Genomic DNA, 237,892 nt, shown 5'->3' with positions numbered 1-237,892 from the left:
AACAAATCACAAAAAAAAAAAAAAAAAAGGAAAATATTGACAATATTAAAATCATATTTATTTATTTTTGAAATATTCAATCTCAAAGTATATCCAGTGAGATAGAAACCAAGTGGCCATGGATATAAACAAAATGTGTATGTTATACATTGTAAGGGTTGGATTGTGTATATTGACAATACAATTAGCCATGCATGTCACTGGATTCTATATTTAGCTCTGTTAACAGTGTAATTATCAGCCTACAGGTGAAAGTTGGCGGAGCTAATTGTATAAATATGTAATAAATCATACAGTACTGTATGATGTAGCTTAATTATTACAGGGCTGCTGTAACAGCAGCAAGGCCCATTTTGTATCAAACCATTTTGCTTCTCAAGGTCATGGAAAGTCATCGCTCTTTATGGCTTAGTTGTTTGCTATTAAGGTTTTGACGCCTTCAGAATGACTAAGATGGTGTCCACAGATGAAAGGGCCACTGATGGACGCTTTTATAGTGTAATGATACTGAAATGCCACAACTGGATATAGCAGCATGACGACCCATCTGGTCACATATTTTCAACAACAGGCAAACCAAACATCAACTTAGTGCTGATCAACGCTGAGGTGAACGTAACTACAGTAAAAACCTGTTATACCGCCAAACTTGCTTCGAATTTATTCAGAACAGATCTACTACCACCCTAATGCACCCGTTTGACCGCCAAACTCACATACCGCCATCCGCCATCATATTTCCAGAACAAATGATAAAAATAACATTATTTTGACGTTGTTAATATCACCAAATTGAGTCCAGAAGGATGTGTGTTTATATGTTATTGTTACGTGACTGACTGCCGTCTGACAGGTAATAAGCTGTATACACCGTGAGCGCGTGTACACACATGAAATCAATGAACCATGGCTAGTGCTTTGTGGTATTTCTTTAAGTAAGTTTTGTAAGTTATATGAATAAAACTCGCTTTTATGATACCACTACACGCTTTAAAATATCATGGGACTCTGATACTCCAGAGACAATAGTAAGGTGTCGGGTACACAGGGGTATCGTACCACGTCCAGAGACAATAGTAAGGTGTCGGGTATACACAGGGGTATCGTACCACGTCCAGAGACAATAGTAAGGTGTCAGGTACACAGGGGTATCGTACCACGTCCAGAGACAATAGTAAGGTGTCGGGTATACACAGGGGTATCGTACCACGTCCAGAGACAATAGTAAGGTGTTGGGTACACAGGGGTATCGTACCACGTCCAGAGACAATAGTAAGGTGTTGGGTACACAGGGGTATCGTACCACGTCCAGAGAAAACAGGAAGGTGTCGGGTATACACAGGGGTATCGTACCACGTCCAGAGACAATAGTAAGGTGTCGGGTATACACAGGGGTATCGTACCACGTCCAGAGAAAACAGGAAGGTGTCGGGTATACAGGGGTATCGTACCACGTCCAGAGACAATAGTAAGGTGTTGGGTATACACAGGGGTATCGTACCACGTCCAGAGACAATAGTAAGGTGTCGGGTACACAGGGGTATCGTACCACGTCCAGAGACAATAGTAAGGTGTTGGGTATACACAGGGGTATCGTACCACGTCCAGAGAAAACAGGAAGGTGTCGGGTACACAGGGGTATCGTACCACGTCCAGAGACAATAGTAAGGTGTTGGGTATACAGGGGTATCGTACCACGTCCAGAGACAATAGTAAGGTGTCGGGTACACAGGGGTATCGTACCACGTCCAGAGAAAACAGGAAGGTGTTGGGTATACAGGGGTATCGTACCACGTCCAGAGACAATAGTAAGGTGTTGGGTATACACAGGGGTATCGTACCACGTCCAGAGACAATAGTAAGGTGTCGGGTATACACAGGGGTATCGTACCACGTCCAGAGAAAACAGGAAGGTGTCGGGTATACACAGGGGTATCGTACCACGTCCAGAGACAATAGTAAGGTGTCAGGTACACAGGGGTATCATACCACGTCCAGAGACAATAGTAAGGTGTCAGGTACACAGGGGTATCGTACCACGTCCAGAGAAAACAGTAAGGTGTTGGGTATACACAGGGGTATCGTACCACGTCCAGAGAAAACAGGAAGGTGTCAGGTACACAGGGGTATCATACCACGTCCAGAGACAATAGTAAGGTGTCGGGTATACAGGGGTATCGTACCACGTCCAGAGACAATAGTAAGGTGTCGGGTATACACAGGGGTATCGTACCACGTCCAGAGACAACAGGAAGGTGTCGGGTATACACAGAGGTATCGTACCACGTCCAGAGACAATAGTAAGGTGTCAGGTACACAGGGGTATCGTACCACGTCCAGAGAAAACAGGAAGGTGTCGGGTACACAGGGGTATCGTACCACGTCCAGAGACAATAGTAAGGTGTCGGGTATACACAGGGGTATCGTACCACGTCCAGAGACAATAGTAAGGTGTCGGGTACACAGGGGTATCGTACCACGTCCAGAGACAATAGTAAGGTGTTGGGTATACACAGGGGTATCGTACCACGTCCAGAGAAAACAGGAAGGTGTCGGGTACACAGGGGTATCGTACCACGTCCAGAGACAATAGTAAGGTGTCAGGTATACAGGGGTATCGTACCACGTCCAGAGACAATAGTAAGGTGTCAGGTATACACAGGGGTATCGTACCACGTCCAGAGAAAACAGGAAGGTGTCGGGTACACAGGGGTATCGTACCACGTCCAGAGACAATAGTAAGGTGTTGGGTATACACAGGGGTATCGTACCACGTCCAGAGAAAACAGGAAGGTGTTGGGTATACACAGGGGTATCGTACCACGTCCAGAGACAATAGTAAGGTGTCAGGTATACAGGGGTATCGTACCATGTCCAGAGAAAACAGGAAGGTGTCGGGTATACACAGGGGTATCATACCACGTCCAGAGACAATAGTAAGGTGTCAGGTACACAGGGGTATCGTACCACGTCCAGAGAAAACAGGAAGGTGTCGGGTATACACAGGGGTATCGTACCACATCCAGAGAAAACAGGAAGGTGTTGGGTACACAGGGGTATCGTACCACGTCCAGAGACAATAGTAAGGTGTCGGGTATACACAGGGGTATCGTACCACGTCCAGAGAAAACAGGAAGGTGTCGGGTATACAGGGGTATCGTACCACGTCCAGAGAAAACAGGAAGGTGTCGGGTACACAGGGGTATCGTACCACGTCCAGAGACAATAGTAAGGTGTCGGGTATACACAGGGGTATCGTACCACGTCCAGAGACAATAGTAAGGTGTCGGGTATACACAGGGGTATCGTACCACGTCCAGAGACAATAGTAAGGTGTCGGGTACACAGGGGTATCGTACCATGTCCAGAGAAAACAGGAAGGTGTTGGGTATACACAGGGGTATCGTACCACGTCCAGAGACAATAGTAAGGTGTTGGGTATACACAGGGGTATCGTACCACGTCCAGAGACAATAGTAAGGTGTCGGGTATACACAGGGGTATCGTACCACGTCCAGAGAAAACAGGAAGGTGTTGGGTACACAGGGGTATCGTACCACGTCCAGAGACAATAGTAAGGTGTCAGGTATACAGGGGTATCGTACCACGTCCAGAGACAATAGTAAGGTGTTGGGTACACAGGGGTATCGTACCACGTCCAGAGACAACAGGAAGGTGTCGGGTACACAGGGGTATCGTACCACGTCCAGAGAAAACAGGAAGGTGTCAGGTACACAGGGGTATCGTACCACGTCCAGAGACAATAGTAAGGTGTCGGGTACACAGGGGTATCGTACCACGTCCAGAGACAATAGTAAGGTGTCAGGTATACAGGGGTATCGTACCACGTCCAGAGAAAACAGGAAGGTGTTGGGTATACACAGGGGTATCGTACCACGTCCAGAGACAATAGTAAGGTGTCAGGTATACAGGGGTATCGTACCACGTCCAGAGAAAACAGGAAGGTGTCAGGTATACAGGGGTATCGTACCACGTCCAGAGACAATAGTAAGGTGTCAGGTATACAGGGGTATCGTACCACGTCCAGAGAAAACAGGAAGGTGTTGGGTATACACAGGGGTATCGTATCACGTCCAGAGAAAACAGGAAGGTGTCGGGTATACACAGGGGTATCGTACCACGTCCAGAGACAATAGTAAGGTGTCAGGTATACAGGGGTATCGTACCACGTCCAGAGAAAACAGGAAGGTGTTGGGTACACAGGGGTATCGTATCACGTCCAGAGAAAACAGGAAGGTTTTGGGTACACAGGGGTATCGTACCACGTCCAGAGACAATAGTAAGGTGTCGGGTATACACAGGGGTATCGTACCACGTCCAGAGACAATAGTAAGGTGTCGGGTATACACAGGGGTATCGTACCACGTCCAGAGAAAACAGGAAGGTGTTGGGTACACAGGGGTATCGTACCACGTCCAGAGACAATAGTAAGGTGTCGGGTACACAGGGGTATCGTACCACGTCCAGAGAAAACAGGAAGGTGTTGGGTATACAGGGGTATCGTACCACGTCCAGAGACAATAGTAAGGTGTCAGGTACACAGGGGTATCGTACCACGTCCAGAGACAATAGTAAGGTGTCAGGTATACAGGGGTATCGTACCACGTCCAGAGACAATAGTAAGGTGTTGGGTATACACAGGGGTATCGTACCACGTCCAGAGACAATAGTAAGGTGTCGGGTACACAGGGGTATCGTACCACGTCCAGAGACAATAGTAAGGTGTCGGGTACACAGGGGTATCGTACCACGTCCAGAGAAAACAGGAAGGTGTCGGGTATACACAGGGGTATCGTACCACGTCCAGAGACAATAGTAAGGTGTCGGGTACACAGGGGTATCGTACCACGTCCAGAGAAAACAGGAAGGTGTTGGGTATACACAGGGGTATCGTACCACGTCCAGAGACAATAGTAAGGTGTCGGGTATACACAGGGGTATCGTACCACGTCCAGAGACAATAGTAAGGTGTCGGGTACACAGGGGTATCGTACCACGTCTAGAGACAATAGTAAGGTGTCGGGTATACACAGGGGTATCGTGTACGTACCACGTCCAGAGACAATAGTAAGGTGTCGGGTACACAGGGGTATCGTACCACGTCCAGAGAAAACAGGAAGGTGTCAGGTACACAGGGGTATCGTACCACGTCCAGAGAAAACAGGAAGGTGTTGGGTATACAGGGGTATCGTACCACGTCCAGAGAAAACAGGAAGGTGTTGGGTATACACAGGGGTATCGTACCACGTCCAGAGACAATAGTAAGGTGTCGGGTATACACAGGGGTATCGTACCACGTCCAGAGACAATAGTAAGGTGTCGGGTATACAGGGGTATCGTACCACGTCCAGAGACAATAGTAAGGTGTCAGGTATACAGGGGTATCGTACCACGTCCAGAGAAAACAGGAAGGTGTCGGGTATACACAGGGGTATCGTACCACGTCCAGAGAAAACAGGAAGGTGTCGGGTATACACAGGGGTATCGTACCACGTCCAGAGACAATAGTAAGGTGTCGGGTATACACAGGGGTATCGTACCACGTCCAGAGAAAACAGGAAGGTGTTGGGTACACAGGGGTATCGTACCACGTCCAGAGAAAACAGGAAGGTGTCGGGTACACAGGGGTATCGTACCACGTCCAGAGACAATAGTAAGGTGTCGGGTACACAGGGGTATCGTACCACGTCCAGAGAAAACAGGAAGGTGTCAGGTATACAGGGGTATCGTACCACGTCCAGAGACAATAGTAAGGTGTCGGGTATACAGGGGTATCGTACCACGTCCAGAGAAAACAGGAAGGTGTCGGGTATACAGGGGTATCGTACCACGTCCAGAGAAAACAGGAAGGTGTCGGGTATACACAGGGGTATCGTACCACGTCCAGAGACAATAGTAAGGTGTCGGGTACACAGGGGTATCGTACCACGTCCAGAGACAATAGGAAGGTGTCGGGTATACACAGGGGTATCGTACCACGTCCAGAGAAAACAGGAAGGTGTCGGGTATACAGGGGTATCGTACCACGTCCAGAGACAATAGTAAGGTGTCGGGTACACAGGGGTATCGTACCACGTCCAGAGAAAACAGGAAGGTGTCGGGTATACACAGGGGTATCATACCACGTCCAGAGACAATAGTAAGGTGTCGGGTATACAGGGGTATCGTACCACGTCCAGAGAAAACAGGAAGGTGTCGGGTATACAGGGGTATCGTACCACGTCCAGAGAAAACAGGAAGGTGTCGGGTATACAGGGGTATCGTACCACGTCCAGAGACAATAGTAAGGTGTCGGGTACACAGGGGTATCGTACCACGTCCAGAGAAAACAGGAAGGTGTCGGGTATACAGGGGTATCGTACCACGTCCAGAGACAATAGTAAGGTGTCGGGTACACAGGGGTATCATACCACGTCCAGAGAAAACAGGAAGGTGTCGGGTATACACAGGGGTATCGTACCACGTCCAGAGACAATAGTAAGGTGTCGGGTATACAGGGGTATCGTACCACGTCCAGAGAAAACAGGAAGGTGTTGGGTACACAGGGGTATCGTACCACGTCCAGAGAAAACAGGAAGGTGTCAGGTATACAGAGGTATCGTACCACGTCCAGAGAAAACAGGAAGGTGTCGGGTACACAGGGGTATCGTACCACGTCCAGAGACAATAGTAAGGTGTCGGGTATACACAGGGGTATCGTACCACGTCCAGAGACAATAGTAAGGTGTTGGGTACACAGGGGTATCGTACCACGTCCAGAGAAAACAGGAAGGTGTTTGGTATACACAGGGGTATCGTACCACGTCCAGAGACAATAGTAAGGTGTCGGGTATACAGGGGTATCGTACCACGTCCAGAGAAAACAGGAAGGTGTCAGGTACACAGGGGTATCGTACCACGTCCAGAGACAATAGTAAGGTGTCGGGTATACACAGGGGTATCGTACCACGTCCAGAGAAAACAGGAAGGTGTTGGGTACACAGGGGTATCGTACCACGTCCAGAGACAATAGTAAGGTGTTGGGTACACAGGGGTATCGTACCACGTCCAGAGACAATAGTAAGGTGTCGGGTACACAGGGGTATCGTACCACGTCCAGAGACAATAGTAAGGTGTCAGGTACACAGGGGTATCGTACCACATCCAGAGAAAACAGGAAGGTGTCGGGTACACAGGGGTATCGTACCACGTCCAGAGACAATAGTAAGGTGTCAGGTACACAGGGGTATCGTACCACATCCAGAGACAATAGTAAGGTGTCAGGTATACACAGGGGTATCATACCACGTCCAGAGAAAACAGGAAGGTGTTGGGTACACAGGGGTATCGTACCACGTCCAGAGACAATAGTAAGGTGTCGGGTATACACAGGGGTATCGTACCACGTCCAGAGACAATAGTAAGGTGTCGGGTACACAGGGGTATCGTACCACGTCCAGAGAAAACAGGAAGGTGTTGGGTATACAGGGGTATCGTACCACGTCCAGAGACAATAGTAAGGTGTCAGGTACACAGGGGTATCGTACCACGTCCAGAGACAATAGTAAGGTGTCGGGTATACAGGGGTATCGTACCACGTCCAGAGAAAACAGGAAGGTGTTTGGTATACACAGGGGTATCGTACCACGTCCAGAGAAAACAGGAAGGTGTTGGGTACACAGGGGTATCGTACCACGTCCAGAGAAAACAGGAAGGTGTCGGGTATACACAGGGGTATCGTACCACGTCCAGAGAAAACAGGAAGGTGTTTGGTATACACAGGGGTATCGTACCACGTCCAGAGAAAACAGGAAGGTGTTTGGTATACACAGGGGTATCGTACCACGTCCAGAGACAATAGTAAGGTGTCGGGTATACACAGGGGTATCGTACCACGTCCAGAGACAATAGTAAGGTGTCGGGTATACGGGGGTATCGTACCACGTCCAGAGACAATAGTAAGGTGTCGGGTATACACAGGGGTATCGTACCACGTCCAGAGACAATAGTAAGGTGTTGGGTATACAGGGGTATCGTACCACGTCCAGAGACAATAGTAAGGTGTCGGGTACACAGGGGTATCGTACCACGTCCAGAGACAATAGTAAGGTGTTGGGTACACAGGGGTATCGTACCACGTCCAGAGAAAACAGGAAGGTGTTGGGTATACAGGGGTATCGTACCACGTCCAGAGACAATAGTAAGGTGTCGGGTATACACAGGGGTATCGTACCACGTCCAGAGACAATAGTAAGGTGTCGGGTATACACAGGGGTATCGTACCACGTCCAGAGAAAACAGGAAGGTGTTGGGTACACAGGGGTATCGTACCACGTCCAGAGAAAACAGGAAGGTGTCGGGTACACAGGGGTATCGTACCACGTCCAGAGACAATAGTAAGGTGTCGGGTACACAGGGGTATCGTACCACGTCCAGAGAAAACAGGAAGGTGTCAGGTATACAGGGGTATCGTACCACGTCCAGAGACAATAGTAAGGTGTCGGGTATACAGGGGTATCGTACCACGTCCAGAGAAAACAGGAAGGTGTCGGGTATACAGGGGTATCGTACCACGTCCAGAGAAAACAGGAAGGTGTCGGGTATACACAGGGGTATCGTACCACGTCCAGAGACAATAGTAAGGTGTCGGGTACACAGGGGTATCGTACCACGTCCAGAGACAATAGTAAGGTGTCGGGTATACACAGGGGTATCGTACCACGTCCAGAGAAAACAGGAAGGTGTCGGGTATACAGGGGTATCGTACCACGTCCAGAGACAATAGTAAGGTGTCGGGTACACAGGGGTATCGTACCACGTCCAGAGAAAACAGGAAGGTGTCGGGTATACACAGGGGTATCATACCACGTCCAGAGACAATAGTAAGGTGTCGGGTATACAGGGGTATCGTACCACGTCCAGAGAAAACAGGAAGGTGTCGGGTATACAGGGGTATCGTACCACGTCCAGAGAAAACAGGAAGGTGTCGGGTATACAGGGGTATCGTACCACGTCCAGAGACAATAGTAAGGTGTCGGGTACACAGGGGTATCGTACCACGTCCAGAGAAAACAGGAAGGTGTCGGGTATACAGGGGTATCGTACCACGTCCAGAGACAATAGTAAGGTGTCGGGTACACAGGGGTATCATACCACGTCCAGAGAAAACAGGAAGGTGTCGGGTATACACAGGGGTATCGTACCACGTCCAGAGACAATAGTAAGGTGTCGGGTATACAGGGGTATCGTACCACGTCCAGAGAAAACAGGAAGGTGTTGGGTACACAGGGGTATCGTACCACGTCCAGAGAAAACAGGAAGGTGTCAGGTATACAGAGGTATCGTACCACGTCCAGAGAAAACAGGAAGGTGTCGGGTACACAGGGGTATCGTACCACGTCCAGAGACAATAGTAAGGTGTCGGGTATACACAGGGGTATCGTACCACGTCCAGAGACAATAGTAAGGTGTTGGGTACACAGGGGTATCGTACCACGTCCAGAGAAAACAGGAAGGTGTTTGGTATACACAGGGGTATCGTACCACGTCCAGAGACAATAGTAAGGTGTCGGGTATACAGGGGTATCGTACCACGTCCAGAGAAAACAGGAAGGTGTCAGGTACACAGGGGTATCGTACCACGTCCAGAGACAATAGTAAGGTGTCGGGTATACACAGGGGTATCGTACCACGTCCAGAGAAAACAGGAAGGTGTTGGGTACACAGGGGTATCGTACCACGTCCAGAGACAATAGTAAGGTGTTGGGTACACAGGGGTATCGTACCACGTCCAGAGACAATAGTAAGGTGTCGGGTACACAGGGGTATCGTACCACGTCCAGAGACAATAGTAAGGTGTCAGGTACACAGGGGTATCGTACCACATCCAGAGAAAACAGGAAGGTGTCGGGTACACAGGGGTATCGTACCACGTCCAGAGACAATAGTAAGGTGTCAGGTACACAGGGGTATCGTACCACATCCAGAGACAATAGTAAGGTGTCAGGTATACACAGGGGTATCATACCACGTCCAGAGAAAACAGGAAGGTGTTGGGTACACAGGGGTATCGTACCACGTCCAGAGACAATAGTAAGGTGTCGGGTATACACAGGGGTATCGTACCACGTCCAGAGACAATAGTAAGGTGTCGGGTACACAGGGGTATCGTACCACGTCCAGAGAAAACAGGAAGGTGTTGGGTATACAGGGGTATCGTACCACGTCCAGAGACAATAGTAAGGTGTCAGGTACACAGGGGTATCGTACCACGTCCAGAGACAATAGTAAGGTGTCGGGTATACAGGGGTATCGTACCACGTCCAGAGAAAACAGGAAGGTGTTTGGTATACACAGGGGTATCGTACCACGTCCAGAGAAAACAGGAAGGTGTTGGGTACACAGGGGTATCGTACCACGTCCAGAGAAAACAGGAAGGTGTCGGGTATACAGGGGTATCGTACCACGTCCAGAGAAAACAGGAAGGTGTTTGGTATACACAGGGGTATCGTACCACGTCCAGAGAAAACAGGAAGGTGTTTGGTATACACAGGGGTATCGTACCACGTCCAGAGACAATAGTAAGGTGTCGGGTATACACAGGGGTATCGTACCACGTCCAGAGACAATAGTAAGGTGTCGGGTATACGGGGGTATCGTACCACGTCCAGAGACAATAGTAAGGTGTCGGGTATACACAGGGGTATCGTACCACGTCCAGAGACAATAGTAAGGTGTTGGGTATACAGGGGTATCGTACCACGTCCAGAGACAATAGTAAGGTGTCGGGTACACAGGGGTATCGTACCACGTCCAGAGACAATAGTAAGGTGTTGGGTACACAGGGGTATCGTACCACGTCCAGAGAAAACAGGAAGGTGTTGGGTATACAGGGGTATCGTACCACGTCCAGAGACAATAGTAAGGTGTCGGGTATACACAGGGGTATCGTACCACGTCCAGAGACAATAGTAAGGTGTCGGGTATACAGGGGTATCGTACCACGTCCAGAGACAATAGTAAGGTGTCGGGTACACAGGGGTATCGTACCACGTCCAGAGACAATAGTAAGGTGTCGGGTACACAGGGGTATCGTACCACGTCCAGAGAAAACAGGAAGGTGTCGGGTATACACAGGGGTATCGTACCACGTCCAGAGACAATAGTAAGGTGTCGGGTACACAGGGGTATCGTACCACGTCCAGAGAAAACAGGAAGGTGTTGGGTATACACAGGGGTATCGTACCACGTCCAGAGACAATAGTAAGGTGTCGGGTATACACAGGGGTATCGTACCACGTCCAGAGACAATAGTAAGGTGTCGGGTACACAGGGGTATCGTACCACGTCTAGAGACAATAGTAAGGTGTCGGGTATACACAGGGGTATCGTGTACGTACCACGTCCAGAGACAATAGTAAGGTGTCGGGTACACAGGGGTATCGTACCACGTCCAGAGAAAACAGGAAGGTGTCAGGTACACAGGGGTATCGTACCACGTCCAGAGACAATAGTAAGGTGTCGGGTACACAGGGGTATCGTACCACGTCCAGAGAAAACAGGAAGGTGTCGGGTATACACAGGGGTATCGTACCACGTCCAGAGACAATAGTAAGGTGTCGGGTATACACAGGGGTATCGTACCACGTCCAGAGACAATAGTAAGGTGTCAGGTATACAGGGGTATCGTACCACGTCCAGAGAAAACAGGAAGGTGTTGGGTATACAGGGGTATCGTACCACGTCCAGAGAAAACAGGAAGGTGTCGGGTATACAGGGGTATCGTACCACGTCCAGAGACAATAGTAAGGTGTCAGGTACACAGGGGTATCGTACCACGTCCAGAGACAATAGTAAGGTGTCAGGTATACACAGGGGTATCGTACCACGTCCAGAGAAAACAGGAAGGTGTCGGGTATACACAGGGGTATCGTACCACGTCCAGAGACAATAGTAAGGTGTTGGGTATACAGGGGTATCGTACCACGTCCAGAGAAAACAGGAAGGTGTCGGGTACACAGGGGTATCGTACCACGTCCAGAGACAATAGTAAGGTGTTGGGTATACAGGGGTATCGTACCACGTCCAGAGAAAACAGGAAGGTGTCGGGTACACAGGGGTATCGTACCACGTCCAGAGACAATAGTAAGGTGTCGGGTATACACAGGGGTATCGTACCACGTCCAGAGAAAACAGGAAGGTGTTGGGTATACACAGGGGTATCGTACCATGTCCAGAGACAATAGTAAGGTGTCGGGTATACAGGGGTATCGTACCACGTCCAGAGACAATAGTAAGGTGTCGGGTATACACAGGGGTATCGTACCACGTCCAGAGACAATAGTAAGGTGTTGGGTACACACAGGGGTATCGTACCACGTCCAGAGACAATAGTAAGGTGTCGGGTACACAGGGGTATCGTACCACGTCCAGAGACAATAGTAAGGTGTCGGGTATACACAGGGGTATCGTACCACGTCCAGAGACAATAGTAAGGTGTCGGGTATACACAGGGGTATCGTACCACGTCCAGAGAAAACAGGAAGGTGTTGGGTACACAGGGGTATCGTACCACGTCCAGAGACAATAGTAAGGTGTCGGGTATACACAGGGGTATCGTACCACGTCCAGAGACAATAGTAAGGTGTCGGGTATACAGGGGTATCGTACCACGTCCAGAGAAAACAGGAAGGTGTCGGGTATACAGGGGTATCGTACCACGTCCAGAGACAATAGTAAGGTGTTGGGTACACAGGGGTATCGTACCACGTCCAGAGACAATAGTAAGGTGTCGGGTACACAGGGGTATCGTACCACGTCCAGAGACAATAGTAAGGTGTCGGGTATACACAGGGGTATCGTACCACGTCCAGAGACAATAGTAAGGTGTCGGGTATACACAGGGGTATCGTACCACGTCCAGAGAAAACAGGAAGGTGTTGGGTACACAGGGGTATCGTACCACGTCCAGAGACAATAGTAAGGTGTCGGGTATACAGGGGTATCGTACCACGTCCAGAGACAATAGTAAGGTGTTGGGTACACAGGGGTATCGTACCACGTCCAGAGACAATAGTAAGGTGTCGGGTACACAGGGGTATCGTACCACGTCCAGAGACAATAGTAAGGTGTTGGGTATACAGGGGTATCGTACCACGTCCAGAGACAATAGTAAGGTGTTGGGTATACAGGGGTATCGTACCACGTCCAGAGACAATAGTAAGGTGTTGGGTATACAGGGGTATCGTACCACGTCCAGAGACAATAGTAAGGTGTTGGGTATACACAGGGGTATCGTACCACGTCCAGAGACAATAGTAAGGTGTTGGGTATACAGGGGTATCGTACCACGTCCAGAGACAATAGTAAGGTGTTGGGTATACACAGGGGTATCGTACCACGTCCAGAGAAAACAGGAAGGTGTCGGGTACACAGGGGTATCGTACCACGTGATGACGCAACGTCAACAATACTGGAAACCCCACACAAAGATATAACAAGAGATCCCAGAGGGATCTTGGCGCCCACCATTGAATGATCTTTATAGGTTCCATATCAGATTGATCTTTTCTCAATTTTGCCCTTCCTCTTACTAATCTGTGCAAATTTAGAAACATCCCTCAAGTACTTTTCAAACAAGGGGAACCTATATATGAAATTTGAGAAAGATCCCTTTAGTATACGTACTTTCTAAGAAATAGCGATAACAAACTTCAATTGTCAAAATCCAAGATGGCTGCCCGTCGCCCATGCTGTTTTCCGACTGGTCCCAAAATGCAATATGCATAACTACAGACCATGGGAAACCTACATATGAAATTTGAGGAAGATACTTCACTAAATTCTGAGAAATAGCGATAACAAACTTCAATTGTCAAAATCCAAGAAGGCTGCCTGTCGGCCATGTTGTTTTCCGATTGGTCTCAAAATGCAATATGCATAACTAGGCACCAAGGGGAACCTACATATGAAATTTGAGAAAGATCCCTTCAGTGCTTTCTGAGAAATAGCGATAACAAACTTCAAATGTCAAAATCCATCTGATGTTGGTGGGCTAAAAATCCAAGATGGCTGCTTGTCGGCCATGTTGCTTCCGATTGGTCTCAAAATGCAATATGCATAACTAGGCACCAAGGGGAACATATCTATGAAATTTGAGAAAGATCCCTTCAGTTCTTTCTTAGAAACAGCGATAACAAACTTCAATTATCAAAATCCAAGATGGCTGCCTGTCGGCCATGTTGTTTTCCAATTGGTCTCAAAATGCAATATGCATAACTAGGCACCAAGGGAAACCTACAAATAAAATTTGAGAAAGATCCCTTCAGTACTTTCTAAGAAATAGCGATAACAAACTTCAATTGTCAATATCCAAGATGGCTGCCTGTCGGCCATGTTGTTTTCCGATTGGTCTCAAAAAGCAATATATATGCATAACAAGGCACCAAGGGGAACCTACATATGAAATTTCAGAAAGATCCCTTTATTACTTTCTGAGAAATAGCGATAACAAACTTCAATTGTCAAAATCCAAGATGGCTGCCTGTCGGCCATGTTGTTTTCCAATTGGTCTCAAAATGCAATATGCATAACTAGGCACCAAGGGGAATCTTCATATGAAATTTGAGAAAGATCCCTTCAGCACTTTCTGAGGATTAGCGATAACAAGAATTGTTTACGGATGGAGGGACGGACGGACGGACCACGGACGCAGGGCGATTTGAATAGCCCACCATCTGATGATAGTACTAGTGGGCTAAAAACATTACTCGCGCGAGTTCATGATGAACTGCTGTCAGATTTCTAGAACATGAACATACATTTTTTGGCGCCCGGGTGAACATGCAAACACCCAGTATGCACAAAACGTTCGGAGAACATCCGGTAAACATCATATTCAGGTCACAACATGTACATCTGGGACTTTCCTACAACGTTGTGAAAACGTTTTATGTGAAATGTCTGTGCGACGTTCGCTTTTGACATTGTAACAACGTTGTAATAAGGTTTTAATGGAAACTTTGTGTATTTGTTGTTATTTTCAAATTGCTTGCAAGTTTTCACAAATACCAAAGACTTACCGATCGAAAAGCGTCAAATTTCATGATAAATTGAATGATCTGTAACAGGAGAGGAGAAAATGTAGCAGCCAGACGGGGGTTCGAACCCTCTGAACTCTAGACGGACACTCTACCACTGAGCTACCTGGTCGCCGATGATCGACCCAGTCCAGTCCCGCTACACCTCCCTCCTTTTTTCAAGTCTTCACCCTCGAAGACACAGGAGACCCCTACACCACCACCGTGGCATTCCAGTTGGGCGCCAATTATGTAACAGGAGAGGAGAAAATGTAGCAGCCAGACGGGGGTTCGAACCCGGGACCCTCCAAACTCTAGACCGACACTCTACCACTGAGCTACCTAGTCGCTGATGAACGACCCAGTCCAGTCCCGCTACAGATCTAATTGGCTCGAAATTATATCTATCAATAATGAAATCTATATTTATGTTAGTTTAAAAGCAACCTTCGTCACCTGTAATGTGCTTTAATAATAAAATATTAATCATTGATCATTTCCTGATCCAATTTTGCTGTTACACCTCCTTTTTTCACCAATAAATATGATAAAACTCAAACTTACGAGGTTACGATAACAAATCGGTGTTAGCTCCCTTTGTACTGCAATAGATATATCCGCCAGGGGGCAATACAAACATTCACATTCATTTCAAAAATATTTTTTTTTGCAACACGTGGGCCCAACACACATATTCCCATTGGTCTCTTGACTTGCTGTGCTGGATAATGTATTTGCTTTCAAAATAACATGACGTCGGCTTACTTCCCAAATACAGATCAGTAATTCAAGGTAAGTTCTATATGATTTGTATTTTCTATATTTCACTGCGTTTGCTTTTGACTTGTGTTTATTTACAAACAGATCAGGCATGTTATAATTTATCTGTAAGATGTACGTTTCTAATATCACCGGGCATAAGTTTAGTTTTACGCATATTTGTTAAATGAACACCTTATGATATATTGCCGAAAATGTTTACAGTATATCAATAATCATTGTTTTGCTTTTTTTCTATTTACAGATAAAATGGTGATAACTGGATGCACCAAAGTAGTTGTAGACATCAGATAGGAGTGATGGAAAAAGTGCAAGCACCTGGACACATGGAAATAATGATATCAAAATATTGTTAAAAAACATTAGTTTTTGTTGTACATATATTGGGAACAATAGTAGAAAATAAAATACGTAATACAAATTGTGACAACATCTATACAATGTGAATAAAATCCAGTAACGTTGTGGGAATATTGTATGGAAACGTTCCCCAAACTTTCATTTGCTACATTACAACAACCTTAATGCAATGTTGCATCCTGACGTAATTGCAATGTTCTTAAGATGAATAAATTGTTTTTGATTTTCAAACTCTACAGGTGTTATGGAAACACTAGTTATAGTGTTTGGACTGCAAACTCGGGTTTGAGCGACAAACTTGATATACTGCCAAACTTGTTAAAACCTGATCATGATCAAATACGTAGCGATCATACGCAAACAAATATCAACAGCTCAGTATATGTACGTTGTTACTAAGTGATACAATATTACTTAATATTACAATAATACCATCCTTGTAACAAACATCAACAGCTCAGTGTAGTTATCAAGTGATACACTATATCGGCCTACTGATTATTATAATAATATACCATCCATGTATTTCGTTCATATGAAAACGATTGCAATCTCGATAAAAACATGAATGTTTCCATTGGTATACAGTCAAACAATATTGACCACAGAAAATCATCATCGATTATAATAACTAATCACTGATTAAAATTTGATAAATCGGAACAACATTAACCTGTAACCAGGGTAGTATGATATGTATATTGTATGTTTTTTCTTAAAGGATATTAAATAATGTATGTTTTTAATTTCTGCTTAGCTATAGAGTCCTTAATATGTAAAAAATAGGTATTATTTAATTGTTTCCATGTATCTAGATACATTTAATATAACATCAATATAAATATTGTTCCATGCAAATACATATATGTGTTATTATTTCATACCAAGACATGTACACTTTGGAACATCTGGGAGCTGTACATGTGTTCTTGGAGACTTGATTTGACCTAAGAGAGCTCTCATCCTTATAATTTCCTTTGACAAGATAAACATAGAGGTAACTAACATGTAAATACATTTTCAAAATGTCCAAAATTTCATAATCTTATAAAATCTAGAATGACATACAAGTATTATTTGTAAACTAAATACTCATTATTACTGGAGCCTAGCTGTTGAAACACAAGACTAGATTATATAGTACAGGCCAAGATGAAATATACAGAGGACAAAATCTTATTCAATCAAGAACGACTGAATTTCGGGTTGAAAATATCTGCTGAGATTTATGAAGTCTGTTGAAAATGTGAACCATCAGACTGATGCATGGAAAAGTCATGAATCAAATTGAATTTTGTTGCATATCTTACTATCTGACCCAAGGTCTTGGGTTAGCGGTTGCCCTGATAACCTCTACTTTGACCACTGGAGTTTAAAACATGAGCTCATACAGATGATGATTGTAAGTGTTTATAAAGTCTCAGGTCAATACGAACATATGTTAGCAGAGCGAGCTACGTAGGACATCATTTGGTCATATACACATATGTGACAATTAAGCCTATGCCTATATCTCCTCAACACCTTGTGAAGGGGTCGATAATAGAATCCGAAATATTTGTGAAATTTCAGGGAAAAGTCTAACATTAAATTGTCATTTTATCACATCTAGACATATAATGATGATATTACACCAAATGAATAGAATCACTCTTAATGTACTATGGACTTCATTTTCAAGACTTCAAAATCTTTATAATGTATTTTAATGCGAAAAAATTACATCCAAAACATGGTAAAATTTGAAAAAATTACAATATATATTCCTATGTTATTAGAGCCATAACGCATTACTCATGGCTAATCATAATTGGTGAGCTAAAAATCATCAAAGAAATAAGATAAATTTATAATGGCATATATATAGATCGACAATGTCAAACTCCTCTGAAACAGTGAGTAATCAGTGTAATGTAAACAATGTGGGTAGCATTTCCCCACGCCCAAACAGCCCAACACAGTTATAACAGGTATGTCTACATGAATCGGATTATTATAAGTGAATATGAATATAAATATATATAAAAGAAATTTACGATACTTTTCCGCTACAAGGTCGGATATTCTGTGCCCGATATTTGGTATGCATCAATGTCACATGACTTTACCTGTTTACAGATGCGGAGTTTGACAGATGGTTTCTATTCTCGAAACCATGATAATTTGTGCCACAAAAAATACAAATAAAAGCCTGTGGATGTAAACAACGATGTGTTAAAACCTGTGTTAATTTAAAAGGCAGAAATGTTCATTTTCATTCACATATTACCTTAAATTATTTTGAGAGGATCATTCTTCAGTCGGCAGATAACGCCATTTTTCTTGTGTCAAAGGTCATTTATTATAAGCGCGATCCGATTGGTGGAAATATTCTCTCGGATGTTACCTGGCTTGGTTCTAACAAACTGAGGAAAAATCAAGAGAGGTCCTGTCCAACTGACATTTTGGCGGTATCTCTATTTTTATTCACATTTTGACTGACATGGCGGAGGAGCAGATGTGTTCGCCGCCTTCTCTAACCCTAACCACGTTGCCGCTCTCTCTATTGCGCTCTCTGCTGTTTTTTTGACCAGCTTTCAGCAGGAAAGAGAGATGCAAACTTACAAAAAGCTGGTTCGTCAGTTAAACGCTACCTACAAGTTGTCTTGTTATGTGCTTGATACTCAGCCGTTGAGTCGACGCCTCGGTTGGGTGTTGGGTATTTTGTTGACATGAACGACTTATGGCCATGCACAGATAAAATATGAGATGTATTTACTGTCGGTTGTCTGAGTTATGACTTCAGACATCTACGTCTCCATATAGTCACTTTACATATATAGTGGTAAATCAGAAGGACTTTCCATAAAATTATAAATTGCAAACTTTTCCTGAGCTCGGACCGAGGGTTGAGAATGTGTGCCTGAGCAATAGCCTATTGACCACTTATACATTATATAAATGTAATGGCTACATGGTATCACAGAGACATGTTGTCTAACGTAAACATCGCCTGAAATAACTTCCATATATAGGTATTTAAGGCTAGTCTATGTATATTACTGGACAAGCTGATTATATTGAAATTCTTGCTATATTTTATTTTCAGGGTTATTTTTTTTCAGAGTAAAAATATTAAATATATATGCCGGAAGAAGGATACAGGATACAATTTTCACTTTATTTTCTGAGTCTCTTTATTTGTGTGGCAAACTTGGAACCTTTATTTTTTAAGGGTGGATGAATGAACTGCTTTGTCCCGTTATCATCATATGGTGGGCTATACAGACTATATATGTAATTTGAAGTGTCCGTGATCCATCTCTTCGGCCATCTGTTGGTCCGAACAGTCCTGGTTACCGCTATTTCTTGAAAAGTACTGTAGAGTTATTCCTCAAACTTCATTTGTATAGACTCCTCTTAATTGGCCGCAATATATGCCATTTGGATATTTACACTGGAAATTTAATCAGAAAAACAAGGTCAGTGAGACATGGCACCAATAAAAATCATTGAATGATGGGCATCAAGATGCCTCATATCTCGTGTTATAAACGTTTTGTCGGTCACTGGCACTACATGTCCTTCACCATCTAATGACATTTGCACTAGCGGATCCGGGGGGGGGGGGGGGGGGGTCCTGGGGGTCGGACAAGAAATTTAGCTCATCGAAAATTTAAAAAAAAAAATTGTAAATTTGTAATCATTTCATTTTCCGAAATGTTGGCCCCCAGACCCCTCGCCAAAAAAATTTGGCTCGCGCCTATGGCGCTCGCATTACCACTAAATTACTGGACCTCGCCCTTTTCAAATTAACTTTTGATTTTAAATATTTGTCTAATTAAGCACTGGCAATAAAAAGCTTTTTCTGTTTGTTTTTAGTCCATTATCAGATGGTAGCCAAGTTTGAATCACCCTTTATCTAAATTTACATGTTCGCATTTCAAAAGGTAATGATATTCATCGCCAATGTCATGAAAACAAAGATTACAACTTCTATTTTCTTGTGGAATCCCTTTCCATTTTCCTGTTTCTATTGGATGTTCTAAACTTAACTGGTTTGTCTTTCTTTTGGTTTTAACTTTACTAGGTATTTTCAAGTTCAAATTTGTTTTGAAATTAGAATAGGTACATCCTTTTGAGGTACCTGTATCGTTAAACCATTTCTGAATAAACTGATCTTGCAATCTTTGTTTAAATGTAAGTTTCAAATAATTTCCATTAATGTGTCCTGCAGTCACTCCCAATAGCCATCTAAGGGGAGCTAACCCTTATTGGCCTGATGTCATTGATAGTGTCAATCCTGGTCATGATGAGGATTAGTTTATAGGAATTTGAATTTAACTCTGGGTTGGAGATCTACAAATTCTATTGTAATAAGTAAATATATTTAGTTCTGGTGAATGTCAGTAAAACATTTAGTGTGGGCTCATGATTAGCTCCCATTAAGGTTAAGTGGGTACATTTTGTTTCCATATATAGTGTCAAAGAATTTTGAGAAAAATATAATATCCATACTTATTTCCTAAAGTACCAATTAAAGTCTGAAGAATGCTGTAAATCAATATATAAAAAAAAAAACGAATATTCAATTCAGAAACCTTACATACCTATAAACCTTAAATTAATACTAAGAAACAAAAAAGGAGCTCAAGAAATATATAAGATATTAAGTAGAAATGAACTCGGACCTACTGCTGAACGAAAATGGAACCAAGTATTCAATATAAATGAAGAAACATGGAAAAAAATATATGTATCTCCCTTCAATACCACTACAAACTCAAAACTACAATGGCTACAATACAGAATAAATAACAGAATACTAATTACAAATTCATTTTTATTCAAAATTGGAAAATCAAATAATAACCTCTGCTGTTTCTGCAAAAACCACCCTGAAACAATAACACATTCTATAGGACTGCGATAATCTTATCTAATCTGATAGAAAACCTTAGAATAAATACACCAACGTATTATACAAAAAAAACCCAGTTTAAGATTTGATAAACAGGAATTCTTATTTGGTAAACAAATATTTAATACATGAAATTTAACTTGGATAACTTGATATTACTGATTATAAAGCAAAACTTGATATTACTGATTATAAAGCAATACATTTACAAAAATAAATGTTTAGGATTAGAACTAAATCTGAATAGTCTGAAAAACCATATTAAATTTGAACTAAAAGCACATAAAATCCTTAATTTGAAAAGTGAAGACAAAAATAAAGAACAGATAAACACACAAATATTACGATGGTTAGAATTCTAACAATCTCCTGGTAAAACAACACTGTAATACGATAAATTCTGTTTCCCTAATTTACTAATGGATTTTTTTCATTCGTCTTTTGTATGAACTCCTCATGTATACAAAAATAAAATATTGTTGAGTTGGTGTTCGGGGAAGACCCCGCCCAGGACAGGCCAAAAGGGGTCAATTTGGTTAAATTGATATAAACAACTTCTCTGAAACTAAGCTATGGATATCATTCACATTTGTATGGTAGCATGGTCATGGGGTGGATATTCAAAATTGTACAAATTTTAGGGTTGACCCCACCAGGGAGCTGAGGGGTGGGGCCAAAAGGGGTCAATTTGGCTAAATTGATATGAACAACTTCTCTGAAACAGCTCATATTTGACTGATAGCATCCTTATGGGTAAGGAATCAAAATTTTATAAAGGAAGGAACTGACCCCCTGGGGTGCAGAGGGCGGGTCAAAAGGGGTCAATTGGTTTAAACAACTTGTTTTCTGAAACTAGGCAATGGCAATGTCTGTGCTTTCTTTTGATGGTTTTTCTGTGCATAAATGTAAAACTTTTCTCTTTTGTAAGTATTATTTCTGTTTGTTTTTTCTTGTTTATTTGATGATGTATTGCTTGTCTTTAGTGTTTATTTTATGTATTGTATGGCTTGTGTAAATAATTTTGAAAATGAATAAAAATAAATAAAAAAAAAAAAAAGGCCAAGTGAGCTTATGTGGTGTCAGCATCCATCTGTCCAAATCATGTCTGTCATCCATCAATCTGTCCATCCATCCTAAAGTTACTATGTATGACTGATAGGTTACTTTGATGATGCCTAACAAAATTTGCGAAAACTTACCTTGACCCATATTCAAGGAGGTGACGGGTGACATTTGTTGAAACATTCGATCAAATTCTCATGTGAACTGAAAGGCAGAAAATCTTTATAAGAAGTGAATTCTAGGTTAGTGATGTAGGCCCATTGGGCCTCTTGTTTTCTTTAGAATACATGAGGATGGTAATTAAAGCAATCGTGTCTCATCAATTTGTTCAATAGATCATTAAATCTTTACAAGACCAGATACAGAGGTCAAGGTATTTAAATGTCCAATATTAATTTAATTATAAGAACTGCTGTCGCAACTAAATTTATATATACATGTATATTTTTTTAATTAGATAATTTGAAGTCAATACCGATGCACCTCAACAGCGATTTATTCTTCTGTTATGATGGGTAGCCGTGTGTAGGATCTGGAAATGATGATGTTATGGTATTTACCATGTAGTTAGATCCTACAGCTAGCGAGAGACGGGTGATTAGATGAAGGATTCGTGGTGAGTAGAAATGAAAATCGGTTTGCTCCTCCTTTTTTTGGTAAGTCATGAGCTAAAGGAATAGCTACATGCCATGGTGTGGCCTCTGTAATTTGTCGTCTTCCTGGTATCAACTTTATAAACTCCAAACACATACAGAATCACGATATTTGATTGGTGTATGTTCCTGGAGTGGAGGCTGATATGTTAGCAAAGGAAATGAACTTAAAAAGTTTTTAACAGAATTGACCATAGTAGCTTTGTATACATACAATTAAATCAAGACAATTGGTTTTATGAGAAAAATCTCCAAACTAGCTACCTGGTTTCAGTCTTGTTCGACCATTATAGAATTTTAAAAAGACAAATTTCTCTGCTAAATTGAAGTATACCAAAAGCAAGTTTTAACATAAAAGTTATTATTAGTGTATTCTACTGTGTTCTGTTCAATTTAAATTTAAAAGTAAAGCTTTTTATTTCAAATCTTAAATGTTGTCAAGGTGCACCAAATAAGGTTCATTTTTCTACCCCATAATGTGTAATATAGGAGTTCGTCACTGATTTTGTTTGTTGGATACCAGTGTTCGAAAGTGAAGGTGGTCCGATGGCCAGAGGCTATAGAAAACCCGGTCGGTCTATGTAAAATTTCAAGGGCCATGCCATGGCTATGAAAAGTTGAGTCCTGACTTACATTACAATCCATGTAAACAACATTCCAATATTTTCTGACAAATGTTCATATGGAATCAGAGCTTACAATAAAGGTTTTTTTTACCCATAGCAGTGTGTTATTATTGGATGATGAAGCGTTTGCATGACAGTTATGCTGCTTTCAACAATATGTTTACAAAATGGGTCTATGGTAAAATGACTTGGGCTATGGGATTTCAATTTTCTGTAGACAAATTGTCTAAGGAATTTTCATATATTCCTTTGAGACTTGATAAACTTACAAGGGTCTGTAAATCTAAAGGACAATAAAATTTCACTTGTGTCCATGCATGCATATGCTTGCTTTTTAAATCAATAATATATGTGCAGATTGTACAAGCTTTATCTCCCTATCATATATCATTTGAGACCCTTGAAGTGACATACATTTTCTGACACAATGACCAGGGACTTCTCCAAGAGTTGTATTTAACCTATTTAGCATTCAGGGGTGTGGTCTGTACTTTGAAGTGAATGGTAAAGGTCCGCTTTCTAGCCAGACTGTATATTAGTGTAAAAGTGGAGAGTATAGGTCACCTTACAAGGTCAGACTGTATATTAGTGTAAAAGTGGAGAGTATAGGTCAGCTTTCTAGATCAGACTGTATATAGGTCACCTTACTAGCTCAGACTGTATAGGTCACCTTACTAGGTCAGACTGTATATTAGTGTAAAAGTGGAGAGTATAGGTCACCTTACTAAGTCAGACTGTATATTAGTGTAAAAATGGAGAGTATAGGTCACCTTACTAGGTCAGACTGTATATTAGTGTAAAAATGGAGAGTGTAGGTCACCTTACTAGCTCAGACTGTATATTAGTGTAAAAGTGGAGAGTATAGGTCACCTTACAAGGTCAGACTGTATATAGATCACCTTACTAGATCAGACTGTATATTAGTGTAAAAGTGAAGAGTATAGGTCACCTTACTAGGTCAGACTGTATATTAGTGTAAAAATGGAGAGTATAGGTCACCTTACTAGCTCAGACTGTATATTAGTGTAAAAGTGGAGAGTATAGGTCACCTTACTAGGTCAGACTGTATATTAGTGTAAAAGTGGAGAGTATAGGTCACCTTACTAGGTCAGACTGTATATTAGAGTAAAAGTAGAGTTTATAGGTCACCTCACTAGGTCAGACTGTATATTAGTGTAAAAAGAAGAGAGTATAGGTCACCTAACTAGGACAGACTGTATATAAGTGTAAAAGTGGAGAGTATAGATCACCTTACTAGGTCAGACTGTATATTAGTGTTAAAGTGGAGAGTATAGGTCACCTTACAAGGTCAGACTGTATATTAGTGTAAAAGTGGAGAGTATAGATCACCTTACTAGGTCAGACTGTATATTAGTGTTAAAGTGGAAAGTATAGGTCACCTTACTAGGTCAGACTGTATATTAGTGTAAAAGTGGAGAGTATAGGTCAGCTTTCTAGGTCAGACTGTATATTAGTGTAAAAGTGGAGAGTATAGGTCACCTTACTAGGTCAGACTGTATATAAGTGTAAGAGTGAAGAGTATAGGTCAGCTTTCTAGATCAGACTGTATATAGGTCACCTTACTAGGTCAAACTGTATATTAGTGTAAAAGTGGAGAGTATAGGTCACCTTACAAGGTCAGACTGTATATTAGTGTAAAAATGGAGAGTATAGGTCACCTTACAAGGTCAGACTGTATATTAGTGTAAAAGTGGAGAGTATAGATCACCTTACTAGGTCAGACTGTATATTAGTGTAATAGTGAGAGAATATAGGTCAGCTTTCTAGATCAGACTGTATATAAGTCACCTTGCTTGGTCAGACTGTATAGTAGTGTAATAGTGAGAGTATAGATCACCTTACTAGATCATACTGTACATTAGTGTAAAAGTGGAGAGTATAGGTCACCTTACAAGGTCAGGCTGTATATTAGTGTTAAAGTGGAGAGTATAGGTCACCTTACTAGGTCAGACTGTATATTAGTGTTAAAGTGGAGAGTATAGGTCACCTTACTAGGTCAGACTGTATATTAGTGTAAAAGTAGAGAGTATAGGTCACCTTACTAGGTCAGACTGTATATTAGTGTAAAAGTGGAGAGTATAGGTCACCTTACTAGGTCAGACTGTATATTAGTGTAAAAGTAGAGAGTATAGGTCACCTTACTAGGTCAGACTGTATATTGGTGTAAAAGTAGAGAGTATAGGTCACCTTACTAGGTCAGACTGTACATTAGTGTAAAAGTAGAGAGTATAGGTCACCTTACTAGGTCAGACTGTATATTAGTGTAAAAGTGGAGAGTATAGGTCACCTGACTAGGTCAGACTGTATATTAGTGTTAAAGTGGAGAGTATAGGTCACCTTACTAGGTCAGACTGTATATTAGTATAAAAGTGGAGAGTATAGGTCACCTGACTAGGTCAGATTGTATATTAGTATAAAAGTGGAGAGTATAGGTCACCTTACTAGGTCAGACTATATATTAGTGTAAAAGTGGAGAGTATAGGTCACCTTACTAGCTCAGACTGTATATTAGTGTAAAAGTGGAGAGTATAGGTCACCTTACAAGGTCAGACTGTATATTAGTGTAAAAGTGGAGAGTATAGGTCACCTTACAAGGTCAGACTGTATATTAGTGTAAAAGTGGAGAGTATATGTCACCTTACTAGGTCAGACTGTATATTAGTGTAAAAGTGGAGAGTATAGGTCACCTTACAAGGTCAGACTGTATATTAGTGTAAAAGTGGAGAGTATAGGTCACCTTACAAGGTCAGACTGTATATTAGTGTAAAAGTGGAGAGTATAGGTCACCTTACAAGGTCAGACTGTATATTAGTGTAAAAGTGGAGAGTATAGGTCACCTTACAAGGTCAGACTGTATATTAGTGTAAAAGTGGAGAGTATATGTCACCTTACTAGGTCAGACTGTATATTAGTGTAAAAGTGGAGAGTATAGGTCACCTTACAAGGTCAGACTGTACATTAGTGTAAAAGAGGAGAGTATAGGTCACCTTACAAGGTCAGACTGTATATAGATCACCTTACTAGGTCAGACTGTATATTAGTGTAAAAGAGGAGAGTATAGGTCACCTTACTAGGTCAGACTGTATATTAGTGTAAAAGTGGAGAGTATAGGTCAGCTTTCTAGATCAGACTGTATATTAGTGTAATAGTGAGAGAATGTAGGTCAGCTTTCTAGATCAGACTGTATATAGGTCACCTTGCTTGGTCAGACTGTATAGTAGTGTAATAGTGAGAGTATAGGTCACCTTACTAGGTCAGACTGTATATTAGTATAAAAGTGGAGAGTATAGGTCACCTTACTAGGTCAGGCTGTATATTAGTGTAAAAATGGAGAGTATAGGTCACCTTACTAGGTCAGACTGTATATAAGTGTAAGAGTGAAGAGTATAGGTCAGCTTTCTAGATCAGACTGTATATAGGTCACCTTACTAGGTCAGACTGTATATTAGTGTAAAAGTGGAGAGTATAGGTCACCTTACAAGGTCAGACTGTATATTAGTGTAAAAATGGAGAGTATAGGTCACCTTACAAGGTCAGACTGTATATTAGTGTAAAAGTGGAGAGTATAGATCACCTTACTAGGTCAGACTGTATATTAGTGTAATAGTGAGAGATATAGGTACGCTTTCTAGATCAGACTGTATATAGTCACCTTGCTTGGTCAGACTGTATAGTAGTGTAATGTGGAGAGTATAGATCACACCTTACTAGATCATACTGTACATTAGTGTAAAGTGGAGAGTATAGGTCACCTTACAAGGTCAGACTGTATATTAGTGTTAAAGTGGAGAGTATAGTCACCTTACTAGGTCAGACTGTATATTAGTGTTAAAGTGGAGAGTATAGGTCACCTACTATGTCAGACTGTATATATGTGTAAAAGTGGAGAGTATAGGTCACCTTACAAGGTCAGACTGTATATTAGGTGGGAAAAGTGGAGGAGTATAGGTCAGCCTTTTCTAGATTCAGGAACTGTATATAGGTCACCTTACTAGGTCAAACTGTATATTAGTGTAAAAGTAGAGAGTATAGGTCACCTTACTAGGTCAGACTGTATATTAGTGTAAAAGTAGAGAGTATAGGTCACCTTACAAGGTCAGACTGTATATTAGTGTAAAAAGTAGAGAGTATAGGTCACCTTACTAGGTCAGACTGTATATTAGTGTAAAAGTGGAGAGTATAGGTCACCTTACAAGGTCAGACTGTATATTAGTGTAAAAGTGGAGAGTATAGGTCACCTTACAAGGTCAGACTGTATATTAGTGTAAAAGTGGAGAGTATATGTCACCTTACTAGGTCAGACTGTATATTAGTGTAAAAGTGGAGAGTATAGGTCACCTTACAAGGTCAGACTGTACATTAGTGTAAAAGAGGAGAGTATAGGTCACCTTACAAGGTCAGACTGTATATAGATCACCTTACTAGGTCAGACTGTATATTAGTGTAAAAGAGGAGAGTATAGGTCACCTTACTAGGTCAGACTGTATATTAGTGTAAAAGTGGAGAGTATAGGTCAGCTTTCTAGATCAGACTGTATATTAGTGTAATAGTGAGAGAATGTAGGTCAGCTTTCTAGATCAGACTGTATATAGGTCACCTTGCTTGGTCAGACTGTATAGTAGTGTAATAGTGAGAGTATAGATCACCTTACTAGATCATACTGTACATTAGTGTAAAAGTGGAGAGTATAGGTCACCTTACAAGGTCAGACTGTATATTAGTGTAAAAGTGGAGAGTATAGGTCACCTTACTAGGTCAGAATGTATACTAGTGTAAAAGTGGAGAGTATAGGTCACCTTACTAGGTCAGACTGTATATTATTGTTAAAGTGGAGAGTATAGGTCACCTTACTATGTCAGACTGTATATTAGTGTAAAAGTGGAGAGTATAGGTCACCTTACTAGGTCAGACTGTATATTAGTGTAAAAGTGGAGAGTATAGGTCACCTTACTAGGTCAGACTGTATATTAGTGTAAAAGTAGAGAGTATAGGTCACCTGACTAGGTCAGACTGTATATTAGTGTAAAAGTGGAGAGTATAGGTCACCTTACTAGGTCAGACTGTATATTATTGTTAAAGTGGAGAGTATAGGTCACCTTACTAGGTCAGACTGTATATTAGTGTTAAAGTGGAGAGTATAGGTCACCTTACTAGGTCAGACTGTGTATTAGTGTTAAAGTGGAGAGTATAGGTCACCTGACTAGGTCAGACTGTATATTAGTGTAAAAGTGGAGAGTATAGGTCACCTTACTAGGTCAGACTGTACATTAGTGTAAAAGTAGAGAGTATAGGTCACCTTACTAGGTCAGACTGTACATTAGTGTAAAAGTGGAGTTTATAGGTCACCTTACAAGGTCAGACTGTATATTAGTGTAAAAGTAGAGTTTATAGGTCACCTTACTAGGTCATACTGTACATTAGTGTAAAAGTGGAGAGTATAGGTCACGTTACTAGGTCAGACTGTATATTAGTGTAAAAGTGGAGAGTATAGGTCACCTTACTAGGTCAGACTGTACATTAGTGTAAAAGTAGAGAGTATAGGTCACCTTACTAGGTCAGACTGTATATAAGTGTTAAAGTGGAGAGTAAAGGACACCTTACAAGGTCAGACTGTATATTAGTGTAAAAGTGGAGAGTATAGGTCACCTTACTAGGTCAGACTGTATATAGGTCACCTTACCAGCTAATACTGTATATAGGTCACCTTACTAGGTCAGACTGTATATTAGTGTAAAAGTGGAGAGTATAGGTCACCTAACTAGGTCAGACTGTATATTAGTGTAAAAGTGGAGAGTATAGGTCACCTTACAAGGTCAGACTGTATATAGGTCACCTTACTTGGTCAGACTGTATAGTAGTGTAATAGTGAGAGTAAAGATCACCTTACTAGCTAATACTGTATATAGGTCACCTTACTAGCTAATACTGTATATAGGTCATTTTGTTAGCTCAGACTGTATATAGGTCACCTTACTAGCTAATACTGTATATAGGTCACCTTACTAGCTAATACTGTATATAGGTCACCTTACCAGCTAATACTGTATATAGGTCACCTTACTAGCTAATACTGTATATAGGTCATCTTGTTAGCCCAGACTGTATATAGGTCACCTTACCAGCTAATACTGTATATACGTCATCTTGTTAGCCCAGACTGTATATAGGTCACTTTACTAGCTAATACTGTATATAGGTCACCTTACTAGCTAATACTGTATATAGGTCATCTTGTTAGCTCATACTGTATATAGGTCACCTTACTAGCTCATACTGTATATAGGTCACCTTACTAGCTAATACTGTATATAGGTCATCTTACTAGCTAATACTGTATATAGGTCATCTTGTTAGCTAATACTGTATATAGGTCACCTTACTAGCTAATACTGTATATAGGTCACCTTACTAGCTAATACTGTATATAGGTCACCTTACTAGCTAATACTGTATATAGGTCACCTTACTAGCTAATACTGTATATAGGTCACCTTACTAGCTCATACTGTATATAGGTCACCTTACTAGCTAATACTGTATATAGGTCACCTTACTAGCTCAGACTGTATATAGGTCACCTTACTAGCTCAGACTGTATATTAGTGTAAAAATGGAGAGTATAGGTCACCTTACTAGCTCATACTGTATATAGGTCATCTTGTTAGCTCAGACTGTATATAGGTTACCTTACTAGCTAATACTGTATATATAAGGTCACCTTACTAGCTAATACTGTATATAGGTCACCTTACTAGCTAATACTGTATATAGGTCATCTTGTTAGCTCAGACTGTATATAGGTCACCTTACTAGCTAATACTGTATATAGGTCACCTTACTAGCTCAGACTGTATATTCGTGTAAAAGTGGAGAGTAGAGGTCACCTTACTAAGCTCAGACTGTATATAAGTGTAAAAATGGAGAGTATAGGTCACCTTACTAGATCAGACTGTATATTATTGTTAAAGTGGAGAGTATAGGTCACCTGACTGGCTCATACTGTATATTATTGTTAAAGTGGAGAGTATAGGTCACCTTACTAAGCTCATACTGTATATTAGTGTAAAAGTGGAGGATATAGGTCACATAACTAGCTCATACTGTATATTATTGTTAAAGTGGAGAGTATAGGTCACCTGACTGGCTCATACTATATTATTGTTAAAGTGGAGAGTATAGGTCACCTGACTGGCTCATACTATATTATTGTTAAAGTGGAGAGTATAGGTAAAGTTTTTAGTTCTGGCCTTGTGGTAGGATATTTGCCTTGAGAGCGAGAGGTCACAGGTTCGAGCTCCAGCGTGCACGGACTAGGATGTATGGAAATACAGTGGTTCTCACTGACAGGTGACGAATATGTTAACATTTCTTTGGCTCAGTTGTTAGAACTGTGGATATAATCACACTGGAGATCGGCATTCATTCCCTGTTATCACGAGAAATGTATTTTTCCTGTTGTTCCACTTTTGCACCCATAGTTCTAATACTAGTGATGGTACTCCAGTCCACTCACACCTTAATACATGGAGTTCAATACATAGCAGATTCGTAGAAACAAATAAAATTCATCATGATCTGTGTAACATTGGCGTCATAAAGGGATTCAGAAAATATTGTCAATGTCTCAGTTGTGCATGGAAGACTTAAGAACAAGTTATTTTCTGGTTGGGAGTTAACTCTGACAAGATATTCTAGCTGCTTCGTACTTTCTCTTTCAAGCTCAATTATTAGAGCATCAAACAAGTCAGCCAGATGTCATGGTTGGAATGTTACATATGGATACATTGAAATAAACACAGGTTCATTCAGGGATTTCTTTCATTAGTTTAGGATGAGGCTTTTTGTTTTATTTTCAGGGGAAAATGGTGTATTGGAAAGAAATTTTCAGGAGTAAGGTGCAAATTTTGAGAATTTTCCCTAAATTTTGAATAATTTTCATTGGAAATTGGGGGTCCATTTAATGTCGACCCCAAAAAGCTCCCAGAAAAGCCCTGTTATCATAATCACTGACATGTTGACAGAAGTCCCTAGTCCCATGTGTTTATTAGATAAATTACTGTACTGTGTACCTGACCTGGTTTGTCATATTGTTTCAGACTTATACCTACAGGGTGTTAGAGATTCAAACATTCTGGGGTATGTGACTTTAAGATCATGTTCATAGTTACCTGCTGTGATGTTGAAGAATTTGACCATTTTATAGGCCAAGCAAAATGAATGTTGTGTTTCTACTTTTGACTCGTAGTATACCAAGATGTAGTTCACCAACTCACTTGATGTCAGAAATTGTCAATATTGACCATATAATTATTCTGCTTAAATCCTCAAAAATATTGGAATCACCTGGTATTCAAAGTATTACGTGATTCCAGTATTTTTCAGGATTAAAATACCCCACTTTGAAAAATTCACTGAAAGGAAATTTCTGGCATTGACATCTCTAGAGGGTGGCAACCCTGCATTTTGTTAATTTATGTTAGAATTAATGTTCAAATTCAGGTCCAATGCTAAAATTATCAAAAGTTGTTATCAGAGACAGTATAGGATCTAAATACGTTTAATTTTAAAGATTTTTAACACCTAAATTTATGCACTGAAGTTGAAACACTTAAGTTTGTAAAATATATTTTTCAAAACATGTTTCCAACAGTTATGTAGTGAAATCATGTGTGAGATTTGATCCAAAAAGATAAAATTACTAGAAAGGTAAGTTTGAAGAAACCAAGATAAATTTGTTTCTGGCCTTTTTAGGTACATAAAAGTCGTATGGCTTGTCGACATTTGTGCGCATGGAGGTTAAGAGTTATCTGACGGTATCGTGTACTACCCAAATCTGTCCCATTCAATACTGATATATGATCATGATTTAACAGTTTGATTGCCATCTTCAACAACATCATTTTATGTGGAAGAGATGATAAAATTCGGATGTACACAAATAAGGAACAGATACTCCTAGTTTCTAAGTTTTATGTAGCAGAAATTGACCCTGGATGACGATTGATTAATCAAGAGGAATTTAGTTTGATGTGTCAGTTTCATAGAATACCCAGCTTATAACTGTGAAACAATGGAAGGTAATCAAAACGATCTCTTTCTGTCAAAACTTTTACAGCTTTAAGTCCTATCTCTGTCTTTTCTCTCCCTTCTTTGTCCTGTCTGTTTGTCTATCTCTTGATGTTTCTTCTTACTACTTTGTCCTGTCTGTCTGTTTGTCTATCCCTTGATGTTTCTTCTTACTACTTTGTCCTGTCTGTCTGTTTGTCTATTTCTTGATGTATCTTCTTACTACTTTGTCCTGTCTGTCTGTTTGTCTATCTCTTGATGTTTCTTCTTACTACTTTGTCCTGTCTGTCTGTTTGTCTATCTCTTGATGTTTCTTCTTACTACTTTGTCCTCTCTGTCTGTCTGTCTATCCCTTGATGTTTCTTCTTACTACTTTGTCCTGTCTGTCTGTTTGTCTATCTCTTGATGTTTCTTCTTACTACTTTGTCCTCTCTGTCTGTCTGTCTATCCCTTGATGTTTCTTCTTACTACTTTGTCCTCTCTGTCTGTCTGTCTATCCCTTGATGTTTCTTCTTACTACTTTGTCCTGTCTGTCTGTTTGTCTATCTCTTGATGTATCTTCTTACTACTTTGTCCTGTCTGTCTGTTTGTCTATCTCTTGATGTTTCTTCTTACTACTTTGTCCTGTCTGTCTGTTTGTCTATCCCTTGATGTTTCTTCTTACTACTTTGTCCTGTCTGTCTGTTTGTCTATTTCTTGATGTATCTTCTTACTACTTTGTCCTGTCTGTCTGTTTGTCTATCTCTTGATGTTTCTTCTTACTACTTTGTCCTGTCTGTCTGTTTGTCTATCTCTTGATGTTTCTTCTTACTACTTTGTCCTCTCTGTCTGTCTGTCTATTTCTTGATGTATCTTCTTACTACTTTGTCCTGTCTGTCTGTTTGTCTATCCCTTGATGTTTCTTCTTACTACTTTGTCCTCTCTTTCTGTTTGTCTATCTCTTGATGTTTCTTCTTTCCTACTTTGTCCTGTCTTTCTGTTTGTCTATCTCTTGATGTTTCTTCTTACTACTTTGTCCTCTCTTTCTGTTTGTCTATCTCTTGATGTTTCTTCTTTCCTACTTTGTCCTGTCTGTCTGTTTGTCTATCCCTTGATGTTTCTTCTTACTACTTTGTCCTGTCTGTCTGTTTGTCTATTTCTTGATGTATCTTCTTACTACTTTGTCCTCTCTCTGTTTGTCTATCTCTTGATGTTTCTTCTTACTACTTTGTCCTCTCTTTCTGTTTGTCTATCTCTTGATGTTTCTTCTCCCTTCTTTGTCCTCTCTTTCTGTTTGTCTATCTCTTGATGTTTCTACTCCCTACTTTGTCCTCTCTTTCTGTTTGTCTATCTCTTGATGTTTCTTCTTCCTTTGTCCTCTCTTTCTGTTTGTCTATTTCTTGATGTATCTTCTTACTACTTTGTCCTCTCATTCTGTTTGTCTATTTCTTGATGTATCTTCTTACTACTTTGTCCTCTCTTTCTGTTTGTCTATCTCTTGATGTTTCTTCTTCCTTTGTCCTCTCTTTCTGTTTGTCTATTTCTTGATGTATCTTCTTACTACTTTGTCCTCTCATTCTGTTTGTCTATTTCTTGATGTATCTTCTTACTACTTTGTCCTCTCTGTCTGTTTGTCTATCTCTTGATGTTTCTTCTTACTACTTTGTCCTCTCTGTCTGTTTGTCTATCCCTTAATGTTTCTTCTTTCCTACTTTGTCCTCTCTGTCTGTTTGTCTATCTCTTGATGTTTCTTCTTACTACTTTGTCCTCTCTTTCTGATTGTCTATCTCTTGATGTTTCTTCTTACTACTTTGTCCTCTCATTCTGTTTGTCTATTTCTTGATGTATCTTCTTACTACTTTGTCCTCTCTGTTTGTTTGTCTATCTCTTGCTGTTTCTTCTTACTACTTTGTCCTCTCTGTCTGTTTGTCTATCTCTTGATGTTTCTTACTACTTTGTCCTCTCTGTCTGTTTGTCTAACTCTTGATGTTTCTTCTTACTACTTTGTCCTGTCTTTCTGTTTGTCTATCTCTTGATGTTTCTTCTTACTACTTTGTCCTGTCTGTCTGTTTGTCTATCTCTTGATGTTTCTTCTTACTACTTTGTCCTGTCTGTCTGTTTGTCTAACTCTTGATGTTTCTTCTTTCCTACTTTGTCCTCTCTTTCTGTTTGTCTATCCCTTGATGTTTCTTCTTTCCTACTTTGTCCTCTGTCTGTTTGTCTATCTCTTGATGTTTCTTCTTTCCTACTTTGTCCTCTCTTTCTGTTTGTCTATCTCTTGATGTTTCTTCTCCCTTCTTTGTCCTCTCTGTCTGTTTGTCTATCTCTTGATGTTTCTTCTTACTACTTTGTCCTCTCTTTCTGTTTGTCTATCTCTTGATGTATCTTCTTACTACTTTGTCCTCTCTGTCTGTTTGTCTATCCCTTGATGTTTCTTCTTTCCTACTTTGTCCTCTCTGTCTGTTTGTCTATCTCTTGATGTTTCTTCTTACTACTTTGTCCTGTCTTTCTGTTTGTCTATCTCTTGATGTTTCTTCTTCCTTCTTTGTCCTCTCTTTCTGTTTGTCTATCCCTTGATGTTTCTTCTTTCCTTCTTTGTCCTCTCTTTCTGTTTGTCTATCTCTTGATGTATCTTCTTACTACTTTGTCCTCTCTGTCTGTTTGTCTATCTCTTGATGTTTCTTCTTACTACTTTGTCCTGTCTGTCTGTTTGTCAATCTCTTGATGTATCTTCTTACTACTTTGTCCTCTCTGTCTGTTTGTCTATCCCTTGATGTATCTTCTCCCTTCTTTGTCCTTTCTCTCTGTTTGTCCATCTCTCTTTGACACATCTTCTCCCTTCTTTGTCCTTTCTTTTTGTTTGTGTATCTGTCCTAATGCTATAGCTTCCTTTCCTTTGGTGGCCTGTCCAAATTTTACAGGAGTATTATGGTATGACTAGGAAGATTAATTGTCTGTCCTCTGTTAACTTTATTCTAGAGATCTCGGTTTTCAGCTGATCCCTTTGAAACTTGTGTACTAGGCATATTATAAACATGATACTATGCAGATGTGTTTGCTTGACTAGCATTTTTTATTCAACAAGGTTTGAAAAAGTTATTGTCTTCTGGTTAAGCTCAGTACCTAAATCTTATCTGGAGATCTCTATAAGTATCGGATATTCTGGTGGCATAGTGGTAAAACACTTTAACCTAGGGGCCCAGAGTTTGATTCCCTGATTGGGTGTGGAAATGTATAAGGGTCACCTTCCCAACCCCGTGGGTATTCTGTAGGTATTCCGGTTCCCTGAGTCTCGTAGCAAAAAAAGACCCTGTGCATAATAACAGAAGTTGATATACATAATGTAGCTCATTTTGAAATTGTTGTAAAACAAATAAAGTTGACATTACATTTCTATGAGCTTTTGAACGGTTTCTAGAATTTGGTTGCTAATGATCTATAGTTTTGCTACCTTGATGAGCAGCATTTTGATTTAATGATTTTTAGCTCACCTGGTCCGAAGGACCAAGGTGAGCTTATGCCATACCGTAGCGTCCGTCGTCCGTCCGTTCGTCGTCTGTCGTCCGTCCATCCGTCAACAATTGACTTCTTCTTCATAACCAATGATCAGAATTTGACCAAATTTGGTCAGAAGCATCCCTATGGGGTGGGGACTCAAAATTGTACAAATGGTGGGGCTGACCCCCCAGGGGTCTGAGGGGCGGGGGCCAAAAGGTGTCAATTTGGCTCTATTAATATTAACGACTTCTTCTCTGAAACCGAGTAATGGATATTGCTCATATTTGCCTGGTAGCATCACTATGGGGTGGGGATTCAAAATTGTACAAATGTTGGGGCTAACCCCCTGGGAGCCTGAGGGGCGGAGCCAAGAGGGGTCAATTTGGCTATATTGATATTAACAACTTCTTCTCTGAAACTGAGCAATGGATATCGCTCATATTTGCCTGGTAGCATCACTATTAGGTGGGGATTCAAAATTGTACAAATGATGGGGCTGACCCCCCAGGGGCCTGAGGGGCGGGGCCAAATGTGGTCAATTTGGCTATATTGATATAAACAACTTCTTCTCTGAAACCGAGCAATGGATATTGCTCATATTAGCCTGGTAGCATCACTATGGGGTGGGGATTCAAAATTGTACAAATGGTGAGGCTTACCCCACGGGGGCCTGAGGGGCAGGGGCCAAGAGGGGTCAATTAGGGGTCAATTTGGCTAAATTGATATGAACAACTTCTCCTCTGAAACCAAACAATAGATATTGCTCATATTTGACTGTGAGCATCCCTTTGGGGTCGGGATTCAAAATTGTACAAATAGTGAGGCCGACCTTTCTTGGGGTTGAGAGGCGGGGCTAAAAGAGGTCATTTTGGCAGAATTGATTTAAACAACTTTTTCTCTGAAACTAAGCAAGGGATATCTCTAATATTTGACTGGTAGCATTCCCTTGGGTTAAGGATTCAAAATTGAACAAATGACGGGGCCAACCACCTGGGGGATGCCCAGGGCAGGCGAAAAGGGGTCAATTTGGTTAAATTGATATAAACAACATCTTCTCTGAAACTAAGCTATGGATATCATTCACATTTGTATAGTAGCATGGTCATGGGGTGGGTATTCAAAATTGTACAAATTTTAGGGTTAACCCCACCAGGGAGCTGAGGGGTGGGGCCAAAAGGGGTCAATTTGGCTAAATTGATATGAACAACTTCTCTGAAACAGCTCATATTTGACTGATAGCATCCTTATGGGTAAGGATTCAAAATTTTATAAAGGAAGGAACTGACCCCCCCGGGGTGCAGAGGGCGGGTCAAAAGGGGTCAATTGGTTTAAACAACTTGTTTTCTGAAACTAGGCAATGGATATCACTCACATTTGTGTGGTAGCATCCTATGGGGTTGCGCCAAAAGTCAATTTTATTTCATTGATTAATGCATTTTTTGGCATAAAAACCTCACGTACCCATATAAAATGCCTATAATATATTGACATAGCAATACCAGTGACAAATATAATTAATCATCATTCTTGTTTCATATCTCATGAAATCCAGGTGAGAGGTACGGGCCCTCTGGGCCTCTTGTTAAGAGTTTTGATACCATCTTATTTTTCATTTCAAACTTGGTGTACTTAATGAACAATTATCACGGCATTTTGATTCAACTTTTAAAGTAAAAGAGTAATTGCCCTATGATTTTTCTAGTAATTTCAGAATGGAATATACATTAACAATTCATCCTTATGAAAATTGAACTCAGCTGATCTATCAACTTTCTTTACCAGCTTGTGGGATTATGATGTCTTTGGCCGTCATTCATTACAGACTTTTTCCTTCAAGCAAATTTCTTTTAAGTTCCTGAGTCATAATATTTCAAATTGTCTATAGGTAATTGTCTGTATAGGTAATTGTCTGTAAAGGTAATTGTCTGTATAGGTAATTGTCTGTATAGCTATTTGTCTGTATAGGTAATTGTCTGTATAGGTAATTGTCTGTAAAGGTAATTGTCTGTATAGGTAATTGTCTGTACAGGTAATTGTCTGTGTAACCTTGGTAAATACTAGCCGCATGTACTGCTCAGCTAGAGAGATCTTCTCTTTAGCTTGATCGGTTGAGCATAAGACTCGTAAGCCAGAGGTCCTGGGTTCGATCCCTAGCGGAGGCAGTGATTTAAATTAAATTAATCATGTGCTCTGTTACATCTGTATAGGTAATTGTCTGTACAGGTAATTGTCTGTACAGGTAATTGTCTGTACAGGTAATTGTCCGTACAGGTAATTGTCTGTATAGGTAATTGTCTGTACAGGTAATTGTCTGTACAGGTAATTGTCCGTACAGGTAATTGTCTGTATAGGTAATTGTCTGTACAGGTAATTGTCTGTATAGGTAATTGTCTGTATAGGTAATTGTCTGTATAGGTAATTGTTGGTAGAGGTAATTGTTGGTAGAGGTAATTGTCTGTATAGGTAATTGTCTGTACAGGTAATTGTCTGTACAGGTAATTGTCTGTATAGGTAATTGTCTGTACAGGTAATTGTCTGTATAGGTAATTGTCTGTATAGGTAATTGTCTGTATAGTTAATTGTCGGTATAGGTAATTGTTGGTAGAGATAATTGTCTGTATATAGGTAATTGCTGTTATTATGCAACTATCAAATTTGTTCAAAATTCAAATAAAGTCGCCCTGTTTGTACCGACCAATGACAGCAAATTAATTCAACAGAACCTGTGGTGGCCAATTGTTGTGATACGTACACCTCCGGGTATTTAATTTTTGTTGCGTATAGTACTGTGTAACTAGCCTTACGGAACTCAGGACCTCTGAACTCTTTACCGGACACTCCTACCAAATTTTGAGTGATCTTACAGACACCCACATTCAGCTTGGTCGATGTAGTTCCACTGTGTATGTACAAGGGCGCGGAAACCTCCTTACTATCAAAATAAGTAACAATGGCCTAATTTTCTTGTTAAATAAATTTATTTGTTGGAAAACTTTAAAAAAAAATCTTTCCATTGATGTGCAGTACATAGCTGAATTCAGTAGAAATTTATTTGAAATAACCTACAATGTAAACGTAGCTCTGTAACAGAAAGTGGTGATACTCAAGGTAAAATTGAAGGGTGATAGGGTGTAAACGGTGTGTGTTTAATTGCTCGCATTTCTAGTTAAATTTTAATATTTTTGCAAAGTTTAACTCGTTTATAGAAACAAAATTTATTTGTGTGACGCTTATATTATTTACTGGATAGTTAATTTACTGAAGCTTTAATTGCTCAATTTCTGTCCTTATAGATACATATAGCTATCATGATGTATTATGATGTAACTGTATATAAATATATATAGGTGACAGAATGAAAGTAATGTACCTGGTATATCAAAAAATAGTAATTGACAATTCAAGACAATGACAGTGAAACCGGTTGTGCAAAATGTAACGCCTTATATATCATGAACTCTTGAGTATGATGGTATAGGTGAAACCTAGGGGTCAGCGCGAGGTTAAATTGTGTATTTAGATTTCTTGCATTCTCACTTTGAATTTACATATCCTAATGAAACTGTACAAATATTGTATATATACAGGTAAAAAACCTCATGACTAAGTATATAATGCCTCGAGGTATAATTGCTGATGTCAAAGGTGTGTGTATATGTCAAGTTGTGATTGAATTAATTGACATTATGTCAATTAATTCAATCACAACTTGACATATACACACACCTGTACTGTCTGAACTACATGTAGTCTTTCTGTGTACATCAACACTCCTGTATAACTATATATATATACAGTAATTAAAGACATTGAGTGTTTGTATAGGTATATCTCTGCCATCACTTTTGGGGAAATTTTATACACCTGAATGATGTCGACGACCTGAAAATCACACAACTTGATCCATTTGTAGGCCATTGTATGTTTACTAGAATTTGTTACCCATGGTCTGTTTTCAAAGGTATAGAGTTTTTACTGCTACATGTTAGTTGCACTGACTGCATGTATAGAAATTTGCTGGTGTACGGTTGTACTCGGGATATAGATATGTAGTGTATGAATATGTGAATTGCTACTCGGATACCCGAGTGTTAAGTATTATACAAAGGTGTTTGTGGATGTGATCTAGAAGTTCATCACTAATATGAAGAAAGCAAAGAGTGAGTATATCCAATCATTGATAGCTTGTAAAGTTCTTAAGTTATTCTGTAGTTACAGACCGTGACTACCTATTGCTAGGTAAAAATCCCACTGACTATAGGCAGCTAGCTGTTCTAGATCTGTCAGCACATACTTTTTCAATCCATTGTCTAATATTGTTAGCTCAAGAGGACCCAAGGTCATGAGCTTATGCCTTACGGTGGCATCTGTCATCTGTCCGTCAACAATTGACTTCTTCATAACCGCTGATCGGAATTGAACAAAATCTGACAGGTAGCATCATTATGGGGCAGGGATTCAAAATTGAAGAAATGGTGGGGCTGACTCCCTGGGGGGCCTGAGGGGCGGAGCCAAAAGGGGATCAATTTGACTTAATTGATATAGACGGCCTCTTCTCTGAAACTAAGCAATGGATATCGTCCATATTTGACTGGTAGCATCCTTATGGGGCAGGGATTCAAAATTGTAGAAATGGTGGGACTGACCCCCCCCGAAGGGCCTGAGGGGCGGGCCAAATTGGGTCAATTTTGTTTAATTGCTATAAGCAATTAGTTGTCTGGAAGTAAGCGATGAATATCAATCATATTTGACTGGTAGCATCCCTTGGGGCTGGGGATTTAAAAACTATAAATGGTCGATCCCCAGGGGGCTGAGGGGTGGGTCTAAAAGGGTTCAATCTGGCTAAAGGTATATAAATGACTTCTCTGAATCTAAGTTATGTGCATCGCTCATATTTGATTGTGTAGCGATGTCCTTATGGGATAGGTATTCAAAATTGTACAAATGGTGGGGCTGACCCCCTTGGGGCCTAATGGGCAGACCCGAAATGGGTCAATAATGGCAATATTGATAATAATGACTTCTCTGGAACTAAGCAATGTTGATATTTTCAGTGGTAGCATCCCCAGGAGGCTGGGATTCAAATTTATACATATGGGGCTGACATCCGCCCACCCCAGCCCCCACCCCCTGGGGTCTCCGGGGTCTTTCCCCATCCCTGAAGACTTAGTTCCTTTGTTAGCTCACCTGGTCCGAAGGACCAAGGTGAGCTTATGCCATACTGTTGCGTCCGTCCGTCCGTCTGTCCCTCCGTCAACAATTGACTTCTTCTTCATAACCACTGATCAGAACTTGATGAAATTTTGTCAGAAGTATCCCTATGAGGTGTGGACTCAAAATTGTACAAATGGTGGGGCTGACCCCCCAGGGGTCTGAGGGGCGGGCCCAAAAGGGGTAAATTTGGCTATATTAATATAAACGACTACTTCTCTGAAACCAAGCAAAGGATATCACTCCTATTTTCCTGGTAGCATCACTATGGGGTGAGGATTCAAAATTGTACAAATGGTGGGGCTGACCCCCTGGGGGCCTGAGGGCGGGGCCAAAATGGGTCAATTGGGCTATATTGATATAAAGGACTTATTCTCTGAAACTGAGCAATGTATATTGCTCATATTTGCCTGGTAGCATCACTATGGGGTGGGGATTCAAAATTGTACAAATGGTGAGGCTGACCCCACGGGGACCTTAGGGGCGGGGCCAAGAGGGGTCAATTTGGCTAAATTGATATGAACAATTTCTCCTCTGAAACCAAGCAATAGATATTGCTCATATTTGACTGTGAGTACCCTTTGGGGCCGGGATTCAAAATTGTACAAATGGTGGGGCTGACCTACCTGGGGCCTGAGGGGCGGGCCAAAAGTGGTCAATTTGGCTAAATTGATATAAACGACTTCTTCTCTGGAACCAAGCAATGGATATCTCTCATATTTGACTGGTAGCATCACCTTGGGGTAGGAATTTGAAGTTGTACAAATGACTGGGCTGACCCCCCTAGGGGCTGAGGGGTGGGGCCAAAAAGGGTCAGTTTGGCAGAATTGATATAAACGATTTCTGCTCTGAAACTTAGTAATGGTTTGACTGGTAGCATCCTTTTGGGGTAGGGATTCAAAATTGTACAAATGGTGGGGCTGACCCCCCAGGGGCCTGAGGGGCGGGGCCAAAAGTGGTCAATTTGTTTAAACAACTTTTCTCTGGAACTTAGCAATGGATATCACTCACATTTGTATGGTAGCATGTTTATGGGGTGGGGATTCAAAATTATACAGATGTTGGGGTTTACCCGGGCCGCCAGGGGGGTGAGGGGTGGGGCCAAAAGGGGTCAATTTGGCTAAATTGATATAAACAACTTATTCACTGAAACTTAGTAATGGTTTGACTGGTAGCATCCTTTTGGGGTAGGGATTCAAAATTGTACAAATGGTGGGGCTGACCCCCCAGGGGCCTGAGGGGCGGGGCCAAAAGTGGTCAATTTGTTTAAACAACTTGGGGGGGGGGGGGGGGGGGGGGGGCAGAGGGCAGGGTCAAAAGGGGTCAATTGGTTTAAACAGCTTCTTTTCTGAAACTAAGCAATGGATATCACTCACATTTGTGTGGTAGCATCCCTATGGGGTTACGCCAAAAGTCAATTTCATTTCATGGATTAATGCACTTTTTGGCATTTTTAGGTCACCTGAGACAAAGTCTCAAGTGACCTATTCTAATCCCCTTTTGTCCGTCATCGTGCGTCGTCCGTCGTGCGTCCGTAAACAATTTACATTTTCGACTTCTTCTCCAAAACCCCTAAACCAAATTCAATGAAATTTGGCAGGAAGCTTCTATGGCTAAAGGTCAACCAAAATTGTGAATTATATGGTCCCCAACCCCAAGGGGACTGAGGGGCGGAATCAAACACTCTTCATATATGGAAGGGTCTTAAGGTGCTTTACCAAAATTGTGAATTTCCTGACCCTGGGGTCTCAGGCTTGCCCCTGTGGAGGGGGTAAACTTTACTATAGTTTATATAGGGAAATGACATTTTTGACTATTATTTGTTTGATTTCTATTGGAATTCATTCATATTTGGTTAACATTATCAGCTTGTGAAGGCAGTTTGATGGTATGCACATGTTGGCCCTGACTGACCCCCAGGGGCTGATGGGCAGGGCTAAAAAGGGTCAAATAGACTGAAATTTCAAAGATCTTCTTCTCAAGACCCAATTAAGACAGAATCAAATACTCTTCATAGGTGGAAGGGTCTTATAGTGCTTTACTAATGTAATGAACTTCATGACCCTGGGGTCACAAGTTTGCCCCTGGGGAGGGGGTAGATTTTACTATAGTTTATATAGGGAAATCACATTTTTTACTATTATTTGTTTGATTTCTATCGGAATTCATTCTAACTTTGTTAACATTATCAGCATTGGATGACAGCTTAATGGTATACACCCCATGGGCCTCTTGTTAGGATTAAAATAAAACCAATGTACATGTACCCATATAAAATGCTTATGAAATATATTGACATAGCAATACCAGCGACAAATATACTTAAGCATCATTCTTGTTTCATATCTCATGAAACCAGGTGAGCGATACTGGCCCTCTGGGCCTCTTGTGTTAATTTCCTATTACGGCTCCCCCTCCTTCTGTTTGATTGACTGCTGATGAGATACGATAATTGTTTTCCTTTGGTGTGTATTGGTTTGGCTGATTAACTCGGTCAGTAGCCCAACAATAGATATTAATTACTGCCAGTCTGTGTTTACATGATATATCTAGCCTTTTCATGACAGGAATCGGGGTGGATTGAGTAATAGAGGTATAGTCGGCCATCCTGGGGATGGTTCTAATCAGCAAGTGTTTGGGAAGTGTTGGAATTAGGATAGATCGGGGAGTGGAGGTATTAGTCAGCCATCGTTGTGACAGTTCTAGTCTTAATCAGCGAGTGTTTTGGTAGAGTGAGAATTAGGGTAGATTGGGGAGTGGAGGTATTAGTCAGCCATCCTAGCGACAGTTCTAGTCTTAATCAGCGAGTGTTTGGGTAGAGTGAGAATTAGGGTAGATTGGGGAGTGGAGGTATTAGTCAGCCATCCTAGTGACAGTTCTAGTCTTAATCAGCGAGTGTTTGGGTAGAGTGAGAATTAGGGTAGATTGGGGAGTGGAGGTATTAGTCAGCCATCGTTGTGACAGTTCTAGTCTTAATCAGCGAGTGTTTGGGTAGAGTTAGAATTAGGGTAGATTGGGGAGTGGAGGTATTAGTTAACCATCCTAGTGACAGTTCTAGTCTTAATCAGCGAGTGTTTGGGTAGAGTGAGAATTAGGGTAGATTGGGGAGTGGAGGTATTAGTCAGCCATCGTAGAGACAGTTCTAGTCTTAATCAGTGAGTGTTTGGGTAGAGTTAGAATTAGGGTAGATTGGGGAGTGGAGGTATTAGTCAGCCATCCTAGCGACAGTTCTAGTCTTAATCAGCGAGTGTTTGGGTAGAGTTAGAATTAGGGTAGATTGGGGAGTGGAGGTATTAGTCAGCCATCGTTGTGACAGTTCTAGTCTTAATCAGTGAGTGTTTGGGTAGATTGGGGAGTGGAGGTATTAGTCAGCCATCCTAGCGACAGTTCTAGTCTTAATCAGTGAGTGTTTGGGTAGAGTGAGAATTAGGGTAGATTGGGGAGTGGAGGTATTAGTCAGCCATCCTAGCGACAGTTCTAGTCTTAATCAGCGAGTGTTTGGGTAGAGTTAGAATTAGGGTAGATCGGGGAGTGGAGGTATAAGTCAGCCATCGTTGTGACAGTTCTAGTCTTAATCAGCGAGTGTTTGGGTAGAGTTAGAATTAGGGTAGATTGGGGAGTGGAGGTATTAGTCAGCCATCCTAGCGACAGTTCTAGTCTTAATCAGCGAGTGTTTGGGTAGAGTGAGAATTAGGGTAGATTGGGGAGTGGAGGTATTAGTCAGCCATCGTTGTGACAGTTCTAGTCTTAATCAGTGAGTGTTTGGGTAGAGTGAGAATTAGGGTAGATTGGGGAGTGGAGGTATTAGTCAGCCATCGTTGTGACAGTTCTAGTCTTAATTAGTGAGTGTTTGGGTAGAGTGAGAATTAGGGTAGATTGGGGAGTGGAGGTATTAGTCAGCCATCCTAGCGACAGTTCTAGTCTTAATCAGCGAGTGTTTGGGTAGAGTGAGAATTAGGGTAGATTGGAGAGTGGAGGTATTAGTCAGCCATCGTTGTGACAGTTCTAGTCTTAATCAGTGAGTGTTTGGGTAGAGTGAGAATTAGGGTAGATTGGGGAGTGGAGGTATTAGTTAACCATCCTAGTGACAGTTCTAGTCTTAATCAGTGAGTGTTTGGGTAGAGTGAGAATTAGGGTAGATTGGGGAGTGGAGGTATTAGTCAGCCATCGTTGTGACAGTTCTAGTCTTAATCAGCGAGTGTTTGGGTAGAGTTAGAATTAGGGTAGATTGGGGAGTGGAGGTATTAGTTAACCATCCTAGTGACAGTTCTAGTCTTAATCAGCGAGTGTTTGGGTAGAGTGAGAATTAGGGTAGATTGGGGAGTGGAGGTATTAGTCAGCCATCGTAGAGACAGTTCTAGTCTTAATCAGCGAGTGTTTGGGTAGAGTTAGAATTAGGGTAGATTGGGGAGTGGAGGTATTAGTTAACCATCCTAGTGACAGTTCTAGTCTTAATCAGCGAGTGTTTGGGTAGAGTGAGAATTAGGGTAGATTGGGGAGTGGAGGTATTAGTCAGCCATCGTAGAGACAGTTCTAGTCTTAATCAGTGAGTGTTTGGGTAGAGTTAGAATTAGGGTAGATTGGGGAGTGGAGGTATTATAGTCAGCCATCCTAGCGACAGTTCTAGTCTTAATCAGCGAGTGTTTGGGTAGAGTGAGAATTAGGGTAGATTGGGGAGTGGAGGTATTAGTCAGCCATCCTAGTGACAGTTCTAGTCTTAATCAGTGAGTGTTTGGGTAGATTGGGGAGTGGAGGTATTAGTCAGCCATCCTAGCGACAGTTCTAGTCTTAATCAGTGAGTGTTTGGGTAGAGTGAGAATTAGGGTAGATTGGGGAGTGGAGGTATTAGTCAGCCATCCTAGTGACAGTTCTAGTCTTAATCAGCGAGTGTTTGGGTAGAGTTAGAATTAGGGTAGATCGGGGAGTGGAGGTATTAGTCAGCCATCCTAGTGACAGTTCTAGTCTTAATCAGCTATTGTTCGGGCTGAGTCGGAATTAGGGTAGATTTGGGAGTGGAGGTATTAGTCAGCCATCGTTGTGACAGTTCTAGTCTTAATCAGCGAGTGTTTGGGTAGAGTTAGAATTAGGGTAGATTGGGGAGTGGAGGTATTAGTCAGCCATCCTAGCGACAGTTCTAGTCTTAATCAGCGAGTGTTTGGGTAGAGTGAGAATTAGGGTAGATTGGAGAGTGGAGGTATTAGTCAGCCATCGTTGTGACAGTTCTAGTCTTAATCAGTGAGTGTTTGGGTAGAGTGAGAATTAGGGTAGATTGGGGAGTGGAGGTATTAGTCAGCCATCGTTGTGACAGTTCTAGTCTTAATTAGTGAGTGTTTGGGTAGAGTGAGAATTAGGGTAGATTGGGGAGTGGAGGTATTAGTCAGCCATCCTAGCGACAGTTCTAGTCTTAATCAGCGAGTGTTTGGGTAGAGTGAGAATTAGGGTAGATTGGAGAGTGGAGGTATTAGTCAGCCATCGTTGTGACAGTTCTAGTCTTAATCAGCGAGTGTTTGGGTAGAGTGAGAATTAGGGTAGATTGGGGAGTGGAGGTATTAGTCAGCCATCCTAGCGACAGTTCTAGTCTTAATCAGCGAGTGTTTGGGTAGAGTGAGAATTAGGGTAGATTGGGGAGTGGAGGTATTAGTCAGCCATCGTTGTGACAGTTCTAGTCTTAATCAGCGAGTGTTTGGGTAGAGTGGGAATTAGGGTAGATTGGGGAGTGGAGGTATTAGTCAGCCATCCTAGAGACAGTTCTAGTCTTAATCAGTGAGTGTTTGGGTAGAGTTAGAATTAGGGTAGATTGGGGAGTGGAGGTATTAGTCAGCCATCGTAGAGACAGTTCTAGTCTTAATCAGTGAGTGTTTGGGTAGAGTTAGAATTAGGGTAGATTGGGGAGTGGAGGTATTAGTCAGCCATCCTAGTGACAGTTCTAGTCTTAATCAGCAAGTGTTTGGGTAGAGTGGGAATTAGGGTAGATTGGGGAGTGGAGGTATTAGTCAGCCATCCTAGTGACAGTTCTAGTCTTAATCAGTGAGTGTTTGGGTAGAGTTAGAATTAGGGTAGATTGGGGAGTGGAGGTATTAGTCAGCCATCCTAGTGACAGTTCTAGTCTTAATCAGCAAGTGTTTGGGTAGAGTGGGAATTAGGGTAGATTGGGGAGTGGAGGTATAGTCGGCCATCCTGGGGATGGTTCTGATCGGCGAGTGTTTGGGTAGAGTGGGAATTAGGGTAGATTGGGGAGTGGAGGTATTAGTCAGCCATCCTGGTAACAAGAAGGTGATTAATATTAGGCCTTAAAAATGATATAAATTCTGTAATAAATTAAACTCTCATTTATTCAGCAAACAAACAGAAGAATATAATGGCATTGTCACCTCATTGACCCAAATAGACATTGATTTTGCAAAAAAAGAAATTTAAAATGTGAAATAGTCAAAGCACTTTTCTACCATATATTAGATTCAAGCACAGCTTGTACACAAAACATTTCATGTAGGTCAAATATATAAATTTTACGATAAAGCACATTCTGAATTGTTGAGTCACATGTTCATATATTCTGTACATGTACTTTTCTATAGAGAAGCTCTTGACAGACTATGTATGTATATTAATGTAGACAAGTTATATTGTCTATTCATTTCATTGTGTTGTTAAACTGGATGCTGGTTACACCTTACTCTGTGAAAAAAAGATTTAAATTGAGGCTGTTATTCAGTATTTATATATACACCTGTAAAAATGTACATGCTATGTGCATGTATTTTGTAAAATAGGACAAGCATTGTTGAGTTTTGCTAACATTTGCAATACTATACTACACACTTTTTGATAATGAAAATTGACCTTGACATACTTTGAATATAATCTTCAGACAATTTCTTTTCAATAACCAAAACGCCTACGGAGATATAACGGAAACATAGTTTGAATGAATTATAGGTAAGGCTCTCATAGTGGAATGAAGAATAAAATATTACTTATATCGTCCAGATCAACTTTGAAGTTGCATTAGTAGCAGGTGAGCAATACAGGTCCCATTTGGCCACTTGTTTACCTTATAGATTTTTTTCATCATCACTGTCTAATATTACACCAGTTTAATTCCTAAGGTCAAGGTCAATGTTGCAGTCACTAGACAAACCTGAGAACATAAAGGATTTGTACAGGTCAAACTTTCCAGAAGCTATCGTGATACACTGTGGTTAGGTTGATGTGGGACTATGTATTAGATACTTTCAGTGGTCATTGCTCAAGGTAATAAAAAGTCAAAGGTCACACTTGACCACTTTTAAAATAAAAGGTTTGTGTACAAAATATCTCATGAATTCCTCAACCAATTCATACCAAATTTGATGTCCCCTGTGTTGTGTTATTTGTGTGTATATAACCAGTCATTTGATATCGGTATAAAATACTCCGGTTATATGCTCAGGTTTGGAGACACATTGTAAGGCCCATTCTGATGTAGGTCAGGTGGGATAGGATTTCTTATTATATGGAAACATGTACTGTACTCACCAGGTTTAACCTTGACTGACTACCTGTCTCTAGAATATTAAAACTATAAATAAAATTTATGATTTTGGCCTCTAGGATATCCGATTCCTAAGTTTCAAACTAGGTGAGATAATCTAGTATATTAGGTATTATTGCACTATAAACTATTCATTAAACATATAATAGCAAAATTAAATCTACTACACAAATGACCAATTATTACATAATGTATTTGATTTTCCTTAACTATACGCATTAGGTATATTTTGAACTATTGCACGGCTAAAATGACTATTGCACGGTCACCTGCACACAATAGATATTGCACTCGGATTTCAGCCTCGTGCAATAGAACATCGGTCGATTACCAGTACCTCATGTCAAATATTCTGGACTATTACACAGACACCCATGATATATTTGTATATTATACAGTAACTATGTAGAGAACAAATTTAAAAAATTTAAATTTGTAATATGAACGAGTAATGAAAATATCCTGCATGTGCTGGAGCTCAAACTAGCCGACAATTCCTACCACAAGGCTAAAGGGATATTCCTGCTCAAGGTTGAGCTAGAAAGGTGACCTTCATACAGGAAGCTGAGAAAACAGACCGGCCTGTGCTGTCATGTTTGTGTCCTTGGGAAAGACACTTTACCTGAATTTCTCTGGATGGCATACAATAGGCATCCCTGGTGTTATTAAGTGAAATAGTCACCTAATACTACAGGGAGACCCCCACCTCAAATGACCCTTGCAGTTCATGGGGCAATAAACCCAGAAAACGTTATTACCATGCAAACTAGATATCCCTGAAATGGGCATAGGTTTCTACTGGATATTGATGTGAGGGCATATGTTTCTACTGGATATTGATGTGAGGGCATATGTTTCTACTGGATATTGATGGGAGGGCATATGTTTCTACTGGATATTGATGTGAGGGCATAGGTTTCTACTGGATATTGATGTGAGGGCATAGGTTTCTACTGGATATTGATGTGAGGGCATAGGTTTCTACTGGATATTGATGGGAGGGCATAGGTTTCTACTGGATATTGATGGGAGGGCATAGGTTTCTACTGGATATTGATGTAAGGGCATAGGTTTCTACTGGATATTGATGTGAGGGCATAGGTTTCTACTGGATATTGATGTGAGGGCATATGTTTCTACTGGATATTGATGTGAGGGCATAGGTTTCTACTGGATATTGATGTGAGGGCATAGGTTTCTAGTGGATATTGATGTGAGGGCATAGGTTTCTACTGGATATTGATGGGAGGGCATAGGTTTCTACTGGATGTTGATGTGAGGGCATAGGTTTCTACTGGATGTTGATGTGAGGGCATATGTTTCTACTGGATATTGATGTGAGGGCATAGGTTTCTACTGGATGCTGATGTGAGGGCATAGGTTTCTATTGGATATTGATGTGAGGGCATAGGTTTCTACTGGATATTGATGTGAGGGCATAGGTTTCTACTGGATGCTGATGTGAGGGCATAGGTTTCTACTGGATATTGATGTGAGAGCATAGGTTTCTACTGGATATTGATGTGAGGGCATAGGTTTCTACTGGATATTGGTGTGAGGGCATAGGTTTCTACTGGATATTGATGTGAGGGCATAGGTTTCTACTGGATCTTGATGTGAGGGCATAGGTTTCTACTGGATATTGATGGGAGGGCATAGGTTTCTACTGGATATTGATGTGAGGGCATATGTTTCTCCTGAATATTGATGTGAGGGCATAGGTTTCTACTGGATATTGATGTGAGGGCATAGGTTTCTACTGGATGTTGATGTGAGGGCATAGGTTTCTACTGGATATTGATGTGAGGGCATAGGTTTCTACTGGATATTGATGGGAGGGCATAGATTCTCCTGGATATTGATGGGTTAAGATACTTACAATTAGATAAGGTATTATGTATGTATATATATTGTATGATCCATATTTATAGTAATGACCTTTGACCTTTGTTAACAGATGTGAAGATAAAGACTGGCAGGGCTGGCCCCCCTGCCATGAAACCTGGCTACCAATATATCAACCCCGGCCAGGAGGATCAGATGGTAAGTTATACCTGGCTACCAATATATCAATCCCGGCCAGGAGGATCAGATGGTAAGTTATACCTGGCTACCAATATATCAATCCCGGCCAGGAGGATCAGATGGTAAGTTATACCTGGCTACCAATATATCAACCCTGGCCAGGAGGATCAGATGGTAAGTTATACCTGGATACCAATATATCAACCCCGGCCAGGAGGATCAGATGGTAAGTTATACCTGGCTACCAATATATCAATCCCGGCCAGGAGGATCAGATGGTAAGTTATACCTGGCTACCAATATATCAACCCCGGCCAGGAGGATCAGATGGTAAGTTATACCTGGCTACCAATATATCAATCCCGGCCAGGAGGATCAGATGGTAAGTTATACCTGGCTACCAATATATCAACCCCTGGCCAGGAGGATCAGATGGTAAGTTATACCTGGCTACCAATATATCAATCCCGGCCAGGAGGATCAGATGGTAAGTTATACCTGGCTACCAATATATCAACCCCGGCCAGGAGGATCAGATGGTAAGTTATACCTGGCTACCAATATATCAATCCCGGCCAGGAGGATCAGATGGTAAGTTATACCTGGCTACCAATATATCAATCCCCGGCCAGGAGGATCAGATGGTAAGTTATACCTGGCTACCAATATATCAATCCCGGCCAGGAGGATCAGATGGTAAGTTATACCTGGCTACCAATATATCAATCCCGGCCAGGAGGATCAGATGGTAAGTTATACCTGGCTACCAATATATCAATCCCGGCCAGGAGGATCAGATGGTAAGTTATACCTGGCTACCAATATATCAACCCCGGCCAGGAGGATCAGATGGTAAGTTATACCTGGCTACCAATATATCAACCCCGGCCAGGAGGATCAGATGGTAAGTTATACCTGGCTACCAATATATCAACCCCGGCCAGGAGGATCAGATGGTAAGTTATACCTGGCTACCAATATATCAACCCCGGCCAGGAGGATCAGATGGTAAGTTATACCTGGTCTACCAATATATCAATCCCGGCCAGGAGGATCAGATGGTAAGTTATACCTGGCTACCAATATATCAATCCCGGCCAGGAGGATCAGATGGTAAGTTATACCTGGCTACCAATATATCAACCCCGGCCAGGAGGATCAGATGGTAAGTTATACCTGGTCTACCAATATATCAATCCCGGCCAGGAGGATCAGATGGTAAGTTATACCTGGCTACCAATATATCAACCCCGGCCAGGAGGATCAGATGGTAAGTTAAACCTGGCTACCAATATATCAATCCTGGCCAGGAGGATCAGATGGTAAGTTATACCTGGCTACCAATATATCAACCCCGGCCAGGAGGATCAGATGGTAAGTTATAACTGGCTACCAATATATCAACCCCGGCCAGGAGGATCAGATGGTAAGTTATACCTGGCTACCAATATATCAACCCCGGCCAGGAGGATCAGATGGTAAGTTATAACTGGCTACCAATATATCAACCCCGGCCAGGAGGATCAGATGGTAAGTTATACCTGGCTACCAATATATCAACCCCGGCCAGGAGGATCAGATGGTAAGTTATACCTGGCTACCAATATATCAACCCCGGCCAGGAGGATCAGATGGTAAGTTATAACTGGCTACCAATATATCAACCCCGGCCAGGAGGATCAGATGGTAAGTTATACCTGGCTACCAATATATCAATCCCGGCCAGGAGGATCAGATGGTAAGTTATACCTGGCTACCAATATATCAACCCCGGCCAGGAGGATCAGATGGTAAGTTATAACTGGCTACCAATATATCAACCCCGGCCAGGAGGATCAGATGGTAAGTTATACCTGGCTACCAATATATCAACCCCGGCCAGGAGGATCAGATGGTAAGTTATACCTGACTACCAATATATCAACCCCGGCCAGGAGGATCAGATGGTAATTTATACCTGGTCTACCAATATATCAACCCCGGCCAGGAGGATCAGATGGTAAGTTATACCTGGCTACCAATATATCAATCCCGGCCAGGAGGATCAGATGGTAAGTTATACCTGGCTACCAATATATCAACCCCGGCCAGGAGGATCAGATGGTAAGTTATACCTGGCTACCAATATATCAACCCCGGCCAGGAGGATCAGATGGTAAGTTATACCTGGTCTACCAATATATCAACCCCGGCCAGGAGGATCAGATGGTAAGTTATACCTGGCTACCAATATATCAACCCCGGCCAGGAGGATCAGATGGTAAGTTATACCTGGCTACCAATATATCAACCCCGGCCAGGAGGATCAGATGGTAATTTATACCTGGTCTACCAATATATCAACCCCGGCCAGGAGGATCAGATGGTAAGTTATACCTGGCTACCAATATATCAACCCCGGCCAGGAGGATCAGATGATAAGTCATACCTGGCTACCAATATATCAACCCCGGCCAGGAGGATCAGATGGTAAGTTATACCTGACTACCAATATATCAACCCCAGCCAGGAGGATCAGATGGTAAGTTATACCTGGCTACCAATATATCAACCCCGGCCAGGAGGATCAGATGGTAAGTTATACCTGGCTACCAATATATCAACCCCGGCCAGGAGGATCAGATGGTAAGTTATACCTGGCTACCAATATATCAACCCCGGCCAGGAGGATCAGATGGTAAGTTATACCTGGCTACCAATATATCAACCCCGGCCAGGAGGATCAGATGGTAAGTTATACCTGGCTACCAATATATCAACCCCGGCCAGGAGGATCAGATGGTAAGTTATACCTGGTCTACCAATATATCAACCCCGGCCAGGAGGATCAGATGGTAAGTTATACCTGGCTACCAATATATCAACCCCGGCCAGGAGGATCAGATGGTAAGTTATACCTGGTCTACCAATATATCAACCCCGGCCAGGAGGATCAGATGGTAAGTTATACCTGGCTACCAATATATCAACCCCGGCCAGGAGGATCAGATGGTAAGTTATACCTGGTCTACCAATATATCAACCCCGGCCAGGAGGATCAGATGGTAAGTTATACCTGGCTACCAATATATCAACCCCGGCCAGGAGGATCAGATGGTAAGTTATACCTGGCTACCAATATATCAACCCCGGCCAGGAGGATCAGATGGTAAGTTATACCTGGCTACCAATATATCAACCCCGGCCAGGAGGATCAGATGGTAAGTTATACCTGGCTACCAATATATCAACCCCGGCCAGGAGGATCAGATGGTAAGTTATACCTGGCTACCAATATATCAATCCCGGCCAGGAGGATCAGATGGTAAGTACCAATATATCAATCCCGGCCGTGAGGATCAGATGGTAAGTTATACCTGGCTACCAATATATCAACCCCGGCCAGGAGGATCAGATGGTAAGTTAAACCTGGCTACCAATATATCAACCCCGGCCAGGAGGATCAGATGGTAAGTTAAACCTGGCTACCAATATATCAACCCCGGCCAGGAGGATCAGATGGTAAGTTATACCTGGCTACCAATATATCAACCCCAGCCAGGAGGATCAGATGGTAAGTTATACCTGGCTACCAATATATCAATCCCGGCCAGGAGGATCAGATGGTAAGTTATACCTGGCTACCAATATATCAACCCCGGCCAGGAGGATCAGATGGTAAGTTATACCTGGCTACCAATACCATCCCCGGCCAGGAGGATCAGATGGTAAGTTATACCTGGCTACCAATATATCAACCCCGGCCAGGAGGATCAGATGGTAAGTTATACCTGGCTACCAATATATCAACCCCGGCCAGGAGGATCAGATGGTAAGTTATACCTGGCTACCAATATATCAACCCCGGCCAGGAGGATCAGATGGTAAGTTATACCTGGCTACCAATATATCAACCCCGGCCAGGAGGATCAGATGGTAAGTTATACCTGGCTACCAATATATCAACCCGGCCAGGAGGATCAGATGGTAAGTTATACCTGGCTACCAATATATCAACCCCGGCCAGGAGGATCAGATGGTAAGTTATACCTGGCTACCAATATATCAACCCCGGCCAGGAGGATCAGATGGTAAGTTATACCTGGCTACCAATATATCAATCCCCGGCCAGGAGGATCAGATGGTAAGTTATACCTGGTCTACCAATATATCAACCCCGGCCAGGAGGATCGGATGGTAAGTTATACCTGGCTACCAATATATCAACCCCGGCCAGGAGAATCAGATGGTAAGTTATACCTGGCTACCAATATATCAACCCTGGCCAGGAGGATCAGATGGTAAGTTATACCTGGCTACCAATATATCAACCCCGGCCAGGAGGATCAGATGGTAAGTTATACCTGGCTACCAATATATCAACCCCGGCCAGGAGGATCAGATGGTAAGTTATACCTGGCTACCAATATATCAATCCCGGCCAGGAGGATCAGATGGTAAGTTATACCTGGCTACCAATATATCAACCCCGGCCAGGAGGATCAGATGGTAAGTCAAACCTGGCTACCAATATATCAACCCCGGCCAGGATGATCAGATGGTAAGTTATACCTGGCTACCAATATATCAATCCCGGCCAGGAGGATCAGATGGTAAGTTATACCTGGTCTACCAATATATCAACCCCGGCCAGGAGGATCAGATGGTAAGTTATACCTGGCTACCAATATATCAACCCCGGCCAGGAGGATCAGATGGTAAGTTATACCTGGTCTACCAATATATCAACCCCGGCCAGGAGGATCGGATGGTAAGTTATACCTGGCTACCAATATATCAATCCCGGCCAGGAGGATCAGATGGTAAGTTATACCTGGCTACCAATATATCAACCCCGGCCAGGAGGATCAGATGGTAAGTTATACCTGGCTACCAATATATCAATCCCGGCCAGGAGGATCAGATGGTAAGTTAAACCTGGCTACCAATATATCAACCCCGGCCAGGAGGATCAGATGGTAAGTTATACCTGTAGTAGATATGCCTGGTCAAACATTATTAATGAACAAAAGACAAAGAGGATATATAAGGTTCAATACAATTGATTCATTTCTGTTATTGGGCTGAGGGGCGATAACAGCTGTGGCACTTGACTTCAGTTGGACCCAGTAAATTTGTATTGACATCATAATTAGCTTGGCAGGTGAAGCTGTTAGCCATGAAACTGAAGGAATCAAGCTTGATAACAATTCTTGGGGGACTTACAAATTATATAATGCAGTAAGATGCCCTTATATAGATAAATGTTTTGTCTGTCTTTCCATCCTTCCATATTAATCTTATTGGCACTTTGTCTCCTAAATTACTGGTCACTGGAACTTCATACGTTGGGCACAAGTTTAGCTAGGTAAGATGGTACGAGTTTAGCTAGGTAAGATGGTGGGTCATATACCTAAAGTAAGTCTCTGACCTATATTTTGACCTTTGAACTACAATGTACATCAAAGAAAAAGTTTGTCCAGCTCTATCTCATACACCACTTGTCGCTGGAACTTCATACCCGGGGCATGGGTACACCTAGGTAAAGCAGTGTATGTAATGTAAAGAAATAACACTTTGATGATTTTATAATTTTGATGATTTATAATTTTGATCGTCGTCCCTTGAACAGCTCCTGGAACCTCTTCCCTTTAAGGAAATAGAAATAGTACAATAGTTTTGAGTTTTATACTGCTATATCAAAACAAATAGCTGTCTCAAGGCGTCTCACAAATTATGATCTGTGGTTACTGGGCATTTAACAACCAGCCGATGTCTTTTCTCAACTCCTAGGGGAGCATACAACCAGCCAATGTCTTTTCTCAACTCCTGGGGGAGCATACAACCAGCCGATGTCTTTTCTCCACTCCCGGGGGAGCATACAACCAGCTGATGTCTTTTCTCCACTCCCGGGGAAGCATACAACCAGCCAATGTCTTTTCTCCGCTCCCGGGGAGCATACAACCAGCCGATGTCTTTTCTCCACTCCCGGGGGAGCATACAACCAGCCGATGTCTTTTCTCCACTCCCGGGGGAGCATACAACCAGCCAATGTCTTTTCTCAACTCCCGGGGGAGCATACAACTAGCCAATGTCTTATCTCAACTCCCGGGGGAGCATACAACCAGCCGATGTCTTTTCTCAACTCCTGGGGGAGCATACAACCAGCCGATGTCTTTTCTCATCTCCCGGGGGAGCATACAACCAGCCGATGTCTTTTCTCAACTCCCGGGGGAGCATACAACCAGCCGATGTCTTTTCTCCACTCCCGGGGGAGTATACAACCAGCCAATGTCTTTTCTCAACTCCCGGGGGAGCATACAACCAGCCAATGTCTTATCTCAACTCGTGGGGGAGCATACAACCAGCCAATGTCTTTTTTCCACTCCCGGGGGAGCATACAACCAGCCGATGTCTTTTCTCCACTCCCGGGGGAGCATACAACCAGCCAATGTCTTTCTCAACTCCCGGAGGAGCATACAACCAGCCAATGTCTTTCTCAACTCCTGGGGGAGCATACAACTAGCCAATGTCTTTTTTCCACTCCCGGGGGGGCATACAACCAGCCAGTGTCTTTTCTCCACTCCCGGGGGAGCATACAACCAGCCAGTGTCTTTCTCAACTCCTGGGGGAGCATACAACTAGCCAATGTCTTTTTTCCACTCCCAGTGGAGCATACAACCAGCCGATGTCTTTTCTCCACTCCCGGGGGAGCATACAACCAGCCGATGTCTTTTCTCCACTCCCGGGGGAGCATACAACCAGCCAGTGTCTTTTTTCCACTTCCGGGGGAGCATACAACCAAAGCTGCTATTTCAATGCTAACAGCTTACACACAACATTTCTTGTACTGCTCTACCATGTAAAAATGTACTAATGTACTGCTGAGTCAACTGGAACACAACCGAGTTAAGTATCTTGTTCAAGATTAAAACATAGAGCGCCCATGCAGAATTCATATTAGCAACCCTTTGGTCACACAGCCCTACATCTTACCACTAGACCTCCTTGCCTCAGGCAATAAAATCTCTGCAGTATTTAATGCTACTCTTTTACAAAATATCCATTTAAGTTAGTACATATATGTTATCAAGTCAACTGAGACCATGTCTCAAGTGAAGTGATCTTATTCTAATCGCCTTTTGTCCATCATTGTGCGTTGGCTTCCATAAACATTTTACATTGACTTCTCCTCCAAAACACCTGAACAAATTTCAATGAAATTTTGCAGAAACTTTCCATGGCCGAAAGTTAACCACAATAATGAACTCTATGGCTCCCAACCACCAGGGGCCTAATGCTTGGTTCAATAGTGGTTTAAATTGACTGAAATTTCAAAAATCATCTTCTAAAGGTCCAGATATGGTAGAATCAAATACCAGGTACTCTAAATAAATGGAAGGGTTTTGAGGTGCATTATTAAAATAGATTTAATTTCATGACCCACTGTTCACGGTTTTCTGCCTTGAAAGGGAGTAATTATGTAAATGTATGAGAATATCTCCCAACAAGTCATCCTTCTGGGTGCTATAGTCAGGGGCAAGGTCACTGTTACATGGGTATTTATATTATAGAAAAAATCTCATAAACCAGATATATCGACGAGTATACAAGGTGGCAAGGAGGTTTTTATACTGCTTGCAAGGTATTGTTATAATTCATACAGACAAAGATGAATACAAATTTTATTTCAATGCATATATTTAGATATTTTGTAGAATATTATTACTAATAAAAAATCTGAATCAGACATTTCATTAATTTGATCCAGGCTTATAGACGTCCTCAGCATTAGTTCAAACATCAAAGTTCAAACACTACTACCTGTTGATTGAGTTTCCACATGTATCTTCAGGCCCCAGGTCACTGACCTTTAATGTAGCTATCTCATCTGTCTAACCAGGTATTTCCTGACCTTTAAATATGTTATTAAACACACACAGCCCCTCGACCTGTTAAATTTTACTCAGTGTTTTGATACCGTAGATATATATTCAGTGAGTTATTGACAGACTCGAGCAGTTTAATATCAGTATTGACCTTGATCCATGTATATAGCTGTACATTATCACTTAGGTACAACTGTTTGCTTGCCTATGTTTTGAAATTTCCAAGAGTGTTACAGCCAGGATAATTGTGGGTAATTTAAAAGTTACAAGAGTAACTTGTTTTTTAAGAAATGGATTAGATTTTTCCAACTTACCCCTCCAAAATGTTCGAATTTTAAGTCTTAGAAAAGTAAATTGATTGATCTCATTTAGACAAACCAATACATGTACATGTACACCTGTATGCTACACGGGGACATTAAACTGTGTAAAACACATGTGTACCATAGGACTGTGGCAGTTGTGGGAACATTTGCATCATTAGAGGGTGGTCTTGATTGCTCTTTATCAGATCTAGAGGTTAAGGAACAGCTAGAGTCATTTGAGGGTGGCCACAGTAGCTTTTTATTTGGGGACTGAGGTTAATATACAGTACGCAACAGCCAGCATCCTAGGAGGGCATTCCTAAGTAATCTTTATTTGATCATACGCAGAACTTATTTAATGTACAACAGCCAGTGTCCTAGGATGGAATTCCTGAGGAATCTTTATTTGATCAGAACTTATTTAATGTACAACAGCCAGAATCCTAGGAGGGAATTCCTGAGGAATCTTTATTTGATCAGAACTTATTTAATGTACACACAACAGCCAGCGTCCTAGGAGGGCATTCCTGAGGAATCTTTATTTGATCAGAACTTAATTAATGTACACACAACAGCCAGCATCCTAGGAGGGCATTCCTAAGGAATCTTTATTTGATCAGAACTTATTTAATGTACACACAACAGCCAGCGTCCTAGGAGGGCATTCCTGAGGAATCTTAAAAATTTATTTGATCAGAACTTAATTAATGTACACATAACAGCCAGCATCCTAGGAGGGCATTCCTGAGGAATCTTTATTTGATTGGATCTTGATTAATGTACACATTCTTACATTCTACAATATACAGGTTTATTTCTCCACTCCTACATTCTTACATTCTACAATATACCTGAGGTTTATTTCTCCACTCCTGCATTCTTACATTCTACAATATACAGGAGGTTTATTTCTCCACTCCTGTATTCTTGTATTGTTGGTTGTTGTTGTTGTTGTTGATGTTGGTTGTTGTCGGTTCCAGCTTTTATTCTGGTAAAAAAAGTATATGCAGTACAAATTCAGGTCACACTTACGTGGTAATAGAAGAAAACACCATACTGCATTCACCAAACCTCCTGTGAAGCCAAAACAACCTTTTCAAGGTGACACTTTACTTCACAGAACAATGAGACGTATTGTATTTAGTGTTTTGGTCACAAAGGATGACATTCATTCAATTTTTTAAAGATCTTAGAGATATACTCTAGCTATCTTATTGCTGCAAGTGACGTATACTAAGGAGTATTCAAATTACAACCTGCAGAATAAAATACATCAAACATAGGAGTGTTTAAATTACAACCTGCAGAATAAAATACATCAAACTTTTGAACAGGGTTTTGATATCCTATGTGATAAAAGAATTTTATATTGAGGCAATATCGTGTACCAAAAGTAGATAATTTTGACCCACAATGTGACCTTTTGTAGGGTGTTTTTGTTTACTGCTTCCTATTATGTATAATATCTCATCTCAAAAAAACTGTTTTGAAAACAAATTTTCTAACTTTTTCATTATTGGAAGATAATTAAACACAATGTATCGGTAAAGGTTTGTTTTTTAATTTTTAGATAAAATTATCATCCAAATTATGAATTTCAGAATATCAGATACATTAGTAAGTCTGTAATAGGTTTCAAACACATCATCCCCCTATGTCTTGCTCACCTTGATGGATTCTTGTTATTTTTATTAATTTTAAAGAAAAGATCAATTGTTTTACTCACCTACTTATTTTGAAATGTTTATACACAGGAAATCCATGGCTACCAAAGAAGTGTCGTGTGGACTATTATCGTGTGGATATTTATCTTCCTCACTGTCGGACTGCTGCGACTCTTTTTCTACTGGTTCCCCCATCTGATGGTGCGGTCCACACACTCCAAGTGTTCTCTGGCAGAGGCCACTGTTGTAGTTCTCAAGGTGAGTTCAAGGTCATGACTCAACATCCATGTTCTTCACAGGTCAATGTCATACTGAAGGTCATGATTCCATGTCATCGTTTTAAGGTCAGCACATTTTATACAGAAGTATAGGCGTAAGTCAAGGTCATTATAAGGTTATGACCCATGTCATTGTTCAAGGTCTACCTATTTCATACAGAAGTACAAACATAGGTCAAGGTCATGCCTCAATGTCAGTGTGCAAGGTCAGCAAATTTTATACAGTTCAGTTTTAGATCATGGTCATGCTATAGGAGTAAGGTTGGATGTAGTCATATGTAGTTCACCAGTTTGCCCAGCCGTCATTTTACTCGACTAGATAACGGAGGTCACTTAAACAAACCACTGCCGTTTACTCGACTAGATAACGGAGGTCACTTAAACAAACCACTGCCGTTTACCAGACTAGATAACGGAGGTCACTTAAACAAACCACTGCCGTTTACTCGACTAGATAACGGAGGTCACTTAAACAAACCACTGCCGTTTACTCGACTAGATAACGGAGGTCACTTAATAAAACAAACCACTGCCGTTTACTCGACTAGATAACGGAGGTCACTTAATAAAACAAACCACTGCCGTTTACTCGACTAGATAACGGAGGTCACTTAATAAAACAAACCACTGCCGTTTACTCGACTAGATAACGGAGGTCACTTAAACAAACCACTGCCGTTTACTCGAGTAGATAACGGAGGTCACTTAATAAACAAACCACTGCCGTTTACTCGACTAGATAACGGAGGTCACTTAAAACAAACCACTGCCGTTTACTCGACTAGATAACGGAGGTCACTTAATAAAACAAACCACTGCTGTTTACTCGACTAGATAACGGAGGTCACTTAATAAAACAAACCACTGTAGTTTACCAGACTAGATAACGGAGGTCACTTAATAAAACAAACCACTGTAGTTTACCAGACTAGATAACGGAGGTCACTTAAACAAACCACTGCCGTTTACTCGACTAGATAACGGAGGTCACTTAAACAAACCACTGCCGTTTACTCGACTAGATAACGGAGGTCACTTAAACAAACCACTGCCGTTTACTCGACTAGATAACGGAGGTCACTTAATAAAACAAACCACTGCCGTTTACTCGACTAGATAACGGAGGTCACTTAATAAAACGAACCACTGCCGTTTACCAGACTAGACAACGGAGGTCACTTAATAAAACAAACCACTGCCGTTTACTCGACTAGATAACGGAGGTCACTTAATAAAACAAACCACTGCCGTTTACTCGACTAGATAACGGAGGTCACTTAATAAAACAAACCACTGCCGTTTACTTGACTAGATAACGGAGGTCACTTAATAAAACAAACCACTGCCGTTTACTCGACTAGATAACGGAGGTCACTTAAACAAACCACTGCCGTTTACTCGACTAGATAACGGAGGTCACTTAATAAAACAAACCACTGCCGTTTACCAGACTAGATAACGGAGGTCACTTAAACAAACCACTGCCGTTTACTCGACTAGATAACGGAGGTCACTTAAACAAACCACTGCCGTTTACTCGACTAGATAACGGAGGTCACTTAAACAAACCACTGCCGTTTACTCGACTAGATAACGGAGGTCACTTAAACAAACCACTGCCGTTTACCAGACTAGATAACGGAGGTCACTTAATAAAACAAACCACTGCCGTTTACTCGACTAGATAACGGAGGTCACTTAATAAAACAAACCACTGCCGTTTACTCGACTAGATAACGGAGGTCACTTAATAAACAAACCACTGCCGTTTACTCGACTAGATAACGGAGGTCACTTAAAACAAACCACTGCCGTTTACTCGACTAGATAACGGAGGTCACTTAATAAAACAAACCACTGCCGTTTACTCGACTAGATAACGGAGGTCACTTAAACAAACCACTGCCGTTTACTCGACTAGATAACGGAGGTCACTTAAACAAACCACTGCCGTTTACTCGACTAGATAACGGAGGTCACTTAATAAAACAAACCACTGCCGTTTACTCGACTAGATAACGGAGGTCACTTAATAAAACAAACCACTGCCGTTTACCAGACTAGATAACGGAGGTCACTTAAACAAACCACTGCCGTTTACTCGACTAGATAACGGAGGTCACTTAATAAAACAAACCACTGCCGTTTACTCGACTAGATAACGGAGGTGACTTAAACAAACCACTGCCGTTTACTCGACTAGATAACGGAGGTCACTTAAACAAACCACTGCCGTTTACTCGACTAGATAACGGAGGTCACTTAAACAAACCACTGCCGTTTACCAGACTAGATAACAGAGGTCACTTAATAAAACAAACCACTGCCGTTTACTCGACTAGATAACGGAGGTCACTTAATAAAACAAACCACTGCCGTTTACTCGACTAGATAACGGAGGTCACTTAAACAAACCACTGCCGTTTACTCGACTAGATAACGGAGGTCACTTAAACAAACCACTGCCGTTTACTCGACTAGATAACGGAGGTCACTTAAACAAACCACTGCCGTTTACCAGACTAGATAACGGAGGTCACTTAATAAAACAAACCACTGCCGTTTACTCGACTAGATAACGGAGGTCACTTAATAAAACAAACCACTGCCGTTTACTCGACTAGATAACGGAGGTCACTTAATAAAACAAACCACTGCCGTTTACTCGACTAGATAACGGAGGTCACTTAAACAAACCACTGCCGTTTACCAACCCTTGTTGTACCATCATCATTCTTTAGTTATTTATTATAATATTTTATACAAGTTAATTATGTCTTAATTATCAGGAGCCTACCCTTACCTGACATTTTCAGAAAATAGATTTATATATACAGTTATCTATGGGTACAGTAAGAACCATCAGGGCTTTCAACCCACCACTATGTCACTCTGAAAATTATTTTCATAGTTTTTTTCCCTCCATGGTACGAGAGTTTAATGACCTTGATTTTGATACATTAAATGCACCAACCATTACAAAATTTCGAAACTTGATATCGGCGGGTAATGATATTAGAAATACTACTTCCTCAATCTTTAAATATAAAGGAAATAGAAATGAAAACATACTTTTGTTGTCAATTGAGAAATGTAGCAAGCCAATTAAATTATGATCTTTATAAAGACCACCTGATAGAATCGCCTGTTTGTAGTTGTGGATTTGGACTTGAAACTTCATATAATTTTTTCTTTTTATGCCCTAACTATATTGTGCATAGAGATACTCTAATAAATTCTTTACATAAGCAGGAATATTTTCATATTGATATACTCCTAAATGGCTCTGACAGTTACAGTGATGATATAAACACTCATATCTTTGATAATGTAATTAGATATATTAAAAACACAAATAGACTATTACATTAGTCATTAAGTCAAAAGTTGGGGTCTGATTCAAGTCTTTAGTACTGGAAGTCTATCATATGTCTATTATTTGGTCCTAAGGGTAAAGGTCAGCCTAAACCAGTGTAACTTAGGAATTAGTGGTTCATTAGTACATGTATATTTTTTATCAAATTAAGATCTTAGTAAAAATTTATTTGTCATTTATCCTTGTATAGTTGATGAGATATTATGAACATCTTAAAAAGTTTTGTTCATGTCTGTGCAGTTTTGCGCAAGAATCTGTGTAGGTGACCCTGTTTTGGATGAGTAATACTAAACCATTTAATACTCTGAGTTTATAATTACCGTAATTATTCTAAGCTGGAAAGAAAAAGTTAAAAACACATATATGTGCATAGTGTCTGCCTGGGTTGGGGGGCAGGTGTGTATTCAGCCATGAGTGGATGACTACTGGGTGTAAGCACCTCATGGACATTTTTGTCGGAAACTCTTGGTTTGCATGACTAGGCACCTGCCTCCCATCCAGGCAGATAACATTGCAATATCAAACAAATCTATAAATTCTAATCATAATAGTAATGGAAAACCCACTGTTTATATACATAGAGTATTTGAATTTCTTTCCCTTGTACATATACATGTATAACATGTGCGAGTGTGTGTGTGTGTGTGTGTGTAATACTATATATTACTCTACATTGTATGCTATTAATACCGGATGTTTTTAGGTCATCTGACCCGAAGGGTCAGGATGACCTATAGTCATCATGTTTCGTCCGTCGTCGTGCGCCGTCCGCCGTCCGCCGTGCTTAAACTTTTCACATTTCAAACTTCTTCTCAAGTTCCACCAGTGGGATTGAGCTGAAACTTGCCTGAAATGATGCTTGGATGGTCCTGACCAAGTGTTGTTATTTTTCGGGTCAGTCTGAAATCCAAGATGGCCGCCATGGCCGCCATTTTGAAAACACATTTGAAACTTCTTCTCAAGTTCCACTGGTGAGATTGAGCTGAAACTTGCCTGAAATGATCCTGGGATGGTCCTGAGAAAGTCTTGTTATTTTTCAGGTCGGTCAGAAATCCAAGATGGCCGCCATGGCAACCATCTTGAAAAATACATTTTAAACTTCTTCTCCAGTTCCACTGGTGCGATTGAGCTGGAAATTGGTGAGGATGTTAAGGAAGGAGAGCCAATAAAGTGTTGTTATTTTTCGGCTTCGTAAAAACTTCGACATTGCAGCCACGGCAGCCATTTTGTAACATGATTGCCCAATCATGGTTCTTCTGAACAACACCTATTTCAAACTTCTTCTCAAATTCCATCAGTGGGATTCAGCTCTAACTTACCAGAAATGATCCTGGGATGGTCCTGACCAAGTGTTGTTATTTTTCAAGTCGGTCAGAAATCCAAGATGGCCGCCATGGCAACCATCTTGAAAAACACATTTTAAACTTCTTCTCCAGTTCCACTGGTGCGATTGAGCTGGAAATTGGTGAGGATGTTAAGGAAGGAGAGCCAATAAAGTGTTGTTATTTTTCGGCTTCGTAAAAACTTCGACATTGCAGCCACGGCAGCCATTTTGTAAAATGATTGCGCAATCATGGTTCTTCTGAACAACACCTATTTCAAACTTCTTCTCAAATTCCACCAGTGGGATTGAGCTCTTACTTACCAGAAATGATCCTGAGATAGTCCTGACCAAGTGTTGTTATTTTTCAAATCGGTCAGAAATCCAAGATGGCCGTCATGGCAACCATCTTGAAAAACACATTTTAAACTTCTTCTCCAGTTCCACTGGTGCGATTGAGCTGGAAATTGGTGAGGATGTTAAGGAAGGAGAGCCAATAAAGTGTTGTTATTTTTCGGCTTCGTAAAAACTTCGACATTGCAGCCACGGCAGCCATTTTGTAACATGATTGCCCAATCATGGTTCTTCTGAACAACACCTATTTCAAACTTCTTCTCAAATTCCATCAGTGGGATTCAGCTCTAACTTACCAGAAATGATCCTGGGATGGTCCTGACCAAGTGTTGTTATTTTTCAAGTCGGTCAGAAATCCAAGATGGCCGCCATGGCAACCATCTTGAAAAACACATTTTAAACTTCTTCTCCAGTTCCACTGGTGCGATTGAGCTGGAAATTGGTGAGGATGTTAAGGAAGGAGAGCCAATAAAGTGTTGTTATTTTTCGGCTTCGTAAAAACTTCGACATTGCAGCCACGGCAGCCATTTTGTAAAATGATTGCGCAATCATGGTTCTTCTGAACAACACCTATTTCAAACTTCTTCTCAAATTCCACCAGTGGGATTGAGCTCTTACTTACCAGAAATGATCCTGAGATAGTCCTGACCAAGTGTTGTTATTTTTCAAATCGGTCAGAAATCCAAGATGGCCGTCATGGCAACCATCTTGAAAAACACATTTTAAACTTCTTCTCCAGTTCCACTGGTGCCATTGAGCTGGAAATTGGTGAGGATGTTAAGGTAGGAGAGCCAATAAAGTGTTGTTATTTTTCGGCTTCGTAAAAACTTCGACATTGCAGCCACGGCAGCCATTTTGTAACATGATTGCGCAATCATGGTTCTTCTGAACAACACCTATTTCAAACTTCTTCTCAAATTCCACCAGTGGGATTGAGCTCTTACTTACCAGAAATGATCCTGAGATAGTCCTGACCAAGTGTTGTTATTTTTCAAGTCGGTCAGAAATCCAAGATGGCCATCATGGCAACCATCTTGAAAAACACATTTTAAACTTCTTCTCCAGTTCCACTGGTGCGATTGAGCTGGAAATTGGTGAGGATGTTAAGGAAGGAGAGCCAATAAAGTGTTGTTATTTTTCGGCTTCGTAAAAACTTCGACATTGCAGCCACGGCAGCCATTTTGTAAAATGATTGCGCAATCATGGTTCTTCTGAACAACACCTATTTCAAACTTCTTCTCAAATTCCACCAGTGGGATTGAGCTCTTACTTACCAGAAATGATCCTGAGATAGTCCTGACCAAGTGTTGTTATTTTTCAAATCGGTCAGAAATCCTAGATGGCCGTCATGGCAACCATCTTGAAAAACACATTTTAAACTTCTTCTCCAGTTCCATTGGTGCGATTGAGCTGGAAATTGGTGAGGATGTTAAGGAAGGAGAGCCAATAAAGTGTTGTTATTTTTCGGCTTCGTAAAAACTTCGACATTGCAGCCACGGCAGCCATTTTGTAACATGATTGCGCAATCATGGTTCTTCTGAACAACACCTATTTCAAACTTCTTCTCAAATTCCACCAGTGGGATTGAGCTCTTACTTACCAGAAATGATCCTGAGATAGTCCTGACCAAGTGTTGTTATTTTTCAAGTCGGTCAGAAATCCAAGATGGCCGTCATGGCAACCATCTTGAAAAACACATTTTAAACTTCTTCTCCAGTTCCACTGGTGCGATTGAGCTGGAAATTGGTGAGGATGTTAAGGAAGGAGAGCCAATAAAGTGTTGTTATTTTTCGGCTTCGTAAAAACTTCGACATTGCAGCCACGGCAGCCATTTTGTAAAATGATTGCGCAATCATGGTTCTTCTGAACAACACCTATTTCAAACTTCTTCTCAAATTCCACCAGTGGGATTGAGCTCTTACTTACCAGAAATGATCCTGAGATAGTCCTGACCAAGTGTTGTTATTATTCAAATCGGTCAGAAATCCAAGATGGCCGTCATGGCAACCATCTTGAAAAACACATTTTAAACTTCTTCTCCAGTTCCACTGGTGCCATTGAGCTGGAAATTGGTGAGGATGTTAAGGAAAGAGAGGCAACAAAGTGTTGTTATTTTTCGGCCTTGTAAAAACTTTGACATGGCAGCCATGGTGGCCATTTTGTAAAATGATTGCGTAATCATGGTTTTCCTGAACAACACCTATTTCAAACTTCTTCTCAAATTCCACCAGTGGGATTCAGCTTTAATTACCAGAAATGATCCCGAGATGTTCCTGGCCAAGTTTTGTTATTTATCGGGTCAGTCAGAAATCCAAGATGGCCGCCATGGCAGCCATCTTGAAAAACACATTTTAAACTTCTCCAGTTCCACTGGTGCGATTGAGCTGGAAATTGGTGAGGATGTTAAGGAAGGGGAGCCAACAAAGTGTTGTTATTTTTCGGCCTCGTAAAAACTTTGAAATGGCAGCCACGGCGGCCATTTTGTAACATGATTGCGCAATCATGTTTTTCCTGAACAACACGTATTTCAAACTTCTTCTCAAATTCCACCCGTGGGATTTGGCTCTAACTTACCAGAAATGATCCTGAGATGGTCATGGCCAAGTGTTATTATTTTTAAGGTAGGTCAGAAATCCAAGATGGCCGCCATGGCCAACAGTGCCACTAAACCTGCAGAGAATGCATACTACAATATTATAAGGGTCTTTAATTTAGAGTCAGATGACCGTTAAGGCCCCTGGGCCTCTTGTTATTTTGTTAATATTATTATAATACGGAGAGAACTTAAAATAGGCTTAAGCCTGATGTTCAATCCAATTGTTTTTTTTTAAAAACAATAAAATTTGTTGAAATGAAAAATGGGTACAGTATCATAATGAGGAAAAATTATATGAAACTGGTAAAGGAAGGTAACTACTACGGACATTTTGGCTTTTCAGGACCAGTATCTCCAATGGTACGTGTCTCGTATCCGAGAGTTGGCTGTTGATGGTCAACTTGAAAATAAAGCCAGGTAAGTAGAGGTCATCTGATGTTTCCTCTAACAATACATATAGTCCCCCCCACCTGAAACGGGGCAATAATTTTGCATTTGCGTTGTGTCCGTCCATACTTTGTCCTTCCGACCTGAGACCCGCACATTATCTTGTCTTGGCTCTATCTCCTACACCTCTTAACACTGGTACGCCATACTAGGGACATGGGTTTAACTATAAATGAGGTGGTATGTCATGTACCAAAAGTCGGTCACTTTAACTTGTGACCTTTGATCTTCATCAAAGACAGCCTTCAAAACAACTGCGATGGAGGCCAAAAAAAAAGATTTTTTTTCCATGTATGTGATCCTTAGATACCGTACTCGGTTTCCATACAGTATACATGTAGATGATCCTGATATGTCTGTATGCACATTTAAGGTGTAATATTTTCTTTTAAATACAATAAACTGGATTTGGGTATCAAGTATTTCTTATTCAGGAAGCAGTATCAAGATAATACATTTAAATTGGTAATTTACCTAATTTAAATAAGTGACATTATCAGTTCAAATTAGCAAAGTTGATTTTACATTCTAGAATGGACGATATCATTGATCAAATTAGTCAGATTGCCTCTTAGACTTTTGCGTTAGGGGACTGTAATTTTCTGAATTGTCTTGTTTGTACTTAATATTAATTCAGATTTTATATTCCTGAAACAGACCAAAACTAGAGAGAGGCACTTCTACTGTCAGTTTTACAAAATTTGATGAAAATGAAGAGTCTGTGGAGGCTGGAAATATGGTGAGTGAGGGAGTACATCAACTGTTTATGCAATTTTAGCTCACCTGCCCAAAGATGTGGTGTCCAATGTCTGTCTGGCATCCATCTGGTGACTTTTACATTTAAACAAGTTCTTCTCAATAACCAAGAGGCACAGAGACCCGATATCGGGCCTGTAGCATGTAAGGGGGAAATGGCTGCCTAGTTGGGTCAGATGATTGACCTTGACCTACATTCAAGGTCACAGGATCAAATATGTTAAAACATTAAACAACTTCTCAATAACCAAGAGGCCCAGAGACCTGATATTGGACCTGTAGCATGTAAGGGGGAATGGCTGCCTACTTTGGTCAGATGATTGACCTTGACCTACATTCAAGGTCACAGGATCAAATATGTTAAAAACTTTAAACAACTTGTTCTCAATAACTTAGAGGCCCAGAGACCTAATATTGGGCTTATAGCATGCTTTGGGGAATAGCTACCTAGTTTGTTCAAATGAATGACCTTGAACAGCATTCAAGGTCATGAGGATCAAATGTGCTAAAATCTTTTAAATAATGTCATCCAAATATTCAATATGAATGACCTTGAGCTACTTTCACTGTCATAGTGGCCAAATTTTTTTCAATATTCAAACAACTTCTTCAATAACTGAGAGGCCAAGAGGCCTTATGCTGGTCATGTTACAATCTTAATTTCAAGTCTCAGTCTCAAGTTGATCAACAATACTCTCTATTAAATTGGACCATCAAAAGAACGTCCATGTTGGGCTCACTGTCTTTATACATACAATCCCAACACTTATAGCTTAATTTCTTGTGAAGTACTGGAAGGATGTGTCTCGAACTTAATATGTTGGTTCCCCTTGTTCCCTAGTTATCTTTTGGAATGATTTTCAGAAACTGAAAAATTTATTGATTATACTATAAATGTTAATCCAATTATGGACAAGATTTTTTTAATTTAAATTATAGGAGAAAATTGCTAAGGAGACATGACTTACATTTTCATGAAAATACCCGAAAACACAGAATTCAATGAAAGAATGGCAAATATATATATAGCTTACATAATCTAAAACAGCATTAACCTATGTTTTTTATTTTCAGGAACAGCAAATCAGATTAGTCCGATTTTTCGTCACAAAGAAAGTGAAATTTTTGTGGAATGCTGATGGACAGCTCTTTGAAAAAGCCAGGTAATATAGGCCTATATTCTATATATCTTTAAGTACATTAGAGTGAAATGTTTTCAATTCACATGCGATTAACACAAAGCATTGGTAGTAAGTATTAGATTTTTTTTATTTTTATATTCCTTGGAAAATCGAAATTATCAACCAGTTCAGATTAGGCAAATTCATGAAATTTAATACATTGGGTATGATTTTATTATGGAAATATGGAAATAAGAGTTATTGCCCTTTGCTTAATTCATCTTGCAGTGCTCTTACAACAATATGTCTCCACAGAATTTTATGAAACTTGTAACATGAGTTTATTATGCCAATATTTTGGACAAATTCGCTATCTGGCTCTCCCTTACTTACAGAGTTATTGCCTTTACTTTAATTCACTCAAATAGAACTTTATTTCCAGCGGATCTTTATCACTTGTGATATTTTGTAATCCTTGCTTTCAAATACCAATCATATGAAAAATCTACAAAATTAAAGCAGATTTTTTTATGAGGACAAATAACTTTTCAATATTGGATACCTTACAAGAATCATACATTTACATATTATTCTGTATAAATCTTGACGCTTACTAGCCTATTATTGTATACGTGAGTGTTTTATTATTTTGTATAAATCTTGACGCTTACTAGCCTATTATTGTATACGTAAGTGTTTTTATTATTCTGTATAAATCTTGACGCTAACTAGCCTATTATTGTATACGTGGGTGTTTTATTATTTTGTATAAATCTTGATGCTTACTAGCCTATTATTGTATATGTGGGTGTTTTATTATTCTGTATAAATCTTGACGCTTACTAGCCTATTATTGTATACGTGAGTGTTTTATTATTTTGTATAAATCTTGACGCTTACTAGCCTATTATTGTATACGTGAGTGTTTTATTATTTTGTATAAATCTTGACGCTTACTAGCCTATTATTGTATACGTGAGTGTTTTATTATTCTGTTACAGTGGATTAGTTGATTCCACCAGTTGTTCGTTCTTCCATCGACAGAAAGGCTTCAGCGTGGACACACAGATAAAGAAGTAAGTGTGACTAGCTCAACTGAAGTGGAATATGATAACATATAATAGGTACAGTGTTGGTCGTCCGAAGTGGAAGTAAACATATAATAGTGTTGGTCGTCCATCCAGTATCAACTTTATATCAGTTCTTCTCAGTTAGCAGGAGGCCCAGTGTCATGATTTTTTACCAGTATCATGCTGGAATAAAGAGATAAACAGTTAGTTAAAATGAATGATATTGACTCACTTTCACAGGTGTCAAATGTGTTCAAATTTCTTAAGCTACTTCTAAATAACTCAGCCTGTTTTGATGAAAAGCTACAAAATTCCTTAAAAAGGTTATTATTTTGGATCCGCATCAAATATTATGTTTATAATTCACATAATCATGTCTTGTAATAAAGTTAGTGCTTCATAAATGCTGATTACATGCGAGATATACGGACCAATTTGACCTCTTCTGTTTCAATATAGAAATACGACCCCAGTTGGATTTGATAATTACCCCGATTGTTGATAGGTACTGTGCAATTTGTTTACTGTTCTGGTATACAATACTGGGCCCTGAAAGTCACTGACCTATGTTTAAATCCTTTCCTGTTTCAAATATGGTCTTTGTATATATATTATACTTTTTGTTTACTTTTTGTTTGGTGCCCAGCTAGCTAAGGTGCATATTAAAGAGCGTTGTGAGTTTTAGCACTATCATTCAAGTATTGGTGATAGGTGAAAGGAAGATTGAGTACAATTTCCCATAGAGTTGGTTATTTTGATGTAACTTTAACTGCATTGTTATACACAGTTGAGGAAGTTGGGATTTATTAAGTCCCCTACTGTAAAATCGGGGGGACTATAGGTTTCTTCCGTCCGTCTGTCTGTCAGTCCGTCCACTCAGTTTTTAAGCACTTTTCCCAGCTATGGTTCAAGGTATGTTGGTGAAAGTTGGTATGTAACTTCAGTATGAGTAGCTACAGATCAAGTTTGAGTTTCAGGGTTTTGGGTCAAGGTCGTTGTTACTTTTTAAGTGGGGGCCAGTAGGGGACACGTATTACTGGGGCCAGTAGGGGACACATATTGCTTTAGCAATTCTCTCAGAATGACTGTTTTTTAGGGGGAACAAATAAGTCACTAAAGATAGCCCATGTCTACTATTTTAAGTTAAATATTAAGTTAACCAGTGTTTATATTTTTATTCCAGGAGGGTAATCTATGGTGTCAACTCCATAAATGTACACGTGACACCTGTGATCGAGCTCCTCGTTAAACAGGTATGTAAATGTTTGGAGTCTTGCTATTTCTGTGATATATCATCCATAAAATAAAAATAGTGATGATAAAAACAAATATGACAAAGTCACATTTTATCTGACTGTATAGAAATGTCACCTTTAATGTGTTATCACTGTAACTTAGCAGAACAGCTAGAGGCTCATGTGAGCTATTTCTTTGGAGTAAGATGGGGGCAAAATTTCAATGTCTCATAGATGCAAATGACATTTTCAGACCTAATAGCTATTAACTAGCAAACTAATCAGAATTATCATCTTGCTATAGGTAGAACAATATCATTTGACCAAACTAACTTTCGACCTTGGACAAAAAGTATATCAATCATTAATGGTCACTTTGACCTGTAACTTTTGGTGATCTATATATTTACCTTTGGCATAAATGTACATTGTATAAGATATGCAAATTAAAAGTACACCAGATTAGTAAAAATAGATGACCAATTTGACTTTTGACCTTTGGTAACCTATATATTGAAGTGAACTTTCGAAGGCTTTCGTGACATGTAGCTGTGCAGTGTTAAGGGGATGAATGTCAAGAAGATATTAACAGACATTAAGAGCAGACAGGATAGAAAGTATTAAATGACAATAGCATTGTATTGTTAGATTGAAATAGATCATAGAATAGTTAACAGAAAAATCTACATGTTCTGGGTCTAGTTTTAGGTGTATAGAGCAATAATTTCCAGACCAGTTGAACGTTTGAGCCATAGGCCTCTTCTTTCTCTATGAAAGTAGCTCATAAATTGGATATAGTGTTGTATGGATATTACTTCCATAATTTTATCTGCTCTTTCTTCATGTACCAAAATGTAATTTATGAATATTTTCATGCGTGTGAGAAAACTGACCAATCTGTGCTGTTGTGGTCGAGTCTTTGGGCTAGACACTTTACCCCAATTATTCTTGATGACATGTGATGAGCCTTCTGTATGTTGTTCAGTGAGGTAGTCACTAACTACTACAAGGAGACCCTGCCTCAAAATGACCCAGGTTGTTCATTGGGGTGATAAACCAGCAAACCAAATTTTATTGTTTTTTATTAGATTATCTCCCCTTTCTACATCTTCCAAGTGTTTTCCTGTTCCCTGTGGTATGCTGATGAATATTATTACTACGCTTCATGTATTGTCCTCATGTCCATAATCTCCATCACCGTCTTCATATACCAGACACGAAAGGTAGGCATTCAAGGTCAAACCAGTAATTTTAAAAGGTCAAATGTCACATAATGGGGTGTACACATCGAACCGTTTCTGGATTTAATGTCAAACATCAACAATACCTTAATTTAAACTTTATTGTATAAAATGATTAATGTGTACACTTGTTGCATTATTTTGAATTTCACTATATTGAAATTGGTCATTTAACATTTCATTCAATGCCAAAAATCAATAAACACTTTAGTTTAAGATTTTATTGCATCTAATTTTAGATAATGAATAAACTTAAAAAAATAAATAGAAATTTTTGCATCCTTTTTGCGTACCTACATTGTTCCCAGAATTAATACATGTACCAACAGTTATTAACATTTTGATAGAGCACAATATATTTAATACATTACAAAATTTAAACATATTGTCGTAATCAATGTGGCCTTTATCTGTATCCATGGTGACCCAACATTCATCTTCCTTCGTATCAGATGCAGAGGACTCTCCGTAACACAATTGCTTCATCAACCATAGTGACTGTGTGTCGAGACACTGGAGGTATTTATGTGAAAGAGAAAAATGTTGAACTGTTCAAAGTTTTATTGTGAATCTGACTTTAATTTACACTGACTAGTACCTATCATAAAAGGAAATTAAATGGAATCCATATCATATTAAACAGGAATTTTGTAATAGAAGATTTTGTTAGGGATAATATTCCATTGGGGTTTTCCTTTCATTTATTTATAGAATCTTCCCCTACCTTGAGGGGCGTGATAAAGAAATCTCCAATTAGAGGGAACCATATGTTTACCTATAGATGATATTCTAAGTTGTCTAACCCAATGCTCTGGTGAGGTTTAGGCAATAGGAATATCGCCCTGACGGTTGGAGATTTCTGTCACATTCACCAGGTAGGGAATGATTGTTTTTCTCATATATATATATATATATATAAACTATGTAATAGTAGTCACGAAGGTCCAGGTGTTCAAATATAAAAAAAAAAAAAATTCAAACAAACAAACATGAAATGCCATGCATTGTTGATGTGACATCATTGTATTGTTGCCATGATTTCACACCCAATGGGTGACAGAGAAATTACATCCTAGAGGTCAACAGAGAAATCACACTCTAGGGGTTGACAGAGAAATCACATCCTAGGGGTGACAGAGAAATCACATCCTTGGGGTGACAGAGAAATCACACCCTAGGGGTGACAGAGAAATCACACCCTAGGGGTGACAGAGAAATCACATCATAGGGGTGACAGAGGAATCACACTCTAGGGGTGGCAGAGGATTACACCCTAGGGGATGACAGAGAAATCACACCCTAGGGTTGACAGAGATATAACACCCTAGGGGTGACAGAGGAGTCACACTGTAGTGGTTGACAAAGAAATTATACCCTAGGGGTTGACAGAGAAATTACAACCTAGGGGTTGACACAGAATTTATACCCTAGGGGTTGACAGAGAAATTACAACCTAGGGGTTGACACAGAATTTATACCCTAGGGGTTGACAGAGAAATTACAACCTAGGGGTTGACACAGAATTTATACCCTAGGGGTTGACAGAGAAATTACACTGTAGGGGTTGACTTAGAAATTATACCCTAGGGGGTGACAGAGAAATTACACCTTAGGGGGTGACCGAGAAATTACAACCTAGGGGTTGACAGTGAAATCACATCCTAGGGGTGACAGAGAAATCACATCCTGGGGTTGACAGAGATATAACAGCCTAGGGGTTGACAGAGAAATCACATCCTAGGGGTGACAGAGAAATCACATCCTGGGGGTGACAGAGAAATTACAACCTAGTGGTGACAGAGAAATTACAACCTAGGGGTTGACCGAGAAATCACATCCTAGGGGGTGACAGAGAAATCACATCCTAGGTTTGACAGAGATATAACAGCCTAGGGGGTGACAGAGAAATTACAACCTAGGGGGTGACAGAGAAATTACAACCTAGGGGGTGACAGAGAAATTACAACCTAGGGGGTGACAGAGAATTACACCTAAGGAGTTGACAGAGAAATTATACCCTAGGGGTTGACACTGAAATTATACCCTAGGGGTTGACAGAGAAATTATACCCTAGGGGGTGACAGAGAAATTACACTCTAGGGGGTGACAGAGATTTCACACCCTAGGGGTTGACAGAGAAATTACACCTTAGGGGTTGACAGAGAAATTACAACTTAGGGGGTGACAGAGAAATTACAACCTAGGGGTTGACAGAGAAATTATACCCTAGGGGTTGACACAGAAGTTATACCCTAGGGGATGACAGAGAAATCGCACCATAGTGGTTGACAGAGAAATCACACTTTAGGTTGTGATAGAGAAATTACAACCTAGGTTGTGACAGAGAAATTACAACCTAGGGGATGACAGAGAAATTACACCCTAGGGGGACACAGAGAAATTTTGAATAGGTAAAATGTGAAAATTGTAATTGCAATGTAACTAATGAAGATGTTCAGATGTTATTCATTTTGAATTAAGTTAATGAGATCTCCTCAGTGTTTATATATCAGTAATTATTTGATGTACATTGTAGTGTATGAAGACATCTCCTCGGAAGACTTGGTGCCTGGGGATGTTATAGAGATCCCTCGACACGGATGTATCATGCAATGTGATGCTGTTCTAACCTGCGGTAACTGTATCGTCAATGAGAGCATGCTTACAGGTATATTGAATGACAACCTGTAATTATACACCAACTTAGTAAAGAAAGAGAATGTATCAACCACTTTGTCTCTTTGTATGTCTGGTCATCTTTAGTTTGTCTCTGTCTATCTGTTCATCCTTAGTTTGTCTCTGTCTGTCTGTTCATCCTTAATTTGTCTCTGTCTGTCTGGTCATCCTTACTTTGTCTCTGTGTCTGTCTGGTCATCCTTAGTTTGTCTCTGTGTCTGTTCATCCTTAGTTTGTCTCTGTCTGTCTGGTCATCCTTACTTTGTCTCTGTGTCTGTTCATCCTTAGTTTGTCTCTGTCTGTCTGTTCATCCTTAGTTTGTCTCTGTGTCTGTTCATCCTTAGTTTGTCTCTGTATCTGTCTGTTTGTCCTTAGTTTGTCTCTGTGTCTGTCTGGTCATCCTTAGTTTGTCTGTCTGTCTGTTCATCCTTAGTTTCTCTCTTTGTCTGGTCATCCTTAGTTTGTCTCTGTATCTGTCTGTTCATCCTTATTTTGTCTCTGTGTCTGTTCATCCTTAGTTTGTCTCTGTCTGTCTGGTCATCCTTACTTTTTCTCTGACTGTCTGTTCATCCTTAGTTTGTCTCTGTGTCTGTTCATCCTTAGTTTGTCTCTGTATCTGTCTGTTTGTCCTTAGTTTGTCTCTGTATCTGTCTTTCATCCTTAGTTTATCTCTGACTGTCTGTTCGTCCTTAGTTTGTCTCTGTCTGTCTGGTCATCCTTACTTTTTCTCTGACTGTCTGTTCATTCTTAGTTTGTCTCTGTGTCTGTTTGTCCTTAGTTTGTCTCTGTATCTGTCTGTTTGTCCTTAGTTTGTCTCTGTATCTGTCTGTTTGTCTTTAGTATGTCTCTGTCTGTCTGTTCATCCTTAGTTTGTCTCTGTATCTGTCTGTGTCTGTCTGTTCATCCTTAGTTTGTCTGTGTCTGTCTGTTCATCCTTAGTTTGTCTCTGTGTCTGTCTGTTCATCCTTTATTTGTCTGTCTGTTCATCCTTAGTTTGTCTCTGTATCTGTCTGTTTGTCCTTAGTTTGTCTCTGTGTCTGTCTGCTCATCCTTAGTTTGTCTCTGTGTCTGTCTGTTTGTCCTTAGTTTTTTTCATAGTCACATCCAGATCAATTTTGGTGATTGGTCAAGGTCAAAGGGTCAGAAGTTATAAATTATCACAGAGTAATGTGACAAGATATATAAACGGTACCGGTATATATATACATTATTATAGTTATTTACTGATGAGAGGGATAGAGGTATAGATGCTATAAGATGGTGTATTCTTTTCCAGAAATTTAGAATTTTTTGTTTTGCCTGCAAATGGCAGGTGACAGGTATCGCTATGTCAGCGTCGGCGTTGTCCGCACATAGGTATCCCTGCAATATTTCAAGTTCCCTTGGGCCGATCAAACTTCATGCATATCTTCCTTATCACAAGTGCTTGCTTGGGATCGCTTTTCAGGTCCAAAGGTCAAAGGTCAAGGTCACTGTTACTAAAAATAGAAAATTTGTTTCTGTTCCTTAAGTCAAGTTCCCTTTGGCCAATCAAGCTCAAACATCATGCAGATCTTTCTTACCAAAAGTGCTTGCTTGGGATTGCTTTTCAGGTCCAAAGGTCAAAGGTCAAGGTCACTGTTACTAAAAATAGAAAATTTGTTTCTGTTCCTTAAGTCAAGTTCCCTTTGGCCGATCAAGCTCAAACATCATACAGATCTTCCTTACCAAAAGTGCTTGCTTGGGATTGCTTTTCAGTCCGAATGTCAAAGGTCAAAGTCACTCTTTCTAAAAATATGAAATTTGTTTCCGTGCTGTAAGTCAAGTCCCTTGGGCCAATCAAGCTAAAACTTCATGCAGTTTTTTCTTACCACATGTGCCTGCATGGGATTGTTTTTTTACTGGTCCAATGTTCAAAGGTCAAGGTTACAATTACTATAAATAGAAAATCTGTTTCCATGCAATAACTCATGTGATCACCCAACTTTGCACAGGAAACATTCACTTTCGTGGAATTCTTGTTTCATTTAATTCAAGCAAACTTACATTTCAGTTTACAACAGTTTAAGACAGTGTTAAGACCTCACGGCACTGTATATTGAATAGAAAGTACTTGAAGTTTGTGGAAATTGTATAATTTTGAGAGTAGATTATGTATTTTTTCTTATAAAGAGATACTGCCTCTGAAAGCATTACATGATACTATTTTTAAATGCAGTGTACTCTATTGTGTTAGATAAATTATTGAATGATTACTTTTCCAACAAGAAATCGCCTTAAAGATGATATCTTCTTAGATTGTTATCACATTGTAATAATTTAACATGTATGATTTAATGAAAATTTGATATTTATTTGAAAGTCTTGGTTGTTCAGGCTCTTGTTATACAATTATAGGTGAAAGTGTTCCTGTGACTAAGACTCCGCTTCCAAATCCAAGTGAGGCAAGAACAGAAGACAAGCTATTCAATATAAAGGAACATGCACTTCATGTTTTGTTTTGTGGGACAAAGGTCATACAGACACGTTACTATGGCGACCAGCGAGTGAGGGCAGTTGTTGTTAGAACTGGTAAATATTAATTATTGGAGACAAGCAAATTCTAATACATATGTAGCAGGACTGGACTGGGTTGATCATCGGTGACCAGGTAGCTCAATTGGTAGAGCATCCGGCTAGTGTTCGGAGGTCCCGGGTTCGAACCCTGGTCTGGCCGCTACATTTTCTCCTCTCCTGTTACACATATATTACAAACTACCAGGCTTCAGCTTACTCAATTTTTCTTAACTTGTAATTTTGCATAGGGAAGCCTTACAGAACTTAAGAAAAATTCTAAGATTTTTTCTTAAATCAAAAATGCTTTTTACAAATAAAAAAAAAAAAGAAATTTAAGTTAAGGTTTCCTAACTTTGGTTTAGAAATATTGATGAAACTAGGGTCTGATAGCTTTAGACACTTTATTATTTAGCAGTTGTAGCTTATTTACACTTTATTATTTAGCAGTTGTAGCTTCTTACATCAGTGAAATCAGATCTATATAAATGTACAGGAAAAAAATATGTCTTATACGATAAGATTTTATGATGCATTCCACAAGTTTACCAGAACTTGTAACCCTAAAAGAAGAAAACCCCTTTTTACACTTATATATAGATCTATTCACAGAATGATGTTAAAACTTAAAATATTTCTCTGTAGGATTCACAACATCTAAAGGAGAACTGGTGAGGTCCATCCTACATCCCAAGCCTGTCGACTTCAAGTTTAACCGAGACACTTACATATTCATAGGGATTCTAGCCATCATAGCAGGAGTTGGCTTTGTCTATACCATAGTACTGATGGTAGGTATACAGGGGTCGACGCTATTTTTAGTGGCATAGTAGTAACACACTTAAATTCACTGGCCTGGGTTTTATTCCATGGTCAGACATGAAATGGTATGGGTTCACCTGCCCAACCTTGTAGATTTTCTCCGGGTGCTTCATTTCTGGTTTATATCTTTGAAGCAGTTGAGATCCCCACCCAAATAACCATGAACATGAACCTTATTTTGATGTTTGATCAAATCCAACCAGGTGAGTGATACAGGCCCTCTGACCCTCTTGTTATTTCAATAAAAGTGCTACTCATCCTGAAGAACTGATCTGATTTTCATGTTTTAGGTGATTGACGGAGATGAACCGGGTGAAATTGTCCTGCGGTCCCTCGATCTCATCACTATAGCTGTACCCCCTGCCCTTCCTGCTGCTCTCACTGTCGGCATCGTCTTTGCTCAGAACCGTCTCAAGAAAAACAACATCTACTGTATTCTACCTAACTGTATCAATGTTAGCGGGACCATCAACACATTCTGCTTTGACAAGGTATACACAGCAATTATCATACCCCCACATTGTAAATGGTGAAAGTATTGAATATGAATACTGAATTCAGTATTTCAAAAATAATTTCCCCAACATGTGCCATTGCTTAACTGAATGTTTACACAACAAAATAACAAACGATGTAAAATAAATTTACAGTATTTATTAAAAAGTTTGCAGATAAGGGGTGCATATCACCTTAGCAGTTACCTCCCTTGGACCGGGTGGGGTATAGCCGTGGGCTATTTGAACCCCGTAATGCTGAAGAGCATGGTGCTGAAAAGCTATGGCCAACAACCCGTTGAGAACATGACTTGGAGGTATGGCTGACCTGAAGCTCATGGGTACCATAGCCTGGTCGCTCAAATGTCCAGGAGTCAACAAGAGTTGGGAGTTACATCACTTAGGCTTGGGGTTCGACTTTCTGTCTTACCCTGGGCCAGATAGAGTTGATGTATGCAGTCCAGCTAACCCTTGGTTCTGGGGTTGGATTGACCGATTTGTGGTGTATAGCAGTAGTCTGGCATCATTAATAGTCCATGTTATTATGTTATTACATGGTGTCAGTTTACTGCCATAGGCCCAAAGGTTGAAACTGATAAAGTCACAAGCAACCAATTAAATAAAGGTGGCGGTGGGGAGGTGGATGGTATGACTGTTTGTTCGAGCAGTTAGAACAACAATGGCAATTTGGATAGAATTTCTGAGGAGAAATTGACTTTAGCCATGTGACCGAGCGTGGTCTTCTGATTGGATCTCTTGACATCCTTACCTTGTTAGTAAGGGGCTGTTTAATTAGAATATGTAAATTAGGTGCAGGAGTGAAACCTCCCTTCATAGATAACCGTAGGGTCAGGGAGGTCATAGATGGAGCCAGACTGGTCAAGACTGGGTGATAAGGGTAATTAGATTCCCCCAAGATAACATCTGCATGCAAGTCTTATCTGTGCCCATTACATTCAGACTGGGAAGTTGCTTTGATAAGATTTGTTTATCTGAGAGACAGAGAACATAAAGACTAGCAGGTGCTTTGAGTATATATTTGCACATGTGTGCAGTTGACAAGCGGACATGAGATGTCCTTTGATACAGTTAATTTAGCCTTGGCATGACCTGTACTGGTCAGCAAGGAGGAGCATAAATCTCCAAAAGCTTCAAGTGAATTAAGCCATGCAGTATGTTAAATTGACTGTTTGGATGACAGGCAGGCCCCATATCTGCTGTGTAAACCTGCCTAATATTTAATATTAGACTTTAATTTACACAACAAAATAACAAACGATGTAAAATAAATTTACAGTATTTATTAAAAAGTTTGCAGATAAGGGGTGCATATCACCTTAGCAGTTACCTCCCTTGGACCGGGTGGGGTATAGCCGTGGGCTATTTGAACCCCGTAATGCTGAAGAGCATGGTGCTGAAAAGCTATGGCCAACAACCGTTGAGAACATGACTTGGAGGTATGGCTGACCTGAAGCTCATGGGTACCATAGCCTGGTCGCTCAAATGTCCAGGAGTCAACAAGAGTTGGGAGTTACATCACTTAGGCTTGGGGTTCGACTTGCTGTCTTACCCTGGGCCAGATAGAGTTGATGTATGCAGTCCAGCTAACCCTTGGTTCTGGGGTTGGATTGACCGATTTGTGGTGTATAGCAGTAGTCTGGCATCATTAATAGTCCATGTTATTATGTTATTACATGGTGTCAGTTTACTGCCATAGGCCCAAAGGAGTATGAGAGACATGGTTTATAAGCATGTGATGATACGAGGACCCCAAAGAGGGAATGTAGGGTATGAGACACCTTTATCCCCAGCGCCACCGGGAGAATATGACATAATTGAGAAGATATACAGCAAGTCATAGACAAATTCTGGCAGAATGCCTCAGTATCGAATACAGTTATTGTCCTCAGAGGTACTTAGGTGTAAAAGAAAACAGGGTACTAATGTCAATGACTAGTAAACATTTAGTTCGGTTCTGTATCCCAATTCGGAATGTCCAGATGTAATCCTTACAAGAATGCTGGCCTGCATGGCTACAGAATGTGTTGTGTTACCTTCGTTTCTGTTAGTTGTTGAGTATGAGGGCCGTAATAGTACCGTTTAGATATACTCGCCCTAAACGAATACACACATATATCCCATCTGAATGGCGACAGATAAGCACATTTACACACATATAAATCCAATGGAATATGCACATAAATCCTGTGTGAATGATGACAGATTAGCACATCAATATACATGTTAATCCAGTGGAATAATTAGTACTCATTATAGATATACTCGCCCTATAAAGAGTACACACTTAGACACTCCTGAACACAGAAGGCAGCCACTAGGCTACTAAGTATCAGGTGAAATCTTGCACATTTCTGCTTGAGCTTTCCGGAGAATATGATGAGGGGTACGGATGTATCGACAGTAGCTATCCGATTGCCAGCGTCCAAGCACTTTGATGAGGTGATCGGGGACATCTGACTGGGCGGCAGTAGTTGCGGCTCCTATTCTGAAGGAATGTCCTGTGTATAGTGAATGATTTAGACCTAGTTGGATCAAGGTCTGTCTTAGTTTGTCAATGAAAACATGTCGAGTCAAGGCAGCAGAATGAATGGAAAATAGGGGGTCCGAAGGACGACAACCATTCATGAATCTTTCTGTTAGCATTCTGATGACAGCGGCTACAGCACATACATGGTGATGGGTGCGGAACAGGTGAATGGTGACTCCTTGACGAAAGGGGTCGGTTTTGGACGCCTTGAGGCACAATGTCATGCTGTTACTGTCCGGTGCTACTTGAATGTCGCTGATACACAAGTGAATTGAAGAATCAAATGTGTTAGTGGTGCATGTGAATTCTCCGCACCGTAAGAATGCGAAGAAGGCCACACAGCAGGCAGCCTCCATAGTAGTGTCTGTGGCAGGATCGAAAACACCCTGTCGAAATGCTGAGCATAACTTAGACAATATGTTGAAAGTTATGGGGAGTCTAGGTTTTACCGGAGTTCCCTGTAGTTTCTTTAATCCCCGTAATATGGTCTGGAGTCGGTAAAGTGGTAACCCATGAGTATTCACAAGCGGGTTGCTGAGCCCCTGCATAGTACAATGGAACTTAATTCCGTATAGATACAGCTTAATTGTAGAATATTTCAATCTGAGGTTATGATAACAATGAGTCACGAAGAGTATTAATAATTCTTCTGTAACGTTGGTAAACACACTTGCTTGGTTGTTTATACCTTTCATGAGGATGAAGTTCTTGAAACAGGAAACACCTGATGTGTAGGTAGTTCTAGTCGAATGAGCCACTGCAGCATTCCATAGGTCACGCACTGCTGGTTCTAGTATAGAGGCACATTGTCGTAATCCGGAATGGGATTTTGGCTCTTCTCTGCTGCTGGTGCCAAGTCGTGGAACCGGTCCATCTGGAAACGAGATAAGGCATCAGCAATATTATTCTGTTTTCCAGGAATATGCACGGCTGTGAGAACGAAGTTGTGGATAAAAGTACACCAAGTTAAACGTCGCATAAATGGCATGATATAAGCGCATTTAGAACGTCCTTTCCTGACGATATCAACAGTTGCTTGATTGTCACAGTGTAGTCTAATTCTGAGACCTGACCACTTGTGTCCCCATATCATACAGGCCAGTACGATAGGATATAACTCCATGAAAGCAATTGACATTTCCGAATTGTTCAAGGATATTTGATGTGGCCAGTGACCGTGGAACCACTGACCGTCATAAAAAGCACCAAATCCAATTCCTCCGGCTGCATCTGTGTAGAGATTTATATCATGAGCTAATGTTGTCGTCTCCTGGAGGAAGACTGAATTTCCGTTCCATTGATCTGTGAAAGTATACCACATAAATAAGTCCTGCTGACAGGCCCCAGTAAGTTGTACATGATGATGCAACTGTTTGACTGAGGCGGCAAGATTTAAGAGATAAGATATAAACGAGCGTCCTTGAATTATCACCCGACTAGCAAAGTTCATATGTCCCAAAAGGCTTAATAGTTCGCGCTTTGTGACCTTTTTGCGTTTACAGAAAGATTTGATTGTTTGAGTTATTCTCTGCACTTTATTTGCCGGCAGGCGTGCTTCCATGTTACTAGTGTCCAGAGTGATTCCTAGAAACTCTAAACTCTCAGATGGACCCAATGTTTTGTGAGGAGACACTGGAATATTGAGTGCTGTAAAAACCTTGGACAAAATTGCCATTGTTCGTTCAGCTACCACATTTGGTCTGTCGATTGTAAGAAAGTCATCCAGGTAGTGAATTATGTATTCTATCTGATAGTTAGTTGATAAAATCCAACAGAGAGCGGTTGATAAAAGGTCAAAGATCTTAGGACTGGAACGACACCCAAAAGTGAGTTTGGTATAAAAATAGTACTGTTGTTTCCAGCATATACCGTAGAATGGCCAGAGTTTTGGAGAAACAGGTATAAGTTTAAAGGCATCTGTTATGTCAAGTTTACACAGCTTGGAGTGTCTTCCTGTATGCTGGATTTGATTTACGGCATCATCAACACTAATGTACGACAATGAGTATTCCTCTTTAGCAATTAATTCGTTGATGCTGTTACCTTCGGAGTCATGGGGGGGCAGAAAGGTCCACGATTAGACGTTTCTTGTCAGAGTACTTCCCTGTCGCTATTCCAATTGGGTTAATCCTGTATATATCAAAAGGGGGTTCTGTATAAGGGCCAATTAAGAATTTCTTGTTAACTTCGCTAGTTATAAGCTCATCGACGATGTCTGGTTCAGAAGTGGCACTTTTTAAGTTCTTGCAGATTAGAGATGTCTCTGGTAATGCAGACATTCCAGTGTCAAAGCCGTCTGATAATCCAGAAATCAAAGACTGCACAAAGTTCTTATCAGGGTGGTTTTTTAGTTCTCTCTCCAGTGCTGCTATATTGATAGGAGTTGACGCCTTGAAATCCTGGAGGTTAGCCTTTTGTCATTGTTTATCTGATTCGTTGGTTTTATGTGTTTTAGCAGATTTAATTGAAGATTTCTTAATGTGAAGGTAGGGGCAATTGTCACGGTTACAGCCATCTTGGTCATTGTAATTGTTGCAGACCTCTTTACCATGGTGAATGACACTGGTCCTTCCTTTACTGTCCGTGTTGCTGTCCCCATTCCTATTGTTTCCTTTATGGTTTTTTGCTGATGATCCTAGTCCATTCAAAATGAGAGAACAGAAGTCTTCTGTATGATTCATGTTGTTGCACAGTTTGCAGCTGTTACTCCGAAATCCGGAACATATCGTGGTGTAAAGTTGATTGTCCCGAATCGCCCAGTTGACCTTAATGCCACGCTGGTGTAATAGTGCTGCTGCCCTAGTGGCGAAAGCTTTATGGTATTCATAGAATACAGAACCAGGGTATGTTGTGGCTAGTTCTACTATGTCTCGCTCGTAGATGTCTAGCTCCTGTCTGCGATTAGGGTAATATTCGCACATGATGCTCCTGTATATCGAGAAGGCCTTGACAAACTCTCCGAGGGTGAGCGATTTACATAGACGTGGGTCTGTTTGGAGCGGGACAGTACGCCCCCCAACTTCAGTGAATCGATTGTAGCGTGTGCAATCATAGTCATAAGATGGCAGTAATAGTAGAGCTAAGTTGACGTCCTTACCTTCTATTATCTGCTGGCGTATGGCTTGAGGTACGACTTCTATTGATGGCAGAGATTCTGATGAAATTCCTGTCTGTTGAAGAAGGACATCAGGCTGAGGCACATAATTGTTTGGTATGCCTCCTGCTACGGCTGGGGGCTCTAAGGTCGGTGAGGTTGTTGAGGTTGTTGAGGTCGCAGTCAGGACATGACCTGGTACAGCTGGGGCCTGTCCGACTGCTACTGTATTTTGGCACAGTATTAATTGCTCCAGCCTGGTAACATGTGCTTGTAGAGCCTTCATTGCCTCATTTGATGGGAGATTCCTGCTGTGGTAGCCAGGCTGTGTAAGGTCATTCTCAGTAGGTGGCGTAACATCACTGTTACCATCACTAACACTGGTATTATTTTCTTTGTACAGTTTGACCAGCATTGTTTTGGTAAAACCACATGGTGGTCTGATGTTCTGCTCCAGCAGTCGTGTCCTTAGTTCACCTATAGTCCAGTTTTCTGGCATATTAGGGTCCCAGTTGCTGTCATTACCGCCTGTTGTACTGACAGCAGAATTAAGAGTGTCATTACTGTCTTCAGGCGCCCTTCGTTTGCGCCCACGAGGTTGACCTTTTCCACGTCCTGACATATCTTTAACTGATGAGTGTTTTAGAAGAATGTCTTGCTGAGGATGTAACTGTTAAGTTGTGACAATTTCGGTGAATGGATGAAGTTGTAGCAGTCTCTGATGAGAGGCCAACAAAACACAGAGAGTTTTGGAATATGACTGTTTGTTCGAGCAGTTAGAACAACAATGGCAATTTGGATAGAATTTCTGAGGAGAAATTAACTTTAGCCATGTGACCGAGCGTGGTCTTCTGATTGGATCTCTTGACATCCTTACCTTGTTAGTAAGGGGCTGTTTAATTAGAATATGTAAATTAGGTGCAGGAGTGAAACCTCCCTTCATAGATAACCGTAGGGTCAGGGAGGTCATAGATAGAGCCAGACTGGTCAAGACTGGGTGATAAGGGTAATTAGATTCCCCCAAGATAACATCTGCATGCAAGTCTTATCTGTGCCCATTACATTCAGACTGGGAAGTTGCTTTGATAAGGTTTGTTTATCTGAGAGACAGAGAACATAAAGACTAGCAGGTGCTTTGAGTATATATTTGCACATGTGTGCAGTTGACAAGCGGACATGAGATGTCCTTTGATACAGTTAATTTAGCCTTGGCATGACCTGTACTGGTCAGCAAGGAGGAGCATAAATCTCCAAAAGCTTCAAGTGAATTAAGCCATGCAGTATGTTAAATTGACTGTTTGGATGACAGGCAGGCCCCATATCTGCTGTGTAAACCTGCCTAATATTTAATATTAGACTTTAAAATATGAATATTTGATGTGTGTGAGCTAATTGTGGATATTTGACTCATGTGAGTTAATTGTGGATATTTGACTTGTGCGATTAATTATGGATATTTGATTCGTGTGAGTTAATTGGATATTTGACTCGTGTGACTTAATTATGGATATTTGACTCATGCGAGTTATAAGTATGGATATTTGACTCATGTGAGTTAAGTATAAATATTTGACTCGTGTGAGTTAAGTATGGATAAATAAGAATGGATATACAGTGTATTTGACTCGCCTAGTAACATATTTGATTCAGTAAGTATTTATTTGAAGCCTCACAAGATTAAATATAAGAGATATAGGTGACTTATACCTCCTAGTTAGAAGGTTTTTAGCTCACCTGGATTGAAGGTCTGGTGAGCTTATGTCATGGCGCAGCGTCCGTCGTCCGTCCATCCATTTTGCTTCAAATCTCTACTATAGTCAAAAAGTTCTTATTGGATTTTGACCAAATTTGGCCAGAAACATCCTTGGCAGAAGGGGAACAGATTTTGCATAAATGGTGACCCTGACCCCCGAGGGGCCAAAGAGGCGGGGCCCAATAGGGGAAATAGAGGTAATTCCTTTAAATCGCTACTAGTCATAAAGTGATGAATGGATTTGAACCCAATTTGGTCAGAGACATCCTTGGGGGAAGGGGAACAGATTTTGCATAAATGGTGACTCTGACTCCCGAGGGGCCAAAAGGGCGGGGCCCAATAAGGGAAATAGAGGTAATTCCTTTAAATTGCTGCTAGTCATATAGTGATGAATGCATGTTCTAAAAACAATTCTTGAGGTCTTTCAGACCTTAGAGAGTCTGGACTTCATTAATCTTTAAAGCAGTTCGGATTCCCACGCTATAACCATATATAGCATTGTTAGAGATTAACAAATAAAACAAATTGAATATGAACATTATTTTGACATTTGGTCTAATCCCACCAGGTGAGCGATACAGGCCCCATGGGCCTCTTGTTGTTTATAATAAAGAACATTTTCTGTTTTATTCATTGTTGATGACAGCATGATATAGTTTATCAATATTTTCAGACTGGAACTCTAACCGAGGATGGACTGAACATGCAGAGTCTACATCTGGTGAAAGATGGCAGGTTAAATATCATATTTACATTTTCAAATTTAAAATGAAATCAATTTTGTACACATGAATATATCTCTTCTAATGAATTTGCATGACATCATTTTCATACGTGTACCAGGTAATTACACCATATGAACAAAGTGAGGAAAGCGACTATGAGGGAGTGTTCTGTTTCTTGGTAAACACTCAAATTTTGGAATTCCACGATACTCATTTCTACCTGGATTTACGGTATAATCTGAAGTATTCGTGTGTATGTTCTTTCGTGGTGTGGATCTTTCAGAATCATTTTGTAGGTACAAAACTTCATTGTTAGCCCATGTAACAATAATATAACAATTACCTAATAGAAATATTAGTTATACTCCTGCAACGAAGATATCATTCCTAAATTTAGGTTGCCTTGTTAACTGGTCACTATTAACAGGTTTTTATTGTCCGAACAACTCCTCCTAAACTTGTGGACCGATTTTCACAAAACTTTACAGGAATGTTAGGGAACATGTGTGGATGAACATGCAGCTGTTTTAATTCCACTATTTTGGTTGCTGTGGTAACTCAAAATAACTATTAACAGGGTTATATTGTCTGAAGAAGAAAAACAGACTTGAGAAAATTCATCAAATTGATCGGGGAATTGTGATCGCTATGTTGTATGATACGTACTAAGTAAACACAAAAGATAAAAAATTAAGTGTTGATTAAATAGAGGTTACACAACGAGTGGTTGTTGGATATGGAATTTATTTCACACGAGTAAGTTATTTTTTAAAAGTTACAAAAGACACGAGCTTTAGCGAGTGTTTTTTGCAACTTTTAAAAAATAACTTACGAGTGTGAAATAAATTCCATATCCAACAATTTCGAGTCGTGTGACCTGTTTCTACCACAATAATATCGGTTTGAATCAAAGGGAAACGTGGCCAAGTATAACTTCGCGTATGCAAATAAAGCGTACCGGTGACGTCCGGGACCCGGTGATGTGACGTCATTAGATTATTGATGACGTCAATAACAATTGCAGCTTGGGTCAAAGTTCACCGTGTTAGCCAATCGAAATTGTACAGAGTTTATACCACGTGTGGTATAAACAGATTGTTAATCAACAGCTGTAATGATTAACTGATGGTCTGAGAGTTGAATAACACAGGGTATTGTGGTAGAAAGAATGTAAAATGTCTTCTAGGGAAAGTCTGTTATATATACAAATGTATTGATTTGGCATGTGTGGATCATCCTGGATACTCCAGGGGCTACTTTCACTTTCACTTTGGCTAAATTGAAGGAACATGACTAGCTTTTTGATTTTTTGTCAGGAAAACAAACCTGACCAATCGCAAAGCTGAGGTATTTCTTTTGATGAGTACAAAGAAACAACAGCTAAGTCCAAAGCCATTCAAACATTACAAAAGGATCAGACTTTTTGTTTTATCAGAAAGATTCCTGTGACTAACGTTTTGATTTTGAAAGTCCATGGGTCGCAAGTGAATGTAACCACTGGAGTATCAAGGATGGTGTGTGGTATGGTGTCTTTTTGAAGAAACGAGTAATTAAGACTTCAAACATGTTATAACTTGTTCTGAGGATTTTATAAATTTTCTCTTTTGAACAGCTTTACTGATGAAGTGCAGGATAAGTCCATAGCGATGCTAGACCCAGCAATTCCAGTGATGGCTGCCATGGCGAGCTGTCACTCTCTCACTATCATAGACGACGAATTATGTGGTGATCCACTGGACCTGATCATGTTTGAGGCCACTGGATGGGTGAGTCAGCTCCCACAACTCTATTTATAGCTAAGGAGGCATGTGCTTACTATGATATGTTCCTTCATTTCAAAAGAGTTCTTCCCGAATTAAAATATCTTCAGCATCTTTCAAATGTTTGATTTTAGAGAAGTTTATTTTGTACAAGTACTGTAAAATCAGTAAATTTTTTTGGTTCGATTTTTTGCTGTTTCAAGAACGAAATAGCAAACAAAACAGAACGAAATAGTGAACAATACTTTCTTTGAAGAAGAAAAAATTAAAAAGAAAGTATGGTTCATTTTTCAATTTCTGTGAAAAATACATTATTTTTACTTCAAACTTTTGGTAAAATTGAAAAAAGTACTTGAATTGGGGATGATTGCTGAGAAAGGACTGGAATTAGGGCAATTGCTGGAAAAGTGCTGGAATTGGGGTGCACACGAGTGCTGAAACTGGGGTTGGGTGCTGGGGAAGTGCTGGAATTGAGGGCAATTGCTGGAAAAGTACTGGAATGCGGGGTCTGTGGTAGGAAAGTGCTGGAATTGGGGGTGGGTGCTGGAAAAGTACTTGAATTGGGGATGATTGCTGAGAAAGGACTGGAATTAGGGCAATTGCTGGAAAAGTGCTGTAATCGGGGTGTCTGTGGTAGGAAAGTGCTGGAATGGGGGGTGGGTGCTGAGAAAGCACTGGCATTGAGGGTTGTGGAAAGTGCTGGAATTGGGGGTGGGTGCTGGAAAAGTGCTGGAATTGAGGGTTGTGGTGAGTGCTGGGAAAGTGTTGGAATTGGAAGTCACTGATGGAAAAGTGCTGGAATTGGGGGTCAGTGCCTGGGCTGGAATAGGGGGTCAGTGCTGGAACTGGAGGTTAGTGCTTGGAAATTGCTGGAATGGTGATCAGCACTGGAAAAGTGCTGGAATTAATACTCATCTGCTGAAATTTGTTCAGATACCTTTAAATGAAATATTCATCAGTAGAAAATTGTAAAATGGAATGATAATCTGTCATTTATTCGATAAAAGCTAAACAAATATATTTTGACAATTGATCCCAACACAAGTCAACAGTTGGTAAAGATAACGAGTAACAAATTGTTGATGGTAAAGGGTTTTTTTTTGTTATCTTAATCATGTAAAAGATAAAGATAAGAAATGATCCCATTTCTAACTAGAAAATTTTGAAAAAAGTACTGAAAGTTAAAGTGTTATTAAGAAATGCTTGAATTTTGATATGAAATAATGAATTAGATTTAAATTAATTGTAATTAAATATTGAGACATAAAAGTTTGAATAGCTTTATTTTGGCAAGTTAAACACACTTAGACTTCACTGAATTATAAGAGGATAAATTCCCATAGTAACATTAACCTGACCATTATATTATTTTGTAGGATCTTGAGGAACCTGGACAGGAACACAGCCGTTTTGACATGATGGTCCCTACTGTAGTGAAACCACGGCAAATGACAGGCCAGCCATGGAGCACAAAACAGGTATGTGTCATCACAAACTGTGTTCATGTCATCACATATTGTGTACATGTCATCATGACAAATCAAAGGCCAGCCATGGAGCAAGAAACAGGTATGTGTCATCACAAATTGTGTACATGTCATCACAAATTGTATACATGTCATCACAAATTGTATACTAAGTGAATACATCTCTTTCAGAAATATATGTGGCCTGTAGATATTGACTTGATGTTCATGCCATAGAAAGGTCATAATTATATATCTGAGTAGGTATGTGAACTCTTGACATGCAAATGTTTACCTAGCCTTATCTACCGGAGACAATTTTCTTCATGTGAACACTTGATTAAAGGATCAATTTTTTTTCTTTACAGAGATATGTTACAGTAATAATGTAGGAATAATAATATACAATTCTAAAATCAGTCCTGTCCAGTCTAATGTGGACCCTGGTACTTAAAATACAATGATAATTATATGGGTTGGAAACACATGGCAGATCCTTGTGATTGAACCTGTTACTGATGATTTGTAGGTTTCTTCCACTGAATAAATAATTTTGATAACTATCCTATGTTTAAGGAGACGATTATCATTTTTCTGTTTTCTTGTATAGACAACTGATATGGAGGTGGGCATCATTAGGCAATTTACTTTCACATCCAGTCTGCAGAGAATGTCTGTCATCACTCGACGTATTGCCTCCTCCAATTTCGACCTCTACTGTAAAGGAGCACCAGAGAAGATTGCATCCCTCTCCAACCCCGAAACAGGTATATTGACCATTTCGCAAGAACTTTTTTTACTTTCCACCATTTCATAGTTGGGAGCATCTGTGGTTGTCATAACATCATAATTTCGTTGCTGCTCATTAACATTTTAACAGAAAGAGATATTAGAACTGTAATTTGGTGTGTAGTTGTATATATAACAATGATTATGCCGTAAGTTATGATTAGGTTAGGGCCAATTAACTTCATGAATTTCAATTAAGATTTTCACATAAACAGCTTGACGAAGGTTAGAAAGCCTTTAAATCATACTCTATTGGGAATTATAAAAAAGTCACAGAAATAAATATACTTAAAATGTAGAATCTCTTCTGAAAAATCTCTTAAACAAAACAAGTAACACTGAAAAGTCCCTTAAACAAAACAAGTAACACTGAAAAGTTCCTTAAACAAAACAAGTAACACTGAAAAGTTCCTTAAACAAAACAAGTAACACTGAAAAGTCCCTTAAACAAAACAAGTAACACTGAAAAGTCCCTTAAACAAAACAAGTAACACTGAAAAGTTCCTTAAACAAAACAAGTAACACTGAAAAGTCCCTTAAACAAAACAAGTAACACTGAAAAGTTCCAAGTTTCTCCTTGGTTTCTGTTAGGCATGTTCATGTTGATCTGAAATTTAAATTCATTTACATGATATAAGTCTGAAGTTTAGAGACTTAATCATTTACATGATATAAGCCTGAAGTTTAGAGACGTTTAGAGACTTAATCATTTACATGATATAAGCCTGAAGTTTAGAGACTTAATCATTTACATGATATAAGCCTGAAGTTTAGAGACTTAATCCATTACACATCTTTTTGATAGTTTTAGCCTGCTGTCTCAGACTTAGAAGCTGTAATGTATTTTGATATATTTTCAGTTCCATCTGACTTTCATGATGTGCTAATGGGGTATACTCAACATGGGTATAGAGTACTGGCGTTGGCATGGCGACAACTTCCCGAAAAACTCAACTATACCAAAGTACATAGAATACAAAGGTACACCTGTGTTGTGTGGCCATCAAATTAGACCCTGAAATCTTTTTATAATTTTAGCAGTATAACACGGTTTACTTCATACTGATCAATTACAGGATCCAGCATATGTACCCTATTCAATATAATAAGCATGCCCCACTTTTTTATGGGAAACATAAAAAGGATCCTTACCTCACTGAGGTGCCAATATAATCTTCAGTCTTTTAACCAAATTCTCTGGGTTGTTTTAGCTCTACATAAAGAACAATAAAAAAAAAAAAAATAAATAAATAAAAGATCCACTGAGATTTCCCTTGGAAACTTTACATGGTTTCAATAAATATACCCTTTTGTGATTTATTTTAAGCACACAGTGCACTTATTAGGAAATTATTGAAATCAAAATTTACATAAATATTCTCCCCCTTTTTTCCAATCGATGTTTACCAGGGTTACATATGGATAAACAAAATGAAATGTTTGAATGCAGGGAGCAGGTAGAAAAGAATTTGACGTTCCTAGGTCTGTTGGTGATGGAGAATCGGCTCAAACCCGAAACAACGCCAGTTATACAGGACCTGAAGGAAGCTAACATCCGCACTGTCATGGTCACAGGTTTGTGTCTGAATTAAGACAGGAGATATTAAAATAGTAAGAACTTGGTTCCCATCGATATGAAAAGTCTTTGAGGGCTGTGTCAGTAAAATATATGTCCAATGGGAGGACTCCAGAAATAAACCAATTCTGTGTGTGGAGTGTGGTGGAGAAAATGCAGCTTATTATATAGTACTGTTTGAATTAAATCATTTTTAGCTCACCTGGACCGAAGGTCCGGTGAGCTTATGCCATGGTGCAGCGTCCGTCGTCCGTCGTCTGTCGTCCGGTGTCCGGTGTCCGTCGTCCGTCGTCCGTCCGTCAACATTTGCTTCAAATCGCTACTAGTCATCAAGTTCTTATTGGATTTTGACCAAATTTGGTCAGAAACATTCTTGGCAGAAGGGGATCAGATTTTGCATAAATGGTGACTCTGACCCCCAAGGGGCCTGAGGGGCGGGGCCCAATAGGGGAAATTGAGGCAATTCCTTTAAATCGCTACTAGTCATAAAGTTATGAATGGATTTGAACCCAATTTGGTCAGAAACATCCTTTGGGGAAGGGGAACAGATTTTGCATAAATGGTGACTCTGACCCCCAAGGGGCCAAAGGGGCGGGGCCTAATGGGGAAATAGAGGTAATTCCTTCAAATCGCTACTAGTCATAAAGTTATGAATGGATTTGAACCCAATTTGGTCAGAAACATCCTTTGGGGAAGGGGATCAGATTTTGCATAAATGGTGACTCTGACCCCCAAGGGGCCTGAGGGGCAGGGCCCAATAGGGGAAATTAAGGCAATTCCTTTAAATCGCTACTTGTCATAAAGTTATGAATGGATTTGAACCCAATTTGGTCAGAAACATCCTTTGGGAAAGGGGAACAGATTTTGCATAAATGGTGACTCTGACCCCCAAGGGGCCTGAGGGGCAGGGCCCAATAGGGGAAATTAAGGCAATTCCTTTAAATCGCTACTAGTCATAAAGTTATGAATGGATTTGAACCCAATTTGGTCAAAAACATCCTTTGGGGAAGGGGAACAGATTTTGCATAAATGGTGACTCTGACCCCCAAGGGGCCTGAGGGGCAGGGCCCAATAGGGGAAATTAAGGCAATTCCTTTAAATCGCTACTAGTCATAAAGTTATGAATGGATTTGAACCCAATTTGGTCAGAAACATCCTTTGGGGAAGGGGAACAGATTTTGCATAAATGGTGACTCTGACCCCCAAGGGGCCAAAGGGGCGGGGCCTAATGGGGAAATAGAGGTAATTCCTTCAAATCGCTACTAGTCATAAAGTTATGAATGGATTTGAACCCAATTTGGTCAGAAACATCCTTTGGGGAAGGGGAACAGATTTTGCATAAATGGTTACTCTGACCCCCAAGGGGCCAAAAGGGCGGGGCCCATTAGGGGAAATAGAGGTAATTCCTTCAAATCGCTACTAGTCCTAAAGTTATGAATGGATTTGAACCCAATTTGGTCAGAAACATCCTTCAGGGAAGGGGAACAGATTTTGCATAAATGGTGACTCTGACCCCTAAGGGGCCAAAGGGGCGGGGCCTAATGGGGAAATAGAGGTAATTCCTTCAAATCGCTACTAGTCATAAAGTTATGAATGGATTTGAACCCAATTTGGTCAGAAACATTCTTGGGGGAAGGGGAACAGATTTTGCATAAATGGTGACTCTGACCCCCAAGGGGCCTGAGGAGCGGGGCCCAATAGGGGAAATTGAGGCAATTCCTTTAAATCGCTACTAGTCATTAAGTTATGAATGGATTTGAACCCAATTTAGTCAGAAGCATTCTTGGGGGAAGGGGAACAGATTTTGCATAAATGGTGACTTTGACCCCCAAGGGGCCAAAGGGGCGGGGCCCCATATGGGAAATAGAGGTAATTCCTTTAAATCACTACTAGTCATAAAGTTATAAATGCATGTTGTAAACTCAGAGAGTCTGGACTTCATTATTTCTTTAAAGCAGTTGGGATCCCCACGCTATAACCATAAATAGCATTGTTTGAGGTTAACAAACAAAAGGAATTGAACATGAACATTATTTTGACATTTGGTCAAATCCAACCAGGTGAGCGATACAGGCCCCATGGGCCTCTTGTTATGTCCCTTATTGAAAAAGCTGTAAGCCTTCAGTTGGGTAGATTTTATTGGAGAATTCCTGAGTTCCAACTTTTGCAAAGAAAAGCATTGAAATTATGTGCCATGCTTTGAAAGTCGTCGACTGTGTCTTTGGTGGTAGAATAAAGAATGTTTTAATAGATTTTGTTGCTTGTAGAGAGCACAAAGCAGATTTATCAACACTGGTTGATTGTAGCACTGTCTAATGGTTGAACCAAATGTTTATTTCTGTCATTATAGGAGACAACATGTTGACTGCCCTCTCTGTCGCCCGGGAGTGCAAGATGGTTGACCAACATGAGAAAGTAATCTTAGTGCAGGCGTACCCGCCACAGGGTAAAGCTGATCCCAGCATAGAATTCATCAACACAGATAGCACTAGTGATAAGGTCAAGCAATTCGACAAGTCTGCTACTGGGGTAAGGTCATAGAGGTCATAGAGGTCATCAAGTATGTCCTCAATATGAAATTAATTATTTGGAGGAAGATAATTAAGTTTTATGTGTAGAAGGTTCTGTTACAGTAGAATTGTACATAAGACACAAGATATATTGTATTTTTAGCACCTTTCAACACAAATTCAATGCACAGCTTAAGAGCAGAGACAAAATTGAATCAAGTTTTTCCTGATTCTTGATTTTCAGGCTGAAACTAAGATAAGCATGCCAGGATTACAGTACTATCATTTTGCGATGGAAGGAACATCCTGGGCGATCATCAGGCAGTATTTCCCCGAAATCTTCCCTAAGGTTTGTGAATGACACTCGTAATACCTTTCAACCCAAAGTCAAGTTTTATTATCACTGACATTATTACCATTTTCTTCTTAATTATACATTATGTATTGCAGAGAATCAACACCATGTCTAAATTCAAATTTGTCATTTCAGTGGTCTATATAATAAACATGCTTACCACGTTATTTCTTTTTAGCAAAACATACATATAGTATTGGTATTGGATATAAAAATTGGACTCTACACTGATATCACAGTCTAGTGTGTTTACAAAGCTTTAGAGGAGTAACTTACTGTAAATGAACATATTTTAGTGATAGTCTTATTTTCCCTACTATCATGCTGGAAGAATTTCTTTAAATTTTGATTGTGCTAATAGTACTTTATGTACAATGTTTTATTGGTAAGCATTGTTGGTGCACTAATTTATCAATGCACTAATCCGTTTTAATTAGTTTTTACGCTAAAACTTAAGTACGCTAAAATAAGTACATTTACATTAATATATAATGTGTTTGTTTTTTATACACCCCGTAACGAAGTTAGGTACCCTATACTGGAATCGGCCTGTCTGTTTGTCCGTCCGTCTGTTGTCCCATAATCTTATCCAGACACCTCCTACTAAAGTACTGTTCCGATTTCAACAAAACTTGGCATGTATAATCAGTACAATATGTAGATGTGCATCCCGACTTTTTCTTTTACGATAATGCATTTTTCAAAATGGCCGCCGACTTTGATTGGTTGAGGCTTGTTCGGACAACTCCTACTAAAGTACTGTTCCGATTTCAACAAAACTTGGCATGTATATTCAGTACAAAATAACCTTGTGCATCCCGACTTTTTTTTGCGATAAACCATTTTGGTTTTGGATGGATTGGTGTCTTAATATTGTCATTCATAAAATATAATAACTGACTGGATTAAATATGATTACTCTCACCAATAGGCTACTCAACTATAGGCGCCCATGGGGGGTATACGTTATCCCTTGGGATACAACTCTAGTTATCTTTGACAGAAGAAAAGGAAGCTGTGTATTGTTACAGTGAATACAGCATGTTAATTGGTTAGATTAAATACAGCATGTTAATTGGTTAGATTAAATACAGTATGTTAATTGGTTACAGTGAATACCACATGTTAATTGGTTACAGTGAATACCGCATGTTAATTGGTTACATTGAATACAGCATGTTAATTGGTTACATTGAATACAGCATGTTAATTGGTTACAGTGAATACAGTATGTTAATTGGTTACAGTGAATACAGGATGTTATTTGGTTACAGTGAATACAGCATGTTAATTGGTTACAGTGAATACAGTATGTTAATTGGTTACAGTGAATACAGCATGTTAATTGGTTACAGTGAATACAGTATGTTAATTGGCTACAGTGAATACAGTATGTTAATTGGCTACAGTGAATACAGTATGTTAATTGGCTACAGTGAATACAGTATGTTAATTGGTTAGATTAAATACAGTATGTTAATTGGTTACAGTGAATACAGCATGTTAATTGGTTACAGTGAATACGGGATGTTAATTGGTTACAGTGAATACAGGATGTTAATTGGTTAGATTAAATACAGTATGTTAATTGGTTACAGAGAATACAGGATGTTAATTGGTTACATTGAATACAGTATGTTAATTGGTTACAGTGAATACAACATGTTTATCGGTTACAATGAATACAACATGTTAATTGGTTACAGTGAATACAGGATGTTAATTGGTTACAGTGAATACAGTATGTTAATTGGTTACAGTGAATACAGTATGTTAATTGGTTACAGTGAATACAGTATGTTAATTGGTTACAGTGAATACAGCATGTTAATTGGTTACAGTGAATAAAGTATGTTAATTGGCTACAGTAAATACAGCATGGTAATTGGTTACAGTGAATACAACATGTTAATTGGTTACAATGAATACAGCATGTTAATTGGTTACAGTGAATACAGGATGTTAATTGGTTACAGTGAATACAGTATGTTAATTGGTTACAGTGAATACAGTATGTTGATTGGTTACAGTGAATACAGTATGTTAATTGGTTACAGTGAATACAAGATGTTAATTGGTTACAGTGAATACAGTATGTTAATTGGTTACAGTGAATACAGTATGTTAATTGGTTACAGTGAATACAGTATGTTAATTGGTTACAGTGAATACAGCATGTAACATTGTAATTGGTTACATTGAATACAGTATGTTAATTGGTTACAGTGAATACAGTATGTTAATTGGTTACAGTGAATACAACATGTTTATCGGTTACAATGAATACAGTATGTTAATTGGTTACAGTGAATACAGTATGTTAATTGGTTACAGTGAATACAACATGTTTATTGGTTACAGTGAATACAGGATGTTAATTGGTTCCAGTGAATACAGTATGTTAATTGGTTACAGTGAATACAGTAGGTTAATTGGTTACAGTGAATAAAGCATGTTAATTGGTTACAGTGAATACAGGATGTTAATTGGTTACAGTAAATACAGTATGTTAATTGGTTACAGTGAATACAGCATGTTAATTGGTTACATTGAATACAACATGTTAATTGGTTAGATTAAATACAGTATGTTAATTGGTTACAGTGAATACAGTATGTTAATTGGTTACAGTGAATACAGGATGTTAATTGGTTACAGTGAATACAGCATGTTAATTGGTTACAGTGAACACAGGATGTTAATTGGTTACAGTGAATACAGCATGTTAATTGGTTACAGTGAATACAGGATGTTAATTGGTTACAGTGAATACAGCATGTTAATTGTAAGGTTTGATTTTGTCAACAGTTGGTGGTGCGCGGCACTGTGTTTGCCAGAATGTCACCTGATCAGAAAGCACAACTGGTGGAGGCGCTCCAGGAACTAGGGTAATTTCTAATGGATATTACGTATTATTATACCTCCTGCTTATAACAGTGATTAGCCAAAATGCATCACATGGCCAGGAAATAAGATATCTTATTTCTGTGAGCCCTCGGGGAATATTACTTCAGGTAGACAACCCTTCCTATCACCCTACCAAGAGGTCCATCAATGTATAACATTAGATCTACTGTCCCAAACCTGTTGTTTTGTTGATATTCCAGACCTGTAATGGCAGTTTGAGCTAGAACGTATTTTCATGACGGTATCTTATTTTCTTGCCAAAGTGACTCTGCTAAGAATTGGTTGCTAGGTATAGCTGAAATGGTGTAGGTCCTAGGTTTGAATCCTGGTCTGGTACATATAGCTGTATTTTCCCTCTGCTTTATAAAAGCAAGAGAATATGATTTATGTTACAGCAAAACAAATTAAATCAATAAGGTATGCTGACAAATACTAAAGAGGTCCTCCCTAACTACATTCAGAAATGCTATGCTGACAAATACTAAAGAGGTCCTCCCTAACTACATTCAGAAATGCTATGCTGACAAATACTAGAGAGGTCCCCCCTAACTACATTCAGAAATGCTATGCTGACAAATACTAAAGAGGTCCTCCCTAACTACATTCAGAAATGTTATGCTGAAATCTTAAATCTTCAGTCTTCAAAAAATTATTTGATTACATGTTCTATGCTTGACCTGGACCTGTTATGGTTTTCATATCCCCTATAATTCATTAGTCCCCTACCAGTAAAACAAGGGGACAATGGGTTTCCGCTCCGTCTGTTCGTTCATTCGAAGTGTGTCAGCACTCTAACTATTCCTATTCCTTGAGGGGTTTATCAAACTTCACACAATGATAAAGGACCACAATATCTCGGAGAAGTTTTAGTTTCAGAGCTTTGGGTCAAGGTCACTGTTACTATTTTTAGAGGGCCAGTAGGGGACATGGGTCAAGGTCACTGTTACTATTTTTAGAGGGCCAGTAGGGAACATATATTGCTTTAGCAATATCTAGTATTCTTGTTCATGATGTTTGCTGTGTTTTCAATAACGTAACAGAGCATGCTCAAGTTTTCACATATTAGAGTTGTGAACTTTAAACATTTGTAAACTGTTCTTAATAATTTATTACTATTCTTAATAATTTGTAAGCATCAAGAAATCTTTATAAATTACTTCTTATTGACTTGGTACATTTTAAACACTAACCTAAATTTTTGCCTTTAACCTCTAGATCTGAAGTCTTTCTGTTGCTAGGTACTATGTGGGGATGTGATATCCTCTGTTTACCTCTGTTGCTAGGTACTATGTGGGGATGTGATATCCTCTGTTTACCTCTGTTGCTAGGTACTATGTGGGGATGTGATATCCTGTTAACCTCTGTTGCTAGGTACTATGTGGGGATGTGATATCCTATGTTTACCTCTGTTACTAGGTACTATGTGGGGATGTGATATCCTATGTTAACCTCTGTTGCTAGGTACTATGTGGGGATGTGATATCCTATGTTACCTCTGTTACTAGGTACTATGTGGGGATGTGATATCCTATGTTAACCTCTGTTGCTAGGTACTATGTGGGGATGTGATATCCTATGTTTACCTCTATTGCTAGGTACTATGTGGGGATGTGATATCCTATTTTTACCTCTGTTGCTAGGTACTATGTGGGGATGTGATATCCTATTTTTACCTCTGTTGCTAGGTACTATGTGGGGATGTGATATCCTATTTTTACCTCTGTTGCTAGGTACTATGTGGGGATGTGATATCCTATTTTTACCTCTGTTACTAGGTACTATGTGGGGATGTGTGGTGACGGAGCCAATGACTGTGGAGCCCTGAAGACAGCCCATGCTGGTATATCTCTGTCAGAGGCGGAGGCATCTGTCGCTTCTCCCTTCACATCGAAAAATCCAAACATCGTTTGTGTTCCTACTCTTATAAGGTAACTTTGAAATTGTATGTTATGTGGTGTTAATGCAGTGTGACAGTGTGGTGTTAATACAGTGTGACAGTGTGGTGTTAATACAGTGTGACAGTGTGGTGTTAATACAGTGTGGTGTTAATACAGTGTGACAGTGTGGTGTTAATACAGTGTGACAGTGTGGTGTTAATACAGTGTGACAGTGTGGTGTTAATACAGTGTGACAGTGTGGTGTTAATACAGTGTGACAGTGTGGTGTTAATACAGTGTGACAGTGTGGTGTTAATACAGTGTGACAGTGTGGTGTTAATACAGTGTGACAGTGTTGTGTTAATACAGTGTGACAGTGTTGTGTTAATACAGTGTGACAGTGTTGTGTTAATACAGTGTGACAGTGTTGTGTTAATACAGTGTGACAATGTGGTGTTAATACAGTGTGGTGTTAATACAATGTGGTGTTAATACAGTGTGACAGTGTGGTGTTAATACAGTGTGACAGTGTGGTGTTAATACAGTGTGGTGTTAATACAGTGTGACAGTGTGGTGTTAATACAGTGTGACATTGTGGTGTTAATACAGTGTGGTGTTAATACAGTGTGACAGTGTGGGGTTAATACAGTGTGGTGTTAATACAGTGTGACAGTGTGGTGTTAATATAGTGTGACAGTGTGGTGTTAATACAGTGTGACAGTGTGGTGTTAATACAGTGTGACAGTGTGGTGTTAATGCAGTGTGACAGTGTGGTGTTGATACCGTGTGACAGTGTGGTGTTAATATAGTGTGACAGTGTGGTGTTAATACAGTGTGGTGTTAATAGAGTGTGACAGTGTGGTGTTAATACAGCGTGACAGTGTGGTGTTAATACAGTGTGGTGTTAATACAGTGTGACAGTGTGGTGTTAATACAGTGTGACAGTGTGGTGTTAATACAGTGTGACAGTGTGGTGTTTATACAGTGTGACAGTGTGGTGTTAATACAGTGTGGTGTTAATACAGTGTGACAATGTGGTGTTAATACAGTGTGGTGTTAATACAGTGTGACAATGTGGTGTTGATACAGTGTGACAGTGTTGTGTTTATACAGTGTGACAGTGTAGTGTTAATACAGTGTGACAGTGTGGTGTTAATACAGTGTGACAGTGTGGTGTTAATACAGTGTGACAGTGTGGTGTTAATACAGTGTGACAATGTGGTGTTGATACAGTGTGGTGTTAATACAGTGTGACAGTGTGGTGTTTATACAGTGTGGTGTTAATACAGTGTGACAGTGTGGTGTTAATACAGTGTGACAGTGTGGTGTTAATACAGTGTGACAGTGTGGTGTTAATACAGTGTGGTGTTAATACAGTGTGACAGTGTGGTGTTAATACAGTGTGACAATGTGGTGTTAATACAGTGTGACAGTGTTGTGTTAATACAGTGTGACAGTGTTGTGTTAATACAGTGTGACAGTGTTGTGTTAATACAGTGTGACAATGTGGTGTTAATACAGTGTGGTGTTAATACAATGTGGTGTTAATACAGTGTGACAGTGTGGTGTTAATACAGTGTGACAGTGTGGTGTTAATACAGTGTGACAGTGTGGTGTTAATACAGTGTGACATTGTGGTGTTAATACAGTGTGGTGTTAATACAGTGTGACAGTGTGGGGTTAATACAGTGTGGTGTTAATACAGTGTGACAGTGTGGTGTTAATACAGTTTGGTGTTAATACAGTGTGACAGTGTGGTGTTAATACAGTGTGACAGTGTGGTGTTAATACAGTGTGACAGTGTGGTGTTGATACAGTGTGACAGTGTGGTGTTTATACAGTGTGACAGTGTGGTGTTTATACAGTGTGACAGTGTGGTGTTAATACAGTGTGACAGTGTGGTGTTAATACAGTGTGACAGTGTGGTGTTAATACAGTGTGACAGTGTGGTGTTAATACAGTGTGACAGTGTGGTGTTAATACAGTGTGACAGTGTGGGGTTAATACAGTGTGACAGTGTGGTGTTAATACAGTGTGACAGTGTGGTGTTAATACAGTGTGACAATGTGGGGTTAATACAGTGTGACAGTGTGGTGTTAATACAGTGTGGTGTTAATACAGTGTGACAGTGTGGTGTTAATACAGTGTGGTGTTAATACAGTGTGACAGTGTGGTGTTAATACAGTGTGACAGTGTTGTGTTAATACAGTGTGACAGTGTGGTGTTAATACAGTGTGACGGTGTGGTGTTTATACAGTGTGACAGTGTGGTGTTAATACAGTGTGACAGTGTGGTGTTAATACAGTGTGACAGTGTGGTGTTAATACAGTGTGACAGTGTTGTGTTAATACAGTGTGACAGTGTGGTGTTAATACAGTGTGATGGTGTGGTGTTAATACAGTGTGACAGTGTTGTGTTAATACAGTGTGACAGTGTGGTGTTAATACAGTGTGACGGTGTGGTGTTTATACAGTGTGACAGTGTGGTGTTAATACAGTGTGACAGTGTGGTGTTTATACAGTGTGACAGTGTGGTGTTAATACAGTGTGACGGTGTGGTGTTTATACAGTGCGATAATGTGGTGTTGATTTCTTTACAGACAAGGAAGAGGAGCCCTAGTTACCTCGTTTGGAATTTTTAAATTCATGGCAGCCTACAGTCTCACACAATTTGTATCTGTCTGCATGCTGTACTGGGTGAGTTCAAGGTCACACTATAAGTAGTCTTTGGCAAGGTCGAGGTTACATACAATTGGTGTCTTAAACAGTTTTTTTTGTCAAGGTCATATTAGTAGTGCCTTTCTGCACTGAATAAAGATCAAGGTCAAGGCCAGAGCCTTAGTATCTGTTGTTGGTGTCTGCAGTCATAGAACAGAATATTAAGACTTTGGAGCCAAATTTCTTGTTGTTTGTTATAATGATCCTTTCAAACCCTGAAATCACTTTGTTGTAACTAAATAATCCCTATCTAGATTTCTCTTTTCTCCTTTCTTTTTTGATCATTGATTATTATCATAATGTAATCACCAACTTTCTGTTTCCATGCAGTTACTTTCGTAATCACCCAACTTTCTGTGTAGGTGACACATTCTCTTCCATGGAATTTTAAACATATGTATTTTTTTTTTTTTTTTTTAAATTTTATTTTATTATATTTTTTTTTTGCAGATTGGCAATAACTTGACAGACTTCGAGTTTCTCTACATTGACTTATTTCTGCTAACAACACTCAGTATCACATGTGAGTTGGAATTACGTTTCCATAGTAACTAGAGTATGATATAAGTAACTAGGGTATGAGATCAGTAACTAGGGTATGAGATCAGTAACTAGGGTATGCAATCAGTAACTAGGGTATGAGATTAGTAACTAGGGTATGAGATTAGTAACTAGAGTATGAGATAGGTAACTAGGGTATGAGATCAGTAACTAGAGTATGATATCAGTAACTAGAGTATGAGATCAGTAACTAGGGTATGAGATCAGTAACTAGGGTATGAGATCAGTAACTAGGGTATGAGATAGGTAACTAGGTTATGAGATCAGTTACTAGGGTCTGAGATCAGTAACTAGGGTATGATATCAGTAACTAGGGTATGATATAAGTAACTAGGGTATGAGATCAGTAACTAGGGTATGAGATCAGTAACTAGGGTATGAGATCAGTAACTAGGGTATGATATCAGTAACTAGGGTCTGATATCAGTAACTGGGGTATGAGATAGGTAACTAGGATATGATATAAGTAACTAGGGTATGAGATCAGTAACTAGGGTATGAGATCAGTAACTAGGGTATGAGATAGGTAACTGGGGTATGAGATAGGTAACTAGGGTATGAGATAGGTAACTAGGGTATGATATAAGTAACTAGGGTATGAGATAGGTAACTAGGGTCTGAGATCAGTAACTAGAGTATGAGATCAGTAAATAGTGTATGAGATCAGTGACTAGGGTATGAGATCAGTAACTAGGGTATGAGATCAGTAACTAGGGTATGAGATCAGTAACTAGAGTATGATATCAGTAACTAGGGTATGAGATCAGTAACTAGGGTATGAGATCAGTAACTAGGGTATGATATCAGTAACTAGGGTATGAGATCAGTAACTAGGGTATGAGATCAGTAACTAGGGTATGAGATCAGTAACTAGGGTATGATATCAGTAACTAGGGTATGAGATCAGTAACTAGGGTATGAGATCAGTAACTAGGGTATGAGATAGGTAACTAGGGTATGAGATCAGTAACTAGGGTATGAGATAGGTAACTAGGGTATGAGATCAGTAACTAGGGTATGAGATCAGTAACTAGGGTATGATATCAGTAACTAGGGTATGATATCAGTAACTAGGGTATGAGATCAGTAACTAGGTTATGATATCAGTAACTAGGTTATGAGATAGGTAACTAGGGTCTGAGATCAGTAACTAGAGTATGAGATCAGTAAATATTGTATGAGATCAGTGACTAGGGTATGAGATCAGTAACTAGGGTATGAGATCAGTAACTAGAGTATGAGATCAGTAACTAGAGTATGAGATCAGTAACTAGAGTATGAGATCAGTAACTAGGGTATGAGATCAGTAACTAGGGTATGAGATCAGTAACTAGATAACTTTGATCCATCTGTAAAGGATAAGAAATGGCCAGACCTGGAGTTTTTAGTTTTTTCTGAATGTTCCCTGGAAATCCCTAGAGTGGAATTGTCTCTTCCTGTGCCCCTGTCTTTGTGAATTTGTGAAATTAGATGCAGAAAATGACATTTCAACTAGAAATTATTAAAGAAAACAATTCTGAGCTTTTTTGACAAAACTATCCGTTAAGCAGGATTTACCACATGTCTCTATATCGCCAAGTCACCTTAATACAGATATAATATATAACTTATGCTACCTTGCCATCAGCATTATCATTGTTTTTGTAAACAAAACACATTTCAAATCTCTTCCAACTTCTGTTATGGGGATTACAGCCACACTTGCCAGGGTTTATCTCATCCTGAGATGATGCTGACTAAATGTTGTTAATTTTCTGGTCCAGCTGAAATCCAAAATGGCCACTATGGTTGCAGTCTTTGAAAATGTATTTTAAGATTTTTTCTCCAGTTCTAACAGTGTAATATAGTCAAACCTGGACGGAAACTCAAAGTGCTATTATCTGAATGTTGGAATGTTTGACAAGACTGCCATTTTAAGAGAAAATTACACAGTAATCTTTTCTGTAAGAGAAAAAAAAGGCTCAACCAGTGCCGAGAAATAACAACATTTCACATTTCAAACAAGTTTCTACTAAATTGTATCGTAAACTCTGTGGAAGAAGGTTAAGATAAGGTAACAGGGAGACCATAGCCGCCTTTTTGGATTCCAGACATACTCAAGAAATAACACTTAGCATTGTGTCAGGATTATGGTATTTTATATTCCATTGTGTCAGGATTATGGTATTTTATATTCCATTGTGTCAGGATTATGGTATTTTATATTCCATTGTGTCAGGATTATGGTATTTTATATTCCTGACAAGTTTCATAAAAAACCCACTATACATATTAAAGAGGTTCATCATATCAAAAGTTAACACACATGGAGGTGTTCCAAACATCGATAGGTCGTCCTGGTCCCTCCAGTCAGAAAAACTTTCAGGTCAAATAATGTTCAAGTCAAAACAAGAAAGATGCACTTAAACTTTCATGAACGAGTTCAGCCAAAATTTCATGTGCATACTTAAAAATAGAATTGTAATGACAAGATAACAGTGAATTGTGCATATATAGGTTTATCAGCATGTATAGATTGAGGTTTTACTGTATAACAAACATATCTTTATAGAGAAAATTACAAAAAGTTATGATAATTAACTTGAATTATTTGTTCCTGCAGTTGGTCGTACGGATGCTTACCACAAGCTTTCCCCGAAGCCTCCACTCATCAACCTGTTCGGGATCGCTCCAGTCCTCTCTCTCGTCCTTCATACCATCCTTATTACCTGTTTCCAGGTCCTCTGCTTTTTAATAGTAATGCAACAATCATGGTAGGTGATAGTATGATGTGTGTTTAAGGGAATAGGTATTTACATGCAGGCAGATGTCACACAAGTAGTTAGAGCTGGGGTGCATATATATAAAAAGACTGAAGTCCATCAATTTTGCTATGTGGCCTTAAATTATAAAATTTTGCTATGTGGCCTTGAATTTTTAAAATTTTGCTTTGTGGCCTTATATTTATAAAATTTTGCTAATTCAAGGGCTTGAATTTATAAAATTTTGGTAAGTGGCCTTAGATTATAAAATTTTACGGCCTTCAATTTATAAAATTTTGCTTTGTGGCCTTAGATTATAAAATTTTGCAATGTGGCCTTGAATTTTTAAAATTTTGCTTCGTGGCCTTATATTTATAAAATTTTGCTAATTCAAGGGCTTGAATTTATAAAACTTTGGTAAGTGGCCTTAGATTATAAAATTTTACGGCCTTCAATTTATAAAATTTTGCTTTGTGGCCTTATATTTATAAAATTTTGCAATGTGGCCTTGAATTTTTAAAATTTTGCTTTGTGGCCTTATATTTATAAAATTTTGCTAATTCAAGGGCTTGAATTTATAAAACTTTGGTAAGTGGCCTTAGATTATAAAATTTTACGGCCTTCAATTTATAAAATTTTGCTTTGTGGCCTTAGATTATAAAATTTTGCAATGTGGCCTTGAATTTTTAAAATTTTGCTTTGTGGCCTTATATTTATAAAATTTTGCTAATTCAAGGGCTTGAATTTATAAAACTTTGGTAAGTGGCCTTAGATTATAAAATTTTACGGCCTTCAATTTATAAAATTTTGCTTTGTAGCCTTATATTTATAAAATTTTGCAATGTGGCCTTGAATTTTTAAAATTTTGCTTTGTGGCCTTATATTTATAAAATTTTGCTAATTCAAGGGCTTGAATTTATAAAACTTTGGTAAGTGGCCTTAGATTATAAAATTTTACGGCCTTCAATTTATAAAATTTTGCTTTGTGGCCTTAGATTATAAAATTTTGCTATGTGGCCTTGAATTTATTAAATTTTGCTCTGTGGCCTTGAATTTGAACAATTTTGCTAATTCATGGTTTAGAATTTATAAAATTTTGCTAATTCATGGTTTAGAATTGATAAAATTTTGCTTATTTGTGCACTTGAATGATAAACCTTTGCTATGTGGCTTTGAATTTAAAAGATTTTGCTCTGTGGCCTTAAATTTATAAAATTTTGCTTTGTGGTCTTAGATTATAAAATTTTGCTATGTGGCCTTGAATTTATTAAATTTTGCTCTGTGGCCTTGAATTTGAACAATTTTGCTAATTCATGGTTTAGAATTTATAAAATTTTGCTAATTCATGGTTTAGAATTGATAAAATTTTGCTAATTTGTGCACTTGAATGATAAACCTTTGCTATGTGGCTTTGAATTTAAAAGATTTTGCTCTGTGGCCTTAAATTTATAAAATTTTGCTATGTGGCCTTGAATTTATAATTTTCTGCTTTGAAAAACAAAAGTTTTATTGTAATACAGTAAAACTTCATTTAGACAAACTAGGTTTTATACAAATTTCAAAATTTTAAATTTTACTTAATTATTTATTTTAAGATTCCTAACTTTTTTGGGTGTAACTAATTTTCTCAGTGGAAGTTTGTAATAACACACAGACATGAATTTGGGGAAATGTTGTCAAGTTTAAAATCTAAATGGGTCCTTAAATTCAAAGGTAGAAGTCCAAATGGTAATTGTATTTTGTGTCTCAAACTAGTAAAAATGAAGTTCAAGAAAATCCGAATCTGTGATGAATCAGCCATTGGGAAAATCATTAAAGTAAAACATCTTCGGTATGAAAAGTTTCTTCAAAAATTGAAAAAGGCCTTTTAAATGGACTGGATTTGGGTTTGAATTAATTATTATTGAAAACATCAATCTGAATAGAGTACAGATCTTTACAGTACATTGAGTATAGTATATTAAGTTGATGAAACAAGAAATAGATTTACTTTAGTTCTTATTAATATCGAGAACTGTAATATAAATTAGATGGACTCCTATCGTCTGTTATTTAGCAGGTCTATTTCATATCTTATTCTCTCTGTTTAGGTTTGTAGAATACGTTGAAAATGAAGACTATGATTACACCAGCTATGAGAATATGGCCGTGTATATAATCTCCAGTTACCAATACATCATGCTTGGTGTCATCTTCTCAAAGGGGGCGCCTTACAGAAAAACAATATTTACCAACTGTAAGTATACAGGAGGGGGGCACCTTACTGTAAAACTATGTTTACCTACTGTAAGTATACAGGAGGGGGGCACCTTACTGTAAAACTATGTTTACCTACTGTAAGTATACAGGAGGGGGCACCTTACTGTAAAACTATGTTTACCTACTGTAAGTATACAGGAGGGGGGCACCTTACTGTAAAACTATGTTTACCTACTGTAAGTATACAGGAGGGGGGCACCTTACTGTAAAACTATGTTTACCTACTGTAAGTATACAGGAGGGGGCACCTTACTGTAAAACTATGTTTACCTACTGTAAGTATACAGGAGGGGGCACCTTACTGTAAACTATATTTACCTACTGTAAGTATACAGGAGGGGGCACCTTACTGTAAAACTATGTTTACCTACTGTAAGTATACAGGAGGGGGCACCTTACTGTAAAACTATGTTTACCTACTGTAAGTATACAGGAGGGGGCACCTTACTGTAAAACTATATTTACCTACTGTAAGTATACAGGAGGGGGCACCTTACTGTAAAACTATGTTTACCTACTGTAAGTATACAGGAGGGGGCACCTTACTGTAAACTATGTTTACCTACTGTAAGTATACAGGAGGGGGGCACCTTACTGTAAACTATGTTTACCTACTGTAAGTATACAGGAGGGGGCACCTTACTGTAAAACTATGTTTACCTACTGTAAGTATACAGGAGGGGGGCACCTTACTGTAAAACTATGTTTACCTACTGTAAGTATACAGGAGGGGGCACCTTACTGTAAAACTATGTTTACCTACTGTAAGTATACAGGAGGGGGGCACCTTACTGTAAAACTATGTTTACCTACTGTAAGTATACAGGAGGGGGCACCTTACTGTAAACTATGTTTACCTACTGTAAGTATACAGGAGGGGGCACCTTACTGTAAAACTATGTTTACCTACTGTAAGTATACAGGAGGGGGCACCTTACTGTAAAACTATGTTTACCTACTGTAAGTATACAGGAGGGGGCACCTTACTGTAAAACTATGTTTACCTACTGTAAGTATACAGGAGGGGGCACCTTACTGTAAAACTATATTTACCTACTGTAAGTATACAGGAGGGGGCACCTTACTGTAAAACTATATTTACCTACTGTAAGTATACAGGAGGGGGCACCTTACTGTAAAACTATATTTACCTACTGTAAGTATACAGGAGGGGGCACCTTACTGTAAAACTATATTTACCTACTGTAAGTATACAGGAGGGGGCACCTTACTGTAAAACTATGTTTACCTACTGTAAGTATACAGGAGGGGGCACCTTACTGTAAACTATATTTACCTACTGTAAGTATACAGGAGGGGGCACCTTACTGTAAAACTATGTTTACCTACTGTAAGTATACAGGAGGGGGCACCTTACTGTAAAACTATGTTTACCTACTGTAAGTATACAGGAGGGGGCACCTTACTGTAAAACTATGTTTACCTACTGTAAGTATACAGGAGGGGGCACCTTACTGTAAAACTATGTTACCTACTGTAAGTATACAGGAGGGGGCACCTTACTGTAAAACTATATTTACCTACTGTAAGTATACAGGAGGGGGCACCTTACTGTAAAACTATATTTACCTACTGTAAGTATACAGGAGGGGGCACCTTACTGTAAAACTATGTATACTAACTACCAACTAAATGTCTTGATTATTTTGTTTATTTTCAGATTGGTTCATGTTCAACTTAGCCCTATGTATAGGAATCACTCTATGGGTTAATATCTATCCCACTGACGGACTGGCAGAATTCCTGGAGGTCAGTGTCACTACTAGAGACTGATAGTATTGGTGCTGTATAAATTAATACATATATATACACTTCGATAAACAAACAAATGTTAAGATATTTTTCTTTTTATAGTTGATGCTTTTGTAAGTTTTTTTGTACAAATTAGTGTGGTAGCCACCAGCTACTATAAGATGACACTACCTCAAAATAACACTGGTTTTCATGGGACCATAATCTAAACACCAAATTCCTATAATTTTAAGTCTGATACATGTACTCTAAAAAATAAGAAATCATTATCATGAGAAAGACTGATTACATATGACAACACACCAAAGTTCTTTGTACTTTTGTAAAAACTTTTAAAAATACAAAATAGCTATTCATGTCATTTCCACTATTTATTATTTTGATTGAAATTTTGATTTTTTTACTTCAGTTAAAATCCGCACCAAATATACCCTACAGACTGATCTACATCGGGATTGCAGCAGCAAATTTTATATTGGCAATTCTGTTGGAGGTAGGTCAAGACACTGGGGCTATTTTATTGGGAAATGACACATTTGTTAGAATACTTTGGTGTATTAAGGTTTCCATTTAAAGGTTACAAAATAGAATTGATGAAATATACATTGTACAGAATCCCAGTCAATCGCTGTTGAAGTTGGTACTGAGCTCCTTCAAAATTAAAAAAAAACAACCTTTTCAAGTATTTTCTATTTTGCTTTGAATACTTATTGTATTTGATTTTTGATGCCCCCGCTATGAAATGGCTGGAGGGGGGCATACAGTGTTACCCGTCCCGTCCAAATGTAATGTATGTAGCTAGCTAATCTCAGGATCTGATGCGATCCTCACCAAACTGTTTTGGGGTGTCAGGTGGCAGCTGGGGTATTTATGTCTTACAGACATTTTCTAGTTGTTGAAATATTTTTGCATTTGTGGCTGACAAAATCATTGTAATTATGTAGCATTTCAAGAATAACTAACAATTTTCTACATGTATACAACCTTTAATATCTTTTTGTAAGACTTAATGCAATTTTGGGAATGCGCAATAAACAAAAAACACATTGTGCATATGCAAACAGACTGTGCAAATTACACAGTGTGTAATATAGGGAGATCCAGCAACTGTCCGCTGTAAATTATTTGTCATTTTCGGAAATTTCATATCTAATGATATTTACAGATGTTTCTGTCTATTAAATAACTTTCCAGGTGACATAATGTGTATGGTTACATTTACAGATGTTTGTAATAGACAGTTACTTTGTGACCTGGAAGCTTCAGGAATCGGCTGAAAAGTGCTGTAGAGGCTCCACCTACAAATATCACATCCTCGAGGACGAGATCAAGGACACTCCTAATTGGCCTCCACTCAGCCAATCAACAAGTCTGGCACAGGTGTTCGGCCGCATGGACAGTGCCATCAACACAACAAAGGAAAGTGACCAGGTCAGCTTATCGGGTAGTCTGCTGAACGACGGGGAGAACTCCGAGGTGGACATCACCGTCGGTGAGGATGGTAAACAAGCAGTCATCAATGAGGGATTTGTAGCTGAGGAAGACTCGGTAACAGCTCTATGAAGGACTAACTTAAGAATTCCACTTACTTTAGAAATTTATTTTTGTGCATTTTATATAGTTAAAGTCTCCTAATCTACACATATCACCATTTTTAGATTATAAGACTTTCAAACTACACAACTACAGATAAGATTTTAGGAGTCTCTACTACATATATCACCGTTTTAGATTATAAATTCTCCCAAACTACATATATATCACCATTTTAGATTATAAATTCTCCCAAACTACATATATCACCATTTTAGATTATAATACTTTCAAACTACACATCAACAGATAAGATTTTAGGAGTCTCTACTACATATATCACCATTTTAGATTATAAATTCTCCCAAACTACATATATCACCATTTTAGATTTTAAATTCTCCCAAACTACGTATATCACCATTTTAGATTTTAAATTCTCCCAAACTACGTATATCACCATTTTAGATTTTAAATTCTCCCAAACTACGTATATCACCATTTTAGATTATAAATTCTCCCAAACTACATATATCACCATTTTAGATTTTAAATTCTCCCAAACTACGTATATCACCATTTTAGATTTTAAATTCTCCCAAACTACATATATCACCATTTTAGATTATAAATTCTCCCAAACTACTTATATCACCATTTTAGATTATAAATTCTCCCAAACTACGTATATCACCATTTTAGATTATAAATTCTCCCAAACTACGTATATCACCATTTTAGATTATAAATTCTCCCAAACTACGTATATCACCATTTTAGATTATAAATTCTCCCAAACTACATATATCACCATTTTAGATTATGAATTCTCCCAAACTACATATATCACCATTTTAGATTATAAATTCTCCCAAACAGATGAAACTACATATATCATAATGACATTTCCACGACTAGTACAATATGTACACTGTCACCTACATCAGACAAACAATCAGGACAGCTTGTGTACACAAAGATTTAAAACATTTTAGGAGATGTCTTCGAAATTTTAAGATCAAGTTGATATCAGCTATGATGCAGTGTACAAAACTGTGCTGTTGTAATGTAATTGGACCGAAATGACTAAATTCTGCTTCTCTTTGCCCAATATCTGGTCATATATGTGTGCGGGTCTCTGTGCCCCCTCATCTCATTTTAGTAATGGCCCACTGAGGTCTATTCAGATGGCTTCTTTTATCTGCTGCTCCAAAAGATTGCTCTCCCTGTCCACTACTTTGAATTTTTCCCACATTGTTTTTTCTGTGTAGCGGAAGTGTAACAGCCGATTTATTGATCTGGGTCACCAACTTCTTTGTTTCTGATCAGGTAAACTTCTTGCCTGTCTGGAATTCTGCATCTTTCAGGTGTTCATCAAAACGTATTCGTGTCTCTCCCAACATATGAAGATTCACAGTTTTGCATCTGATTTTGTAGATGCATTCTGCGTCATTTTTATTGTGTGTTTTATCCTTTGGATGTACTAGGATGCTTTAGAGTGTCTTGTGTGGCTTCCTGGCTGTAGTTATGTCATGTCCCCGGTATATCATGGTTGGGGTATATCCTCTGGAGGGTTTGGGATGTACCTTTGGTATAAGGGATCACATTTTGATCTTTAGTTTTTTTTTGTTGTCCTTAGCTGGTCTTTTTTGTTTTCCCTTTATTTTGAGGCTGTTTTTGTACCCGTTTTAGGGCCCATTCTGGATATTCACGTTTTCATTACCCTAGCTAATCGGCTCTGTTCTTGTAGTCTGTCCTGCTGTTATTTGACCGTAGTCTCACATCTATTGGGCAATGTGTGCACTACGCCTAGTTTCTGATGTAAAGGATGATGAGAATTGAAGTTCAGGTATTGTCTGTGTGGGTCCTATATACCAATACTTTTATGGTACTGCCTTCTTTCTTTATTATATATGAAGTATATAATGCTGCTCATTATGTTTCAATGTTATTTCAATTGTTTAGAAATATGTATCATTATATATATATGTATCATTAGAGCCTGATATACAACAATCTTGTTATTGTTATATTTACTCGTTTCCTCTACATATTCTTCAGAGTTTAAACTAGGAATTCTGCAATCATTTTTTCCCGTTGAAAATAGTTTTAATGTATAGTAATTACGTAATGTCATTTGAATTGAAATACAAGTTTTTTTATATATATATAAATTAAAGGTGCTTCATTTCCAGTAAAGAAATAACCTTGACCCATATTCAAGGTTACAGGGGTCAAATTTGTTAAAGAACTTGATTTCTTCCTAGAATCCAAATATTTGGCTGGTGTTCTTTGAACTGGAGCCTCAAATTCAGTAAATTTGGAAATCTCCAGTGCATTTTAGATTAAACTGCAAATATTTGAAAGTGATTTTCACTAATCTGATATGTTTTATCCGTAAAACTGGGTCTCAAGTTTTCAGGTTTTGACCCATGACAGGTATATAAAGGTGCTGAATATGTTTCAATATTTTTTTTTCAATTGTGTAGAAATATCTATATACAATGTATATATATAATCATTAGATCCTGATAAACAATTATTATGTTATTGTCATCATTGATGATTTACTGTTTTACTCTCTGCCTATACCTATACTTATTTGGAGTTAATAATATACTGGACATTCTGGAATCATTGATTCTGTTGAAGATTAGTTTTCACATATAGTAATTTACGTAATTTGAATTACATTTAACTTTTAAAAACTGCCACTGTTGGTATGGTTTGTAATTCAAAATGCTGAGTAAGGGAGGTAATCCCTATGTATACTCTGTAAGGGCAGAGAGTACAGTGTAGTTTCCAAAGGACGAGATGTGAACAATTACAAACAACACCAGGGAAACCAAGAACTATTGTACAACTACAGAGTCAATATTTAGTGATCTGTAGACATTCCATCCTGAACCAGAAATTATTTAAAACAAGTATTAATTTATAAAAGAGTATTTGTTTTCATGAAATGGTACATATTTGTATGTCATTTCCTAAGGAAGAAAAGAGTGTTTCTCTTTCAATATTATCCAATTTCGATACCCATGAGAACCAAGTTATATAGATTATCAGTAATCCGAAATTAATTGTCGCTTGATGCTTCAATCTTCCCATCAGAGACCTAATACATACATGTATATCTATAGATAGATTGTTTAAATAAAGTTGAATAGTCTTAGGAAAGAAGTTTAGAACATGAAAATAACAAATCTCTATATATCCCAATAATAGGTTATTATATAGTTCTCTGTTCCTCGCCATGTTTAAGGTTTGGAACCCGTGGATGTAGGTGTCTGAGATAGGGACAGAACATTCTCAGTCCCCATAGGCCGTCAATCTTAGTGAAACAAAAGGGAAGTAACTCTGGTAGATAAAAAACACATTATTATTATATCTTTTTTTGTACTATAATAATATTGTATGTATTCACCATATCTTACTGTTGTTTCTCAGAATATATATTTTATTTTCCTGGGATTGTGGAATTAATGGCTTTTAAAATTTGTTTTTAAATCTACCGGTATATAATTTTATGTTTTTATATTACCTTAAGTCTATATACATTCAACCCTGCCTTAAATGCCACTGCATAATATAGACAGGTTTGATGTATTTACCAGAATTTTATTATAACTAAATGGTCATTATAGACAGGTTTGATGTATAGCAGAATTTAATTATAACTAAATGGTCATTATAGACAGGTTTGATGTATAGCAGAATTTAATTATGACTAAATGGTCGTTATAAACAGGTTTGATGTATGCTACCAGAGTTTTATTATAACTAAATGGTCATTATAGACAGGTGTGATGTATGCTACCAGAGTTTTATTATAACTAAATGGTCACTATAGACAGGTTTGATGTATACTACCAGTTTTATTATAACTAAATGGTCACTATATACAGGTTTGGTTGTATACTACTAGAGTTTATAATGACTGAATGCTTTGAAATAATTATGGAAAATTTTGTTCCCTGTTGGGATGTTTTTGTTTTTGATTTGCAGATATTTATGTTAATTTTGTTTCTCTCTATATAAAAATCTACCTTATATTACTAAGGAGCATAGTAAAGGATGAAACCTGCTAGAAAATTGTGTCAAACTTTATTTTTTATATATACATTATATATATATATACTATACGGTACACCTATTACTATATTTCTCTAGCTACATAATTCGTTACTAAGCAACATGATCATAAAATATGAACATATCTTTTATATTTTTTTACAGAAATTATTTTTTAAATGAAATAAACATTTTAATGATAACTGTCTCATTATTTATTTCTGTTTATTATCATACGTTGAAATATACTTCAAAATATGACTGCAAATCTAAAGTTTGTTGGCTTATTTAAGCAATGAACAGTTGTTTTAATGTTGTTATAGTCGATATGGCAGCAAGATGTATGGTTGGCAAATGTAGCATGGAAACCCTAACGGGCTCCAATGCCATTTGCCCACCATACATCTTGCTGCCATATCGACTATAACAACATTAAAACCACTGTTCAATACTTATATTTACATTGTCTTACCATTTTTGTCAACTTTGAAAAAAACTAAACCAACACACAAAAAATCCCGCCTTTTTAATGTCACATGACCCACTGGGTGTTATAGCCTGAGGCACTGGGTGTTATAGGCGTTTGGTGGCAACTGCCTCTTAGCATTGTGTCAATGGGGAAATGCGGAGTAAATGTAAATATTTTAGAATGTGCAGAATCAAAACAAGGCAGCAATCATAACACTTAGAATATTCTACAGCTGAATATCAACTGACTTTAAGTTTGTCCGGACAACTCCTCCTAAACCGAAGGGCCGATTTCAATGAAACTTCACACAAATATAGAGGACCATGTGTAGATGTGCATGCCACTTTCTTTTTTTTCAAAATTATGGTTGCTATAGCAACTGGTCACTATAAACAGGTTTTCTGATAAGAACCATAACTTTAAGTTTGTCCGGACAACTCCTCCTAAACCGAAGGGCCGATTTCAATGAAACTTCACACAAATATAGAGGACCAGTGTAGATGTGCATGCCACTTTTTTTTTCTTCAAAATTATGGTTGCTATGGCAACTGGTCACTATAAACAGGTTTTCTGATAAAAACCATAACTTTAAGTTTGTCCGGACAACTCCTCCTAAATGAAATGGCCAATTTCAATGAAACTTCAAACAAATATAGAGGACCATGTGTAGATGTGCATGCCACTTTCTTTTTTTTCAAAATTATGGTTGCTGTGGCAACTGGTCACTATAAACAGGTTTTCTGATAAGAACCATAACTTTAAGTTTGTCTGGACAACTCCTAAACCGAAGGGCCGATTTCAATGAAACTTCACACAAATATAGAGGACCATATGTAGATGTGCATGCCACTTTATTTTTTTTCAAAATTATGGTTGCTATGGCAACTGGTCACTATATTACTGGGTTATCTTAGTAAGCCTCTAATTAACAGTTCCAATTCACCATTGACTCCTGCAGATTGCGGGGGTATTAGTCAGCCATCCTGGCGACAGTTCTAGTTTACCTTGAATATTACATGGGAAATAGGATGGTTTGATGGTAAGGGTTAACAATTTGTCTTTCACCTGGGGGGCCACGATTCGATTCCCCCATCGGGCATGAAGACTTTTTGGTTTCATCCGATTTCCTCCAACACTCGCACGCTATTTAGGACCAATTTCAAGCGTGATTAATGTAAGTTATAACTTGTTTAACAAATTGTTGTATGTTAGAAATCGCTACGTAGTTAATATCGGTACTATAATAATGAGTTGACGAGAAGCGTTTTATTAAAATAATCACTGAAAAAAAACCAATGTAAGGTATATCCAGTAGTTTGAATTCATTACTTTAACTTGGGTGATTTCCTTGATAATTGGACAAAAATTTTTTATCTTTTCATTTCAAAAATATGTTTCGTTTATACAATTATAGATAGAACACTGAAGTCACGTGATTACTCGACTATCTCCGATCAAAACTTTTACTGCATGCTTATCGGTGAGAATTTGAAGCTTACAATCTTTAATGTTTCGCAAAAAGTGGAATAATTTTGTCAATGGTCTAATTTCAAGTATTTGAACGCTTGCCCGAAAGCAAATGCCCTATGGAAAAAAGGGCGATATTTAACCATTAGTTCCATTTAATTCAGCTGACATAACAATTTGTTTCAAAAGGGTCCCCCAAAAACCACATAACTATTGCCCAATATTACTATCTTTCCTGTGTTTTTTTTTTAGAATACCAAACATCAAGCTTTTAAGCACGAACTTCTCGACAGTGTGACTATGTGACAACATAAATGGAAGCTCCTTCACGTTCCACACATTCGAGTTAGAAACCACGAACTTTTACGATCCAATTTCGGACGTTTGGTTTGGTTTATTTTGTTTAACGTCCCATTAACAGCCAGGGTCATTTAAGGACGTGCATGGTTTTAGAGGCGGAGGAAAGCCTGGTTTGGTTTATTTTGTTTAACGTCCCATTAACAGCCAGGGTCATTTAAGGACGTGCATGGTTTTAGAGGCGGAGGAAAGCCGGAGTACCCAAAGAAAAACCACCGGTCTACGGTCAGTACCAGACAATTGTCTCGCGTCGGTTTCGAACTGGCAACCCAGAGGTGGAGGGCTAGAGATAAAGTGTCGGGACACCTTAACAACTCGGCCACTGCGACCCCCAAATTTCGGAGAATATAGCACAATGTTCAGACACAACTACAAACTTCAACCCTCTCTGGACAGGCAGCCCAGAAAACGAACCAGCGAGCAGAGTCGATATCATCAACTTTATCAACAAATCCGAAAACTCACGGGTGTTTGAATCACCAGCAAAACAAACCCACAGAGTTCTGTCACTAAATTCCAGGAATATTAAGGATAAAAAAACGGAATTTACAGCTGCAGTAGAATACACCAAGCCATATGTAATATGTTGAAACGGAGTCTTGACTTACAGGAATAAAACATGGACTAGATCCTTAACCAAACACAACTAAATCGAGTGCAGTATTTCCAGAGGATTTCACAGTCTGTAGAAATGAGAGGACTACAACAGGGGGAGTTTTCATACTAGTACATAACAGCGTGGAGATCGTGGAAATCACAGGAATTTATAACTGAATGTGAAATAGTGTGGGCTAAATGGTAAACTGAAAAAGAACGAAGATCTACTAATTAGATCCTTCTATATGCCATATAGAAAATAAACACGACATAAAGGATCTTGAGAAATCCCTAAATTAGATATCCAATTCTAAAATCAACGATGTATTGCTGTCAGGACTTCAGCTGCCCAAATATCAAACCCAAGTACACGAGGAGCCAACTAAGGAAAACAACCTCCTGGGCTTTATCTTCACTACCAATCCAACTTTTATCAAATCGTCATCAATTATCCCGGGACCATGCAATGATCGTCACTGACTCGGACACAAAACCGCATGATCAGCATCAAAAGCCATGCAAGAGTTTCTGTATGGGAAAGTGGACTAGATCAACTTAAAAGACTTTGGAAGATATATCACAGAAAATCCATGATCTATTTTCAAAACTTGTTTAGACAACATCAATAAGCTTATAACATAAAAAGCCATTTGTGGGGAAAATAACAATACATGAATCAACCACACCACCAAAACGGTTATATACTAAAGCAAGGAAAACTAACAAGTGGGACCATTACAGATACGTTCAGAAAGAATACAAACGACAACTAAGAAAAGCAGAATAGAATTAACCAAATTATCCTAGAAGGCCTGGAGAGCAATAACAACAAGTCATCTAGAAATTATATAAAGAAACAAGACAACATAGGAGTCTCGCCAACAAACACTAAGAAGCATTACCAACTGACAATAAAGGCAAAGCAGACATTCTATTGAACAAGTTCAAATCAGTGCTCATTAAAAACGACCAATCCCAAAATATGCCACCAGCAACCAAAACCGCAAAATCCCAAATCGGAAATATAACAATCAAAACAGAGGGTCTAACAAAGCTTCTACGTAAAGTGAATCCATCCAAAGCGGCAGGACCAAATAACATCCCGAAAAGAGTGATGAAAGAATGCACCGAACAAATTTCACCAGGTCTATCACCGATATTTCAACCATCTTTAAACACCGGCTTATTACCATTTGACTGGCTGAGTGCAAACATATATTCCGTCTTTTAAAAAGGGGACCGCCATGCAACAGAAAACTGCTGACCGGTATCATTAACATCAGTACCGCGCAAGCTGCTAAAGCACATCATATGTAAACACATATTAGACCACCTAGAGCAGAACAATATATATATTAACATTATTAAATCATGGATTCACAGCTAGCAGTCATAATGGACGATCTCTTGAAATCTTTCAATGGAAACAACCAATTCGACCTAGTCATCCTCGACTTCTCAAAGGTATTCGACACTGTTCCCCACCAAAATCTCCTACATCAAGCCGAACCAATACGGCATCAATGGAAATCTAGTGGCTCTCGACTTCCTGACACAGAGTTGAAGGAGAATTCTTACGAGAGGTCTCAATAGATTCTGGAGTTCCCAAGGAACAGTAGTAGGATCATTTTTATTCCTCTGTATCATCAGTGATATTCCAGACTGTTAAATCCAAAGTGCGACTCTTTGAAGATGACTGGCTCCTTTACTGAGAAATAAACCAATATAACGGCCACCAACAGCTACAAGAGGACCGACATAATCTAGAACATTGGACAGACAATTGGGAATGAAACTCAACGAGAAAAAATGTTACATTGTGAACATTAAAAAAAGACATGCAAGTTCTACACTTTAAATGGTCACATTTTCAAAAAAGTGAAAAATAACCCATATCTTGGACTGACAATCTGATGACCTTAATTGAAACACCTACATCTTAATTATTACAGAAAAGTGTTAAGGGTTAGGCTTTCCTAAACGAAACTTGAAATACTACCCATTGTCCTGCAAGACAACAGCATACATATCCCAAGTACGATCCATTCTTGAGTACGGCGCCATAATTTGGGACCCATACACCAAAAAATAAATAGACAAAATTGAAAGAATGTAGAGACTGACAGCCAGATTTATTACCAACGACTATAAGAGCGGGAAGGAGGGACGTGTCATACGGATGCTGGACGATCTGAAGCTACTATCACTTCAAACCAGGCGGGCACAACAGTCACCTTCATGAATAAAGTGGTAGAGAGAATACTGCCATCTATACCTCCTGATGAACACCTAAAAAACAACGACCAAACAGAACCATCAAAGCTAAGTATTTCGATAATTACATCACATCGAATATTGTTGAAAAAAAGTGTCATAAAAATTCAAAGCCTTTCGCAGTGTCTGCACTCAACTGTGGACAATATAGGAATTCCTTCTTCATGCGTATAGCCGTTGATCGTTGACTGGAACCACTTGGAGAATAAGGTAGAATGTGCCCCGACATTGGAGGCTTTCAAACGAGCTTTCGTGCAATAATCTCTATCTCTCTACCGTTGTGTTAAGACCGGAAACGGGTACTACAACGCATCATATATAGATATAGATGTATAATCTTCGGCAGTATCAGAAACATACTAATATACTATATAAGTATACTGTTTATATTGGAGTAGGGTGCCATTCAAGCAGATGCTGTCCTTCATAAACACAACCAATTCGTAATTATATCGGCAGGGATCTGCGGAATTAGCCCCTTACGTTTCAGAGAATATTTGAACGAATAGCACAAAAATCTTGTCCACATCGATGCTCCATATTTCTTCAGAAGGCAGGCTAAAAACGTAGTGGCGGCGTAAAATGGATATTATAACTGAAGTGTATCCTAGAACCATGTTTCTACCACAATTAGCGGGTGTTATTCAACCTTTTCTTGATTGGCTGTCACGGTGAGCGTTTTTAATCACGAGATTCACCCTTTGCATAGCTGGCACTTGAAGGCCACTTCACGCGGTCGCAGAAACGAAGACACACAGAAAATTGATGGTTATTTTCAAAAGTGGAAAAAATATCATTCCACGATATTGTGCAAAAACAAAAACAAAAAACCCACAAAAACAAAATAATATTGTAATACTTTGCAGAGTTTGGAACAACAAACCTTTTTATCGTATGATCTTTTTTATCCATTCATACTCTATCTGGACAAGGTTTTATCATGAGCCTTGACATATAGAAAATAGTTCTATGTAGAGGTAACTTATGAGAGTCCATCTTTATGGAAATAAAGAACAGGCAATTAACGTGAAAAAGGTTATATAGACCTATATAGGTATATTGATTGTTATTTAGTTCTCTGTAAAAAAATTGACATGTAAACAAGGAAAAAAGGGGAGATACCCAGTTTACAAATCGATAAACCCTTCACCTTAATTACACTTAGAAAAAAACAACAGAAAGAAAGTAATGTCGAATAATTTCGAAGTAAGACATCAATTAAATTTGAACATGTAAATACCTGGGTGGTGATACGATAGGGCAAGTGATAAACATATACCCCAATTGATTTCTGTACCCTGGCTGTACCTCTCTGGCACGACTGGATACCGCAAATGTTACTGGAAACATGTGCGATGTGATTGCCTAAAAGCTGGCTGATCAAACTATCTTTTAAAGAAAACAAAAAAAAAAAAAAAAAAAACAACCCAAAAAGCCCAATAACAACATCTACAAAACAAAACAAAAACCCACAACAACAACAATAACAAATATGTAGAAGGATTACGAAACAATAACGAAACCAAACCTTTATATGCATTAATGGCATCGTTAAAGCTGGTGTTTTTGTAACTTTTGAAAAATAACTAACCCGAGTGAAACAAATACTATATACAACGACCTCTTAGTGTGTTAGCTCTATATCTGCAACAATAAGCAAGTGTTATTCAACTCTCAATGCATCAATTAATCACTACAACTATTTATAAACATACAGTTTATAGCACACGTTATTGTAAATGCGTTTTGATTGGCTGACAAGCTGAACGTTGACTTTTTTTAAATCACGTGATTCATGGAGCTTTGATTGGCCGACTCTTGAACACCGTTTTGTAACTTTTGAAAAATAATTTACTCGATGGAAAGAAATACCATATCAAACAACCACTCATTGCGTAACCTCTTTAACTTAGAGAAACGGAGACACGGTCACGCAGAAATGACATATCATTAACCGATATACGTTACTGTGCAGATTTCGAACAACAATGCTCATTCATATTGAACTTGACAAGGCTTTATCATTAGCGAAGACATATAGAAAATAAATCTATGTAGAAATAACTTAAGTAATGTCATAATTTGAAACTAAATGAACTAAAACAGATTATAAAAACCAGAGACCCGTATTGGTATATTGATTGTTATTTAGTTCTCTGTAAAAATGTGACCTGACAAAAAATAATAGTTATGTCAAAAAATAGAGATGCCCGCCGTTTACCATTCAATAAAAATTCTTGATCTTAATTACTCTTGGAAAAACAGCAGAAAGAAAAGAATGCCAAAACATCTTGAAGTTAGACGTCAATGAGATTTGCACACGTCAATGTCTGAATTTGATAGGATAGGTTAAGTGATAGATGTGTCCATGCATAAAGATATACACCAATTGATTTCTGTACCCTGACTGTACCTCTCTTGTACGATTGACATTGGACACCTCAAATGTTACTAGGAAATTGTGCATTATGATTACCTAAAAGCTGTGTTAAATCACTCGATGTATGCAATGTTTTACATATCAAAAATCACTTAACATTTTATATGCACATGTATAGTAAAGCTTCGATAATTTTTTGGCACGAATTCCCAACCAACATTCTATATTACTAGTATATATATATATAGATATGGACCATGGGTTTGTGATTCGTCCACGTGGTCCAGTGATACAGCCAGGTGTCTGTCCAGCTAACCGGTCCTTCTATTGTAAATATTAAAGTTATTTTATATTAACGTTTAACGTATAATCATAAGTTGACCATTTCAAACGAGTATTGCCAGAATTACTGTTTTCTATCCAGCAACAAGCGCTGGTGGCAAAGATAACATATTTTGTGTGACCGCGTTGATGAACTTTCTCTTTATCAGCAACACGTTATCTTCATCATAGGTTTGTCAGTATACACGGAACGCATATCATTATCAGTTTCGGGATAACACTTCGATATGTACCCAGTAAGATTAGAGATTAAAATTCGAAATCAAATTAACACAGGCAACAGTGTCAACCAGGCTCTATCTCGTCAGTTCCATCAGTAAACATTTTTTTTTTTTTTTTTATATAATATCAGTATTTTTACATAATATTTACATAATATACATCGTACTCGGCTTGCCTGGAATGTTTATACTAACTGAAGTGCATTTAACATGTTATACTTCAAAATTTAGATTAAAACATAAAAATCTTAAGGCACAACATCACCATTATTGTAATTGGATATGTGACATCCTTGTGTATGTCAGTCCATGATACATCCGCGTTTATATCGCATAAAAATGGTCTAAATTACACTTGATGATAACGTCAATACGTGTCGTTAGACGATAAACTATCGTATTATCAATCACATGACATAAGATACTCGATACTGCGGCCCCTGGATGTTGTTAAACAGAGTTGACAGAACGCCACGATTCTTTATGGAATCTCGGGAATTTCGACAAATATCAATTTCGGTTGTGTATTATAGCAGATCCTACAAAACACGATATCTCATGCCAATCAGCTGATAGTTTCGACAGTGAAATTGACATACATGCATGTCACTGTATTCCCTTCAGCTTGATACACATTCCGCTGTTAAAATTTAGATACGACTATGAGAGGTAAGTTGTATACATATGTACACTTATATGTATTTACTAACTATAAATCCTTGCGTAGATTATACAAACCCGTCCATATAATTATCACTAGAACTATCAATAACAGAGTATTGGATGATTAATAATAAATAAAATAAAAAAATAATCTCTCTTCTAGAAAACTGTAGTAGACCCTATTTGTTACCAATCCTTTCCGTCCACCCAATTTTATGTTAAATATCGAGGATGGGTGGCTTAACGCTGATTATTCTAGAAAAAGAAAGAGATAATTTAAAGAGAAACTAAATAAACATGGAACTAGGCTACGAGATGATTTATAATATCTGTTTCAGCGGGGCAGAAGGGCAGCTTATACACATGCTGTGTGATAAGCGTGAACAATCTAATTTTCCATTTCTATGTAGTATCATCCTTATTTCCCCACCGAAAGTGTTCACATGACTTAGTTGATACGATATTCTAGGACCTGTTCCCGTTATCTCGATTTCCCTGACGAGTGTCGACTACTGACAGAGAAATCAACGACACAAGTCTTCGAGAGATGCGAATTGATGACGACCATGGATGGGGACGTTCAATGGTCGACATCGTGGTCTCCGTTGGGAACCAATCTATTCCCATGTGATATAACGTCAGATGTGTTTGATGATTGTTGACATACCTAATGGTTACATTGTCACCACCATAGTTTCCATTTTGAGAATGCGATATAACTTCTTTTTTTGACATTTTCTTCATCTCGTCGATTTTGAGTTTGAATTACAGTTTGGTGTTGATGTAGGTATTGGCTATTGTTAATGTCCCGGGTATTAAATTAGATGAATTATTGTTAGGTAAAAAGGAGAAAGTCAAGAGGTCTGGTCCTCCACCAATAAAACCTGGGCATGAGTACATCAATCCGGGCCAAGACGATCAGATGGTGAGTACTTATATATTGATGTGCACGTGATTAATGTAAAACGTCTCATGTATTTAAATATTTAAGCATTGATGTCATTTGTTTTCAGTTTCAGCGAGGTATGAAAAAAATTATGTTTGCAAACTGTATGAATCCGCGTAGCAGATTCTTACAGAAGTTTGCAAACAAAATTTTGTAACACTTGGAGCTGTATTCCTGCACTGACCGAATCACTGTAAATTGTAGTATACAGTCTCATGAATACAATTTGGTTTACTAACGACATATAGACAAATGCAACACAGAATGTAAATACATAAGCATGTGATTGACTTAACTTCATGTATACAACAATGATTGCCTCCAACATACAAAAAATATAATAAATATGTTGCTTGCTATGTATAAACATTATTGTATACGAATCAATCACTGTTTTGATATAGAAGTGTTATCATTTAAGCAATGAACAGTGGTTTTAATGTTGTTATAGTCGATATGGCAGCAATGGTGGGCAAATGGCATAGGAACCCGTTAGTGTTTCCATGCTACATTTGCCCACCATACATCTTGGTGCCATATCGATTATAGCAACATTAAAACCGCTGTTCAATACTTGTATTTACATTGTCTTACCATTTTCGTCAACTTTGAAAAAAACTAAACCATCACAAAAAAATCCCGCCTTTTTTAATATCACATGACCCACTGGGTGTTATAGCCTGAGGCACTGGGTGTTATAGGCGTATGGTGGCAACTGCCCCTTAGCATTGTGTCAATGGGGAAATGCGGAGCAAATGTAAATATTCAATTATATACTCGGGCTTGAAATATGTAAAAACAATTGCGTATATACGGCCAAATTCGCTTGTAATGATAATAAACATTTTTTTTCGCCTGCAAAATATAGAAACTGTATCAACATTTTTGTATTCTCAGTGATGTTCGTCTGTAAAGGACATAAACTGTAGAAACAGTTTTGTATTCTCAGTGATGTTCGTCTGTAAAGGACATAAACTGTAGAAACAGTTTTGTATTCTCAGTGATGTTCGTCTGTAAAGCATATATACTGTTTAATCATTTTTCACAAACAACATGAATCGAAATTGTCCATTGCCACATTAGTCTCCTATAGCGTATATAACAACATATATATAGAACTGCATTACATAGACATGACAAGGATCGGTAATTACCTTAATATATATTCATACTCATGTAGTATGTTCTTCCAAGGGCAAACTCGATTTGTTTGTACCTGTCTTGCCGGTCACCGCGTTGACAAAGCAGGATGACGTTGAGGTTGTAATTTTCGTTACAATCTTTGCCGGTATACATGACCTTAATGCTATAAAAAATAAAAGTTGAAGATACATTTTCGAGAAAATTACTATTACGAATTATCATTTTCTTTCTAATATTATTCTTAGATTTTTCATATTTTCTCCTCGAATATAGCGAAAAATATACCTTATTGAAATAGAAATTTAATCGTAGTACATCGCATATTTGGAGATTTCTTTACATTTTACATCCGCTTAATCACTGTAAGTCACTTAGATTTCGCGAACTCTTTATTCCGCGAATTTTACCCTTCAGACTTATTCGTGAATACATAATTTCGCGAACGCTTATCTTGAAAATATTTTAAATTCGCGGATGATGAGATTTTAGTAGAGTCATAGACACCGCAAGGCTCATATATCGGTAACTGGTAGCTTTAATTAGACTTCATTAAAATGTATGATATTCGTACAAATAACCGCGAAAGATTTAAAATTCGAGATTGATTCCCTTCGGGTATAAATGCAAAAATATATCCCATTTGAAGTATAGGTGATTTACAGTGTTTTAAAGCGTTGTTGTAATTTTATTTACACAATATTCAAATTTAAAATCAGTAGATACATGTATCGTATTCAGTTTGTTTCGTGTGGTTGGGTTTCACGCCTTCCATGTAAGTTTACATGACACAGGTATCCAAGGGTAAATGACCAATGAAAGGGGCATATAAGTGTGAATAAGGTAAAGTGGTAAACAGTAGGGAGATAGAATGAAAGAAAAACATAGTGATAACTGGGCGTGCGAGATTTTCACAAAAATGTTATCACTGACTACCCAGGAAGCACGCACAAGGTCATTTGTGATCTAGACTCAAGAAAGAGAAACACACACTGGTATATCGTTATAATGATGAATACAAAACACGTCACAAGATAAGAAAGGGCGAAAAGAAACTCTCTGAAGCAGCCATTACGGCAGCAAAAATTTAAAATAAATCCGGGTCTTTTCTTCCTAAACTCTTTAAATCATTGCATTTTTTATATACTTTACAAACACATCAATGCATCTGTATTTTCCACTGAAGGAAATCATCGGATACTACCCAAACACCCTGAAGACAGTGATAGTATGGGTCCTTGTCGCAGTTACGGCAGGCGTTCTACGACTTTTCTTCTACTGGTTTCCGCATTTGATGATAAAGTGTTCCCACACGCGGTGTGACCTACAGCATGCTAATGTTGTTATTCTGAAGGTAAGGGGCACACACAGTCAAATTTACCAACACAGTACTTCCGTTGGTAATTTTACATACATCTTTTACCAGTCTCTGATTCGTTTATGTTGCTTTATATACTTATACTGTTGAGATGTTTATGTTGGGGTTAACAAATCGATACAATGTCAAAGAAAAGTATCAAAACTATCAAGAAGTAGGACGTTTTGGTATTGTTTGTATGGTCGGTGTTTCTTAGTATGTAATTTGCACCTATCTCTTTCTTTATTCGTTATTTTGTACCTAGATGGTTAGCTCAATTTAAATTTATTCTTTAGATTACGAAGATGTTGATAAAAGTGATCGGATATAATACATTATATTACCCTTTGTAGGGATATCTACAATTTTACCGTAATGGGAATTTCTTAGCTGTCATCCTGGACAGGGATATCTACAATTGTACCGATGTGACATTTCCTTATCTCATCCAAGGATTGAAACAAGCTACACGTGCTCTTTGCATGTTACCAACAATTGCAATTTTGTTACATCAATAATTCCATGAAGTCATAGCGATAAAACAATGACGTCACGTTAACAATTTAATCACGTCACGTCAACATTTCCTTGCATTGATTTAACTTCCATATAAGATACATAAGAGGGTAAACAGGATAAGAGAACCCCCATGAAAGAAAGACATGGGAATCTCAACCCTTTGGGTAAGGCAAGCCTCGAGTACGGCAACTTAATCATCTCCCCCTCGGGTTGAGGTTCTCCTATCTCACCCAAAAGGGGGTGAACTATTCTATCATTCCCTTTCATGTTCAGAACAAACAATGAACAAAACAATGAAACCAGATTTCCGCGAGCAGCAATTAATGCACACGCTTAGTTTGAACTGGAAATATTTGTTCTTTAAGATATAATGAATTTTAATTGATACACTGAAAGTGAAAATAATAGGGGAATAGAGAGGTATACGTGTACTGATGATGGTGCTGATGAAACAAAGGTAATCCATGTATTGTACTGTAGGTGTGTTATTGTTTGTTTCAGGATATTTATAAACAATGGTTTGTCTCTCAGGTCAAGGTTGTTGAAGACGAGCCACAACATAACTCATGGTATGCAGACTGACTATATCAACTATTATAATCAAAATTTACATAAAGAATAATTATTTCCTTTGGCCTTTTTCATTTGTCTTTTATTGATAGGAATTTCTCGTGTTAATACCCAGTACAGTTACTATACATTACATAGATAATCTTATATAAGTTTTTATTATCTATCAAACAGGATTTATTATTTTTTAAATTTAAGATTCATTTTGATCACGTCAACTAAAAAAAATCAAACGGAGGCAACCATTTTGTTGTACATTTTTCAATACATTGTGTAACGTTGTGTCATTGTTGATTTCTGACTGCTAAATATGATAAGCACAAATTCAATAGATAGCAGACCGATCTTGTCATGAGATGCTATATTTAATCTTTCGGTCAATAGAGCCACACATCCAAAATATTTGTCTTACTGTTCATAAAGGAGAAAGAAGGAGAAAGAACCTTCTGTAGCTGGTCTTGGTTACAAGAAATCAACATCTGTTAGCGAGAGTATGACGCCCCTAACGTCGGTAGGGTGTAACTCGGTAAGTACTCGTTATCAGTTAATGTTTAAATAACGGTTTGAGGGGGTATAACAGGTTTCTTGTACTCGAGACCGAAATAAATATCGTCATGCATATATCTACTTATCTCTAAATATCGAAATAAACTATTGTTAAAATGCAATGTTACGATTTACAAATCAGTAGTTTTGACTTTCTGTATAATCTAAATCTCGAGATCGGCGAAGACAAGGAGGGAAAGGCTTTTAGGGGTTCTAACTTCTAATTTAATGGCATTTATCATTTTCGTGACAGCTGATTCTGACATAGTTGTTCCTCATTATAAACACTTATTATGGTGTTCATTGTCGTCTTTGTTGTGTTGTTTCTTTCTATCATTCATCTTTTATTTGTCTATAATGTCTTTTTCAGTTAACTGTTAACTTTTCGAGATTTTTCATAACCAAAAAAGAAAAATACATCTGGAATGATGAGACGAACGTTTTCCAGAAAATGAAGTAAGCCTCACATCTTGTTAGTTATCTAAATGGTTGTGTCGTATGTCATGTCTTTAAAGCACTTACGAACGGAATGTATTGACCTTCTCCTACTTATGACATCACACATACTGGATAGATATACATACTCTATACCAGGAATTGTCACTTTACTTTTTTGTGGTTTGGAGTTTTCATATTACTTCGTGGGTACAACCTTTCGGTAGGCCTTGTAACAATAATATAACATTGATACATACAACAATTCGTTGTATTTATATTTGTGGTTCCATAGCAACCACAGCAACGACGAAAGTTTATACAAAACAAACTAATCACGTGATACAGTATTCGTAGCATTGTTTATTATAAAAAAACCTTTTGTTTCCATTAACAATATACATCTTTATCTATATAAAAACATTACCTTGGTGTCTAAATAATGTAAGTACTTGTTTTAAATGATTTGAATATGTTTATTGCGAATTCATATGAATCACAAAATGCATGTGATGAGTCCGTTCTACAACGTAACATAACGTTTGCCATCCGTTAATATGTTTACATGTACGTCTGTGTTACTTTTAGAGGACTGGAGGATAACACTAGCTGTGCCTTGTTTTATAAATTTGAGGGTTTGTCTAGAGACCAACAACAAGAAAGGTAAAGTTTCGAGCATTAACTGTTTGTAACTATCTCGAGGGTATATGGATTCAATAAACTGTTATAAGTCAGCTGTTAGCCAGAGTTATGCCTGTACGATAAGAAAGGTTATTACCTCCTATGGTTTTGCTGAACGATTACCATGATAATATAACAAATGAGCATCATATGCACATTCCCGTCCAAAACACCGAATTTCATAAAGAAAAAACTGCAAATGCATAGTTATCTCCTATATATGACTCGTTCTGAAAAAAATACCAAATCCGGCACATTTATCATGTCTTTCTGATGAACAAATGAGAATGTTTTGACATCGTAATTTGAATTAAGGACTTTATAATGCTCAAAATAATTTTATTTTGACAGTCATTATTGACTATACCCCTAAAAATGCTATATCCGTGGGGTTGAAAAATTCATATTTGATCTCATTTAAATGGGTTATTGCAGCTAACTTTTGATATTATTTTTTCAATATGCATTCATTTGATGAATAAATAAATTTTCGTTAAAAACTATTTTAAAAGCTTTTACAAGAAGTTGCTGCATGGACACGTATTAATCTTTGTCCTTGCATCTCTTGTTTTCTCATTTGAACCATTAACACACCAACATAAACTACAAAAGACTCTTAAATACATTTTTAATTGTAGACGTAATCAATTCGGAGTTAATTCCATTCCTGTCCATGTTTCACCTGTGATTGAGATCCTTTTAAAACAGGTAATGACATTACATTGATCTATTTATTTACTGATTTTCAAGTGATTTAGAGAAATTTTGTTCATAACATTTTTTCCACACCTTTACAACAGCATAAAACATGTATCGATTATGTACGAATTTTCCGGATCAGTTTTTGTTTTGTTTTGTTTTGTATTTTTGTTTTGTTTAGTTAACGAAATGTTTATGGGAAAAGATTTTCGTATATTACAACCATTATTGCATTTCCTGCATTTTAAACTAGACTTCAGATATAATATTCAAGATAAGTTGTGATATACGAGCGTCTATGTTAAACCAACCAGAAGAAAAATGTATCTCGGTAAATAAAACAATGTTTTTTTCTGTAGGTTATGTCACCGTTCTACATCTTCCAAATGTTTTCTTGCGGCCTGTGGCTGTCGGACCAATACTATTACTATACAGCCAGCCTTCTAGTCATCAATTTCTTCTCCATTGCCAGCTTCATTTATCAGACAAGAAAGGTAATTCTCGTCAAACCATACATCTACATTATCAGGAAGGTTATTAAGGACGATGCTTTGTCTATATTGCGTATATAAGGGGTATCTATTAAGCCGAATGGAAGGCGAATTCTATTTCCTTATCATGAACCTCCACTTTCTGAATAGTATCATGCCTACATGTACTTCAACCATACACACATACTTCACACGACGACAGAAAAAGCTATATAATACACCTTCCCATTATAATGTTATAGTTAATGTATACATTATCATAGTATCGATTTCCTTAGTATCAAAATTATTTAAGATAAGGTCGGATTATTTTGAAAAGTTAAGATTATTATCAAACTATGCTTAATATATAATACTGATCACTGTCTTGTACCGGAACTCTTTATTGTAAGAGTACCAAAGTGTTTGGTAACGTTGGTTTTAGTAGAAATTAACCTAGTTTCTTTGCTAAATTATACGCATTTGCTTTAAAGTCATCCGCGTAGCATTGTATAATGTCTAATGATGCATTTTAAATATTTACATCGAATATTCCTTAAACAGATGCAGAGAGCCTTACGTGATACGATCGCCATGTCTACTGTGGTATCCGTATGTCGGGGTGGTCAAGGTAAATAGTCACCCTGTCCACAGGCGTCTGCGTCTAGTTAGTAATGATAGAAAAACTAGGCCCTAACCCTACAATATCAACAAGGTGTAACATTTGAAGATCTACGATGCATCGACTGTGGAACGGAAGTAGATCTGATTGGTCGACAGAGCTATACACAATACTAACTATAATTGTCGACCAATCAGGTGTAATTCCGTTCCACAGCCGATGTATCGTAGATATTCAAGTATTACAACTTGTTGATGTAGTAGGAGTAGGGGGCTGATCTTTTTTTTTCTATTAATACTAACCAGAAGCAGACGATTGTGCCCTGTCTGAATCCTAGTTTTAGTTTTGTTTATTGGATTTATATAACTGATGTCATTCTTCCAATCATCACTTCTTTATCATTTACGACAGCGTATGAGGAAATATCCTCAGAGGATCTCGTCCCCGGTGACGTCATAGAGATTCCAAGACGAGGCTTCATGATGCAATGTGACGCAGTCCTCATATCGGGGAATTGTATCGTCAACGAAAGTATGCTGACAGGTGGGTGTCTGTATATACCGGCGGCACTTTAAAGTATGCTGACAGGTGGGTGTCCGTATATACCGGCGGCACTTTAAAGTATGCTGACAGGTGGGTGTCTGTATATACCGGCGGCACTTTAAAGTATGCTGACAGGTGGGTGTCTGTATATACCGGCGGCACTTTAAAGTATGCTGACAGGTGGGTGTCTGTATATACCGGCGGCACTTTAAAATGTAAGTCAAGATTAGTTGACAGTTTTGTTTTCATTTGAAAAAGAATATCGCCAATTTCATTCATTGACAATAGTGATCGGTATTTCGGGATGGGTTGTTAATGTTGCCAATTGTCAATTCTTGGAATATCTCTGATCAATGATATACAATATGTTCTTGGATAGATCTTGATATGGTTCGATTATGACACAGACAGACGGTACGATGTCTAAAAGGTTCTTATTGGGTATATGACAATCGGGGATTATATACACCCGATTGGTCTCCTTAATGCCAAATACGATCCTTCAGTACATCGTACTGTTTACCTGTAATGACCTATTTAGAGACATTTTTACTATATGAACAGGATTTAATAAGGAAGTTTGTGGTGGATTCTTCATTCTGTTACTGATCATACCTAATTAAGCTATATCATGTTTTTTTTATAAGAGTTGCTTCCCATTAATTATAAAACTTATTAATTATTATATTATGTAATGTAAAACGCACTAGAGTAATTTTGCAAATTAGATACAGCGCTTGCTCGTACATAGAGTTACACAACGATCAGTTGTAATATGTGTAAGTGAAATGCCACAAATCAACATGAAAAACTGACAATTTCAGAAATGGGTGCAGGTTAAATAATAGTCCCGGTCAAAGGTCACCGTGTCAACCAATTAAAACGCATTTATAGTTCATTCCACGTGTGGTATAAAATGTTTGCTGTTCAACAATTATAATGATTATTTCATACCCTGGGAGTTGAATAACACCCACTTATTGTTGTAGAAATTGTATGACTGGACATTTACATGTTTTGTCTGACGTTTTCAGCCTGCTGTCTAATCCAATTGATATGTTTATAGCAACAAAATCCTTTAAAATGACAGATACATGTTTCTAGTGACGTAAAAATGTTTTATGTCATTTTGAAGGTGAGAGTGTGCCAATGACGAAAACTCCTCTACCCCGAAATAACGACGAGGATATATTTAACATGTATATCAATGTTGAAGGTGAGAGTGTACCTATGACGAAAACTCCTCTACCCCGAAATAACGACGAGGATATATTTAACATCAAGGAGCACGCACGTCATGTCCTGTTCTGTGGTACCAAGGTCATACAGACTCAGCAGCAAGGTCACGACAAGGTCAAAGCCATTGTTGTCCGCACAGGTTTGTTATGGAATAGCTATCATACATGTCCATGTTGATGGAAATATAGCACGAATTCAACCGTATGGGTTTCGTTGCCACAGCCTTCATGGAGAGGCTTCTGATTACTAGTAGTCAAACTTTAGATATTGATCGATTTCGATTATAATTGGTATAAAGGGTCGTGTTTTGGAGACTTCTGTAATGGTTTCCCATGAAGGGTAATATTCATCTTCAGGATGACCGTTCTGGTTGATTCTGTAATATTCAATTGCATAGACATAGTATAAGGGAGAAGGATAACAAGTTTTATCCATACGAATTTTATAATATAAATCTTAAAAACGGTGTGGCATTAAAGACTTACAGTATAACAGTATCAATGGTAATGTTAATTTGTGTACCTTTACCTGTAGGCTTCAGTACAACCAAAGGTGGCCTCGTCAGGTCTATACTCTACCCTAAGCCTGTTGACTTCAAGTTCCAGAGAGATAGCTATATCTTTATCGGCTTACTGGCAGTTATAGGTATAACGGGGTTTACCTATACCATGATTCTTATGGTAAGTTATAGGTATAACGGGGTTTACCTACACCATGATTCTTATGGTAAGTTATAGGTATAACGTGGTTTACCTATACCATGATTCTTATGGTAAGTTATAGGTATAACGGGGTTTACCTATACCATGATTCTTATGGTAAGTTATAGGTATAACGGGGTTTACCTATACCATGCTGATGGTGTACAGTGTAGCTTTCATCATATATACTATACACGTGCAAATTTTGTTAAATCCTTTTAAAATGCTACCTCTAGATCTGTCCTAGTCCTCAATACCACGTCTAATTATTTTAAATGATGGCATGTTCAAATTATATTGATAGAATCTGTCACCTCTTTTGGGGTGAGAGAGGGGGATCTCCTCCGAGGGTGGATATCTCCCATCGCATCCTAAAAAGGGATGAATGATTGCATTTGACCTTTCGTTAATGGAAGATTAGTATATTAGGTTTTCGCAAACATGGCAATGGCATCCATTATTCCGTATGAAATGTGAATTAGGTTCTTATTTCCATATTAACGGAATGATGATTTGCACACCAACAATGCTAAATGCAATAAAGATACGACGACATATATTAAGCTTATTTATCTTTCCATTTTGGTCGGTTTGTTCAATAAAACCGAGGGGATACTGATCAAAGAACTCGTTAGTTTATTTAAATAATGTTGAAAGCATACGTAAGTCTGTTTATTTCCAGTTGAGAATAGATTGGTTTTAAAGATATTTAAGTTGATCTATTATCTTTGAGAATAGATACAGCGTGGTTCAACGGTGAAAGAAGTAATTATCAGATCCTTGGATGTTGTGACAACTGCAGTGCCGGCTGCCCTGCCCTTGGCTCTGACGATTGGTGTGGTGTTCGCCCAGAGTCGTCTTAAACACCGTAATATCTACTGCATCAGTCCTAATTGTATCAACGTCAGCGGCACCATCAATGTGTTTTGTTTCGATAAGGTATTCAGATATATAATATATTCATAGAATAAATTGACGGTTTAAAAATATTCATGCAAACAATTATGAATTCAACAACATGATTTGTTGCAGAGAAAAGTACAATACACGTTTGGGCGCCATCAAAATTTAACGCATGATCAAATGAAAACAGAGTAGTGAGATAATGAATTAGAGCTACCCACAATGCTTGCTTTATAAAAAAACCATGTAAAGAAACTTCAATAGAGACGACATTTGAGACGTGTTGGTAATGCTTTAATTTCAAATTGTAATAAAAAATCATTCATTACAGGATTTATTTTATCTTTTGAAACTACATATGTAAAATCATATTCATATAGAGCAAAAATAAATATAAAAAATAAAATAAAAATTAAAGCGTAGAAAAAGTAATCTCGATATCATTTTAATGCATTTGATATGTTGATATTTCGCAGACAGGAACCCTTACAGAAGATGGTCTCAAGCTTCAGGGAGTGGTCCCGGTATCAGCGAATAGGTATTGTTAATAGAGAATAAATACATCATACGTTTGAAAGTATGCTGGGAGAATAAATACTGTATTTGGAGTTTTCAATCATAAAATAAACCATAGTCTTTTGGTGGGAAACGTAAACCAAATCATTATCATTATTTTTTTTTTTTTTTATAGATTTCTATCTGAAACCGAGTCAGTAAATGATTTGATGGGAAGCTTCTTGTTCAACGCCATGGCTTCGTGCCATTCCTTAACAGTGATCGAAGGGGAGACAACTGGGGATCCGCTAGATCTGATTATGTTTGAAGCCACAGACAGTGTGAGTTGGATATCAACTTTACTTCTTCAGGGTGCAGTTCAACTAATCTGATTTGGCAGATATGTCTTCAATATCAATAAATTTTGAGATTGATTTCTGTATAATATTTTGAAATAGTTGGATAAATGGATTTGTTGGTTGATTAAAGAAATCCTTGGATCCAAATTTAAATATTTTTTTTATTTTACTATAGCGCCTTACTGAATCAGATGGATCTTATAGTCAGTTTGCCTTACCTGTATCGGCCGTAGTCAATCTACCAACATCACAGAAAGGAGATGTACGTATTAATCATATCGACCGTATCAGGTACTGGTTTACTGCAACACTATTATTCTTGTTTTTGGGTAACAGCACACCTGACAGATGTTACCTGTATTGTATTGTTTATTCACTTTAAGCCTTGCGGCCCATCGGTATTACAGCATAAACATAATAATGTCATATGCATGTACAATAAGGATATCAAAAACATATACAAAATGTTAAGTATGATATGAAAAATAACCTACATGGTTAGTCATTTAACTGTATACGGTTATACGGTTATATCGGAAATTATATTCTAATATAATATAAATGACTGGTACATTATCAATTGTTTAACTTCTAACAAGTGCAGCACACCTTGGTTTCTTATCCAGACTGACATGTTGGGGATTGTGCGACAGTTTACATTCACTTCAAACCTACAGCGGATGTCTGTTATTGTCAGTGACGTAAAGAAAGGAAACTTAACACTGTATTGTAAAGGAGCTCCGGAGATGATAGCGTCGTTATCAAAACCAGAATCAGGTAATACATATCTCTAGGGTCATATTCTAGTATGGAGGATGACATTATTTTAAACACTTAAAAATAGGGGAAAGTTATTAAAAGAATAATGCTTTATGTGTATAATGCTTTGTTTTAGATGGTTTCTATGAGGCGACTAATGTGGGAGCGTCAGTGATACTCTTTTGTGATATATCTTTAGAGGGTCCTGGAAAACAAATATTGTACAAAATGAAGTAGAATATTTTATGATTGTGATGATTGTCTATCATGGATTTGAAAGAAAATTCAGAAATAATTAATAATTTGTTCAAGGAAACCTCATTACATCCAGAAAAAAACAATGTTAAACTTTCACAACATAAACATCTAATGTTTTCCTTTCTTGATAGTTCCTCCTGATTTCCACGACGTTTTGGAAAGCTACACTAAACATGGTTTCCGTGTGCTAGCTTTAGGAGGAAAAGACTTGGGGAATCAAATAAGGGCGGATCAGGTGCAAAAAGTGGCACGGTAAATAATACCTAGTATAGAAAAATGATTTCCTCTTGCGAAAAACATCTGTCTATATATTATAGAGGATGTCAAGAGGTTAATGCCATCGTCATTACTCATAAGAAACGTTTTTAATTGATATATCTGTTGAAAGATTATGACGAAAATGCCAAGCTTCCACAATTAATACTGTAAATTGATAACTCAGAATTGAGTACACACATTTGTATATGAATTTTGTCTATATATAAAGTGATGCTGAATATTGAATTTGCAATCAATGGCTGCTTCATTATTCCTAGACTAATAAATGAAATTCCAAGAGGAAAGTAAGGAAAACCGGATGGACCAAATGGAATATCAAAATATCCAAAATATTTCATGTTTTTTAAAGACTTCTTCCTGGTGTTAGATTAAAAAAAAAGAAAAGAAATTAGACCGTGTATAAGGAAGTAATGACCTAACTGCATGTTTCTCTTAATTTTGCTTTGTTTGTGTCTTCCTCTGATTGAGCTCAGTTTAAACATGACTTGATAGGGGTCTACTAAAACCAATGTTTGCTTTGGTCGATGTTTGTTCCAGGGGAGATATGGAGAAAGACTTGAATTTCCTTGGTCTTTTAGTAATGGAAAACCGCCTTAAGGGGGAGACAACTCCCGTTATTCACCAGCTTAGAGATGCTGACATAAAGACAGTCATGGTTACAGGTAACCCGCTAATGAAGTTGAAACAATATATCTATACATATACAGACGTTGGTTGAGGGCAATCCATGGTTTTACGGACCTGACCTTGACATTATTCCCCGAGGCCCATGGCAGGTCGGTAAAACCACATCTTCGCTAGCCAAGGCTTCTGATTACTTTACACTTCACGAACCCTTGGCAGATATAGTCGTCAGTTCTGGTCCTTTAGCGGAGATTCGAAATAACCACCCTTTACTCATGAAAGTTTCGACCAATCAAAACCAGCGTTACCAATATACTTCATCAGTAATGTTATCAAACAGACATTGAGGTTTGTGTCATTTTGATGAGATATATGATCAATAACTTCTGTCAATTGATCGAACACTCCGAATGTTTTCCCAAATATTGTGCGTCTCTGTATTAAGGTAAAATGCCATGGCATAGTCGTCAAGGTAGCTTTGTACTGGGCGCCGCAATTTTTGTTTACTGGGAAACCAAGTCTGAATGTAAAACGTGATATCATTGGATGCCCTGGGATTCCAGGGCGCGACGGTTTAAATATGACTATATATCTGCCAAGGGTTCGTGGAGTGAGAAGCCTTGGCTAGCGAAGATGGTAAAACCATGGATTGCCTAAAACTAAAGTCTGTATTTCCTTATTATATGATTTATGTTAATTCAAAAACAAAACAAAAACTAAGAAAGTTCCTTTAAAATACCCCATCACATCACCGGGAGGTCAAGATAACATTTCACCAGGTCCTTGGAATGTTATATTGACCTCTGCTAAAAATCCATCTCAGCACAGATATAATTTCAATTTTTAGCAGGAGTCAGTATAAGATTCCACGGACCTGACTAAACATTATAGTGACTCCTGGATGATGCATTGACATTTTTCCAAGGAAATTCTTGATGTCATGTGATCTCATTAGGACCAATGAGTGATAGTGTTACATACCAGTTATATAATAAATATATATATATCGTGAAAATAACACAATAGGCAACTGTTGCTTAGTTTATGTATGTGCACTATACTCGTATTATGAACCGCAATGCCTGTCGTATACTTCTAACTTGTCACGTTTGTGATTCAAATTCATACGTACACTGATGCTAAAATATGATATATATATTGTAAATACCTATTTAGAGTCCAATCTAACTTATCTTCCCATCAGATTCCCACTTATACGAAACATGCTTGCTGACTTACTACAATATTTCATTAATAACCAGCTTTCGCTTTAACATAATTTCTCGACTATAAATTACTGCTTTATTCACATTCCAAATATTTGTTAACGTCATCTAACAGAGATACGACAGATATAGTTACGTGTATCTTAAAATACTATGATAATCTGTATCTGTACCAGGTGACAATATCCTGACAGCCCTGTCAGTTGCTGAGGAATGTGGAATGGTTGATGTAACTGATGACGTCATTCTTGTGCAGGGTCATGAACCCGGAAATGATTCAAATAAAGCACACCTGGATTATACATATGTCAATAGTGAAAGGGTAAAAACATACATCCTTTTGCTCTAATTTATTACAATTCTAGGTTATGGATAATATCATATACAATATCTCAAAATGATACGTCATGCTTTTGGTACTTTGTACACACTTGCCGCACGCAAAAAGTTTCGGCAGAAAGTTATAACTGACTTAAAATAATTGCATCGCTTTTGATTTGTACTTGTTTGAATTTTTATTTTGATGTTTTCATACAGCGAAGTTTTAAGAAAAAACCCAATATACACGTAATACGAACTATCAATATAACGAATTGATTCAGTTGGTCCCCCTGGATTCGTTATAACCGTGTTTTACTGTATAGTGAATGTAAATCTATTTATGGAGGCAAGCATGCGCCAATAAAATCACATTACGGGTAAACAACGGAAAGGGAGATTGTCTGCTTCAGTCAGGAAACAACTTGGATTCTGACAATGGCACGTATAGCTTCGGCCATCTTCGCTAGCCAAGGCTTCTGATTACGTTACACTCCACGTAATCAGGAGCCTTGGCTAGCGAAGATAACTTTCGGTTTGCAAGAAGCAAAATCTCAACGTCCCTGTTGTAAATAATTTCTAATTTTTGAACGATGAAACTGTTACACAATTACGAAAAAGAAATGGGTTTCGAGATCCGGATCATTGTTATGTTTAATACTTTATTAAAAGAAAACGTGTTTAAATGTTCATTTTATGTGTTTAGATTACTGCTTTTTAAGTTATGATATATATGATAAATATTATATTTTTTAGTACAATTATAATAATTTGGTTCTAATCTATTATGGACCGTTGATGAAAGCAATACCTGACTATTTCCGGCGAAAGTGTTTTTATTTACTTTTGTTTTGTATGACTAGGTTGACACAAAACCTATTTCTAAAGAGAGGAAGCTAAAGTTTGCTCTCGATGGAAAGACATGGGCCGTTATACGCCAGCACTTCCCCGATGTCCTTCCCAAAATTGTTCTGAAGGGAGTTGTGTTTGCCAGGATGTCTCCGGAACAGAAAGCACAGCTGATCGAATCTCTGCAGGATCTTGGGTAAAACTAAGATTGAAAGGGGCCTAAACAGGCATTGTTATTGTTAACAAAACTTGTGCCAATGGAATGTTAAGTAAAGCAAAATACACCAATGGTTTTTGACAAATCATGACGTTTTTAACTTCGTGATATCCTATGTTTACCTCTGTTGCTAGGTACTATGTGGGGATGTGATATCCTATGTTACCTCTGTTACTAGGTACTATGTGGGGATGTGATGTCCTATGTTACCTCTGTTACTAGGTACTATGTGGGGATGTGATATCCTATGTTTACCTCTGTTGCTAGGTACTATGTGGGGATGTGATATCCTATGTTACCTCTGTTACTAGGTACTATGTTGGGATGTGATGTCCTATGTTACCTCTGTTACTAGGTACTATGTGGGGATGTGATATCCTATGTTTACCTCTGTTACTAGGTACTATGTGGGGATGTGATATCCTATGTTTACCTCTGTTGCTAGGTACTATGTGGGGATGTGATATCCTATGTTACCTCTGTTACTAGGTACTATGTGGGGATGTGATGTCCTATGTTTACCTCTGTTACTAGGTACTATGTGGGGATGTGATATCCTATGTTTACCTCTGTTACTAGATACTATGTGGGGATGTGATGTCCGATGTTTACCTCTGTTACTAGGTACTATGTGGGGATGTGATATCCTATATCTACCTCTGTTACTAGGTACTATGTGGGGATGTGATATCCTATGTTACCTCTGTTACTAGGTACTATGTGGGGATGTGATATCCTATGTTTACCTCTGTTACTAGGTACTATGTGGGGATGTGATATCCTATGTTACCTCTGTTACTAGGTACTATGTGGGGATGTGATATCCTATGTTTACCTCTGTTACTAGGTACTATGTGGGGATGTGATATCCTATGTTTACCTCTGTTGCTAGGTACTATGTGGGGATGTGATATCCTATGTTACCTCTGTTACTAGGTACTATGTGGGGATGTGATGTCCTATGTTTACCTCTGTTACTAGGTACTATGTGGGGATGTGATATCCTATGTTTACCTCTGTTACTAGATACTATGTGGGGATGTGATGTCCGATGTTTACCTCTGTTACTAGGTACTATGTGGGGATGTGATATCCTATATCTACCTCTGTTACTAGGTACTATGTGGGGATGTGATATCCTATGTTACCTCTGTTACTAGGTACTATGTGGGGATGTGATATCCTATGTTTACCTCTGTTACTAGGTACTATGTGGGGATGTGATATCCTATGTTACCTCTGTTACTAGGTACTATGTGGGGATGTGATATCCTATGTTTACCTCTGTTGCTAGGTACTATGTGGGGATGTGATATCCTATGTTACCTCTGTTACTAGGTACTATGTGGGGATGTGATATCCTATGTTACCTCTGTTACTAGGTACTATGTGGGGATGTGATATCCTATGTTTACCTCTGTTACTAGGTACTATGTGGGGATGTGATATCCTATGTTACCTCTGTTGCTAGGTACTATGTGGGGATGTGATATCCTATTTTTACCTCTGTTGCTAGGTACTATGTGGGGATATGATATCCTATGTTACCTCTGTTACTAGGTACTATGTGGGGATGTGATATCCTGTTTACCTCTGTTACTAGGTACTATGTGGGGATATGATATCCTATGTTACCTCTGTTACTAGGTACTATGTGGGGATGTGATATCCTATGTTTACCTCTGTTACTAGGTACTATGTGGGGATGTGATATCCTATGTTTACCTCTGTTACTAGGTACTATGTGGGGATGTGATATCCTATGTTTACCTCTGTTACTAGGTACTATGTGGGGATGTGATATCCTATGTTTACCTCTGTTACTAGGTACTATGTGGGGATGTGATATCCTGTTTACCTCTGTTGCTAGGTACTATGTGGGGATGTGATATCCTATGTTACCTCTGTTGCTAGGTACTATATGGGGATGTGATATCCTATGTTTACCTCTGTTGCTAGGTACTATGTGGGGATGTGATATCCTATGTTACCTCTGTTACTAGGTACTATGTGGGGATGTGATATCCTATGTTACCTCTGTTACTAGGTACTATGTTGGGGATGTGATATCCTATGTTTACCTCTGTTGCTAGGTACTATGTGGGGATGTGATGTCCTATGTTACCTCTGTTACTAGGTACTATGTGGGGATGTGATATCCTATGTTTACCTCTGTTACTAGGTACTATGTGGGGATGTGATATCCTATGTTACCTCTGTTACTAGGTACTATGTGGGGATGTGATATCCTATGTTTACCTCTGTTGCTAGGTACTATGTGGGGATGTGATATCCTATGTTTACCTCTGTTACTAGGTACTATGTGGGGATGTGATATCCTATGTTTACCTCTGTTACTAGGTACTATGTGGGGATGTGATATCCTATGTTTACCTCTGTTACTAGGTACTATGTGGGGATGTGATATCCTATGTTTACCTCTGTTACTAGGTACTATGTGGGGATGTGATATCCTATGTTTACCTCTGTTACTAGGTACTATGTGGGGATGTGATATCCTATGTTTACCTCTGTTACTAGGTACTATGTGGGGATGTGATATCCTATGTTTACCTCTGTTGCTAGGTACTATGTGGGGATGTGATGTCCGATGTTTACCTCTGTTGCTAGGTACTATGTGGGATGTGATATCCTATGTTACCTCTGTTACTAGGTACTATGTGGGGATGTGATATCCTATGTTTACCTCTGTTGCTAGGTACTATGTGGGGATGTGATATCCTATGTTACCTCTGTTACTAGGTACTATGTGGGGATGTGATATCCTATGTTACCTCTGTTACTAAGTACTATGTGGGGATGTGATATCCTATGTTACCTCTGTTACTAGGTACTATGTGGGGATGTGATATCCTATGTTTACCTCTGTTACTAGGTACTATGTGGGGATGTGATATCCTATGTTTACTTCTGTTACTAGGTACTATGTGGGGGTGTGATATCCTATGTTACCTCTGTTGCTAGGTACTATGTGGGGATGTGATATCCTATGCTTACCTCTGTTGCTAGGTACTATGTGGGGATGTGATATCCTATGTTTACCTCTGTTACTAGGTACTATGTGGGATGTGATGTCCTGTGTTTACCTCTGTTACTAGGTACTATGTGGGGATGTGATATCCTATGTTACCTCTGTTACTAGGTACTATGTGGGGATGTGATATCCTATGTTTACCTCTGTTGCTAGGTACTATGTGGGGATGTGATATCCTATGTTACCTCTGTTACTAGGTACTATGTGGGGATGTGTGGTGACGGAGCCAATGACTGTGGAGCCCTGAAGACAGCCCATGCTGGTATATCTCTGTCAGAGGCGGAGGCGTCTGTCGCTTCTCCCTTCACATCCAAAACACCCAACATTGAATGTGTGCCTACCCTTATTAGGTAAGACTGTTTACATCAGCTCGAGACGAACGAATTCACTCTAGCATTCAACTTTTGGCTCAAAAACTTTACTTTCGTCGAAAGCAATGTAATTTTTAAAATGTACTAGATCAATGAAATCATGCATTCCTGAAGGGTACAAGTCTTGCGTAATCGTCATGCAAATAAAGATATAATGAACATAAGAAACGACTTGAACCTACGGAACGACCTGGTTAACGATGCCGTGGTGCATTGGCGGGATCGCCGGCTGTTCCATTAAATTTGCATCTATTCGTTTATAGCTGTCAAATATTCAAAATTAAAAAAATGGCTCTGTTATTGATGTCTTTATTCCAAATCGTCCTAATTTAGATACATATATGTATATGAATTTCTTTTTTTTCCAATCCCTATATGAATATAATATAGCGTATTGTATTTCTTTGTCTCATAACCTCTTATAATGCTTTTATAGTCATCTATGATTACTCGATATGGTTATTGATGATCCAGAAATCCTTAAAATGCCATATATTAGCAGTATCATGTTTTTAAGAAATTTCGTCATATCCTCGTTGTATGTGTGTAATTATCGGCATCACCGACAAAAAGCCAATATATTTATTACATTACATAGGTAAGAAGGGATTTTTCTTGTTGACATAATCATTTCAAATTAGATAGAATGTTATGTGATCATACTTTACCGTTCCAGGGAGGGGAGGGCAGCCTTGGTGACGTCATTTGGTATATTCAAGTTTATGGCATGCTACAGTCTCACTGAATTTACCTCCATGTGTATCCTGTACTGGGTAAACACTGTTTATTTACCTCCATGTGTATCCTGTACTGGGTAAACACTGTTTATTTACCTCCATGTGTATCCTGTACTGGGTAAACACTGTTTATTTACCTCCATGTGTATCCTGTACTGGGTAAACACTGTTTATTTACCTCCATGTGTATCCTGTACTGGGTAAACACTGTTTATTTGTCTCCATGTGTATCCTGTACTGGGTAAACACTGTTTATTTACAATGTACCTCCATGTGTATCCTGTACTGGGTAAACACTGTTTATTTACCTCCATGTGTATCCTGTACTGGGTAAACACTGTTTATTTACCTCCATGTGTATCCTGTACTGGGTAAACACTGTTTATTTGTCTCCATGTGTATCCTGTACTGGGTAAACACTGTTTATTTACAATGTACCTCCATGTGTATCCTGTACTGGGTAAACACTGTTTATTTACCTCCATGTGTATCCTGTACTGGGTAAACACTGTTTATTTACCTCCATGTGTATCCTGTACTGGGTAAACACTGTTTATTTACCTCCATGTGTATCCTGTACTGGGTAAACACTGTTTATTTACCTCCATGTGTATCCTGTACTGGGTAGACACTGTTTATTTACCTCCATGTGTATCCTGTACTGGGTAAACACTGTTTATTTACCTCCATGTGTATCCTGTACTGGGTAAACACTGTTTATTTGTCTCCATGTGTATCCTGTACTGGGTAAACACTGTTTATTTACCTCCATGTGTATCCTGTACTGGGTAAACACTGTTTATTTACCTCCATGTGTATCCTGTACTGGGTAAACACTGTTTATTTACCTCCATGTGTATCCTGTACTGGGTAAACACTGTTTATTTGTCTCCATGTGTATCCTGTACTGGGTAAACACTGTTTATTTGTCTCCATGTGTATCCTGTACTGGGTAAACACTGTTTATTTACCTCCATGTGTATCCTGTACTGGGTAAACACTGTTTATTTACCTCCATGTGTATCCTGTACTGGGTAAACACTGTTTATTTGTCTCCATGTGTATCCTGTACTGGGTAAACACTGTTTATTTACAATGTACCTCCATGTGTATCCTGTACTGGGTAAACACTGTTTATTTGTCTCCATGTGTATCCTGTACTGGGTAAACACTGTTTATTTACCTCCATGTGTATCCTGTACTGGGTAAACACTGTTTATTTACCTCCATGTGTATCCTGTACTGGGTAAACACTGTTTATTTGTCTCCATGTGTATCCTGTACTGGGTAAACACTGTTTATTTACCTCCATGTGTATCCTGTACTGGGTAAACACTGTTTATTTGTCTCCATGTGTATCCTGTACTGGGTAAACACTGTTTATTTACCTCCATGTGTATCCTGTACTGGGTAAACACTGTTTATTTACCTCCATGTGTGTCCTGTACTGGGTAAACACTGTTTATTTACCTCCATGTGTGTCCTGTACTGGGTAAACACTGTTTATTTACCTCCATGTGTATCCTGTACTGGGTAAACACTGTTTATTTACCTCCATGTGTGTCCTGTACTGGGTAAACACTGTTTATTTACCTCCATGTGTATCCTGTACTGAGTAAACACTGTTTATTTGTCTCCATGTGTATCCTGTACTGGGTAAACACTGTTTATTTGTCTCCATGTGTATCCTGTACTGGGTAAACACTGTTTATTTACCTCCATGTGTATCCTATACTGGGTAAACACTGTTTATTTACCTCCATGTGTATCATGTACTGGGTAAACACTGTTTATTTGTCTCCATGTGTATCCTGTACTGGGTAAACACTGTTTATTTGTCTCCATGTGTATCCTGTACTGGGTAAACACTGTTTATTTACCTCCATGTGTATCCTGTACTGGGTAGACACTGTTTATTTACCTCCATGTGTATCCTGTACTGGGTAAACACTGTTTATTTGTCTCCATGTGTATCCTGTACTGGGTAAACACTGTTTATTTACCTCCATGTGTATCCTGTACTGGGTAAACACTGTTTATTTACCTCCATGTGTATCCTGTACTGGGTAAACACTGTTTATTTACCTCCATGTGTATCCTGTACTGGGTAAACACTGTTTATTTACCTCCATGTGTATCCTGTACTGGGTAAACACTGTTTATTTGTCTCCATGTGTATCCTGTACTGGGTAAACACTGTTTATTTACCTCCATGTGTATCCTGTACTGGGTAAACACTGTTTATTTGTCTCCATGTGTATCCCGTACTGGGTAAACACTGTTTATTTACCTCCATGTGTATCATGTACTGAGTAAACACTGTTTATTTACAATGTACCTCCATGTGTATTCTGTACTGGGTAAACACTGTTTATTTACCTCCATGTGTATCCTGTACTGGGTAAACACTGTTTATTTACAATGTACCTCCATGTGTATCCTGTACTGAGTAAACACTGTTTATTTGTCTCCATGTGTATCCTGTACTGGGTAAACACTGTTTATTTACAATGTACCTCCATGTGTATCCTGTACTGGGTAAACACTGTTTATTTACCTCCATGTGTATCCTGTACTGGGTAAACACTGTTTATTTACCTCCATGTGTATCCTGTACTGGGTAAACACTGTTTATTTACCTCCATGTGTATCCTGTACTTGGTAAACACTGTTTATTTACCTCCATGTGTATCCTGTACTGGGTAAACACTGTTTATTTACCTCCATGTGTATCCTGTACTGGGTAAACACTGTTTATTTGTCTCCATGTGTATCCTGTACTGGGTAAACACTGTTTATTTACAATGTACCTCCATGTGTATCCTGTACTGGGTAAACACTGTTTATTTACCTCCATGTGTATCCTGTACTGGGTAAACACTGTTTATTTACCTCCATGTGTATCCTGTACTGGGTAAACACTGTTTATTTACCTCCATGTGTATCCTGTACTTGGTAAACACTGTTTATTTACCTCCATGTGTATCCTGTACTGGGTAAACACTGTTTATTTACCTCCATGTGTATCCTGTACTGGGTAAACACTGTTTATTTACCTCCATGTGTATCATGTACTGGGTAAACACTGTTTATTTACAATGTACCTCCATGTGTATCCTGTACTGGGTAGACACTGTTTATTTACCTCCATGTGTATCCTGTACTGGGTAGACACTGTTTATTTTCCTCCATGTGTATCCTGTACTGGGTAAACACTGTTTATTTACCTCCATGTGTATCCTGTACTGGGTAAACACTGTTATGATATAATATTCTTGTTAAATCACGGTTATATGGTTATTTATAAATGTAAACGACTTTAGCGTTAAGCTACTATCGTACAGGGCGTTTTTTGTACTTATTATTTACGGTAACTTTGTTAATACATTTCCTGGAAGTGAATGTTAACAGCATTATCATTAACTAATTTCAATTCAGAGTCGAATGCAATTATTGGTTAAAATAAAGAAAAAAATATGTTTTCTTCTTATCCCCGTTTGTTTCATTGATAACAAAAATGAAGTCATGCTTATTTTCATTTTCTTAAACTTATAATTAAATGTGCATATTTTTCTCACTTATACCAAATAATAATGCATAACAACGTTTCTGTTTGCTTCAGGTGTCCCAAAACATGTCAGATTTTGAGTTCCTTTACGTGGATATGTTTTTATTAACAACTTTGGCTGTTACTTGTAAGTACATATATACAATACTGTAGTTTAATATGAAAAAAATATGTGAACTCATCTGAAAAAAAAAAATCCACTGTTTGCCAAATAAGCGTTGTTGTCGGTAAATATGTTGTTTTCAAATGTCTTTTGAAGTTCAACCCATGAACATCCGGGTATTACTAGAGCATGTTAATGGATAATTCTACAACACAAATAGTTAAGTAGCTAACACAAAAAGAATAATTCTTTAAATTATGGTAGCAATATGTTCATAGCGCGAAATACACTTATTTTAACCTTGGTCATTCTGAACGCCAGAAATCGGTCTCTATATTGACCTAATACCACATATCAAATAAATTTGTAATAATGTTTTATGTGACGTTGTTTTGAATCTTTTTCGTTGCTTCCCAAAGTTTTTCAATGTGGTTTTCAAAGTTATCAGATTTTGTTCTTGATTCACGTTTGATAATGAATCGATCTTTAGAAAAAAAGCTTCAAACAAATCAGATTTTATTAACCATATAAATTACTGCATACCACGTTTATGTCGTAATTTTATTTTTGTAGTTGGAAGGACATCAGGATATGATTATCTCGTGAAGAAGCCACCCATTATAAACCTGTTCAGCATTGGCCCTGTGCTCTCATTACTTACATTAGTGGGTGTCCAGATATGTTTTCAAGTCTTCTGCTTCCTCCATGTTGTACGACAGGACTGGTATGTATTCCTTCATTTTAACTATGCTATACAGGCAATCCTCGTTATCTCGAAGCCAATAGCCACATGAAAAAACTTCGAGATATCCAGAGTATTCCTGGTACCAAGTATATTTTACACACACATATATATATATATATATATATATATATTACCGTCGGAACTGAATGTTTATTTCGAGTTAAATAGGGTCTTCAAATTATGAGATTTGGAGATACCGAAATTTGGTTGGATTTTATGTACCATATATCATGAAATTTCTAACTTTTTCTGCCATTGACGAAGTCTTGGAGATTTCATAATCGGAAAAGAAAAGAAAAATGCGTTGTTCGTCGATGAATTATTTTGTGAATATACAACTAACATATGCAAATGCTCACATTCACGTGATTAAAAGTAAGCAATGTTTCATTTTATTTTAGTAAAAAAATTTTTTTTGTGAATATTGTACAAAATATCATTTTGGAATGAAACCACAAAAAGAAAAATCTTATTTAGATACAAGTTTCATATACAAAACTGATCTAGATACTAAAATAAATGTATCATACAGAAAATTGTCAATTAATCTATTGGTAAGAGTGACATATACTAAAATCAAATTATAACACACAACATGATGGCAGTTATCTATACAGATTGCAGCATTACATGTAGTACGCCAATATGTTTCACGTGTCAGTAATATGTCAGAAAGCTATATATCATTTCCAATGCGGACAAGGTTATCTGTGACGTCAGAATATCTTATAAAATTTGTAATTTATTATTGAAAACAGCCGGTGGCCGGTAACATTTATACACCGCCAATTGTTCAGAGAATACTGTACAGGTTTGACCCCGGTAACATTTATACACCGCCAATTGTTCAAAGAATACTCTACAGGTTTGACCCCGGAAACATTTATTGTTATTTTAACATCAACTCGGGAAAGGTCGGTGGGAAAGAACATACCAAATAAACGATAAATCGTCAACAAAAGATAGGGAAACCCCCTTATATAACTAACACAGATAACACGTGATAACGAAGAAGATCTTGTAGAACACACTGACGGCGTGTGGGGTTATTTGCTATTTGGCGGACATTTATTGTTTTAAGAAGATATCTAATTTAGACACGTTAATATATAAATATGTCGCGCTGACTGTAGGTCACATCTGTCCAATTAAACACAATTGTACATTGGTATATTCATCAAATGGAGCTCCTTTATGACTGTTAATGCACTGCGTTATAAGTCTTACGTAACATGTATATTCTGAAGGTGCCACAACGAGTACAGTCTGTGAATATATCATAACTCCTTAATTAGATACGTTCCTGTTAACTATGACACTGCACATTTAATTCTAATTTCCTGTCCATCAATCCAGTTTGTTTCCATATATAGATATATATATAACTTGTTACCTAGACTGTAAACTGAGTAATTAAATCACATAACTTAATGTCGTTATACATTAGTTACTAAATATACTGTATACTGGTTCAGTAATTAGTTTTAGCGTGCCTTGTCGTAAACAAACTATTTAGTAGTAACTCATTGGTGTCTTAGTGTTGTTGACAAACCCGACACGTCATTAGATACATCTTGGTGATATATAATACTGCTAAAGTTAGGACAGTAATTCTGGTGTCGGTTGTTTTGTCATTTACGATTTTAGTAAGACGTTGGGCCAGATATCTTGGTTCTGAGATAAAATGTTGAGATATCATTTTGATTCTTTGCTGATAAATGTGTCTGATCCTTACAAACCCAGACATATAAAGAAAACAGGTGGCTGGGACATCAAATTAGTTTTTTACTGAAATTTCCTAAAGTAATCTGTCATTGTCAAGGACAATTACAAACCGAAAACCCCTCAGAGTATTTCCGTTAATATATCTTAGAATGGGTCGTTACGGTTCATAATATGTAGGGTCTCAAATCTGTCGAAACTCTGCCGGATTTATATGGTAATATAAACAGACCCCCGAAAAAAGCATGGTGGTCTCTATCTTAAACAAGTTATTTGTAGCTTTTCTTAAATCACTTAAATCTACACAACTTATTTCAATGGAACATTTCATATGAAACAATATAACGAGAGAATCCAGGGAGGTTTATGTACCACTTCACAGTAAGAATAATTACATGTGCTTACCTGATACGCTTTAGTAGTCCTTATGCAAACGCAACTAGAGCACCGTCCCACCGGGAATGCAATTTGTTCTGTCAGCAAGTAATAGACATTAGTTTTCTGTTGTAAACCAAATGAAATAACACACTAACGCTGTCAGTTATTGTACCGGTGGTAAGTTATTAAACAAAATTAAACAAATAACAATGATACACACAGAACAAACAATGATTCTGAACCTAACCTGATGTACACAGGACAAACAATGATTCTGAACCTAACCTGATGTACACAGGACAAACAATGATTCTGAAGATAATAGTACAGGTGTGTCATTGTTACCTTACCTGATGTACACAGGACAAACAATCATTCTGAAGATAATAGTAAAGGTGTATTATTGTTACCTTACCTGATGTACACAGGACAAACAATGATTCTGAACCTTACCTGATGTACACAGGACAAACACTGATTCTGAACCTAACCTGATGTACACAGGACAAACAATGATTCTGAACCTAACCTGATGTACACAGAACAAACACTGATTCTGAACCTAACCTGATGTACACAGGACAAACAATGATTCTGAACCTAACCTGATGTACACAGGACAAACAATGATTCTGAAGATAATAGTAAAGGTGTGTTGTTGTTACATAACCTGATGTACACAGGACAAACAATGATTCTGAACCTTACCTGGTGTACACAGGACAAACAATGATTCTGAACCTTACCTGGTGTACACAGGACAAACAATGATTCTGAACCTAACCTGATGTACACAGGACAAACAATGATTCTGAAGATAATAGTAAAGGTGTGTTGTTGTTACGTAACCTGATGTACACAGAACAAACAATGATTCTGAACCTAACCTGATGTACACAGGACAAACAATGATTCTGAACCTAACCTGATGTACACAGGACAAACAATGATTCTGAACCTAACCTGATGTACACAGGACAAACAATGATTCTGAAGATAATAGTAAAGGTGTGTTGTTGTTACGTAACCTGATGTACACAGAACAAACAATGATTCTGAACCTAACCTGATGTACACAGGACAAACAATGATTCTGAACCTAACCTGATGTACACAGGACAAACAATGATTCTGAACCTAACCTGATGTACACAGGTCAAACAATGATTCTGAAGATAATAGTAAAGGTGTATTATTGTTACCTAACCTGATGTATACAGGACAAACAATGATTATGAAGATAATAGTACAGGTGTGTCATTGTTACCTTACCTGATGTACACAGGACAAACAATGATTCTGAACCTAACCTGATGTACACAGGACAAACAATGATTCTGAAGATAATAGTAAAGGTGTGTTATTGTTACATTACCTGATGTACACAGGACAATCAATGATTCTGAACCTAACCTGATGTACACAGGACAAACACTGATTCTGAACCTAACCTGATGTACACAGGACAAACACTGATTCTGAACCTAACCTGATGTACACAGGACAAACACTGATTCTGAACCTAACCTGATGTACACAGGACAAACAATGATTCTGAACCTAACCTGATGTACACAGGACAAACAATGATTCTGAACCTAACTTGATACACACAGAACAAACAATGATTCTGAACCTAACCTGATGTACACAGGACAAACAATGATTCTGATGATAATAGTAAAGGTGTGTTGTTGTTACATTACCTGATGTACACAGGACAAACAATGATTCTGAACCTAACCTGATGTACACAGGACAAACAATGATTCTGAACCTAAGCTGATGTACACAGAACAAACAATGATTCTGAACCTAACCTGATGTACACAGAACAAACAATGATTCTGAACCTTACCTGATGTACACAGAACAAACAATGATTCTGAACCTTACCTGATGTACACAGAACAAACAATGATTCTGAACCTTACCTGATGTACACAGAACAAACAATGATTCTGAACCTAACCTGATGTACACAGGACAAACAATGATTCTGAACCTAACCTGATGTACACAGGACAAACAATGATTCTGAACCTAACTTGATACACACAGAACAAACAATGATTCTGAAGATAATAGTAAAGGTGTGTTGTTGTTACCTAACCTGATGTACACAGAACAAACAATGATTCTGAACCTAACCTGATGTACACAGGACAAACAATGATTCTGAACCTAACCTGATGTACACAGGACAAACAATGATTCTGAACCTAACTTGATACACACAGAACAAACAATGATTCTGAAGATAATAGTAAAGGTGTGTTGTTGTTGTTACCTTACCTGATGTACACAGAACAAACAATGATTCTGAACCTTACCTGATGTACACAGGACAAACAATGATTCTGAACCTAACCTGATGTACACAGGACAAACAATGATTCTGAAGATAATAGTAAAGGTGTGTTGTTGTTACATTACCTGATGTACACAGAACAAACAATGATTCTGAACCTTACCTGATGTACACAGGACAAACAATGATTCTGAACCTAACTTGATACACACAGAACAAACAATGATTCTGAACCTAACCTGATGTACACAGGACAAACAATGATTCTGAAGATAATAGTAAAGGTGTGTTGTTGTTACATTACCTGATGTACACAGGTAATTATTAATGATTCGCCGTATGGAATTAATTGATTGGAAAGTTGTTACCAAGGTTTAATCTAACAAAGAAATAGACATATCATTTCACATTTTGATTAATTTGGTATGCAAATACATTGATAACATTGAATTCAATTTTACATAAGCATTAATGTTAGATTATATGTATTATATACCATTCTTTAAATTTGTCCATTCTATATAATGATGATAACGGAAAACATATCCATCATTAGCAAACGTGAAAACAGAAGAATCTGTATCTGGAGTTCGTGGACCACAATCGAACAAGAAAAGTGTGCGTCTAACCTAACAACAGTTAAAACAAATGATTACTTGTCCTCGTCAGTATATATTACACAATTCAAAGAAATTATTGCGATACGAAGATACATGTAGCATGATTGTGGGAATTTTAATTGGAAGGAAAACTTGTAGAGCATTGTACAACCAGAATTAGAAGCATTGGGTAGTTTGCTAGACAATATCTGTAAAAGTGCATGACTTTTTCGTTTTTCATTTAATTAAAATGTCACTGTATTTCAACATATCCTGTTGGTGTTCCTGTGATCAAATATAAAATCTTAATTTAAAATTTCTGACACAAAAAAGGCAGCTGATAAACAATCAGGTAAGGAAATATACTCTGAATCCGTGGCAATTGGGCTTTAATTGTGTAAACATCAATTTTATCTAGAAAAAAATCTGATGCACCGGAAGACAATCTGTATTGAAAGTCCCATCTTCAAAACTTCAAAACGCCATGGGGGTGAAACGGAGGTTTAACCAGCCTTATAGCGTCACGAGAGTAATACGGAGGTTTAACCAGTCTTATAGTACCACGAGAGTAATACGGAGGTTTAACCAGTCTTATAGCACCACGAGAGTAATACGGAGGTTTAACCAGTCTTATAGTACCACGAGAGTAATACGGAGGTTTAACCAGTCTTATAGTGCCACGAGAGTAATACGGATGTTTAACCACTCTTATAGCGTCACGAGAGTAATACGGAGGTTTAACCAGTCTTATAGCGCCACGAGAGTAATACGGAGGTTTAACCAGTCTTATAGCCCCACGAGAGTAATACGGAGGTTTAACCAGTCTTATATCGCCACGAGAGTAATACGGAGGTTTAACCAGTCTTATAGTACCACGAGAGTAATACGGAGGTTTAACCAGTCTTATAGCGCCACGAGAGTAATACGGAGGTTTAACCAGTCTTATAGTACCACGAGAGTAATACGGAGGTTTAACCAGTCTTATAGTACCACGAGAGTAATACGGAGGTTTAACCAGTCTTATAGCGCCACGAGAGTAATACGGAGTTTTAACCAGTCTTATAGCGCCACGAGAGTAATACGGAGGTTTAACCAGTCTTATAGTACCACGAGAGTAATACGGAGGTTTAACCAGTCTTATAGCGCCACGAGAGTAATACGGAGGTTTAACCAGTCTTATAGCGCCACGAGAGTAATACGGAGGTTTAACCAGTCTTACAGCGCCACGAGAGTAATACGGAGGTTTAACCACTCTTATAGCGCCACGAGAGTAATACGGAGGTTTAACCAGTCTTATAGTACCACGAGAGTAATACGGAGGTTTAACCACTCTTATAGTACCACCAGAGTAATACGGAGGTTTAACCAGTCTTATAGCGCCACGAGAGTAATACGGAGGTTTAACCAGTCTTATTGTACCACGAGAGTAATACGGAGGTTTAACCAGTCTTATAGTACCACGAGAGTAATACGGAGGTTTAACCAGTCTTATAGTACCACGAGAGTAATACGGTGGTTCAACCAGCCTTATAGCGCCACGAGAGTAATACGGAGGTTTAACCAGTCTTATAGCGCCACGAGAGTAATACGGAGGTTTAACCAGTCTTATAGCGCCACGAGAGTAATACGGAGGTTTAACCAGTCTTATAGCGCCACGAGAGTAATACGGAGGTTTAACCAGTCTTATTGTACCACGAGAGTAATACGGAGGTTTAACCACTCTTATAGCGTCACGAGAGTAATACGGAGGTTTAACCAGTCTTATAGTACCACGAGAGTAATACGGAGGTTTAACCAGTCTTATAGTACCACGAGAGTAATACGGAGGTTTAACCAGTCTTATAGTGCCACGAGAGTAATACGGAGGTTTAACCAGTCTTATAGCGCCACGAGAGTAATACGGAGGTTTAACCAGTCTTATAGCGCCACGAGAGTAATACGGAGGTTTAACCAGTCTTATAGCGCCACGAGAGTAATACGGAGGTTTAACCAGTCTTATAGCGCCACGAGAGTAATACGGAGGTTTAACCAGTCTTATAGCGCCACGAGAGTAATACGGAGGTTTAACCAGTCTTATAGCGCCACGAGAGTAATACGGAGGTTTAACCAGTCTTATAGTACCACGAGAGTAATACGGAGGTTTAACCACTCTTATAGCGACACGAGAGTAATACGGAGGTTTAACCAGTCTTATAGCGCCACGAGTGTAATACGGAGGTTTAAACAGTCTTACAGCGCCACGAGAGTAATACGGAGGTTTAACCACTCTTATAGCGACACGAGAGTAATACGGAGGTTTAACCAGTCTTATAGCGTCACGAGAGTAATACGGAGGTTTAACCACTCTTATAGAGCACGAGAGTAATACGGAGGTTTAACCAGTCTTATAGCGCCACGAGAGTAATACGGAGGTTTAACCAGTCTTATAGAGCCACGAGAGTAATACGGAGGTTTAACCAGTCTTATAGCGTCACGAGAGTAATACGGAGGTTTAACCACTCTTATAGAGCACGAGAGTAATACGGAGGTTTAACCAGTCTTATAGCGCCACGAGAGTAATACGGAGGTTTAACCAGTCTTATAGAGCCACGAGAGTAATACGGAGGTTTAACCAGTCTTATAGTGCCACGAGAGTAACACGGAGGTTTAACCAGTCTTATAGCGCCACGAGAGTAATACGGAGGTTTAACCAGTCTTATAGCGCCACGAGAGTAATACGGAGGTTTAACCACTCTTATAGCGTCACGAGAGTAATACGGAGGTTTAACCAGTCTTATAGTGCCACGAGAGTAATACGGAGGTTTAACCAGTCTTATAGTAACACGAGAGTAATACGGAGGTTTAACCACTCTTATAGCGTCACGAGAGTAATACGGAGGTTTATCCAGTCTTACAGCGCCACGAGAGTAATACGGAGGTTTAACCAGTCTTATAGCGCCACGAGAGTAATACGGAGGTTTAACCAGTGTTATAGCGCCACGAGAGTAATACGGAGGTTTAACCACTCTTATAGCGCCACGAGAGTAATACGGAGGTTTAACCAGTCTTACAGCGCCACGAGAGTAATACGGAGGTTTAACCAGTCTTACAGCGCCACGTGAGTAATACAGAGGTTAAACCAGTCTTATAGCGCCACGAGAGTAATACGGAGGTTTAACCAGTCTTATAGCGCCACGAGAGTAATACGGAGGTTTAACCAGTCTTACAGCGCCACGTGAGTAATACGGAGGTTTAACCAGTCTTATAGTACCACGAGAGTAATACGGAGGTTTGACCAGTCTTACAGCGCCACGAGAGTAATACGGAGGTTTAACCAGTCTTATAGCGCCACGAGAGTAATACGGAGGTTTAACCAGTCTTACAGCGCCACGAGAGTAATACGGAGGTTTAACCAGTCTTACAGCGCCACGAGAGTAATACGGAGGTTTAACCAGTCTTATAGCGTCACGAGAGGAATACGGAGGTTTAACCACTCTTATAGCGCCACGAGAGTAATACGGAGGTTTAACCAGTCTTATAGAGCCACGAGAGTAATACGGAGTTTTAACCAGTCTTATAGCGCCACGAGAGTAATACGGAGTTTTAACCAGTCTTATAGCGCCACGAGAGTAATACGGAGGTTTAACCAGTCTTATAGCGTCACGAGAGGAATACGGATGTTTAACCAGTCTTATAGCGCCACGAGAGTAATACGGAGGTTTAACCAGTCTTATAGAGCCACGAGAGTAATACGGAGGTTTAACCAGTCTTATAGCGCCACGAGAGTAATACGGAGGTTTAACTAGTCTTATAGTGCCACGAGAGTAACACGGAGGTTTAACCAGTCTTATAGCGCCACGAGAGTAATACGGAGGTTTAACCACTCTTATAGCGCCACGAGAGTAATACGGAGGTTTATCCAGTCTTATAGTACCACGAGAGTAACACGGAGGTTTGACCAGTCTTATAGCGTTACGAGAGTAATACGGAGGTTTAACCAGTCTTATAGTACCACGAGAGTAATACGGAGGTTTGACCAGTCTTATAGCGCCACGAGAGTAATACGGAGGTTTGACCAGTCTTATAGCGCCACGAGAGTAATACGGAGGTTTAACCAGTCTTATAGCGCCACGAGAGTAACACGCTTTAACCAGAGTTAGTGATATTTACTAATCGACCTAAAATTATAACAAGCTTAATTTTCAAATTTGTTTCTGTGTACAAAAAACACAAATACGGAAGTTTCCCTATTATAGTTAATACATATTTGATTCTGATAACAAAAAAAAAAAAAAAGTATTAATTAACAAAAAACCGTGTTTTTGACACACATACTTCATCTCTTGACATGCGACTTTCTTTGATTCAATTAACCTTGATTTATAACGTCATAAAACATTTACAAGTTCATATGATTAGCGAGTTAATAGCGGGTTTCCTTCTCTGTGTACCGATAGCTACAATAACATACTTAGAATATCATTTGTTCGCCACAGAAACACTTAAAATTAATCTTCAGTTGACAGTTCGCAGTAGTTAGGAGGTGATAGTCTTCATTTTTATGCACCTATGCCCGTTAATGTTATTCCCTAGGTCAGCAGAGTAATTAAATAATACGTATGTAAGATAGGTGTTCATTGTCACTGTCTCTTTGTCGTGAATGGCAGGTTGGCAAGTGTTGTGTTACATTAGAATGATTTACACATCATCACAGGCTGTAACAAACGAATTAAATATTGTATGTCGTCATCTGTCAAAACAATTAATGTCTTTGTGACGTCAGATGTTTTCTGATAAACGAAAACTGACTGCTCGCATCGAGAAATGTAATGTCCTATGGTATAAACTTTCTCGTGGAAATTTCGTCTGTTAAAAATTGGTTTGTTTACTCCGCCCGAGTGAATTTGTGAAAAAAGTAGCTCAAAAGATAAAGAAATGAAAAAGAAGATAATGATATATATAATAAATAAATGAATTAAAACGACCAACAACCAAGGTGTTACAGAAATTATCGGGGAAGTTAATAGGACTGTTCAAATCAATACTGTCAGATACATGGCTGGACTGATAACCTAAACAATAACAGATGTTTATTATCTACATATTCTGATACGAATTGGGATTAGGGTTACTTCAGGTTACGTATGGTTTCGTCGTATGGTATTTCAATGTAAACTTTGCCAGACCTGGCTTGTCTGTATATATATTAGAGGGATACAGATAGTTCTCCACCCTCATTACAGATAAACGATATGTTTTACCTGTAAGTATATGTCTTCATCCTCATTACAGATAAACGATAGGTTTTACCTGTAGGTATATGTCTCCACTCTCATTACAGATAAACGATATGTTTTACCTGTAGGTACGTGTCTCCACTCTCATAACAGATAAACGATATGTTTCACCTGTAGGTATGTGTCTCCACCCTCATTACAGATAAACGATATGTTTTACCTGTAGGTATGTGTCTCCACACTGATTACAGATAAACGATATGTTTTACCTGTAGGTATGTGTCTCCAATCTCATTACAGATAAACGATATGTTTACCTGTAGGTATGTGTCTCCACTGTCATCACAGATAAACGATATGTTTTACCTGTAGGTATGTGTCTCCACTCTTATTACAGATAAACGATATGTTTTACCTGTAGGTATGTGTCTCCACTCTCATTACAGATAAACGATATGTTTTACCTGTATGAAAAACGATATGTTTACCTGTAGGTATGTGTATCCATCCTCATCACAGATAAACGTTATGTTTTACCTGTAGGTACGTGTCTTCACCCTCATTACAGATAAACGATATGTTTTACCTAAAGGTATATGTCTCAACTGTCATTACAGATAAACGATATGTTTTACCTGTAGGTATGTGTCTCCACCCTCATTACAGATAAACGATATGTTTTACCTGTAGGTATGTGTCTCCACTGTCATCACAGATAAACGATATGTTTTACCTGTAGGTATATGTCTCCACCATCATTACAGATACATTATATGTTTTACCTGTAGGTACGTGTCTCCACTGTCATCACAGATAAACGATATGTTTTACCTGTAGGTACGTGTCTCCACCCTCATTACAGATAAACGATATGTTTTACCTGTAAGTACGTGTCTCCACCCTCATTACAGATAAACGATATGTTTTACCTGTAAGTACGTGTCTCCACCCTCATTACAGATAAACGATATGTTTTACCTGTAAGTACGTGTCTCCACTCTCATTACAGATAAACGTTATGTTTTACCTGTAGGTATATGTCTCCACTCTCATTACAGATAAACGATATGTTTTACCTGTAGGTATGTGTCTCCACTGTCATCACAGATAAACGATATGTTTTACCTGTAGGTATATGTCTCCACCCTCATTACAGATACATTATATGTTTTACCTGTAGGTATGTGTCTCCACTGTCATCACAGATAAACGATATGTTTTACCTGTAGGTACGTGTCTCCACCCTCATTACAGATAAACGATATGTTTTACCTGTAGGTATGTGTCTCCACCCTCATTACAGATAAACGATATGTTTTACCTGTAGGTATATGTCTCCACCCTCATTACAGATAAACGATATGTTTTACCTGTAGGTATGTGTCTCCACTGTCATTACAGATAAACGTTATGTTTACCTGTATGATAAACGATATGTTTTACCTGTAGGTATGTGTCTCCACTCTCATTACAGATAAACGATATGTTTTACCTGTAGGTATGTGTCTCCACCCTCATCACAGATAAACGATATGTTTTACCTGTAGGTACGTGTCTCCACTCTCATTACAGATAAACGATATGTTTTACCTGTAGGTACGTGTCTCCACTCTCATTACAGATAAACGATATGTTTTACCTGTAGGTATGTGTCTCCACCCTCATTACAGATAAACGATATGTTTTACCTATAGGTATGTGTCTCCACTCTCGTTACAGATAAACGATATGTTTTACCTGTAGGTATGTGTCTCCACTGTCATTACAGATAAACGATATGTTTTACCTGTAGGTATGTGTCTCCACCCTCATTACAGATAAACGATATGTTTTACCTGTAGGTATGTGTCTCCACCCTCATTACAGATAAACGATATGTTTTACCTGTAGGTATGTGTCTCCACTCTCATTACAGATAAACGATATGTTTTACCTGTAGGTATGTGTCTCCACTGTCATTACAGATAAACGATATGTTTTACCTGTAGGTATGTGTCTCCACTGTCATTACAGATAAACGATATGTTTTACCTGTAGGTATGTGTCTCCACTGTCATTACAGATAAACGATATGTTTTACCTGTAGGTATGTGTCTCCACCCTCATTACAGATAAACGATATGTTTTACCTGTAGGTATGTGTCTCCACCCTCATTACAGATAAACGATATGTTTTACCTGTAGGTATGTGTCTCCACTCTCATTACAGATAAACGATATGTTTTACCTGTAGGTACGTGTCTCCACCCTCATTACAGATAAACGATATGTTTTACCTGTAGGTATGTGTCTCCACTCTCATTACAGATAAACGATATGTTTTACCTGTAGGTATGTGTCTCCACTCTCATTACAGATAAACGATATGTTTTACCTGTAGGTACGTGTCTCCACTCTCATTACAGATAAACGATATGTTTTACCTGTAGGTATGTGTCTCCACCCTCATTACAGATAAACGATATGTTTTACCTGTAGGTATGTGTCTCCACCCTCATTACAGATAAACGATATGTTTTACCTGTAGGTATGTGTCTCCACTCTCATTGCAGATAAACGATATGTTTTACCTGTATGATAAACGATATGTTTTACCTGTAGGTATGTGTCTCCACTCTCATTACAGATAAACGATATGTTTTACCTGTAGGTATGTGTCTCCACCCTCATTACAGATAAACGATATGTTTTACCTGTAGGTATGTGTCTCCACTGTCATTACAGATAAACGATATGTTTTACCTGTAGGTACGTGTCTCCACTCTCATTACAGATAAATTATATGTTTTACCTGTAGGTATGTGTATCCATCCTCATTACAGATAAACGATATGTTTTACCTGTAGGTACGTGTCTCCACTCTCATTACAGATAAACGATATGTTTTACCTGTAGGTATGTGTCTCCACCCTCATCACAGATAAACGATATGTTTTACCTGTAGGTACGTGTCTCCACTGTCATCACAGATAAACGATATGTTTTACCTGTAGGTATGTGTCTCCACTCTCATTACAGATAAACGATATGTTTTACCTGTAAGTACGTGTCTCCACCCTCATAACAGATAAACGATATGTTTTACCCGTAGGTATGTGTCTCCACTCTCATTGCAGATAAACGATATGTTTTACCTGTATGATACACGATATGTTTTACCTGTATGATACACGATATGTTTTACCTGTATGATACACGATATGTTTTACCTGTAGGTATGTGTCTCCAATCTCATTACAGATAAACGATATGTTTTGCCTGTATGATAAACGATATGTTTTACCTGTATTATAAACGATATGTTTTACCTGTATGATAAACGTTGTGTTTTACCTGTATGATAAACGTTGTGTTTTACCTGTATGATAACGTTATATTTTACCTGTATGATAAACGTTATGTTTTACCTCTATGATAAACGTTATGTTTTACCTGTAGGTATCTGTCTCCACTGTCATTACAGATAAACGATATGTTTTACCTGTATGATAAACGTTATGTTTTACCTGTAGGTATGTGCCGCTGGTGAGTAGATGGGAATATGACTACATCAGTTACCAGAACAACGCCGTGTATTTGATGTCGTGTTACCAATACATCGTCCTCGCCATAGCTTTGTCAAGGGGAGAACCGTATAGAAGATCTATCTTTACAAATCGTAAGTTGATCAACTCCACAACACTTATATTGTACTTTTATTAATCCTTTGGCAAATCAGATACTGATCTCGTCGTTCAAAGGTCATGGTCACTGTTACCGAAAATAGAATTCAGCCGCCGCCGCCGCCGCTCATGGTCATAAACTACCTGGTCATAAACATTTCTGTTTGTATATTTTTAGTTGCTAAAGTTGAATATGATACAACATATAATAAATATAAATAAATTGCATATATTACAACTTTCTAATTTTAATTTATCCGGCTTTTACCAGGGGTATAAATACATTAACCAAAACAATTTTGGGTCAGTGCAAATTGTTTATCTATTTAACCATTTGTTATAGATATTCCGGTTATAACTAAAAGTGTCAAGATATAGTTGTACATGAATTACCATTTTGAATTATTTAAGGGTTAACTGTAATATTTTTTTTACGTTATTGAGCAATAACAAAAAAAACTTGGGTGTACTCTGAATAAACCGCGAAGCGGTTTATGAAAAGAGTACACCCCAATTTTTTGTGTTATTGCTCAATAACGTAAAAAGAATATTACAGTTAACCCTTATAATTTAATTAACAACGATAAGAAATATTTTCATTAAGTTTACCATGTTTATTTTGCTCCAGATATTTAAAAACGCATTGATAAATACAAAATCCCGTGAACAACGATTACTCCGCTGACGTCACAGTTTATTTCTTTTATGTTATGAGATGATAACATAATTTTTTGAACCAATGAAAATGCTTGTTACAAGCAAAATTAAATTATGCTGTTATAACAATACTTACGGCCTGGAGAAAGGAGATCTACTGTTGTATACTCTGAGGCTCCCTTTGGGTAGGAGGGGCGGGGCCCAGTAGGGGAAATAGTCTAATTGTCTAATAGGGCAAATGATGTATTAACGGAGGATGTGACACTCTTCGGGCGAGAGGAAAGGGGTCGTATAGGGGAGTAAAGCAAACAATACTTAATATTCCTTTTCTTTGTTAAGAATGACGGGATTTAGTCCACTTTGAGAGACAACTCAAAAATAGGGGGGGGGGGGGGGGGGGGGGGGGGGGGGGGGGGGCGTAATATAGCTTAAATAAGAGTACAATTTGTATTTTGCAATAATTTCTGAAATATGCAGGCGCGCTGGGCCTCTTGTTATAACCATGTTATTACATTAATTATCGTTATAAAAACCCTGATTTGTTTTGTATTGTTTAATAACCTACCACATGGTAGCTCAACTAAATACCAAAAATGCGGCATTGTTAAAGAGACATTATAAAGAAGAATGTAAGACAGAAATAAGAGAAAATATTAAATCCCACATTTAGTCGTATCTGACATTCATGTATTGAGGACAGCAGGTATAATTCTAACACCCTACCTACAAGGTATCATGTCTGCATTGTAATGATCATTATTAACAATCATATAGTATTTATATACTGTAATTATCCTTCAGACTTGTTCTTGTTAAACATCCTGATGTGTACGTCGGTGACAATATGGCTGACGATGTATCCAGGAGAAGGAGCAATCAAGTTTTTTGAGGTCTGTTTACTTGTTATATTGTCGAGGATATGTGAGCACTCAGTTGTTTTGTGAACAAGACGTTTTTTCGCTTTGTTTATTGTTTATGTTGCTTTGAATTAAATGTGACATTCCCCAAAACACAACAGAAATAAAGTAGGTTTTATAGATGTATTAATTCATTTTTGGTGTAAATGGAAAACAAATTATTTTTTTTAGCGATAATCACTTTTTATTGTACAGTTTGATTCATTTTCTGAATCTTATCGGAAACATATTCTAAACCCTAAATAGCTGATAGCTGAGAATGGTTTCTTCACATGATTACATGTATACTATCAAAATGATATTTTGGGATTCGCAGCTGAAGCCGTTTCCATCAGTTCCCTACAGATTAATGTATGTAGGTCTGGCGTTGATGGATTTCTTCATTTGTCTTATGCTGGAGGTAATCATCATGTTTGCAAGCTATTTCATAACAAACAAAACAACAATGGAATAGAATAGTGTCTGATGCATATAGAGCTAATTTCTGACCATTTCAAGATTTCTTGACCAGCAGGGGATTATTATATACCGTCTGTATCTCTTATTGTATGACACGTCAGCTGTGAAAACAATTGCCTTTTGATTAATGATGAAAGCAAAAAAAGAAATTATGTTCTGAATATTTTGCATCTATCACCGGGATATTTGAGACATAATTGTGTACGTGATTATATAATAATTACATGTTTATGTATATTATATATCGTTCAAGTCTTGATTAAAATACTGTTCTGATTTCAGGACTATGTTCTCAGTCAGACGCTAATCAGCTACAAACTTCAGGAGAAGATTGAAGATTGTCTGATTGGCTCTCGCCACACCTACGATTTACTTGAGGAGGAAATGATGCATGATGATTGGCCTTTAATTAATCATGAACAACCAATTATATCAGCTAAAAATAAGCCACATACCAAAGCTTTAGACTTAAGTATGTCAATCCAGAACGAGACAAACGGATGTGATAGGAGACAAAATGTGGATGGTTATATTAAGAATTTCAATGACAAATTTTGATATGTATGGGTATTTACAAATTTTGATATGTATGGTTATTTACAAATGTTTTATATTGTATTTACACAGAAATAGCAAATACTGTTACTTACATGCTAAGTAAATTGTAGTTGCATATGAATCAAAACGAATTTCCAGGTTTGTACAACCATTCCTTGTTTATATATATCTATATATATCTATATATAAACACTGCGGCCAAGGCTAAAACGTAAGGGAACACAACAACTAGGTGTATCTGGTATGAGGCTCGGTAAAACAGACGGCTATGTTCAATTATATTAAAGTATCGTTAAACTGGCTATAAAACAATTTTATATAATGTTACAAATCACGAATTAAATATCCCTTCAGATTTCTCTTGCTTCTGTTGTTATTGATACGTTCATCTTGTTCCTGAAATAACAATTTAATTTTGCAAAATATAAAACGCATTATCATCAATATAGCTAACCAAACCGTGGGGATCGTAAGTAAAGTCCCAACATTTTACCTTCCCGCAAAGTTTCAAAAATTACAGCTATAAGAATTTCCTAAGTGAACTATTTTAACATGAAAAAAACAACCACACATCATCCCAACGGATATGGGTCATTAGAATCACAAGGTCACACTGTGGAGGTCACGAGTTTACCTTTACCGACATGAGAAAACATATTTTGGCACACGTTCTAACATATCCGTTCACCAGTATCCTATCAACAATGACGTCGTCCAAATATAGATGAAAGTTCTGACATTTACGCTTAGAAGTGTTTTATATAGAGACTGCCATCTTCGACACCAGTCCAGAAGGACTAGAGTCTACTGACCCTCCTGAAGTCATAACATCAGACAGCTGTCATTCGCTGACAATCAAAGGCTATTAAGTGCTAGGGAAGTGCGGTCTCAGGGTCATCAGAACTATAAAGTCATACCTGATTGTGTATTCGACATTCACATTATTTTCCCATGTAATGTAAATCCCATACCTTCCCTACCCAGGCAAAGATTTGGGAAACTTCAGTTTTGAAATAGTGGTATAATTGCTTGACCAAATAATAGTAAAAAATGAATGTCCATTATTTGATCATACTATTGTAAAATTGGAACCTTACGCGAGGGGGAAGTTTATGCTAATTACGCGGAGTCGTTTGATTGCGAAAAATTTCCCCGCGCGTGTTATTTTGATATCAATTTGCGTACTCTCAAACTATAAAGGAAGGTGGATCGATCGCGAACATTACCCCCACGCGTATAATTTACATATCGAAATTAACCCCCTGCGAAAATAGCCACATCTTCCTTTGTTACTGATGAATACCATTTCAAGTCGGTATTCAACTGTTTACGATATGTATAATTGTATGTTAATAGTGTAAATAAACTACTTGTATACAAAGATGAATACGATATACTGATATGTAATAATGCGTTTTGTTGAATGCTTGTTTTATTATAAATCGTAAAGCAGTTTTTTAACATCAACTTGCATTTGCCGATTCAATGCTTCTCTATCATAAACATTCTGCCATATTTTATCAAATGCTTATTCTGTTCTACTAGTGTATCAACCATATTCTCTCATACATCAAAATATATTTTGATTCGTTTAAATTCTGTATTTTGAAACCCTGCAGATTCAGCTCTTCAATTGTTATTATCGCCTCATAACTTTCATTAAAACAATCTATCGCATTCTATTAAAGGTTTTGTTGCTGACATTGGTCATAAAGCTAGCTTTACGAACGGTATAAAGGTTAATGCGCCAGTGTTATAATATGAAGGTGTTCTATAAGTTATTGTAGTCTAAATCACTATAGTATATCATGTATTGTGGTTACATCTGTATGTATAATTATACCTACTACATTCAGTGTCAGTATAGTATTATTACATTATTCATTGTATGCATGTAGGGCGTCCTTAAATCAAAGATGCTATCTTGCAAACATCAAATATTCTCAAAATTAGTCACACCTATGCATTTCCATATTTCACCTGACGTTTTTACGCCTATTGTAGATTACATACAGGTGACACACTACTACATTACTACACGTACCAGTACAAACACTGGACCATCGTCTATACACACCTACCACATACATATATTTACGTACACTTGTCCTTCTTCCGAATGAATTACGACTGCGCTGCCATCAACTCACCACTGTACGTCTGCAGTATGACATCTAACGTTAGGAGACATATGACGAGGACGACACACCCAAAAAGTATGAAATATTCTCCTCAACAAGAAAAAGTGCAATAAAATAATAATGCACCAACTCCGTTTTTGTACACAATCAGTGTTAAAATACAGTATAACTGCACATGCTCATAGCTTAGTAGGTGAATACATGTGCGCTTTCATATTTTATCTAACGAAGCCGTAATATAGGCAGGTTCAGTAGTTCTAACGTATAAAAAAACTACCAATACCTACTTTATATACAGTGATCACAATAACAAATAGAAACAAAACGAATTAAACCGCTTCATACAGCTGTTTCGTCCTTCTACACTTCGTCAGTGATGTTAGGGATATCAAACAACTGTTTCGTCCTTCTACACTTCGTCAGTGATGTTAGGGATATCAAACAACTGTTTCGTCCTTCTACACTTCGTCAGTGATGTTAGGGATATCAAACAACTGTTTCGTCCTTCTACACTTCGTCAGTGATGTTAGGGATATCAAACAACTGTTTCGTCCTTCTACACTTCGTCAGTGATGTTAGGGATATCGTACAGCTGTTTCGTCCTTCTACACTTCGTCAGTGATGTTAGGGATATCAAACAACTGTTTCGTCCTTCTACACTTCGTCAGTGATGTTAGGGATATCATACAGCTGTTTCGTCCTTCTATGACTCGTCAGTGATGTTAGGGACATCAAACAACTGTTTCGTCCTTCTACACTTCGTCAGTGATGTTAGGGATATCAAACAACTGTTTCGTCCTTCTACACTTCGTCAATGATGTTAGGGATATCATACAGCTGTTTCGTCCTTCTATGACTCGTCGGTGTTGTTAGGGACATCATGCAGCTGTTTCGTCCTTCTCCGACACGCCGGTGATGAAAGGGACATCATACAGCTGTTTCGTTCTTCTCTGATTCGTCAGTGATGCTTGGGGCCTAAATGCGATCAATTTGGATGGAAAAATGCAAAAGACCCGTAGTTGCAATACATTTCATAATTTTTAATACTTGATTTAAAAGTTACGGTAAGTGCATATGTATAATATAACGATGATATCAAGAACCGTGTCACTATTAAAATGAATAAAACCGCGACCTGTAGATTACAATTAACCTCTGGGAAAAAACAAAAATCCACCAGAACCACAAATTAGGATCGCTTTACCTTTTGTATGAAAAATCTTATGATTAATAGCATACAAGGGAATTATGTAATTATCTGTGCGAAGTTTAATTAAACGTGACAATGTATTGTTTTCTTTTTTTACCCTGTAGGTATGAGACACTACACTTCATTATCTGTCTTTGTCCTTATTTACCATTAAACCAGTCTAGTTAATGTCTCCCACTGAAACGAATACATTACAAATTCAGTATAAACCGTAAATATTATAGGGTGGTAGAGAGTACAGATAAGTGAATACATTTTATGATCCCCTTAATTAATACAGTACAGGCTGAATATATTAACAGCTCTTTTGACTTTCTAGCACTCTACCATGAATAAGAGGTAAAAAGTATGGAAATCAAGAAATAAAAGAATTAAAGAATGCCATATATTTGTACTTATTTTGTAATGTTATTTAAAATTACCACTAAAAGGGGTGATGCCTAGGGGCTAGAGACATTTTCTTCTTAAAACTTACCTCTCATAGGGGTGAGGTTGGGGATTACAGGCATTTTCATATTAAAACTTACCACTCAGAGGGGTGATGCTAGGGGCTACAAGCATTTTCATATTAAAACTTACCACTCAGGTGATGCTACGTGCTACAGAGTTTTTATATTAAACTATCCACTCAGAGGGGTGATGCTACGGGCTACAAGCATTTTCATATTAAAACTTACCACTCAGGTGATGCTACGTGCTACAGAGTTTTTATATTAAACTATCCACTCAGAGGGGTGATGCTACGGGCTACAAGCATTTTCATACTAAACTTACCACTCTAGGGTGATGCTAGGGGCTAGATACCTTTTCATATTAAAACTTACCTCTCAGAGGGGTGATGCTAGGGGCTAGATACTTTTTCATATTAAAACTGTCCACTCAGAGGGGTGATGCTACTGGCTACACAGTTTTTATACTAAACTATCTACTCAGGGGGTGATGATAGGGGCTACAGAGTTTTTAAATCAAAACTTTACTACTCAGGGGTTACAAACATTATAATTTTAAAATATCATTTTCTAAGACCATAACACTAAATATTCTAACAGACAGGTAAGCTTGATTTCATAAAAACAACTATTCGGCTTCACGCCATGCGTATGGGGTTTCCCCTATGTAGACACAAGAATCATTACCAATGATGGATAGGAGTTCAATGAATATGATTGTTTTGTTGTATCTGTGACAGGAACATGTAGGTAATCAGATATACTAGACGGTTATGTCACTTGGGTGTATGTAACTTGTGGAAGTCGCCCGCGGCGCTACGTTCCGTCACACGTCAACTATGGTAAAGGACATTGCCTCTAGGGCACAGACGTTTTCACTGGACATGTAAGGAACAATATAAAACGGTTATGTCACTGCATCTTTTACATATAAGACACTACACTGTATACTGATGTTAATTTTAAAGAATATTCCACGTTAGTACATGCATACATTTGGATGGTTTTAAATAGATCACCAAATGTACATATCATTAATAATGTGACCAGCTTAAGTAAACCTTAAGGGTAATGCAGTTATAGTTGTAATATCGTGCTACTTAATGATTGAACTTTGTGTTACTGATTAAATTATTTTGATTTTCGAGGGTTATTGAATTTTATGCTAGATATTTGATTTTTTTTTTAAATCTGTTTATGGTAGAAATGAAACTATATCATTTTCAAGAATGATTATTTTTTTGTGTTACAGAGTACATTATTTTAATTTCCTACAATTAATGAACTTTGTGTTATAGATAATATATTTTTCAATATCCGATAGTTATTGAATTTTATGCTAGAAATTTAATTCATTCAATTTCCCATAGTAATTGAACTTTGTTGTGCATATCAATATCGTTTCTGGTAATTTCATGAACTATATAGGTTTATGTTTGTGCTTCTGAATGAATCCTCAGAATCGAGTTGTGTATTACATGACTTACTCATAGATTTAAAAAAAGTTTTACAGAATATTATACAATAAGACATTGCACTTGAATTGCTTAAGGGCGTTTAATAAAAATCATAAAAAGAGCTTTGACGTTGTACTGTTTGAAGATTAATGATAAAAGTTTGATAGATTACAGCAAAAGCATTGTAAAACATTTTATGAAGTGGCAATATTGTTCAAAATACATTATATACAAACTATCTATTTATCATAATGCACGTGTGTTACACGTGAGAGGTATCTACACCAATCTGTATGCTAACATTATCCTCACCTGGGTCATTATACACCTTACAGGAGGTGTAAGTATACCTACCTAACGTTACCGGAGTTACCTGACACTGTATTGAACCTGTCTGTCCTGCAGGGAAACACCAGATATATTGTGTATTGTATCTGTCTCATACGGAACCTTCACAAGTCGTTTATGTTCCTCTGTATAGACAGTTTGGTCTGAACCTGTGAATCACCTTGCTGTACAGCGTTTCCTGTGGACAAGCCATCTCTAAGTTACAGTATATACCGAGGATACTTATATATACCTATGAAACGTACGTATGTTTTGAATTCGATTGTTGTTAACATGTCATGTTGTGACGTTGTGTTATGGGTTATATCCTCATTCCGTGATGAAACATTTCCCGGATGCTATTAATATTAAAATAATTCGCATATAGAGGAGGTTACAATAAATTAATTTCTAATTGGTTAATTCTTGATTCATAATTCTCGTTATGAGAAATAAATGTCTTATTCATTTAAGAGAAGAGAATGAGTGATTGGCGGAAGATATCAAGGTTAAGTGAGGTTCAGATATATCATGATTTACCGAGCGCATTAATTTGTAATAACAATAACAATGTATGATAACAATATAATTTCTGTGGTATTTGTTCTGCCATCCGTCCACAGAAAGGTATGAGGAAGCATCATTATAGGTTATTCCGACAAATAAAACCAATTATTCAGACATAAAATACGCCATATCTACAGAGGTAATTAAAAACAGGAAACATCCAATTAATTGTACCGGATGTGATTATATATATAAGATACCGAGTCAGCAGTATAAACATATAAAGAAGTTGTATAGATATGAAAGTAACTGCAATAAGTGAAGGTGCTCAGCGCTACGAAGGGTTTGCAATAAGACAAATGAATCAATAGTAAAATGAAAAAAGCTAAAATTTATGTTGATCAATTCAATAAAATTAAAGTAACAAACGCTAGAATAATTTATATCGAAATTGCCTAAGATATACATGCGTTTATTCAGTAATGTTAAATTACGGGTTTATTTTCCTGTCGTCCTTCGGGATTTCCACACGTTTGCCCCCAGCATCACTACTGAATTCCAAAGGACCAAACTGCTGTGTGGAGTGGTACTATGTTATCAAATTCTGCTAACAAATGAGTGTCTTTTGTACGTCAACCCTTCAGCTAACACATCCCTGGGAAATAAATAACAAATTAGAATAATATTATATGTTATGACGTAGGTACAATATACAAATTATGGACATTGCATTATGTAAATCAACTATGTATAATTGAATTAACGGAGAGACAATGTGCCATTTTGATAAACATCTGCGGTGAGCCACATTCTGTCAACGATTACCAACAATATACACTTTCACGTCAAGGCAGCTACCATCGACATCGCCTTCTTTATGTTTATGGGAAGTTCATGATAACAGCAGCATGCATTCGATACTACGTAGTAAGGCTTTTGTTATCTCATGTGGAATTTATTTCGAGGAGTATACTGTAGGAAATATCAGTGTTATCCGGATATGTGTTTGTGTTAAGGACGAAACGGATTCGTTCGGATTATGTGTAACATTAAACCATCTTGAGGAAAACTTATACGAGTCATCATCGGTATTTCTATTATTCGATTGACATTCAGCAAATTAACATTTTCACTACCTGAAGAAAATTTGCCTGTTATATTGAACCGTTTTGTATTACTTCTTTTTGATGTTAATATATTTCTTTGTAATACTCAAATGAAAACTTGTTATAACGTCAATATTGCTTGTTTAGCATAAATTCGGAGTTCCCACGTGAACAATGCTCGATCCATCATTTTGATTGTACAGTGAGCACTTGTGTTGTCGGTCATATATGTCCAGGCGACAGTTATATACATACAATAGACACTTAATGACCTGTTTATAACTAACGAAGACTATAGCGACACATATCACATGTCTATACAGTGATCAAATATAATAAATTTAATCATAATCAAAATATTTCTCGCAACTGTTTATATATTTCTTTTATATAAAACATTTTTTAAAGCAAGACATGTCTGTATTAATGAAACTTTAAGCTATGCAAGTGAAATAAATGACGATTGTACAATTCTACAATTGTCATTATTGATAATGGAACTTTAAGCTACGAGGCAACTATCAATTTCAGAAAGTGAACAAAATATAAACTACAATTATATAACGATCTCCTTAAACGAAATGGTATAGCAATGTAATCCCGTAAAGGATAATACATGTTCAGTCTGTAATCCTTCAATAGTATTACTCTATGTCATAATGGATTATTATTTCACAGTCGGATCTCTCTGAACGTTTTTATGTTTAATATTCTTCCTTATTCTAGCTGTTGTTATATGATTTTATAATAGATACAACTACACCTAATTATCTCTTTTGTCTTCGAAAAATGTTTTTGATTATGAAATATTTATATCTTATTGCCATTCCGCACTAGGTAAAGATCATTCTCATAACAAATATTAAACCGGAATTTGTACTTACTTTCTTTGATCACGATGGACGTATTTACATTTCTGTAAAATGTCTCGTTTAGGTAATGAGAGCAAAGCGTCCATATGGTCGGCGAGAAGCTCGGCATCTCTCAGGTGCCGCTTCAGTATCGGAGAGGATGATTTCAATACCATGAAAAAGGTAAGACATATATGATATCTTGTGTTTGTCAGACATGGCCATTGATGGATCCATAGTTTGACAGCCAATCTTCGTCATTCCTTGTTCCCTATGTGTAATACCTAATGTCACTTACAGTGAATGAAGGCATTATTTTAATAGGGACTGACTTCAAAATGAAATGCTTCCGGAGAAGAGGATTGCCATACACCAGGTCCTGTGTATTTAGTGTTCATTGCATTATCAAACCCGAATGAAATTTCAATTACGTTTTATAATATTTAAAAACTCAAATTCACATTTCGTTTTATGTGGGAAGGTAAGTGGCTGCAAATTAAAAAACCAATATAGAAGTATTTATTATTGATTGATATATTGGTTATTTAATAACGTAAAATAGAGCAATCAGACGCCTTCTGAGTGATATTTGTTATTTAATAACGTAAAATAGAGCAATCAGACGCCTTCTGAGTAATATTTGTTATTTAATAACGTAAAATAGAGCATTCGGACGCCTTCTGAGTAATATTTGTTATTTAATAACGTAAAATAGAGCACTCGGACGCCTTCTGGGTAATATTTGTTATTTAATAACGTAAAATAGAGCAATCAGACGCCGTCTGAGTAATATTTGTTATTTAATAACGTAAAATAGAGCAATCAGACGCCTTCTGAGTAACATTTGCAGTCTTTGCTTTATATTTTGGTAAAGAAATAATTCGACATGTATCTAGGAGGGATGTATATATCAAACCAACATTTACGGAAAGAAAAAAGAAAGTGCTGCCATAAAAAACTTATGTATCTGTCTGATAATAGCAACAAAGATTACCAACATAATAACGTAACAACGAACAATTAAAACCGACTTAACGAGGGCTTTATATATATATCTAAAAGATACACAATATCTTTATCTTTTTGAACTATATTTATATATATGCATAGAGACTCGTGGAAAGGTACAATGAGAATAAGACCAGGTGCTCCAAAACGTTAAGCGTCTTCTACTTCATAGAAGACACCAGCTATTCAGATACATGACAAATTTACAATTTACAAAGATAGTTAGAGCAGTAACAATGTAGCTACTATGCATATCAACAAGCACGCCTGAGTTCATTTCACAACTTAAACAAAAATTGAAGAAGAGTGATGTAAAAATTGCTTACGCTATTTGTCAAAACTTTACTTTTTAAAAGCAAGATGTTATAAACATGTCAAATATCCGTGTTGTTTTAGATAAGAAGCAGCTGATGAATTTCCCTCCCCGAGAAAATATTATTTGATGGACATTGTTTTGTCTGTTCCTTCTTCCCCCTGTTGTTATTGCATATTAAGCCCATAAACAATTAGGTGTACTCACCGTGGTTTGTAATACCACGTCACTGACACACCTGAGGTCGGAGTGTGCCGTTATGTGTTTTTGTTATCCTATATGTTTCAGTCGTAATTGACGTGAGGTCATATAAGAGAAAATTTGATCAGTTTAGAATTGCATGGTAATGATCTGTCTCAGATTATTATCTTATAAATCGCTCCCATCAAAGACAACTGGCATTTCCCTCGTTTTTGAAGAACCCGTAATTTCTCTCAGAAATTAGGCGAATTAAAATTTGTAAGTTTAAAATCCAGCATATTTTGTTCAGAATTACAAGACCAATTGACATCATTCTCATATCTAACATCATTTCTCAAGGCATCCCTAGTTTTAAGTAATTGATGTTTTTATTTTCTGTATAGGAGGGGACCTTGGAGCAGTCTATGATGGAGGCGCTGGTTAATGACAGAGTTGATGCAGTCAAGGTCCTCATAGAGAACGGGTTTAAAATGCAAACCTTCCTCACTATAGCACGTCTTGAGGAACTTTACAACACTGTAAGTGTCATAGGACTGGGAGAATTTTACAATTTTGTATCACAGGAAACTTGATAAACCGGAACACCATTGTTCCGGATTCAAGATTTATCGTATACATTTCAATCCGATCTAATTTATCATAAGTATAATATGTATTTATTTACTCTCACATCTGTTTGCATGATGAATTGAGGACTTGAGTTAATCCCGACCGTATTTTAGGTTTAATATTATTAAATGTAATAATATTATTGTGTACCAGTTACGTTACCTTAATTGCCAATTCATCATTTCGAAAACTAAAACCACACATGTGATGATTGATATTACTAGCGGCTTCAGATTTAATGTATGTTTGACCATAGGATACCGCAGGCGATCTAATTACATCCAGCGTAACAGGTATCGTATGACACGTGTTTACCACAGGTATCGTATGACACGTGTTTACCACAGGTATCGTATGACACGTGTTTACCACAGGTATCGTATGACACGTGTTTACCACAGGTATCTTATGACACGTGTTTACCACAGGTATCGTATGACACGTGTTTACCACAGGTATCTTATGACACGTGTTTACCACAGGTATCTTATGACACGTGTTTACCACAGGTATCTTCTGACACGTGTTTACCGTAATAATTAATTAGATTGAAATCGTTAGTTGTAAGATGCAATTAGGATATCTTAATTTGGAAGAGGCAAGAATATACATATAATATGTAACTAAGCATAAGACATACCAAGTTTAGTCCTGGTACATGCTTGTTTAGAGAATGCGATCAAATTTTTGTATTATGTTTGCGTGTTTTACAGAAACTTGGACCGACTAATACTCTCCGCCACCTAGTACAGGATACAAAGAAAAAGGTAATTAAAAACAATTAATTAATAAATACAATAAACATTGAAATAATAATAATAAAAAACCCAGTAGATATGTGTACGTGCGAAAGACAATCGATATGGAGATTGATAACTGGTTATATTTAATCCATTAGGAAATTCGGCAAAGAGGATTATTTTTTACGCTTCAAGGCAAAAATAGACAAATAAAAAAAAAATAAATAAAAAAATAAAAATAGAATCGCATTAGAAGTAGAGAGTAATAAGAAAGTATAACCCGTTTGATTGATGATGTCCATATTACGGTCATTTACAAACTTTTTCTCATTTTGAAATTTTCCGTGAAAAACATTCTTTTGGTTTCAAACTTATCGTTAAACTGCATAAAGTTTGAATCACAGATTAATACGTTTTTAACGGTACCCTTGTAGCGAAACTATTCACCCGTAACAATTCACCTTAACTCTATCAGTCGGTTGCTATCTCACTGGATACACACAGAAAACCCATACAATAATACATTTAACACAACCTCGAAAGCAAGTAATGATCCTTCGTCGCTACAGCGACCCTTATTTGTTGTGTAGATACTTGATAATACCTATATTACCGTCCTCTGTATCTCTATAGCGACCCTTATTTGTTGTGTAGATAATTGATAATACCTATATTACCGTCCTCTGTGTCTCTATAGCGAGCCTTATTTGTTGTGTAGATAATTGATAATACCTATATTACCGTCCTCTGTGTCTCTATAGCGACCCTTATTTGTTGTGTAGCTAATTGATAATACCTATATTACCGTCCTCTGTGTCTCTATAGCGACCCTTATTTGTTGTGTAGATAATTGATAATACCTATATTACCGTCCCCTGTGTCTCTATAGCGAGCCTTATTTGTTGTGTAGATAATTGATAATACCTATATTACCGTCCTCTGTGTCTCTATAGCGACCCTTATTTGTTGTGTAGATAATTGATAATACCTATATTGCCGTCCTCTGTGTCTCTATAGCGACCCTTATTTGTTGTGTAGATAATTGATAATACCTATATTACCGTCCTCTGTGTCTCTATAGCGACCCTTATTTGTTGTGTAGATAATTGATAATACCTATATTACCGTCCTCTGTGTCTCTATAGCGAGCCTTATTTGTTGTGTAGATAATTGATAATAACTTTATTACCGTCCTCTGTGTCTCTATAGCGACCCTTATTTGTTGTGTAGCTAATTGATAATACCTATATTACCGTCCTCTGTGTCTCTATAGCGACCCTTATTTGTTGTGTAGATAATTGATAATACCTATATTACCGTCCTCTGTGGCGGTTAGAGATGTATCCTGTACCTGTCTACTCGAGTCATCAAAAGACATTAAACACTGACAAACATTAATTCAAACAAGCTTTTGTGACGTAGGCCGTCTGGGAATTTTGTGTTTTGTTTGTCTTTTTAAATCGTCTTACCAGTCTTCAAAATGAGTTCAGCTAGACCGCTATGGCGATCCCGTCATATAAAGATGTCAATTCTTGTGTTTAAATTTCCTTATGTTTTGTCGTGGTGTGCATTTCATAAAATTTTATATTATAATTTTAAATTCAATAGCAAAATGTAATTGCACCAAGGAAAACAATTATTGTCATGAGTAACATGTCCAATTTAGTATGTTAATGTTACCTGATGTACAGAAATTATTAAATTCTTACTTCTTGGTTATGCCTGTCCCTATATTACGTTACTAAATGATGTGTATATCATTATCATTATTTGACCCTATGCTCAATTTGTTTAAAGTGGCCTCTGTTTGAAATTTAGACGAAATATATACCTTACAAATTATCATACTTGTTTTTATTATTGTTTTAAGACATATGAATAAATTTTGATTTCAGAATATTTCCTCCAGCTATCGATACACTATGCTCGACATCGGCGCCGTGGTGGAACAGCTAATGGAGGGCGCTTATCGGTCTGCTTACTGTCGTAAGCGATTTAAACAGAAGTACCACGCCATCAAACGCAATGTAAGATACATTTGATCAAAATATATGTAGTAACAACACACGTTAGTTTTGACGATTCTCGCTCAGATTTCCAAACTTAGGATTTCTGTTATAGATGTGCACGGCTGACATTGATTATAATTTTGAACACGTTGGATGATAAAACAACAAAGTATACCGATATTAAAACTCCAAATCGATAAAACGAGACCATGATATAAATTTGAATTAAGACCCTTGGAAAAATCACACTGATGAAATGACCAAGTGTTTGGAGGACAACCGTCTTTTGGTTTCATCATATGCCATACAATTTTTTCACTTGCACTAAATGAATTTCGATGTTCTTTCGTATCAAGTATGAAGCGACTAGTAGATCTACATAATATTAATTTGTATTTGTTGAAAAAATTGAAGAAATAACTTTATTCCTGTCATCAAGTCTAAATTCCTAAAGCGAAAGGTTAATCCCTATTGTATCATATGATTTTACAAGCCTTTTATACCTCTGCTATAATTGCACACTAACAACTATATCTGCTGAATCACAGCGAGTGTTGTAACATCTGCTGCATTCTTCTCAATTGTTAATATGATAAAGAATGTATAATTACAATAGAAACCTTTTACACTTCTGTTTATGGGAAATATGGATTCTTTCAGAGCATTGTGGGTAACATGGGACGACTGGTGACCACTATGCCGATGATCATGGATACCACTGGAGCACAGGAGCTGTTCCCTCATCCATATCACGACCTACTGATGTGGGCAGTCATAATGAAGCGTCAGGAAATGGCTATGTATCTGTGGCGACAAGGCGACGAGGCAATGGCGAAGGTCAGTATATATGGTGTTAAGGCGAATAGACAATAGATAAGGTCAGTATATATGGTGATAAGGCGAATAGACAATGGATAAGGTCAGTATCTATAGCGATAAGGCGAATAGACAATGGATAAGGTCAGTATATATGGTGATAAGGCGAATAGACAATGGATAAGGTCAGTATATATGGTGATAAGGCGAATAGACAATGGATAAGGTCAGTATCTATGGTGATAAAGCGAATAGACAATGGATAAGGTCAGTATATATGGTGAGAAGGCGAATAGACAATGGATAAGGTCAGTATCTATAGCGATAAGGCGAATAGACAATGGCTGAAGTCAGTATCTATGGCAATAAGGCGAATAATCAATGGATAGGTCAGTAATCTATGGCAAAAAGAAGTCGAGGCAATGGATAGGTCAGTATCTATGGCGATAAGGCGAATAGACAATGGATAAGGTCAGTATCTATGGCGATAAGGCGAATAATCAATGGATAAGGTCAGTAATCTATGGTAAAAAGAAGTCGAGGCAATGGATAGGTCAGTATATATGGCGATAAGGCGAATAGACAATGGATAAGGTCAGTATATATGGCGATAAGGCGAATATACAATGGATAAGGTCAGTATATATGGCGATAAGGCGAATAATCAATGGTTTAGGTCATCATCTATAGCGACAAGGCGACGAGGCAATGGCTAAGGTCAGTATCTATGGCAAAAAGACGTCGAGGCAATAGATAGGTCAGTATATATGGCGAATAGACGATGGATAAGGTCAGTATATATGGCGATAAGGCGAATAGACGATGGATAAGTTCAGTATCTATGGTGATAAAGCGAATAGACAATGGCTGAAGTCAGTATATATGGTGATAAGGCGAATAGACAATGAATAAGGTATTATCTTTAACGATAAGGCGAATAGACAATGGATAAGGTAGTATATATGGAGATAAAGCGAATAAACGATAGCTTAGGTCAGTAAACAAGGTGTAAACAAGGTAGCTATGACGATAAGGTAACGAGGCAATGACTAAAGTCAGCATCTATGGCGACAAGATGACGAGACAGTTGTAGATAAACAGGCACATGCATACTGTTGGGGTACGTTTTACGTGCATGACTTTCAGTCAATGGGAGATAACAAATTAACTGGCTTAAGCAAAAGGACGACAATTAAAACCAACTCTAAAAAGAGAAATTAATGTAAGGACGAGGAAAGAAAATAATGATCCTATACAATGCGTATTTATGGTATTGTGTGTATAATCAGTGTAATTTACATCGTCTAGGTTACATAATACACGTATATTATTGTTTTAAACATCATTATTTATCTAAAAGATATTTATGTTTATTGAGTTAAAAGTTATAATGTCACAGTTGATGGCTATGCTTTCCTGTAGAAAAAGTTACTTTTTTTCTTTATTTCTCATATACGCTATGAAGCTGACTGTCTTCCAATAATGTTCAAAAAATATTTTTAAAGCCTTGTATGATTGTGCGGTATGATAACAGCAATCAATAGTTTGCCCTCGTTTGTTTCTTGAAGCCTTTTTCGTTGTTCTCAGATATTACAAACATTATGATATTCCAGGCACTTGTGGAATGTGAGCTAAATATTCTAATATTTTATGATATTCCAGGCACTTGTGACGTGTAAGCTAAACATTATAATACTTTATGACATTCCAGGCACTTGTGGCGTGTAAGCTAAACATTATGATATTTTATGATATTCAAAGGCACTTGTGGCGTGTAAGATAAATATTATAATACTTTATGATATTCCAGGCACTTGTGGCGTGAAAGCTAAACATTATGATATTTTATTATATTCCAGGCACTTGTGGCGTGTAAGCTAAATATTATAATACTTTATGATATTCCAGGCACTTGTGGCGTGTAAGCTAAATAAGGCGATGGCGGCTGAGGCTGATCGTTATGATCTGGAGGTTGACATCTCTGATGGTCTTAGGTCAAACGCAAAGTAAGCTCTACTGATATATCTCTTAATTTCTCTCTTTGCCTCTGCTTTGTCTCTTTTGTCTCCTTCCCTCTCAGTCTCTGTCACTTTTCTTGTCATTAATGTTTGCCATATATAGTATTTTTTTAATCCAAATTTGATTTTGATTTCGTAGTCGATTTCTGAGTATACTCCGTCTCTTCAAAGAACTTCTTTTTGGTCGTGAAAAAGGAAGATATGTTAATTAATACTTGAATACGAGTATAACGAAGCACATTGTGTGGATAATATAACAGTATTTTGGGTCCATGTGTTTTCCATTATAATTGTTTCTATATTGATGCTTGCATTCCCATACCGACCTTATGATTATTGACTTGATTACCAAATAAACAAATTTCAATTACGTTACATTTTTTCCTTTGCGAAATCTTGCGAAATCATGGTGTGATAAAAACGAATCTTCTATTAAAGCGGCAATGGAAATATACAAATCATATATTGAACTTTTATAATTGACCAATCAAAAACGCTGATTTCAGGTCCTTTATGAAATTATCCCTGGAACTTCTGGAGCATTGTTCCAAAATAGACGATGCGTGCACACAACACCTCCTGACATACGAGCTCAAGAACTTCGGCAAACAAACGTGTATAAGTCTCGCAGTAGCTGCTAATCATCGAAAGTTTGTAGCCCACAGATGCTGCCAGGTTCTTCTTAACGACATGTGGATGGGAGGCCTCCGGACCCGGAGAAACAGCAGCTTGAAGGTAAGTGTTTTTCTCTTCATAATCTGGATATGTTTGATGATGCAGCAATATGTGGATTCAGTGAAAATCCAATAATAAGGAATAGTACAAATATTTGTTAATATATTAGCTCTAGGTGATTGTGATGTAGAAAAAGTACAATGATATCTTCCAATGACATTTCCTTGTAAAATACAATAGCAAAATCCTTGTATCAAACTTTTAGTATTGACCAATCAGAATGGTGACCAATCAGAAAGGTTATTTTAACAATTAATAGCATTTCATTCATGATAACATAGGGTTTGGGGGGGGGGGGGGGGGGGGGGGAATTGTGTTCAAATTTTCATAGTTTGGTAAGATAAAAATCCCCACAAGTTCCCGTTTTTAGGTAAATTTCTCAACTAAAATATGATTCTCCCTGTAACCACTTAACATTAACAGAAAATTGTGGCATTTTATTCAACCGTATTTTGAAAAAAAAAATCTAGATATCGTGAAAACTAGCAGGAAAAGATTAGTATTTTTTGCCACCGAGCGAAGAGTGGCGCAAAGAGCATTCATGTCAATTTTCATGACGATCCGTTCATTATTTCCCCGCCCGTGTCGCATCCTCTTAAAAGCTCCCATTCTTTTTTTTATGGTATTATGTACATTTGATATAGAATATATTTATTGCCAATGTTTCCTACTACAATCCTTTTTCTATTAAGGTAATATTAGGAATACTATGTCCACCGTGTATCTCCGTCCTCGAGTTCAAGAGCAAGGAGGAACTGAAGTTGATGCCACAGACTCTTGAGGAACATTTGTACGAGCTCCAGGCCCAGGGTCTGAACGAGAGAAATATGTCAGTCAGTGAAGACGTTGGGAATGTTAACGAGGTACGATCTCGAGTGTACTTTCCAGTACTTACACTACCCTCCAAAAGTTCTGTTACACTTGGAACGATTAAATCAGAATGGCTAGCCAGCAAAATTTTGATAAAAAGTGATGTAATATCCGTAAGATTGTCCATTTGTAAGTGACGATTGCACATTATTTGAAAAATAACTCACTTCTTTGAAGTTGGAGGGAAAGGGAATGGAGTATCCTATTTTCCATAATGTTAAAAAATGATTAAAAATACGGGTTTCTTTTACTGACACAAATAAAAGTAAATGTTTAACTGATTAACAGTAAAAAATGTAAGAAATTCATTTTTGAAATTTAAATCAAACAAAGAGGGAAATTTCCAGAATGTTGCATTTTGAGGATTTCCATTGTAACGAAACATATGCACTGTTAAAAAATGAACATGAACATTTGAATGCATGAACAAAATAATCCTTAGAAGTTATGATTCTAACAAATTGTAATAAATACTTCGAGATTAACTTCGCTGTATTTTACGTAATAATTGTAACAGGGCCTTTGGAGGACAATGTATTTTAGTGATCTTACTCTAAAGAAGTGGTGAGGGGAGGGGGTCATTATGTTAAAAGAACTTATTCTGATAACTAATTGCCTTTTTTAGCACATGAATCTGATACCATGCTAGCTAACACTTGCCATTATCTTTCGCTGTTATCCTATAGGGGTTTCATAGTGAAGACAACACGGAGACGAGTTTCCAGACAACCCCTACGAGCCCCAATGTGCCCATTAGTCCATGTGTAAGCCATAGTACCAGCTTCAATTTCGGCCACCATGCTCTGAAGGCGAATGAATCTGTTGCAACCAACGCGTCAGCCTTTACTGACAGTTCAAACGGGATATATTTCTCCGCCAAGAAGAAGAAAGACAATCAGCTCCGGTTCGACAGAAAAATCTACGAGTTTTATAATGCTCCAATCACCAAATTCTGGATCTACACTGTAAGTGGAAGGTCGATTGGCCGTTACAATGACGTGAAATATTTAAGTGCTATAAAAGGAGGACTCGATAAGAGTAATACTGAAGTTATTATACGAGTGTATTAATTTCACACGGAACGATACTTTTTTTCTAGTGTAATATAGGAAATTAATGAGCTTTTAAATGTAAAGTTCTAAGTTTGTATTCTATTTTAGAAATTTTACGTAGTGATATCTGATCGAAATACAAATCGAGAAATAGCGCGTGGTGCAAACGTGGACCATTTTATGGCGAAGTGAGAAGCTTATGTTTTAAAAGAAGATATATCAAGTCATCAGCATTAAAGCTTTTTGATATTCCTCAACAATACTTAAACAAATCCAAGTGAATTTGTCTTTAACAAAAAATCTAATTAGCTAGTTAAGAAGTATATTCCGGAACATAATAAGACAAACTGCTGAGTGACGGACCGCAGGATGGCCAAATGTCTTTATATCTACATCTCAAATAGTAATAAAGATTGATTGAAAATAAGAACAGGCATTACCGGTCTCCAGAAATTTAGCTTCTCTTTTTGCTTTGAAGATTTAATGTAAATATTCCGTAATTTGTATGTTAATTTGGTTTGAAAGCGACTATTTGAAAAAACACTGTTGTTTTCATTTATTTATTTTTCGTTTATTGGTTTTAATTAGATATCTGTCTTTGTCTTGGGTGCCTTTTTATACATTTTGTAAGAAGCAGTGATGTTGGGTGTAACATCTTGTGTAAAATCTTTTGATAATTAATTGTTCTATTGCAGATGACTTATATCCTGTTTCTCATGTGTTACACCTATGTTGTCCTGGTGAAAACCTACCCACAGCCGAAATGGCAGGAATGGGTTGTCATGGCGTATGTCTCCACCACGGCACTGGACAAAATCAGATTAGTAAGTCAACTACATTTTGACAATATAAGTAGAATTAAGCTTTAAGGTAATTTCTTGGCTTTAACATTCTTACGTATTTCATTTCATTTCAGCAAATTTTATTTTAGGCAATTGGATCGAATAACAGGCAACGCCTAAATATGGGACAACTGTTCACTAGCTCAAAAAATCTATTAGAATCTATACAATTAGAAGCTAGGAGATTAACTACAGGTTTACGTAGAGGAACACCACATGATAAATCATACAAAGAATTAGGATTGGAAACTTTAAGTTGCAGAAGAAAGAATCATAAACTTATTGATGATGTATAGAATAATGAACAATGAAACTTTAGATTATCTTCGAGAAATTATTTAACAATATTTTCATGATGGAACTCTAGATAGATATCCCCTCTGAATAAATAGAATAATTGATCCCCCATTATGTCGTACTGTAAGTTATTTTGAAAGTTTTTCTCCATCCATGTTTAATGAAACTAATAGATTTGATCCAGATTTTAGTAACATTCAGTCTACGTCACAGCTTTAAAAGACTACTAAATAAAAGTCAATTTATAAAGTCTGAATCAACTAATGTTTTCAAATTGTGTTGAAATCGAGATATAAATATCATTCTATGCCAGTTAAGATATAATACTAGTAATTTAAACTATGATCGTACAAGAAATCATTTAATTGAATCTCCAATGTGTGAATGCTACCCAATCTTTTATAACTGTCTTACATTATTTTTCAGAATGTATCAAATATGATAATATTCGCCAGACTCTCCAACAAAATCTAAATCATTACTCTCATAGTCATCTATGTATAAATGTCTTTTTACATGGTTGTAATATTTGTTATGATACACAGAATAAAGATATATTATCACATATATCAAGCTATATATCGTAATCAAATAGATTTCATTAATATTAATAATTATATTTAATTAAATAATAATAATAATTTTATTTCTTTTTTCTTCTTACTTTAATGATATAGCAGTACATAGTATACCTGGATTATCCATTTGGTATATAATCACACTATTCCATATTTGTTAAATGTTGGGTAAATTGAATCTAATTACAACACCTGTTTAATATCTACTGGATGGATTTGGCTTTGGGCAGTTTTGATACTTGTTATTAATATGGTTTACTTACTCTTGATCCTAATCAGTGGATGGTCAGTGTGTTATGCATATGGACTGCGTGGCCTGTATCTGTTGAGGTGAATAAATTCAATATCACCTAATATTGATGTTGAACAGTATATTAATATGAATATTAATATTTTATTAATTTGTATTACTCACTGATAACATAATAATGCAGTGTTTAAAATCAAGTACCCTTAGCCAAAGAGTTACTCTCCTGAACAACATTGAATACGTCTAACAACCTCAAGGATTTACTTCCCCTTAAGTCAATTTGTCATATCAATGTGTATACATATACATTATATTTGTCTGTATTTCTTACCACCTGTTGTTACTAAGGAGAAGACTTAGATAGGCTATACCTGATGTCTAATCCTATTGACTTTCCTTCCATGTCATGTCAATAAAATTTGTTGAAATTGAAATTGAACGCCGAAATATTCTCTTCACATATGGCTAAAGTGATGAATTGTATCTAAATATATATATATTTTTTAAATTTGATTTTGATTTCATGCATAAATCTTTAAATGAAGATTATATGCACAAACGAAAAGTCAAGCGGTGGTAACTCTTATTTCTGTAGTTTGTTACGGTTTTCAACGTATCACCTCAAATTTGTCCAGTTAAAAAAAAGAAGAAAAAAACGGTAAAACACCCCTAAATAAATTGTTCTATTTTATTATTAATAAACGTCTTTTTCTTCAGATTATTGCATCAGAGCCAGTGAACCTAACAAAGAAGCTGAATTTGTACTTTAGCCAAAAATGGAACGTATGGGATACCATAGCGTTAATATCCTTCGCTTTAGCCGTAACTCTGCGTTTTATACCAAGCGCATTACGAGATGCCCGTATCATGTACACAATCAACATTGTGTTCTGGTTCCCGAGGATCCTCCAGATTATATCTGTCAACAAATACCTAGGGCCGTACATCAAGATAATGGCGAAACTGGTGAGTAGTCGTGTTGGTTCAAAGATTTTTTATGTAGAATTTCAGACTGAACTGTTAAAATGTATTTTTTTCTGGTTTAACCAGGTAACGTGTTATCTCTTTTCTAAATATCGGTATCGCTGAAATTGTTCAAACTGTTTCAAAAAATCTACTGGCGGCTAAATTAATTTCTCATTGTTTAAACTTATTGTATTTTTTTGCTGTGTTTATACAACTCTTTGACTTGGACACTAAATGCGTTTATCTTTTACATTTAGTTCATTGACATGTGTTACTTTACCGTCATCATGGTCATAGTCGTGATAACGTTTGGAATCGTCAGGCAGTCAATACATTTCCAACACGAAGAGCCTTCCTGGAAACTCGTAAGGAATGTCTTCTTCTACCCCTACTGGATGATCTACGGAGAGTTGTTCGCGCACGAAATCGACAGTAAGACATACCATAAGATACCTTATATTGCATGTTTCGTTAAGAATACCTTTAACATTCCAAGTCCAGGTTTCGCTAGATAAGGTGTTCAGGTCATAACCGACTGAAAAAAACAGTCATGCATAAATGTTAATAGTGTTATATCAGACTTAGCAATAACATGTGTATGAGTTTTCTTTTCTGTGAAACATATCTATCATTACATGTTAGTTATCTTTTTAGCGCCATTGTCGTAGTTGCCTTGAGAACAAGTAGCTTATTTTAACCAATTATGTTAGATAATCAAATAACAGTTAATCTCATAGATTTTTATGTTCAGGTTAATATAATGAGATGGCAAAATGAATAACGTGGTTACATTGTTATAAGATAAATATTATTATTACCATACTATTTTCACGTAAAATATTTCGTGGATTATTTTTTCTCTCTCAGCGTGCTATGACGAGGATAATCACCCTGACGGCTGCACGTACGGATCATGGGTCGCCCCAGCATTCATGTGCGTGTATCTGCTTCTGATCTACGTTCTCCTTGTTAACATGCTCATCGCCCGTTTCAAGTAAGTCTGTTTCAGTAAGATGATATGTGGTTATAAAATGTCGGAAAATGATATATTATTTTGTATATCTCGATTTGGTTTCATAACTACATTATTCGATAGAATATCTCTCCGTAATGATATGCATTACATAGGAAATATCACACTGCCACCAGTTATCAATGTCATAGCAACCATAAAGTACGTGAATAATCTTACACGTGTGTTCACGTGTTTACTTATCAAGCGTACCATTTTCATAGTGTCGCCGTTTTTGTTTGATTGCTTTATCGTTTTTATTATTAAATAGTTATTTAACCAGGGCTACATATTAATGTCTAGTTTACAATATGGTCCTGCACCAAATATATATGACGCAATCTCAATTTTGTTTGATCTAAAAACAACATTCGAGTGAATAACATATGGTATATGTTATACAATTTTTAAAACGTTTTCATATTATTGCATTCATAAAAAAGAACTTTTTTTATTGTAAAATGACTAGTGTAGAGAAGAAAACTTACAAAATGAGTATACCGAGGTGTAAGACTGATTGTAATAAAAACCAAGAGAACTAACGGTTAATATGAAAAGTATACATATACGGAGACATATGAGAGAAATTAAGACCATGTGTGTCGGAATGCTAAACGTCTTACGTCTCCTTGATAATATTCGCATTTAAAAATCTAGGTAAATACAATGTTCCTAATATCTGATTGTTGTGGAATTCCATGATTGCTTGGATTATATCTGATGGCTAAACAATTTATTAATAAGAACATTGAAAACCATTAAATAAAAAATAAGAAACATAGCACAATAGGTGGTCTTGAAAAAATTTAGTATAAACTATAAAAAGTTCTTAAGTATAGATTATAAAAAGTTCGGTCTTACCTTTAGATATTTGATCATTGAACATTTTAATTTCAAACAGCTAGATCCTGGAAATGTTATCAAAGAAAAATAAATTATCATATAACCGACCTGTTATCGAGTGAATTCGCCCGTGAAACATGTTGCGTATATGCCTCCGTTTGATTTTGCCATCCTCATTCTAACTTTTAAATTTTTCAATATATAAATGTTAGTATCCTTAGCATCAATAAAAGTGTCTTAAACTTGCCTCCATTTCATACGGGATTTTATGAGTTTTTATTTTTGCTCGACTTAAATAAAAACCTCTATGCCTCGTTTCTTAAAATCTAACATGACATGCAAACCTCGTTTAAAATACCATGTGTACGCCCTGATACAATATATCAATACATATCAAGTATTTTGTCTACATTTTCTGTTACAGTGCAACATTCATCGCTAACAACTCCTATGTAAAAGAGATCTGGAAGTTCCAGCAGTACATGCTGGTAATGAGATATAAAATGTGTCCTATCTTACCGGCCCCTTTGGTCTTCATCACTCATATATTCCTCAGTATCAGGTTTATCATCCGTCGCTGTAAAGGGACAAACGCCAAGTTTGAAAACGGTTTGAGTAAGTACATTTATCCAAGAAATGGAGTTTTTTTTAGTAATGACATCAGGAATAATATATATATATATCATAAGTGCGGCTAATGTGTTTGCATATTGTACATTTTGTTTAGAAAAAATGCCTACATAAATCCTTTTATACTTGTAGTATAATCACGTATTTTTTATAGGAAACAAAATTTAAAACATAATGTTGCAGATGCATTGAACATCAAAGTCGACTATGTGAAATGAAAAAATAACGTTTTACTCGCTGATATTTCTCTGTATTAGACACATGATGTAGGAACTTATTCAACAGAAAGTAACCGTTCTATTTCATAAGATAAAATCAAATGACTAATATGAGAATGATAGACAACGGAGAAGAATAATAAACTACAATTTTGACGTCGTTGGTTAATTTATTTAAAAAGAAAGTTTTATTGCTTATCTAACCTATAATTTAAAATACCTGTCGAAGTAATCATAATATGACTTTGATCATCCATACTTCTACATAAAATTAATGTTTAGACAGAAGTTCCATTCCATGCGTAAGATATAAATCATGACAAATGTCTTTTATACAGGTAAATCTGTGTATTCACTGAGCATAAACTATTACCTGCTTTATTCCTACAGAATTATTCTTGTCCCACAAAGACACAGAACACCTCCACGAGTTTGAGTCAGAATGCGTGGAAGATTATTTCCGGCAAACTGACATGGATTTCCGGTCGTCACAAGAGGAAAGAATACGTGTCATGGATGAAAGGTACCATATTTTTTTTCCAGTTTCATCCGAGTAGAGTATTTTGTATTATAACTAAATACGCACGTGCGTTATGCGTTAATGACGATCTTACATGAACAGCTATGTCACATGGAGTTGATTAAACGACTCGAACCATAGGCATATCGCATTACTCATATCTCTTAGGACGTAAGGGAAAAATCTAAAATTAATTTATATGTAAAACAGGCAATTTTCGACTCGGACATTATACGCTTCTCTACAGAGGTGATAGTAAATGTCATATATAACTTTTGTCTTCATAAATGATCTATTAGTGTTATTACGCGGGTCTTCCGATATTTATGACACGGTCAGAACTGGCCGGTTATGTAATACATCACTGACACTATTCATATTATATAATTATGTTTGTTTTTAGGACAGAAAAAATTAACCTGGGATTAGATGGCATTACACAGAAAGGCCAGTTTATGAAATTGTCCTTACAAACTGCAGATCAACGGATGTCTCATCTTGAAGACATTTCCAACAAAACAGCCGAAACGCTTCAGGCGTTAAGAACACTATTGGATCTTGGAGTAAAAAGCATCGGTGCTAACGGATTTGCCTCTTGTGTTAGCAGCATTGAACAAACCTTAGCCAAAGAAACTACATCGGATTGTAATTCACAACCAACAGACAATGACAAGATGGCGAATGAGGATGATAGCATACCGGTAAAAACTGATTCTTCCGCATCGGACACGTGTGATAGTTCTGTGTTGAAATCAAAGAAACACACGGAACAGGATAATAATTTCGATGTCACAGTAACAAAAGAGGGAAGAAAACTCTCAATACACGTTTACGATACAACAAAGGATGATGAAACTGCATCAGAAACCAAAGAAACACCTAATTCAACGGAAAATGAAAAGAATAATTTGAAAACAACAGAAGTTCGGGTAAGAAGAGTATCGGCGTGAAAATGCTGCGTTTATCTACGCAATTTCGTCATCAATTCCTTTTAAACGGTGCTTGGGGCGATAATGATCTCTAACTGAAATGTAGGAAAAATCCTTGATACTGTAAAGATCATCAACTCTGATGGACTAAAAGCTGATGGTCAAGTAGTCTGATATGTTATCGTGATTAATATGATGCAATTACAGTCTTTTGCTGATGTCGATACCTTGATTTTAGACCAAAGAAAGGAAAATATTGACCGAGGACATATAATGACACCTGTATATACAACGATACAGTTGTGACAATTGGACGTGTACTGTTTTAAAGTAACAGCAGTGAAAACATGACAAGAGATGCTTCAAAGACACCCAATGTATGGTAATGTGGAATGGACTTCTATATAATGTGCAAATGAGTTTTATGATATTCAAATGCTGAGCATAATACAATAAATAGTGTTTCTTCCATGCTTCTGGAAACAATATTTATCGTTATCATGACAATATTTAATATCAATGCGTTAGATCAATTTATGTATATTGATGACGGAGTAATAAGACAACTGAACCTAAAAAAAAAAAAAAAAAAAAAAAAAAAAATCCGTATCTTATTATGCATTTTGAAACTGCTTTGGTTATATTTGTTTTTGTTTATTTGCATGCTTTATATAATATTAATAAAGCAATGTTGAAGTACCTATGTTTTTTATTTATTCAATTATCGTTATGAAATTTTAATAATGAGTTCGGATGTGTTTACAAACCCCGAGAATACAATTAAAATAATGAGTTCGGATGTACTTACAAACCCGAAAATGCAATTAAAATAATGAGCTCGGATGTACTTACAAACCCGAGAATACAATTAAAATAATGAGCTCGGATGTACTTACAAACCCGAAAATGCAATTAAAATAATGAGCTCGAATGTGTTTACAGAGCCGAGAATACAATTAAAATAATGAGCTTGGATGTACTTACAAACCCGAGAATACAATTAAAATAATGAGCCCGGATGTGTTTACAGACCAGATAATACAATTGAAATAGTGAGTCCGGATGTACTTACAGACCCGATAATACAATTAAAATAGTGAGCTCGAATGTGTTTACAAACCCCGAGAATACAATTAAAATAATGAGCTCGGATGTACTTACAAACCCGAAAATACAATTAAAATAATGAGCTCGGCTGTGTTTACAGACCAGATAATACAATTGAAATGGTGAGCTCGGATGTGTTTACAGACCAGAGAATACAATTAAAACAATGAGCTCAGATATACTTACAGACCAGATAATACAATTAAAATAGTGAGCTCGGCTGTGTTTACATACCCGAGAATACAATTAAAACAATGAGCTTGAATATCTTTATTTACAGACCCGATAATACAATTAAAATGAGATTAAATTGCAGACGTTAACATAAATGAAAATACAATGCGATAATCGACTTTTTTAATGCTCATATAATTATATGATATATATTCACAATAATATCATATTAAGATGACCTACTGCTCTAGATAGAGTGTCAGCGAGACGCGTAGTGGGTACTGTATACAGGATAACGGTCTGTGTGTGTCCGACAACGGAATCGGGCCAATATCACCTTCCTATTTCTAGTATTTAATAAAAGACCTGCAAACATCAATAACCCCTGCAATCCGTTAACGAATAGACTTAGAAAACCGATCCAAATTGATTGAGTGAAAACTGCTACAACTGCGATCGACCAGGTGATTCCTATCATTAGCGTGATTCTGGTGTATGCCATACAACGTCTTTTATCGCGCTTTCGAGTGCTGTGCAAGTGCCTCCCCTTTCGTCTTGCATATTCCAGCCCATGTAGTGAGATCACTAAACACACGATGCTGAATGCATATATTGTAAACAATGGGATATCAAATGCGTATAGCTTGCCTTCGAATGTGCTAATTTGGCAATTCCAACTATCGCCATACCCTAAGTAAAACTCTTCCGAGAGGAGAGCGACTATGTTTGAGATCAGCACGATCAATAATGGTAGCAAGGTCGCAACTGAAAAGTATACCCAAAAACGGCCTCGACCTTGGTCGGTATCCATCTGCTGATGCAAAGAAGAACACACGCTGAACTTTCGACATATATCGTAAGACATAACTGCACTCCAAACGAAGGTGCAAATCCAGGAGTAATGAAAAACCCGTCCCAGTACTTGACATAGATATTTGAAAATCAAAAACTTCTCTATGTAGTTTTGAGCTGCAATCATTACTGAGTTGAACACGCTGATCACTTGTGAAATTGCCAATGAAATGGCAAAACAAACCACGATCTTCCCGTGGAGATTAAGAAGTCTTGGAATCATGATGTGATAATAAACTAAAATTATAAGGGACAGGATTGAAAAGGACATACATATATTATTTATATATGTTGCTAATGTTTGTAAATGGCTGAAGTCAGACGACACAGGATAACTTTTCACACACGCCAAAAGTGTATGGTTCGTTATTGTATATTGACTGAATTCCTCTTGTCCTGTTTCACCCAGACGTTTGAGACGGACAGTGTTATTGTGGACAGTATATTGATCGGTAGGAAACGCTCGCACAGAAGAACAGTTCTCAATCATTGATGGTTCAATTGAGCAATACGATAGCTTTAATGCGGCTATATTTGAAACATTTTTGTGGATGTTAGTTTGTAGAGAAAACCTTTCAACCGGAAAAGGAATCAAATAGGTACTTCGGTTGTTTGTTACGAACAAACTGGAATTGATGATCGTCAAAGCTATGTCATATAACATAACATGCGTTTCATTTTCTTGACAACCTGAGAATTCTGTCTCGGTAGGGTTACTTAACACAATTTCGGTCTCGGTGTTTAGAAAAGTTTCTTCAGCGGTAAGTATTAAACGAAGAATGTAATTCTGACTCTTTAAGTGCACATTTAAAACATTTTTGATTCTCCCATTTCCTGATCTGTTTTCAAACAGGGTAAAATTCATTATCTCAGAGATGAATAAGTCATATAATGAGCAGTTAAAACCTGAGAGTGATTTAACATTCATTGTGATATTAAAAACAAATATATTATTCTGCATAATCTGTTCTTTGCTACACTTATATCCTGTTTTGTAAAATCCTACCGGGCAGTGTACAAATGGATATTCTGTTGTATGGAGATTAATATAAGGTTGGGTAGTCGTTAACCTCATAGCGGGACTATTTACATGAGGATAATTATAAAAACTGAAAAGCGACTCTATTCCCCCATGGTTAGGACCTAGTGGCTTGACACTAATGGGTAAGTATTCATTTTGGTTCAATTTGAAATATAGGATTTCACATCCTGCCTCTGCCCCAGTGTCATTGAACTTGGACAACAGTGAAATAGGCATATATGTACCACTTAAGTTCAAGTTCATTGGGAAAATATTTAAACTACAGAGCGTTTTCAGATTATATTTGTTATTATCGTGCCTACATTCAAAGAGCTGGTGTTGACTGTATGAGGTGTCATTATTACATTTTCTTATCAGGCCAGTTACCTTTGGCGGAGAGTAGTGACCACCCAATGGATGAAGTAACTCTGTTCTCCAGGTAACCGTTTGTTTACCTGTAAAACCATGACATCGAGCACAGTACTTGTTTTTGAACACAATCTGCAGTTTGCTGTCATCTACTATAACGTACTTACGTAGAGATACAAAGGGAAGATGGGAATAATTATCACATGAAGAAATGTGGCGATAGTCGTTGAGAGAAATGTTACTCGACGACTTGTCATGCCTGGGACATTTGGTTATTACTCGTATAGTTGTATACTGTGTTACATTGGGTACAGACACACACGTACTCCAATGTACAAACATAGATATCAAACGGACGTCGTCCACAGTTCGAAACCAGTTCTTCCAATCAAAGAGATGATCAATCATCACCTGCAAACTTTTTCCTCTGATGGTGGAGATGGCGTCCGAACAACAATCACCAAAGACCACACACAGTATATCACAATAGCATGACGTGTTGACATCGGCACACTTTCCAAGTGAACAAGATGGAACTGGCAATCCTAAGGTTGTACAATTATCAGGACTACACTCGTCGAGCGTGTTTATAGCCAGTCCGTCTAGCCAATTCATTCTAACGGAGCTATCCTTATTTGTTTTTATTGGTATTTTCTCTTCTATGACTATTGTAGATATTGTTGTGGTATTTATTGGTATTTTCCCCTCTATGACTATTGTAGATATTACTGTCGTATTATTAAGACTTAAATTCGTTTTGTTATCGTAGATTCCTTTTTCCGTAGATGACGTGTTGACATCATCTTCTCCAACGTCATTTTCGGTTTTTGTCGCCACGTCAGGATAATGGTGTTCTTGTAGAGGTCTGCGTCGTTTAGAGTTTCCATCAGACATCGAACCCCATTGAACATTTGTCCATCGTAAATTACTCTTTTGTTGTGGTATAACTGTAGTTTGTCCCTTTGTTGGACAGTCTGAAGAACATCAAAGGTAATGATTGTAAATTTGCATAAGCTGCAGTTATAATTTGAGCTCATATAAATGCACATACAACTCACAAATATTTAAACAAGAAAGATCGCAAACTTATAAAAAATAAATGTTGATATTGATGAATAGCATGCCTATTTTTATGGTAGTTTTGCCTGCTTCATTTCATCCACGCCTTGAGGGAAAATGTAATCGACCTTTGTAGAATTTCATGCATGCTATAGATATTTGTTTCCTTGTGAGACATAAAACCATGGTTAACTATATTTCTTACCTGGATGATTCAGTAAAATCACGAGGAAGGTAATATATATGATGAGGGTAGACATGACGTCTCTCGGGATAAACGAGAGCTCTGGCTGTATTGGTAGAGAACGGGAGGGATAGCAGTATTTATTGTATTTCTGTCACCGTTTAAAACACAACACTTTGAACCTTAAGTGTCCTGTAAATACCATACTACGAGTGCTCTAGAGAACATCAGTTTTATGTTGTTCTCCTCTACATAACCCAATAGGTGAAACAACACAAATACAACAATTGCATTTCATAGCGACAAAGGCACTGGTTGATGAACCTTAAGTGTCCTGTCAATACCATACTACAGGCGCTCTAGACATCAGTTCTATGTTGGTATTTGGCATGATCAATGTTATCGGCGTATGAGTGAGGTTGTCAAAAAGGTGAGACTAGTGTGAATTAAAGGCTAACGTCATTACGTGATTCGCCTGTTTTGTAACAAATCATTAATAGCTCATTATAGTGTGTCAATATCATTTTGTGGATGATTGACGCGTTGAAGTGTTGTGAACATATACAAAAATTCATATAATCAGCCCATATCGCTATGGCAGTGTTAATCCAATCCCGGACACCGTGTCACTAGTATCGCCTGTTGAACATCCTGTCATACCCCAGACTTTGTGTCACTGGTATCGCCTCTTGAACATCCTGTCACACCCCAGACTTTGAGTCACTAGTATCGCCTGCTGAACATCCTGTCATACCCCAGACTTTGCGTCATTAGTATCATCTGTTAAACATACTGTCATACCCCAGACTTTGCGTCATTAGTATCGCCTGTTGAACATCCTGTCATACCCCAGACTTTGTGTCACTAGTATCGCCTGTTGAACATCCTGTCAGATATATTCCACAAAATAACCATGTCGTAATGCTCACAAGTGTCTGTAGCAGGTTGCGCGTGCGTTTGTTTGACCATATGTGATTGTATAAAAACAGATAAATGCATGCAGACGAAATCGATAAGAAAAAGCGAATGACAGTATCACTTTGGACAGGAATTACCTCAACATGTATATATATATATATGTATAGTATCTGTACTGAGTATCACCTATTATGGGCTATACAGATTTGTATCTTCCCGCTTTCCTTGTGCTTAATATCGTCCAGCCAGATGCCACAGGCTCTTGCATTTAAACTTTTTATTTGAAAAAAAAAAAGATATGTCAGGGGTCTGTGTACTGTGAAAACTACTTGTAGTTTCAAAGTAAACAGACTCCCGCAATATTAATGTTTTTTAGATTAACATTTCATAAGCAAGCGCCTGTGCCAGATGTATTTGTACCATATTAGATACAGACGAGTCGATGTCCAAATAGGGAAGGTAGAAGTGCAACAACTCCTGGTGTGGCGAATCAATCGTGGTAACTTTATGGTTGTCATGATTCATTTTAAACTGTAGCGAATCCAAGAAGTTGTATGTTTGGGACAATACAATATTTTATTTTCAATAGATAAAAAAGGTTGTCGTTTACGAAATGATAAGTTTGGCTGCTAGGAGGATTTTTTTTATTAACTATTTTTCGGCATAGCCGTATAATATTCTTTTGGTCCGGATATGACGCGACAGGTGGCGTTACTGGTCAAGATGAAGTATGTGATTGGTCAATGTAGCGGTAGACGCAAAATGAAGATATGCAGTTAAAAACGAAACAAAGTTAAGATTGATTGCAAGCTGAATAAGTGGATGTATCTTTTCAAATAATACATTAATAAAATCATATTCCTGATTCAAATGCAGTCTTGTTACCACCAAAAATCATTCAAACTGATATAATTTTGTTTTCTGTGCTGAAACACATTAGTTCGTACATTTATTTCACCAGCAGTTTTATGTTATAACCACCGGCATTAAAACTATGCCGTTTATCTTTTTCGGCATAGCCGTCTAATTTTCTTTTGGCCCCGGATATGACGCGATAGATGGCGTTCTGGTCAAGATGAAGTATGTGATTGGTCAATGTAGCGGTCAATGCAAAATGCAGATATACAGTTAAAAACGAAACAAAGTTAAAGGGACCTCACGGTAAACCAATATCTATTTTGTATTTTTTAGCATATTATTGGGTATATCTTAAAAAAATAACCTTCTGAACAATGACCATTCGAATTTGATGATGTATATACATAAAAACATCAATTATTAAAAAATTATCACTCTGAATATACAAATGTTGCGACATATACGGAAACAAAAATGTCTTCCAATGTGAATCGACTGCGGTTGAAAACTATAACAGCTTCCGCAATGAAGAGAATAATAGGAAAATGGGTCAAACACAATCCTAGAATTAAATTTGGGAAGCAGTACAATAGATTGTAACAGTTCAAACATGAAAACAGCAGTAATATGGATGCCGATTATATTCTGCTTGATTGTTTAACACATGTGTAGAGTTACATGCATGGGGCACAGTTTAAAAGTAACAAAACAATGCAGTGCACAGGGTTTGGTTTGGTTTGTTTTTGTTTAACGTCCTATTAACAGCCAGGGTCATTTAATTAGGACGTGCCAGGTTTGGAGGTGAAGGAAAGCCGGAGTACCTTAACATTTGTGGATTTTCCCCCAGCTGACTAACAGTCTCATGAAAATTGTCCAGCTCTATACATTTGTGACTGTTTGAAAAAAAAATAAAAAAAAAATAAAAAAAAACGTTTTGTGCGTTTTTCTCCCTAAATATCCTTTCTTTAATTCTCTGGATTATTCTGGTGTAAAGTTGGTCAGCATCGACAATTTGATTAAAAAAGAAATCCCTGGTTGATTATTTTTTCTTCCAAACTGTTTACAGCATTTTCTCTTTACGGCAGATAATAGCTAATTGTTTTTTGTACGCAAATATGTTCGAACTGATATAATATCTGTCAATGTCAATTCAATCTTTTATTAAAGCAAAACTTGCATTACAAAATCTGACAATTAATTGCTCAGTAATGGTCATGTGTAAAACAACAATAAACGGAATATCCCGAACGACCGAGAACAATAGAAGGGATATCCCGAACGATCAAGAACAATAAACGGGATATCCCGAACGATCGAGAACAATAAACGGAATATCCCGAACGACCAAGAACAATAAACGGGATATCCCGAACGATCGAGAGCAATAAACGGGATATCCCGAACGATCGAGAACAATAAACGGGATATCCCGAACGATCGAGAACAATAAACGGGATATCCCGAACGATCGAGAACAATAAACGGGATATCCATAACGATCGAGAACAATAAACGGGATATCCCGAACGATCGAGAACAATAAACGGGATATCCCGAACGATCGAGAACAATAAACGGGATATCCCGAACGACCAAGAACAATAAACGGGATATCCCGAACGATCGAGAAAAATAAACGGAATATCCCGAACGACCAAGAACAAAAAAACGGGATATCCCGAACGATCAAGAACAATAAACGGGATATCCCGAACGATCGAGAACAATAAACGGAATATCCCGAACGACCAAGAACAATAAACGGGATATCCCGAACGATCGAGAACAATAAACGGGATATCCCGAACGATCGAGAACAATAAACGGGATATCCCGAACGATCGAGAACAATAAACGGAATATCCCGAACGACCAAGAACAATAAACGGGATATCCCGAACGATCGAGAACAATAAACGGGATATCCCGAACGATCGAGAACAATAAACGGGATATCCCGAACGATCGTGAACAATAAACGGGATATCCCGAACGATCGAGAACAATAAACGAGATATCCTTAACGATCGAGAACAATAAACGGGATATCCCGAACGATCGTGAACAATAAACGGGATATCCCGAACGATCGAGAACAATAAACGGGATATCCCGAACGATCGTGAACAATAAACGGAATATCCCGAACGACCAAGAACAATAAACGGGATCTCCCGAACGACCGAGAACAATAAACGGAATATCCTGAACGATCAAGAACAATAAACGGGATATCCCGAACGACGGAGAACAATAAACGGAATATCCCGAACGATCGAGAACAATAAACGGGATATCCCGAACGACCAATAACAATAAACGGGATATCCCGAACAACCAAGAACAATAAACGGGATATCCCGAACGATCGAGAACAATAAACGGGATATCCCGAACGAACAAGAACAATAAACGGGATATCCCGAACGATCGAGAACAATAAACGGGATATCCCGAACGACCAAGAACAATAAACGGGATATCCCGAACGACCGAGAACAATAAACGGGATATCCCGAACGATCGAGAACAATAAACGGGATATCCCGAACGACCAAGAACAATAAACGGGGTATCCCGAACGACCAAGAACAATAAACGGGATATCCCGAACGACCAAGAACAATACACGGGATATCCCGAACGATCGAGAACAATAAACGGGATATCCCGAACGAACAAAAACAATAAACGGGATATCCCGAACGATCGAGAACAATAAACGGGATATCCCGAACGACCAAGAACAATAAACGGGATATCCCGAACGACCGAGAACAATAAACGGGATATCCAGAACGATCGAAAACAATAAACGGGATATCCCGAACGATCGAGAACAATAAACGGGATCTCCCGAACGACTGAGAACAATAAACGGGATATCCCGAAAGACCGAGAACAATAAACGGGATATCCGGGGATCCGGAACGATCAAGAACAATAAAGGAGATATCCCGAACGATCGAGAACAAAACACGGGACATCCCTAACGATAGAGAACAATAAACGGGATATCCCGAACGACCAAGAACAATAAACGGGATATCCCGAACGATCGAGAACAATAAACGGGATATCCAGAACGACCAAAAACAATAAACGGGATATCCCGAACGATCGAGAACAATAAACGGGATATCCCGAACAACCAAGAACAATAAACGGGATATACCGAACGATCGAGAACAATAAACGGGATATCCCGAACGAACAAAAACAATAAACGGGATATCCCGAACGATCGAGAACAATAAACGGGATATCCCGAACGACCAAGAACAATAAACGGGATATCCCGAACGACCGAGAACAATAAACGGGATATCCCGAACGACCAAGAACAATAAACGGGATATCCCGAACGATCGAGAACAATAAACGGGATATCCCGAACGATCGAGAACAATAAACGGAATATCCCGAACGATCAAGAACAATAAACGGGATATCCCGAACGACCGAGAACAATAAACGGGATATCCCGAACGACCAAGAACAATACACGGGATATCCCGAACGATCAAGAACAATAAACGGGATATCCTTCACGATCGAGAACAATAAACGGGATATCCCGAACGACCAAGAACAATTAACGGGATATCCCGAACGACCAAGAACAATAAACGGGATATCCCGAACGATCGAGAACAATTAACGGGATCTCCCGAACGACTGAGAACAATAAACGGGATATCCCGAACGACCAAGAACAATACACGGGATATCCCGAACGATCGAGAACAATAAACGGGATATCCCGAACGAACAAAAACAATAAACGGGATATCCCGAACGATCGAGAACGATAAACGGGATATCCCGAACGACCAAGAACAATAAACGGGATATCCCGAACGATCGAGAACGATAAACGGGATATCCCGAACGACCAAGAACAATAAACGGGATATCCCGAACGATCAAGAACAATAGAAAGGGATATCCCGAACGATCAAGAACAATAAACGGGGTCTCCCGAACGATCAATTACAATAAACGGGATATCCCAAACGACCAAGAACAATATTATTAATTAGGAAGTTTAAATATACACATGTACTTTAATGCTTTCTTTAATTGTCAAATTAATTAATAAACAGCTTTTATTGACAACCAGTGCACTCTTAGTTTGTGGTATACGTCACCTGTGTAAATATGCAAATAACACACATTGACCAGTCTCCGTAACCTTTGTTAGAGATACATCGGAAACAAATCACAATGCTGATTTTGTATTAATCCATGCCACTCGTAATGCTGGTGCTTGTTTTTATTCCCGAAATCGCTTGTATTTCTGGAATTAATTCACATACTGATGATCAGGAAAGCAACATAATCTAAAATCACATTGAACTGGTCTTTAGCTTATTACACACGAGGTCTGGCTACGAATTGTACGTAATAATACATTAATGCAATCTCACAATATAAATATTCATTAGAAAAGGTGAACGGAGAGGTCACTGGTCGATTGTAGTCCCCATTCGTCGGATTCTGCTAATGCATAATGATTAATTAATCAATTAATTAGCTGCCGAAAAATACTTGACATAAATTAAAGTCTTTTGATGTTTATTTTACTGTTGATATTTATATCCACAGGAATTGACGTTCTATTACTGTTAGAGACGAATATACAATAATATCAATCCATAAAAAATACCCCGTATATGATAAAAAATACCCCCGTATATGATAAAAATACCCCGTATATGATACAAATACACCCGTATATGATAAAAAAATACCCCGTATATGATAAAAAATACCCCCGTATATGATAACAATACCCCGTATATGATAAAAAATACCCCGTATATGATAAAAAATATCTCGTATATGATAAAAATACCCACGTATATGATAAAAATACCCCGTATATGATAACAATACCCCGTATATGATAACAATACCCCGTATATGATAAAAATACGCCGTATATGATACAAATCATAAGGTTATCCCGTATACTATAAAAAAAATCACCAGATTATTATTTTTTTTTTTTACAGTATACAGGTATTTAATAAATGACGTTAACAACAAAGCTGAGTTATATCATGATCTGATGTGGTGTTTTCCCGGCAGATAGCGACACTAGTACTGTAATTTGCACGTGCAGATCATGCGGTGACGCTGATCTTTACTGTCAGTAGAACATCATATAGGTAAATGCTAGATATCCAAGCTTGGTGTAGAATTTATCAGACGAAATTAAATCAGAGATCTGAAATAGACCCTACCACTGGGTGTAGATTATGGCTGGGGGCTAAGGGTGGTAGCAGATGCGCATACGGACTTGTCCGAGTCCGATTTCCCGGTCAGACCGGGACACCTCCGACAATCTATGTCCACAGACTACAATATATGATTTCTATAAGAAGATGTCGCTTGCCAAGAATGTTGCAGATATCTCACATTTGTCACCGTGGCTTATGTATCAACATAGATCACCTGAATCTGGAGTCAGCCGACACCAATGCCAAAAGGAATCTCTGTAGACATTTGGTACCTCCAGTCTGTATGGGCCATTCGCCTCATCCGATGTGTATTCTTTTTCATAATTAACTGATAACAAGGACTTGAAGATTACTTGTAAGTTTAGATAATTTATTTACTTATTCATGATATATGTACACTAAAAATGCACAGAAACAGCCCCAAAGTCTCGCTCTTTATAGCGCACAGTCGTATTGAAGTCGTTTTTAAACAGATTTTATCTCGATTAACTTTCACTTGTGTTACAACAGACCAAGGTAGTGCTGTATTCTCAGCTGTCCCCAGCTTGTATTATAGCTCGTCACTGACGTTGTTTATAGAACTTTCTCTGTTTCGCAGATGCACCAACTACCGTTAGCATGAATTGACTATAGGAGTGGATCCCGGAGTTACCACCTCATGTGTGTGCAGTTGCCTGGGCTCCAACAGGGAATTACGAAGTTCCTGTACCAGGTAAGTGAGTATATAGAGAGATGGACTGTTAAGGACAGGTAGTTATCTCCCCTTTGTACTGTAACAGTTGTTACTGCAGTATATAGAGAGATGATCTGTTAAGGACAGGTAGTTGTCTCCCCTTTGTCCTGTAACAGTTGTTACCAGTATATAGAGAGATGGACTGTTAAGGACAGGTAGTTATCTCCCCTTTGTCCTGTAACAGTTGTTACCAGTATATAGAGAGATGGACTGTTAAGGACAGGTAGTTATCTCCCCTTTGTACTGTAACAGTTGTTACCAGTATATAGAGAGATGGACTGTTAAGGACAGGTAGTTGTCTCCCCTTTGTACTGTAACAGTTGTTACCAGTATATAGAGAGATGGACTGTTGAGGACAGGTAGTTATCTCCCCTTTGTCCTGTAACAGTTGTTACCAGTATATAGAGAGATGGACTGTTGAGGACAGGTAGTTATCTCCCCTTTGTCCTGTAACAGTTGTTACCAGTATATAGAGAGATGGACTGTTGAGGACAGGTAGTTATCTCCCCTTTGTACTGTAACAGTTGTTACCAGTATATAGAAAGATGGACTGTTGAGGACAGGTAGTTATCTCCCCTTTGTCCTGTAACAGTTGTTACCAGTATATAGAGAGATGGACTGTTGAGGACAGCTAGTTGTCTCCCCTTTGTACTGTAACAGTTGTTACCAGTATATAGAGAGATGGACTGTTGAGGACAGGTATAGTTGTCTCCCCTTTGTACTGTAACAGTTGTTACCAGTATATAGAGAGATGGACTGTTGAGGACAGCTAGTTATCTCCCCTTTGTCCTGTAACAGTTGTTACCAGTATATAGAGAGATGATCTGTTAAGGACAGGTAGTTGTCTCCCCTTTGTACTGTAACAGTTGTTACCAGTATATAGAGAGATGGACTGTTAAGGACAGCTAGTTATCTCCCCTTTGTACTGTAACAGTTGTTACCAGTATATAGAGAGATGATCTGTTAAGGACAGGTAGTTATCTCCCCTTTGTACTGTAACAGTTGTTACCAGTATATAGAGAGATGATCTGTTAAGGACAGGTAGTTGTCTCCCCTTTGCCCTGTAACAGTTGTTACCAGTATATAAAGAGATGGACTGTTGAGGACAGGTAGTTATCTCCCCTTTGTACTGTAACAGTTGTTACCAGTATATAGAGAGATGGACTGTTAAGGACAGGTAGGTATCTCCCCTTTGCCCTGTAACAGTTGTTACCAGTATATAGAGAGATGGACTGTTGAGGACAGCTAGTTATCTCCCCTTTGTACTGTAACAGTTGTTACCAGTATATAGAGAGATGGACTGTTGAGGGCCGGTAGTTGTCTCCCCTTTGTTCTGTAACAGTTGTTACCAGTATATAGAGAGATGATCTGTTGAGGGCCGGTAGTTGTCTCCCCTTTGTACTGTAACAGTTGTTACCAGTATATAGAGAGATGATCTGTTAAGGACAGGTAGTTATCTCCCCTTTGTACTGTAACAGTTGTTACCAGTATATAGAGAGATTGACTGTTGAGGACAGGTATAGTTGTCTCCCCTTTGTACTGTAACAGTTGTTACCAGTATATAGAGAGATGATCTGTTAAGGACAGCTAGTTGTCTCCCCTTTGCCCTGTAACAGTTGTTACCAGTATATAGAGAGATGATCTGTTAAGGACAGGTAGTTATCTCCCCTTTGTACTGTAACAGCTGTTACCAGTATATACAGAGATGGACTGTTAAGGACAGGTAGTTATCTCCCCTTTGTACTGTAACAGTTGTTACCAGTATATAGAGAGATGGACTGTTAAGGACAGGTAGTTGTCTCCCCTTTGTACTGTAACAGTTGTTACCAGTATATAGAGAGATGGACTGTTTAGGACAGGTAATTATCTCCCCTTTGCCCTGTAACAGTTGTTACCAGTATATAGAGAGATGGACTGTTAAGGACATGTAGTTATCTCCCCTTTGTACTGTAACAGTTGTTACCAGTATATAGAGAGATGGTCTGTTAAGGACAGGTAGTTATCTCCCCTTTGTACTGTAACAGTTGTTACCAGTATATAGAGAGATGGACTGTTAAGGACAGGTAGTTGTCTCCCCTTTGTACTGTAACAGTTGTTACCAGTATATAGAGAGATGGACTGTTGAGGACAGGTAGTTGTCTCCCCTTTGTACTGTAACAGTTGTTACCAGTATATAGAGAGATGGACTGTTAAGGACAGGTAGTTATCTCCCCTTTGTACTGTAACAGTTGTTACCAGTATATAGAGAGATGATCTGTTAAGGACAGGTATAGTTGTCTCCCCTTTGTACTGTAACAGTTGTTACCAGTATATAGAGAGATGGACTGTTGAGGACAGGTAGTTGTCTCCCCTTTGTACTGTAACAGTTGTTACCAGTATATAGAGAGATGATCTGTTAAGGACAGCTAGTTATCTCCCCTTTGTACTGTAACAGTTGTTACCAGTATATAGAGAGATGGACTGTTAAGGACAGGTAGTTATCTCCCCTTTGTACTGTAACAGTTGTTACCAGTATATAGAGAGATGGACTGTTAAGGACAGGTAGTTATCTCCCCTTTGTACTGTAACAGTTGTTACCAGTATATAGAGAGATGGACTGTTAAGGACAGCTAGTTGTCTCCCCCTTTGTACTGTAACAGTTGTTACCAGTATATAGAGAGATGATCTGTTAAGGACAGGTAGTTATCTCCCCTTTGTACTGTAACAGTTGTTACCAGTATATAGAGAGATGATCTGTTAAGGACAGGTAGTTGTCTCCCCTTTGTACTGTAACAGTTGTTACCAGTATATAGAGAGATGGACTGTTAAGGACAGGTAGTTATCTCCCCTTTGTACTGTAACAGTTGTTACCAGTATATAGAGAGATGATCTGTTAAGGACAGGAAGTTGTCTCCCCTTTGTACTGTAACAGTTGTTACCAGTATATAGAGAGATGGACTGTTAAGGACAGGTAGTTATCTCCCCTTTGTACTGTAACAGTTGTTACCAGTATATAGAGAGATGGACTGTTGAGGACAGGTATAGTTGTCTCCCCTTTGCCATGTAACAGATGTTTTACAGAGCTTGTTACAAGTGTATAAAGAGATTATCAGTTCACCAGTTGTTCCTGTTGTATTAGAGATAAATGAGCCAATATATGATGTTTATAGTTTATATCAAGAAGGTACAGTTAACTACAGTGTATACCTTGACGCCTATGTGGGTGTATATAGTCAAGTATATTTTCCTTATAAAGTTACACCGGTATATGGAATATCATGTCAAGAGGGGATATAAATACAATAGGGGGATCCTTTGATTGTTTATTATCTTAAGTATTTATATCCTTTTGTATGTAAAATCAGTATTGAAGGAACTTATAGATCGGATCACTCTCCAATTTATTTATCTATAAAATCTGTTGATCAGCCAAAGGAAATAGAGCATAGAACATTGTTTGTTAAGTGATCCAGATTTTGTTGGTCTTGACAAAAATATATTTGGGACAATATAAATATACAATGTAGAGTATATATTACTTATCAAGATGAGGAATATACATGTATGTAATCCTTATAACTCTTCATTAAGTGATAAATTGCTATGGAAGACTTAAAGTTAATGACTAGAAGGAAAACAATTGCTTACTCAGTTACATATAAAAAATAAGAAAAAAGGACGAAAATAATCAAGAATTTCAACTGCAAGAATTACAATAACAAAAAGATAGGCGTTTGTAGATTTTTGAAGAGGAGGAAAATGAGCTAAAGTTGATAACAGATAATTAAAATGAAAAGGAGTTATTTTTGTTACATATGTTGTTCTGTATTTTGGATACCTGTAAAAGACATTATTAAAAAAATTAATCCAAAAGATCATTTCAGAAATTTGAGAGGAAATAACAGAAATACCAGACATTTGAGGAGATCAAATGAAATATGTCAGAAACTCTATTACTAGTTCATACATTCACATTATGATAATGAAATCTGTTTTGAAATTAACTCTACCTGTCAAATCTCAAGGAATAGATGGGCTTACAGGATATTGACAGATATCAATAGGGTTTAGTTCACATGGCTAGAAGTTCCAGTTTGCTAATGGTATGGTGTATACTTAACCCATTATTAAGATCACAGGGGTCAAATATGTTATAAATTCAAGAGCCAGAAGACACGGAGACCTAGTATATATATTATGATGTTGTTAGTGGTTCTCTAAGATTGTGTGCTTTTAAGTTTCCCAGTTTCATTAACCTTGGCCCATTTTCAAGGTCACAGGGGTCATATATCTTATAAACTTCAAGATCCAGAAGACCCAGAGAGCTATTTAATATTATGTTGCTAGTGGTTCTCTAAGACTCTGTGCTATTAAGTTTCCCAATTTGATTGACCTAAGCCCATTGTCAAGGTCAAAGGTGTCAAGTATTTCAAAAAAATGAAGAATCATCTCAAATTCCAGAAGGCCTGTTATTGCACCAGCAGGTACAGTATGAAGTTACTCATACACGACCTTCACAAATTTGCAAGGTCACAGGGGCCAAAAAGTTGACTTTTAATTTTCAAATCTGTTTAAGATTTGAAAGACCCTTTGGCAAGTACAGTGGAGTTCTATAAAAAGTCCTAACACCAATTACCTTGACCAATTTTCAAGGTCACAGGGGCCAAAAAGTCATAGTTTATTTTCAAATCTTCAAAGATATAAAAGACCTTTTAGCCAGTAGGGTTCTACTATGGAGTTCTTATGAAATGTCCTCACATAAATGATCCGAGCCTATTTTCAATGTCAAAGGGGTTAAATATGTTTAAAAGTTCCAGAATCTCTTTTCCAAGTTTCTGAAGACCAAGAGACCTATCATATGGCTAGTAGGTCTCAAGGACAGGTGCTGTAGACTTTCCTGGTATAATTGACCTTATCCTGTTTTCAAGGTCACAGGGTCAACAAGGAAAATATCATTTGACAGTGAATCGTCTCGAATCCACAAACAAATCCTAAAGGCCTGATATTTTCCCAGCCAATACCTAGGAAAGAGTGGTGTGAAATTTCCTTATATAAATTATTTCCTTTGAGAATCTTCTGATGAAATTCTAAAAGACGAAGTGCTCTGATCTTTGGACAGTAGATACCTGTTGCCTCATACCAATGACCTTGACCTATTTTCAAAGTTATAGGGGTTAGAAATGTTATAAAAATCAAGTTCGAGTAGATAATTAACCAGCAGGTAATTAGGATTGAGTACAACTATTGTGAAATATGACATTACTATGTATGGTCACCAACAGAGGTAATTTTTGTATTTCAGTACCATTAACTGACTTGGATAATACATCTATGTAAAACCCTATCAGCATCAGTGGATCATATCACCTCTGTTAGAAATATTGTATACATTTCCTGAGTCATCACTAAATTGCATGTATTAAGATCAACATAAAAATTTAAAATAGTAATTTGTCATTATTCCTTGCTGGCTAACTGAGCAATTCAGGCCGTCTGGACCTCTTGTTAAATAATTCTATACTACAATGTCAAAGTATGATTTCATGCTTTCGAGATGAAAGAAAGTAAATCGAAGTTATATGTGAAAACTTGGAGGCCTATTATTTTAATCAATATTGATTGTAAAATGGATTATTGATGATTAAGTAGAAAAATACTGAAATAAAATAATATCCCTTGATAACTGTTACTTATAGATTTTGAGAAAAAGATTTACTCTCTTGAGTCTAATTTTATCTTTAAAACACTTCCTTTTATGGCATTTGTCCTTCTTTAAAATGGATAAAAACTTTTTATAATAATTCATGTTGTGTTGTAAACAATGACCCTAGTTTTTCAGTCATATGACCAGAATAGGCAGGATGTCTGCAGCCATCGTAGTTTGTCTGTTGTTGCTCATGGTGCTAAGAAATTTCACATTTTACACTTCGTCTCAAGTTTTACCAGTGGTACTCACCTCAAACGTACCTGAAATGATTTTGAGATAGTCCTGTCTTTGGGGTTGGTCCAGAATTAAAAGATGGCTACCTGGGATGGCCACCATCTTGATTGGTTTGTCTTAGTATTGTTTTAAGGACGGCCTCCCCGAATGAAAACACAGGTGTGACGTGCATGTGAGTGTATTTTTGGAGGTTGCAATATGTTTATGTTTGTCTCCTTGTGATAGCGCAGAACTGATGCTTACTTTATAGTGCTACCTCACTGAAGCATACTGGCGAAGACAACCAGCAGGACACTCCACCCGGTCATATTATACTGAAAAGGGGCAAAACCAGTCGTCCCACTACTATAAGGCCGAGCTGTAAGTAGGAGTAGTAACTACCATTATGTCCTTCCAGGGGACTGAGTCCAAAGTCTTCCTCACACTGGGACAAACGCTCAACTAAAGGCCAAATGTGAGGCACTGTCAGGGAAGACATTAGGAAGAAAAAAGTTTTAGTCACTTCTTATGATCATGTAATGGGGACGGCAGGAACGATTCTTATACCCTACCAGTAGGGCAGCCATCATCTTGAAAAAAATCTAAACTTCTCCAGTCTGTACTGGTTTCTGAATATCACATATTTGAAACTTTTCCTCGAGTTCAACCATTCGAGGATCCAGCTCAAACTTTCCTGAAATGATTCTGCAAGGATTCTGGCCAAGCACTGTTATTTTTTGGATTGGTGCAAAATTCACGATGGCTGCCATCTTAAAAACACATTTCAGACTTCTTCTCAAATTCCACCAGTGGGATTCAGCTCATACCTGCTTGACATGATCCTGGGATGGTCATAACCTGGTGTTTTGTTATTTTTTTGGGCGGGTCCAAAATGCAAGATGGTCACCATGACCACCATCTTGAAAAGCACATTTAATCTTCTTCTCTAGTTCCACTGGTAGGTATCCTGTTAAGGAAGGGACACAAAAAAGTGTTGCTATTTTTTGGCCATGTTAAAACTGTGACATGGGAGCCGTGATGGCCATTTTGTAATATGATTGCTGAACAACACCTATTTTAAACTTATCAAGTTCCAACCATGTGATTCAGCTCTAACTTAAAAGATTCCTGAAATGATGCCGAGATAGACCATGTGTTGTTATTTCTGGTATCGTCAGATTTCTAAGATGGCCACCATGGCCAACAGTACCATTATACTTGCTAGGGTGTATGTCTACATGTACTACAATAGTACAAGGGTCTTAGTGTCAGATGACCGTTATGACCCATGGGCCTCTTGTTTTATATCAAATTATCATACGCTAAACTACTACAAGGCAGACTCACAGTTACTTTAGCTGCTTATACTAAAAAGATATAGGGTTTTTAAATGAATTTTCATGTTTTTATTACATAATCATTTTAAAATGAATAAAAATGTATTTAATCATCATATCAACTTTTGAGTGTCTATTTAATGAAGGTAACATACCTGTATCACAAGTGTATTAAGTCTGAAAAAATAAGTTGATAGGTCAACAAGGGGTCCAGATCAGGTGAGGTCATTGTTACTCCTGATATATTCAAGGTGAGATGTGCCAGCACGTGAGGGGAGATAATCTGCTTTATCAGGAGAACCTCTGAAAGTAACTTTCTGTATCTTGGAAATTTTGATTTTGATGAGTTTAATGCTTTAAAACAACATGGCTGACAGGCGGCAATTTTGGATTTTGACAATTGAAGTTTGTTACCAACAGATCTCGTAAAGTACTGAAGGGATCTTTCTCACTTTCATATGTAGATTTCCCTTGGTGCCTAGTTGTGCAAATTGCATTTTGGAACTAATCGGAAACAATGGACGACAGGCAGCCATCTTGGATTTTTACAAGTTAAAGTTTGTTATCGCTATTTCTCAAAACGCACAGAAGGGATCTTTCTCATATTTTAAATGTAAGGTTTCCTTGGTCTCTAGTTGTGCACATTGCATCTTGGGACCTATCCAAAAACAAACATGGCCGCTATCTTGGATTTTGACATTGGAAATTTTGTATCACTATTTCTCAGAAAGCACTAAAGGGATCTTTCTGAAATTTCATATATAGGTTCCTCACAGTCCCTGGTAGTGCATATTGCATTTGAGATCGATCGGAAAACAGCATAGGTGACAGGCGGCCATCTTGGATTTTGACAATTGAAAATGGTTACCGCTAGACCTCAATTACTGAAGGGATCTTTCTCAAATTTCATATGTAGGTTTCCCTTGGTCCCTAGTTGTGCATATTGCATTTCGGTACCAATGAAACACAACATGGCCGACAGGCGGCCATCTTGTATTTTGACAATTGAAGTTTGTTACCGCCAGTTCTCACATTTCATATGTAGGAGGTTCCCCTTGATCCCAAGTTATGCATATTCATGTATAGGACCAACCTAACAACAATATGGCCAACAGGCAGCCATCTTCAGTTTTGACAATTGAAACGAAACGTAATTATATGACCTTCGCTCTGTTCCAGCTCCACGGAACAATTCTCAAAGACTCTAGTACTCCAGTTGTAAAGTGTCGCCGCTAATGTTGGTACATTATATATGTATGTATATATATACATTTATCCAAATCGACACTCGTTCAGCAAATACAAAACAATAACAATCAATGGTGGAAATTTGATGTACAAAATTGAGTAGTAATACTTTAATAAGTACACTAAGGAACAGTAATAATTCAGTTAGGCTATGCATATAACAATCCAACAAAACCAGTATAGTAAGCAAGGGTACTCGAACATTACAAAAAATCAGTTAAATAATCTTTCATTTCTTATTTCATTAGCTTTGTAAATATATATAGCCAAATTTTGAACAATGTTTTTGTCATCTGACATCGACTGTTTCATCCCTATAAAGCACTCATTATATTATATTTAGAAGAAGGGGAAAATCCGGATAATTTAATGTTAATTATACATATACAAGATGGTTCAGACGTTATAGTGTGGATTTACAAGTCCATGAACGCAGTTAAACAACACAGGGACTTGACACTGTGTTTGGCAAACATACCCCTATATACATACGGCTCGATCAGTTAAGGGGACGTAACTGGCATTATCAGGATAGAGAGGTGGGACTTTGGAGGTGTCCGAGTCTACCCTATACCACACATACTTGATGGAAGCCATTTTGACAATTACATGAATATATTTAATGTAGCGTAGGTTTGTTTAGATACTTGATACACACACAACTTATGTATTCCGTCCCCCCTCACACATCTGTACGTCTGCCGCCATTCCGAACGTGACTCATGCCGACTGCATCGGCTGCTGGTGGGGATATGGGGGTCCTACCGCAGCGCGCGCGCGTCAGATAATTACTTTGGCATTAATACTCGCAGCTTTGGAGAAACTTATTTTTAGTTAGGATGGATGTGTAGTTGACGGTGACCAGAGTACATAGCTATCTCCTGAAGTTAGAAGCAAAATTTAACTAAAGGAACCAAAGATTCATTCCGGATGGAAATTGGTAAGTATTAGTTTATCACTCTAAGAAGACTTTTGTACAGAAGTTATTTGACTAATTCCCAACAACGCGACTGTGATATTTATAGCAACACCCCTACTGTCTTGTCTACTCGAATGTACGTGCATTACGCATGCGGGGATAACGTGTAATAATAACCAGTACATACATGTATGTGTGGAACGTCACGAGATTATATCTAGTTTATAACTGAATATCTAGGTTAGCTAATTAAAATATATTAGTACAGCCGTTGAAGAAGTTAGGATTAAGAAATTTATCATTGGAATTACAACATTTAAGGATATATGTACCTTAATGTATCAAATAAATTATTTCAAAGAGAATGACCTCCCTTGAGTTTTATTTTACTCGATGAGGAAAACTCTGAGTACATGTAGTTCACCATAAGTCCGATTGCGCATTATCTACTTTCTCAATAATTGCCTGGACGTATCCTTTTTAATTTAATTTTCTATCCTTGCGTGTTGTGGAGGGGTAGTGATAGAGGACAGCGGAGATTGTTGTGGAGGGGTAGTGATAGAGGACAGCGGATATTGTTGTGGAGGGTTAGTGATAGAGGACAGCGGAGATTGTTGTGGAGGGGAAGTGATAGAGGACAGCGGAGATTGTTGTGGAGGGGTAGTGATAGAGGACAGTGGAGATTGTTGTGGAGGGGTAGTGATAGAGGACAGCGGAGATTGTTGTGGAGGGGTAGTGATAGAGGACAGTGGAGATTGTTGTGGAGGGGTAGTGATAGAGGACAGCGGAGATTGTTGTAGAGGGGAAGTGATAGAGGACAGTGGAGATTGTTGTGGAGGGGAAGTGATAGAGGACAGCGGAGATTGTTGTGGAGGGGTAGTGATAGAGGACGGGTGGAGATTGTTGTGGAGGGGTAGTGATAGAGGACAGCGGAGATTGTTGTGGAGGGGTAGTGATAGAGGACGGGTGAGATTGTTGTGGAGGGGTAGTGATATAGGACGGGTGAGATTGTTGTGGAGGGGTAGTGATAGAGGACAGTGGAGATTGTTGTGGAGGGGTAGTGATAGAGGACGGCGGAGATTGTTGTGGAGGGGTAGTGATAGAGGACAGTAGAGATTGTTGTGGAGTGGTAGTGATAGAGGACAGCGGGGATTGTTGTAGAGGGGTAGTGATAGAGGACGGCGGGGATTGTTGTAGAGGGGTAGTGATAGAGGACAGTGGAGATTGTTGTGGAGGGGTAGTGATAGAGGACAGCGGGGATTGTTGTAGAGGGGTAGTGATAGAGGACGGCGGGGATTGTTGTGGAGGGGTAGTGATAGAGGACAGCGGGGATTGTTGTAGAGGGGTAGTGATAGAGGACAGCGGAGATTGTTGTGGAGGGGTAGTGATAGAGGACAGCGGAGATTGTTGTGGAGGGGTAGTGATAGAGGACAGCGGTGATTGTTGTGGAGGGGTAGTGATAGAGGACAGTGGAGATTGTTGTGGAGGGGAAGTGATAGAAGACAGCGGAGATTGTTGTAGAGGGGTAGTGATAGAGAACAGCGGAGATTGTTGAGGAGGGGTAGTGATAGAGGACAGTGGAGATTGTTGTGGAGGGGTAGTGATAGAGGACGGCGGAGATTGTTGTAGAGGGGTAGTGATAGAGGATGGTGGAGATTGTTGTGGAGGGGTAGTGATAGAGGACAGTGGAGATTGTTGTAGAGGGGTAGTGATAGAGGACAGTGGAGATTGTTGTGGAGGGGTAGTGATAGAGGACAGTGGAGATTGTTGTGGAGGGGTAGTGATAGAGGACAGTGGAGATTGTTGTGGAGGGGTAGTGATAGAGGACAGCGGAGATTGTTGTGGAGGGGTAGTGATAGAGGACAGCGGAGATTGTTGTAGAGGGGTAGTGATAGAGGACAGTGGAGATTGTTGTGGAGGGGTAGTGATAGAGGACAGCGGAGATTGTTGTGGAGGGGTAGTGATAGAGGACAGCGGAGACTGTTGTGGAGGGGTAGTGATAGAGGACAGCGGAGATTGTTGTGGAGTGGGAGTGATAGAGGACAGTGGAGATTGTTGTGGAGGGTTAGTGATAGAGGACAGTAGAGATTGTTGTGGAGGGGTAGCGATAGAGGACAGCAGAGATTTGTTGTGGAGGGGTAGTGATAGAGGACAGCGGAGATTGTTGTGGAGGGGTAGCGATAGAGGACAGTGGAGATTGTTGTGGAGGGTTAGTGATAGAGGACAGCGGAGATTGTTGTGGAGGGGTAGTGATAGAGGACGGCGGAGATTGTTGTGGAGGGGTAGTGATAGAGGACAGCGGAGATTGTTGTGGAGGGGTAGTGATAGAGGACAGCGGAGATTGTTGTGGAGGGGTAGTGATAGAGGACGGCGGAGATTGTTGTAGAGGGGTAGTGATAGAGGACAGTGGAGATTGTTGTGGAGGGGAAGTGATAGAGGACAGCGGGGATGGTTATTATAGTAAACCAAAGTGATAATGTGAAACTCGGCATGGTCTTTCGATCGCAATCTTAAAATGTGGAAAATCAAATTTAAATTTGGAGATACTGCGTTCTATAAAGATATAAGGATGCTGATACTGTTCGCTTTCATCAGTATGATCGTGAGCAGTTGTTCAGTGTACGGGTTTATCGTACACTCGCTGTTCAACAGACGTAATCATATAATCTACATATTTTAAAAAGACGTATCAGATTGTTGAGACATACCGATACATCGTAACTAGCGCCGGGGATGTTCACCGCGTCAATCTTCTCTTAAAATACTGTAAATATATATAACAATTTTTTTTAATGAATTACACCTGAATCCTGAAATAGCCGATGATACAATTTGAGAAATTTCACAAGAGCCATATTTCAATACAGTGTATGGGTGGTCGAATGGCGCTGTGGGTAGTAAACTCGCGATTCACCAAAATGCGGCCGGGGTATGATAACCAGATAGTTATATTCAATGTATGTGAAGTAGCCGAGCTTATATTCAATATATGTGAAGTAGCCGAGCTTATATTCAATGTATGTGAAGTAGCAGAGCTTGTATTCAATATATGTGAAGTAGCCGAGCTTATATTCAATGTATGTGAAGTAGCCGAGGTTATATATAATGTATGTGAAGTAGTCGAGGTTATATATAATGTATGTGAAGTAGCCGAGGTTATATATAATGTATGTGAAGTAGCCGAGCTTATATTCAATGTATGTGAAATAGCCGAGCTTATATTCAATGTATGTGAAGTAGCAGAGCTTGTATTCAATGTATGTGAAATACCGAGCTTATATTCAATGTATGTGAAGTAGCAGAGCTTGTATTCAATGTATGTGAAATAGCCGAGCTTATATTCAATGTATGTGAAGTAGCAGAGCTTGTATTCAATATATGTGAAGTAGCCGAGCTTGTATTGAATATATGTGAAGTAGCCGAGCTTATATTCAATGTATGTGAAATAGCCGAGCTTGTATTCAATGTATGTGAAATAGCCGAGCTTATATTCAATGTATGTGAAGTAGCAGAGCTTGTATTCAATGTATGTGAAATAGCCGAGCTTATATTCAATGTATGTGAAGTAGCCGAGCTTATATTCAATGTATGTGAAATAGCCGAGCTTATATTCAATGTATGTGAAATAGCCGAGCTTATATTCAATATATGTGAAGTAGCCGAGCTTATATTCAATGTATGTGAAATAGCCGAGCTTATATTCAATGTATGTGAAGTAGCAGAGCTTGTATTCAATATATGTGAAGTAGCCGAGCTTGTATTGAATATATGTGAAGTAGCCGAGCTTATATTCAATGTATGTGAAGTAGCCGAGCTTATATTCAATGTATGTGAAGTAGCCGAGATTATATTCAATGTATGTGAAGTAGCCGAGCTTGTATTTAATGTATGTGAAGTAGCCGAGCTTGTATTCAATATATGTGAAGTAGCCGAGATTATATATAATTTATGTGAAGTAACCGAGCTTATATTCAATATATGTGAAGTAGCCGAGATTATATATAATGTATGTGAAGTAGTCGGGTTTATATTCAATATATGTGAAGTAGCCGAGGTTATATATAATGTATGTGAAGTAGCCGAGCTTATATTCAATGTATGTGCAGTAGCCGAGCTTATATTCAATATATGTGAAGTAGCCGAGATTATATATAATGTATGTGAAGTAGCCGAGCTTATATTCAATGTATGTGAAGTAGCCGAGCTTATATTCAATATATGTGAAGTAGCCGAGCTTATATTCAATGTATGTGAAGTAGCCGAGCTTATATTCAATGTATGTGAAGTAGCCGAGCTTATATTCAATGTATGTGAAGTAGCCGAATGAAGGCCGATATATTTTACATATTGTTACAAAGTGGCGGCGCTTCGTGCGGAAGATGAACTGGCGTGAAAAAAATATTGTCGAAAACGGATATATAGTTTCATTTCACCTAAATAAACTCTGCGCATTTAATGACGAGAGAACTTATTTATTCGGCAAAGGATTTTAGGCTGGAGTTAGCGAGCTGTAATCAGCCAACTTTCAACGTGGAAATACATCATTCCATTACTATACCGAAATAGCGGTGATAAGCGTTCATTCCTCTGCATACCTGTGTTAATTTTAGATTTTGTAAGCACCAATCCATGTGCAAAACATGTATGGATGATTGTTGCCTCACAGTTATCTCCTTAACACTATCAGACCTAACCCGACTTAATATCCCGATAAAATTAGCAGAAGCCAGATTTACGTGCCCAATAACGTGTGATCGCATTTAGAAGATGTATTGAATCATTGTATCGCCTAATATTTACGGTATAAAATATCTCTTTTTGTGTTTAGGTCCTACTGTCACTTGTTAAGTCCATCGGAAGTATATTACTGTATTAGCACGCTGTATATTTTATGTCCGATCCAAGTCACCGTAGACCTGTTACTTATCTGGAGTTGATGTGCATTGTCATTGTACCTTGGATAACGAAGATACATAGATATATACGAATTGTACTAAATACACGTAGCTGCCAAAGCAGGAAACATGTGGGACATCTACTTTTGTAGTTTTACATTTGAAGAGTGTTCGCAGTAACACGAGGTGTGTGTATGATTCTGTTAGACATAAATAGCGAGGAATAACGAGCGAGTCGTAGAAAACATATGTTCTGTGAGTGTTATTACAGCCCCTGGTATATAATTGTACTGTGTACCGGTCCGAGCGTTATGACTTTCACCTCCTAACGATACTTACTTTATTAACTACTAAAATAGTTGTCAGCGTGGTAAGATCTAACAAGATTCAAGTTATTTCATTAAACTTCTTTTGAAAGCAAAACTTACCAATCAGATAATTGTTGCCTTACTTAATCAGGCCCCGGCCTTTTTATATGCTCACCTACCAGAAGGACAAATTAGCTTTTACCGTGTCGTCCGTCGCTCGTCCTTTGTCCGTTAACTTATCATAAAATCGCTTCTTGTCATGAACGACTCGGTGAATCTTAACTAAATTTGGTCTGGAGTATCCTTGGGTGAAGGGGAACTAATTTTGCATTACGTGTGGTCTGGTTCCCAGAGGTCTGAGGGGCGGGGCCTCAATAGGGATAATATAGCAATTCTTTAAGATCCTTCTTATGTAGAAATAAAATAGTTTGATCCATATTTGGTCTGAAGCTTCATTGTTTGAAAGGGAACCAATTTTGTATAAGCAGTGACTGATCCCCATAGGGCCGAGGGGTGGATCCCAATAGGGCCGAGGGGCGGATCCCCATAGGGCCGATGGGCGGATCCCCATAGGGCCGAGGGGCGGATCCCCATAGGGCCGAGGGGCAGATCCCAATAGGGCCGAGGGGCGGATCCCAATAGGGTCGAGGGGCGGATCCCAATAGGGCCGAGGGGCGGATCCCCATAGGGCCGAGGGGCGGATCCCAATAGGGCCGAGGGGCGGATCCCCATAGGGCCGAGGGGCGGATCCCAATAGGCGAAATATAGCAAATGTTCTTTGTGGAAAACAGGAATTGTCCAAATTTGATGTCCAGCATTCTTGGTGGAAAGGGAATATATTTGTTATAAAATGAGAATCTATCCGCGGTAGGGTGCATTTGTCACGTGGAAGCCCCGCCAATACTACAACGCGTGATGACCGTGGAAGCCCCGCCAATAACGCGTGATGACCGGGATAAGTAGATTACGTACCATATCTTCCAAACCAAATTTGTACATTATCCGCCATATCGTGAAAAACGTAGCCTTCTATTATGTTATGACATGATGCCAGAATGCGGGAGAGATAAATATATGGAGAATGGAAAAGATTGGTTTTAAAAATGAGATTTATAGATACCGTCTCTAGGAACATATGTGTTGTTTACCACTCGACAATTGCCAACATTACACAAATAAAGTCATTACATGGGCGTATTCACCATTAGGCGGGAGTCAGTGTGTTGGCAGCCTTAATGATCTACATGAGTAATGTTCATACTGCTAAATGACAAAGAAAATGGTCCTGTTTTATATTGTATCACGTGGCTTCATATACAAACTCTGTACCACACTTACCATATCAAACCCAAGTCAGGGATATGATAAAGGTACATGTTATTGTCTTGGTATGTAACCATATCCAAGTTATTTTGATCGCCAGAATTCATTACGTATGACAGACTCCATTTCTTGTTCTTGTGGTTAGCCAGTAGAGTTTCGTCCCTTTAGCACTGCCACGTGGAATCTGTTAAACCAGAACTTGAAATTGCTACATAAATAATACGTTACCAAATTACAAACTGTATCTTTGTGTTCTGTACCTGTACCTTTGTGTTCTGTACCTGTACCTGTGTGTTCTGTACTTGTAGCTTTTTGTTACGTACCTGCACCTGTGTGTTCTGTACCTGTACCTTTGTGTTCTGTACCTGTACCTTTGTGTTCTGTACCCGTATCTGTGTGTTCTGTACCTGTACCTTTGTGTTCTGTACCTGTACTTGTGTGTTCTGTACCTGTACCTTTGTGTTCTGTACCTGTACCTGTGTGTTCTGTACCTGTACCTTTGTGTTCTGTACATGTGTGTTCTGTACCTGTACTTTTGTGTGGTATACATGTACCTGTACCTGTGTGTTCTGTACCTGTACCTTTGTGTTCTGTACCTGTATCTTTGTGTTCTGTACCTGTACCTTTGTGTTCTGTACCTGTACCTGTGTGTTCTGTACCTGTACCTTTGTGATTTGTACCTGTACCTTTGTGTTCTGTACCTGTATCTGTGTGTTCTGTACCTGTACCTGTGTGTTCTGTACCTGTACCTGTGTGTTCAGTACCTGTACATTTGTGATTTGTACCTGTACCTGTATATTTGTGTTCTGTAGCTGTACCTGTGTGTTCTGTACCTGTACCTTTGTGTTCTGTACCTGTATCTTTGTGTTCTGTACCTGTACCTTTGTGTTCTGTACCTGTACCTGTGTGTTCTGTACCTGTACCTGTGTGTTCTGTACCTGTACCTGTATATTTGTACCTGTACCTGTATATTTGTGTTCTGTACCTGTATCTGTGTGTTCTGTACCTGTACCTGTGTGTTCTGTACCTGTACCTTTGTGTTCTGTACCTGTACCTGTGTGTTCTGTACCTGTACCTTTGTGTTCTGTACCTGTATCTGTGTGTTCTGTACCTGTACCTGTGTGTTCTGTACCTGTACCTGTGTGTTCAGTACCTGTACCTTTGTGATTTGTACCTGTACCTGTATATTTGTGTTCTGTACCTGTATCTGTGTGTTCTGTACCTGTACCTGTGTGTTCTGTACCTGTACCTTTGTGTTCTGTACCTGTATCTTTGTGATTTGTACCTGTACCTGTATATTTGTGTTCTGTACCTGTATATGTGTGTTCTGTACCTGTACCTGTGTGTTCTGTACCTGTACCTTTGTGTTCTGTACCTGTATCTTTTGTGTGCTGTACCAGTACCTTTGTGTTCTGTACCCGTACCTTTGTGTGTTTTACCTGTATCTTTGTGTGTTGTACCTGAACCTTTGTGTTCTGTACCTGTACCTGTGCGTTCTGTACCTGTACCTGTGTGTTCTGTACCTTTGTGTTATGAACCTGTACTTTTGTGTTCTGTACCTGTATCTTTGTGTTCTGTACCTGTATCTTTGTGTTCTGTACCTGTACCTTTGTGTTCTGTACCTGTGTGTTCTGTACCTGTACTTTTGTGTTCTGTACCTGTACCTTTGTGTTCTGTACCTGTATCTTTGTGTTCTGTACCTGTACCTTTGTGTTCTGTACCTGTGTGTTCTGAACCTGTACCTGTGTGTTCTGTACCTGTACCTTTGTGATTTGTACCTGTACCTGTACATTTGTGTTCTGTACCTGTATCTGTGTGTTCTGTACCTGTACCTGTGTGTTCTGTACCTGTACCTGTGTGTTCTGAACCTGTACCTGTGTGTTCTGTACCTGTACCTTTGTGATTTGTACCTGTACCTGTACATTTGTGTTCTGTACCTGTATCTGTGTGTTCTGTACCTGTACCTGTGTGTTCTGTACCTGTACCTGTGTTCTGTACCTGTACCTTTGTGTTCTGTACCTGTGTGTTCTGTACCTGTATCTTTGTGTGCTGTACCTGTACCTTTGTGTTCTGTACCTGTATCTTTGTGTTCTGTACCTGTACCTTTGTGTTCTGTACCTGTACCTGTGTGTTCTGTACCTGTACCTTTGTGTTCTGTACCTGTACATGTGTGTTCTGTACCTGTACCTTTGTGTTCTGTACCTGTACCTGTGTGTTCTGTACCTGTACCTTTGTGTTCTGTACCTTTGTGTTCTGTACCTGTATGTTCTGTACCTGTACCTGTATGTTCTGTACCTGTATGTTCTGTACCTGTATCTGTATGTTCTGTACCTGTACCTGTATGTTCTGTACCTGTACCTGTGTGTTCTGTACCTGTACCTGTATGTTCTGTACCTGTATGTTCTGTACCTGTATTTGTATGTTCTGTACCTGTACCTGTATGTTCTGTACCTGTACCTGTGTGTTCTGTACCTGTACCTGTATGTTCTGTACCTGTATGTTCTGTACCTGTATCTGTATGTTCTGTACCTGTACCTGTATGTTCTGTACCTGTACCTGTGTGTTGTACCTGTACCTTTGTGTGTTGTACCTGTACCTGTGTGTTCTGTACCTGTATGTTCTGTACCTGTACCTGTATGTTCTGTACCTGTACCTGTACCTTTGTGTTCTGTACCTGTACCTGTGTGTTCTGTACCTGTACCTTTGTGTTCTGTACCTTTGTGTTCTGTACCTGTACCTGTGTGTGTTGTACCTGTACCTTTGTGTTCTGTACCTGTACCTGTGTGTTGTACCTGTACCTTTGTGTTCTGTACATGTACCTTTGTGTTCTGTACCTGTACGTTCTGTACCTGTATCTTTGTGTGTTTTACCTGTGTGTCCTTTATTGTTTGATGTTTATTACATTAATGGAATTACAGAGAATGTAGTTTTTGTGTCACTGATGTTTCTCTACTCTTGCCAGCAGGAATCAGAAGTTTGTCCTTTTTATCTTCATAATATTGTGCTTTTCATTTCTTTTCATTTATTTATGTCTGTAAATCGATATTTTATTGTAGTCAAATGAACATGCAGAACAACAGTTTTGCTAATCAATTATCTTCGTTTGGAGAGCAAAATTGGAAGTGATATTTAGTGGCACGGGAAGGAACGAGTTCATGGTGTTTCGTCCTAAACTCGATACAATGCCACGCATGTTTTCACCATGAAATGGAATGTTTGATGTTAAATTTGTGTTTATTTGTTTACGATTTATTTGTCAAAAAGTTCTGGAGAAAAAATGATTGATTTCATTAGACTGATACAAAATTTGTTTCCATCAGACGAGGAAGAGAAAGTCCTGATGAGTGGAACGTATAGCTTTAACAACGAGAATGGCGTAGTGGACTCACAGCCTTCCAGTAGGGGTACACTAGTAGTCAAGGATCGAGAACAGTCGCCGGCCGCCTCGCAGACGACGCGGTCTGAACCTGGCGGGAAACAGGTCGGCCCTTCTGCGTCTTCTGTCCCATTTGACGACGCCCATTGTGAGAGGAACTGGACGCAGACTCTATTTTCCTGTCAGTCGGAGGACAGAAATCGTATGTTAATGAAGTTATTCTGGGTTTCTAAAGTTTCCTCTTAATGTTTTTAATCTTACTCTCAGTCTCCAGTCGTTATTAACTGTCAACATTATCTGTGAAACAAAAATTTTTAAAGGTGAAATATGGTCAAAACTCACTTGCATGTTATTTATTATCAAAGTAGATCACGGAATGTTGGGTAGTAAGCCAGGTCTTTGTTAATGTATGAGCAGGAATTTTCTAGTAAATTATCAAATAAGTTGTTATGTTGTGACAAGTATACTTATCGAGATTGTGTTAAGGGTTCAAACTGCATTTTCCTAAAACCCGGATCCCGTCTGAAAAGGTTTTGAAAAAGAAAAGAAAAGAAACTCGAAATAAACCGCGTGAAAATTTATTACTCGTACGCCGCTTTATCGTACAATTTAAAGTGACGTTACAAACGTCGGCGTCGCGTGTTAGAAACAAGATTAAATCACTTCTTAATGCTTCAATGCTTTTCTTTTTTGTTCTATCCTCGAAAACGGAACTCTTTGAAAATATCATCCTTGAGAGTATTTATTATCTAGAACGTATACTGTTTTCAGGATGCAGTCTTTGTTGTTGCTGGCCCTACCACAAATACATGGTGGCTACTCGGCTTGGCGAGACCCCGTTCATGGCCCTTATTCCGTGTGCTGCCTTCGCCCTCAGAATCAAAGTTAGGACACTGTTTGGTATCAAGGTAAGTCAGACTGTTGCGGTGGAATAGGCTACCCTTATATAATTATATGTTTTAGAGATTTATCCAAACAAAGTACGAGAAGGATTTTGGACGGTTGAGGGCAGATAGTGTTTCTCATGAAAGACGAGATCACGTATTGTTTGACCTATTTTTTTTTTTGTTGCATTTTTGCACTTTTGTTGTTTTATAGGACCAAATACTTTTTGATATTATCGTTGGTATGTATTTTGATATTATTGTTGGTATGTATTTTGATATAATTGTTGGTATGTATTTTGATATAATTGTTGGTATGTATTTTGATATTATTGTTGGTATGTATTTTGATATTATCGTTGGTATGTATTTTGATATTATCGTTGTAGACCTTTTTCATTTTTATCTTGACGTTATTTTGCAGGGCTCATTACTAGGAGATTTCTGGGCCTCCATGTGTTGCGAACCTTGCGCTGTGTGCCAGATGACGTCAGAATTAGACTCTCTCGGACTTTGAATAACATCTCTACTAAAATATCTAAGCGCCATATCAAACTGATATTTATATATTCTGCCGTCGTTGTCAACTAACTTATTAATTATTATTGCATGTTTTAATCAGAATGTTACTTCAGGAGTAACGATCGTAGTTGCGTTGTGACTAAAACTTGCAATATTGTGCCTTAGACTATGTCATTACCCAATCAGCGTGCGGTTTGGAATCACGTGTTATATTAATGATATAAAAAGGACAGCGAACATCATTTTACATTGAAGACTCTATTCGGTTAATTTCCAAAGCATGGTAATGGTCGTGTTTATCGTTACAGTCTTATTTCTGAATCTTGGTTTCAAATTTTGGGTATAATAACAACTCCTACATTGGAGTTATTGTTATTTGATATATCTCTAAGTAATATTGTTTATCAATAAACTGTTTATTACTTATTAAATCTTATATGAGGAATCATTTAGTTTATGACAATCGGTTTTTATCCTTATTCTCCAATTCCAACATATTTCAGAGTTATAAAAACAGACTATCATATATGTTCACTAGAAATATCATCACCAGATTGTGATGTTCTTGTTCTGTATTAACTATAGCTGTGTGATCTACATCCCTGACAATGCTGTATAGATGTGTGATCCACATCCCTGACAATGCTGTGTAGATGTGTGTCTACCCCCCTGACAATGCTGTATAGATGTGTGTCTACCCCCCTGACAATGCTGTATAGATGTGTGATCTACACCCCTGACAATGCTGTGTAGATGTGTGACCTACACCCCTGACAATGCTGTATATATGTGTGATCTACCCCCCTGACAATGCTGTATAGATGTGTGACCTACACCCCTGACAATGCTGTATAGATGTGTGTCTACACCCCTGACAATGCTGTGTAGATGTGTGTCTACACCCCTGACAATGCTGTATAGATGTGTGATCTACACCCCTGACAATGCTGTATAGCTGTGTGACCTACACCCCTGACAATGCTGTGTAGATGTGTGATCTACATCCCTGACAATGCTGTATAGATGTGTGACCTACCCCCCTGACAATGCTGTATAGCTGTGTGGTCTACACCCCTGACAATGCTGTACCCCTGACAATGCTGTATAGATGTGTGTCTACACCCCTGACAATGCTGTGTAGATGTGTGACCTACACCCCTGACAATGCTGTATAGATGTGTGACCTACACCCCTGACAATGCTGTATAGATGTGTGATCTACACCCCTGACAATGCTGTATAGATGTGTGATCTACACCCCTGACAATGCTGTATAGATGTGTGATCTACATCCCTGACAATGCTGTATAGATGTGTGTCTACATCCCTGACAATGCTGTATAGATGTGTGATCTACACCCCTGACAATGCTGTATAGATGTGTGTCTACATCCCTGACAATGCTGTATATATGTGTGATCTACACCCCTGACAATGCTGTATAGATGTGTGTCTACATCCCTGACAATGCTGTATAGATGTGTGATCTACACCCCTGACAATGCTGTATAGATGTGTGATCTACACCCCTGACAATGCTGTATAGATGTGTGTCTACACCCCTGACAATGCTGTGTAGATGTGTGACCTACACCCCTGACAATGCTGTATAGATGTGTGTCTACACCCCTGACAATGCTGTGTAGATGTGTGACCTACACCCCTGACAATGCTGTATAGATGTGTGATCTACACCCCTGACAATGCTGTATAGATGTGTGTCTACATCCCTGACAATGCTGTATAGATGTGTGATCTACACCCCTGACAATGCTGTATAGATGTGTGATCTACACCCCTGACAATGCTGTATAGATGTGTGTCTACACCCCTGACAATGCTGTGTAGATGTGTGACCTACACCCCTGACAATGCTGTATAGATGTGTGTCTACACCCCTGACAATGCTGTATAGATGTGTGTCTACATCCCTGACAATGCTGTATAGATGTGTGGTCTACACCCCTGACAATGCTGTATAGATGTGTGACCTACACCCCTGACAATGCTGTATAGATGTGTGACCTACACCCCTGACAATGCTGTATAGATGTGTGATCTACATCCCTGACAATGCTGTATAGATGTGTGTCTACATCCCTGACAATGCTGTATAGATGTGTGATCTACATCCCTGACAATGCTGTATAGATGTGTGATCTACACCCCTGACAATGCTGTATAGATGTGTGACCTACACCCCTGACAATGCTGTATAGATGTGTGACCTACACCCCTGACAATGCTGTATAGCTGTGTGGTCTACACCCCTGACAATGCTGTACCCCTGACAATGCTGCATAGATGTGTGTCTACACCCCTGACAATGCTGTGTAGATGTGTGACCTACCCCCCTGACAATGCTGTATAGATGTGTGTCTACACCCCTGACAATGCTGTATAGATGTGTGATCTACACCCCTGACAATGCTGTATAGATGTGTGTCTACACCCCTGACAATGCTGTATAGATGTGTGTCTACACCCCTGACAATGCTGTGTAGATGTGTGTCTACACCCCTGACAATGCTGTATAGATGTGTGTCTACACCCCTGACAATGCTGTATAGATGTGTGTCTACATCCCTGACAATGCTGTATAGCTGTGTGTCTACACCCCTGACAATGCTATATAGCTGTGTGATTTACACCCCTGACAATGCTGTATAGATGTGTGTCCTACACCCCTGACAATGCTGTATAGATGTGTGATCTACACCCCTGACAATGCTGTATAGATGTGTGACCTACACCCCTGACAATGCTGTGTAGCTGTGTGATCTACCCCCCTGACAATGCTGTATAGATGTGTGATATACATCCCTGACAATGCTGTATAGATGTGTGATCTACATCCCTGACAATGCTGTATAGATGTGTGATATACATCCCTGACAATGCTGTATAGATGTGTGTCTACACCCCTGACAATGCTATATAGCTGTGTGATTTACACCCCTGACAATGCTGTATAGCTGTGTGATTTACACCCCTGACAATGCTGTATAGCTGTGTGATTTACACCCCTGACAATGCTGTATATATGTGTGATCTACCCCCCTGACAATGCTGTATAGATATGTGATCTACATCCCTGACAATGCTTTATAGATGTGTGATCTACATCCCTGACAATGATGTATAGCTGTGTGATCTACACCCCTGACAATGCTGTATAGATGTGTGACCTACACCCCTGACAATGCTGTATAGATGTGTGATCTACCCCCCTGACAATGCTGTATAGATGTGTGATCCACACCCCTGACAATGCTGTATAGATGTGTGACCTACATCCCTGACAATGCTGTATAGCTGTGTGATCTACACCCCTGACAATGCTGTATAGATGTGTGTCTACACCCCTGACAATGCTGTATAGATGTGTGATCTACATCCCTGACAATGCTGTATAGATGTGTGTCTACACCCCTGACAATGCTGTATAGATGTGTGATCTACACCCCTGACAATGCTGTGTAGATGTGTGATCTACACCCCTGACAATGCTGTATAGATGTGTGACCTACACCCCTGACAATGCTGTATAGATGTGTGATCTACATCCCTGACAATGCTGTATATATGTGTGATCTACCCCCCTGACAATGCTGTATAGCTGTGTGGTCTACACCCCTGACAATGCTGTATAGATGTGTGATCTACATCCCTGACAATGCTGTATATATGTGTGATCTACCCCCCTGACAATGCTGTATAGCTGTGTGGTCTACACCCCTGACAATGCTGTATAGATGTGTGTCTACACCCCTGACAATGCTGTATAGATGTGTGATCTACACCCCTGACAATGCTGTATAGATGTGTGATCTACACCCCTGACAATGCTGTATAGATGTGTGTCTACACCCCTGACAATGCTGTATAGATGTGTGATCTACATCCCTGACAATGCTGTATATATGTGTGATCTACCCCCCTGACAATGCTGTATAGCTGTGTGGTCTACACCCCTGACAATGCTGTATAGATGTGTGATCTACATCCCTGACAATGCTGTATAGCTGTGTGATCTACATCCCTGACAATGCTGTATAGCTGTGTGATCTACACCCCTGACAATGCTGTATAGATGTGTGTCTACACCCCTGACAATGCTGTATAGATGTGTGATCTACATCCCTGACAATGCTGTATAGATGTGTGTCTACACCCCTGACAATGCTGTATAGATGTGTGATCTACACCCCTGACAATGCTGTGTAGATGTGTGATCTACACCCCTGACAATGCTGTATAGATGTGTGACCTACACCCCTGACAATGCTGTATAGATGTGTGATCTACACCCCTGACAATGCTGTATAGATGTGTGACCTACACCCCTGACAATGCTGTATAGATGTGTGTCTACACCCCTGACAATGCTGTATAGATGTGTGACCTACACCCCTGACAATGCTGTATAGATGTGTGACCTACACCCCTGACAATGCTGTATAGATGTGTGATCTACACCCCTGACAATGCTGTATAGATGTGTGATCTACACCCCTGACAATGCTGTATAGATGTGTGATCTACACCCCTGACAATGCTGTATAGATGTGTGATCTACACCCCTGACAATGCTGTATAGATGTGTGATCTACACCCCTGACAATGCTGTATAGATGTGTGATCTACACCCCTGACAATGCTGTATAGATGTGTGATCTACACCCCTGACAATGCTGTATAGATGTGTGATCTACACCCCTGACAATGCTGTATAGATGTGTGTCTACACCCCTGACAATGCTGTATAGATGTGTGACCTACACCCCTGACAATGCTGTATAGATGTGTGGTCTACACCCCTGACAATGCTGTATAGATGTGTGATCTACACCCCTGACAATGCTGTATAGATGTGTGATCTACACCCCTGACAATGCCGTATAGATGTGTGATCTACACCCCTGACAATGCTGTATAGATGTGTGACCTACACCCCTGACAATGCTGTATAGATGTGTGATCTACACCCCTGACAATGCTGTATAGATGTGTGGTCTACACCCCTGACAATGCTGTATAGATGTGTGATCTACACCCCTGACAATGCTGTATAGATGTGTGATCTACACCCCTGACAATGCCGTATAGATGTGTGATCTACACCCCTGACAATGCTGTATAGCTGTGTGATCTACACCCCTGACAATGCTGTATAGCTGTGTGATCTACACCCCTGACAATGCTGTGTATGATGTCATTGTTACACATTAACAGAGGATGTCTATCCATGTCTCCTAAAAAGTCGATTCTGAGAAGCTTTCTGATCGACTATAAATATAATCATTAGACAGCATCAAGATAGATGTTTAATACAATATGTGACATTTTCATTGCTTTTATCGGATTATGTCTTTGTATCGTTTTAATATTTCAATGAACATTTTTCTGGAGAAATGAAAGCAATATTATATTGTGAGAATAGTATTTTCATTAGTACGCAATATTTATTTGTTAAATTGATGTCTTTCCGAGACACTGTACATATTTACATGTTTTACAATTGGTTAATCTAAAATTCATACTTGTAGCATGATCGAGAACTTGTACAATTAGAGAAAACAGGAAAAAAGTACGTTGATATTTTTTTTTGTTAAAATGAGACACTGTTGTAATAGAATTACTTATGGAGATAAGTTTTCTAAAATATTTGTCTTATATGTGTCTCTCACAATTTGAATTAAAGTAATGACTTGGTATTTATCATATAATCCTTGAATTTGAATTATCTCCACACAAGAAGGAAAACTAAAAAAGACATGTTTAGTCCGATGAAATGTATTTTAACTCGTGACGCTCAGTGTGTCTGTCTGTGTAGTATTGAGTGTAATAGAGAGTGTGTATGCTTATGAACAGTACGGACCAATGATGATGGAAACTAAACATATTCGCTTGGTATGATGAGTTCAAATTACGGAGTTACGTGTTTTAATGTAAATCGCCTGTTAAGAAATAGGAGTGCTTTTCTTTGTGGGATTCATAACGAATATCATGCTAGCTTTTTGACACGTGTGTGCGTTAACTTTGAATATAATTGTTGAACATTTTAATTATAGATTGGAATATTGCTATAAAGCGTGTATCCATTCATTTTGATACAAACGAAATTCATCCTACTATCTTTAAATTTAAAATATAATAAATCTTTGAGAAACGTCAAAATGCTGTGTTTTTTTTTCTTAATAAGTTTACATGCATTTAACTTGCATAGCATGTAATTAAAATGCAGAAGCACTTGCTGATAAGCTATTTCAGATTTTGCCCTCAAATATATCTTCACACGAAGATACCGTATAGTCGTACAGTGTTAAATCTGCCGGATGTTTTTCCGTGACAGAAATAAATTCGTGGAAGGTGTACTCACACAAATTCAATACAGTAATAAATGTCGGTTGTTCGCATTATTGTATATAACGTTAAATCCGAGAAATTTTCTCAATTAAGGATTGAATCTTGATTTGGTCGATTTCATGGGGTCATGAATTGAGTTGCTCTTGAGACAAATTCAACATGAACTGCTTCGCAGTTCATTAAATTTGTCTCAAGAGCAACTCAATTCATGACCCCATGAAATCGACCAAATCAAGATTCAATCCTTATTTTTCAATTGTTTTGTTTTTTTTTTCGAATAAAAAAGTCGGTCTAGATATTAATGTCTGGAAGCTTGTGCAAGTCCAAATGCGGAAAAGCCCGAGGAGTTCCGGATAGTGCATGTCTAGTCGGTCGAGTAAAATAGTCCGCAATATTAGGATTAAAAACAGCATTATTTTGTCAAAATATAAGTATTTAGCATATCTGGTCTTTCATAAAATACGAGAATACATTATAAATTTGATAATTTTAATAATTATTCCATGTTTATAACAACAATGTAGATAAAGTGAAATCGTTCCGCGGAAGGATTTTAACCATGTATTCATACGCACTGATCAGTGTTAATCTGGTCAAATTCATGAGCAAATGAAACAGATTAAGTTTGGTAGTTTCATTGAGTCCAACTTGAGTAGAAATTGAAATATTAGTTTTTAAAGTATAAGTTTGATACAACAAAAATGAACACTATATGTTAAGCTAGTTTTCATTACAAAAAGATAAAATGACCAAAGAAGGGTTGTCACACAAGATATTAGCGAAACAAGCTGAGAATTATATACGGCTGTGAATTATATACGGCTGTGAATTATATACGGCTGAGAATTATATACGGCTGTGAATTATATACGGCTGTGAATTATATACGGCTGTGAATTATATACGGCTGAGAATTATATACGGCTGAGAACTATATACGGCTGTGAATTATACTTAACCATACAGATGTTTCATTCTCGGTCCGTATACCAAGGGTCTCGGTGTTGATAAAAGGCGGCCAAAAGCAAAATTCAAAATAGATAAAAAGAAATGCCGAAATCCAGATGGGGAGATGAAGAAGACCCATGGTTCAATTAATTATATAATTTTCAATAAATTAGATATTTAATTTTGATATTGCATTGCAATAGAACATTATTTGTGTATAGTCTGAACCGTGACACTATTCGAATGAAATAAAACGTTACAAGCAGGTTACGATCAACCTCTGGGACTGAAAAATTCACCAGTAGTGACGTACAGAGTTTTGTCCCTTGAACGATGATTCAGCATCATAAAACGACGAAATTAGGAAGTGGGAGTAATGTCCCTTCGCCTGATATCCACTGTTCCAGGGATGATTTCTGTGGACAACTCGGTTATAACTGTATGTTGACTTAACCTCACAATAAAGATTACGCTCCGTAAAAGTGCGTACAATCAAAACAAAAACAAGTACACAAACATAGTACCGAAAAAATAAAGCTAGACTATAAAATTATCAAACTTTTATTTCAATGATTTACCTGATGAGATGATGGATTGACACAGAGCAAAAGGTAAATTATTTGGTCAAATAGAAGCTTTGCTTCACCAAACACTCATTTTACGTAAACCACTCTTGTAGACGTACCATATATACGTACCAAAACATTTTACGTGAAACATTCTTGTAGACGTACCATAAAAGTTTCGTGAACCATTCTTTTAAAAGGACTTTATACGTACCCAATCTCAATACTGAAGACACAATTTATTTCCAACATAATAGTATATCCTTTAAAATCATATCGTTGCCTATACCTGTGTTTTGTTGTACAATGGATGCGATATCTGTCCTTTCGTCCCCTGAAAGGTTAATATGTACTCACTCTAGATGTAATGTATCCGTAACAACCTCGAGGTGTTTTGAAATCTTAAATGCGTTTAACTGACTAATCGTGCGATTTCTTTCGTTTAATTTTCTGACAGATACAATCCCAGGAATATACTATAACCTAGATATTAAATAACTTAATCACATTATTTGAAATTAATCCATTTCAGTACGGAGTAGTTGTGCATAGACTTTGCTAGGAACACTTTCACGGTCGGACGACTTTATCTAACGCACACTTAATGCTAATTACGTATGCAAGAACATTGCAGTGTAGGCTACCTGACAAAACTGACTTATGCATGGCTTTCATGGTTGATTGGACATACTCAACAAAGTTAATTCAGCTCCAAATATCATGAAACATTGAACAGACCTCATACACTCCGACCTTTTATGTAATGGGTAGCTTTTATCGGCTTGTATCCTTTATTGCATCGTTTTCTGATGGGCACCATTGTGCAGCTCGACAAATAATAAACAATAAAGAAATCAATACACTTATTGTTCTGCAAAATTGAATGGAATCTGTGGATATATTTTTGTTTTCATAAACAGTCAAAATAGAGGATTTCAAACTGAAATGTTGACTATTTATCATCAGTACACGGGTTCAGACATCATTAAATGAAAGTCTTTTCAAGTCATAGTTAACAATAAACATTCCAGAACTATCTATTGTTTCGAACGTGTTTTGCAAAATCTGAAGATGAAAGTAACATAGATAACAAGAAATAATGGTATGTACACAATTCAGGAATTCTAGGTCAACATCGACAAAACGCTGGAAAAAACTCGAACAGAATTGTCTATTTCCACAGAGACCGATCACATGTACAGGGGGAGTAAACCAACTGTTCACAGGTCAAAGGTTACTGAGGATTTAATTCTATTACATGAATATTCGGATCCATATGATTAACGTATTTAACGTTTATACAGACAACACGATACGTTATGTCAAAAGAAAATGTCCTGAATCAGAGACAAGTTTTCAACACGTAATGATTTAAATACTTTTCTTAAATTGGACTGAGATTTGTATTACAATAATATGACCTGTGCATTGTTCTAGTTGTTCCTATGTACCTCACTATCACGAACATTGTGCCAAAGACCACTATTCTGATCTTCAATAAAATATAAAAACATTATAATATCTAACGTGATAATATGTTCTTAAATGTCTGTAGCTGTTTTGACTTTTAAATCTCCAGTCTAGATGATTCCATCCCTTCGCATCACTGACGATTTCAGAACAAACCAGCTGTATGATACAGTTTTCTGTTCTGGAACCGGGATAGCCCAGTCGGTTAGAGCTACGTAATCTCGGGTGAAGATCAGAGGTGAGTGGTTCGGTGGTTAGGTGGTTCGGGGCTCCCTACCCATGACGGGTTGTGTTTCTCCAGAAGCGGTTCGTTCTGTACTGTCGTAGTTGTGTCCTTGGGCAGGACATTTTACCTTAACTGCTCTGGACGGTATACAGTGTACAAGGGACCTCCCGTATGTTGTCGAGAGATGAGGAGACTGCACCTCAAAATGACACTGGCTGTTCACGGGGCAATAAACCCAGCAAACATTCATCGTTATACTGTAATTATGAATGAACTTATTCCTACAGATGTTATGCCGTTGTGTTTTTATCATCTCCTGGCATTTTTGTCTGTTTTTCGCCAGATTAATGGGACAGGGGGAATGCCATTTTGCTATCGAATCATGAAGCGTGATAATTAATGTATTGTCATTCATTGGCAGCCTCTTCATGTCACTAACAGTTGACAGGACAATAAAGCGTACACAATAAAAAATAAATCTAATCAGGATTGTTATCGCTTTTATTCGTCTCTGACATGTTATTGAATTATAATGAAGACTCCGATTGCTAATGTGAAAATCGTAGAAGAACTGTCATGATCAGTTTCGGAAGAAAATGCGAAAAAATTGATGACATGATCCTATTGTGTGGTTGTTATTGTGTATGAGTTGATGACATGATCCTATTGTGTGGTTGTTAGTGTGTATGAGTTGATGACATGATGCTATTGATATGCGGTTACGTTTTCAAAGTAAAATGCGTATTAGCTGTCTACGCAAATATGACAATTTGATATTTTCCCTTTTTAAAGGGAAACTTTCAGTGAAATGTAGGAGAATAAAGGTTTTGTTTATCTTTCAAATCAAATAACGAGAAATAAGGATACGAAAAATCTTCTCGAATTGTATATTTTCCTGTCAACGGAATGTATATAGATTTAACTGTTAACCGTTAATTCAACATAAAAGTTATTGAAATCCATTAATCGTTCGCTTGCACAGGGACAAGACGTCGTTTTTCCTCATGTAAATTTCAGACAATCCCTTTTTA

At 38.2% G+C, this 237,892-nt stretch overlaps 4 protein-coding genes across 7 annotated transcripts; all 4 read left to right on the top strand.

Moving 5' to 3' along the window:
• The first annotated feature begins 39,924 nt into the window (after positions 1 to 39,924).
• Positions 39,925 to 118,166, top strand: LOC117344595 (probable cation-transporting ATPase 13A3). The gene is made up of 31 exons (XM_033907398.1): positions 39,925 to 40,182; positions 50,725 to 50,810; positions 60,720 to 60,887; positions 68,898 to 68,971; positions 69,659 to 69,740; positions 70,832 to 70,920; positions 71,880 to 71,954; positions 73,132 to 73,201; positions 74,272 to 74,406; positions 74,877 to 74,943; positions 76,961 to 77,092; positions 79,477 to 79,650; positions 80,278 to 80,423; positions 80,745 to 80,945; positions 89,017 to 89,078; positions 90,681 to 90,834; positions 92,205 to 92,306; positions 92,905 to 93,061; positions 93,944 to 94,064; positions 94,534 to 94,658; positions 97,010 to 97,188; positions 97,414 to 97,518; positions 100,333 to 100,412; positions 102,207 to 102,359; positions 104,908 to 105,004; positions 105,476 to 105,548; positions 108,189 to 108,339; positions 110,418 to 110,563; positions 112,268 to 112,356; positions 112,769 to 112,852; positions 113,584 to 118,166. The coding sequence occupies exons 1-31, from the start codon at positions 40,167 to 40,169 to the stop codon at positions 113,920 to 113,922; spliced, it is 3,732 nt and encodes a 1,243-aa protein (XP_033763289.1). The 5' UTR covers positions 39,925 to 40,166; the 3' UTR covers positions 113,923 to 118,166.
• An 8,326-nt stretch (positions 118,167 to 126,492) lies between these two features.
• LOC117345113 (probable cation-transporting ATPase 13A3) lies at positions 126,493 to 168,903 on the top strand. Of its 3 annotated transcripts, none has more exons than XM_033908069.1 (30): positions 126,495 to 126,739; positions 127,573 to 127,658; positions 130,006 to 130,173; positions 131,197 to 131,264; positions 131,689 to 131,791; positions 132,182 to 132,267; positions 132,835 to 132,909; positions 133,566 to 133,635; positions 133,986 to 134,120; positions 134,661 to 134,727; positions 135,130 to 135,261; positions 136,397 to 136,639; positions 137,035 to 137,180; positions 137,940 to 138,140; positions 138,581 to 138,642; positions 138,796 to 138,940; positions 139,134 to 139,220; positions 139,585 to 139,735; positions 140,107 to 140,227; positions 140,792 to 140,916; positions 142,281 to 142,426; positions 143,286 to 143,467; positions 146,741 to 146,893; positions 147,591 to 147,687; positions 151,274 to 151,346; positions 151,896 to 152,046; positions 165,806 to 165,951; positions 167,414 to 167,502; positions 167,846 to 167,929; positions 168,271 to 168,903. In XM_033908069.1, exons 1-30 carry the CDS (start codon positions 126,733 to 126,735, stop codon positions 168,544 to 168,546), a joined length of 3,675 nt encoding a protein of 1,224 aa, XP_033763960.1. In that variant the 5' UTR covers positions 126,495 to 126,732; the 3' UTR covers positions 168,547 to 168,903. The 3 variants fall into 3 exon arrangements, with proteins under 3 accessions (XP_033763963.1, XP_033763960.1, XP_033763962.1); XM_033908071.1 differs by having other exon boundaries at positions 136,478 to 136,639; positions 168,271 to 168,827; XM_033908072.1 differs by lacking the exons at positions 151,896 to 152,046; positions 165,806 to 165,951; positions 167,414 to 167,502; positions 167,846 to 167,929; positions 168,271 to 168,903 and having other exon boundaries at positions 126,493 to 126,739; positions 136,478 to 136,639; positions 151,274 to 151,372.
• A 5,257-nt stretch (positions 168,904 to 174,160) lies between these two features.
• LOC117345112 (transient receptor potential cation channel subfamily M member 1-like) lies at positions 174,161 to 194,653 on the top strand. Its single transcript, XM_033908068.1, has 17 exons — positions 174,161 to 174,392; positions 176,680 to 176,777; positions 178,500 to 178,634; positions 179,439 to 179,492; positions 181,361 to 181,492; positions 182,135 to 182,311; positions 184,199 to 184,296; positions 184,815 to 185,043; positions 185,736 to 185,906; positions 186,600 to 186,878; positions 187,661 to 187,789; positions 189,650 to 189,898; positions 190,156 to 190,330; positions 190,766 to 190,892; positions 192,178 to 192,368; positions 192,992 to 193,124; positions 193,525 to 194,653. The coding sequence occupies exons 1-17, from the start codon at positions 174,386 to 174,388 to the stop codon at positions 194,069 to 194,071; spliced, it is 2,931 nt and encodes a 976-aa protein (XP_033763959.1). The 5' UTR covers positions 174,161 to 174,385; the 3' UTR covers positions 194,072 to 194,653.
• An 11,792-nt stretch (positions 194,654 to 206,445) lies between these two features.
• On the top strand, positions 206,446 to 227,726 carry LOC117345111 (placenta-specific gene 8 protein-like). 2 transcript variants are annotated; one of them, XM_033908067.1, is made up of 4 exons: positions 206,446 to 206,550; positions 225,821 to 226,078; positions 226,648 to 226,784; positions 227,185 to 227,726. In XM_033908067.1, the coding sequence occupies exons 2-4, from the start codon at positions 225,841 to 225,843 to the stop codon at positions 227,275 to 227,277; spliced, it is 468 nt and encodes a 155-aa protein (XP_033763958.1). In that variant the 5' UTR covers positions 206,446 to 206,550; positions 225,821 to 225,840; the 3' UTR covers positions 227,278 to 227,726. The 2 variants fall into 2 exon arrangements, with proteins under 2 accessions (XP_033763958.1, XP_033763957.1); XM_033908066.1 differs by lacking the exon at positions 206,446 to 206,550 and adding an exon at positions 215,789 to 215,995.
• The last annotated feature ends 10,166 nt before the right edge of the window (positions 227,727 to 237,892 follow it).

This window comes from Pecten maximus, chromosome 16, assembly GCF_902652985.1.
Source record: "Pecten maximus chromosome 16, xPecMax1.1, whole genome shotgun sequence".
NCBI classification, from domain to species: Eukaryota; Metazoa; Mollusca; class Bivalvia; order Pectinida; family Pectinidae; genus Pecten; species Pecten maximus.
This window is presented reverse-complemented; position numbering and strand designations above follow the sequence as displayed.

Coding starts and splice junctions, on each gene's coding strand:
- LOC117344595 (XM_033907398.1), top strand. Junction 69,741..70,831: donor CTGTGGAGGCTGGAAATATG/GTGAGTGAGGGA, acceptor TTTTATTTTCAG/GAACAGCAAATCAGATTAGT. Junction 92,307..92,904: donor AGCCATGGAGCACAAAACAG/GTATGTGTCATC, acceptor TTTCTTGTATAG/ACAACTGATATGGAGGTGGG.
- LOC117345113 (XM_033908069.1), top strand. Junction 131,265..131,688: donor GAGCCACAACATAACTCATG/GTATGCAGACTG, acceptor CTGTTCATAAAG/GAGAAAGAAGGAGAAAGAAC. Junction 140,917..142,280: donor AAAGACAGTCATGGTTACAG/GTAACCCGCTAA, acceptor TATCTGTACCAG/GTGACAATATCCTGACAGCC.
- LOC117345112 (XM_033908068.1), top strand. Junction 187,790..189,649: donor CACTGGACAAAATCAGATTA/GTAAGTCAACTA, acceptor CTTTTTCTTCAG/ATTATTGCATCAGAGCCAGT. Junction 189,899..190,155: donor TCAAGATAATGGCGAAACTG/GTGAGTAGTCGT, acceptor TTTTACATTTAG/TTCATTGACATGTGTTACTT.
- LOC117345111 (XM_033908066.1), top strand. Junction 226,079..226,647: donor TCAGTCGGAGGACAGAAATC/GTATGTTAATGA, acceptor TACTGTTTTCAG/GATGCAGTCTTTGTTGTTGC. Junction 226,785..227,184: donor GGACACTGTTTGGTATCAAG/GTAAGTCAGACT, acceptor GTTATTTTGCAG/GGCTCATTACTAGGAGATTT.